The sequence below is a fragment of the Aulonocara sp. 'chitande type north' Nkhata Bay genome, linkage group LG2 (genome assembly GCF_057382095.1).
Source record: "Aulonocara sp. 'chitande type north' Nkhata Bay isolate Kocher_YH1m ecotype deep benthic linkage group LG2, A_spYH_male_GT1.1, whole genome shotgun sequence".
Taxonomy (NCBI): domain Eukaryota; kingdom Metazoa; phylum Chordata; class Actinopteri; order Cichliformes; family Cichlidae; genus Aulonocara; species Aulonocara sp. 'chitande type north' Nkhata Bay.
In genome coordinates, this window is record NC_141345.1 from 17,720,932 (window position 1) to 18,009,289 (window position 288,358).

The 288,358-nt window shown below is 42.1% G+C and overlaps 14 protein-coding genes across 24 annotated transcripts in view; 7 read left to right on the top strand and 7 right to left on the bottom strand.

Annotated features, from left to right (window-relative positions):
- Window positions 1-295: 295 nt before the first annotated feature.
- ctsf (cathepsin F) lies at window positions 296-7,154 on the top strand. The gene is made up of 14 exons (XM_086306523.1): window positions 296-688; window positions 1,302-1,412; window positions 1,907-1,988; window positions 2,626-2,687; window positions 2,827-2,899; window positions 3,684-3,797; window positions 3,913-4,061; window positions 4,178-4,274; window positions 4,373-4,453; window positions 4,578-4,697; window positions 4,832-4,896; window positions 6,050-6,140; window positions 6,251-6,309; window positions 6,542-7,154. The coding sequence occupies exons 1-14, from the start codon at window positions 440-442 to the stop codon at window positions 6,614-6,616; spliced, it is 1,428 nt and encodes a 475-aa protein (XP_086162649.1). The 5' UTR covers window positions 296-439; the 3' UTR covers window positions 6,617-7,154.
- Window positions 7,155-7,301: 147 nt separating this feature from the next.
- On the top strand, window positions 7,302-12,852 carry eif1ad (eukaryotic translation initiation factor 1A domain containing). 2 transcript variants are annotated; one of them, XM_086306569.1, is made up of 5 exons: window positions 7,302-8,308; window positions 8,405-8,523; window positions 11,359-11,467; window positions 11,877-11,985; window positions 12,079-12,852. In XM_086306569.1, the coding sequence occupies exons 2-5, from the start codon at window positions 8,437-8,439 to the stop codon at window positions 12,305-12,307; spliced, it is 534 nt and encodes a 177-aa protein (XP_086162695.1). In that variant the 5' UTR covers window positions 7,302-8,308; window positions 8,405-8,436; the 3' UTR covers window positions 12,308-12,852. The 2 variants fall into 2 exon arrangements, with proteins under 2 accessions (XP_086162695.1, XP_086162689.1); XM_086306563.1 differs by having other exon boundaries at window positions 7,302-8,188.
- Window positions 12,853-15,897: 3,045 nt separating this feature from the next.
- Window positions 15,898-20,075, bottom strand: LOC147337584 (N-acetyllactosaminide beta-1,3-N-acetylglucosaminyltransferase 2). Its single transcript, XM_086262797.1, has 2 exons — window positions 19,846-20,075; window positions 15,898-18,974 (listed from the first exon to the last, which is right to left on the bottom strand). Exon 2 carries the CDS (start codon window positions 18,968-18,970, stop codon window positions 17,570-17,572), a length of 1,401 nt encoding a protein of 466 aa, XP_086118923.1. The 5' UTR covers window positions 18,971-18,974; window positions 19,846-20,075; the 3' UTR covers window positions 15,898-17,569.
- Window positions 20,076-21,592: 1,517 nt separating this feature from the next.
- nrg2b (neuregulin 2b) lies at window positions 21,593-102,040 on the bottom strand. Of its 2 annotated transcripts, XM_086306624.1 has the most exons (12): window positions 100,406-102,040; window positions 59,803-59,965; window positions 57,067-57,185; window positions 56,517-56,640; window positions 39,954-40,012; window positions 34,926-34,949; window positions 32,418-32,520; window positions 30,508-30,637; window positions 29,512-29,639; window positions 27,658-27,873; window positions 26,128-26,311; window positions 21,593-24,948 (listed from the first exon to the last, which is right to left on the bottom strand). In XM_086306624.1, the coding sequence occupies exons 1-12, from the start codon at window positions 100,815-100,817 to the stop codon at window positions 24,472-24,474; spliced, it is 2,139 nt and encodes a 712-aa protein (XP_086162750.1). In that variant the 5' UTR covers window positions 100,818-102,040; the 3' UTR covers window positions 21,593-24,471. The 2 variants fall into 2 exon arrangements, with proteins under 2 accessions (XP_086162750.1, XP_086162757.1); XM_086306631.1 differs by lacking the exon at window positions 34,926-34,949.
- Window positions 102,041-105,289: 3,249 nt separating this feature from the next.
- Window positions 105,290-111,822, top strand: purab (purine-rich element binding protein Ab). Of its 2 annotated transcripts, none has more exons than XM_086306582.1 (2): window positions 105,290-106,476; window positions 107,198-111,822. In XM_086306582.1, exon 1 carries the CDS (start codon window positions 105,396-105,398, stop codon window positions 106,239-106,241), a length of 846 nt encoding a protein of 281 aa, XP_086162708.1. In that variant the 5' UTR covers window positions 105,290-105,395; the 3' UTR covers window positions 106,242-106,476; window positions 107,198-111,822. The 2 variants fall into 2 exon arrangements, with proteins under 2 accessions (XP_086162708.1, XP_086162717.1); XM_086306591.1 differs by having other exon boundaries at window positions 109,956-111,822.
- A 5,893-nt stretch (window positions 111,823-117,715) lies between these two features.
- psd2 (pleckstrin and Sec7 domain containing 2) lies at window positions 117,716-157,886 on the bottom strand. Of its 2 annotated transcripts, none has more exons than XM_086306604.1 (15): window positions 157,369-157,886; window positions 147,648-148,215; window positions 146,254-146,991; window positions 129,952-130,140; window positions 129,447-129,527; window positions 128,540-128,667; window positions 128,114-128,172; window positions 123,293-123,382; window positions 123,074-123,117; window positions 122,752-122,942; window positions 122,586-122,656; window positions 121,991-122,148; window positions 121,296-121,440; window positions 120,913-121,056; window positions 117,716-120,627 (listed from the first exon to the last, which is right to left on the bottom strand). In XM_086306604.1, the coding sequence occupies exons 2-15, from the start codon at window positions 148,133-148,135 to the stop codon at window positions 120,397-120,399; spliced, it is 2,757 nt and encodes a 918-aa protein (XP_086162730.1). In that variant the 5' UTR covers window positions 148,136-148,215; window positions 157,369-157,886; the 3' UTR covers window positions 117,716-120,396. The 2 variants fall into 2 exon arrangements, with proteins under 2 accessions (XP_086162730.1, XP_086162736.1); XM_086306610.1 differs by having other exon boundaries at window positions 128,555-128,667; window positions 157,369-157,884.
- An 11,287-nt stretch (window positions 157,887-169,173) lies between these two features.
- Window positions 169,174-179,670, top strand: LOC147337588 (uncharacterized). The gene is made up of 6 exons (XM_086306670.1): window positions 169,174-169,309; window positions 171,256-171,735; window positions 174,704-174,821; window positions 175,164-175,269; window positions 175,363-175,591; window positions 178,227-179,670. Exons 2-6 carry the CDS (start codon window positions 171,555-171,557, stop codon window positions 178,367-178,369), a joined length of 777 nt encoding a protein of 258 aa, XP_086162796.1. The 5' UTR covers window positions 169,174-169,309; window positions 171,256-171,554; the 3' UTR covers window positions 178,370-179,670.
- Window positions 179,671-188,839: 9,169 nt separating this feature from the next.
- cxxc5b (CXXC finger protein 5b) lies at window positions 188,840-191,619 on the bottom strand. Its single transcript, XM_086306681.1, has 2 exons — window positions 191,358-191,619; window positions 188,840-190,507 (listed from the first exon to the last, which is right to left on the bottom strand). Exon 2 carries the CDS (start codon window positions 190,317-190,319, stop codon window positions 189,426-189,428), a length of 894 nt encoding a protein of 297 aa, XP_086162807.1. The 5' UTR covers window positions 190,320-190,507; window positions 191,358-191,619; the 3' UTR covers window positions 188,840-189,425.
- Window positions 191,620-192,951: 1,332 nt separating this feature from the next.
- LOC147337590 (CDGSH iron-sulfur domain-containing protein 1) lies at window positions 192,952-195,248 on the bottom strand. Its single transcript, XM_086306709.1, has 3 exons — window positions 195,049-195,248; window positions 194,167-194,369; window positions 192,952-193,824 (listed from the first exon to the last, which is right to left on the bottom strand). Exons 1-3 carry the CDS (start codon window positions 195,125-195,127, stop codon window positions 193,735-193,737), a joined length of 372 nt encoding a protein of 123 aa, XP_086162835.1. The 5' UTR covers window positions 195,128-195,248; the 3' UTR covers window positions 192,952-193,734.
- A 792-nt stretch (window positions 195,249-196,040) lies between these two features.
- Window positions 196,041-204,749, bottom strand: ube2d2 (ubiquitin-conjugating enzyme E2D 2 (UBC4/5 homolog, yeast)). Its single transcript, XM_086306695.1, has 7 exons — window positions 204,471-204,749; window positions 202,013-202,076; window positions 199,512-199,543; window positions 199,271-199,348; window positions 199,015-199,120; window positions 198,562-198,655; window positions 196,041-197,281 (listed from the first exon to the last, which is right to left on the bottom strand). The coding sequence occupies exons 1-7, from the start codon at window positions 204,492-204,494 to the stop codon at window positions 197,236-197,238; spliced, it is 444 nt and encodes a 147-aa protein (XP_086162821.1). The 5' UTR covers window positions 204,495-204,749; the 3' UTR covers window positions 196,041-197,235.
- A 1,636-nt stretch (window positions 204,750-206,385) lies between these two features.
- On the top strand, window positions 206,386-255,832 carry LOC147337592 (protein phosphatase 3 catalytic subunit alpha-like). 4 transcript variants are annotated; one of them, XM_086306735.1, is made up of 14 exons: window positions 206,386-206,468; window positions 233,527-233,727; window positions 237,481-237,605; window positions 239,379-239,490; window positions 242,592-242,737; window positions 244,325-244,464; window positions 245,627-245,704; window positions 247,142-247,236; window positions 247,451-247,576; window positions 248,924-249,001; window positions 249,102-249,186; window positions 249,474-249,571; window positions 250,638-250,685; window positions 253,338-255,832. In XM_086306735.1, the coding sequence occupies exons 2-14, from the start codon at window positions 233,559-233,561 to the stop codon at window positions 253,514-253,516; spliced, it is 1,479 nt and encodes a 492-aa protein (XP_086162861.1). In that variant the 5' UTR covers window positions 206,386-206,468; window positions 233,527-233,558; the 3' UTR covers window positions 253,517-255,832. The 4 variants fall into 4 exon arrangements, with proteins under 4 accessions (XP_086162861.1, XP_086162871.1, XP_086162852.1 ...); XM_086306745.1 differs by lacking the exon at window positions 206,386-206,468 and adding an exon at window positions 216,673-216,841; XM_086306718.1 differs by lacking the exon at window positions 206,386-206,468 and adding an exon at window positions 227,435-230,811.
- A 3,785-nt stretch (window positions 255,833-259,617) lies between these two features.
- Window positions 259,618-271,888, top strand: sting1 (stimulator of interferon response cGAMP interactor 1). Of its 2 annotated transcripts, XR_015131070.1 has the most exons (8): window positions 259,618-259,871; window positions 260,645-260,871; window positions 261,354-261,546; window positions 265,632-265,740; window positions 266,163-266,407; window positions 267,538-267,724; window positions 268,074-269,252; window positions 271,352-271,888. XR_015131070.1 is itself a non-coding variant. In XM_086306757.1 (7 exons), exons 2-7 carry the CDS (start codon window positions 260,645-260,647, stop codon window positions 268,301-268,303), a joined length of 1,191 nt encoding a protein of 396 aa, XP_086162883.1. In that variant the 5' UTR covers window positions 259,618-259,871; the 3' UTR covers window positions 268,304-269,408. The 2 variants fall into 2 exon arrangements, 1 of the variants encoding a protein (XP_086162883.1); XM_086306757.1 differs by lacking the exon at window positions 271,352-271,888 and having other exon boundaries at window positions 268,074-269,408.
- A 10,354-nt stretch (window positions 271,889-282,242) lies between these two features.
- On the top strand, window positions 282,243-283,855 carry LOC147337594 (DNA damage-inducible transcript 4-like protein). Its single transcript, XM_086306801.1, has 2 exons — window positions 282,243-282,527; window positions 283,072-283,855. The coding sequence occupies exons 1-2, from the start codon at window positions 282,359-282,361 to the stop codon at window positions 283,512-283,514; spliced, it is 612 nt and encodes a 203-aa protein (XP_086162927.1). The 5' UTR covers window positions 282,243-282,358; the 3' UTR covers window positions 283,515-283,855.
- Window positions 282,281-288,358, bottom strand: part of brd8b (bromodomain containing 8b) — a 17,061-nt gene continuing 10,983 nt past the window's right edge. The window contains exons 18-19 of one of the 3 annotated variants that reach the window (XM_086306780.1): window positions 287,479-287,523; window positions 282,281-285,436 (exon numbers count right to left, since the gene is read on the bottom strand). In XM_086306780.1, the coding sequence (XP_086162906.1) occupies window positions 285,377-285,436; window positions 287,479-287,523 (105 nt within the window). In that variant the 3' untranslated portion in view covers window positions 282,281-285,376. The other 2 variants (XM_086306790.1, XM_086306770.1) reach the window with 2 other exon arrangements.

Sequence of the window (288,358 nt, forward strand, 5' to 3'; positions counted from 1 at the left end):
AGGCACCACCCTGTTTCATCTCTTGAATGCTCGAATGATTCATAGGTCAGTGCCAGGTACCTTAACAAACAAACAAACAAACAAACGAAAAACAATATAATCTGAAAATGATCAGGCACAACGACTGGACTGAAGTGAGCGAATATCAGCCTAATATCCAAACCACAGCTTCAGAAAGCCTGAAAGACAACTGCTGCCTACAGACCGATCAGCGACAGCCCTGCCTGAATAATAAATATGGGAATTATCATGAACACGCCCCCCATAAAAGCTCAGTCTCCGCCTACAGCCTCTCAGATTTGTTTGGTAATAGCCTCTTGTATAATCGCTGCTTAACTGAAAATCGATTTTTGTGTGAAGAAAACAAACACGGCTGTTATTTAAGTGAGCGCAGACTGGACATCGGTCCTTTCAATCGGTGACAACACCCGGGGCCAACATGGTGGTCATATTGCGCTGTTGCCCGCTAATCCAGTGGCTGTCCCTGGCCGTTTTGCTGGGCTCGGTTGTCGGACTCGGTGAGGACCTCGACCGGCCTCTCTTAGGGCCCCCCGGCTCTTCTATCCGGGTCCACGAGTCCGACCCGGGTCTTAAGAAGGCTCTGGCCTTTGCAGAGGAGCGATACAACCGGGTCTCCAATGCGATGCATCTCCGCAGAGTCAGCCGGGTCATCTCTGCCAACAAACAGGTATAATTATTATTGGTGGCTTTCCTTCTGATTTCATAATATTTATTCAACATATTTTGGTCTTCTAGTGGACTTGCAAAGAACGGTTAAAGTATTGTTTGTCGATTTATCTCATTGTAATAAGCGTTGTGTATGCTCGGTTTTTTGTAAACAAGTGCGCTGCTGGAGGGTCGTCATTTTAGCTAAACACAGGCCGGAAAAAGGGGCGACGTACCTTCAAAGTAATAGCGTAAACGTCTTTGCTGCGCTGGTCAGCAAGGGATTAGATTATGCTTAAACAAAAAACAAACAAACATGTATTCCTATTTATTTAAAAATTTCAAGAGGTTTCAACTTGGAGAACAGCATTTATTATTTTATTTTACCTATTTTTATTCTCAAGCGTTCAAGATAAGATTTTATGCGCGGTTTATTGCAGCCGGAAGTTATGTCCTTGACTTTAAATTAACAATGTCTCCGCAGTGTGGCTTGTTTGGAGCATAACGAGCGCCCATAAAACAATAACACGCATTATATTTTATACCACGTCTAAATAAAAATCTTTATTTATACCAAGATTTTGTGTCTTTAAATTAAAAATGTCCGAATGTTTGTGTGTTCATCTGTATTCCAGCTGGTTAAAGGGATCCGTTACACTTTAACAGTGGAGCTGAGTAACACTCAATGTAAGAAGTCCACCATGCTCAGGACATGTGACTTCTATCCCGAGTTAAATCAACTCAAGGTAGGTTGTGTGTGTGTGTGTGCGTGTGTGCGTGTGTGTGTGTGTGTGTGTGTGTGTGTGAGTGTGAGAGAGAGAGAGAGAGAGAGAGAGAGAGAGAGAGAGAGAGATAGCTCTTGTGATAAAAATTAAGAAGCAGAGAGAATGTGTTATATGAGTTTATATTTAAGAGAAAAAAAGCTCTGTGTGTGTGTGTGTGTGTGTGTGTGTGTGTGTGTGTGTCCAGCTGTGTATTGATTTTTTTTATTGCGCCAGTTTTGCTGGTTTTGATCTTGTGACTCAACCTTGACTTGGAGTGATCTCTCTTATGCCTCATTCACGCTTGCATTCATTTACAGTATTGACTCTTTTTTTTTCTTTGTTCCTGTTTTCTTCCCAACTAAAAATATCTAAGTTATAAGTAAATCTATAAATGGGGCTTTTTACAAGAGACCCAAACCTACACATAACAGCTGTTATCGCTTTTCCTCTAATTTATTTTTGTTTTTATGTCTCAGACAGAAGTCTGCGTCTTCGAGGTGTGGGACATCCCTTGGCAGGGGGCGTCAACCTTGCTCAAACAGAAGTGCCAGCCCAAAGGTCAGTCAGCAGCCAAACAGACTCATCATCCAACATTTAAGATTCACAACCACCCATTATGGAAGTCATATGGTAGACATTTATAGCTGAACACCATAGTTGCGGCTCACTTGGTCTTCTCTTACAGTGCTGTTAAAAATACACTGATTATCTTATCATCCAAAAACACATCAACAAGTATTTTTTAGACCTTTTTTACCCCCAAAAAAACACAATAAAAGAGTTCAGCATTTCTGTTCTATGATAATAACTTAATCATGATATTTCTGACCACATATAGAGAAAACTCCTTTTAAAATGCATTTATTTCTACTGATTGTCAGTGAACTTTCCTAGCAACCCACATCAGCCAGTCAGGCCATGAGATTTTTTTTTACATGCTTGTTTTACAAAGAGATAAATGAGGTGGAAGGTTGAACAAAGGAGAAATTGACATTTTTGCATTTGATGTTGCAAATATGTTGATTTTATGTTGTTTTTTGTATTTTTGTTGTTTCTTTCTGTCATATTTATCAGCTTGAAAATCGTCCGTGAAAATTGTGAATTGCAGCAACCTGCATGACAGTTTGACTGACTGATTTAAGTGTTAAATACTCACACTTCCCATTGTCTTCCTGTGTTTCATTTCTCTTATCAGTTGAATTTGAAGTAGAAGAGAGCAACAAGGTAGAGGATCCATCCACCAGCCAGCCTCTGGAGGTAAAATTAATGTCAGGCTCTACAGCTACAGGCCTGTGGTTTTATCTGCCTGTCTGCTTGTTTGTTTAAACTGTTCTAATCGATTTAGATTTGAGATCGAGGCTTTCTGTCGTTGATTCTGTGTGTGTGTTTGCATTAGGAGTCGGTGGAGCTGCTGGGCCGGTTTAAAGAGTTCATGACTAAGTACAATAAAGTCTACAGCAGTCAGGAGGGTGAGTGACTGAATCTCATTCATACCACGTATGGACATTGTGTCACATTCCTGTCAGAGCTGCAGGTTTTTGAACATGTTTTCATAATGTTCACATTCTTTTTTCATGATAGCGCTTTAGCCTGCATTTGCAGCTGGCACAGTGGACTGTGTTCACAGACAGTGATTGCAGGAAGTGAGCCTGAGCCCGCGCAGTGATTTCCATGATAGAATCATCATGTCTGTTTTTAGTGCAGTGCTGCCTCAGGACTAAAAATCACAGGCATCCAATGCTATTTTTGGTCTTGTCCTTTGTGCTCAGAGATTTCTCCAGATTCTTTAAATCGTTTGATATCCTGTCCCTTAGATCATCAGATATTCACAGTCTTCACATTTTTTTGTTAGGGAACATTCTGATATTTTTCCACAATTTGTAGATGTAGTTTTTTGCTGATTGGTGAACCTCCGTCTCTCTAAGATGCTCTTTTTATACCCAGTCATGTTACTCACCTGTTCCCAGTTAACCCAATTACTTGCAACTTGCAAAATGTATCGCCAACTGTTTTCTTTTAGTACCAATTACTTTTCCAGTCTTTATTTTTTTACTCTGTCCCAACTTTTTTGACACATATTGGTGCCATCAAATTCAAAGTGAAATATTTAATGTCTCAGGTTAAACATCTGATATGTCTCTTCTCTTGTTCGCACTTTAGAAACAAAATTAAATTCAACTGAAAATGAAAAAAATGAAAGGCTTTTAAGCAGAATCTTTTATGAATATGTGCTTTTGACCCTTCACCTTGCAGAAGTGGACCGCCGTTTGCGCATCTTCCACGAGAACCTGAAGACTGCTGAGAAGCTCCAGGCTTTGGATCAAGGTTCAGCTGAGTATGGAGTCACCAAGTTCAGCGACCTCACCGGTACGTAACTGTGAATGCACGTCCACAGTTTCTAATGAGAGAACGCCTCTTCTGCTTTCCACGTGTTGCTTCAGCTTAAGAAAACAAAGTGAAATATCCTTCTGCTTTTCTCCAGAGGAGGAGTTTCGCTCTACATACTTAAACCCACTGCTGAGTCAATGGACTCTCCATCAACCAATGAAACCAGCTACTCCCGCCAAAGGCCCCTCGCCTGACAGCTGGGATTGGAGGGATCATGGAGCTGTCAGTCCTGTTAAGAACCAGGTGCCAACAAACAGAGTTCATTATGGGGCGGTCACCCTAAAGAGCTTGTTGGTAGCGATTAAATTGTACACCGTGCCCACTTTATGCTTATTAGGGTGCGTTTTTTTCTCCTGCAGGGAATGTGTGGATCTTGCTGGGCATTTTCTGTCATAGGCAACATTGAAGGCCAGTGGTTCCTGAAAAATGGAACGTTGCTGTCACTTTCCGAACAAGGTGACACAGAAAAGTAGCACAGATGATAGAATTAATCAGGGGTTTTCAAATCCAGCATAAAGTCTTGACATGCTTGAGTACTGATTTGTTCTTCACAGAGCTGGTTGACTGTGACAGGCTGGACCAAGCGTGCAGAGGCGGGCTTCCATCAAATGCTTATGAAGCTATTGAGAAGCTGGGTAGAACTAAGATTTTATTCTGTGTTTAGCAATAAGTAAAAGCAGAGAGATGTTTTTACTGATAACACAAGCAGATTTTTCCTTAAAGTGCTTTCTTATAATCTTTGCCCCTCGTGTGGTTAAGGGGGTCTGGAGACTGAAAGTGACTACTCCTACACCGGGCACAAGCAGAGGTGTGACTTCACCACCGGGAAGGTGGCCGCCTACATCAACAGCTCCGTGGAGCTGCCCAAAGAGGAGAAGGGTGAGCACACAGTGGTTTAACTGCATGGACATGTCCATGATTTTTATCTTATTCTAACTGTAGTGAGTCTGTTTGAAACTAAGGGTTGTTGAATTGACTCATTTTGATTTATTTTTGTATTTTTTCCTTCTCAGAGATTGCTGCTTGGCTGGCTGAGAATGGGCCAGTCTCTGTTGCTCTGAATGCTTTTGCAATGCAGGTAGGAGGTTTTTTAAGAAGTTAAATCACTCCTCAAAACAACAAGAAGCAAAGCAGCTCAGTCGTTGCGCAGTGTTTATTTTTAAGAGGATGAATTCTTTTTGTTTTCTTTGTTTTTTAGAGGTACTTGAAGAAGTTTATAGTGTAGTCAAAATCAGAGAAGGGTATCAGTGAGTATGTGATAAATAATAAGTACTGATTTGTAAACAACTGGACACGAATAACTTGAGCTTATTATTCAATATTACTGAAGTATATTTGTGACTAACTAAACAGCTCAGTCTCTAACAATCCTCTCTTTAAAGATGTTTTGGGGTCAGCTTGAAATTAAGATGGAAATGTAAAAGTGAGGTCAGAGGTCAAATGTGATGTGATATTTAGATGCAAACATACTGTGATAGTTAGAATCCCCATTTATCATTCTATTGTCTTATATAAGAGTATAAAAATACATTGTCATTATTAACAATGGCAATCAGAAACTGAGTTTTAAATTAATGTGACCCCACTCTACAAGCCTACAAAGTTTTACCAGAATGAAACGAACATCAGCTCCTCAGTGGAGGTGTCAACTAGGAGTGGAATAAAAATATCAATAGAATATGTCACGTTGCCTTCTTGTGTAATGTTGGTTTATATGTTACTGATTTATTAAAACATTCCTAACCCCCACCAGTTTGACTTATCAGAGTCAGTACTTGGTGGTGGTGCTTATCAAACAGCAAAGTCGTATGTAGATCATTTTCTTGCATGTGTATAGTATCATGGGCAGTGTATTGTTACTGTATCATATCAGGAGTGACATATTTCCTGCCCAAATAATAGCAATAATAGCTTCCTACCATGGAAGCACAGCATGAGTGGAGGTCTCTTTTTTTCCTCTTGTACCTTCCCGTTGTTGTGTACATTTCAGTGTTTTTCTGTAACGCTACCGATCTCCGACTTGTAACCCCGTGTGATGTTTGTGTTATGAGTGTAAGGTCGGGGGTGTTTCCATCTCGCTGCAGGACAACCTGCTAGTGACAAATAAAAAAAGCTGTTTCATTCATTCATTCATTCATTCATCTAAACTGGACATAAACGATAATAAAGATAATAATCTTAAGATACATGTTATTCTTACATTATCTTGAATATCATTTCATTCCCTCCAGTTTTACAGGAAGGGCATATCTCACCCTCTGAAGATTTTCTGCAACCCCTGGATGATCGACCACGCTGTGCTGTTGGTGGGATACGGAGAACGTAATTTTTTTGTTTTGTTTTTTTGTCTTAAATATTTGCCCAGTTTCTGGAAAGCATAGACACATCTTTTTGCCTCGTTTGTCAACAATGTTTCCCCCCTGTGTTCTCAGGTAAAGGTATTCCCTTCTGGGCCATCAAAAACAGCTGGGGGGAGGATTATGGAGAGCAGGTGAGACAGCACGACCTTTAGAACACTTATCATTCTAAAAATCTTTCATTTGAAACCAACTACATGACTGAGGATCACCGACATAAAGCACCGTTTTCATAATAGAAGTGCTGATCCGTGCACTAGGCTTTACAAAGCTGACTGTTGTTTCATAGCATAATGAAAAAATGAGTTCTGTTCATGTACAGCTGTGAGGGAGTGAGTGTTAATTTGTTTTTTCTCCTTCACACAGGGTTACTACAACCTCTACAGGGGCTCCAATGCATGTGGGATCAACAAGATGTGCTCATCTGCTGTAGTCAACTGAACCCCTAACACACACACACACACACACACACACACACACACACACACACACACACACACACACACACACACACACACACTCTCTCACACACACACACACACACACCATCATCACTTATCCAGAATGCACAAGAGCTCAACACGCACACATGTGAAGTCCTGCTGATGTTTCTTCTCCGTTAGACCAAACCAGTGTTTTACCAGCTCTAATAAAGCTAGCTTTGATGTGATACTGAAACTTTCCAGTAATTTTAAATCAAGATTACATCTGCTTTTTCTGTTAGTCCTGAAGCTTGGTTAAAATAATTAATGTGTTTAAGGTAACAGCTTATAAGTCATCTTTACTTACAGTAACAGAGCCCATGCTCATAGTGGTGAGCTGATGGTATGTGCTTCAAAGAGTTTTTGAAAAACAAGGCTTTGATTCTGAAGTGATTTACTGCACAAACTCAGTTTAGTGCAATGTAATTGCAATAATAGCTGTATAACAGTGAGAAATGAATGATGGGAGTTGAATTAAAAAAAAAGTGTGAAATCTAGTTGTTTGTTATTTTATGATCTACCTATCCATTTTCTTCTGCTTATCCAATTCAGGGTCACTGGGGTACGCTGGAGCCTATCCCAGCTGCCATGGGGGAGAAATGAGGTAAACCCTGGACAGTCTGTCACAGGGGTAACACAGAGAGACAGGCAACCTTTCACTGGAAATTTAGAATCACTGATTCACCCAAGTGCATGTCTCTGGACTGTGGGAGGAAGCTGGAGAACCCACAGATGCTCAAGAAGAAAATGATGGGTTCAAACCCAGAACCTTCTTGCAGCAGTGCTAACCACCACACCACTGTGCTGCCCTATTTTATTATAAAGTTTTTCATGTGCACTGAAACTATAAACTGGTTGACAGTACAATTAAAGCATTACTTTTTATAATTTATTTAGTGCATATATAATAACTTTAACCATAAGGCAAAATTAACTTCAAATAACTACAGCGGCCTATAAAGGGAGAAAACATTTTAACCTGTTTATGATTTTAAACGGTATGTTGGGAAGAAGCAGGACAAACACAATGTAGGAAAACACTTTGAACGATAGAGGAGCAACAACGTTCGTGTTCTTGAATGTTCCTTTAATCAAAACAACCTCATTTTCCCACAATGCCAAGGGAAGGTAACGGAACAGCTGGTCTTTAGCAGTAGCTTCTAAAATAAGAAACAAAAATCGTCGTAAGTTAGTGATATAATCTTACGGTGAATTACAATGAATCCTGAAGTTCATTTACATAAATTTAGTCACATTTTAACCAGTCATTAAAAGGGCTTTTAGCGATAAAATGAACATTTTACACGTATGGAACTTTTATTTTGAAAATATACCCCACTTGACATCGGAAGTGTAACGTTCCCTGTCTTTCCCCGCACTGTGGACTGAAAACAAGAACGCATGTCATTCCATTTTTTTTTTTTGACTGAATATTTCAGGTTCTTTTTGTACACGAACGTATACCTGCTGCTCGGAGACAGATTCTGCGTCAAAAAGACAAACAGCCACTCCTGTCTTTCTTTCTTTCAAGGTAGTATTTAACCTGCTAATGTGGAGACAGCTAATGTTAGCCTTTTCCGCTAAGTTATTATTCGTAAGCAACTACTTACTGTTTAGAAGAAAATTGGCAGAGGAAGTTTAAATTATTAAGGTACACAGAAAGTTTATAGACGTTTATAAAGAAAGGTCTAGCCTTTAAATGTGTCTTTAGTTAACTAGAACTTTCGACCCACTCTTTCTTTCTCAGCTGGCGAAAGAACGTGAAGGCTGTCGGTTATAATGTCACAGGCCACTAAACGCAAACACGTTGTCAAGGAGGTTCTTGGAGACTTTGTCACACCCACAGAAAACCAGCAGATCGTAAAGGTAAACTTTGTATAAAATTCCCTGTATTTCCTACATACTACAACATTCACATTTTAGTAATCAGCAGCATACACTGGATACTTGTGTACTTACAGCGGGGAAAATAAGTATTTGACACATCAGCATTTTTATCAGTAAGGGGATTTCCAAGTGGACTATTGACACAACATTTCCACCAGATGTTGCCATCAAGCCAAATATTGAAGTCATACAATCAAATCAGAACATATAAGTATACAAGTTAAACCATAATAAATAAAGTGAAATGACACAGGGAATAAGTATTGAACACACTTTATTCAATACTTTGTAGAAAAGCCTTTGTTGGTGATTACAGCTTCTAGACGCCTCTTGTATGGATAGACCAGTCGTCTGCATTGCTCAGGAGTGATTCTGGCCCATTCTTCCACACAAACGGTCTTTAAATCTTGAAGGTTCCTTGGGCCTCTTTTATGAACTTTAATCTTCAGTTCTCTCCATAGATTTTCTATGGGATTTAGGTCAGGTGATTGACTGGGCCATTCAAGCAACTTGATTTTCTTTCTTTGAAACCACTTCATTGTTTCCTTGGCCTTGTGTTTGGGATCATTGTCTTGCTGAAATGTCCACCCTCTTTTCATTTTTAGCTTCCTGGTAGATGGCAGCAGATTTTTATCCAGAATGTCCCGGTACATCTCTCCATTCATCCTGCCTTCAATAATATGAAGTCTGCCAGTACCCCTTGCTGAAAAGCAGCCCCAGACCATGATGCTTCCACCCCCAAACTTGACTGTTGGTATGGTGTTCTTGGGGTGGTGAGCAGTGCCATTTCTTCTCCAAACATGGTGTGTAGAATGACTGCCAAAAAGTTCAATTTTGCTTTCATCTGACCATACTATAGTCATCCAATAATCCACAGGCTTCTCCAAATGCTGTTGCGCAAAGTTTAACCGAGCCTTGACATGCTTTTTGTTCAGCAATGGAGTCTTGCGTGGTGAGCGTGCATGGATGCCATGGCGGTTCAGTGCATTGCTTATAGTTTTCTTTGAAACAACAGTACCTGCTGATGCAAGGTCTTCCTGAAGTTCTGTCCGAGTGGTTCTTGGCTCTTGGAGAACCCTCCTGATTATTCTTTGGACTCCTCGGACAGGGATCTTGCGTGGAGCACCTGATCGTGGCAGGTTTATGGTGAACTGATGCACTTTCCATTTCCGGATAATGGCCCCCACAGTGCTCACAGGAACATTCAGCATTCTGGAAATGCACCTATAACCATTCCCATCAAAATGCTTTTCAACAATAAGATTACGAAGATCTTGAGAGAGTTCTTTGCTTTTACCCATCATGAAGTCTTTCCTGTGTGCCTTCTGGGTAATGAGGAGCCTTTATAGGCCATCAATTAGGACTAAAGCAGCTGATATCAATTAGTACTGATAGGGGACAGGATTTCTCTATCAATACTGACAGATTTCAGGTGATCTCCTGGCTTTCTATGTCATTTTGCCCCTTGTTATCTCCATGTATTCAATACTTATTCCCTGTGTCATTTCACTTTATTTATTGTGGTTTAACTTGTATACTTATATGTTCTGATTTGTTTGTATGACGTCAATATTTGGCTTGATGGCAACATCTGGTGGAAATGTTGTGTCAATAGTCCACTTGGAAATCCCCTTACTGATAAAAATGCTGATGTGTCAAATACTTATTTTCCCCGCTGTAGGTACAGATTGGAAGTACAGGTAAGACCCCCATTTAACTCCAGAGCTGCCTTAAAGTGGACATGTAACACCACTTGTAGAAAGGCTTATTTACACTGTGGTGCCCTGCTCAAACCCAAACATTAACGCTAACAAGTGGATTTTTCCTGTTTCAGTGCAGGTATTTAAAAGTGCAATGGCAGGGAGAGCCTTCAGCTTTCAGGCTCCTCTTCCGTGGAATCAGTTTCCAGTTTGGATTCAGGAGAAAGATGCCCTCTCTACTTTTAAGACTAGCATTAAAGCTTTCCTTTTCATATATAGATATAGTTAGGGCTGAATCAGGTGACTGCAATAGATCTAGGCCTCCAGGGGCTTCAAAGTGTTTCTTCCTCACTCAGTGTTTTCACCCACTGTGTTTATACACCACCAGTGAATCATTAGTTATTACTATTCTCTTGATCTCTTCCCCAGTGTCTTTTTCTCTTTCTGCCTCCCCTTGCCCCCGATTGCAGCAGATGGCTGCTCCTCCCTGAGCCTGGTTCTACTGGTGCTTGCTCAAAGGGGGTCATTTGATTCTTTTCTCTCTATTATTGTAGGGTCTCTACCTTACAATATATGGCACCTTGAGGTGACTTTCCTTGTGATTTGTTGTTATTTAATGTAAATAAAATTGAACTGAATTGTCCAGTTTTGGTGAGCCTGTGCAAATTATAGCCTCAGTTTCCTGTTCTTAGCTGACACCTGACCCAGTGTGGTCTTCTGCGGCTGTAGTCCCTTTACAACAAGGTTTGATATGCTCTGTGTTCAGAGATGCTCTTCTGCACATTGTGGTTGTAACGAGTGGATATTTAACTATTCTCTGTAAATTGTAGCGATAATTGTGTCTCACATCAGCAGTTTCTGAAAATATTTAGACCAGCTTGCTGACACCAACAACCATGCCACATTCAGTGTCACTTAAATCGCCCTTCTCCCCCATTCTGATGCTCAGTTTTAACTTCCGCAGGTTGTCTTGACCATTTTCACACACCTAAGTCCATTGACCATCCTCTGCAACATTTTACATTAACAAGCAGTTGAACAAGTGCACCTCATAAAGTGGCTGTTGAGTGTATTTTTCTGATTCCATGTTTCCTCTGCTTCTTCACTTTTACAGGTAACTGGGAGCCGTGGTAACAACCTACATGATGCTGTAACAGCTCAGGGTGAGACCTTCTTGGTGAGCATGCCCACCAAGTTCCGCAAGAACATCTGGATCAAGAGAGGTAAGCAATGGAAAGGGAAGTTACGTGTTTAAAAGTTTGAGTAATAATCCAGTGACAGCTGGTGGCAAATATTATTTAGTGGCTTGTGGCACAGACGTTCATGCTGCACCGTGTGTGCTGCTGCCCACAACAAAATTGGGGTGCTTTTTGTGGGCTTACTAGTTAGTTTACACTTTTGATATTTCACTGCACCTTACTTGCTGGAGACTTATCAGCTGCACATCCATAATGTATACAGTACAGTGAACCTCGTTGTCATGGTGTTCATTGCCTTTTCAAAACAAAAGAATAATATATATCGTAGTGCAAACATATAAGTTAGTAATGTGATCTCCCGCTAGCTAGTACTGGTCTAAATAAGACCCCCATTTATGTTCATTCATTTAAATTTCATCTTCTCACTCCAAAGGTGACTATGTGATTGTGGATCCTATTGAAGAAGGAGAGAAGGTGAAGGCAGAGATCAGCTTTATTCTCTACAAGGATCACATTCAATACCTACAAAAACAGAACCTCTGGTAGGTGGGAACACACTGCACAACCTTTACGTTCCTCGATCAGCCTCATTTGTCACATGTTTTGCACTTTTTACATTTTTTTCTTGTCTCCAGGCCAGAGGGCTTTATGGACGAGCATTCGACGCAGGATAAGACAAAGAAAAAGCTGGAAAAGGACGAGGACGAGGATGCTAGCGATTCTGAAGATGACGATAGCGACCTCTTTGTAAACACTAACCGCTGTAACTATCAGTACAGTGAAAGTGAGGAGGAGGAGGACGATAGCGAAGAGGATGAGGACAGGGATCAGGACAAAGAGAAAAGGAGGGAAAATGCCTCATAGCAGCAGCACTGAGGACACGGACAATCAGGAGTTGTGAAACAGATGCGACAGCATGCTCCCCTGTATTGCTGTCATCACTGACTGACGCTATGATGATCTGAAGCAATGGTCCACCTGCAACAGCGCCCTCTGCAGTTCATGTACTGAATGGCTGGGCTCATTCAATGTATTTAGTAATTCCTGCTTGTTTTACAAATCTGTGAGATTAAAATGTATCTGAAATTTAACATGGGATACATTTCTAGTGTTTTTTTCTGATGATAGGTCCATTGCACATCACTGGTACCTTATATAAAAGGGCACACAGTATATTTGTACGATGACGTTAAATTTATGCAACCTTTTCCGTAGAAACCTGTTTAATTTTGCTGCCAAAGAAAATCCAAATGTCCTATTGGTGCTGGATATGGTTCTAAAAATTATTGTATCAGCTTGAGTTACAAATGAAAGCTGTTTTATTTTCATCTTATCCAGCAGCAAAAGTTAATTTGTGAAATGACTGAAAAGCTTTTGAAATGGAATAAATCCCAAGCAGAGTATGCTTATGTCACACTGACTCGATATCTTCCTGTGCATGTCTCCATCTTGCCGGATTCAAGACTTAATCCTGAATGCATTTCATTATTACGCAGTCAAGCAGCCATCTCCTCCGGAAAAGGTTGTGTAGATGTCACACTAGCATATCTGGAAAAAAAACTACAATATATGGATTCTCAGAAATTACATTACAGTGTCGTCAGCGCACAGAAAATTCCTACTGCAAGCGGAACCAGTCCCACGCCTTTTTGGCTGACTCATTTCTTCCCCCAAGGTGTGAGAAAACTTCGTCATAACTCACATGACATTGAACAGAAGAGAGATGATTCCTGTCATTACAATTTTGCTCTCACTGAGTAACTGCACAATGAAAGCATCTATGTCGTATTTTGACAAAAATAATTTTAAATAAGAATGTACACTCAGTTTTTTCAAAAGCCCATGAATACCTGAAATGTATCCTACAATAATTATATCAAATAATACATGTAGTGAAACACTGCGCACTAATCTATACATGAATTAAACACTGCGGTCATACACACGAACTGCTGAAGGAGCTTTATTGGATTTAACGCTCCACTTTGTGACAGTGCACAAAACTGGAGGAGAACAGACCTGTTTTTCCTCCCTGTCAAGGACGGGAAACACCAACCAACTCCACCTTTGCCTGACGCCTTTAGCCTCAGTGTTTGGATGAATGCCAATCTCTTATTTATCGCCTAAAGTTTAATACTGTAGTCCACTATCAGTTGGATTTTAATTCCACTTGTAATGGGATGAGATTGTTTCAGTCTTGATCATTTATGAACTCAGACATGAAAATCCAGATATATATTACAATAAAACAGATATCACATTTGTTTGGTTTGTTTTGAGCCTTGGCACTGCAAAACTAGCTCAGCTGCTGTAACCTGAAACTCGAATACCTGTTGTCTTGTTTAACTCATTCAATTCAATTCAGTTTTATTTATATGGTACGGTGGCCCTGAGAGGCCGAATGGACTGCAACTTAAGAAAACACCAGCAATAAGAAAAATGCTGCAAAAGCACACAAAACACAACGGAAATAGGAAAAAAAAAAAAAACAGAAATAGGAAAAAACTGATTTCCTAAAGCACAAGGGAAGTGTTCCTGGGAGACACCTCTGGCAAAACCAGGTTCAGGGGCAGGTAGGTACTCTCATGTACTTCATCTAGCTGTTCAGAAATTACTGACAGCATGATAGCATTTAGCATCAGCTCCAGAGGCGGAGGCAGACATTTGATACACCCGGGGCTTAGCCCTAAAGGGTAGTATGCATGTGGGATTGGGGGGGTTAGAAATGACTGAAAGATTAATAATAATAATAATAATAACAGATTGGATTTATATAGCGCTTTTCAAGGCCACTATTCTTTCACTCTCACATTCACACACTGGTGGAGGCAAGCTACAGTTGTAGCCACAGCTGCCCTGGGGCAGACTGACAGAAGCGAGGCTGCCATATCGCACCATCGGCCCCTCTGGCCAACACCAGTAGGCGGTAGGGTAAAGTGTCTTGCCCAAGGACACAGCGACCAGGACAGAGAGCCTGGGGATTGAACCGGCAACCTTCCGGTTACAGATGCGCTTCCCAACCCCTTGAGCCACGAACATTTTTTTACTGTACAACATCAATTTAGAGTAAACTTGTTTTGTTTTGGATAAATAAATGTTGAAATATCTTTTGAATTAGTTAAATGTCAGAATAAAGAGAGACAGAGATCTGTCTATTTTTTATCACTTTCATTAAATTTAGGAGTACATATACACTAAGTTTATTGTTAATTAATAAGAAAACTCCAGACGATTCCATCCTGAGCTGAAGAAGCTTCTGATAGGTTAGTAGAGTCCATGTGAGTAAATTGGTGGCACAGCTGTGGATGCATATAAGGCAAAACACAGAGCCTGTTTCTTTAAAATGGGAAAATCAAGAGATGTCAACAAAAGACCAGGAAAAGAACTGTGGAGCTCCATAAGTGTGGCTTAATTTTGAATACAATTTGGTGCCATATAGAAATACAGATAGTTTCTCTCTTTACTCTTAAAGTTAACAAATGTGTTTTTTATGTTTATCAATCTAAAAAAAAATAAACATTTAGTCTGATTTGATGTTACAATTAAAAAAGTGTTTCTGTTTTTATCTGAAGAGTTTGTAAATATCTGGTTTCAACTGTATATTTGATGATGTTGGTGTTTGGCTTGATTTTCAGCACAAAGAGGGAGAGAGAGAAACAGAGAGGGAGAGAGAGAATGAGGACAGCACAGAGATGGAACAAGAGCAGGTGAGACACACATGTTAGTCAAATGGTCGTTTACCAAAAGTATCACCGTATCATAGGTCCTCATGTATCTCGTACCTAGTGTTTCTTTTTAGGTTTGTTATTTTTCAAATTCTATATTTATTAAGTTATGCAGACTTGTTTGTACAACAAGGCTAAATAATTATATAAACTTTTGTGAATCTACATAGTGGACTTTGGTAGAATTAAAAAATAAGTGTAGTGCAGGTCTGTGATGATTTTAGTGCTCATTTAGTTCTGATTCTGGTTCTGTCTTGGTTAAATCCTAAATAGTCCTGATTTTGAACTGTTGTAGTCCTGTTTTAACTCCGGATCAGTTCTGGGTTCTGGTTGAATTGGGGTTTAGTCCTCGTGTCTTGATGCAGCCCCGTCTGAGCTGGTTCATACCAATATTAGGGGGGATTTACGCACAGTCGTAAATTCCCACAGTGCACTATGTGCTTCGAATATTGTGTGTAGTTTTTGTTTTATACAGTGCTGTTTGTGAGACAATGACCCCACCTCATTCCCTCATACTTCCTACTATATCCATTTTGCAGGCATTCAAACTTTGCATTATTGCATGCTTAAAGTAAGCAAGGATAGTCAAAGTTTAACAAACCAGTCTGCAAGGTATTTTAATTTCATAGTACAAACAGGAGCATGAAAGAAATGAAAAAAGATATTTAAAAATAATGTAATGCTTTGCAAATTATTATTAAAGTGCTAGTCATTCACATTATTCAGTGTTTTAAATATAAGTGAGGAACATAGACTTATGAAGTGAAAAAATAAATAGTAGACACAGTGACTATATGTTTGTAAGTTTTCTCCCCAACAAACACAACAATGTCAACGAAACGTTTTACACCATCAAACGCACCTGCGGTAGCACCCAAAGGCAGAGGACGATGCTATTGCTAACCATCGCACAAAATGTTGGACTTCTGGACATGCTAAAGGAAGGTAGAAGTTACCGTATTTTTTGGATTATGAGGCACATTTAGCGAAACAAAATCCCGTGTTCTGGACCTGAAAACAGGGTTTGATCTTTGGTTTCATTCTATGATACTGGACTTATTTTTCTACGAAGGTTTGAACTTTGAGAGTGTTTAAACTAGAGAGAAAAGTGTGAAAATGTCCATGCCTGTCTGAGAAAAGTGTATAAACTGTGTAGGGAGGGGTTTTACAGCCTTAAAACATCTATACTAATTGTAAAAAAAAAAGTTTGCTACTTCGTGGATTTCACCTATCACGGGTTATTTTTAGAAAGTAACTCCCGTGATAAACAAGGGACCGCTGTAAAGCTCTTTGTTGGACTGGTGCGAAGGGCCTGCAGGTGCTCATGGTCAGTGTTAGGTTACATCAAGTGTAGCAAGTACTTAATTTGAAGTTAGCCTAATGACACTTGGAATAATTAACCGAATTCTAACTTTAGTGTAGAGGATAGACATCAGTGAAGATAGCTTGTGAAACTGTTTACATCTTGTTGAATCCGGTTGTGTAAATCCACAAAGAGTGGCAGGTCAGCTGATCACAGTCTATACATGAAGAAAACCTACTGGAGCTCACATTAGAAATTACAGACTTGTGATTCTTTTCCCTATGCTGAGCCACTACACATAAATTACGGTTACTCCTGAGTGTCCCATTTTACTGTTTAGGTGTGGAGGCAAAGTCACCCTCTACAATGTAGGCAACAAAATGGTTATTTTTAAAAACAACAGAATGAAGCTGTCATGGGAATTAGAATTTAGATTGGAATAGTATTTGCCTTTGTTGGGGGAAAACTCTGTAAAAGACCCAGGAGAAATAAAGACACAATGAGACAAGATCACTTTTTATGCTTTAACGTGCACACGGGTAAGCTGTTCAGAACAACTCACAACGTGTACAGAGGCTGGGCACTTTTTATAGGAAAGACAGTGAGAACAGGATAAGAAAATACAAAACAGATAAAATAAACAACTCCATATGTGGCGCTAGTCTCGTCAGCAGAGAGCTGGGAGAAAGCTGTGAGAGATAAAACAATCGAAAACAATATGTCCCAAAACAGTATGTCTTTGCTGAGAAAGTCTAAAAAGATAATTCTAAACTAATCTAACCATAGACAAAAGGGCATGCTTGCACATTTAAAAGAAGGTAAAGAAACATAGAATCATTTTTCCTGTAACAGCCTTCTCATGTACTAATATTGTTTTATATTATATTAATGTAGGACAAGGTTCGGATGCCTTTTTACAAAAATGGTTATTAGAATTTTCCTTAAAGGAGTTCCTTTACATTTCCAAGCCTGTACTTTTTCCACTTAACCTTTACTGCAATCCTGTTATTCTTTATATGCAGTTTTTATGTCTCAGTGACCACTGAACTTAAACAACATATCTGCCCGTATAGCTTGCCCAGAGGCATTTCAAGGTGGCTACAAAGTGCTGGGGGTTATATTGTTTTTCTCCTTCTGTTCAACTCTCAGAGGCACATGTCGACATTGTGCCTGTGTCTCTTTCAAGTCAGCCCAAAGTTTCACCACCTGTTTGGGGCTTCGCTTGTGGATCACTAAGATGGTGTGGTAAGAACACGGGTCTTTCCCTTCATTTTTGGGGAAGTCAAACATGAGGAAGGCGTGGTTGTGCGTGGGGAAGGCATTGAGCCGAACCATGCACATCCCTACGTACACATCATCGATGGGGAACAGGTGAACTCTTTTAGAAATTAAGTGCAGACGTCTGGTCAACTGACCCGAGTACACCAACCCTCCCCCGCCTGCATACGCGGGGTATAACCCTTTGTAGAAGCTGTGTGGGATAAAGTACTTTGAGATGTTGACTCGGTTGGGTGAAGCTGCTCCTATGACGTCCCCAAACACGAAGTTGTGCATGTTCTTCTTCACATGCGGCTTCTCCATCTGGATCTGGAGGTAGGTTATCAGTTTTGGTGTGTTGACAAAGATGTCATCATCTCCTTTGAAGACAAAGTGGGTCTGCTTGCAAGAGTGTGAGAACCAGCTCCAGAAGAGCACATCCTTCAAGGTGAGATTGAAAAATGTATCCTCAAAGTCCCACTGCAGAATATCTCCATAGAGCATACTCTCCAACTTGAGTAACGCAGACACATCCACACCCGGTTCTTTGGTGTTTTGCTTGCCCAGCAGGAATACCCTGCGGACATAGGCTCCACCATTATCTCTGCCACTGCCATTTATCTTCTGTCCTGCCACCCATCCCACCTGGCCCCAGGTCTGCCGAATAGCCTGTCGGTTGTTGAAGTTATCCAGTGTTGTTTTGATGGCGAAGAGAATCAGAGGGTCCTCCCGCTCGTCTTTTCCCTGAGCTCCACATTCTCCACCTGGCTGGAGGAGAACCGGGTAGTCTCTTGTCTGCATGTACTTGGTGAAGTCTTGCACCTGTTGTGGTAGCTCGTCAACATTATATGTCATGTTGTTGAGTCTGCGAACTGCAGAGAAACTCTTCTTCAGCAGGAAATCATCAAAGCTGATATTCTTCATTAATCCCTTGGCTTCGTGGGGGTGCAGGATGGGGTTAAATTGACGGTCAACGACCAGCTGGAGCTGGTTCCAAAAAGCCTTTTTCTGACATTGGTTCTCCCAGAAAATTTTAGGGAGTGAGACGAAGATCTTATTTCTTAAAATTCCATTGGCCACAAAATGAGAACTCTTCGGCACGATTTCACTCGCTGGTGCTGTCATGCTCCTCATGCTCATACACACCGTGAGACCAACGTAGACAAAGAGCAGGGCCAGGAAGATGCACGGCGTGCACACACAGATTAACACCCTGCGCCAGCGAAAGTAACACCGTGCCATTCAGCTGCAAATACACAAACACCAAGTTACACTGAAGAAATCTGACATCTGACAATTTCTGAGTTTCAAAATATAAAACAATTATTAAATGTACAATAGCGGATTTATGTGTATCTGGATCGAGAGGCAAAGCTCCGCAGAGAAATGAAGTGAAGAAGCATGAGGAAATGGAAGATTTGCAAAAGAGAGATGAACTAAGACCATATGTAACAGTGATCTCACAAACGAGTGCGTAAAATAGATTTTAGCTGAGTTCTTTTTGATCACATGATTAACAGCCAGTATAATTGGCTCATTTGGCATGTAAGCATTGAGATGCAAAGCAATTTTTTTCTGGTCATTTCAAAGCCATGCGCAATCTTGACTCCACCAATCAAAAACCATGTGCTTTGATTGAAATTTAGTAGTGTGGTTTTTAGCAGATAATTATCACAAGTTCAAAAGGAACGTTTATTTAGAGTTAAATTTAGTCACACTTTGAGGTATGAAAAAGAGTTAAGCACATTTTTATTAGCAGATAAACAAACGCAGTCTACAAATTCCTTGTGTTAACAAGAAACTGAAACGATGATGTCATTTTAAAAAACTTACCTTCTTAGGTCTAAATCAGTGACAGCCCAAACTTCACTATTCCTAACTCTAACTCCTATTCTGACCCGAGCCAATAAGAAGATGTCATTTTTGGCTTTTATTATATTGTTTTCCCATTGAGGGTAGAAAGAAAATCATAATTTTAACAAACAAGCATAAAAAAATCACAGTTTTTATAAAAACTCTGTTTTGGTCTCTTCCCAAATATAGAGGTTAGGGTTACCATGACTTCAACCCTAAAAGGTTTAATGAAGCTGTTGATGTCAGCAGTTTTCTTTGCTTACCTGTTTTTAATGAAGGCTTTCTATTTCACGGAATAATCACATAGTTGTTGTTATCTAGTTGAGGAGCGTTGTCCAGCACAGTTTTGTCTCATTTAGTCTGAGTAAACTCTCTACTCAAGAATTAAAGATAAAATACAGTGAGTCAGTCTATCAGGAAGGTTTCCTCTGTAGCTGAAGCTCCTCCTTTGAGCCCTCTGGCTGAGGAGGCTGCTTCGGGTTCTGCCGAGCAGCATGGATACACCCACTTGTGAAACGAAGAGAAATTCCACCCACAAACAATGGGAAACACATCAATGTGTTTCATAAGAAATGAAGACGATACAAAACTAATAACATTTATCAGTGACTCAGCTGTTGGTGTCACTACCCCAGAATCACAGAGAAAATACTATGTAAAACATATCAGTGTGGGTGTGAAACTTCACTAGTTCATTCAGTTCATCTTGTGCACATGAATAACCAGACATCAGTTTGGAAACAGAACTTCCTTCTGTGCCGCCCTACATCTCCACCTAATCTTTTCTTTGTTAGCAGCTTAATTATGACTTCATCACCTGGCAATCTTTTCATGGGCAGATTCCTGTCATCCGCACACCTATCAGGTCAGACAAGAACTCTGATTAAAAACGGTTGCATTTAAATAATGTGGTGTGTCTGCAATCCTGACACTAAGGTGTTACAACAGTCGTCATGGAAAACAAGTGTGAATCAGTTTGGGAAAACCCTAAGACAACAATCACCAACCAATCTTACCTAAACGCTCCCTCCTCAGTGTTTGTAGCAGTTTGGAGGCATAAACTGTGGCTCCTCTCTGTCTTACATCCCTACATGTACATAGTAGCAAATTATATGCATAAGATGGGATGTTTTCTGTTTCTTTGTGTGAAAATGTGTGTCATCACCATCAACATGAATCTGAATCAAAATACCTGTTTATCTGAACATCCCAGCCGGGCTCACAGCTCTTAAGCCAAAGAGCTCACAAATCAAGGTTGTGTTGTAATATTCTAGATAATATTCTTATAAAGAGTGCATATTTTCCTTTTTATTCCTTCCCTTGTTATCTCTGATCCCGTAAAAACCTCCGCAGGATTGTGACACATTGTGCCTCAAGTATTTGAAGTATTTAGGCAAAGTCTTACAAACAGTTTCAGCTGCAGCTAAGAGTACAAATGGTTGTAAATGTGTGCTGTATGTTAGTGTTAGGACCCTTTGGTCCACAGTAAGTAACTTTTGGTTCCCGGCTTCCAAACGTTTCAGAAACCTAGCTTGTTCTCGATCAACTGTAAATTAGATAATAATGGACATTATTAGTTGTTCATGTCATAATGTGGGCTGTGAATAGTGTCGGCATACCCGATTAATTAAAAACTGAGAGCTTAAATACACAATAATCATCTGATATTCTGGTAACAGACTGAAGATGTGATCGTTTAGCTCCTTGCTCCTTTAGAACAGTTAAACCTTTAGTAGTAATGAAAACTTTCCTTACTATTACAGTTGTGGATGCACGTGGTTAAGGTTTCAAAGAATGTGGTCAGTGTTTGTGTGTAAGTAATCTCTGTGAGTTGAAAGGTCCAACTGCTCCAAACCCCGTTTCCAGCTATTTTCTTTCCTGCCCTAGGCTTCAGATGACCTCAGTGAGAGTGGATATGCTTCTGATCATCTCAGACCTTCTGCTTGTTAAAGAGGCAATCACGCAGTATTTCAGTTACAAAGATGACAGGACTGTTTCAAAAATGGTAGGAATAAAGTTTTATTTTTCATATGAAGGGGTGTTTTGGATTTTTCTTCTTTTACAAGTAGTATGTTTTTGATAAAACTTGCAAAAAATCTTCTAGCATATTCCAAGAATGATGGACATGAAGAGAAGGGGATTTATTGCTGAATGTTAAAATGAGGACACGTTTTTTATTTCATTTTATTATTGTTATTATTATTATTTTTTTCACCGAGTGGAAAAAAAAGATTTGCTTGCTGCTTTTTCCATGCACCCAACTACCAGTACCACTAGGACATGCAGGGGATTTGGGGTTGAGAGGAGGGGAGGAAGATGAGGAGTAGGAGGAGGATAGGTTGGTAGGTAAAAAAGACAAACTGCTTGACAAACAAACATGAGAGTGTGTGAGTGTGTCTGTGTATGCACGGTTTTGTGTGTCTGTGTGCTCAGTGTGTGTGCTTCATTGTGGATATGGATGTACGTGCGTGAGAGAAGTACGTGTGTTCGTAAAAAAGGTGGGTGGGAAGCGCGGGGGAGGGGTGGGGTGGGGTCGAGGAGAAAGAGGGTGGGGTTGTCAACAATTCGACTAGCTCTAGAAGCACACTATCCTCACTTGCAGTAATTTCAAATCGTTTGCAAATCCCAGATTGATTACAGTGATAGTAAGACAAAACTAGCCAGACCACTGGGCCGTGAACCCAAATTGTATTTTCATATCATACGATTCCCCCTAAATCTGAGGGGATAATTTCTATATCTGTGATCCATGCATTGCCTGTGTGGGGGGAAAAAGAAAGAAAACAAAACTCTACATATTGGAAATGAAGTCTAATCGGGACACATTGTATCTAACACAGTATCATTTTCCTCAGTGAACTTCAAAGGGTCTCTCTAAGGGTCTCAGAACCTGATGTACATCTGCAGTGGAAGAATTTCTGACATGATCGGACTACTGGTAGTGTGCTGTTTGGTTTTACTCACTGGACTTAACTTTGTCTGCTAGTTGCTTCTGTAGGAGGGCGAGGAAGACGTGACGGTGAGGTTGCGATGTGGTGGGTGGAAGGGGCAGACAGAGACACACATAACAGATCATTCAGTCAGTCAGTGTGACCAAGCAAATAAAGTTCAGTTGATAAAAGGTATAGGAATGCAAATCAAGGATGCAGTAATCAGGATTATCATATACAACCGTGTGAGCTAACTAAAAAGGTAGAATCAGCCTCGGAAACTCTCTTCCCAGCAATGTGAACCCGCACATGGTGCTTCTTCCCGATCGGAGCAGCACCGTCACTAGTGTGGCAAAATGTGAGCCCACGTAGCTTTCGGTGGGATATCCTTTTTTAAAAAGAAAACAAACACATTTTTTTTTAAAAGGAAAAAGAGCGAAAATGGGAAACCCAGAGGGAGATCCACCTTTCAGTGGTGGGGGCAGAATTCCAAGGTTACGCCCCTGCATCAGAGCGCAAACAGATGCCGTCTCTGCACAACTTCATCTTTTTAACACGGCTACACACATGCTCACTTAAACGCACACATAACTTCTTGGAGTTAAAGAAAAAAAGTAACTGAATCCGCCTACTGATTCCAAAAGTTTAATCAAACGCGTTGTTTACCGTCCTTTAGCCACAAGTAAGCGCGAGAAACCTGATAGATGGCGAAAAGAAGGGGAGTGAGGGGATGTCGATCTGACCTGCGAACTGAACTGTGACTGAGATGACGTGCGTTCTCTGCTTTGAGTCTTTTTGGCTGTGATGTGATGGGGAAGTCCTGAGACACAGTGCGGCTCTAAGCTGCTGGCATAGGAAACGAGCGGGCTAGGCAGTCCACGGGAGGCCAGAGTCAGGCTGGATTACAACTGGATTGGTTAGGTTCGGTTTGGATCGGCAGCTCCCTGGCCAATGACTGCTCACGGAGGGAGGTTCTTACAGTGCAATGGAGCTTCTGGCAGCGTGAGGATCGATGGAGAGGAGCGTGACAGTCAAACAACAGAGATCACACCCTCCACGGTGAACAGAGGCGCCAACCGAATGAGGCTTCATGAGGCGTGCAGAATGGATACAGGCACGCACACACACACACACACACACACACACATACAGTACACGCACACTACAACCACCACCAATGTCATGGCAGCACCCTGAATGCCTACACGAGGAATCTGGAGTCACTTTCCCTCGACAACTCCCCAACGTTCCTGCTTTTACAGAAATAACAAGAAATGACTGACAGGCAGCGAACGAGGACATAAATGACCGATGTGTGTTCATCCGAGGAAACTACCCTACACATCTTGGTTGCGTCAGTGACTAAATGTCCCTGTGAAACGAGCGCATCACGTGGGTCATACTCATGTAAACAGACACCTTTTACACAGGAGGAATCAATATTGCATGATGACATAATCAGATCACAGTTCAAAAAGAGGAAGATCCCAAATCAGAGAAACAAACCAAAGCAAAAGGAGGAAGAGGGTTGGTCTCTATAAAAACGAGGAGTCTTTATAAGAAAGGCTACAAAAACTCAATGGGACCTCCAACTTCAGCATACAGCAAAAGGCACCACAATATTATTCTATTTATCTAACTTGTGAAAAAATTGGCACGTAATTCTCTTATTTTTTTCATCTCTCATAATGCTGTAAATCAAAAAACTTTACATATAAATATCCCCTCCCCCCCGTTATAAAAAAAGTCTTTGCTGTTAGCTAGTAGACAATTTTTGCTGAAATGAAAATAAATATTTCATTTGTTTAGAATATCTGTCTGTTATACAAAATAAAAATATTTCTCCTAGGTGCAGGTCTCTAGTCCACGGGTTGTGTGTAAGAGGAAGGGGAGTGTGTGAAGTGGAGAGGGCGGGAGGTGGCGGGGGTGTAATGGTGGGCGTCGGAGGGAGGTTAAGTCTTAAAGGGGCATGTTGTCAGCCTTGGAGCGCTGCGACTGGGAGCCGCGGCTCTGCCCGTTGCTGCGCGTCCCTGGCCGACTCAGCCCGCGGTGAGTCCGTGTGTCTGCACCGGATGACGAACGGAAACCCGGGACATTTAGAGGCGGGTCCATGTTCATGTTCTGCATACTGAGGAAAGGCGTGCTCTCCCCGTGACCATCCTCTTCCTCCTCGTCCTCTTCCTCCTCTTCTGACTGGCTGAAGCTCTGTGAGCTGTAGTCCCGTAAACCCGCCGAGCGCTGTGAGATATGTCCGTTGAGTCGGTTGCGTCGCGGGCGACGCCGGCTTCTGATGGGTTCCCGTGAAGAGGCATACTCCTGTGTCGTCTCATAAGCCTCGTCATCGGGGAGCCGGTAGGGGCTGGACGGTAGACTTCCTGTGCTCTCTGTCAGGTAGGGTCGTCGAGGACGTCGGGGCTGCCTGTATAAACTTCCATCCTGAAACAGAGAAAACACAGATTTCTTAGAATGGCTGAACAAATTTATTGACCCACTGGTGTGTTGGTCTGCCTATGCATACAAGAGAAGGCGATCCTGCTGTGAAGCCTTCAACTGAGCACACTTCACCATGTATATCAAGAGACTGCATGCTCACATGGTAGCAGCTTGCTAATCACAAGGTGGATTTGGCCTAAAACTTACACTTCAATATCCTCCCAATTTACTCACCTGGGGACCATAATTTACAACATTAAGCATTAAGTTAATGTTGTATTTTACAAGACGTAATTTTAGCAACTGAGATCATAAAGCTATAAGAAAGTTGTTTAATGATGTCATAAATCAGGAAAGATGAAGCCCCTTTTTCTTTGTACACTTCTGTTTGTAACCAGTCACCCCCTGCTGGCAATTAGAAAAAAAAAATACAGGTTTAAGGCACTTCAGGCCCTTTGGCTTTCAATCCAGTTCAGTTAATATAGCACAAAATCACAATAACAGCTGCCTCGAGGCATTTTATATTGTAAGGTAAAGACCATACAATATTATGAGGAAAACACCAACAATCAGCAGGGCCCCTTTGAGGAAGCACTTGGTGACAGTGGGAAGAAAAAACTCCCTTTTAACCAGAGCCAGGCTCAGCCGTCTTCTATGTCAAAGCCATCTGTTTAGTACATCAATCTTTTGGTGACTTTTGGACATTAGGCAGCAGTTACTGTTTGTGTGCTAGTTTTGTGATGCTATTCTGTCCGTGCCACAGCAAAAACCATTATATTTCACAATAACCCCACAGAAGGTTGAATGCGACTTCACGAGCCTTGGCTCGGCTTTGTTGTCAGCAGTATCGGTGCACAGAAAGTAAAGAAAGACACCTCTGTACAGCCTGCATTCAAACACATGCTGTAGGGAGAGAATATGTTAGTCATGGTGGCTTGTTTACTTCTGGTAAATCAATTATACATATGGTTTGTGCTGAACATGCAAACATTATAAGGAAAATGAACTTGGGGACAGTGAATGCCCACACAGAGACTGCAGGTTACATGCTAAGTTCTTCTTATAACTAACAGATTTTTTTTTTAAAACAAAGAATTTTTTATATCTTCAATAACAGTAAAGCTGGGGGGAACAGACATGTGCTTTTGATATAGACTATATATTGTATATAGGCTTACGTACATCGGGGCACCGTAACAGCGGTTGGTCATCGTCTCTGTGGTAGGCGGCAGCAGCAGGTGGAAGGGAGAGGGCGTGGCTTGTGTTGGGCGAGGTGATCTGAAAAGTGGGAACCTGGGGAGGCAGCGGGGGGTAGTGGAACTCCACAGGAGACAGGCGTGCTGGCGTGGTCAGTGCAGACACATACCTGGATGAGGTTAGAAAAACACAAAAAATAACCACAACTGTGTGCATTTTTACCTTTAACAGATGCTCATATCTGGTGAACACAATGTTCTCACTTTAACAATGCACTTAGTAAGTGTGCACTCCTGCATTATTGAGGCGCTCAGCTGCACCATCGGTTTAATCATGATATTTTGAAAGAGGTCACACATCTGTCTGTTCCCTGAAAAGCACCATAACACACACAAAAACCAGCCCTCATTGTGATCTGTAAGTCTTTGAACTATGGAAGGAAAAAACTTCAAACAGAAACAACAGAAGCAACCAACTGGCTCAGGTCCCCCCATTATGTGCCAACAAACCTGCTTAGTCAATCACAAGAGTATAAAAGACATTACTGCTCATGTGCATTCACTCCAACAAGAACTGAATGACTCCTGCCGCTCACTGAATTCAGCTTTACTTGTGCATCCATGTCCCATATTCTGAAATACTACTTATTTATTATTATGCAGTATTAACATCCATCCATTCATTTTCTTCCGACCAAATGAAGGTCATGGGGAAGCTTGAGCCTACTTCAGCTGTGATAGGGAGAGGAATGAGGTCCACCCTGGACTGGTCACCAGTCTATAGCAGAGCTAAAGCTGGTTTTATGGTCGAGCAGAGGTAGTGTGCTCGCTGTCCGCTCTAGTCCAGAGATAAGCCCGTCTGTCTGAAGTGAGCTCTGTTGTCAGATAGAGGCAGTGTAAGTGTGTGGTATGACGAGCCTTGGGCCACTCTTGCTTGTACTGTTGTTGATCCATGAGCCAGACGCGGAGGAGAGAAGTTAAAATATGCAAAGAGCTGAAGTGCAACTGAGTGTTAAATACAATGAGAAGTGTCACTGCAGCCTCAGTCTGTGCTTTTCATGTTGTAGTTTTTGATCTTTGAACTTTTTTCAGGGTTCTCCTGTTCCGATGAACTCTGCTGTCGCCCCGTTTCTCTTCTCTTTACAAAGTCATGGGTGAAAAAAATAAATAAAAGATGTCACACCTGTGTATCAAAACTAGGTGAGTAGAATCACCTAAACAACAACAAACATAATAATAATAATAATAATAACAATAATAATAATAATTGAATTGAATGTAATTGCCTTCACCACCGCTATATCTTTTTACACATTATTATTAACAGTGTCTGGGTGATATAGTTCTTAAAAAGACTAAAAAAAGAAAGTCCTAGCAATTAATTGCCACTTGGTGTCGCCAGAGAGTAAAGGGCCTACTGTAGCAAGAAGCACAGCCAAGAAAAAGTGTTTAAGAGCCACTGAGCAAGTTCCTTCTCCCTCCAAACCACAGTGCCCACCATTTCCACTTTCTCTACCTGTCACTGTGAGGTGAGTCTCTTAGAGAATCGTAGGAGTCCCCGTACTGCATTCCCGGTCCCGACGCATCCGTACAGCCCCAGTGGGCGGCCCTCCTCGCCATGCATGCTGGGCTGCTGCACTTACTGGTTCCCACAGAGCTGGAGAGCCCACCTGACTGGCAGTCTGAGTTCATACTCTCTGTTCGCTCCATGCTCCACGTGTGCTCCTCGTGTCTGCAGGACGAGTTTAGAAGGTTATGACAGCAGCGGGGAGGAAGGGGGATACTAAGGGAGACTGAAGTTAATACACTGATCCCAACGACACACAACAGTCAGCTGTGTTAAGCATGAAAACAGAGCATCAGGACTCGTTTGTGTTGTGTTCAAGGTGGTTAAAGCTACCCCGTGTAGCTGCTGTACTTTGTTGTGCAGATATGTGCTTGCCGTGTACTGAAAGCTATTCATAGCAGATGGAGTGGATGTTATTACAGTGATCTAGCAGGGATGCCAAGCTAGGCCAAAGCAGCAGGCAGTACCACAGATAAGGGGCACAGGGTGTGCCCAGTGGCTGTGGTTGCAGTTAGAGCTCAGTTAATGAGTTATTACTCTGCCCTCTGGTGGTGAAGTGACTAATCAATCTGCAACTATGGAGAATCTTTTCTGTTTTAGCTGCAATTTGCTTAGTTAGCTCTAGCAATATAAGGTCACACAGACAGTTTATATTGTATTTTATATACCTGTATTGTGAAGCTTATCTTCACAATACTTTTAAGCTTGAGGGCGAGAGCTCAAAGTGGCACAAGTTGATATCCTATGACTTCAGTAAATTTAAAGAAAAAACATTTTGTTTTTCCCTTTGTTACCTTTGCTACATTCGTTCGTATTATATTGTATTATATTCAGGAAATTATTTACTTTAAAAGTAAAATTTGAAGTGAAACTGACCGTATCAACTATACAACACAGACCGTGATTTCTGCAAATCCTCGGAAAACATTGCATATAAGATTCTTATCAGGTCCTGTTGGTACTGTGGGTACGAGGTAATAAAGGAGTAAAACCTTTCAGTATGTGCATAAGTAATGAGTACCTTCAGAATATTTTGAAGGACAGGAGAAACAAATTACACTGTATTCGTAAGTACTTGGTACATGCACATCCTGCAGTTCCTTACAGAGCTTAACAATTTTATCATAAAAAAGAAAACACAAATATTTTTGAAATCTGTCAAAAACCTGTGAAAAAATACAATTTTTATACCCAAACTTTGACACTTAAATCAGAAAATAAATCAAACGTGACATTCAACCACTAAAACTCATTTTTCTGTTAAGTAGGAACAATTGCATATATCTGTAATTTGGTATCTTAATCTTAAAAATAAAATGTGCTTCTCCTCATTTACTGTAAAACAGTCAATCTTGAAATTCATGGATAACAACAATAATTCTATCTTAGCATTAAAGTGATCGTGTCGATTAAAGAGCTTGCACAAACTGGTGGATCAACCATTACAGAAAAAATGATTCTGGTAATTAACCAATAATGTTAAATTAGTGCAACTGCGGCATGAACCTTACACTCGATGATGTTCTATTAAATTTGTTATGCACTGTAAAGTACGTACGACAGCCCCCAGTGGATTTCCCAGATGTAGTAGTCACAGACCAATAACAATCCGATTATTTTGACTGAGGGTTGAATTGTGTGAACATTGTTTTAGTATGCTGCCCACCTTTATCTGTTTGGTGTTTACAAGAATGTCTGCAACAGCTCAAAGATAAAATGTGCTCCAAGTGGACAAAGACTAAGGATTAGGAGACCTGTTCTTTTGCTTGGATTATGTGTCCATCCTGACTGCAGTGTGTGTACCTGGAGGCATGTGAGGCAGTGGTAGAGTGGTGGGAGCGGGTCGACATTCGACTGCCTGCATAGTTGCCTGCACCCTCGGCTCCGTGGCTGATCACGCACTCGGTCGTAGGGATGCTCTTGGAGATGTACTGAAAAAATAAAACATAAAAGGCGTTTGATTGTTTTGTTACCTTCAAATCAAAGCAAAAACAAACATATGGACAGGGAATTTTAAATGTAACTACATCAGGGCGTTCTGCTCTTTCCTCTTCACTGTTTTCAGCTTTACGTTTATGCTGACTCATGCCTATTGTATCTCCACCAGGATGCTAGGTGTTTTCTGCCCTCTCTTTAACATGTAGCTAGCTGCGTGACACCAAAATTTCCCCATGTAGTCAGTGAATCACCGTTTTACTCACATAAACACTTTGCTGAAGGCAGGCCTTAACTCAAGTTTTAAATCGAAGTCACGAAGCTAAAAAAAAACTCCAGCAGGAACATGAACCAGCTGAGTCTCTGTTGGTTTCTGAACATCCAGTCCTCCTGTCTTTTTCCTCTTCGGTCGGTCATTAGCATTAATGAATATGTGAGGGTTTTCTGGACTTCTTGACACCCAAATCCTATTTCTGGGATGGGTATATTTAATTAAAAGCACTGATATATCTGGTTTTATTTTAATAAATGCTGCGGGGCTTTGATATAGTGGATTTTTATGCTATATCAGATCAGTAGCTATGCTTGTAAATTAATTGCTGTTGAATCGCACAGCAAAAAGTCAAATGAAATCAATTTGTTACAGTTGCAAACACTCTGGTTTCAACTTAACTCATTCACTGCCAGCCATTGGCAGTGAATGAGTTAAACCCATTGACTCATACACTGCAATTGACGGCTATAGACGTCAATGGCAGTGAATGAGTTAAGCTTAAACAGCTTCTCTGAAAGTAATGATAATTTGCAAAAACAAACTAAAATTAGGGCTCCACTCAGCTGAGTGTTATTATTGTTTGGACTCACGTCAACCATGGGGATCTCCTCAGGACCAGGGCCAGGATGATTTGGCCCATTAGCCAACATGCGGTTTGGCTGCTCCACACACTGATTCTGGTTTTGGTGTAGGTGACTCTGCATCTTCTTCCTCTGCTTCCTGGACGGGTGGTGATGATGAAGGAACAATAAGAGATCTACCAAACCGATGTCCTCTCTTACTACTGAATTCAAAATATGTGAGGGGACGTGGTAGAACATGAGTCAATAGAATTTAGCTGGCAAAATGTGAATTAAATGTATTTATATATTACTATTGTACTTACAGTCAATGTAAGATGCCTGCACAAAAGCGTTTTTTTGGTCTATAAGATGGTAGCAGTTTCAAGATGCCTTCCGCCAATCATGTTATTTAGATGACAATGTTCAAATATGGTACTGTGCAAAAGTCTAAGTAGTTTAGTCATTTAAAAAAATAGATTTGAGCAAATGTTCTCCAAGCTTTCTCGTGGTTTTTCAAAGTTTTTCTTCAAACATTGGCTGCTTTTTCATTTATTTTTGTTTCCACATAACAGAGAACTTAGCAAAAAAACTAACTTTAAATTGTATCTCTACGCTCTTTGTTACAAACAGGCTGTCACAAAACGAAATCACGTTCTTATTTCTTTAGTTGAATCTATGCAAAAGATCAAGTCTGACCAATTTAAAATAATCTTTTTCACCAAAAACTTAATTTTAATACATCTGTTTGCTAAAAAAGTGTCCATGAAAAATTTGAGGAAACTAGACAAGTAAAGGGCAAAACACAAAATAGCAAGCCTAAAACAACATCTATATTATGGACAGTATGTGAAAGTCACGTCCTTAAGAAACAGGCCCTTCACCATTCAGAAACGGTCTCAGTGGAAGACTTGCTGTCAAGAAGCCATTAAGGAAGGAAAACAAGGTGAAACGGATAAAGTCCGAAAATTACATAAGAGCTGGACTGAGGATCAGTGGCAACAGGTGTGATGGAATCATGAAGCCAAACTTGAAACTGTTGGTTCAAATGATTGTCAAATGTATCCTATATGGAAGACGTCAGTAGAGCGGGACGACAGTGAGTGTCTAGAGTTATCTGTAAAACACGGTGGAGGCTCTGTCTTAGTGTCGGCTGCATTTCAGTCGGTGGTGTTGGGAATCATGTCATAACTGCTGGAAGTATGAACACCATTATCATCCATTATGCAATACCATTGGGAAATCATCTGATTAGAAATGGCTTCATTTTTCCACATGTTAATGATCCTGAATACACTGCTAGTATAGTAAAAGCATAGTGGATAAAAAACACACAATGAAACACTGTCAGGCATGGATTGGCCTCCCCAGAGCCCAGACCTCAACTTTACTGAAGCAGTGTGGGACCATCTTGACAGAGAATGTAGCAAAAGTCAGAAACATCCAAAGAAGAGCTTTGAATGTCCTTCAAGAAGCTTGGAGAACTATTCCTGAAGACTACTTAAATTAAGGTGGTAATATCAAATATTGGCTTTTAAGCGCATTGGGATTTCTTTTTGTCTTATGCACTGCATTTACGTTTAATTTTGCAAATGTTTTAGAAAATCGCAGCACTTATTTTTCCTAGCAGAATACAGTGGTTTGAGATTTTTGCACAGTACAAATTTTTCACAAATAAAGATGCAGCTTCTTTTTTTCTTTAAATAGAGCACTCTAATAATGTCTTAATTAATAATATTTCAGTTCCAGAGGACAATTTCTGCAGAACAAATGCTTTCAGTCAAAGTTACTTAACATGCATGCAATATAAGGCTTCTGATTGTAATAGAGTACTTTTAGGTCTTTGTAATGGCACTTTTGCTTTTAACTTAAGGGTTAATTCAAAGGTTTTGAGTCTTTTGTATACGGTGGAATTGTTTCTTTTTGCTTCAAAGACATACTTTGTTTTGCAGTAGGCCACCACACAAACGATGCCAACCACTAACAACGCCACACAGATGCCTGTGATCGTCAGCACCCGCCTCTGGTAGAGCTCCTCAGCCTCTGTGGATGCAAATATGCAAACACATACACACACATTCAAACGCACATTTTACCATACCAAAAATACACACGCACACACGCGCACACACACACACACACATACAGCATGAGCACTATCCCATCTATGGCAACTAAAGAAACTGTTGTCCTCACTATGATCTGCTGTCATCGTGTCCCTGTGCTGTCTCTGTTCTATCAAATCACATGCCTTGGACTTTTAACGTTCTTGCAGTCACACAGTACTACACAACAAAGAGGAGTAATTATACAGTCTCACGACTATCATGAGGAAAAGCTGAGATGTAAACCTACAACCTGGCACAGACTTCCTGCTGTCTTAAACAAGTTTGTAATGGCCATGGGGATGTAATGCCACAGATGGCACTGGAAAAGATCTGATGCCATGCCTGTATGAATGGAGTCACACGAGACAAGTTGTCAAGATGGGGGAAAAAAAAATCAGGGTTAACACCACAGCGGCCCGAGAACCAGATGAAAGTTTGGTATTCACATAGCTCGCCATCAGCATCACAAACACAGGATTTTTTGAATTAAAACAAGTTGACACCAGATTGAATGTTTTGCTGCCCTCTGGTGGTGTGACCTATTACAGCCCAACAGCGATGTCACAATTTACCACCTTAACCTTAAGTTGAAGCTAAAAAGCGAAACATTTTTATCAAAGAAAAAGGTTTAAATAGCACCCATGGTGTTATGGTGTTTATTTTGTTATTTTACAATTTTACAATAATCTAATTCATAGCTCATATTCTTGGGAAAAACTGTGAACGACTATACTGTTTCTTTAACGTGCAAATCTCCTGCAAGAGTTCTTGTACATTGGGAAAGTAACCAATTTCAATTTAAACGGACTCAACAGTACAGGTGTGGAAGTCCCCGTGGATCACATTAAACTTTATTTAGTTCATAACACAATATGGTGATGGCGCGTGAATCTTGTAGTGAATCCAATTCAGATTCTGGGGGCTGCTGCGGTGTAACACTCTGTGTCAGAACGAAAAGCACAAAACACAGTGCAACAAATAAACAGAACGTGAGAGGGAAGAGAGAGGGAATAAAAGCAGGAAAAGCAAAGTGGTGAAAAAGGAGGAAGCAGAAGGAAATACACAGAGGGAAAGGAAAGAGGCTGCAAGGGGAGCAGGGGCGTGTCCAGGAAAAAGGCCCAGGAGAAGAAAGAGGCCTGCGGGAACCAAAGACTGACCTGACTTTGTCCCCTTATCAACTAACTGGATTATCGAGGTCACTGCATTGTTAGTTACGGCCAAATTAACAGTAACTAACAGTAACTTTTTGTTTTCATCAACCTAAATCAGTGTCAGTGCGCCCCAGGGCAGCTGTGGCTACAATGTAGCTGTACCAGTGTGTGAATGTGTGTGTGAATGGGTGTAGATGTAGTGTAAAGCGCTTTGGGGTTCTTAGGGACTAAGTAAAGCGCTATACAAATACAGGCCATTTACCATTTAAATCTTCTGCAACACAAATATTTGTTTGTTCAAATGAGTTTCTTCTCAGTTTACATTAAAACTAATGCCGTTCAGTGGTGCCTGAAACCTATCATTAAACCTGCCAAACAAAACAAAACAAAAACTCTAGACACGCCACTGAAAAGAAGGGAAAGGGGGGGGGCACGAGGACAGTCTTTAAATAAAGGGCCTCTGTAGGGATTGACGAGCCTACGAGAGCCTCGGCCCGGCATTGTGTGTGTGTCACAGGGTACTGATACAGAAAGGCAAAAGGAAATGGGAAGGCAAGCTCCCTGGCACAGTGGGGCCAGCAGCGATCGTGATTTAGGACAGGCAAGCTCTTGACTCTGACACTGAGTCAATCAAGGGCATAATAATAAGGACAGACTATGTAGTCAGGCTTTTTTTGCTGGCTTTTGGCAGTGCTTTGCAAAAATGCTCGTAGCTTGCATGTTTTTGTTCGACGGGCTGCTGAAACCAATATGCACACTGCCAAAGCCCGGCGGACGAGCCAGTTACTTGTATTTATCAATGATGCAAAACATTCGCTGATTTTTCTTTTGGAGCAAAGAGGCAGCTTTTTGCTTTTCTGATATGGTGTCCAGATAAACAGTTTGGAGTCGTATCAGGAGCCCCTTACACTGAGTTTGAATGCACCTCTGCACGTTCTCTTATTATTGTATCCCTTCCCAATGAATTTGTCTCTTTCTCTAGTGTTGTTACACCAAAAAAAGAAGAGTGCATGCAAAGACGGGAGGTTAGGTGTCTTAAAACCAAGTTAGTGGGCAGGAGAAAAAGAAGGACAGGTTGTGAGAGACCCAGTTGTTGGTTTTAGAGAGAAGATGGCACAATAATGTGTGACTGTGAGAGGATCTTGGCACATCCTTTAAGCACAGCAAAATGAATAATAATGTTCCATACCCATAAATTCAATTCTGAGAAGCTCTGCCAGCGCAGAAAGTTGTCGTGGTAAAAGGAAAGAGACACATAGGGTCAGGTGTAATGTCCACTTTGGAGCAGATATATTATTTCCATGTCCTGCATATGCTGAACCAGGATATAAGTTAATTATAGAGTGACTGACACGCGTACCGTCTAGTAACAGACAGACAACTCAGACAGCCTCAGCTCTGTGATCCCCAGAAATGACAGGAAAAACTAAACAAAAAAAGAAAAACCCAAACAAACGAAGCCAAAAAACAGGCAGAAATCAAACACGAAGGGAGAAAATGAACCAAAAGCAGAAGGAAAGAGAAACAGCAGGCAGGAAAAGGCATGCAGAGAAAGACTGACAAAGACAGCAAGACAAGAAGCCACATCACTTACTGCTATATTTACTAGACCTCATTTCTGGAGTAAACAACATTGGACAGAAACAAAATAAAAAAGGACAAAAAATAAGACAAAAAAGTAAAGAAAACAAACGATAAAAGCAGTGAGTTTCTCTCCAACATAAAAACACAGTACAGTCGATGAGGCCGACACAACAAATGGGGGTGGGTGCTGTAACTCATTCGCCTAATGGCAACTGTGTGCCTTTGTACTGATTACAGCATACCTTCTGTATAACGCTGCTCTTAGAGACTCTCATAGGATTTACAGAGAGATCATCTCAGCATTCCCAATATTTCTGGCCTCACATGCATTACTGGCCAGAACAGTCCACCCTAACTTTTAACTTCTGTAACCTTGAGCACTGTGTGTTAATACTGCTAGAAAATGACACAAATTGATTTAAAACAGCAGAGGGTGTTCCTTCACCGTCACAGTGCAAAAGAAAACACAGACAGACTTCAGCATGAACACAAGGCTTGATGGTGGGGTCAAAAATAAGCACACGTTACATACAATAAAACCGGTTCTTGCTTTAAATGTGACATTATTCAGTATGGAAACTTCAGCAATAGACAAACAGAAACAAAAGCACAACATGAACGTGAAGCAACACTGTATAACCCCTGGAAACAAGAAGTTTTATCTCGGTGTGATTGCTTGGGCAGCTACAAGAAAGAGCTCGTTTGTTTCTGTACAAAAGAAGCCAGGTGCTAACTTTAAAACTGTTCATTCTTTAAGCAGAGATCTCATCCCATTAATTATGTGCCTGTGCCAATATTGGCCGACTGTGTTTCGCTATCACTGCCCATGCAATCACAGGAGAATGACCAAACACATTTCTTTCATCCCTCTGATTTAAACAAGTGTTCAACATTTTGGGAAATCCACATATTTGACTTCCTGTGCAAGTGGGTTTGGCTATGTGGAAACTGGTCGTGTTTTTAATATGTTTTGATTGCTGATTGGAGCAAAAATGCAAACGATTGGAGAGAAGGGGACGACACAGTCCTGTCTCTCCAGGAAGACATTCGGAGCGTTGCGCTTGGTTGTCACAAATGAAAAATGAGAGCAGGGGAACGGGAGTTTCGCACGTTACATCCCACCCAGCAAAAACCTCTTTGAAAAGACACTGAAAAGACGACCCTGACAGACGTCTAAACAACGCTGATATTTGGTTCAAAAGGAAAAGGTGAAAAGTCGTATTCTTAGGTTGCTGAAAAGACATCTGTTTGCACATCAGTCTGAATTCGTAGTGAACTCCTCTGAAAACGCATAATTTAACCCAGAACCTTCTTGCTGTCAGTAAACACTGAATTTATTAGCCCACCTCTTATGAAAACAAGGAAAAACTGCCAAAAATGATAATGCTATTTATTAGGAAAATAACAAACTAAATTTGTGTTTGGGGCTGCACACTGTGTGTTCAGAAGTGTAGGTAATTTACTCTAAGTAAAAATAACCAAATAACCAAAAATATTAATGCATTTTATATTTTTTCTGATTTTTTTAACAGTAAATTTGAAAATTCAGAGATATAAGCAGTATTTATATTTTAGTATTAAAAAATATAACTTCGATCAAAGTGCTTAGCCATCAGTGCTTAAGCAAAAACTTACCTTGGGTGGCGCTCTAATAAATTTGTACGGTACATGCACTGTATGAACATAACTTAATTTGATTTTTGCCTTGAAGGTAATGCAATACGCAGATAATCACTCAGTGGGCAGGCTGGTGAAAATATGTGGAATTCAAGTCTATGTGAATACGACCTTTCACCTTTTATTCTTCACCTAAATTTAGACTTACAGTCATCGAAAAACAGTCATTTGGTTCTTGATAGATTTTAAAATTAGGTAAATATAAGCTCAGATGAACAACAACACGTGGCATATTAGACTGTGTTATTATTTACTTAACAAAATCTAAGACAAAATGCAGAAGCACGGAATTCCTTAATTCCTAATTAAGGAATTAGGAGTTCAGAGGTTAAGCACCAGAGGTGCAGCTAATCAAATGCACCAGAAAAACTGATAATCAGCAAGTGTGAGCACCACTATAAAAGCTACATTTTGGCAGTTTGCGGGTCTGGTATTGAGGAAAATCTCGATCAGCTTAAAGATGCAGTTGTTGCTGCCTATCAGTCTGGGAAGGGCTATAAGCTCATTTCCAAACAATTTGAAGTCCATCATTCTAGAGTCAGAAAGATTATTCACAACTGAAAAACATCCAAGACAGCTGCCAATCTTCCCAGGAGTGGACATTAAAGCTAATTCACCCCAGGGTCAGACCATGTAATGGTCAGAGAAACTGCAAAAAACACAAGAACTACATCTCAGACTCTAAAGGCCTTAGTTAGCATGTTAACTTGTTACAGTACAATTAGAAAACTGAACAAGTCTCATGTTTTGCCAGGAGACAGCCTCCTTTCTGTAAAGAGAGCGAGGCAGTACGGCTTAGATTTCCAGACGTCCAGAACAATGTCTTTTGGACAAACGAGACCAAGGTGGAGATGTTTGGCAACAATGCACCATGTCTGTAGAAAACCAAACTCAGCACAGCAGCACAAACACCTCATAGCAACTGTAAGGCATGGTGGAGGAGGGATGAGGATTTAGGTTTGTTTTGCAGTCTCAGGACGTGGGGACCTTGCACTCATTGAGTCATCTGTGAACTCTTCTCTATACCAAAGTATCCTAGAGTCAAATGTGAGGCCATCTGTCTGACAGCTAAAGCAGAAACTGGGTCATGTAACAGTGAATCCAAGCACAGCAGCAAAACTACAACCAAACTGCTGAAAAAGGGAAAAATGATTACTTAGTTTTTCACTTCCTTTTCACTGAGTGCTTCTGCATTTTGCTTTTTGATAAATGAATAGTGTAATATGACATATGTAGTTGTTATTGTATGTTAATAATTTTAGAACCAGCTAAGACCCATGTAGTTTTTATTAAGTCCTGATACATGAAACCTCAGAAAGGAAGTACTTTGTTTTCCACATGACTGTAAAAGGGAAGTCTTTTAAAGGGTAAAACTGAGGGGATATAAGCCATAGTGGCAACTTACAAAGAGGACTGATACAAGAATCTTTAGCCTAACTTGGTATAACGACTGGAACATTTTAGAAAAAGCTTACTTGGCTCTGTTCAACACTAAATAATTTAAAAGGTAAAAACATTAACCTCTTAGCTCTACTGTTTGTCTGTAAATAACAATATTCCAGTAACTCACTGCTACTAGCATCAAAACCCCACAACTTTCAGTTTTTTACTTTATTTTTTACAATTACACAGTAAATATATAACAATTTAATTTACTATAACACTTTACTGTTTGGTGGTAGTAACATTTTGGTACCCGTGGACAGGACCAGGCAAGCTGTTTCCCTTTGCTTACAGTCTTTGTGCTAAGCTACGCTAACTTGTTAGCTATCTTGGCTATAGGTTTATATTTAATGTATCTGTATCACATGAGTGGTAATAGTCTTATAGCTCTGTTCAGAAAAACAAATAAGAAAATTTCCCAAATGTTAAAATATTCAATTTATTCAAAAATTATGTGACAATTTCTGAATGTGTTTGAAGTGAACCCTACATGAAAAGTTCAAGCAGCGTTTAGCAATATGCCATAAAAATATTTTATCGGATGATCCATGGGTGCTTGTAGTGGTAGTATATACACAGTATATCATAAGCTCTTAACCGTCAGAAGAAATAACCTCTAAGATGTCATTTGAAGAAAGTCAGATCAATACACACTGAGACAGGCCCTCGGTTGAATGACGATGAATGGTGCTTTCAAACATCATTACCTGAAGACTTAAAATGTTGAAACATTCAAACTCTAAATCTTATTTCCATTCACTTGCCAAATTGTTGGGATTTTGGGCACATTGTCACTGTTAACAAAAACTGGCAGCTGTTCAAAACAATGTTGCAAGGACTCAACTTTCCAAAATGTAAAATCGATCCAAGATTTTTCTGCTAATAGATTCTATCCACATAGTTTTGCCTTGATTGCTCAATTCTGGCTTCTCTTTTTGCTGCTCCAAAACAAGCGGCACCAATGGATCATCTACAAAGAAAAGTGACAAAGCGATTCAACGAAAGCAAATAACTTCAACCTCCTGTGTTGCTCATTATGTTAATTCTCTGTCTCCTCTGTTTCTTTTAGTGCAAGCCTCCGGATCAAGTTGCAGCACGAGAACTTTTGGGTGTAATTTACATGACTGATGTGCAGAATTTTAAGCTGTAAGACGAGGCATAATGCTTATTAAGTTGTTTATTTTGGAACTGTTTTGTAGATCCAGCGTACTTTAAATAGGGTTTCAAGCAGGTGAGCTGGCAGGAAAAATAGATGCAAATATCCCTACAGTGGTTGCTTCTGGTTACTAGAGGGGCACCACAGAGGAACCAGGGGAGACAGGGAGAGAAAAGGGTGGACACAGAATCATGCAAACATCACACACACGTTCACATACATACGATAACTCACAGTAAACAGACGAGCAGGTATGCAAACACACACGCACACGCATACACTCCCTCCATTCAACCCCTCCAATGTAGCATGCAGCATCTCAGTGGGAAAGAGACAGACAAGAGCAAATGGACATACTGTAGAAATTGGCCATGACGGAGTTTTGACAGCGGTCCCCCGTATAGTCATTGGGACACCTGATGGAGGGAAAACGAGACACAGAGGGAGGGGAAGGAAGGTTAAAGTTACAGCGGGAAGAGAGAGGATAAAACAGGAGGAAAGAGAGGAGGAGGAAGACACAAGGACAGATAGATAAGAGGGGGAGAGAGGAAGGGAAGGAGGGAGACGTAGGAGAGGAGAGAGATGAGGGATTAGAAACATCACAATCCACCAAGTACAGAAAGAGAGAAAGAGAGAGACAGAGAGAGAGAGAGATGACCTGCATACTGTGACATCACCGCCATCAATATGACATCACTGCTACAGTTCAGACATCATCACAGTCGTGGGGGTTGTGTGATGGTGGTGCAGGAGATAGGAGGGGTCAAACGCACAGCCGTTAGCCTCCAACCCCTCTCACACACAAACACAGGTGTAGACAACACCCACAAAATGCATACATGAACAACTGCTTTATGGACTCCCACTCGTTGTACTGGAGAAATGTATTAAAACAATTTATTAACCATTATATAATATGCAAACATATTAACAAAACACAGCAGTCATGAACCTGATTGTGTCCAAACCTGTAAGTTTACAGTGGTCTCCACTCAAGACCGATGCAGGATCTATATGTTAGCCAGCAGATATAATTCTGGGCTGTTTTTACACATATAAACAAGAAAGTGAGTTGTTTGAAAAAATGCAGGAGGATGATATGATGTAATCGGATGCTAATCTGTGAAATCCCTGTTAGTGGAACACGTTTTATCATTTATCATGCTGAGCTCTTTTCAATAAATGCTCTACCCAGAGGAGGAGCTAGCATGTAAACGTCTGTGATTTTGTGCCTCACTTTACTCTTTGCCTTTCTGATCATGGTCATTTTGATGTTTGGTCCGCCATGTTTTTCTCGTCAATTACATTTTAGTTTTTTTGGTAAAGAGGATGCAAACACAGTGACTGTACCCTGAGCATACATAGGTAGCAGATGCAGAGCTAAAGACTCCAAAGTTAGCTACAGTTTACCTTTTTTGTTAAAAGAGAGTTCTTCCTTCCCTCTTTTGCCAAGTGCTTGCACATACTGGATCGTCTGGCTGCTGGGCTTTTCTCTCTTGCTAATATTGTCGCATCTTTACCTTGCAATACAAAGTGCTTTGAGGCAACTGTTACTTTATTTTTAATTATTTTTGGTGAATTCAGCTGATTTCAGTGCTGGCTGGATGATCTTTCGAGCAAGGGAAAGATTGTTTTCAGTGATTAATTCAGTGTTTTCCTATTATATCGAACAGAACTAAACAACAGAAATGTAAAAAATTAGTCCTGTCAGGCGCTAACGCGTTAACAAGCTAAAGGCGCTAACGTATTAGCACCGTACCGCCCCTCGCATGGGGCAATCTGCACTAAATTGCTAATGGAGATTTGCCGCGTTAATGCGGTTATGGCGCTAATGTAATTTTAATGAGATTAACGCTGACAGCACTAGTAAAAATTTGTGGGAAGAGAAATTATAACTGCACTCAGGTAGCTTAGCTGAGCTAACCAGCTAACACAATAAAATGTGACATAATGATGGCCGTTAATCACTAAGATACTTTTTTACAGAATAACTAATACACACACACACACACACACACACACACACACACACACACACACACACACACACACATCTCCTGCCTCAAATGTATTAATGAGTGTAATATAAGTAATGCATAGCCAACACAAAGGTTAGACTCCAAACCAAAATAAAGAGCTGAAAGATACGAAAAATGCTCTAAAAGGCAAAGGTTAGCTGCAGGACAGTAATTCTCTTTGGGTGCGTCTCTACAGCGGCTGGAAAGGCAGGCCTCCCTGTTTGAGTCATGCTGGTCGTTAGTCATGCATTTTCCATTAAATGCAGTGTCCCTGCTCTGTGTAATGCGATGTTTAAATGTACTCCATAAATAAATCATAAAGAAACGAGGACCTGTAATCATGGCACACGCTTAAAACCAAAGCATTTTCCACAAGTCTAAAAAATGAAAGAGCGCGCAGACAGAGAGAGACAGCCTTCCACAGTGTGTGAGCATGAAAATGGGTGGAATAGGTTTTGGTATTTCTTGGGCATAAATAACAGCAACAGTTTACATGCAGCTGCAGAATGTGGTGTTTAGTTTCTGGATGGGTGGCGAGCTGTCAGCAATACCACGAGCTAAACGTGATTCATATTCTGGCATCAGCCATCAAACTCACAACACTGAAACTGCAGCTCCTCGCTGCATCACAGCAACTAGAAAATTGACGCATGCCAGTTATTGGTAATTTGGAGGCTAAATATTGATTTTGACATTCTTATATTAATCTTCATTCACTCACTAAAACACTACAGGACCCCAATTTTAAATAATGCCTTTCTGAAAATTAAAAAAAAATCTCTGTAAGAGTGCTTCAAATCCAGAAATGTCTTAAATTGTGTGTTATAATGGTGTCGAGGCTTTTACCCAGCTGGGAATAATTGATGTAATCTCTTTATTGCTGTAATTGATAGTAGATCAGCTTTTACTGCAGTCAAATGAAAAATAGACATGTTATAGAATATCTTATTCAGCTGCAGTGCACATATGCTGTAGATGGATCATAACAATTGACCACAGTTTTATGATATCATGGGTGTGGCCCCATTACAGTTATTATAGGATGAAAGAAGCTCTCTGGCGATTTCACCCAGGCCCCAGTAATGACCACACTGTATTTATTACAGTGGTCAACCAATTTATCCAGTTTGAAACGCAAGAAGCCTCGTCTTCCCCTCATGCACACACTGTCCGTATAACTGACTGGGTATCCTTTTCTCCTCTTTCTCACCACTAAAGAGACAACTTGCATTTTGAATCAATTACAGCAAAAACCCTCAGTAGAGCCCACTCAGCAATTTCCCAGAGAGATATAAATAGAGCAGAGAGAGAGAGAGAGAGTGGTGGGAGACACTGGGTGCAGATGCAGCCCTATGCCGGCAAAGCTTTTACTGTATATCATCTCTTTTCTATTTCTTTGCACCCGTTTTACCCTTTGCATTCCTATTTTTCCACTCTGTACTGTTCTTTCAGCCCCCAGATCAAGTGGAAAGGAAAGGGGGAAAAAAGCTAACACACCTTTTGTTCCAACCATCTGAATGAATGTGGTTATATTCATTATTCAAAGGGCTCATCAAATTTAACAGAAGAACCACGGACAGTTATGGGCAAAACGTTCACAAGCCTGACCTCATGGCATTTGTAGATTAGATTAGTTTAGATTAAATTATCTTTACTGATTCATGAGGGGAATATCGGCATTTTCCACCTATAGCTGTGAATACACGACATACTGTTCTATGCCAGCATTCAGACTGTAGTTTAGCAAGTTCACATTAATCAAAGCAGGGATCTGCAGCTTTACACAGAAAACCAGAGGCACACCGAGGTTTAACTTGCCCACAGCTTGGTGGGGGAATGTTTGCCTATGCTCATCTTTAATTTACCCTCCATACTTTAAGCCAGGGTGCCTTTCTGTATGTGCTGTCCTCCACTTTAACCTACAGACTCCATTTTGCAATACAGCATTACTTTCTCCTTCAGGGAAGAGGAGATTACAGGTTCCTGTGGTCGGCACAAAAAGAATTTTAGAGATGTTAACAGTTCTTGCTGCCTGGCTATGTTTTGCAGTGGGTAGATTTGAAGCTGTCGTGCAGATTCAAGAGTGTTGTTATGCGTGTGTCTGTGAAGCCGGGTGGTGGTCTACATATCTCTGAGGTGAACAAGAAGCACAGACACCTGCAGACAGCAGTCTTATTTACATCCTGTTACCCAATGGCCTTAACAGACAGGCCAACAAAGGATGACAAAGCTGAGAAGCTACAGTAATTCTCTGGAAAACGCTGGCTAGTCTACTGCTACTTTACTGCTAGCTTGCTGTGTCTTCTTTAAATATGCAGTGTGTTGTATGCAGTGCAATCATGCACACGCGGTTGTGCAATCCTGCACATTTTGCATCGCTAAACTGCTATACGCAGCTCCTAATGTCTATATGAACCCTCTCAAACAAAGTTTTCTGCTTGTCAGCACCATGAAAAAAACGTTCTGATTTATCCTTCAGCGATGACCCAAAGGTATATCAGATGAGAGGCAGAGAGCGAGTGGAGGGGGAATATTGGGAGAAAAAGAGAGTGAGAGAAAGAGAGAGATGGAAATGTAAAAACAAAGAGACAAAAAAAATGGAGACCTGAAACAGACACCTCTGGAGCTAAGGATGGATTTCTAGCCGAGACATCCTATTGTACAGAAAGCATAAAAACAAAGCTTCTGACCATGCATGACTATACACGCCATCTGTTAGCCACACCGTCAGAGGAAATGTTTGTTACACATCTACAAAATGACCCAACATGTATGCCAGTTTAGAACGGAAAGACTAAAACCTCTAGTTCAGAAAACCGGTTATTATGAAGTCAACTTAGGCGACTTCGATATCTGCTTTTAGGAGTTTATCGAGAAATTGTATTATCTGAACTGGTGGCATGACCAGCTACTACTCCATTTAACAGCTCTCCAGTATATATAATGACTACTTTTAACAGTGTATCCATTGGGTTAAATTGTGCTTGTTTAGCCATACTACTAGCTAAAATCAAAATTGTTGATTTATACTTTTTATCAAGCTACTTCAACCTTTGATACAAATGTTTCAATTCCAACTGCTAGAAATACTTTCAGCTAAATATTTCCCACTTTTTAGCTAGCTATTTCAACTGTGTCCATTCTGTTTTGACAAGTATTGTGCTTGTTTATCTATACTATTATATAATATAATATAATAATATAACAATATTTAAAGTTTCATTTTCATCTGCTTTCCATATTTTTAGATAATTATTCTAACTTTTTATTCTTAATTTAAGATAGCTATTTCAATTGTTTATCTACTGTATTGCATGAAGCTTCTTGCCTGTTTGCATCCATCTTTTAAATTACTTGTGGCCACAGTTTGCTACTGCCTCTGGAAGCAGCCTTAACTCAGTTGACTTCAAATTACTGGAGTCTCTATGGCAATGCCTACGTCCCATTAACAAAGGTTGTAGCTGGGCAAGCTGAGAAACCAGGAAGTTTTTTTTGCGCATGCGCAATGTTGATAACCTCTGAAACTGAGGCAGCTGCTGGCTTTGCTTTCACTGCTCTGAGATCAGTGCTCATCTGCACATGGTATGGAAACATAGCTAGCACTAGAAAGTAAACAAGCCCTCTATGATTTATCATTGTAACAGGCAAGTTTCCTTTTAATAACCAACTTGACCATGATGTGTTATGAGGAGCAAGCTTTTAATAACTTCTTTAGCATGTTAGCAAGGAAATGATTAATGAAAGGTAGGATATCTGGTTTATTGTCAGGGTAATTGGCTCTGCTTGCTTGTCTAGCACGCCACTGGTGCATGTTGATCGGTACTGAATCACTGAATCATGCTTATTATTAATCTCTGGCTCTCTTCCACAACATGTCTTTATCCCGCAGGGCTCTAGAGTGCGACCAATTTGGTCGCAAATGCGACCAAATTTTTCAGTGGTGCGACTAAAAATAAATATTTGGTCGCACAGGTGCGACCAACTGTTCCGGTAACAAAAAAAAAATCTCTGTAACTCTCCGTGTGGTCAACAACAGACACACATTATGCCCCTATCGTGGACTAAACCAATCAGAGATAGTCAGGGGCGGGACCTCTCTGATTGGCCGTGGTCCAGTTGAAAGTGCAGGTGGAAGAGAGAGGTGAGTAGCTTGAATAAAGCGATATCAATTCATTAACGGATTCCACACAAAGACCTAAACACGGAGCGGACCCAACACATCAGAATCAGCTTCGTCTTTCTCGGCTTTCTCACCCGACGGCCTGAACATGGACACGCTGTCGGAGCTTAGCGATTCTTCGGGTCCGCGCTGTGTTTACGTCTTTTTGCGCTGATTCTGAGCTGCAGGTTTTGCCTCTCTCCAACCAAAATTCACCAAGCCTGCAGCAAAAGAAGCAGCAAACTGCGCTTCACATTTGATCAATGTCGTCATGAATTCCCTCTGACTTTTGCTGTTTTGCTTCCACCACGATAAAAATCACACTTCCTGCACAGCTCTCTCTCTCTCTGTACTTCAGGAACAGTTTCCCGTCTCAAATCTGTTTTCTGCATTATTCATTCGCTTATTACCCACCAGTCTACTGTTGTTTACAGCGCTTTTTCTTTTTTCACTTAAATGACCTCGGACAAGAAAGCCTAATTTCTGCTGTTCAATACTGAAGAAATTTAAATTTCTTAAAATTATGCAAAATTGCAGAATATTTTTAAGGTTATCTGCTATAAAAAGCCAGACCAGGAAAATCTCCTTCATGTTTTCCTGTGTTTTATTCTCAGTTACTTTCACACAAAGGCATCTGCTGTGATTTTCACAATTCTGATGAAGTCTCATGTGTATCAGTACTGATAAATGATCAGAATTATAATATTTCTGACTGTCTGAGGCTAAATTGAATCAAATCAGGACTTTGAGAACCGGAATTGAATGGATTATAGAAATCAGTGATGATACTCAGCCCTAGTGAGCAGCCTAGGCCTGAGAGAAGTGGATGTACTGTAGCTGTGGGTAATAAGAAAAGATGAAAAGAACTATTGATAACTTTTTTGTTAAGTTAAGGCCTGATCTGTCTGAAATTCATAGCCAGTGCTCTGACACGGTGCCATCAATATTTGAATGCTGAAAAAGCACAGTGTATCCAGAAAACACATTATATGCTGCAGTAAATGCACTGCCCAAGTGTCCCCTCGCCCCACGGCCTTTCAGCAGCAGACAGCAGCAAACAGGTTGTCAGAGGAGGCCAAGATGATGATTAAGTTTTTAACATTTTCTACAATATTGACAAAGCACTTTAAGCACAAGTTTGTTAGTTAATAATTTAGAAATTAATATTGTCTGTATGGACTTCCCCCCCCCAAAGAAAGTGCACATGTAAAACTGCGGTGTTAAGCGATGCGGTTGAAAAATTTGAGTGCGCCTAACTTTTGTGCCGGTACGCCTAAATTTTTAAAGTTAGGCGTACCGGTGCGCCCATGTCAAAAAGTTAGTCTAGAGCCCTGTCCCGTCTTCCTTCTCTCACCCCAACTGGTCGCAGCAGATGGCCCCTACCTGAGCCTGGTTCTGCCGGAGGTTTCTTCCTGTTAAAAGGGAGTTTTTCCTTCCCACTGTCGCCAAAGAGCTTGCTCATTGAGAGTCATGTGAGATTGTTGGGTTTTTCTCTGTGTGCGTTACTGTAGGGTCTACCTTACAATATAAAGCGCCTTGAGGTGACTATTGTTGTGATTTGGCGCTGTATAAATAAAAGGGAATTGGATTAAACTGAAGTACTGCCAGCTAAAATTGTTTAAAACTGTTTACCTTCCCGGCTAGCTCTTGTAGTTGTCAGCTACATCCTATTAGCTATTTATTTATTTTTTACTCATAGCCTTCATATATTTCATCAACTACTTTAAATAATTTTATTTGTTTAGACATTTTTAATGGCTAATGATGTAACTAGATGAGTTTTGTTATTACTTAAGTTTATTGCTTTTTAATTTTTTGTTGCGTCATTATTGCCTACCGTTTATCCTTTAACTTCTAAGTCTTCAGCTCAAACGTGTTTATCTCCACTTTTTTCTTTAGTGAAAAAAGTGATTAAAGAACTGAACTTCGTGATTAGTTAATCTAATTTTTCCATGTACCCCCTGGCTACTAAAATATACCCCATGAGGTACTTAGCGCTTTGATTGGGAATGACTACAGGGAGTGCAGAATTATTAGGCAAATGAGTATTTTGTCCACATCATCCTCTTCATGCATGTTGTCTTACTCCAAGCTGTATAGGCTCGAAAGCCTACTACCAATTAAGCATATTAGCTGATGTGCATCTCTGTAATGAGAAGGGGTGTGGTCTAATGACATCAACACCCTATATCAGGTGTGCATAATTATTAGGCAACGTCCTTTCCTTTGGCAAAATGGGTCAAAAGAAGGACTTGACAGGCTCAGAAAAGTCAAAAATAGTGAGATATCTTGCAGAGGGATGCAGCAGTCTCAAAATTGCAAAGCTTCTGAAGCGTGATCATCGAACAATCAAGCGTTTCATTCAAAATAGTCAACAGGGTCGCAAGAAGCGTGTGGAAAAACCAAGGCGCCAAATAACTGCCCATGAACTGAGAAAAGTCAAGCGTGCAGCTGCCAAGATGCCACTTGCCACCAGTTTGGCCATATTTCAGAGCTGCAACATCACTGGAGTGCCCAAAAGCACAAGGTGTGCAATACTCAGAGACATGGCCAAGGTAAGAAAGGCTGAAAGACGACCACCACTGAACAAGACACACAAGCTGAAACGTCAAGACTGGGCCAAGAAATATCTCAAGACTGGTTTTTCTAAGGTTTTATGGACCGATGAAATGAGAGTGAGTGTTGATGGGCCAGATGGATGGGCCCGTGGCTGGATTGGTAAAGGGCAGAGAGCTCCAGTCCGACTCAGACGCCAGTAAGGTGGAGGTGGAGTACTGGTTTGGGCTGGTATCATCAAAGATGAGCTTGTGGGGCCTTTTCGGGTTGAGGATGGAGTCAAGCTCAACTCCTAGTCCTACTGCCAGTTTCTGGAAGACACCTTCTTCAAGCAGTGGTACAGGAAGAAGTCTGCATCCTTCAAGAAAAACATGATTTTCATGCAGGACAATGCTCCATCACACGCGTCCAAGTACTCCACAGCGTGGCTGGCAAGAAAGGGTATAAAAGAAGAAAAACTAATGACATGGCCTCTTTGTTCACCTGATCTGAACCCCATTGAGAACCTGTGGTCCATCATCAAATGTGAGATTTACAAGGAGGGAAAACAGTACACCTCTCTGAACAGTGTCTGGGAGGCTGTGGTTGCTGCTGCACGCAATGTTGATGGTGAACAGATCAAAACACTGACAGAATCCATGGATGGCAGGCTTTTGAGTGTCCTTGCAAAGAAAGGTGGCTATATTGGTCGCTGATTTGTTTTTGTTTTGTTTTTGAATGTCAGAAATGTATATTTGTGAATGTGGAGATGTTATATTGGTGTCACTGGTAAAAATAAATAATTGAAATAGGTATATATTTGTTTTTTGTTAAGTTGCCTAATAATTCTGCACAGTAATAGTCACCTGCACACACAGATATCCCCCTAAAATAGCTAAAACTAAAAACAAACTAAAAACTACTTCCAAAAACATTCAGCTTTGATATTAATGAGTTTTTTGGGTTCATTGAGAACATGGTTGTTGTTCAATAATAAAATTATTCCTCAAAAATACAACTTGCCTAATAATTCTGCACTCCCTGTAGTTTAGATTTGTACAAAGCTTTGGCTGTAAATACAAAGTCTAAAAAACTTACAAACCTTTCTATAAATGAAAAATATATATAAATAAATCCTGCAAGATAATTGCTAGTAGTGCAAGGCCAAGTAACACCTCCGTTATTCTAGTGCAAGGCTCTAAAAGAAAGTGCTACAAGCTGCAAACAAGTATTTACAGTTTTGCTCTGGAATAAGTTGATATAACACAGCAGTGATTCATCTAAAAATTCAGTTCATGAAAATTTTTGCACTTGCTGTTCTAAACACCTACCAGTCTGGTAGCAGTTTCCTAGGAAAAATCCTCCCACTCACAGGAAGTGATGCATTTATGTTTACAGTTCATTTCAAATAAACACAAGGAAGAAGTGGATCGTTAGCAGTGAAGTTTTTAATCACTGTGGGGCTGTGTCAGTGCAGAAAAGTTATCACTACATTTCACGTCCTCCTTGCCATGATTGTGACCAGTAGTTTGTCACACAGCTTGTCCTGTCTCCTACCTACTGGGACAACAGGAAACATGGTGACACAAACAGTGCATAGGAGTAAAATGTGAAGTAAAGGGGGGAGATAACTGGAATATTAATGTTTGTCAAGCCTGAGTGATTTATATATTACTCACATTATCCCTGTATTGAAGCCAGTACCTGCTAAACATGGTTTCTCTGTGCCTGTCTGTGTGACGTGCTCATATATTTGTGAGGGATCCCACCAGACAATCGTTAAATGTTGGACCCTCCAAAGAAAAGAAAGTCAAATAAACATTAAGAAAATTGACTTTACTGGGATGATGTGCAGTTGGTAGCTTTAGTCATATAAATGCTTATGTGAAACAGCAGCAATTTCCTAATGTTGTAAACCCGCTCAACATTTGGCAATAAAACCCTTTCTGATTCTGATTCTGATTCTCACTGTCAAGTCTTAGAGAATTTTGCCGTACACAAAAGCATGAGAGGACAACATAAAGTGCTAGCTACGTAGGCACGGAGAAACCTGCAGGGAATGCTCTGTGTCAAATGTAGGATAACTTCACTGGGGTGCTAAGCAGACAGAGACAACAACAAAGTAGACAAATAATACACTAAACATGGAAGCATTATATTTCTAGTTTGTTTGTTCCTAAATACAGATAATGTTCTTCTGTGTCTGACGAAAGCTATCAAAGGCACTATAATATATCTTTTTAACAGTTAACCTCCAAACCAAGGGTCAGGCAGGATACAGATTAAAGTTGTGGTTTACAGATTTATCCAGTTCATCTTTCAATAAAAAAAAATATCAGCACACTTAATTGGATGCCAATTTTACCCTCTGCCGTATTTTTTGGACCAAAAGGTGCATTAAGCGACACAGAACGGTCAGATAAGTCAAACTTTACTCAACTCATTCTTCTTTCTTCCTCCACTTCTGTACCATTGATTCATTAATGTTGAATTCTCTGGCAGCTGCTCTATTCCCATGTTGTTGCAGTATATGAATGACTAACCTCGTATTGTGGATGGATTATCTCAGTTGTTCTCCTGACTGAAGTTTGGTCCGTTTACATCCTGCCATGCGATTGCATTTGTCCCTAACCATCAGGAACCCTCATGTTAACTTTTATCGAGTGGGGGAAAAGTTAGCGTTCATCCTCCAGCTTCACTGTGTTTATGTTATGCTAACATAGCTAGATGGACGTTGATTTTCCATGGAGAACAGAGGTCGTGTCAGACCATCTTCTTGGAAAGTGAGAACTAACAATCAGATTATTGCAAAGAAAAAATGTATTTGCATTTGTCTGTGCAAAATAATTTTCTTTGATTAAATGACAACTAACATGGTTCTGTCATCTCTGTGTACACAGAATCGTGTTACTAAAGATTGTTTAAAAATAACAAACACTTGAGCTGTTTACGACCAACCGCAAAATACAGTAGAGATTTACACTACAGTTTGTAAAAAGATTTTATCTTAAATTATTTTCTAACCTCAGCTAAAAATGTCAGCATGATGGCATCTGCTATGTTATTCTAATTGATAAAGAGATAATAAAAACAGTTCATAAACAAGCTTTCTGGTTCCAGAGAATCAAACAAGGATGTCCAGGTGACATTTAAGAAATTCCCCAAATGGACATCACTGTAATATCTGCAACGCTGGTTCAACTTTTATTTTGAGCTAGACTTTGAAAAAAGGCCTCCCGCTGATTTCAAAATCCCAGGTGACTTCCTTCATAAGTTATTCACAAACTTGGGTGTCCATGAGTCCTGAAATCCGTCATGCCTCTTCTGTCCTCGTTGCTTTGGAGTGCCCTCAGCTTGCAAATTATTTCATGGTAACATGCCAACAGAGTGACCGACAATAGAGACAGCTTGTCATGGTCCCTGTGCCTCACCAGCTGATTCTGTATTAGGCAACATGTTTTCTCTCTCTCTCTCCTGCCGGGGCGATGCTCATTATGGGCTCCCGCCCCTGGCCCACGCACCTGCTGCCGATCGGGATAATCACAAGGCCGATTTAAGACAGCAGCACTGTGTCACTCGTTGCTGGATCGTTGAGTTATCAGCGTCAGTCGCTCAGTAGATTGCAAATAAGGATCTGTGAGTTCGTTCCGTCTGTTCGCCTCTAACTATTATCTCTGTGTACAGATCTATCCCGGACCTTTCCCTGCCTGCCTGTCATCCCGTGGACGAGTGAGTGGATGGTGTTTCCCCAGTGTGGGGAGTGAAGAGAGAGAGCCTTTGGAGGACGTCAGATTCCCGTCTTTTCCCTCACATACCCCGGAACCCTGGACCCCCCTCCCCTCCCTCCAGCACTTTGTAAATAGCATCACCTGGTGTCGTTGTGTAAATAAAATCTGTAAATCCTGTAAGGAGTCCCGGTCTGCGCCTGAGTCCGTTAACTGAAACCTGACAGAACGATCCAGCCATCATGGACTCAGCAGGTCGGGACCCAGCCGCTCAGGACCCTGTCGCTCAGGCACTCATCGCTCAGGGAGCTGCTCTGGTTCGACATGAGCAAATGCTCGAGCGGCTCCACCACGAAATGGCGGCGCTTACGCAGGCGGTCGCTCGCTTAACACCTCTGGAGAGTGATCCCCGGCCGGCGGCTCCCGCCCCCCAGGAGCCTGCGCCTGCCGCTGCGAGCACACCTCCGGCACCTCTGCCACCCTCGGACGGACCCCTGCCCACGCCGGAACCTTTTACGGGTGAGTCGGACAAGTGTGCTGGTTTTCTGGCTCAATGTACTCTTGTGTTCCGTGAGCAGCGGCGCTTCCATAACAACGACGGTGCCAAAATAACCTTTTTTGTCCAGTTGCTGCGGGACCGGGCTTTAAAGTGGGCTCAGGTCGTGCTTAGCTCGGATCCCGGGATTGCCTATGCTGATTTCCTGTCTAAATTCCAGACTGTGTTCAATAAAGGCTCAGGCGCTGAAGTCGCCGCGCTTCGTCTGCTGAACTACAAACAAGGGAAGCGGAGCATGTCTGACTATTCTATTGATTTTTGGATTTTGGCTGAAGAGACAGGCTGGGGCCCGGAGGCCTTACGGAGTGCACTGCTCAATAATGTTCGTGAAGAGGTGAAAGATGAACTCATTATGCGAGATCTCCCCCACTCTCTTACCGAGTTAATGGCTTTATGTATTAAGGTGGATGACCGGCTGCGAGCTCGTCGTCTGCCGCGGCACTACAATTCCCAGGAGGCCACGGGGCAGTGGAGGGCTGGCTCCACCTCGGAGCCCAGCTCTTCCCGGCAGGCAGAGAGCGCAGACGGAGGAGAGCAACCCATGCAGATTGGAGGCTCGCATCTCTCCGCCGCGGAACGCCAGCGCCGTATCTCTGCCGGTGAGTGCCTCTATTGCGGCCACAAGGGACATGTGGTCGCCTCTTGCCCATCTCGAGCAAAAGGTCGCGCCCACCAGTGACGGTAGGAGTGCTGGTGGGCGGTCTCAGCCAAGACAAATCTCCTCCACGGTTAATGCTGTCTGCCCAGCTCACGGTCAACACCAAAGGTCATGTTCTCTCCGTTTTGATAGATTCAGGGGCGGAACAGAATTTTATTGACTCTGAGTTAGCAGACCGCCTTCAGCTAGGGCAGGAACCTCTTCCCCACACTTTGCATGTCACTGCTTTGTCCGGCCAGCGCCTACCTGACATTACTCACGTCACTGAGCCCGTTATTCTTACTCTGTCTGGCAACCATACTGAGGAAATATGTTTTTTTGTGTTTAAGGCCACTCGGACGCCGCTCGTTCTCGGGCACCCCTGGCTTCGTCAACACAACCCGTGCATTAATTGGCTTACGGGACGCATTACGGGGTGGGGAGAGGAATGCCATATGACCTGCCTTAAATCCGCCTCACCGCCTCACACACCAGCCTCCCTCGCCAAGTCGACCGCGCCCTCCGATTTGTCCGGAGTGCCCCCTGTTTATCATGATCTCGCCGAAGTGTTTCGCAAGGACCGGGCCCAGTCGTTGCCTCCTCACCGACCGTACGATTGCGCTATCGACTTACTCCCTGGCGCGCCATTGCCTACTAGCCGTCTCTACAGCATCTCTCTACCGGAGCGAGAGGCTATGGAGTCATACATCTCAGAGTCCCTCGCCGCCGGCTTGATCCGCGCATCCTCATCGCCCGTAGCAGCAGGGTTTTTCTTCGTCGAGAAAAAAGACAAGTCTCTCCGTGCATCGACTACCGTGGATTAAATAACATAACCATCAAAAACAAATATCCACTCCCACTTCTGACCTCTGCTTTTGAGCTGCTCCAGGGGGCGACAGTTTTCAGCAAATTGGACTTGAGGAGCGCATATCACTTAGTTCGGATCCGAGAGGGCGACGAGTGGAAGACCGCCTTCAATACTCACCTTGGACACTTTGAATACTTGGTTATGCCGTTCGGCCTCTCTAATGCTCCTGCAGTTTTTCAAGCACTCGTTAATGATGTTTTGAGGGATTTCATCAACAGGTTCGTCTTCGTCTACCTCGACGACATCCTGATCTTCTCCAAATCACTGTCAGAGCATGAGACCCACGTCAGACAGGTCCTGCAACGCCTGCTGGAAAATCGGTTGTTCGTAAAAGGTGAGAAATGTGTCTTCCACGTGTCCACAGTTGCCTTCTTAGGCTACGTCATCGAGCAGGGAGACCTACGTCCTGACCCAGCTAAGGTGAAAGCCGTGGTGGAGTGGCCTGAACCCCCCAACCGACGGCAGCTGCAGCGGTTCCTCGGCTTCGCTAACTTCTATAGGAGGTTCATCCGGGACTATAGCAAGGTAGCTCTGCCTTTAACACAATTGACCTCTCCCAAGGTTCCTTTTCAGTGGAACGATGCTGCCCAATCAGCCTTCCTGGAGCTGAAAGAGCGATTCGCCTCAGCACCCATTCTGGTCCAGCCCGACCTAACCCTGCAGTTTGTGGTGGAGGTGGACGCATCCGACACGGGAGTAGGAGCGGTCCTCTCGCAACAGAGGGATGGTAAGCTCCACCCGTGTGCCTTTTTCTCCCGTCGTCTCACCCCCGCAGAACGCAACTACGACATTGGCGATCGGGAACTTCTTGCCATCAAGCTCGCCTTGGAGGAGTGGAGGCACTGGCTGGAGGGCACTGCCCAACCGTTCATCGTTTGGACAGACCATAGGAATCTGGCATATCTGCAAACCGCAAAGAGGCTTAACGCCAGACAAGCAAGGTGGGCTCTGTTTTTTACGCGGTTCCACTTTTCAATCACTTACAGGCCAGGATCCCGCAACGTCAAGCCGGACGCCCTGTCTCGACAGTTCTCCACCTCCGAAGACCCGGCGGACCCTGCTCCCATCCTCCCGGCCACCTGTGTGGTGGGGGCTGTCTCCTGGGAAATCGAGTCGGCCATTCGCGAGGCTCAGAGAGCCGAACCGAATGGCCCTGCCTATATCGGCCCGTTCGAGATCTCGGCTTTGGTTAACCCTGTGTCTGTTAAGCTCAAGCTGCCTCGCAACATGAAGATACACGATGTTTTCCATGTGTCTCAGGTTAAACCTCTCCGGTCCAGTCCTCTGTGCCCGCCTTCCAGGCCCCCTCCTCCCCCCCGGCTCGTGGACGGTCTGCCGGCTTACTCGATCACCCGTATCATGGATTCTCGGCGGCGGGGGCGTGGCTTCTAGTACCTGGTGGATTGGGAGGGCTATGGCTTGGAGGAGCGGTCCTGGGTCCCTCGGGCGGCCATCCTGGACCGGCGCATGCTGCGGGCGTTCCATCGTCTGCATCCGGATAAGCCTGGTGGGTCGCCGGGGGGCTCCCGTTGAGGGGGGGGTACTGTTGCTAATATACAATGTCAGCAAGATGTCCTCTTCAACTTTTCAAGCCAGTTTAATTCTTCTGAGCAAGGCTGGGCGTAGAAACATCATTAAATCCCAAAGGGCTTCAAGTGGACTGCTATGTAGGCTACGTTGTATGTTGTTACCTAGCATAAATGTGTTTCACAATGCCATTGCACATAACACTGACTGTTTTAAAAAAACTGCAAATACAGTATATGTATAGTATTGACCGTACACTCTATCTATAAACCTTCCATGCGCACAGTCCTCACTCAGCATATTGACTTTTTTTTTTCAAGAAAACCCACTTTTCCCTTGTGACAGAGATGCTAATTGTTTCCACTGGGTTTACTGCCTTATTGCTAACAGCTGAAAATTACTCCACCAGTTTTTCAGTAATTTGCATCTCATCTAAAATAGTCTGGACTCATTATTTTCAGTGTTAAATAAATAAATAAAAAATATCCAAAGGCATTTATACATTAGGCGAGGTTTTGTTCAACACCTCTGCTTTTCTTCCCATTTCACAGACAGATCTCGCTCTAAAATGAATTCATCTTGGAGACAAAAGCATTAAGTGAATGGGCACATTAATGTGCAGGTGAAGATCGGTTGCATGTTTTTGGAGCAAATTGGTGAAAAGTGAAGACAAGAAGCCTTCAGACACAGCCGAGCGGTCAGGTGGGCTGCAGGTGGGCTGCAGGTGTGCATGTCGAGCGATCATAACCAAGGAACGGAAGACACGGTGACCAGCAACAATGACATCACAGATAGACAGAGAGAAAGAGAGAGGGACAGAGACTGGGTGGAGAGACAGAGGGAGCTACACAGTGATGGCTGAGAGGACGGGGGACCGACTGAGAAATAAACTTACTTGCAGGACAGCTGGTTAATACCATGTATGAAGTAACAGTCTCCTCCGTTGACGCAGTAGGACTTCTCAGAGTCATTGCAGTGCCGCGCATGACTCACACCTGGAGACAGGGTTGTGGTGGTCACTAGGAGAAACACAGATTGACAGAAAAGACACAGTGCATTACGCTGCAATCCTGCATGCGACGCCACAGTGTACACAGGCATTAGTCACTTTGTTGTGAGCTCCAGCTCTCCATTGGTTTTACAAGTGCAAAGGTCCCCAGGATACTTGTATTTTCTTATTCCAACCTTAAAGCTGAAAAATTAAGATATATTTGCAAGTAATAAAAATAATTATTCTGTTTTTACAACCGCTGCCTCTGCTTTACTTGTCTGCGTTATCCCCAGCCAGCCATGTGAAGAGAACACATGACGACAGTGACCGTAAACAAGGTTTGTGCTCGTATGATCAGACTCCTGCATCAAAAAAATCGGACGTATTTGAGCGATATATCAACACAAACATCAGCACATAGACAGAAGGACAGATAGAAATAAGTTGTTCTCACAGATCTGCACGCTGATTATACTTGTGGCGTTTTCTTGTCCTACTGAGTTTTCAGCCACACAAGTGTAGTTGCCAGAATCTTCCACACGGACACGACTGATCTGCACCTTTGAGTTTTTTCTTGAGCAAAAGGGAAGGAGAGAGGCAGAGACAATGTCAGTTATTATTCTTTCAAAAAGAAAAGCCTTCATCTACTTGTTTTCAGCATACATAAATGTAAAGACAGCTAACTTTGTTTTCTGTTTGGACATGCATTTACTGACCATTTAAAGTACTTTTGACATCAAGTCACATTTATTACAGGCACTACCTCACATCTATGGCAATTTTAGAATGAACAATTAACTTGAATACATGTCTTTGGGAGAAAGCACGTACAAACTCCACACAGACAGACCCCAGCAGGGGTCTGAACCAGGAACCTTCTTCTAGTGAGGCAACAGTGCTAACCGCTACACCACCAGGCCTTTGACAATGACTCGGTAGTGTACTATGGGACTCTAAAGTTTTTTTTAGCTGGAAACTAACACTTTAGTAGCCATTGAAAGGAAAAAAGTATTGCTTTTATTAATTTGAGAGCATGTATTAATCAAACTGTACCTTGTGTGCATGTTTTTATTATTTTGTGCAGAGAAAGACTACAGCACTACGGCACACTGGCCCTTCACCCCCAAACTAGCCAGGGGGAACTTGGCCTATGTTATATATGAATGAGGGGATCTCTAAGATACTGACTACTACGGTTTTTCATGTAGGTTAAGCACCCAGTGGTCAACTTGAAAAACAGGACCTCCACTTGCACAGAGAGGATGCTGTTCTGGCAGGTAAAGGGTAGGAAAACTTAGAGCTGGTAGGTTCCATACTGCCTGCAATCAGAAGACGTTTCAAACCTCCATCTTAACCAGGTTTTCTCAGTGCACTAAAAACATCCTATTGTCCCAAACGTCATGTGCTAAAAATTCCTGAGCCCCACATGCAGACGTGTCTCTTGTCATCAATGCAAATCACAAAAGGTGCAGTTGTGTTTGTTGCTTTCAGCTGTTTGTGGGACTCTTTTCTCTGTATTCAACATGCACAGCTTTGTGGCGTTACCTAAAGTCACAGGATCTATTTGTGCATCGTCAAAGATAGAGTGTAGTATGCATGAGTATTACTAATAAAATGAGAGAGCTCAACAGCGAAATTAAGTAAAAATATTCAGCATCATGAAACCAAATATCTGTATATCAACCTTATTTTAACAGAAACAGGTTTTATTTGTTTTATTTGCAGTAAGAACTACTCTACTCTCACTGCTAAAGTGAATCAGCAGTGCCTCTGATTGGCAGAGGTCACTGTTACCACGGAAATGTTTAAACCCCTGGACAACTGGGAGGACGGTGATTGCAGTAAGAAATGCAGCACTTACCACACTGACAGCTAGACTTTACTTTACTGAACAAACTAAAACATATATCAAGACTATGATAATGAAAAAAAAAACATTTGTGGTCGGACATCATTTGTTGTGGAATCTGGGAATTCCAATAGATTACAAGCTGGGTAGATCCTTCATTGTCAAAAGTGATTATATTAATTACATAGTCTTGTACCCTTGCCATTTTTTCCATTTTCTTTTCATTTTTGACCCAAATCAAATCTTTTCATGGCCACAATTCACAGGTTGGCTCGGCTCAAGGCTTTAACCTCCTAGGATCTGGTAACCACATATGAGGACATCACATTTTGGGTTGTCTAGACCAGCGGTCCCCAACCTTTTTAGTGCCACGGATCGGTTTAATATCGGACAATATTTTAACGGACCGGTCTTTAAGGTGTCGCGGATAAATACAACAAAATAAAATGCTACGACCGAGACAAAAACTGTGGTATTTTGTAAATATAATAATAAATGTGAATTCACTGTGTAATTGTGTAACTTTATTAGCAGCGTCCTCCTGAAATGTGCCAACAACATTCAGAGTAACATCCTCCTCTCTGCCCCTTAATGCTCTCTGGTCACTATGGTAACGCATAAATATTTATTTCAAAATAAGACGCACAACTACAACACGGGAAAAGACCCAGGGAAACCGAGTTAATGATAAAAACCCTGAAATCACATAAATTTCACACTCGCGCCTCAACTCTCACAGCCCGGTACCAAACGGCTAACCGCTGGTCAATACTACATTTTGCTCTACAAGGGCCTGATATCCACTTATGAAAACATTACACTGCCACTGTTCTATCAAAATTTAAAACGAATGTCCTCATAGTTGGATATCAGACCCTTGTAGAGCAAAATCAGGTAAAAAGATAATTCTTTGTTTTTACATTCATCAGGTCCCAATCAGCCCAAATAGGAAAGAGAAATTAAAAATGCATGCCATGAAAGAGTTCAGGTCTTAGGAGGTTAAAGTCGTTATATCGGGATTTTTTGAAATGTCAGTGGAGAAAATGAATGGAAAACTCACTTCCCAAGCGGGGCCCTTAAAAAGTGGGAGGTCACTGTTGAGCTCTAAAAGGTGAAAGATGATTAAATGCTCCATAGAGCAAGAGAAACCTGTCACATCAACTCCAGGCAGAAATATAACATTGAACTCATTCTTATGAGACTATATTAACTTGATGGTTACTCATTGTAGAACAGCGGAGTGATAGCATCAACCAAAACAGCTGTTATAGTACATGTGGATGACAGTTCTTGGTTTTTACATCATACCCTAAGAAAAAATATCTGCTTTGGCACACTCACTTGTTGGTTTTTATTTTGAGGTCTCTGCCTTTCTGAAGCTCGTGTCCATCTTTGTACCAGCGGAAGGAAGGGCTGGGATTCCCCGACGCCTCACACTTCAAGTACAGCTTCTTCCCTTCCATCAGAGATTGGCTGCTAATCATCCGCAACTTAGGAGCAGAGGCTGGCCAGAGAGAGACAAGAGACCAACAGACAGAGGGGCAGAGAAAGGATTGCATTATTGAAATGAATGGCAGGCATTCAATTAATCTATAAATGTAATTATCTGAGTCTGCCTTTTTCCCATAGTGTGTATGTTTCTTTGAGTGTGCGTTCATGTGTGTAACCAATGGAAATCTATAAGTGAAGGTTTAGATGTTGACCTGAGGGAACAGGTCAAAGTTCACATGGCTAAAATTCTCAAAGGAAAAACAAGGACAGACATTATACACAGGTGCATTAGCTCCAAAGCTTAACCTTAACCCAAATCTAATTCTTCAAGCCTAGAACAACCCAAAATGTCTTTGCCTTCCACAAATGTCCTTACTCCAGATGTCTAGAAGTCAAATTAGTCCTTGCACAGACAGATGTGTAAGGATATAGAGAGAGGAAAGGCTCTATGGTAAGGTGGTCTGAATCCTGAAAAGCAAAGACAAACTGAAACCTTGTATCGAGGGAAAAAGTCTTGCCACAGAAACTCTCTGCAGTAGATTTTCACTATAGAGCAAAGTGTGTGTGTGTGTGTGTGTGTGTGTGTGTGTGTGTGTGTGTGTGTGTGTGTGTGTGTGTACGTGTACTTCATCAGTCCCAGGAGTCTTTCACTCTCTCTCTTTTCTCCTTAAAAATTACAACAGACTGCATCACTGACACCAGCGCAGGCAACACAAGCACACAGAAGCTAAAGCAAAGAGACAGCTCAGCACCATCTACTACCATTTATATACACACACAAGCAGTGAAACCCCCAGATTTTACCCCACATGTGCAGACACACTCACACACAGACACAGTGCAGTGATAGGACATGCTTGATCAAATGGAAGACAACTGTTGTATAGGCTCCTCACAGCACTGCTGTATCTTCCATTACTCCTCACATAGGTGCAGTAGATACACTCTAGAGCTTTAGGCATCTATATGAGACTCTGTAAGTCAATATATGATTGTGTACATCCTGTCAGTTGTGCAAACATGATAACTACAATTAGCTGCTGTCATGGTTCTAAGGTTTTGTGCTTTTGAATTCATAGTGAACATATTTTGAGTTTGGGGTTCTGATTAAGCTTTACTGTTATTCTGCTGTGTGAAGTTTTCATTTTTGGGTGTGTTGATCATGGCTGTTGAGCAAATTCAATACCTCTTTTGACTTTACGTTTTTCCTGTTAAGTATATTTTCAGTTTTACAATCCTTTGTTTGGGTTGAATAATGAGTTTTATTGATTATAGTTTCCTGTCTCATGTTCATCTCTTTGTGCTAATGTTTTGGTTTCCCTTTGTTTTCCAGTCTGGCATCTTGTTAGTGTGTTAGTGTTCATGCCTGTATTAATTTTCATGGTTATTCCTTGTTTTATTTTGAAGGTTGGTTTTCCTTCTTGCTTTGTGTTAGACTTACTTCCTGCTTTGGGTTTGTGTTAATTACTTATCCTGTGCACCTGTGTTCAGTTCCACTCCTTTATCTACTTCCTAATCAGCTGCCAGTGTATATATAGTCCAACCTTTTAGCCTTTTGTGTATATGTGTATATAGTCTAATCTTCTCCGTGTCCTTTGGTATTATCCCTTCAGTCTTAAGCGTCCTGCTTTTTTTCTTCATATATATATTAGTGCTGTCAGGGTTAATCTGGTTAAAGTAACGTTAACGCCATAACCGCATTAACGTGGTAAATCTCCATTAGCGAGTTAGCACAGATCACCCCGTGCGAGGGGATGCACGGTGCTAACGCGTTAACACGTTGACAGCATGCAGCCCTCACACGGGGCGATTAACGCTGACAGCACAAATTTTTACATTTGTGTTGTTTTGTTCAGCGAGGGGCTGCACGGCACTAACGCGCCAACGAGCTAACCGTGCTAATACGTTGACGCCGTGCAGCCCCACACACGGGGTGATCCGCTAATTTGTTAACGGAGTTTTGCTGCATTAATGCAGTTATGGCGTTAACGTTATTTTAATGAGATTAATGCTGACAGCATTATAGATATACAGTAGATGAAGAATATACACACCAACCAGTCACAGAATACACATTTTCCCTTGTGATCGGAGGTTGCCAGGGGGTTGCTGACCAGTCTCTAGGCCTGTATGACTGCGGCCTGAAGTGGCTGAAAAACGGTAAAACAGGATATAAACTTTCTGTGTCCTCAAGTCTCCGCTCAGGTTCCTGTGACGTAAAGCTAATCAGCGCACAATGAGTGCAGACATCCACATGCCTGTCTATTTTTTGTGACCGTGTGGACTAGCCCGTAGAGAATTTACATTACACTGCACCAACTACGCATGTGCCCAGACAGCAAACTTCAAAGAAGTATAACAGGAATAACTACTCAATCGTCGGGCATCCAGCTGTCCATGTCCGCAACCAAGTATAATCCAGGCTTCTACATGGAATTTGCCAAATGATCCACATGACAAATGAGCTAGCTGATCTACGTGTAAGAAAATCTCGTAAGCGCCCATAAATATTATATCAAAAGTGAATGAAGCCACCATGATATCACCCAGTGCTTTGTAAGGTCCTGTTTGGAAGCTGTGATCTACACATTTTTGCCTCTTGGTGTTTCAAAACTGGGCTTGGTTGATTGCAGCAATTAGCTAGTCAGAAGGCAGGCCTGCCCTATGGCACTCTGGCTTGGTCTTCTTTTTTACTTTAATGTGGGACCAAAATTTACAAAACGGAAATGTTGTCTCAACTGAAACCAAAAACTCATTTGGAAGTTTACCATTAAAAAGAATGTGGGTTTAAGTCAAATCCACATAGCTTTCACCTTTATGTCCAGGTTTTCTGCGTAGTCCATCCACACTCCAAATACTCCAAGATAGTCAAAACTGAGTTGTTTGGCAAAAATAAATACAGAAGACGGCTTGTGATATTTTTTTTTTGTAATTTCATCAAATCTCACGAAAACCAAAGCCCCACTCCAACTAGGAATTACTGTGTATCCAACTTGTGATATGTTTCATTTCTTTAAGCTTTCTTTGTGTCCTAAAGTTAAAAAAAGTTTGTCACACTGTTTATGCTGTAGTTTATTTTATATATTTTATATTTAGCCAGAAATGCCCTCTATACCACCAAATTTATAAAAATTCATCGACTTTTCTTGCTTGAGTAACTTTTACTAAAACCTTAGACACCATCTGTTTAAAAGATGGTGTTGCCCTTTTAAAATATGACTTTCAGTTTTTAGCCAAATGGTTTGGTGCTGAATGCCACAGAGGAAATAGGAAATTACACAGGTGGAAGTCAGTCTAGAAAAAAAAACATACAACCTCTGAATGGATCTGATAAGTAGATCCTCCACGAAGCACCGTCCAAACAGCTTGCAGTTATATAAGTGGGATTCAAGTATGTGTTTGTGACTCAAAAGAGAACAAGCAGGATGCCTACTTACATTTAGTAAGATTTAGTGTTGTCACAGTCTCCACACACACTGTGGATGTGTAATTCCATGTCATGCCAAAGTAAACCATCCCAGCATCATCACATGCTGTCTCTGTCTCGCTCCATGGCTCCTGGTTTGTAATGAGTAATGCTGAAGAATAGCAGTGTGGACATCTTCAAAATACAAACTTTTGAATACTTCACTTACTATTTTGATATGTTCTCCACGTGCAACTGTCTCAGTAATACGTGGATCCATTGATCATCATCTTTGACTTGCAGGTAATGTCATAGCCAACACTGCATTTACGATGTTAGAGATGCTTGACTTAACGTGTTCACAATAACATCAAGTCAAAGTGTATAATTATCATTCACTGCAGTCGACTGCATTCTTTAGAACATTTTAGCATCTTTCAGCTCACTGTTTTGGTTTAAGCCCCCCAACTGATCTTGTTCAGTCTCATCATTCTTATCTACAGGCAGCTGTTTTCAAGGAAGAAACAAACAACTGGAAAGGCAGTCAACAAGCTAGCTTTGAATACAGTTGTGCAGGTAACACCTCCAGCTTGGTTATTTGTAAGTGATTACTTGGTTTACTGACGGCTGTACAGTCTACAGTTTGTTGTTATTATCAGCATTGAGTGAACAGTGTCACCTGCATCAGGCTTTTCAGAGTAGATAAATGTATAATAAGAAATTATTATCCTCACTCTGTTTAGTCATTCTAAGTCAAAATCGGGTTATGATTAAAAAGCTTGATGAGTTTCAAGGCCTGAGTTTTGGACTCACAGGGCTTACGTGCACATTCACAAATGGAACAGTATAAATATGACAGAACCCAGGCTGCACATGGAAACCCGACTTGTTCTGCAGTGTGTTCCTGTTTCTTCTCATCACAATAAAAGGTTTTATCTGATAAGGACTGCATGATTACTGCACATAAAACTGCTGGTAGATGTGGTGTTAAACAAAATCTTGCATTAGTTACATAGAGTTACTGGAAGAAAAACTAACTATATTTGTGTAATTATTCATTAAATATAGGAAAAATATATAATCTTTATTTACTATTATTATTTTGATCACACTATGTGTTTCCACATATGGTTGGCAAGCAATAGGTTGCAAGTTCAATTCTAGCCAGAGACATAAATCCCCTTTGGTGTTACATAAAACTGCCAAACCAAGATCCCTGGTGACAAAGGATCACCAAAAGTAGCTGCTTCTACTTTTTTTTAAATTTTATTTTAGTAGTACTGTAAAAGTGACACTAAACCTTTTTTTAAAGTGTGGTACACATGTACCTTACCAGTCAATAATGTAAAATTTGACTTTAATTCAAGCTTTCCTTTATAAATGTATACACTCACACATATACACAGACAAGTCTTGATTTACTGCACCACAAAGACACTCAGCAAGTCGTGTTGTGCTTCTTCACATTCAGCTATAGAATAGCTTCAGGCTGTATTTTTCATGTATCCAGAAGCAAGAATGAAAAGAAATGGTCACGTTTTTCCATCTGTGAATACAGTGGTGTGAAAAAGTGTTTGCCCCCTTCCTGACTTCCCATTTTTTATGTTCGTCACACTTGAGTGTTTCAGATCATCATACAAATATTAGATACAATAATAAACAAAGATGATGCAAGTAAACACACAATGCAGTTTCCAAATGAAGGCGTTTATTATTAATGGGGAAAAAACAAAAACCTACATGGCCCTGAACCTGATAAGTGGTTGGGCCATCCTTGGCAACACTGTGGAGGAGTTTTGGCCCACTCATCTTCGCAGAACTGCGATTCAGCCACATTAGAGGGTTTTTGAGCATGAAGCACCTTCTTAAGTTCATACCAGAGCATCTCAGTCAGTTTCAGGACAGGACTTTGACTAGGTCACTCCAAAGTCTTCATTTTGTTTCTCTTAAGCCATTAGGAGTTGGACTTGCTGGTGTGTTTTGGATCATTGTCCTGCTGCAGAACCCAAGTGCGCTTCAGCTTGGGGTCACAAGCAGATGGCCGGACAGTCTCCTTCAGGATGTTTTAGTAGACGGCAGAATTCATGGTTCCATTTACCACAGCAAGTCTTCCATGTCCTGAGGCAGCAAAGCAGCCCAAGACCACACTACCACCAAAATATTTTACTGTTGGTATGATGTTCCAGCGTTACTTTTACACCAGATGTAACGGGACACACACACGTTCCAAAAAGTTCGGCTTTTGTCTCATCAGTCCACAGAGTATTTTCCCCAAAGTCTTAGGGGTCATCAAGATGTTTTCTGGCAAAACTGAGACAAGCCTTTATGTTCCTTTTGCTCAGCAGTGGTTTTCATCTTGGAACTCAGCCATGCAGGCTGTTTTTGCCCAGTCTCTTTCTTATGGTGGAGTCATGAACAGTGACCTTAACTCAGGCAAGTGAGGCTTGCAGTCTTTGGATGTTGCTCTAGGTCTTTTGTGACCTCTTGGGTGACTTGTTGTTCCACTCTTGGGGTCATTGTGATTGGCTGGCCACTCCTGGAAACATTTACCACTTTTCCATGTTTTTGCCATTTGTGGATAATGGCTCTGACTGTCCTTGGATCGCGGCATGATGTCTGGCACTTTCATTTGGAAACTGCATTTTGTGTCCACTTGGGTTTTCTTTGTCAAATTTGTCAAGCATTTGAGTGTGACAGACTTACAAAAATAGGACATCGAGAATGGGGCAAACACTTTTCCACACAATTCTATGTAGATAATCAATCTAACATTTTTTTCTAATAGTAACTGTTGAACAAGCAACTTCTTAAGGGAAGGTACTGCAACATCGTCTTTATCTTACTTTTCTTAGAGCTTTTTAAACTTCTGTTTCTGTCTGTCTTAAATATACTGTATCATTTAAAGTGTCACACATGATTACCTCAATTTTAAATAGGCCTGTTTTAGGTTATTGGTATGAGCTAAAGTAAAACCTTCCCTGTAACTTATGTTACTAGGATGCTTTATTATGTCTGCAAAAATGCATAAAAAGGCTCTGGTCATGACAAATTGTTTTCTATAAGGCACTGAGCAGCCTGGTTGCTGTTTTTGTCCTGCTTTTTGCTCTGGATATTTTGCAGGAGACGATGCGGAAATCAAGGGAGCTGTAATCTAATGACAATGATCCAAAACACACCGCCCGGGCAACAAAGGAGTGGCTCCGTAAGAAGCATTTGAAAGTCCTGGAGTGGCCTAGCCAGTCTCCAGACCTCAACCCCATAGAAAATCTGTGGCGGGAGTTGAAAGTCCGTGTTGCTCGGCGACAGCCCCAAAACATCACTGCTCTCGAGAAGATCTGCATGGAGGAATGGGCCAAAATACCAGCTACTGTGTGTGCAAACCTGGTGAAGACCTATAGTAAACGTTTGACCTCTGTTATTGCCAACAAAGGTTATGTTACAAAGTATTGAGTTGTATTTTTGTTATTGACCAAATACTTATTTTCCACCCTAATTTACGAATAAATTCTTTACAAATCCTACCATGTGGATTCATGGATTTTTTTTTCACATTCTGTCTCTCACAGTTGAAGTGTACCTCTGGTGCAAATTACTGACCTCTGTCATCATTTTAGGTGGGGGAACTTGCACAATCGGTGGCTGACTAAATACTTTTTTGCCCCACTGTATCATTTAAAGTGTCACACATGATTACCTCAATTTTAAATAGGCCTGTTTTAGGTTATTGGTATGAGCTAAAGTAAAACCTTCCCTGTAACTTATGTTACTAGGATGCTTTATTATGTCTGCAAAAATGCATAAAAAGGCTCTGGTCATGACAAATTGTTTTCTATAAGGCACTGAGCAGCCTGGTTGCTGTTTTTGTCCTGCTTTTTGCTCTGGATATTTTGCAGGAGACGATGCGGAAATCAAGGGAGCTGTAATCTAATGACAATGTACCACATGTGGAAAAGAGATGAGATTTCATTGTGGGAGGGGCGACATTAGGCCAGTTCCACCAGTACAAATCTGACATTTAGTTTCACAATGACAAAATACCTCTGAGAATAATAATCTTTGTTTGTATTGCACTTTTCAAAAGCAAGTTACAAAGTGCTTCACAGTCAGTAAATACATTAGAAATAATCAAGAGTAAATTAACTAGAAATGCCACAAAACAACAGAAAGAAAACACAGTGGGAGGACACAAATAATGCAGCACGATGTCTAAAAAAAGTCTTGCAAATATATTGATTTTCCTTTCACTGTTAAGAGCTCATACTAAAGTCTGGAGGAGTCAAGGTGTTGCACTACAGCACTACAGATTTACTCCACACGCGCCGCAGTTTTTTACATGTATCGTTTCACTGTGGCAAGGCAGCTCTGGAAAAAAACAGACAGAAAAGATGACTGTGACTTCTCACAAACCACAGAGTTCATTTGAAATATGTGTGGGAGAAACGGGAGTGAGGTGTTAAAATGAAATTTAGGTCTCTGCAGATTTGAATATTTTTCTAAAGCTTGGCAATACGCACATGCGAGTAGGAGGTTAAGACACACAGGAGGAGAAGGAGAGGACAGCCAGTTTGTCCATACATCCGGTGTTAAATAACAGTCAATCCTTCTGTCAGTCTGTTAATCAATCCCTCCAAACTACCTCAAAGTGCTCGGTTCAATCACATTTACCGGAGCACCGCTCAGCTTCCATGCACCGTGTTGTCAGCAGTGTAACATCCTACAAAGTATCGTGTAGAGTACTTGGATTAGCCTTGTAGTCAAACATCCAGTTACTTTTTCAAATAAGAAATCCTGTATCTTTGATGTATGTCCATGTTTCTGTCCCCCTCCGGCTCTTTGACACACTGCTGTGTACTAATGGAATATATCAAGTCCTACAGTTGTGTCAGTCAGGTCAGCTAGCTTGAAGGAAGGGAGGTCAACCTTCACATTCTGGAAGTATAGCCATTATTTTTGTGTTGAGGTGACAATAAGTGTCTGTCAGCTGCTAAGGAGCTCAGCATACATAGCTCAGCAGCCGCACCTTTTAGCTCTGCTAAAGCTATCACTCTGAGGGTTGCTGGTTATGTAGCAGAGGAGGCGCTAATGTCAACTGGCTATGCAATGAGCTAAAGTAAGTACATTCAGAGATCAGTGGGCTACATTTCCTCTGGACAGTATAACAAACATCCATCTTCTTCTGTTTATCCAATTCAGGTCACAGCAGAGGGCTGGAGAGCATTTAAGCTGGCGTAGGGCAAGAGGTGTGATATAACCTGGACAGGCCGTCAGTCTAACACACAGAGAAGGACAACCATTCACATGCATGGGCCATTTAGAAACACCAGTCAACCTAACCCCACTAACTGCAAGTCTCTGGGCAGGAGCCAGAGGAGAACCCACACAGATATGGGGAGATAAACCCAGCAACATGGTGGAGTCAAACCCAGGACCTTCCTATTATGAGAGAATAGCACTAACCACCATACCACCACATTATCAGAATCAGAATCAGAATACTTTATTGATCCCTGGGGGAAATATTTTTTTTTGTTACAGTGCTCCATTATAAACCAACATTAACAAGACAGACAATACACTAACTAAGAATAGTACAATATATACTAGGGGTGCAACGATACACAAAATTCACGGTTCGGTTCGATACTTTGGTGTCACGGTTCGATATTTTTTCGATACAAAAAAAATGTTCATGCCTTTTTAATTTGTCATTTATTAAAATTATAAATATATATTTTAACTCAAAAATACAGTTTTTAAATTTAACCCTAACCCTTGTGCGTGTTTTTTATTTTGACAGCGAATGCGCACCTGCGGACCACTTATGTGCAGCCCTGGTTATTTAGCTCGTCATATTGCAGCCACAGAAATTCTTTTGTCCATAAAACCATAAAGCTGCACTTTCTTTTTGCCTTATAGTCTGATTTATCATAACTTCTCCGTTTTGTGGTAAGCTTTTCTTTGGCTGTCACTTCTTCACCCTGACCTGTCTTATTTGGCTCAGCAGAACTAAAATATATATCTGTCTGTGAAGGTTCTCAGTCATCCAGGTCATCGTAGTCAAATATATATCCTGCTGCTTTTACACACGCACTCACATAAGCTCACCGATTCTCTGCGCGATCAACCTCTCACATATTTAAGCTTGCTGCGGGAGATTTCACTTGTCATGTTTGCATAGTAAACTAAGGATTAATAAGACGATGTCAGAGGAATTGGTGCACAAATTATCATCACTCACAGATCAGTGCTGTCGCTCTCTATACACAGTTCGCACGATTGCAAAGTGAAAGCAAAAAAACAAGCGCAAATTCAAACGCGACTTCAATATGTCACATATTGACAGTGGCTCACCGATGCCAATGACATAATTACCCAGCTACATTTCTGAAAGAATGCAAAAGCATTGACATATATTTTTCCTTCCTACAATAGCCCGACGGGCAGGGAAGAGATAGATTTTGGTAGCCCGACTGAAAAAATCGCTAGCCCCAGGACGTCAGGCTAGCGATATTGCAAGCCCTGTATCTGATTGAGGAATCACTCATCTTTGGAAAAGAGAGTTTATTACAGAGAAATGTCACTTTCCAAAATAAAAGCTATACTATCCGCTTCTTCTGGGCTATATTCTCAGCAGCATAAGGAGAATCATGTGCTAACAGCTGTCTAAATGACTCGGCTAAAGTTAGTAGCATGCTTGTTGTTTTTGTCTTTGCACTAGGATGATGTCGGCGTAAATGTGCAGTCATATTCGTTGTGTTCCCACTAGTGCTTTCAGGTTAATCTCGTTGAAATGACCTTAACGCCACAACACGGCAAATCTCCGTTAACGAGCTACCGCCGATCGCCCCATGCATGGGGCTAGACGGCCAACACGTTAAATGGTAAATGGACTAGTTCTTATATAGCGCTTTTCCACTCTTCTGAGCACTCAAAGCGCTTTACACAACTTGTGCATTCACCCATTCACACCCATTCGCACAAGCACAACTGACATTCACACACATTCATACTCCGATGAATGCATCGGAGAGCAATTTCGGGTTAGTATCTTGCCCAAGGATATTTGGCATGCAGACTAGGGGAAGCCGGGAATCGAACCACCAACCTTCCAATCAGTAGATGACCTGCTCTACCACCTGAGCTACAGCCACCCATAACGTGCTAACTGCGCTAACACACTAGTTCCCACCCATGTAATTGAGCATTGCATGGCACATCCAACATACTGTTTTACTTTAGTCCATGACTCGCTTACCTTCAGGGTCATACGTCACATGAAAACCAAAATAATTCCAAACGCCAGATCTGAATGAGGGTGGGGGAGGTGCCCTGCGCTCTTCCTTCTGACTATGCTGTCTGTTTTGAGCGCTCAGTGGATCTGCCCTCGACAGTGCAGCCTAGGCGGAGTAGTCGAACGCAGATTCACTGAGCGCTCAACACAGACAGCATCGTCAGAAGGAAAGTTGATAAAATAAATTACAAATGTTGTATTGTTCGATACATATGCGTACCGAACCGAAAGCACTGTATCGAACGGTTCAATATCGATACGAATATCGTTGCACCCCTAATATATACATATATATATATATATATATATATATAAATATACATAAGTCACTCATTAATAAATAGCTGGAAAAGAAACATGTGTAGTTGTAGCTGTAACCAGTGTGTTAAGTGGATGCGTTGTACAGGGAGATGGCCACAGGCAGGAAAGATTTCCTGTGTCGTTCAGTGGTGCTTTTCGGTAATCTCAGTCTCTCACTGAACGAGCTCCTGTGACTGACCAGCATGTCATGGAGTGGGTGGGAGGTGTTATCCAACATTGTCTTTATTTTGGACAACATCCGCCTCTCCGACACCACCTTAGGTATGATACACGGAAATTCCAAAAGTGTGTAAATGTTTCTCGGTAGGTGATGATTTTGAAAGCGATAACAAGTTTCTTTTAAACCAGTATTACTCAACACTTGTGGTCTACAAGATGGCCACTGCAAAAGAAAAAAAAGCTTCTACTTGTTGGGAGCTGATGAGAAAAACATTACCAGTCTCACAATATAGCCTAGCAGAGCCTGATAATGGATAAAAAAGGAAACAGCTAATCTTACTTACAGCTTGGTATAATAAAGCTGTAAAATTTAATACAGCAATTTCCCTAACCCTGACCCTAATGTCAGGGTCTGCTTGGATCCGAGCAATCTTCATCAGCAGAGGCTGTACACATGACTCTACATCGTCACAATCTTATAGCTGACTTAAGACTACAAGTGCATCAACTATGCATGTGATCTCAAAGCAGACTACAAAACAGCTGAGAACAACTGCTCATCTGTGGTGTCCACAGCTGTTTATGACTGACACCGTGTCCCGGGTTTACCTGGAGCAGGAAGATTAAGTGGCAAAATCTGCCGTCCCTCTAGGTCCTGCTTGAGGCTGGCTCCAAAAGGGAGTCAGTCTCCACAGATATGTTAAAAGACACGTTAAAACTGCATATTAACACTCGGGTCTAGTTTTAACCTCTATAAATACTTACTCTCATCATAAAAACTGCATGGAGGGTGAATTTTTTATGTGTCATCCATCTGGTTACTGGTTACAACTGGTGCTTTTACGGCATTTTTAATGGACTGTCTGACTGACAATATTGCCTGCTGTGGTCCAGACTAAACAAGAAGTTTGCGGTTTAGTTTTGGTGAGTGAAATTCTAGTATTTTAGCAACTAATTAGCAGATATATGTGTCTGTACTTTGTACACACATGGTTTATGTTTGCAGCTACTAGCCAAACTTGCTAGCATTAGCTAATAACTTAGCATTCATCCCTTCATCTAAAAATGGTCACTTCACTTTATAGTTAGACCTGATAGATACCTGATAATATGAATTTACAACCTGTTCCCTTAACTTGCTATTTTTATTTAAGTAAAACCCTGCAGGTTAGTTTCAATTTATTGTGCATGGTGTGTAACTTAAATCTGTCAGGTCAATAAAACTTGTTAACTTAAGTTAATTTAAATAGCTTAAATAAATTCTGTGTTACAAGTTGACATAATATATTAGGGGTGCAATGATACACAAAATTCACGGTTTGGTTTGGTTCGATACTTTGGTGTCATGGTTCGATATTTTTTCGATACAAAAAAATGTTCATGCCTTTTTAATTTGTCATTTATTAAAATTATAAATATCTATTTTAACTCAAAAGTACAGTTTTTAAATTTAATGTTGCTGAAACAACAAAATAAAAAATAAAAAAATCTATCTGGTGGTGGTCAGAGGGCCCGGTGGCACCAGTGTCCGGCAGCCTTGCCTCTGTCAGTGTGCCCCAGGGCAGCTATGGCTACAATGTAGCTTGCCATTGCCAGTGTGTGAATGTGTGTGTGTGAATGGGTGAATGACTGAATGTAGTGTAAAGCGCTTTGGGGTCCTTAGGAACTGAGTAAAGCGCTATACAAATGCAGGCCATTTACCATTTATCTGAACGAGAAATCACTCATCTTTGGAAAAGAGAGTTTATTATAGAGAAATGGCTCTTCCTAAAATAAAAGCTATACTATACGCTTCTTCTGGGCTATATTCTCAGCAGCATATTAAACATATCAGGTCCCCATAAGGAGAATCATGTACTAACGGCTGTCTAATTGACTCGGGTAACGTTTGTAGCATGCGTGTTTGTTGTTTTTGTCAGCTTCCACTTGTCTTTGCACTAGGATGATGTCGGCGTAAATGTGCAGTCATATTCGTGCTGTCATGTTGCAACGAGCTTAGCTTCTGTCTTGCTAGCTTGCGCTGTGCTCAGTGGATCTGCACTCGACAGTGCAGCCTAAGCAGAGTAGTCGGACGCAGATCCACTGAGCGCTCAACACAGACAGCATCATCAGAAGAAAAGTTGATAAAATAAATAAAACATTTTGTATTGTTCGATACATATGCGTACCGAACCGAAAGCACTGTATCGAACGGTTCAATATCGATACGAGTATTGTTGCACCCCTATAATATATATATAATTACATATAATTAAGTTGTTCCAGCAGTTATCTTTTTTCAGTGAATGAGTGTTCAATAGGTGTTCAAAGTCAAAATAAAAAAACTACCTTAATTTTAGGTTACAGTTCTTATGGCAGTTCTTAAATATTGAAACGGCCAGTGGTGACTTGAAGGATAAAAACATGTTTTATTTTTTAATATTTAACCAGAGCAACAAACGTTCCTTCATCCTAATCAAGGCTTCTTCTTTTTTTCTTTTCTTTTTAGCAGGCTCAAGTTAAACATAGTTACACGTGGGACTCAAAGTCGTATCTTTTGTATGCCAATCACGAGAACGTGACACTTTCTTGCCTGGAAAAACTGCCAGCAAACATCACTCAGGCAGCAGTTTGTTTCCTTCCTCCTACGTTGCAAATTAGTCATATAAAAACTGAATTTCTAGGAGAGAAGACTGAAGCAGAAGAGACATTTTTTTAAGCTTGTATTTCCTCCTGTACGATTGCTCACCCCAGCTCCAGGATAGCGAGTCTACTTAGAATCAGCTGCAACATTTCCTGCTATTAAATTCTATTGTACTTCAAAGAGTACCTGCACAAAGGAGTCACAGCTGCATTTAACTTTATTAGCAACATTTCAAGCAACTGCTGTTTTTCCTCAGCCAGATAACCCATGGGAAGGAAATGAGAGCTATTTATAGCCAATGACATCATAATTATCTAATCACATCAATGTATGTTACCTATATCTGCCGTATACATGCATGCAATTACATTTCAATGGCATCTACATTTGACCTTGAATCTAATTCAGGCAGTTATTTTAAAAACAATATTTTCTTTAAAAAATATCCAGCTGGATACAATAATCAGTCATTAGTTTCAAATCCAAACCCACACCACAATAAAGAAAATATCTGCTACTATTCAGAGAAGCAAAATGATCTGGTCTGGACACTGCTGACACATATTTCTACTTGCGTACTTTCTACCATGTAACTCCTGGCCTGTTTTTCAAGATGCATATAGCTGCTGCAGCTCCACCTAACATATATGGCCGGTCACCTGGCGAGTCTGTGTGGCTTTATGTGGAGCTAAGTGAGGAAATGAGTCATGGAGTTTGGCCTGGAGCAGCAATTAGAGGTGAGCTTGGTTACCAATGAGCTCGTCCCTCTGTGGGACGCTCATCTTGGGCAACGCTGAGGTTTTGTCATCCAGAGAATGCTAGCTAAAAAACCAGAAAGAAATCACCCTTCATGGAGGTGACATCCACATTTATGACTGTGACGGTGTTGGTTTCACTGAATTATCATAAATTCCCTTTACGATTTTTAACCCATTTTAAAGCATTTATGGTAATCCTTCGAGTCGCTCTGGGCACTCAAACATGCTTTTGGAGTTTGTCCTTCAAAACAGCTGACAAACCGAAGCTGGATCCAGTGAATATGAGCAATACTGCAGAAAATTAAAAATGTTCTTATGTGTGATTATTGAAGGGTGATTTTAAAGAGCTACGAGTGCAATAACTTGAAAGTAAATTCAAAGAATACCGCTTGATACAATTTGTTTTTATTGTGCTGATGAGGGTTTATTCTCTTATGTTTGAATGGCTGCTCATGTAAAGCTTGCCTCAAACTCTACCACTACTTGATGATCAAAAACCCCGTCCCCAACGCTGAGGCAGAGGACTGAACTAAAAAAGGTTGTCCATTAAGCCTTAAAAATCGCTCTCTATGCCAGAAACAAATTTAACAGATCATCTGTCTAACATCTGACTGTACCCTATAGGTGTGATCAAGTAATTCAGTTAATATTTCTATCCCGCCTCATTGGCTAGACCTTCATTTTCACTGCATTAATTACCAAAAACACATGTAAGACAGCGCAAAGGGGACACTAGACACTTCCTAGAAACACCCGAGACTTCCCAGTGTGTTATTTCAGAGATTAGATCTTCATTAAAAAATGCAACTCTTTAAAAACAAACCACTGAAAGAAGAAATAGACACATCAGAAAGACTTGGATCACCTGGATGAACTTGAAGATGGTTGGTGTTGGAGATAGTTTCGAGGGTAGACACATGCAAACACTGAAGAGTGGTTATTATCAGTTATAACCCATGAACCTATCATTGGCTGTTGTTTAAATACTTCAGTGTGCCAGAGCTTCCACTGTAGCCGGGAAAAATCAAGGCCAGTGCCTCATATTTCACATGCTGATCTATATTTATAAACCCAGATACATTTAAAAGAAAAGGTTTAAAAAAAGATAAATGCTGATGTTTTCAGAAATGCATATGCACCAACCCTCCTTTGTTCTCCATATTGTTTACCTGCATTCAACCAAAGCCTGCTCAAACACGATTGGTCAATACCACCATCTCACGTGGCATATGAGCAAGGAAGCTTCTAGTAGCAAAAATCTCGTCTGTGTCTTGTTGTTTGTCCCGTCTCCCTGCCCTCACCCAGCAGATGGCCGCCCCTCCCTGAGCCTGGTTCTGCTAAAGACTTCCTGTTAAAGGGGAGTTTTTTCTTCCCACTGTTACCAAGTGCTTACTCATAGGGAGGGTCATGTTGGGGTTTTCGCTGCAATATTATAGGGACTTTACCTTAAAGCAAAGATTTGGTGCTATATTAATTATATGAGTTGATATAAACTGAAATTGAATTGATCTGTCCCCTAATTGCAGATTCTGCATATTCATATGCAGATATGTTTTCATAAACACTAAGACATTGCCGATAAAAGTCCATAATGCACTAAGATGTAGAAATCATTTCTGACTGTGTCTTTGTGAGTTTTTACCTGTAAAATTATCAGTGAACAGACTGTAAAACATCCAACTGAGCTAATAAATCCTGTGGGTCCCGTCAGATCCTCCTCCAAGATCTTGCCTATTTTTGGCAGCAGTGCTTCCTAACAACCACTGAAAAAAAAACCCTGTGGATGAAACTGAAGTAAAATCCAAATGGAGTTTGTTTGGTGATGTTAGCTTAGAAGTTGAGCGGCAGTTTGATAAAGAATTATTCTTGAGCATTAACAAAAGCTAAGCCCGCACAACAGCTATGCACAAAAAGACAGAGTGATTCTGAAATTCATGTGCACGAACACAATTAGAGCAGATTCACACATCCCACACAGCACAGGCACCGAGCAGGCCATAACAAGTCTAATTCTGCAGCTGCAATTTACACACTGACACAGAAAGTTTCCACATCTCTCTGCATATATGTGCATACGTAATGCTCAGCACTGATGGATACGTGTGATTGGGTGTGTGTGTGTGCACGCGTGCTCTTAGTTGCTGACCCAAGCCTTCTGTATCACTGAGTGATGGGAGAATTCCTCAGTGTGAGTGTGGAGGGGTGGTAGTGGTACTCAGGGGGGAGCACAAACGGACAGCAGAGCCTGGCCAATAGCCTGTGACCGGCCCACTCGGCTGTCCAATCACATGTGACACCGCTCCAATCAGCCGTCCATCATGAGGTCCTTCTTTCAAGGTCAGCTGATGCTCTCCCTCTCTCCCTCCCTCTGTCCGTTCAGAGAAGCAGGCATCAACAAAATTGATCTAATTTCTCACTAAGCATGATCCAATAACAAAGAGTGATATGGAAGCCAAACCAATTAGGTGTGTTCGCAGGCAGGTATGGCACCCTGGGAAGTCATGGCCAGCAACATGACTGCACACATGGGCTGCATGTGTGTGTTTGTGTGTAGGTGTGTGTGTGTGTGTCACCTGATGAGATGGTGAGGGAAGACACAGAGCACATTCATAAAATGACATGTGGAGAGGAAGCTGATGCGTGTGTGCTCGTGTGTTCATGTACAAAAGAGAGAAGCTCCTTCTATCTCATTCTCAGATCAGTGTGATTTCTGCAGCGCACAGCTGTCACCATGGAAACCAGAGAGGGAGCAGGAGAGAGAGAGAGAGGAGGTTAGGCAGAAAGAAAGAAGAAAATAAGATTGAGTAAGAGTAGGAGAGAGAGAATGTGTGTTTGAGGGAGAGCGAGAAAAAAAGGAGGTGGTTGTTGAATGATAGCAGCCACAACAGGCCTCTATGCAGCTGGCTAACCTCTGCACAGCGGCAACGCCAAAGCCAACCTGTGTGTGTGTTTTTGTGTGTGGGCTCTTGCCTGTCACGTGCACATTTAATGACAAAAATGATTCTGAGTTGGATGTGCGCGCATGGTTAGCGAGAACGATTGTTGATAAATCATAGTCTTCCTCGCCTTTCAGCCCGTTTTTTTTGCCATGATGTTCATTTTGTCACATGAACATCATGCTTACGCACACACGCTGACTTGACCTTGCCTGTTATCTCTGGTGGTGGTGTTTATTGTTCTGTTGACTGCAGCGAGATCTGTTTAGGTATAAATACACCCTTCAGATTCAACAGAAATCAGGATATTTTTCCCCCCACAAACACAGACAGTAACACAGAGAGATGGAGGGAGAAGGAGAGCGAGGCTGTCTTCTGCTCTAGATGTACAGTCAAGCCTTTTGTAAGAGATGGAAAGAGAAGAGTGGGTGTGAGAAAGCCAGGGAGAAGGAGAGGAAGATTCAGGGAGAAGGTTTGACTGAGAGGACCAAAGAAAATGAAGGAGATAGATAGATAGATAGATAGATAGATAGATAGATAGATAGATAGATAGATAGATAGATAGATAGATAGATAGATAGATAGATAGATAGATAGATAGATAGATAGATAGATAGATAGATAGATAGATAGAGTTTATAATGAATAGTTAATGAAGGGCTCGCGGGCAGAACGGTGGGGAAAAGCTATTCTCTCCTTTCTTCTCCTCCTCTTTTTCTCTGGGTTAGGAGTCGTGTGCAAGTCATTCTGCTCCCCACCTGTCCTCAATTTATCTTTCCTCCCATTTCCTTTTTTCCCTCCCCAAACACTTTCTATTCTTTCTCTCACCTCTCCCCTCTTTTCATCTGTCCATCTTCCCCTCCCCTCTCTCGTCCCTCTTCATCCATTCTTGCTCCCTCTTCCCCTCCTCTCCTTCACCCCCTCATCCCACCATTTCTCACCTCTCCTTCCACCCACCAACCAGCCCACCCCATCCACCCCCACTCACACACATCATTAACTGCAGGCTTGTAAAGCGGACTAACAGACACAATTCTCCTGATAAAGGGATTGAAGCATTGATCACATCCGTCCTCCATAAGGAGCTAAAGATTCTGTTGAAGAAAGATGTCCTGTCGGCCCCCTCACAGACCAAACATAGCGAACATAAAGGCGAAACAAAGATAGAGAGTTAATTCTCACGGTATACCCCAATTTTCTCTTCTTGCTCCCTTTTCTTCTTTACTTTTTGGTTTATTCTGCAATTTTGTTCCTTACAGCACTGGTTTGCACTGTCACACAGATAGCACACAGCTCTGCTTCATCTGGTGATCAGAAACCCCACTAAGCTCCTGTTACATTCATGAGTGACCGAATGACATAAAATTGGTAATAAGGAAAAAAAGAGGTTAATAGTTATTGTGTGCAGGGACAAAAAGGAACTATAGCTGGTTCAAAACACTACATCCTTACCGAACTGTGAGACCTCCATAAACTCCCCTATGGCTATAAGCTGAAAGATTGATTTTAGGTGCTGAGATCTCAGGAAGCAGCGATACTGCTAGGAATAAATCTAAACTATCAATAACTATCTGGTTTAAAAAAAAGACAACCAGTGAAATGGAACCCTAAACTGTAAACTGCCCTATTAATAGGTTTGTATGACAGGTTTGATTATTCAGATATTAGCAGTTACTGTGCAGCCTATCACAGGACAAGCGTTATTGGGCTCCATGGCTTAGGGTCAAGTTACATTAAAGAAACAAGGTGCTCAAAGAATCCTGAACTGAAATCTATAAGAGATTTCAGCCGCAGGAAAGATGGTGGCAGATGCACATGTGTGAAAAGTAGGGCTGGGTATCGTCACTGATTTCTAGAATCGATTCAATTCCGATTCACAAGGTCCCAAATCGATTCGATCCACGATTCGATTTAATTCGATTCGATTCGATTTAAATCTGGGAAATTTTGACAGTCAGAGATATAATTCAGATCAGAACATTTACATATTTTTGTATCTATAAAAAGGAAGCTGACACTCGCAAGACTTTATCCAAGGTGTGAGCATCACAGCAGATGCCTTTGTGTCAAAGTAGCTGAAGATAAAACACAGAAAAACATGTAGGTGATTTTCCTGGCCTGGGATTTTATAAAAATATTCTGCAGTACATCAAAAACGAAAGAAAACCATTAATTAATGAACATTACCTCTGACGTTACAGCGGTTTTATTAGACACACGGCTAAGCATTTTGCATTTTGAATAATATTAAAAAGTTTAAATTTGTTCAGTATTGAACAGCAGAAATGAGGTTTTCTTTTCGGAAGAATGTAAAAGGGAAAAAAACAGCGGCCGACAGCGCTGTAAACAACAGTAGACTTGTGCGTAACAAGCAAGCGAATAATGCAGAAAGCGAAACTGTTCGAGAGAGAGAGGGGGGGGAGGGAGAGAGGGAGAGAGAGAGAGCTGCGCATCGCAATGGAAGCAAAACAGTAAAAGAGTGAATTCATGACGATGTTTATGTGAAGCGTTTGGATCTTCTTTTGCTGCTGGTTCGGTCAATATTGTTTGGAGAGAGATCAAACTAACAGCTTTAGAATCAGCGCATAAAGGGCGTGAACACAAAGCGCGGACCCGGATCAGCGAGCTGTCGGCTTTCAGCCCCGACTGTGAGAAAGGCGACATCTAACTGATTCTGATCCGCGGGTCGCGCTGTGTCTTTAAGTCTATGTGCAGAATCCCTGTACCTGCTCTCATTTACTGTTTGGTGGCTCTTGAAATTTTGTGAGATGTCACCAGAGATTCTGGCATTTCGGACAAAATAAATTTATATTAAAAAATCGATTCAGGATTTTAATGAATCGATTTTACGTTATCCAAGCCAGAATCGATTTTAATCGATGAATCGATTATAAAAACCCACCCCTAGTGAAAAGCTAACTGTGGAAACACGTGTGAAAAACAGCTGTAGGTATGTTCACGAGTTGAAATGGACTCAAGGCAAGTCTGATTGAAGCTTTTTTCTCTCTCTCTGATACAAGATGAATAATTTGCACTATTGTGGCCCCTCAGAACTGTATGTATGCACACTTATAAGTTTACACATGTCTTGTGATTAGTGTGGTCCATCTGAGTACGTGTGACAAGACACGTACTATAGTGCTTTTCTATGTACATATATATATATATATATATATATATATATATATATATATATATATATATATATATATATATATATATATAATGACCGAGCTAAGATCCTGTGGGACTTCCAGATACAGACGGACAAAATGGTGGTGGCTAACCAACCGGACATAGTGGTGGTAGACAAACAGAAGAAGACGGCCGTAGTGATCGATGTAGCGGTTCCGAATGACAGCAATATCAGGAAGAAGGAACACGAGAAGCTGGAGAAATACCAAGGGCTCAGAGAAGAGCTCGAGAGGATGTGGAGGGTGAAGGTAACGGTGGTCCCCGTGGTAATCGGAGCACTAGGTGCGGTGACTCCCAAGCTAGGTGAGTGGCTCCAGCAGATCCCGGGAACAACATCGGAGATCTCTGTCCAGAAGAGCGCAGTCCTGGGAAGTCAAGTCAAGTCAAGTCAAGTTTATTTATAGAGCACATTTAAAAACAACCAAGGCTGACCAAAGTGCTGTACAGTAAATACAGATAAAAATACAATAGAACACAATTTCGTAATAACACCTCGCTGATAAAAATAAAATAAAAATATATAAAACAAATAAATTAAACCTTTCTAAAAGCCAATGAAAAGAGGTGAGTTTTAAGAGCGGTTTTAAAAGTTTCTAGGCTTTTGGAGAGTCTGACGTGAGGAGGTAAACTGTTCCACAGTCTGGGTGCAGCCACAGCAAACGCCCTCTCTCCCTTTGTCTTTAATTTATACCTGGGAACATCTAAAAGCATCAGGTCGGCTGACCTCAAAGATCTCCTGGGGCGATAAGTACTAAGGAGTTCTGACAGGTAAGAAGGTGCAGTGCCATTTAAAACCTTAAAAGCCAGCAATAAGATTTTAAAATCAATCCTAAAGGCAACTGGGAGCCAGTGGAGAGAGCAGAGAACCGGAGTGATGTGGTCTCTTTTTTTTGAACCGGTCAACAGGCGAGCGGCAGCGTTCTGCACCAGTTGAAGGCAATGTAGACAGGAACGATCTAGGCCAGCATAGAGGGAATTGCAGTAGTCTAGCCGTGAAGTAATAAAAGCATGGACCACTCTTTCTAGATCGTTCCTGCAAAGGTAAGACTTGACTTTGGCTAAAATCCGCAAATGATAAAAAGATCCCTTAACTACAGAGCTGATTTGTTTATCAAGTTTAAAAGCATTGTCAAAAATAACACCAAGACTCTTAATGGAAGAAGTGCAATCGGAGGTTAGGGGTCCCAAAAAGTCAAGAGAGAAGTTGGGATCTTTAGGAAGCCCAAACACAATGACTTCAGTTTTGCTTTCATTAAGGTGTAAGAAGTTAAGAGTCATCCAAGTCTTAATGTCAGACAAGCAGGAGAGTAGCGGCTGCAAAGAAACATTGCAGTTCAACCTCAGAGGGAGGTAGATCTGAATATCATCGGCAAAGATGTGGAAGGACACATTATGTTTACGGAGCACATCGCCCAGAGGGAGCAAGTACAGAATAAACAACAGGGGGCCTAGTATGGACCCCTGAGGTACGCCACAGGTTAAAGGAGCTCTGGGAGATGACAGTTCACCAAGGTGAACAGAAAAACTCCTATTATTCAAATAGGACTGGAAAAACTTTAAGACAGTGCCCTTTAAACCGACACAGTGTTGAAGGCGGGATAGCAGTATGTTGTGATCAACAGTGTCGAAGGCTGCTGTCAGGTCCAGGGTTACTAAGACAGCAGCACAACCAGAGTCAACAGTTAAAAGCAAATCATTAAAAACTCTCAGAAGGGCGGTTTCTGTGCTATGCCGAGCTCTAAAACCAGACTGGAACTTCTCATAGAGATTGTTATTGTCAAGAAATAGCTGGAGCTGCGTGAGGGCGGCTCGTTCCAGTACTTTAGACAGAAAAGGGAGGTTGGAAATGGGCCTATAGTTAGAGAGTAGGGATGGATCTAGATTAGGCTTTTTAAGGAGAGGTTGAACAACAGCGTGCTTGAAGGGTGTTGGAAAACAACCAGAACTGAGGCAGGCATTGATCAGGACCAGAAGGAAAGGTCCGACTGAGTCCAGAACCTGCTTCAGAAGCCGAGAGGGGATAGCATCGGTGGAACAGTTGGTAGTCTTAACCTTGCAGACTATTTCATGCAGCTGAGAGAGAGAGATTGGTTCGAACTGATTAAAGGCAGAATGGCACAAAGACAAAACACAGGGATTGGAAGGTGAAGATGGAATGACAGACTGCAGGGAGGAAATCTTGTTTACAAAGAACTTTAGAAAGTCATTACAGAGGGTGGCAGAAGGTGTGAGGCTGGTGGATGTGTAAGGATTTACAATGGAATTTAAAGTCTGAGGTTTATGGACACTACTGCTAACCAGGTTTGATATGTAGGAGGACTTGGCCTCTTTAACGGCTTTCTGATAGGTTGAAAGAGAGTCTCTGAGGATATTAAAAGAAATGTGCAGCTTGTCCTTTTTCCATTTTCTCTCAGCACACCTACAGGTGCGCCTGAGAGCACGAACAGAGTCTGTAATCCAGGGTTCAGCGTGAGCTTTGGGACGGAGTGTTTTTAGGGGAGCGATGAGGTCCAAAATAGAAGTACATGTTGAGTTGAAAAGAGCAGTTAAATCTTCTGCACACAAGGAATCAATCCAGTCCACCGTGGAGAGCTCAGAGTTGCTAAAAGCAGCAGAAAACTGAGATGGTACATGGGTATTGATGATCCGGTGACGGCGTGAAGGAGGTTTAACTGCAGCATCAGAACAATGTGCAGTGGCAGAAAATAGAACAGGAAAATGATCGGAGATACACGCACTCTCACAAATTTCAGAGATGTGGATACCCAAGCCGTGAGACATGACAAGGTCCAAAGTGTGACCCTTCTCATGTGTGGAGCCAGACACACACTGAGTAAGGTTGAAGGAATCCAACAGTGAAACAAAGTCTCTAACCAGGGGTTTAGATGGACAGCACACATGAATATTCAGGTCACCAACAATAAGAAAATGATCGAAATCTACTGAAAGCCCTGAAAGGAATTCCCCAAACTCACTGATAAAGTCCTTGTTAAATTTGGGAGGACGATATACCACTGCAATCAGTAACGGAGTGGATGAGTTTAGTTTAAAAAGCTGTAGTTCAAAGCTGGAAAAAGAGGAAAAAGAAATCTGATGGCAGTCATAAACAGATTTAAAAACACAGGCGAGGCCTCCGCCTTTGCCAGAGGACCTGGGAGTGTTTAAAAAACAACAGCCTGGAGGAAGAAGCTCAGAGAAAGCCACAGTCTCACCAGCGCGTAACCAGGTCTCCGTCAGGAACATAAAATCCAAGTCGTAAGAAGAGAAAAAATCCTTGAGCAGAAACGTCTTATTGGAGAGGGATCGAGTGTTGATCAAAGCCATAGATAAGGTGAGATCAGTAGCTGTCATCGGGGTTGATATGCGGGTGAGTGGGCGTAGGTTAGAGTTTGTAGCACCAAATCTGCGGATCCGTGGCTGTAGGAGAGCCGATGACCGAGGACCCGGAACGGAAACAGCGAGCGACGGACCCAGAGAGTCACGCAGGAAGGGAGCAAACACCAGGCGTGGGCCGGAGATGGCAGAGAGTCGCCTACCAGAGGAGAACGCCGCCGCCGGCATGGCGAGGAGTGAGCCAGATGACCAAGGGAGGCGCGGGCCAAGAAGCGGGCCTACCGGTAAAGCCGGAGCAACAGCAGGCGGAGTTTGAGAGACGGTTTTCACCCAGGGTCCTCTGGGCTGGAGTGAGCCCCTCACCGCAGCAGAGTAGCAGAAACCCATCTGAGCGAGGGGAGGATCAGCCAGGCAGGAGAGTGATAGAAATGCCTTTGTGCGAGCCAGGAGACCACTTCGCTTCCCTCGTCTTCTCCAACGTTTTTTCCGGTGTAGCTTGGGAGGGAGGAACCAGGTGCGACGTAGGTAAGGTGGAATACCATCGAACAGTGGAGGCACACCGCTTGTTTGTCCATCAAAGACAGAGGACAAAGGTGCTGACACTGCTGAGTCTCGAATAATAAAGAGAGTTTGCCGGTCATAAGTCCGGAGCGAGTTGATTTCCACAGTTAAGGCAAAGAACAGCAAACAAAAAACCAAAAAACAGGAGGAGGAGTGACGGCGAGCCGAACATACTGGCGACATCTTGTGGGAACAGCTAAGGGTCCTGCGCAGCTAAGATACTGCGCAGGACCCTCAAGCTCCCAGGGCTCTGGTAGAGGACCCGAGCTTGAAGGATAAACCGCCCGCATGGGCGTGCTGGGTGTTTTTTTATAGGGCTAATGGACCTATATAGTATCAGTCCATAATATAATTGGGTTCTGAAGTCCCATTATGAAGCCGTGAGCTGACCATCCTACTGCTTTGAAAGTGGTGGTAGGTTAAACTCACGACTATGTGGCGATGTGACTTACAGCTCATTAGCCAATCAGCATGCTCTGTTTATCCTCCTTTCCAATTCTCAGAAAGACCAGAAATGTATAAAATGAGGTGGATTTTGTATTATGACCTGGTGGCGAGGCGTAGTCGGCGGTGCCGTGCGGACGCACCTGCACGGCATCCGCAATCACGTCTGCTTGGTAAAACACGGGGACTCAGGGTTGGTGGGTGGTTGTGGTGTGGTGTACATGCAGCTGGCAGCTTGAGAGCTGCAGCCGCATGTAATACAATGGCTCAAAACTGTCACCCGTGGTCTCGCCGTGTCTCATTCACACAACACACCTGTCACTACCAACTGAGGTAACAGTGTCATCAGGAAAGAGTGCTGTTTTTCAATAGGCTGCTATACAATCTGAACCCTTTTTCTTCTGCAATCAGAGGAGCTGCCCCCTGCTGGTCATTAAAAAGAATGCAAGTTTGAGACTGACTAGTCAAACCCAGAAGCCATCTTTATCTTTTATATTATCTATACCAGATCCCAACAAACCATATGGGAGGCGTTTTAATGCTGAGGATCAGTTTTGATATTTTACTACAGCTGCTTTCAAACAATAAAGTATTAATTATCAGGTTCACATTGTCATGTAAAATACAACTCTCCCATTAAATAAATACAATAAGTATGTCTCGACTTTTTGTATCCAGAGCCAAACGAAATGCGGGGCATCGTCTCCATGTTGGACAAGGGATAAAAATGTCACGCAGTCCCACATAAAGCAGGACACCTGGTCACCCTAGCGCTGATTGATGAGATCAGATGGTGCCATCGCATGCAACATCAAGGAACGAAACATGTTTGAGTAGATGGCACTGTGGAAAAAGTGGAAAGCCTTTATTTCAATGAAACAGGCTTTAAACAAGACATTAAAAATGATTTTTGTATGTGTTGTTTGATTGTGAAAGATGTTTTGTGCTTTACATGAGTCTGTTTTTGAGTTTGATGTATTTCCGTCTGTTTACTTGAACAGAAATGTCTCTTATATTTGTGAACACATGGCAGTAAATTACATGCAAGATTTGATTAAAAAAAGAATGACTCACTGATCTTTTGTTTGACTGGCACTACTGTTCAGGGATGTCCCACTTGCATTTCAAATAAAATTAACGCTTTGCACTGAACTGACAAAGGTTTATTGAGGATTAAATCTTCACTTGGCATCTTTGCTTGTTGGCAACACCAAACAGCAGTGAGAGGAACCGGTTGTAGCATTTGAAGCCGAATCCCAGGAACCCTGTGATGTAACAGCAGCAAACTGATCACTGCGTGCTCTTTAATCAGCTGGTCAGCCTGTGATGCTTCGTACCAAAGAGAAAAGCACCACAAGAGATATATTGTGAGCGAGTCCAACTTTCATGGGAGGGAGAGCGAACATTTAGTGCCTGGTTAAGTGACAGTCTGTGTCTCACTCCCAAACTGTGTTTTGGTCAATAGGAGCTTCTGTTTGACACCGTTTCCATAAATCTATGGAATATATAACAAAGGCGGTGTGACGTTGGTCTGGATTAAAATGCGCTTTTACTTGACATTTGACTTTCTTCCAGCCGTGGTCAGAAGAGAATAAAATTTGAATTTGATTTGAATTTGAGAGTGTGTGTGGGCAGATGGGGAGGTGTTACAATTGTAAGCTACTGTAAAATTAATCAAAACTATCAGTCTTTAGTAATAATTTATGAAAGTCTGAACAGTGTGGGGAACAGGAGGACAGATGATGTATTCTCTGTCTCGGCCTTCCTATTTTAGTCAAACACATTCTACCTTCGCCACCTCTCTTATTTTAAATCATGGTTATAGCAGTGTTGTATAAATACTGGTGAGCAACACGCTGATGGTCCAACAGGCAGCAAAACACTAACAGAGACAGACATTGGACTTTACTGAAGGTGAAGCAGATAAAGGTACATAGATTGCAAACCACACTGAGAATAAACAGAACATATTATGTGCATTTTTTTCTATCTTGCAGTTTGTGATGAGTTTCCTAAACAGACTGCTCAAAACACATTAAAGGAACAATTTGAAAAAGCATCAGGTCTCAAAGGAGTCATGCTGGATATCTACACTGTTATGGACTGGGTCATGTGCTAGGAATGAAAGTATGCCATGCTGTTTGATGGAAATCAAACAACGTGGAAATCAATCATCCACTTACAGAGGGCTAAATTCAAAAACATGTGTAAATCAAATTAAATAAAACATTACGGCAGGCTAGTCCATTTTGCCCAAATTTCCTTGCAGCAAACCCTGTTGGGGCTCCCAGATCTGGACCAGGGCATCACTGATCTCCTGGACAGTCTAAGACGCAATCTGGAAAAAAACATAATGTCCCAGAGGTGTTTTATTCAACTTAGGTCAAGAGAGCATGAGAGCCACTTAGTGGTATCAATTCCCCCAGGAACTGCCTGAGTACTCTGAGTACTGAGTACATGAGGTGAGGCATTGTAAGGTCCGACAATGGGTCCAAGGATTTCATCCTGATGCCTAGCAGCAGTCAGGGTGCCTGGGGCAGCCCCTAGCCTGTAGAAGTCTGGATATCCATGGTCCTCAATGGATATGCCTCTTCAGACCACTGACCCACCACCAAATCGATCACACTGAGCGATGTTACAGGCAGCATAACATTCTCCAAGACTTCTGAAGAGTCTTTCATGTCTGTTACTTGCACTCGGGGTAAACCTGTTCTCATCTGTGAAAAGCACAGGGCACCAGTGGTGGACCTACCAAACCTGGTATTCTATGGCTAATGCCAGTCAGGTTCCACAGTGTCGGGCAGCAAGCATAGGGCCCACTAGAGGACGTTGGATCCTCATGCCAACCTTATGAAGTCTGTTTCTGATCTGCTGGTAGTCATTTTGTAGTTGGCAGTGCTCTTCCTGTTCCTCTTTGCACAAAGGAGCAGATACTGGTCCTGATGATGGGTAAAGGACCTTCTACAGTGCTGCCCAGCTCTCCCACAGTAACAGTCTATTTCCTGGAATCTTATTGCCCCTCTAGTGCACCTGCAGTTAATTTTATTAGCATCAAACCAGTTGAAATCGAACCCTTAACAACCCTCTTGGCTACTGAACAAACCGATATCCAAGAAGTTTAATCGACTTGATTCTATACTTAAAAAGCGTTCCTCTGTTTTTTTTAGCGATACCAATGTCCATCCATCGATCTTCTTCCGCTTTATCCGGGGTCGGGTCGCGGGGAGCAGCAGCCTAAGCAGAGAAGCCCAGACCTCTCTCTCCCCAACCACCTCCTCTAGCTTATCTGGGGGAACACCAAGGCGTTCCCAGGTCAGCCGAGAGATATAATCTCTCCAGCGTGTCCTGGGTCTGCCCCGGGGCCTCCTCCCGGTGGGACATGCCCGGAACACCTCACCCAGGAGGCGCCCAGGAGGCATCCTTGTCAGATGCCCGAACCACCTCAGCTGGCTCCTTTCGATGTGGAGGAGCAGCGGCTCTACTCTGAGCCCCTCCCGGACGGCTGAACTTCTCACCCTATCACTAATGGAGGAAGCTCATTTCCGCTGCTTGTATTCGTGATCTCGTTCTTTCGGTCACTACCCACAGCTCGTGACCATAGGTGAGGATATGGACGTAGATTGACCGGTAAACTGAGAGCTTTGCTTTTACACTCAGCTCTCTCTTCACCACGACGGACCGGTGCAGCATCTGCATCACTGCAGCTGCACCAATCCGTCTGTCGATCTCCCTTCTCCCATCACTCGAGAACAAGACGCCGAGATACTTGATCTCCTCCACTTGGGGCAGGAACTCATCCCCGACCCAGAGTGGGCACTCCACCCTTTTCCAGGTGATATCAATATGTTTATGCAAATTTACTTTAACAGCATAAAATACAAGAAACTAAGTAATTCAAACTGATAATTTCATTAAATTTTTGAAGATTTGCTTTTTCATAGAGACTATCTGGCTGTTAGAAAATACTGTTCCATGAGCTTCTCTGACAACAACATTTATATTAACCTCTTAACAACCACCATCACTGATGAACCATCGTCTTTCAGCCACATGCAAACAAACAAACAAACCAAGATGTCGTTTATTTTGGCTTTAAAGTGCTTCCATTATAAGGTTTTCAATCGTATACGGCAAACAATGAAATTTTTAAAAAGTAATACATGTAAACCCTAACACTAAGGAACCTGGTGGCTGTTTACAGGCTAATATTCATTTTCAACTCTGAGTACATCAGTTTGTACCTGACATTACAGTGGATCTCAACACACATCTCAGGTGACCACTTGGATCTCACTTCTTGGTTCTATGTGCAAATAAACCCAAAGATCTTTTCATTTTTACCAAAAGCTGTCGGCAGAGCACTTCTAGTGCCTAATCAGCCGTAAATCAACTACTTTAGCAGACTTTAAAGAGCTTGGAAAGAAAAGCATCTGGACTTCTTGAAGTTTCGTTGAAGACGTTTCACCTCTCATCCAAGAAGCTTCTTCAGTTCTAAGAGCAATTGGAGGAGAGTCCCAGATTTTAAGCCCAATGGGAGTGTCCCCAAGAGGGTCATGGGCCTCCTATTGATCCACTAGCTAATCACAAGTTGTGAAAACGGGTGTTGGTCACAATCAGCCAAGGTTCTGGGTGAACCCACTGTGAAACCTAGCCCCATTCTATCATGTGATTTACTGAGGTCAAATGGCCCAGGATGTGAGTGGGCATTAAGGCGTCTGGGAAGGGATCTCAAAAGTGGATTATAGATGGCAGACAGTTGGTGCCATAAGTCACCGCCTCTTTTCAAAGATGGCCGTTCACACATCGTAGCTCCCCAGACTACGATGACCAGGATGACTGAGAACCTTCACAGACATACTTTAGCACAGGACATCGTTTGAGTGTGCAGTGTGGCTCAGGATATTTGTGTACATGCAGTGAAAACACTGAGGCCATGACAGGGCTTTGTGTTTGTGTAGTTCTGTTTGTATCGTACACAGACTAGTTATAAACCTTAATGGATCCATTTAAGTGTTTTTGTTTGTTTTTGCACAGCACAGCATTTTTCTAGTCTTCCTGACCACTCAAAGCTTTATCTTCTTCTTGCATCTACAATTCAAACATTGAACCACCATGCCACGAGGCAGTAGTGCTAACCTCTGCACCACCGTGCTGCTTATAAACAGGACCAGCACAAAACAAAAATGGTCACAACATTTTAAACGCTTTTATTTCAAAAAAGAATGAAGCCATAAACCTTCAAGTGTAAGAGGAAAATCATTAGTTCACCCATTCTGTGTAGCGACTGTTACAAAGGAGTATTAGGGCCACATTAAGAAAAAAATATTGTTGTTCATCAGCACCTTAGTTCACATAAAAATTAGACAAACTAATTCCTGGGAGCGGCTGAAATAGTAGCATAACTGACCAAATCATTTATATTGAAGAGAGCTGATCCATCGGCTAAGTTTAAATTTGGGGATGTTTTATGGGCATTGTGTTAAATAAAAGGTGGAATGTGACTTTAAAAATGTTGCGTGATCAAACATGTCCTAATACAGAAACATGAAAAGATGCCAAAACAAACACATCATACATGCGGTGCTGTCTACCACGATCCCATAATAGTTACGAGATAACGTCTAGAGAGGCAGAGGAGGACATCTGGAAGACAGATGAAGATGCTCTACTTGTCACCATCAAAGCTCGCCACGACAAAGAGAGATAAAGATAGCCCACCTTTCTGTGCTGAAGATAGCCTGATATAGAACCAAAGGGTTTGTTTTAACCCTTTCCCTTCTGTGAAGTGTTTGCAAAGCATCCATTGTCCCTTTTTAGTCACCGTAATGCCTGTTTTTATGTTGAGGTTGAGCACACAACATACACCGCACAGCTTCTGGGATGTTAAAGAGCTGAATTCTTGCTCATGAAGTGTGACTCTGAGTACCAGATGAATATGTCACTTTACAACTTCACGAATATCAGGTTACGCTGGCTGCATGCCAGCCCCTTACACTCTGGCACAGCAGGGCTACTTAAGGAGGAGAATGCCAAAGATTAAAATGGCTTTCCAGGAAAACATGAGATGTCTCGGATTTATGGAGGCGGTGGCAAACTTGTCATTTTTAAATATTTTATCTGCAATACCAACCGACAAGTCCTTGGCATAAACATTTCTAATTATTCCATTTTGAATTTGATGTCTAATCTAATTCTGTGGAAAAACAATCTCAACCGAAACGAAGAGAGCATCGGCCAAATCCATCCTGTCTGAAACGGGCACTTTGCTGATGCAGTGAGGAGGGAGTGTGCAGCAGTAGCTGCATGAGTGTGTGGGTGGTGTGTGCAGTGCATCTGCATGTGTGTACTTCTATGTGTGTGTGTGTGTGTGTGTGTGTGTGTGTGTGTGTGTGTGTGTGAGAGAGAGAGAGAGAGAGAGAGAGAGGTTACATAAAAACCTCTCTCATTCACAAACTGAGCCATGTGGCACTGGGCTGGTCCCTTTAAAAGGCATGTGTCAGAGTTTTCTACTAAGGCTGACTGCTGGAGAGGATGAGTGCTGATACATTATTCACAAGCAAGGACACGCACACATACACCCACACACACACGCTAAGTAACTGGAGGATAGGTACAAGATTTGTACAGTTGCGAGTTAGCTGAGGCACAGAGAATTGCGCTAATACAAGTACTTTGGCGAGGAAAGTTGATCAGGATAATGTCAGTGCAGAGACGTACCTATACAACGCCCCTAACACACACACATGCACACACACGCGCCCGCAGCAGAGAGGAGAAATCCTCAGCCTTCTGTTATTCAGTGTGCATAATTTATAGCAACCCCAGATCTCTCTGCTAATGACAGCACACTGGGGCATCTGCAGCACAGCAGCAACAGCAACAGCTAACTGGCATTGCTCTGTGCGTGTGTGTGTGTGTGTGTGTGTGTGGAGAGAGGTATAATGCTCTGTTGAGACAAGGACAGTGAGAGAGACAGAAAGAGAGAGAAACAGAAGGGAAAGCGACACACAGAGGGTGTCTGAAATAGACACAGATAACGCAACAAAAAGGGGAAAAGGGATGAGACGGACAAGTGAGAGGCCTCACACACACAAACATGCACACACACACACACACACACACACACACACACACACACACACACACACTATCTGTTCAAGTCTATTGAACCTGTGAATCTCATGGTTTATGCATCAGCATAAAGTATGCACATAAGTCTGAGCTCAACACTACACTTGCTCAAAGGAAAATTGATTCTAATTTAGGAATTCCTGCAGTACCGTTTCCATGATCCAAACGCAGGCGATTCTATGTCTCCACGAGCATCTTTCTCATCACTGGCTGAAAGGGATCTGAATTTGAAAGCCATGCTGAAAGCTTAAATTCACTGGGTTTGTTTTAAAGAATTATTCAAGGGTGTGGTCCTGGATGTGTTTCCTGTTCCAAGGATTGTTTTGACATGATGCCCCAGAGCAGAAATTCCTTCTAATTCTGGGATTTGGAGATCAATGCCACTGTGGTTCTGCCCCCTAGCTGCTCTACACACTGACGTGAACCTGAGCTGAGACACAGCAGTGTATGCTAACCTGGAAATATCAGATTATTGCTTATAAGGTGCTAGACACGTGCAAGTGTAGTCAGAGTCAAAATAGTGGGATAAGGATACATTAGTCTGAGTAAAACTTTGAATACAAAGTCCACAGATCCACAGACAATCACATGCACTACCTACTTAATGAGAAATGGTAAACATAGTCATTTAAGGTTGTAAAGATGCCAAGATATGTCCACCGTCTCTGGCTTATTAAAAGATCCAAAAACAGGATGCAGAAGATTGACATCAAACAAACATATCAAAGTTGTCTAATCTCATGTTTGTGTGTTTGGACCAAAGCTGCTCTCATGACATGCTTCACACTCAGGAAAACATTGATCGGAGACCGTGGCACAACCAAAACTGCAACTGCATCCAGTGTGCTGGAGATGTCGTTGCCTCTGGAATAGCTGCTTTGAAGATGGGGACCAGGTCTGCGGCTATTAGCTGCCATCTTCAAAGTGATGTTGGTAATAAAACTGCAGTAAGATAGAGTGAGTCTGCTATAAGTTTGCAAATGCATGCAAATGCACCACAGTTGGTGATTGAGTGTGAAAAAATTGCAATGCAGTGCAATCAGTTCAGGTCATTTTTATTTATATAGCACCAAATCCCAACAGCAGTTGCCTTAAGGTGCTGTATATTGTAAGGTAAACACCCTACAAAGAAAACCCAACAATCAAACAACCCTCTTTAAGTAAGCAGTTGGCGACATTGGGAAGGAAAAACTCCCTTTTAATAGGAACAAACCTCCAGGAAAACCAGGCTCAGGGAGGGGCAGCCATCTGTTGTGACCGATTGGGGATCAGGGGAGGAAGACAGAACAGTCACTGGGAAACCACTGATTTGCCATAGTCGTAGGATGGTTGCTTTATTGCTTTTTAAAAAAAAAAAAAAACCCCAGCTAGCCTATGGCAGTTACGGAGCCATAGCTTAGTTTAATGATGTCCATCCATCCATCCATCTTCTTCCGCTTATCCGGGGCCGGGTCGCAGGGGCAGCAGCCTAAGCAGGGAAGCCCAGACCTCCCTCTCCCCAGCCACCTCCTCCAGCTTGTCCGGGGGAACACCAAGGTGTTCCCAGGCCAGCCGAGAGATATGATCTCTCCAGCATGTCCCAGATCTGCCCTGGGGCTAGAGCTGGGCGATATATCGAGTTTTTAAAACATATCGATATATTTTTATACGAGATATAAGATGTGACAATATCGTTTATATCGATATAGTCTATGTTACGTTATAATTATACTTGTGGAGCCGCAAGTTTGCCTCTCTTTCGTCCACTTTCGTCTTTACGCAACGTTACTCGGCCTCGCCTCTCCTTCACTGAACACAAGTCCCCCTCCTCCCCCATCGCTTCACCTGCAGGAAGCGACAAGACGGACACGGCAAATCGCCGTTAACGAGTTAGTGCGCATCGCCCCGTGCGTGGCGCTGGACGGCGTCAACGTGTTAGCTAGCTAACCACGCTAACGAGCTAACCACGCTAACGCCATGCAGCCCAGAGGGGCTGCACGGACTAAAATCCTTTCATTTTCTCAAAAGTTGACAGCGCGCCTTATGTATGAATTCTGGTTGTGCTTGATGGCCGCGAACCGATTTTATGTGGAACACAGCGCTCAGCAATCTGTCAAAAAATGTTTTAGTACGACTTTGATAAGCTACGGAGCTGCACCGCTTGATGGATTGTCGGAGCATTACGGCTGAGCCTCGCGGAGTGATACGTACTGTGCTTCAACGTAATATTACCCTACTGTGTATAAGGACCATAAATGGCACCTGTTATGAGACGTGGTTACGAAGAGGATTTCAAACTCAATGCTGTCAGTCACGCAGTAGAAGTTGGGAACAGAGCAGCTGTGAAATCTGTCTTTGTTATTACGCTCAGCGTCTTTTAGTTTACATTTTGACTGCACAATTGTGAGCTTTTTGTTATGCACAAAAACAACATTGTTTTCTTTTATTTATGGAGCATTATTATTTAATAAATGCTCATAATTTATTTTTGAGTAAATGTTATGTACATCTGCTCTATGTTAATAAAAGTGCCTGTGTGACATCTGGGACACAGCTTTGACTAAGAACTCTCTTTTTGTTCTTACTTTATGGCTTTAAAAAAATATATCGAGATATATCTTATATCGCCATCCAGCTAAAAAATATCGAGATGTGAATTTTGGGTCATATCGCCCAGCCCTACCTGGGGCCTCCTCCCAGTGGGACATGCCCGTATAGACTGTATATAAAAGATGATCATAGATAGCCACCTTGATATCCCCCTTTGGTTTTTAAAGTCAGCATCTCATTTTGTTAATTTTGTTGTCGGCACTGCACATAACAAGCAAATGTGGATCTCTGAGAAAGCAAAGACACTGAAGCCTCATTCAGTAGCGATGTCAATCAAAGTGTAGCCACACCCTACAGCACACCCTGCTCTATTGTCTGCTTCGACTATACATGAAATAACAGTATACAAAACAAACATTGTGTTGTATTCAGTAAATTTTTACAACCTGATCAGTCTCCCCCTGCTGGCCATTAAAAAAAATGACTTTCTCATTGGAATCACTTTTCAGACCCGAAAGCTATATCGACACTTTTTTTTTTACAACCTACAGAACCTAATTGACAGAAAATCCAGTGTATGTCTGAGAGCAGCATCACATTTGTGGTTTCAGCACACAATATGTGCTGGATACAGGTTTTTGATTTTGGTCTCCTAACAGTCAGGAGAAGAAACATTCACCGTCACTGCTTTACAATGTAACTTTTCCTGCAAGCACTAATTTCTGTCCTTGCATGTGTTAAACACTCGAGTGAGTAAAGGACAACGCAGCAGTATTTCTGCCGTATCAAAATGAACCATTTTCAGACATTTCCACTAAAATAAAAGTACCCACTGAACTTCTCGCTCTTTCTTATTCGTTATGTGGGTAAAAGGCCCGGCTATTACTGAAACTTTTACAGTATCAGTTACTACCGCATCTCTTTGTAGTGCCAGAGCTAAAGATCACTGCCTTTGCTTCCTTCTCTCTCTTTCTCTCCTCCTCTGTGTGGCTGACTGACAGAAGGGCAGCATAAGCTGAACCGCACACTCCAGCTACAGTCAGCTACAGCAGGAGAGAGAGAGGGAGAGCATGAGGCATGAGGTATGCAGCATTAGATACAGCATCACTGACAGGAGCATGTTTGGGCATCAGATAAAGCTATTTTAGGACGAAACTGTCAATGCATCTCAAAAGACGTGCCAACAGCAATGATCAGAGAAGACCTACATTACGCTGCAGCCTGTCTGGGATGTCAGATGGGATTGGTTTTGCAGTTTTTGAAGAGGGGCAGTGTGAGCAGTCCACACGCCTAAGTCGTTTACACAGAATAAAAAAGGGAGACGTCGGTGAGGGAGAGACGCTGGATGCAGACATACATGTAACTCAGCATCTGTTCAAAGGAAGTTTGTACTCCACTCTTTCACATTAAATGCTGAAACTTAAACATTGCAGCTATTGCCACTGAAACTGTTCAGTTCTGCAAACCTCTGTGTAAATAAGCCCCAATCCAGCTGTGGGCTGAGCTGAAGTGGGAGAAGAGGAGAGCTTATTGGAGCAGCTATGGCAGACTCAATAACATAAATAGTAAGAGAGAACCCAGTCGGTCCTGCCATTTAATCAACATTGGCTCTGCTTTTGGAAGATGGCTCTGCTATCTTTTATGGTGCACGAAGATTTACTGTCTCATAATTTCTCTCACAGCGAGGGATCTGTGCTCCTGCCTTTAAACGTTCGCTGGTACAAAGTCTGAATTAAACCTCGACAACCACTTCCCTAAAAAGACTTTAACTTGTCATTTATTTAATTGCCTGCATTACAGTCAGAAATGGGCACATCATGTGGATTCCACATATTCGTTGTAGCCAGAAATACCAAGAAGTGTGTAAAATTCAGCACATCGCTGCGACTGGCACCGGTAGCCTGGACATCAGTAACCTAGCTGAACAATGTAGCTGGAACACCTGCTCTGTCTTTGTTTTGCTTTATAGCACTAAGTGTCAAACAGACCCAGAACAAATGAATACAGTAAATGCTTATACAGTAATGTGGTGGTATGTTAGTGAATGCCTGCCTGGATTCTAGCTTTCACATATACGTCAGAGACATCTTGTCGTGGCAGATTAAACCCCTGACAAGTGTGATAAGTGTTGCCCTCTGAAACTAACTGTGCCACCCAGCAGATAGCAGCATAAAGGAAATATAGTGTGGGATCATCGTTTGCATCTGCTCCCATTCTTCTCCGAAAATGTAACTACTTATCAGATACTCTTGCTGTCAGTTTGCTGCTGTCTGTTTTTATTGCACAAAAAAATCTCTGTAAAAAACAACATCATCAGCTAGTATCAGCAAAACTCATAAGCCTGGTGCAACCCACAGCTTTATTAGCTATGCTATTGAAAACCTAAAGCCCAAAGCCCTTTTGGATCCCATCATGCTGACAGACAGGGGTAAGGGTGTGTATAAAAGTGTTTGGCTGTGATTGGCTGCCTTCCTTTAGACTTGCTTTTGGATTGGTGTCCGCAGACACACCCCTTGCTAACCCACTTGTCAGCTGCCATTTCTCCTGTCTTCAGTGAAACTTTGCAAGCACCTTTGCTTGCACATCTCCAGCCTCACTGCTGGCTGTGAGTCCTGCTCCGTCGTAACTCATTTGCAGGCGACACTGACATTACTGCATTCACCCAGTGAAAAACATCACCACAGCCAGCAAGCTACAACTAAGGAGAACTTTTGGCCAGTGAGCAGCAGTTTCCTTGAAGGTTTCTATGTTTGAGCGCATACAAGCAGACATGTGAAACCCATCTGACTCCACGCTGCAGGTTGGTGCTGTTAGAGCCACAAGTGTTTCGATAGTCTGACTTTTATTTTGTAAAGTTGTCTCTGTACATCGCCACAGTTGTCTTTAAATTAAACAATCCACATATGCCTCAAGAGTAGCTTTCACTTTTAACACTTTTAAGCTTGAACCATGAAGTAATTCAGATAATTCAAAATTCTTGTAAATAGAGTGTTTATTGAACTATCTGACAAGTTTAAATTAAATATAAATGCATATATATGAGTTTTGATTTGTATCATATTTGCTACATCTGACTTTGTTAAAAATCTGGTGCTTAAAAATGTACTGTGTACTTTATTGTGTTTTTTCAAAGGGGGAAAAAATCACACTGGTGATGCAGAGGTCTCAAAAACTCACAAAACTCACTCTCACTAGCTTCAAAGTACTTTGAGAAACCACTGAACCGTCAGTGAATTTCTTCTTTATAAAAACATATCAAATGGTTGATTTGGCCACTCTGCAAGTGTTTGCTAACTCTCTGATGCATTTATTTTTTGTTTTTTTCAGCCTAATGATGGCCTCCTTCGCTTACATTTGGTGACTTAAACTGCAAATCCACCAGGCCATGAAACTGTGTGTTAGTCAGCTGTTCAGTTACGTTCAACCTCTGTATAAAGATAACTGTAATTCCTAAACTGTTATTGCAATACTTTTGTTAAACCCTCTGAATTAAATCAGAAAGCTCGACTTGATGTAAAATCCACTGTGGTGGCGTACAGGGGTGTATGATCTGAACTGTGTAATATTTTGTCTGTTTTAAATCAGGTCCTAAATCAACTTCACCGCAGCAGATTTTATAAAGCTTTAAGGCTACTGCACTGTCAATAAAAAATATACGTGTTTCTTTAACCTCTCGTTAACCTCTCATATATTCCACTCGTGTGTCAATCTCATCCAGTCCTGGAAAAGAAACAAAATTGATGAGGGACGTAACGGAAACAGTGGACATTCAGAGACTACGAGTTGCTACGGTGAATCTATAGTGTCGCCACACACTCTGGAGAGTCTAATTAGGTTGGGGTTCTTCATGTAATTTAGGCTCTTATTGTGTGTGTAGTTGTCGTGTGAGCCTCTGCGTGCGCGCACTTATGCTACTCATGTTGAGAGAACGTAGATCTGTTTGGACAGTCACACTCCGGAGACTCAACTTTCTTATACATGGACACAAACGCAGGCCTCACTTATGTCGTGAGGACTAAATCAGCCCTAGATGAATCGCCATCATGTGGAGCAACATACTTTAGGTTGAAGGTGAGGTTAGGTGGAGGTTTAGGGCAAATATAGTTGTCGTGGTTAACAACAGAGAATAGGTCAGTGTAATGTCCTCTGGAGACATGGAGACACATCAGCGCGTGCGAGAATGTGCGCACACATGAGAGGTGAATCAGCTCATAAGTGGGTATCTCCTCTCCTGAGCTTATCCCTGCCTGGAAAATGTGTTCAGACTGATTGCAACAGCACTGTCATTAATAAATGACTGGATAATTTTAGCATGTCATGGAGGTAAAAATAGAACCTCCATGCACCCTTTGTTGAGACATCTGAGCTAACTCCTGTTAGGCTGCAACACTACAGATACACAGACACACAAGCCTGGAAAATAAATGTCACATTTTAAGATTACATGTTTCTAAAGGTTTTTTTGTTTGTTTTTTTAAAACCCTCATTTTTTAAAAAGGAGACCCTTAAAAGGTTTTACGCTGGTGCTCATTTGAGAGAAATGCGTGGCTCTCACTGAAGATCTTATTCTCTATTTTAGAGGCTGAATTACTACTTCCTGTCTTTGTAGTTCTTCGCTTCATGGCTGCCAGATGCTTTAACAATAACTGAGGCTATTGTAGTTACAGCTTCTCAAAGGCAGCGAAGCATGTCAGTGCTGAAAACAAAGGTGCAGTGGCTCACAAAGAACATTCAGCCAAAAAAAAGAAACTCATTATTGTGTTTTTAAGCGTTATGTTCAAAGTAGATTGAATATACATTACAACATTCATAAGTCACACCATGTGAGGTCATAACTGAGCTGAAGCTGATTTCCAGAGCTCTGCTGTAGAGGGGGGAAAGGCTTTTCCATTATCTTAAAGAAATAAACAGCAATAATAAAATAAAGAGAGACAAAAAGTGCAGACTATCAAACTTGTGGCCCTCTCTGGTTAAACTCCCCAGAACAAAGGGCCACCGCAGCCTCTGTTGTTTGTAGAGACAAGAACAAACCACGATTTTTTTTTTTAATGTTAAAAACTGGCAGCAAGTTTTAGAGATTTTAAACTGCCATCACCGCCCACGTACTGTCACTGCAGTCCACACAGACACTGTGGAGACTTTCGCCACAATTTCTGAAGGAGAAAAAAAAGGCGTCAGATGTGACAGATCTAACACTGGCTGAAGGCTCCGATGCAAAGTTTGGAAAGGAGGTTAGTTCAAGACGAGGCTGCTGTCCCCGATTCCCATCACATTCTGGGCCTAACTTTCTGCCTCACTCACACAGGAGCGACACGACAAGAAGAGCCGCTGGCTTTTCCGCCGGTGCGTTTCACCTTAACGCAGCACATGTAGGCTACCGTGAGGATGACACGATGCAGGTCCTGGGCTTCATGCTGCCGTTTGGGTCATAACCGGTGGAGAGGGAGGAGGGTGGTGGTGGTTACTTAGGTTTAACTAACCATCTCTCATTTTTTCTTTTTTCTTTTTTGGACACACAGACAGATTACGCGACACACACACATTCCCCTGACATGCCTCTCATATATTATGGGTGACCGGGTTATGGAAAACTGAGGTGTCAATCGCTCATATGTGTGTGTGTACGCTGACACACTGTATGAACTGGGAACGTGCATGCGCAGCCAGAGTGCTGGATGTCTCCCTTACATCACCATGGCAGTTTCAGTGGCCCTTATAGTGCGCTGTGAGTGGATGGCAGGTATGAGGGAAAAGCCTTAAACTTACCGCAGTCCTCGCACAACACTCTCTCAACATCCTTCTTCGACTCCGGCTCGCTGGCGTCCACGGGGGCGTACGATGCCTTGAATACCAAGGGCTCGGCGGTGGGGTCCATGAAAAAGATATATCTGTGGTCCTTCTCCACCGTGGTGCACGGGGCCTCGGAACCGAAGTCCCCGACGGTCACGAGCTGCTCCCTCTCGAGGCCGCCGCTGTTGACGGGCCACACATCCAGCACCTTGACATTCACGCTGTAGGGCTCCCGGGAGGAGACGTTCTCCGGGGAGGAGCGCACCTCGCCCTCGATGACCACGGCTGATCTGTACGCCTGGTCCTGGAGGGAGTTGAGACTCGGGGCGTAACAGGCGAAGGAGACCCCGATGACCAGCATGGAGAAATGCACTGGATCAAGCCTCATGCCGTCAGCCTGTGCTGTGCTGCAGTGCTGCTGGGCGGCGGAGCAAGCTGGAAGAGAGAGACGGCGGCGAACGGGCTCCGGCAGAGCAGGCAGGGCAGAGCGGCAGACCTTGTGGAAGTGTCCATGCCATCTGTGTCTGCCGCTGCTTTCCCCATACGGCTGCTGGCGTCGGATGGGGGGGACACAGCAGCCTAGGAACCGGAAACGGCCCGCTTCTGCATGCTTAAAAATGTGATTGCTGCATTCTCCTTCACCAACCACCCTCCCCCCTCTTATCTCCCCTTTTCCTGAAAGGCAAAACAAGACTCGTAAATTAGTCTCCTCTCGAATCCAGGGCTGAAACCTCTCTTTCTCTCTCTCGCTCTCTCTCTCTCTCTCTCTCCAGCTAATAGGCTAGCATCGCATGGGTGGGCGCATTGCCTCTTTGGAAAGAAAAAAAAAGCGACTTGCGCGTACAGGGGAATCACAAGAAATGATATGCTGTGCTCCACGCACACGCAGTATCGGCTCCTTTATCCACTTATATATCGTCAAGAGTCCCAGTGTTGCAAATCCGTTAGTCAGGAAGCAAAAAAATTCAAATTAAAAAAAGGGGGGAAATCAACAAACCCCCTACCGCGGAGAGGTCCAACGGACAGGATGAGAGAGCAGCGGTTATCCGGTGAGGCGTTGCAACAGTAGCGCGCACCCTCCAGCCGCGTCCCCTGCGCCCCTCATCAAACGCGAGCGGCTTACGTGAGCAAACATCACCTGCCCGGTCAACGGCGTCGCCTCGCCACGTCCTGCGCAAACACCCTAATGACCCGGGCACCCACCGGCCCACCGGCACGGACCCAACCGGCGTGTGAGCATGCCGGCAGACTCTGTTTGAAAAAAAAAAACAAAACCCAAAAAACAAAACCTCTGCGGGGTGGGTGCAGGAGAAATCACGCACGCGGTGCACAGGCACACCACATCAGCAGCGCGGAGTTGCGTCTGTAGCCAAGCCCTGCACGGCGCCTACTGTGGATCTCCGGTGCAAGAGGTGCAAGAGAGGCTATAGGCGACTGCTACACACACACACACACTGCGGATAGCTGTTGCGATGACTAACGCTGCGAAATTCTCTCAATGGATTCCACGGCATGTAGAGGCGAGCGGGCGCTTCGGAGCTGAGCTCTCTGAGCTGTTAGATGGCCCCTCTGGAAAATATATCTGCTTCTGCAAAGCACGCCCGAATCCCGCTTTTATGTTCAGCGCTGTTTTTGCGAGTCATTACACTTCACAAATGTCGCCTTGCAGTTTTGCCGACTCCTGTGGCAACACGTGGTAGCAACAGTTACCAGAAAATGCGGGTGTTATTATAGAAAGACACAAATATTTTTCGCCAATCTGGCTTAGATACAGTGAATAAAGCCTCATTTTCCACTGAATACGCATCCACCAATGAAATGAGACCCCTTTACAAAGTGCTGAGGTTTTTTGGGGTTTTTTTTATGTTGACCATAAGTATCCCCTCCCAGTCTCTGCCTCCATCAGCCAAGCCATTCATAAGATTTGCCTTTCCCTCCCTGTCAGGAGCTGTGCGACCTTCGTTAGAGGTCAGAAAGACTTTTTGTAGTCCATACAGAGGAAATCAGAAACTATAATGTCACATAGGGGACACTTGGACAGTTTTCATATCTCCATATATATATATATATATATATATATATATATATAGAGAGAGAGAGAGAGAGAGAGAGAGAGAGAGATAAAGAAAATGTATATAGCCATTTCATCTGAGCATGGCCTCATCTTCCCCTCATCACCAGGGTCAGGGGCCTGCCTCTGTCCATGGTGCTGGACAGCTTTATTTCTCTGTCCAAGCAGGAAAACCACATCCCTGTTCATACATTATTTTCACATGGAGCCAGGAGTGAAGCCGGAGTGCCACTGATCTCTGTGGTTTTAGATGTGCTCAGTCGAATGTTTAGATTGCTCCACATTTTTGCAGTTGTTTCACCCAGCTCACAGAACTGGATCAGCCAATCTCTGATCTATCCTATGACCCTGCCCCACATCATCCCTCCCCACCTACAACCCACATACACAAGGATCAGTCTCTCCTTGATCTAGTCAACTTGGAAGCCCTCGTTCAGAAAGCTCGCATGCAATTTTGGGAATTGTTCTAAATTAGCCTTGAAAACAAATCATTTGTTGACCAAGCAAAGTGGAGTGAAAATGATTCCTGCTGTTCACTGGCCAGGGGCAGCCACCACCAACTGCCTTCACAACCTCCCTGAACTCGAGCAAAGGGGGGCACGTTTGTCGCTACATCAGCACTTCAGCAGGGTGCTGATGAGGTCGCTTGAACTTCCCTGTCATGATACACTAATCGTAACAACCCAGCAGTCATTTTGGTAAATGGTAAATGATCTGGTTCTTATATATAACACTCTTCTACTCTACCTGATCACTCAAAGCACCTTTTTTTTTTACAGTTCTTGTAGGGAATATGCTTTTCTGTACTTGACACACATTTCTTTGTAGCTGCCCTAGCCACCCTTTCTTTTATGTGAGATTACATCAGTGTCACTCTGCAAAGACAAAGCATAAACCTCCTGTTTTATTCATTTAAGTGCAAGTTTAGAAAAAAAACAAACAATTAAACGGTTGCGAATAAAACACAAGAGGTGGTCTTTTTTCAGACTTGGTCTACTGATATAAATTATATATTCCAGAGATTATTAGGTCAAACCCCATCAAGTCTCTCCATCTTGTCCTTCTTCAGGTCTGCTACACGGGCACTTGTTGTGTTTACTGCTATTATGACATTTAATAGCATTGATATGATGACATTGCTTTTACTTAACATATGGAAGATGCTCAGACATGAAGATGTGACATGCCTTTGATACAAGCAATAGTCATATCATTTCTTCCATTGCTTTAGTGCGTAACTTTTAACAATGCTGTAACTCAGTTACTTCATATAGTTTTTATAATTACCATTATATGACACTTTTCTATGAACACAATTATACTGGAGATCCCAGTGAAAAGCATGTAGTTCCACCGGTGAACTATTTACTGAATTCATGTTTCCCGTAGCTCCTAATTATTAGGGACAGGGATTGGAGGAGTTATGGATGCAGCGTGAGCATGTGGATTGCAGGTGGGATAAAACTAATTTAACAATAAAGGAAAGGTTGTTTTCACAAAGGTTATCATAGTCAACTAAAACTAAAATTCAAACTAGATGTGAAAAAACATTTTAGTCGACTAAAAAAAAAAAAAAAAAAGGCTCTTGAAAAATATTAAGACTGAAACAATTGTGTCAACTTTCAAAACTAAAAACCAATAAAAATGAGACTTTGTTGGTGTTTATTGAGACTCTGTTTGTGAGTCTGCTGCTTTCAAGTGTCTGTGTTTTTATTGTCACTTCTGCAATGACTTCCTAAATCCTGTCTCTGACATGTGCCCTCCACACAGCATATATTACAAAGACTACAATGAACACAGAAACTAAAAAAAACTACAATTGAACATTTTCAAACAATAAAAGCTAAACAGAACTTCACTCTTACTGAAACTAAACTGGCTTAAAAGAAAAAAAAAATCAAAATCAAAATGAAATCAAAACTAGTTAGACAATACAAAACTGTAATGACTCTGGTTTTCACACATTATGGCTCATTCTATTCCACTAATTTGATACCTAGAATTTTGCAGTGGTGATTGTCTCGTGGACCCCAAACAGTAGTGCTTGTGTTTGTGGGGGTCACCGGGCTATTTATTTTGCCCATATAAAGCGCTAAGTGTCAGGCCTTGAAGTGAATTCCAAGAAAATCAGAATCTTAAAGGCTCCCACTGATAGAGGAGAAAATCATTATCAGAAGTGCTGCCAAACACTCGTGTCACCGTGTGTGCCAATAAATGTATAGCAACAGGTTTTCCTTCCCTTTAACTTTTTTTTTAAGCCCTTCAATGTCATTTCCCATTGAGAGAAACAGAGACACACCAGCGTGTCCAATCACAGGCTAATGATTCACGGTGCTTCGCAGTGCATCAAAATCCCACGCAGCCACCATCGACTGTTCATTCAGAAATTTCTTTTTCACCCCGCTCTCCCTTCCCCGCATCTCCTTCCGTGCGGGTTCGCTGTCCGTGGTGCTGAAACCCCCAAAACGACTGTCCATGGTGCCGAAACACCCGACCCAGTAACCACCAGGTAGGCTAAGCCTTTGTCTGCGCCCTGCTCTTAGCTGTGTTTGACACAGGTTTCAAACCCCGTGATCTTCATTTGCTTAGACCCGCTTATTTATGTAAACACATTTGTCTGTGAGCTCGGCTGCGGAGTTTTAGGCTTTCATTTGCAGTATGCGACTACTTTAACGGCTTAAAATGTAAATTCTGCGAAACGTTGCAAAAACCGCGCGGGGACCTTGAACGCAGCCCGCTCGGAGTACTACAGTAACACCACACTACAGTTACTTTCATTTTTTCACCCTTTTCTCCTCTCTCGTCTCGCGATAGAGCGGCGGAGCGGTTTGACGGGCAGTCGAGGTTGCAGCAGGCAGAGGGAGACGGTGGAAGGTAAAGCAGGGAGGCAGCATCATGGCGGACAGAGACAGTGGCAGTGACCACGGAGGGCCCACCGCAGGCCCCGGCTCGCTGCCTCCGGGCGCAATGGGCGCCATGTCCCGGCTGCAGCACGACACCGAGGAGCTCGCCTCGAAGCGCGTCGACATCCAGAACAAGCGCTTCTACCTTGACGTGAAGCAGAATGTTAAAGGCCGCTTCCTAAAGATAGCCGAGGTCGGGGCTGGGGGAAACAAGAGCCGCCTCACTCTCTCCATGTCTGTCGCCGTGGAGTTCCGCGACTATCTCGGGGACTTTATCGAACATTACGCCCAGCTGGGCCCGACCAACCCGGACATGGTGCAGGATGAGCCCCGGCGGGCGCTCAAGAGCGAATTCCTGGTGCGGGAGAATCGGAAATATTACATGGATCTGAAAGAGAACCAGAGGGGGCGGTTCCTGAGGATCCGACAGACCGTTAATCGGGGGCCCGGATTGGGAAGCGCGCAAGGCCAGACCATCGCTCTGCCGGCGCAGGGTCTCATCGAGTTCCGCGACGCTTTAGCCAAACTCATCGACGACTACGGCGTGGACGAGGAGCCGGCGGAGCTCCCGGAGGGCACCTCGCTCACTGTCGACAACAAGCGCTTCTTCTTTGACGTGGGCTCCAATAAGTACGGGGTGTTCATGCGGGTGAGTGAGGTGAAGCCCACGTACCGGAACTCCATTACGGTTCCCTGCAAAGTGTGGTCCAAATTCGGTAACACCTTCTGTAAATATGCGGAGGAGATGAGGAAGATCCAGGAGAGGAGTAGAGAGAAAAGGGCCTCGGAACTGCTACCTGAGGGCCCGCACGGCGGAGACGACGGCGACGATGACTGACGCGGATTTTAGGAGAGCTGACATGAAACAACCGAGACAACGTTGGACTCTGAAGAGAAAAAAACAACCCAGACTTTTAACTGTAAAATAGAAAGAGAATCTACAAGGGAATCACCCCACACACACAACCTCCACAGACATGGCAGCACCTCTGCTGTCTCCTCGCTCATTTTACTGGATGTCACCCCACTTACCACCCATGTAACAGTAAGCCGCTGCTATCAAGGACTGAACTGTAAGATATGAACCGTTTCCTACTTGATTTAAGTGACAATGAACAGAGTGTTTATATCTCTATCGATGACAGATTTTGCACACATCAAAGCTATTTCACAAAAAAAAATGTTTAAGTGTTTTAAAAACTGGTAATAGACCTAAGATTTAATCTAAATAAAACCAGAGGTTTAGAGTATAAAGTCTTCATGGAGAAGGAATATTTGACATCAGCACAAAGAGGATATATTATGGACTTTATGAAACCAAAATCCGAATCCAGATGTATAGTTTATTATAAAGGTACGCAGAATAAATATGGCAATGCTCAATGAGTTGCAGAAGGCAGCACTGCAGGCCTTGTAAACACCTGTCAGCATGCGTGTAGGCACATGTTTTGAAAAGAAGTTGGCAAAGTAGGCTGTAGTCTCTAATTTGGCCTAAACGTAGTCGGCTAATGGAAGCATTTCTCTCATGCCATTATGGAAACGGTTGAGACACAAACCCAAATAGCCTATGTGCGCCTCAAACAAATGGGTTAAACCTATCTCTGAGCTACTCTATTGAATATCAACCCTCTTGCACCATGTCCACATAAACTTAAATGAAAAAAGTGCTAACTTAGATGTACTAATTATGATTTTGTGAATCAGCTGTAAAAAAAATTCCTTATTAAGATGCCCACGTTTTCTGTGGGATTTTTTTCTTTACGTTGTTGTTTTTTGTTTTTTCTTTTCCTCAAGGTGGTGGGGGATGCAAAAGGATATTAAAAAAGGTCCATATGTGGGAGCGCAAGGCGCAGAAACAAACAGACAAAAAAAGACGCGTCAGCGCAGCGCGCGGCGAGGCGACGCATCCTCTCTGACGTCATTACGACCCGTGCCTTATACACTCCACTCGTTTACGTGTTCTCACGTGGATGGTCTGTGACCTCGACCGCTGTATGTTTTCATTTACGAGTGCTGTTATGTAGGCAGAAATATATACTCACCAGGGCTGTGGGATTCACACCCCTGCAGTGCATGGAGCATGCGTGGCAACACCAAAAGTAAAGCTGAAAGGCTGCTAGGAGCTGGGGGCAGGGGGTGGGTCCAGTTGTGTTCTTGGGTGTTGTTGGCACTTTGGGGGCTATGCATGTTGTGCTATGGCGCAACATGGAGCCCAGAATCCCTAGCCGCACCCCTGGCTCAACGGACTGATCGGTGCCTCCCGAGATCTCACTGAGTGTGCGCGAGCGTGGAAAGTAAGCTGGAAATGTTATGGGTGGCTTTGCTCACCATATGCACCATGATGTTAAAAAGAAAAACAAAAAATGAAAAAAACAGCAACAACAACAAAAATATATAAATACAATAAAAATAAAAAAACGAAAACCCAGGAGCGGCTGGATGAGGCTTATTTGTCAGAGCTGAGATGGATGCTGTTAAAGAGCCAGGCAGTCAGCCAGCCAGGCAGGCCAGCCGGCCGGTCCCATGCAGTCAGTACGAATGCGGTCCAGCGGATGTAGAGGCCTATCAGTGCAGGGCCGAGGCAGTGTCTATCTCTTTATGGTGCTACAGCCCCTTGATCGCTCCTTGGGGGCCTCGCCGCTCAGAATATGTCACTTTTGCATTGTTATTCTGATGCTTCTTTTTTTCCCCTTTCCTCCACAGTATGTCGTCCAAAACGTGTCAGGTTTCCCCTCCCAGCCAGAGATGAAGCCACTGACTAGTGTAGGACATTTTATATTAGTGTGCAATATTGTGTACGTGCCAATCGTGGCATTGTATCACGTGTATAGACGAAAAAAATGTATAGGCTATGTGATCAGTAGATATTTGAAAGCATGATGATGAAGTGGATGCATCGCATTATATTTCCAAAATGTGAAGACTTTTACTTCTCGAGGTGAAAAAAGTCAGACTCGTTGTGAGTTTTTTTTAAATTGTTTTTCTTCCTGTCACTTTCTGTAAACCAGTAGGCTGCCTTGTCTGTCTCTCAGTGCGCGTAGACTAGCTCGGGTATTTTACGTCCTCCCTTAGGAAAACGAAAAAAAAGTTCTCCTCCAAACACACAACACAGACCGTCAACAACCTCTGACTGTCTCCATGTTGGCCCTTCTACACTAAGCTTGAATAGTATCTTGGGACTTGGGTCCAGGGGTGGCTGGCATACACACACATACACGCACGCACAGACACACACATACTCTCCCCCTGTTAAGGCCTCTTGTTGATATCTGAGTGTTTGGGAGGCCTCTGAAGTGTTTTGAATTGTGTCTAGAACTGCACAAGGCCTCCTGTCATTAGGAGAAAGAGAACTGTGTGCTTGGAGCCTGAGTGCGAGCCCTCGCTCACCTGGGACTGCAGTACAGGTGAACCGCAGTTTGACTTAGGCTTTTCTGGGGTTTCAATCGAGCCGGGTGATAGCGATCAGCCGCGGCAGAAGCCAAAGGACAGAGGAGTTTGTTGTTGTTTTCATGGCGAGGATCACAATCCCCTCTGATGTGGGAAGACTCTTGTCGCAGTCTCGCTCCCTTTCCCAGGCGTTAAAAAAAGGCTTGTTGCTTGTGCACTATTCATCACTTAGGACGTGTAGTCCATCCCTTCATTTTGACTCAGCTGACTCAGCCCTGCACTGAGGTCCTGCTGAATTCTCAGTGTGTTAAATACGACTGAGCCTGTCGGTGTGGCATGCCACCTAGCTGACGGGAAGGGAACACTTTAGAGGCCTCAGCTGGATAAAAGCGGCTAAAAGCGAGGCCTACCGTGTATGTAGGAGAGCTGAGGCCGGGCCGAAAGCAGAAGTCCCCGGAGCACACTTGGGCTCCTAAGGTGTCACAAGTTCAATCCTTAGTTTTAAAAGCTGATTTGTGTCTGATTGGCTGCGTTTGTGATGGCAGGAGAAGAAAAAAAGGTTCCAGAAAATCCCATCTGTTCACCACAGGACTGTTTCTGGCCCACGTTTGTCTCAGTGACAGTGAAAGGCCCGATGAAGCCTGGCACTGCACTGTAAGGGCTTACCAGCAGCAGCAGCAGCCTGCCACAACCTTCCAACCCGGCTGCAGACAGATCGAGTTAGGACCTTTCTCTCTGGAAATCTCTTCCACTTCTTACAGAGATGATTATATTTCCTCACACTGCCCTCAATACAAAAAACATTTATTTTCATTGAATGCACGTACAAACCACCTATGACTATGTGCCCAGAAAAGCACATCTGAGGTCAACCTGAGTTCATCTTGAGGTCACCGCGAGTCTGAAGTCACTGTGGTGATACAGCACTTATTCCCCAAAGTGTTCTAGCTTTAGCCTGACTGACTTTAATCATGTCTGCTACATGCTAAGACTGGAAATACGACGCTTCCTTTCTCTTTTTCTCTAATGGCCAAATATGAGGAGAGCCTGAACATGCTCATAGAGTTCACTTTGTGAATGCCTCACTCTGTGAAACGCACACATTGTTCGCTTCTTTTTTTGTTTTCAAAAAAGATTTAAACATGTGTTCTTTTGTTTTCTCCAGGTGCTACTGGGTCGGTTGTGTTTTTAGCGTTGAACGTGGCTTTTTCGGGTCTTTGTCTGAAGCGTACTTCCGGTGCGATCAAACCTGATTTTGTGAGACCTTTACCTGGAGTCACCTCGCAACCACGTTGTGCCCACATCTACACAGTCATCCATCTCTAGGACTTAAATGCAGCATGGTAGGCGGATGCCGTTCGTCTCGTTTTCTGTGTCAGCGGACGTGATGGTGTGCCGTCTTCGGGTGGCTCCGGACGGGTTGGATGTGCATGAGCGATGCTGCTCTGTGCTTGTTAGCGCCGTTTCAATTATTTTCTCCACAGCAGCAGCCATCATAGTGATCTCTAACCACGATGTTAACCGAACTTTCGCCCGCAGTATTCATTTGTCAGATTTGACTTAAGTGTGCCGTTTTCTTTCGTTGATCAGACTACAGGTAACCAGACCATTCCTGGTCAGACTGAGGAGAGGTTAAGTTGTAGATGCAGCGATATCTACTTGCTGCACGCACCTCAGTGTCAGATTGCTAGGATGGCTCCGCTGTAGGTGGGAAACAAACCGTCTATATGACGGTTTAACAGAAAACTTCCACAAATGAAACGCGGATGCCGGCTCGCGCCTCCACCAGACTATACGAGTACTAACTAAAAAAACAAAAAAAGTAAAGAACTGACTGAACTTCTGTTAAGGTGTTCAAAACAACCAAATGTGCTCTGTTTCTGGTTTCCAGTGTTGTAGTCTTTCATTGGCCATTCGGACTTTCTGGTTAATCACACAACCAATCGCAGCCTCTGGTCAAAGCCAAGCACTATATGACTCATTAGAAAACCACAGACAGAGGAGCTCATTCAGCATGTCTTCTGTTTGCACACGCACCGAGCAGTAGGGTCCACCGTGTTCGCAGACTGTAAAAGCTACTGTTGTGTATAGTTCTTGAAGACGTCCTTGAAGCTGTTCTGGAGATGTTGGGTTAAATGGATCCTGGATTTTTAAGGGGGTGGGGTCAATGCACAATGAACATATCCCATTGTCACCGTTTGGTCTCAATCCCTTTACCATCCCCATAAGAGATAATATGTTGTATCTTTCGAAAATATTTTATCTGTGGCGTGTGTGTGTGTGTGTATATATATATACATATATATATATGGTTTGTTATATATGATGCTCCTCCTTTCAGAAAAATATAACATGTAAACAGGAAAAACATTGCTGTTTTTTTCCTTTGTATTTTATACTTACAGAAAGCATTGAATAAAAATGGATAAATACTTGCACTTTAGATATATTAAGAAAAATAAAAATCTGCATATTATTTTTGATAGGGATCTCACATTTAAAGAGTATAAATTACAGGCTTTGTGACTATTGCTGGACAGAGATGTATTGAGTTCTACTTATTGAAGTATATTTTGTCTGTGTCAGAAGGTTTACTAAAGTAAATTGCATGATAAAGTAGTGCTACACCGATATTGTTTTTTTTTGTTCGTTTTGTTTTGTTTTGTTTTTTTAGTTGATAAAATGTCTGAAAACTGTGATAACGACCCTCTTGTATCATGTTTAACCTCTCCTCACCCATTCTGGGATATTTCTTACTGAAATATGGCCTTTTCCTGACTATATGACGATGGTGCTTACTTTGGCTTTGACATCGAGCTCATCCTATACATCTCGACATCATCATCATAATTCGCGTCCTTACACTCCATTCCTTTCTGTTATGTACTCTCACTACCTTATTAAATTTCCGTTGATGGCAAAAAAATAAAACAAAGGTGTGCTGTTTTGTACATTGCTGTTTGTTTTAATGTTGAGGGAGCTTTGTTGTCTGAAAAATGACTAATGGCGCAATAAAATGTCATTCCACATGTCCTGGTCTCTGCATAGCTGTCTTTAACTTCACAATGGTCAGTTTTTTAACAGACCCGGGCTCGATGAACCCCAACCAGCAGGAATTGCTGACTGAATTCAATATACTATTACCAAAGTTATTAGTCTGTAAGGACAGTTAGCCACAGAAGGCTCCTGAAAAGACTCGTTGTTCACAGAGTGCTGAATCGAAACTTATTCATGGAAAGTAGATGGGAAAGGGAAAGTATCAGAATCAGAATACTTTATTGATCCCTGGGGGAAATTATTTTTTGTTACAGTGCTCCATTATAAACCAACATTAAGACAAGACAGACAATATGCTAACTAAGAATAGTACAATATATACATATATATACATACATACATACATAAGTCACTCATAGATAAATAGTTGGAAAAGAAACATGTGTAGTTGTAGCAGTAACCAGTGTGTTAAGTGGATGCGTTGTACAGGGAGATGGCCACAGGCAGGAAAGATTTCCTGTGTCGTTCAGTGGTGCTTTTCGGTAATCTCAGTCTCTCACTGAACGAGCTCCTGTGACTGACCAACATGTCATGGAGTGGGTGGGAGGTGTTATCCAACATTGTCTTTATCTTGGACAACATCCGCCTCTCCGACACCACCTTGAGGGAGTCCAGCTCCATCCCCACAACATTGCTGGCCTTACGGATTAGTTTATTGAGTCTGTTGGCATCTGCGACCCTCAGCCTGCTCCCCCAGCATGCAACAGCATAGAGGATCGCACTGGCCACAACAGACTCATAGAAAATCCTGAGCATTTTCTGGCAGATGTTGAAGGACCTCAGTCGCCTCAAAAAATAGAGACGACTCTGGCCCTTCCTGTAAAGTGCTGTGGTGTTTTTAGCCCAGTCCAGTTTACTGTCAATGTGTACTCCAAGGTATTTATAGTCCTCCACAATGTCAACACTGACCCCCTGAATTGAAACAGGGGTCAAGTGTTTCCTGGTCTTCCTGAAGTCCACGATCAGTTCCTTGGTCTTTGCCACGTTGAGCTGCAGATGATTCTGCTCACACCACGTGACAAAGGAGTCGACCACAGCCCGGTACTCTGTCTCATCATCCCTGCTGATGCATCCAACCACCGCAGAGTCATCAGAAAACTTCTGAAGATGGCAGGTCTCTGTGCAGTGGCTGAAGTCTGTGGTGTAGAGGGTGAAGAGGAAGGGGGAGAGGACAGTCCCCTGTGGTGCCCCTGTGTTGCTGATCACCTTGTCAGACACACACTGTGGGAGACGTACACATTGTGGTCTTCCTGTCAGGTAATCAACAATCCAGGACACCAGAGAAGCATCCACCTGCATCGCTGCTAACTTATCACCCAGGAGGGTCGGCCTGATGGTGTTGAAAGCACTGGAAAAGTCAAAAAACATGACCCTCACAGTGCTCGCCGGCTGGTCCAGATGGGTGTAGACACGATTGAGCAAGTAGATGATGGCGTCCTCTGTTCCGAGACGAGGCTGATAAGCGAACTGAAGGGGATCCAGATGTGGTCTTACTATGGGTCGTAGCTGGTCCAGGATGAGTCTTTCCAGGGTCTTCATGATGTGAGAGGTCAGTGCCATGGGCCTGTAATCCTGGGGGCCACTGGGACGAGGCGTCTTTGGTACAGGGACGAGGCATGATGTCTTCCACATCACCGGGACCCTCTGCAGACTCAGACTCAGCATAAACAGTTTATGAAAGACTCCACACAGCTGGGGGGCACAGGTCTTGAGGACAAGGGGACTCACTCCGTCTGGTCCAGCAGACTTGCCTGAGTGAAGTCTCCTCATTTGCATCTCAACCTGGTATTGAGTGAAGGTGATGGGTGGGGGAGGGGTGTCAGGAATCTCACAGGAGGTAACAGCGCCATGTGAAGAGAGAGGCTGATATGATAGCAAAAAGGTGCACATTCAACAGGAATCACTGCAGCTTTGGGGAGACTGTCAAGAAAAGTCAAATCAAGAACTTGAAAGAAAGCGGGCATCAAAACATCAAGAGCCACCACACACAGACGTCTTCAGGACTGACTGGCACATAGGAGGGTAACGACAGTGGGCGGATTTGATTTGTTTGGGGTTTTTTACATTTTGCCTTTACTTATTCCAGAGACAGGTGGCCAAAGAGTGCATGGGACTACTAAAGCCATAAGACTCACTGCTCAGGGCATTCTTAATCCATGTGACAGGTCACTTGACTATCATGACCCAAAAAGTCAAGTTTTACACAGAACACGGAGCACTGTATTAACTACCATGTTATCATCCAGGGTGTCATTATCACTAATGGCACCTCATGTGGATTACTCAACTATGCCGTATACCTAAAGGGAGTTTAAAGTTACTTTACGTTTATGCTCAAACTGCTGCTGCAAAATGCAACGATGCTATCGGCATTCAGACCGGACACCAGTAAGCCTTGTTCTCATGGTGCAGTTGTGATGGAAAGCAGGTTCAAAATCTCCTGGGAAAATGTAGACTGCAAAACAGGAGAAAGGCAGCGCTTTTATTTTCCCTGGCAACCGAAATAGTGGAACAACCACACCAATCGTGGAAACTTTACCTGGCAAAAAGAAAATCCTTCTCCAATCCCCCTTCTTGGATGATGCAAAGAGGGCAAAGAAGGAGAGCGACAGAATTTGAAAGCAAAAAAAAAGAACCTTAAAAGAGCTTGAAAGAGACTTTTGGTCTGCCTCATTTCTGCAGGATCAATAAAAAAATCCCGACTTCTTAGGGCAATAAAAAGAAGTCCTGTCTTTGTTACAAAGGTGGAAGGATTGAAAATGTGAAGCTTCATGGCTAATGTGGTATTCATACCCTTAATCAAATGTTTGTTGTTTTCACTACTTATAAAGGAGTCATGTTTTTGAGAGACTGCTGTAAAAAGAGAAAGTGACACATAAGAGGTTAGATTTGATTCTAGAGTTGATAATGTAATAGCAAAGTAGTGATACATATGCTTATGATGGTTATATATGAAAGTTCTCAGAATATATTTGCACATACGTCTGTGCTATACCAAACGAATACAGTTAGAGTGTAAGGGGAAACAGATGCCAAATTCAAGTATGAATTTATTGACTGATTTTAGCATTTGACCCCATTATGAGCTGGCTAGGGTTATTTTAAAAGCTGAGAAGATGCACACTGTACTCACAATTATAGCTGCAAAAAAATGTCAATTAAACATAAGTACACTCTCAAATTATAGCATTTAAAGGGAACTCATGGTACTTTCAGATTTGAAAGTCAGAGGAGTTACACAAAACATAGCTGCCGACAATAGCTAGCTTCTACTAGCATTAAGACGTCCCTCAGGGTTTGCAGGGTTGAGTTGCAGTGTGTGTGATGTAGGCTCCAGTATATGTCACTGAACAAGAATGCAGAGGGGGAAAAAAGATCTCTGGTTACGCTGCACTGATTATGAGACCAGCACCTGCTGCTGATGCTGTGGGAGTCCTGTGCAGAATAGATAAAACAATAAAAACATTTCTTTTTTTACTTTTACTTCCTTAATTTCTTTTTTAAGCACAGGTGGTATTAAGGAAATGATCATGCTTTTATTTTTGTGGGGCAGTAAAATCAAACATTGCTAGCTGTGTTAGTGACTCCTGTGATTCTTTGGCTGTGATAGGTTCAAAATGTCTAACCCCACCCCTGACTGGCCAAATCACTGGGATTGACAGGTAAATTGACTGACTCCTCACTTGCTCCTTACCTCTGTGTTTATCAACCTTAAAACATTTTTACTTTAAAGCTATATAATAAAGCTCATATTTGCAGTTCATTTATTCATAAATTCTAGCAGGTCTTTTTTATGCTTTAGCGTGACTTTCAATGGCGCCAAATTTGTTGTCTTTTTTATGTCACAACTTCTTGTTTGTTTTTTTAAAAAAACTTTAATGATCTGGAGGTCTCAATACTCACAACCATGTGCATTTCCAAACGCTTGTATGACAGAAATGGTTCAGCGGACACCTTTCGGTTTGAAACACTTACTGTAGGACAGTGTTACAGTTTCCCCATCGCGGACGTCCGTGTGACCGCTAGCCAGGCAGATGGCACGCAACGATGCACCCGCTACGCATGCGTCCTTCAAGCGGACTTGGCAACAGTAAAACGTGCAGGACTACTCACCCACAGAGTCTAAATGTTCGTGCCTGCGTGCGGGTATAATCCCAGCCTTAAGCAGACACAGCTACCCGGAAATTCAGCAACATTACAGCTGCAATTGATAATGCAACACTCTCTGTAACAGGCAGCGCGTGGCACAGCACACGGTCTACCATACCTGTTTATTTTTTCACATCGGCTAATTCTTTATATCGTTAGGTATCAAATTAACCCTGTTACTGAATCACCTTTATATACATGGGGCAAATGACAACTAAGTGGAAATAGTCGAGTGGACATTTAAAAAAAAAAACAACATAACGTTATTGTGACTAATATGTGGGCAGCTACAGGATATTCGTTCCTTATAGTCTTAAACTAAGCATATTAAATTATTATAGTGGCATAGTTATGCTGCGCTAAATGTGTAATTAAATATTTATCATGTTCTTTCAACTAAACTTTAAAAAAAAAATCACGCTTAGCTCTTACCTACAGTCTCAGCTGTGAGGCTTTATGGTTGTGTACTAAACACGTCACACACGAAATAGGTTGTTTGTTCCACAAACACATGGCCATGACCACAGACACATGCTAGGTGTGTCTGCGGTCTCTGTCATTAAGCAACCTATAGCTAAACTTTTACAGAAACTTCATTTTTGAATATGTGTATGTAACATAAACATATACATTCACTGGCCACTTCATTAGGTACACATGTTCAACCTCTTGAGTACATGGCAGCAACATAATGCAATTAGGGATGCAGGCATGATTATGATAGCCTGCTGAAATTCAAACAGAGCTTTAGAACATGGCATAGTTGTTGGTACCAAACAGGTTGGTCCTAGTATTTTAGAAAAACTGCTGATCTGCTCCAAATCCATCTATAGTGTATAGTGAGCGGTAGTTCGGTTCTCTGGGTGAAAATGATTGTTGATGCCAGAGGTCAGAAAGAGAATGGGCAGACTGCATCAAGCTGACAGGGAGGCAATAGTAACTCAAATGACCACTCATTACAACCAAGCCTTGAAACTGAAGTTACAATGCAAAGAAAACTCAGGACTACAGATTGGAAAAAGTTTGCCTGCCCTGAGGAGTGTTGATTTCTCCTTGAATATTTGGATGGTAGGATTAGAATTTGGCACAACCAACATTAAAGGATGGACCGATTCTCCCTTGGTGTTGCAAATATTTCATCATCATACTCTTTAGTACCAACTGAGCATGCTTTAAACACCACAGCCTACTTGAGTATTGCTAGTGACCATGTCCTTCCCTTTATGATCACACTCTGATAAAGCTTCATGTCACAAAGCTTAAATCATCTCAAAGAGGTTTCTTGAACATGACAATGAGTTTACTGTACTGAGATGTGGGATGTAGGAGATTCACGTCATGGATAAATAGCTAAAAAATCTGAAGCAACTTTATTAGGTGCCAAAATCTTTGAGGAGTGTCTCCAGCACCTTTGTGTTTTGAAGGAAAATAAAAGGGAGGGTCGAACCTAATAAAGTGGCCAATGAGGGTTTACGATAAATGTGCTCCACAATGGGTAAATGTGCAACTTAACAACTGACAGTTTAACTGCAAGGCAACACATTTTAGCAGCAACTTTCAAACAAGTGCACTGACCTGTGGAGGAAAGTGGGCGTAGTTGTAAACAGGAGACGTTTAAAAGCATTACATAGTAATAGTCATGTCTGCAGAATGTCAAAGAAATTAAAAAACACAAACACAAATTAAAAATTAAAACACAAATTAAAAAACTGGCACGGATTATTTTTTTTTAGCTTTTCATTGTTTTAGTCTTGACAGTTTTATAAATTACAACCACAATCAATCTGTATAAAAGCTTACTTTATGAAGCACAGACTAAATATTCAGTAAATATGTCCTTTACATAGTATGAGCATCCTGTCAGAAAAGTTCAGATATACAAACAAAACAAACAAAAAGAAAAATCCAATCCTGACATCAAAGTGCCGAAGTTGTCTTTTTTTTTTTTTTAACTTAAATAAAACATAACAATCAACTATTTTTTTTCCACAACCCTATATTACAGCACAGGCCTAACCTAGAACATTGGGAAACAATGGTTAGCACAACAGCCAAAGTGACTATAAGGGGAAGTCTCCGTGTAAGAAAGCAGGTATTTATCCTAACAATACAGCTTTAGAAAAAGTACTTCCTCTCTGAAAGCTCCACTCCTGTTTCAGCGTTTTGGTCTGTACAAGAATCAGGTTCCAGGATTCCAGCTGTGATTCCAGATTTCCAGCAAAGTCCCAAAAGGATCTCAGATCCCATCAGTCACTGTTAATACAATGTACGTAGCAACAGAAGCAATGTGTCCGGAGCCAAAGATATAATTGTTCCTCCCATCAATATCCGCAACCCTGGTTATGTCTACATGCTTCTGAGTCACACTGTGTTTGTGTGAGGGGGGCACTGAACTCACTGATCTACAGTTGTGTCATTACATAACAAATCACACAGAAAGAGAACGTGTGTATGTGTGTGTGTGTGTTTGGGGGATATAGGATCAATCGAGGTGCTCACAGAGAGCGATACCACCATATGTCCTTTTCCCACAACCTTACACAAGTCCTCCTTCCAGAAGAATCGGCCTCATTATGTTGTTTTCCTCAATTTGGAGTAATGTGTGCTGGATGTCCATTTTGCCTGTTCTTGGCTGGCAGAGACGGTCGTACTAAGTAAACCAAACCAGTCTCTTCTAAGAAAACAAGTCTCTCCTCCATCAGCTCCTTCTCACCCATGTGGAGGGTGTTTTGATGGCTACTTTGCTGGTGGAGTTGTTTTGCCGCCGTTCCCCTCTCCTATCCAGCATGCTGTCAGCCTACCTGACTTTAGCCCACTACGCTAGAGCAGTCCTGCTGCTATGCTCTGCTGAAATCCATCTGAAATCGGTCAGGGCCTGCTTTCCTAAAAACATCTTCATCTAATAAGAAGCTTGGCAACAGAAAGTCAAATTCCCAAAATTATAACAGGGCAAACGACGCTGCGATAGGTCCATGTAGCATGTTATAAATCAGAGCAGAGATCAGTCAGACTTAAAAACACGTTTTATCACGTGGCTGGCTTTGTCCTGAAGATGCTTTTGAGAGATCCAGGCCTGACTGTGCCGGCAGTGCTATTCAGCATAAGGCCGTCGGCTTGTTTTCTCTCAATGTGCTCAACAAAATCTTTATACAAATAACATGACCCTGCTATATTTACTTCTTCCTGTCGCCTACAAGTTCAAATTCTTAACTGGAGCCACTTTCAAAAGCACGCCAATGCACACGCGTACACACACATGCATGTGCACACACCAGCCCACCCACACTTTCCTGTTCAGCCCTTCAGTCTTCAGAAACCTCACGCCCAACCATATATTGTTACATATGAGTTCTGGCAGCTCAGTTTACTCAGTCATGGTACAGAAAGAGCAGTAAGTGGATAACATGGCACAGTGCTTTTGCCCTCTCCAGAAACATACAGTTAAACACAGGTTAGTATTAGAGGGGGGAAGCGGCAGCTCAAAAATCACAGGAACACATGTTTGATCTCTGACAAGTAACAGTATTCTTTAAATCCCTCAACAGCTAGTGCCGAGGTGCCCTTGAGTAAGGCACTCAACCTCCAGTTCCTCCGGTGGAGCAGCTCAGTGAACAGTTTAAACTATGGTTCCTCTTGGCAGCTCCTGCTCTCATGTGAATGCATGTAAATGTGTGAATGTTGAGAGGGGAACCCTTGCTGGGGTGAATAAAGGTTAAATAAATAAATAAATATGCTATACAGGAATCTGATCCTCCTGAGTTCTTCTCCGAGTTCCTATATCTCCGGGACAGATATGTTGCATCTTCAGACACCATTCTCCAACAATATTGTAGGTCCATAAAGCACACAGTCTTGTGAGTGGCCGAGTGTGTAAACGCAAGTTGAAGAAAAGCCAAAATGCTACAGTAGTACCATCTGTACTATGTCCATCTCAATCACTGCTTGACTCCCAAGCTGCGGAGCAAGGCAAAGGAAACCAGTCTGTGTCTGTGCAGTCTTATATCGGCAGGTTATAAACTACTGCAGCTCACAACTAAAAAACACATTTCAACTAAAGGCAATTCTTCACTCTGAGTTCAAAAATTAATACTGACGATGCTGCTATAAATAGTGATCACAGTTATGATCGCTGTAATGTGCAATAACAAAAGTTAAAAGAACTGAGGTTTGGCAGGGTCGCTTGTGGTGGGGTATCAAGCGCACGCTCTTCTTATCTATTGCTCATTACAGGAACTTATCATCACGGTTGATAAATTCTGGGAAGGATAGTGATGGCTTACTAAAGAATGGAGCACAATAAATAAAATGCTAACAGCAAATCCGAGAAGGACTTGTAGGATTTAACTAGTTTGGCTTGAAGAGATGCTGCTTTGAGGGCTGTGGCATTTGGTCTTCTTTCCTCAGCTCCTCTTTCCTGGGATGTCGCATCCAGTTGCCCTCCCGTTCAGGCCACCGTGCGCCTGACTGATGGACGGCGAGGACTGCGTCTTGCGGAGGTGGCACTCTCGGCCGGCCAGACCGCCCTCCATGATCAGGCCGCCCATCACGCTGGCCTCAATCTTCTCAAGGTCATCCGTCTCTGTGCGTATTTTAGCCTGCAGGAGGCTGATGTATGTCTCATACCGAGTCTTCTGCTCAGAGAGGGGCGTGGAAGGAGAGATGTGTTTTTGAAGACAAAAAGACCAAAGGACAATTAATCAAGAGTCAAACAGAAGAGACCAATAACACAATTTGCCAAAAAACAGGTTGTCTACCCTAGCTTTTAATACCAAGGGTAAATAAAGTGACCCTTGACTCTAAAAATAATACAGCAGACATGTTCCTCTGTCATAATTCGTGGTCTATTAGCTGTTTATCAGTTAAAAAAAGAAAATTAAAAGCAGAGAAATTAACAAAAAGCAACACAAAGAATTTACCTCGTATGCGAGGTAGTGCTCTTTGAGCCGGTACTCCTCCCACTCTCTGCTTTTTGGGTCAGCTGAGGGCAGATTTTTCCGGTGTTCTTCCAGCTCCAGGCTCATCTGCTTCAGCTTGTTCTCATGACTCAGCAGCTGGTCCTCCTGCACCAATCACAGCGCAAACAGATGCCAGAGGACCCCAAAACAGCCAATCAGATGTAAGCAGATACAAATAGCATATGTAAACTGTGCATGCTGCTGAAATAGACTGTGTGGTATATGCAATTAGTACTGGATGCTGAATGCTGACATTGGTGTATAATGTTTCTTGTGGGATGCAAGAGAAGGAAGTTCGTGTTTCTAATGTGTGCCACCATCTGTGCATGTGCTTGAGTGCGGACCTGGTTCAGTCGGGTGGATGAGGACGGCAGGATGGGCCGACAGAATTTCTTCATGGAGCCGATAGCAGCAGGGAAGGCTGGGGCAGAAAACAGCGCCGCCACCAGGTTAATCCGGAAGATCCAAGACATCATCTCCTCCTCACTCCTGGAGAGAGACAGAAACAAAGACAGAGAACCAATTCATTCAAGTTTTAATGGTGGTATGTTTCATTTTAGCAGGAAAATGATGACAGCAACCGAGCAATTAAAATCATATCAAACATCCAACTAGTTATACTACACACCTACATTTTCAATTGAAAGCTTTTAAGATTTCAAATCTAAATGACAAATCCAACACAGAAACAGTTCTGAAGTCATTCGACACAATAATAGTGTAATCAGTGTTTTGAGGCATGCTGAATATCAAATGAGAGATAGTGCCTTCCATTATCGGATTATTAGTAGGTACTCCTTTTTTAGCACCTTAAACCACCACAGAAATTCTTCTTAAGAGCAGGGCTATTTACAGATTATTCATAGATCATTATGCACCACACACCCTTCTCCTCTACACCTGCGTATCCTCTTAAAACATTCATTCTCAAACCGAAGTAACATGGTTTCATCAAAAATAATGCAAAATTAAAACTTGAAAAAAAAAGTTGTAAAATTTCGAAACCTAAAATTTTACTGTTTAAGGACAGATAACTTACGGTGCCTGCAGCAGAAAGACTCTCCAGTCTGAGGTTTTGAGCTTCAGTACGTAGGCTCTCTTGCTGTAGTCGGTGGCACGAGTAGCTAAAGCGTGGTGGATTCGCACTGCGTTCTTCAGGTCTACCTCTGAAATGTCGGTATCTGGCTTGTACTCATCCTGGGTAAGTAACAAGAATAGAAGGAAACTGTTGCACGTATCGATAGTGTCCAGATCACTACATTCAGGTTGACACCAGAGTAACATCACCTTCATACTATCACCTGAAATTAAAAACATTACCCCGATGACAAGAAATAGAAGCTAATTTATTTAACCTTATGGGCTGTTAGTAAAGTCTTCCTGCCAGCAGGGGGAGACAAACACACACTTACACAGACCAGCCTCATTTCCTCTGTAATTGCCTTTTCTATCACCCTCCCTTTCTGGCACACACACACACACACACACACACACACACACACACACACACACACACACACACACACACACACACACACACACACACACACAGAGCACAGAAGCTCACAGCATCCACCACTGCAGTGACAGCAGTGTGTTTCTATGGTAACAGAGCAGAGGACGAGATGCGGTACCTTCTGGAGATATAAGATCATCCCTTTCAGAACTGCATAGAACTTCTTCCATCCTCGGCGACCCCTTGGAGCTAGGAGAAAAAACACAAAGAAAGCTCTTGCTTTATTACTATTTTTCTTTATCATAAAGGATTTGCTAACTTGAGTCAAAAATGTGTGTACTCACTGCGTTTGCCATCCATGTCGGCGTGGCTTTTCCGGGTCAGCACGCCATGCTTGTAGGTGACGGCATTTAGGAGAATGGGAATGGCAATGAAAGGGTTACTGCCGTCCGTTACCCTAGCAACACGTTTACTCCCGCCCTCACATTGCTCCTCCACCAGTTCTGACAGACTCTTCCTCAGCTCCTCCTCCTCACTGCACACACACACACACACACACACACACACACACACACACACACTGAAATGTATTCAAGTGCACTTACTTCAAAAAACATGCATACTACAAATACTTATCCTTTTGATGGGCACAGAACACATACTCACACTGCCCACTCAAGCTTCTCGTTCTTGATCGAGTTATACAAAACCTGTGCAGGCAACAAAAGAGGGGACTTGTGAACATTTTCTTTAAAAAAAAAAAAATAGACTACTGGGTTGGAATGACAACACAAACTTTAGTCTGTGGCTGAGAATAAATGAATAAATAACAATCAAGCTGACTCAGTCTCCTGTTGCTGTGCTACTTCAGGACGAGATCTGTACCTTTAATAAATCTTTGGGAAAGTCTTTGCTGTTGTTGAGACCTTCTAGATTACTGATAAACTGCTGACAGGACATCTTCTTCCCAATGTTCTGAGGAGAGGAGAACACACCAAGAGACAGAGAGAAATGAACAAACAACAATTTAATGATTTTTGGGGGGGGCATGTGTATGAAAAGGTTTTTTTAAAATATATTATTATTTTTTTAAAGAAACTGGTGCTTTACACCGAGTTTTATCGACTCCAATGTCGATGCAGATTAGATTCTGTTCACTGGGTGGCAGTGTTATACAGCTGAGGTACTACCGCAGTGGTAGTGCCTATATTAGAACATATCAAGCACACCTTTTACCAGCGTTTTGACCTCTAATCACGATGCCTCATGATTAGAAGGGAGATGTTTCTAACCTGAATAGACACAGAAGTGGAAATAAAACTGATCTGAAACTGATGTGATTCACACATTCCTCCAGGGAGGCTACATAGCAGGCAAGACAGCCCAGTTCCCTTTTCCAGCGAAAACAGAAATTATTCAGGATGTGATCTGACAGGCAGTGGAAAATGTTTTATTCTCTCTTTACTGGTATGATCCACTAATGGTCACAAGAAGATAATACTCTTACAACTTCACTGAATGATCAGTTTTCATTTAAGCAGCATAAATACCAACCAAACTTAGGTATTTAAATACTTTTGTCTCACTGAACGAAAGTATTTAAAAACCTACATTTTAAAAATATGACTTCAATTCTATTGTCAGCTGACAAAAGGAGGAGCATTTGTGAACGAGATGAGTGTTAGTACTGTACGTATACTTACCACCTGCAGGGGCAGAGAGAGACCAGGGGACCAGATATGGTTAGCAGAGGATGGATTTGAAAAGGAGGGAAAGAGATTGAGAAAAGAGAGGATTTTAATTAGAGAAGGCCTATTAAGTAAAACTACTATTAGCAGGAGGGTGAAGAAAAGCAAAGCAAAAAGCCTATGATGGATCATGTTATGCAGACCACAGTGTCCCTGTTTTTAGAAGGGAACAGACGAGACTACAGGAGGAGAGGAGAGACAGAAACAGGTCAGAAACTAGGCCGGGGAGGGGAGAGAGAAGCTGGGACAAAAGCACAGAAAGAGAAGGGAAAGAAGAAGAACTATACCTAAAAGAGGACATAGATAAAGACATGGCATTGCTGACAAAGGCCTGTATTTACACTCTGTTGTCTAATTCAGTTTTCAGTCCTGTGAGGCAAGACCTGAATGTCAACAACCTACATGTTTTGGGGACTCCAGACTCATTTTAAAAAAAGTCCCTGCCGGAGGTCCACTTTGGCTATGTTTGTATCTTCCTGAAAATCACCTTTCACTGATAATTACATATAGCTTTGATCTGGATGGGTCGATAATACTGCCTTTGGGAGGTGAAGGACAAGAAATCTTTCACTGTCAAAGCAAATGTGAAAGCTATTTAGCGAACGTCAGCTAGTTTATCTAACTTTGATGCAGAGGTGGGACCAAGTCATTGTTTTGCAAGTCTCAAGTAAGTCTCAAGTCTTTATCCTCAAGTCTCAAGTCAAGTCTCAAGTAATGTCAGGCAAGTCAGAGTCGAGTCTCAAGTCACTGGTGTAAAAGTCCGAGTCAAGTCACAAGTCTGAAATTTTGAATTTCAAGTCCTTTCGAGTCATTAAAAAAAAACCCAAAAAAAGCATGTTGCAGTTATGCTAAATGTAAATATTAGACCATGTAATTTTAAAATCTGTGTTTTTCTCAACACATGACAAAATAGTGAACTTAGAAAATATACACAAATTGTGAAATTGCACCTCTTTAGAATGCAGCTCAATTAAACCTAGCTCCAAGAATAATTTTCACCGATAGTTCTGAGATAAGCTGCATGTTATTCTTGGATGCGGTTGTAGGACCGGCTTTAAAATCGCATGACAAAAATATCATACACATTAAAAAAAAACTGCATCACCAACGTAGCCTGGAAAACATTTGCTAGTTAGATGAAGTCAGCTATCTCATCGTAGCATATTTATATGCATATTTATAATCATACGGTTCTTGGAGTGAGTGCATACACTCATGAAGTTTAGTAACTTCCAGTCACTGCAACAAGCCCAGGTACAGTTTACCGACGGATGGGTGCAGGACCTTGAAATGCACCGTGTAGAACGAAAGACCATCGTACGTATCATAAGTTTACCAGTCTCACAAATCGTCGTCATAAATACACATTCGTTAACCGTTTATTAATAGGACCTTTGAGCTCAATGGTAATTAATTAGTAGTGGAAATAATTTCTGGTACGCATCACAGAAATGTAGCAGTGACAATAATACTGTATGCTGTAATCGTACTGGGCAATTAGTGATACAAAAAACCTGTTTTATCCTGTGAATAAAAGTATATGTTTTTGTCAATGTACCATAATAACAGAAGCGAAACGCAATATTGTGTCAGGACAATTCACTATTTATGCACAATAAACAAAGGAGCATAGCGCGACAATTTCTGTTCAGCGCCAGACTTGCTTGTAACCTATATCACCAATTATGTTAAGAAAATGACGTATTAACTACAACAGCAGACTGACCTTTGTGGAAATGCTTGGAGCAGACTAACCTGTGAGCTGGAGTGTTCTGGGACGTTATATTTGATCTTTGAATGGCTGCAATCCAGGCCATCCGTCGCCTGTTTGTCACTTCGGAAACATGGCTCGAACAATTTCTCTTAAACGTCGTAATCCGATAACAACCGATCTCTTTACCCGTCGGCTTCCCGTGGCTGTCATGCGACCGGCTATTGCAGTTAATAATACAACAGCTTCTTGACATTTTTGTGTTTCTTTTTATCGCTGTGTAACTGATTTTAATTGAAAGCCTGCGTGCGCTAGTACTTCTTGCCACGAGTTCCCAGAATCCTTTGCGGTTCTACCCGTGAATGACGTCACATTTTCAATCTCTATATAATATGCGTGTTAAATTTTATATTTGGGGTGAAATTTGAGCTGGGCGATATGAGATTTTTTCATATCACGATATGTTTTTTTCATTTCAGGCGATAACGATATCTATCACAATATAAGCCAAATAACTATATTTGTAAGATTTAAATGTGCCGTTGCTCACAAGTAAAATGTGAAATAATCAGCAGCTTGTTTTTATTTAAATATTTATTTCCCATAATAAGTTCAACAGGGTAGATGTACTTAAGGAACATGAGACTTTTTCAGATAAATAAAGGCAAATATTGCAAACTACACAAAAGGCAGCCGCTAAAGCGTTTAAGTTTCAAAATAGAACAAACGAAACAGACTAAATTGTCAATTCCACTTAGAAACAAAATATTAATTCTAAAAATAAATCTTAGTTTGTTTTACAGAAGAACAGACAAAACTGACTAACTTTTGTCAATATCAAATAAACTGAGAACTAAAAGGAAATTCTCAATCTCTCCTTGTTGTATAGCTGAGCTTTTCAAACAGTTTTAACAGTTACTTTAGTCTGACAAAAGCCGAATGACGAATTAGCGCTTCCAGTCAGAGACTGAGGCTACGTCCACACGTACACGGGTATTTTTGAAAACTGAGATTTTCCGTTTTCGTTTTAAAAAATAATCCCGTCCACACATAAAGGCAGAAATGAAGGAAAACGCTGCTATGAACATGCCAAAGCAGCAGGTGGCGCTAGATTCCTAACCGTGCCGAAATGTTGGCCAATCAGAAGTCTAGAAGCCTCGGTGGGAAAAAGTAAACAAAGCTGGGGCATAGAAGCAGAACCGAGTCGTATGTGTGGAGGGACAGTAACTGTGTGTATATGTAAGCATTTAAACACTGCAGAGAGTAGAATTAACAGTAACAGTATTGTAGAAATTCATTTCACCGAAACAATAACGTGGCGCACAGTGTGACGCATGCTCCAGTTTATTGTATTTCCAGACTTGCTTTCGGCACCATTTACAGTGCACGCTACTCTGTTTTTTGTCAGACTTGAAATAGCCGAAATACCTTCACACTACGGAACTTCTATGGCTCTTCCGTTTGACAATCTCTCCGGCATTGGAACCATCATCTGTTTTCTCTTCGGTCACGCTCGGTTGATTTTTCTAGTCGGCACACTCATTTCCTCCATTACCCGCTGGCTGCTTCCCAAACAAACACACATGCGGCTTGGCACTTGTGCTGTACGTAACAAGCCACGCGACGTGACGCTGCGGCTGTGATTGGTTCGGCTCTGTGCTACTTAATTTGGATTGGCTGACCTTTTTTTTTTTTTTTTTCTTTGAGGACAAGAGCGGCGAGGTCTATCGCGATAGCTTAATTTCTCTATCGAGTAAAAGTTATATCGCGATACATATCGTTATCGTTCTATCGCCCAGCTCTAGGTGAAATATCAAGTCTTTTCAAGTAAACCGGTTCAAGTCCAATTCAAGTCCCAAGTCATTGGTATAAAAGTCCAAGTCAAGTCACAAGTCTTAGAACATTTTTTCAAGTCAAGTCTAAAGTCATAAAATTAATGACTCGAGTCTGACTCGAGTCCAAGTCACACCTCTGCTTTGATGCATTCATTAGTGTCAGGGTCACTGTAGTCAGTGTTCTAGGGCAGCAGCAACAAACCAGTAACACTTTAGTTAGCGTTCCTTGTTCTGATGGGACTGAACAACTAACCAACATTTTGTTAAAGCTAAGCTTGCAAAAACAACAGGTAGATAGCAGACCTCACAGGTGGGCTTTCTATAGCAATATGAAGTCACATGAAGAGTGATTTAGACAAATGAAAGGTTGTTAATTCTGGGAATCAGAATGTCAGAGAAATACAATACATACATGTCCATGCAGATCTGTGTTGAGCAGCATGAGGGCGCAGGTCAATGTGTGGGCTCCATCTGTAAAGGGACAGTACACATGGCTGAGGTCCGCTAAATGTCACACCACTTCTTTCCAAGCACACACACTCATATAAAAACAATAGTGTACAAAATCAATGTACATACAGTTTTTCAGCACACGTCTGCAGTGCTGCACAAAATATATCTACACACTCAAATAATATCATCTGGTGCTATAAAGTGATTTGCAATAGTTACATTTTAAGAATTGAAATGCACCAGCTTCATCACTGCAATGCAAAACTATGGGCCATGGACATTTAGTCAACTGTTTTCTACATGGACACCAACAACAGCCATTTTTTTTTGTCTTTTTTCACTTTCTGATTATAATACTGTTACCCTTGATTATCTTTATCATCACCTTCACAGCTCTGACCTTCAGAGGTGGGTGTCTGGGGGTTACAGTGGCAATAGCGTCTGGAGAAATGGACAAGGACCCGCTCTCTCTCCTGGGTTTCGCCCATCAGTGGAAAGGCCTTTAAGAAGTTCCTGCCACACATGAACAACCTTATGAAACATTTTTCTCAAAAAAAACCCAAAACTTCAACAGTTAGTCCTGCTTTTTAAAACTCAGGTCATTGTGGCATAGTGCAGTATGGTACAGGTTCCACATCTAAACTGTAAATAAATCAGAGGGGATCAGTGTCAAAATCATTGATTGATTTGTCAACTGACACTTTTGTTAAACAACAAAAGCATATTATTATCACAGATCTGAGCATTTTCTGTTTTTGTTAACTGTGCTAAATTTAAAGTTATTGGGCATCTTTCTTTGCCTTTAGACAACAATTCTGATGGCAAAAGAGCCAAACGGGACAGGCAAAAAAAAAAAAAAAGTTATTATTCTAGGGAAGCCATCTTGGTAGCTGACATCTTTTTTTCAGATTTAGATACAGATGATGCATCTAAAAAAATTTTTTTCAGAATTCATCACTTTGGCTGAATGTACTTTGAAGATCCAGAATATGTAAAGATCCCAACAGTACCAAAATGAATGCAGGATGTCACTTTTCATCAGCATTGTTCACTCAACTGAAAGTCCTGCACTGAAGGCAGCAGTCTGAGACAGCAACATGTCAGATACAAGACCGTGATGTACTCTGCAGCTGTCAGCTACACCAGCTAACTGTACTGAGCACGACAGCTTGATTAACACAAAGCTAATGTGTTGTGAAGAGGGAATGTGAAGAACACACACAGCCTAGGTGCATGCACTAATAGCTCTACCATCACACATTCATCACCTGCCAGTGCTGAGTGGGCATTACCTCAGGGCGCGATCCAGCGACAAGCCAGAGAAATCAAAGAAGCTCAGGTACTCTGATGCCACCATCTGGCTGAACTCATTACTGCAGGGAGACAGAAAGCACATCAACAAATGTTATATAAATGTTTGATAACACTATGTTACAGCCAGACTAAGGGTGTAACTCCCCTGTGATTAAACGGAACTTCATTATATTTTATTTCAAATTACAATACAGTTATATTTACCAACAAAACAGTTAAAACCTGACTTGTTGCGCCCTTATTTTTGTGTGCCTACTGGGAAATATTTATAGATAATGGATACACATTCAGATATGAACACACATTGAGGAGTGTTTAATGAAACTTTTTTCTGTTTTGTTTGTTTGTTTGTTTGATTTTTACATCCATCATCTTTGTGTCTCGTGGATATGGAACACTTGTGGCAAGCCCACAAACCTCCCTGTATTGGACCATCACACCAGAGTGTGTGTGCCTGTGTTAACTGTCTGTATGCATGCTCACTTCTTGCCCAGGTGTCTGGCCACATCGCAGCGTTTGAAGCCCTCGAGGTGATAGAGGCGCTTGGCAAGCCTCTTCGCAGCCTCACAGTCAGCTCGGCAGCCATTGGCCAGAGTATCCGTGCTCCCGTGTTCCAGACTGCCCAAATCACACTCATCTGAGTCAGACAGCCCGTCTGTGAGGTTGGCATCGCTGAGGAGGAGAACACACACACACATGTAAAAACAAACACACAGTCGCACACACAAGCAGGTACCCAGGGTAATGAATGGAACGCATGCCCATTATGGACACCCACTCACTCACAGCTAAACAGAAAAAGCTCAACTGTGAAGCATAAAACTCAATTACATAAACATATGCTCACATGCACAGAAAAACAAGTCAAATGAGGTTCAAATGACTTGTTATGGCAGTGACCCACTTTCACTGTCACTTAATGTCCTACTTTGATGCAGTGGATATGATGGCTGATTATACAGCTGAAGCTGCTTTCACCTGCCCCAATCTCCTCTAAAAAGCCCCACTAATCTCAGACCGTGGACCACTAAGATAAGGGTTTTCTTTATGTTATAGCCCTTTAATATAGCCCTTTAATTCTACCCTTCTATTTTGGGAAAATGCAGCTGGGAAGTTAGTAAAGTAAGCTTCTCAGAAGTGACCAAGTAATGCTCCTTCCCTGGCCTCGATGGTAGCTTTCCCCAAACACCCAAATGTGCTAGTTAAACGCCCTTTGCAACCTCCTTGTCTATCAGTCAAATGTCTATTCCAGCTGTGAATGAGTCTGTGTGAGAGTATGAAACAAGGAGTTTATGCCAAAAACAGAATGCACTTAGTCACCCCTGCAGGAGTAATAAAGGTGAAGAACAGATAAAGTGAGTGTTGAGAACACGACAGAACGTGCTGTTTTCAGCGTAAAGTAATAACTTGCACAGGCTGAATCGATGACAGATTTCCAACACTATGCACCATGGTAACAATACATGGTAATGTTTCAAACTGAAATGTGTTAACCGTTGCTGGAATATACCATTTTATAAGCAGCCTGAACTGATTATTAAGCTCTTTTCTATTTCACCCAAGTGAGTTACTCATTTAAGCTTATGCTTAAACATAAAATAAATAAATAAATAAATGAATCATACTTTCAGCCAGTAAAAGCCTAAGTAGAAGGATGTAAAACCACTGCAGGGGAAAGCATGCTCAACAGGCCTAAAGCTGCATAAATATCATTCATGCTCTGATCCTAGTGATCTAACACAAATTTGATGTTTATATGAATAAAGTCAACTTCATTCAATTTATTAGAAGTTCCACATGTATTGTCCAGGGCATCGATATAAATGGAATACATTTGACAGGGGTGGACGGGCATAAAAGCTTTTAGCCTAGTGATTTAGCACTGTACATTAAATTGGGGGAAGTAAAAACTTTTAATCTTTATATACCTTTTATATAACCAGGAAATGGAGCTCTTCAGATTTAGAATCTCTTAGGCAAGAGCTTCCTGGCCAACACAGAAACATTAACCTATGATTAACCTAACATGTTTTTGATTGCAGGGGAACCCAGAGCTGACAGACTGAACAGAGAAGGCCCATGCACAGGTTGAGACATAGGACCTTCTTGCTGTGGGTAAACAGTGCTAACTTGCTTAACCATCATGTTGCAACAAAATGATTTTAAAAAACTGACACAGCAGCAGGAGCTGATGTTCTGACTTTTTAATCACTAGTATGGGTCATGCTTCAGAAAGACACTAAATTATACATTTTGCAAAATGAAACTTAAAAGCATCTTTCATCAGACCCTCCCTGTCTGGCAAACGCAGACATATTTCAAACACTGCACTGTCCAGCTTGTAAAACAGGATTTGGCGTTACAGAGTTTTACTCTGAGGACATCAGCAGGTTTCTGAGGCTTTCAGTCACAGAAGACACTACATAACTTCTGAGTAGCACCATGACAGCTAGGCTGAGTCTCATGCTACAGTTGGCAACCTTTAATAAATAAGGGCATTACTGCAGGCTGTGATGAAGGCTACTGGGGGCTGAAGGAGAGTTTAACAGTCTGTTTATTCAAACAAAAGGCCCCACATGCTCTGTGGCTGTTAAACTGTTGTAAAGACAGCATAGATAATCAATGCAGAGTATTAATTAGTGCCCTGCTTATGTATTTATGACTTACTGTGGCAGCTTGACTGATGTTATATCCACTGTGCTGCACTGCACTACATACTTTGCACACTGTTATGCACGCCAGAGTCAATCAGTGGGAAGCTGTGTAGCCTTTTTACTGGCATCTTAATAAACAGTGAGGATTGTTTTTGATTCCAAGTCATTTCTGTGACTTCTGTGTGTCGATAGAGACTTGACATTTCTCCACATGTGATGTGCACGTCTGTAAGACACTTGCTCCATCCAGACCCCACAGGCAAAGTATTGGTTAAAAGACAGCATAGCGCCCATCCATGACAAAAGAAAAAAAAAAAAAAAAGCAAATGGAAATGATACACCACTCGCATGTTTACCAGCATCCTGATGACAAATGAGGTACACGCATTCACCTCCGTCAGTCTCAGCAGCATTTCTTCATTTCCTGCTGGTCTCTGCATCCGTGATGCGCCGCCAGCAGCCCCAACAGATGATTCAGATGTCTTTGCATAATGTGATCAGCCCAATTTCATTACCCTCGTAAATTCAATACATTAGGCACTGCTGTCGTAAAGGATTAGTTGGTTACTATGGATACAGCGGAAGCTAAGTGTCCCACGCTACAGGAAGAAGAATGAAAGTGGACAAAAATCCAAAGCTACAGGCGAAATCACAAATGACTAGTTTCCATAGCTAAGACTCAGTCCCCTGACTTCACGCACTTTAGCTGACTGTGTGCTACACCCATACAGCTCAGTACCACAAAGGACTCTGATTTCCCTGCTCCAGGCAAGGATCCACTTTCATGTCTTGGCTGATTCATTAATCTCATAGAATCATCATCTGGCCCTTGATCTGCTGGGGCCAATTTGCCTTGGTAGCAACAGACTATTACCCCCATAAACAGAGTACCCAGAGTCACAGGATACATAAACTTCTTAACTACCAAGAGTTGGGTCATACAAACTTCTCCAACTTATCATAGCAAAGCATCACTTCCAAGAATGACAACAAGATTGCAGATAAAGCCAGCAGAAAATGGCCACTGACAGCGTGCAAAGGCTCAGCCTTGGGGACAGGGTGGGGAGTTTCCGGGAGGAGTAAAACTAGCTGCTCTTTGGAGTGGAAAAGGGGCCATCAGATCTGGTTTAGGGATGCGATTAAAATGCTTCCTGCACAGCTACCCCATAGCCAGCTCCTCATCAATACACAACTCTCACCCACAAAAGCTTAGTTACTTGAGACACAAACAATTAGATGAAGGGAAAAAATTCATAACAACAGGCAAACATGTTGATATACACCTAATAAAATGAGTGTGCCAGACCATTAAAACAATATCCAGCCTGGTGTTAGCAGTGAATGTGCTTTCGCTTGTCTGATCATATTAATTCACTGCATTCAGAACGTCCTTATAAATCATTCAAAACTCATATCAGTCGTGGGGCTAAATTGCTAAAACGATGCCAGTCTCCCTCCCGTGCAACGGTCTCTGGCACACAAACACAAAATATTAGTGAGAGGGACACAGTATTAAGTGTCAGCTATCTAGTGCAGGTCTTTTGTGAAAAAGACACTCAGAGTTACTGAGGGCCAAGTGGCACACAGCAAAGCTATTAGTCTATGTGAAGGCACAATTTTGTATCCCCAGGCCAGTCTTATTCAGTCAGTGTGACCGCCACTCAGTCTGCGCTCGTGTCTGTGTGACTGTGTCATACTCAGAGCATGATAGGACATGTCTCTGACTCACATGCTAATCTCTTTAGCTGTGTACTACCCGTGCCCACAGCTACAAGGTGTGTCTGTGTAAGGTGTGTGTGTGGGTGTGTGCATGAGGGAGGAAGCGGAGGGTCCTAAATACATCTTGGATGAGTGTAATTACCAATTATGGGGTAAACCAAATTGTAAAATTCTGTGATTTTACAGGCTCTTCTTTTGCTTTTATATAGCCTACACTGATCTATGGCCAAAGTGATGTATAGCAGTAGAGGCAAAAGTAAAGCTCTGTGTGTAGTTGTGCAAGCGTGTCAGTGAGGTCATCTGTTTCAACTTTTAGATTGAGTCTTGGCAGAAAATGAAACTAAAAACAAATGTAAGAACGGAACCTAATACAAACAACAAAGGCACCTCTGTGAATAAAAACACTCGTTACCATTAGTTCAGTGAACCGATGACAGTAGCAGCCTTTACTGTTTATTAATAAACAAACAGAATCACACACATTACTGATATTTGCTCTTTTCCGTAGGGTATAACACTGGTGGCTGCTACAACAAATCAGCCGTACTGATTTTATAAGAAGCAGGCAGGTGACAGCAATCAGGTCTTTGGCTACAAACCATTTATTACATATTTTAATACATCACTAGAACTGAATCCAACAATAACTGATTAAGACATTAATCACTTGATCAGTAAGCTAGTGATAAAGTGACTTATTTTTAATCATTTTCCACTTAATCAGAGGGGTGGTGTTTTTAGTTTTGGCTCTTCGTTTCCTACCACTGTAAACCCATCAACCTGAACTTGGCAGCTTATGATCTGTCATATCTTCAATTAAATACTGAACTGAACTCTGCTGTACCCACGACATCAAATAATCTATCTAGCAATAGGTGAATTATTAAAACAATAATAATAATAATTCCAGCAGATTTGTTTTTTTTTTAATTCAAATGAAAAGTAATAGCTAACCCAGTCCAGCACATCGTCAGCCACGTGCCACATTAGATTAAAATACGGTTTGTCTTTTTCTTTTCTTTTCTACCATAAATATGCCTTTCTATGAATATTATTCTAGTATCATGGGAATTTTTCGCCAGGGTCAACTTACACCACAGCTACCTCACTATTTCCATTTTGCCACGCAGCATAATTGTTAATGTACCCACCCATCTGGAGATCAGAGCTTTAAAAGAGTTTAGAGAGATAAAGCCAAGCTTACAGGAGTTGCAGCAAAAAGTCGAAGTGAACATCATATTCCTCTTTCCACATCTCGGATCTTGGAAATTAGCGGTTAAAGGCGTGCTACGGTCCGACCGCCTCATCGTCCAGTATTCGGTGAACTGTGCATCGGCCCGGCTTGGTGATCTAACTTTCAGCCAAGTCAAGTTCTATAAAATCGCAGCGTATTCAGAGACGATCAGTGACACTGCTGTGTTATTCCACTACAACGCGAACATGCACGGAGTGTGTTTGGAGGGCTTTCCTTGAAGTTTCTTGGTTGGTCTGAAAGCTCCATTGAAGGGAGGATGTTGGGGGCGGAGCGAGCACTGGACAGACTTTCTTTCTGATGAATAGCGCTGTTCCTAGTGGTGGCTTTACAATGGCCCTGTGTGTCCCAGCCAAGACAACTTCCTCTGCATTATAGGGCTGAGAGCCAGCAGATCAGTCCAACGCCAGCTGGACGTCCTGTTTTCTTAAAGTTCATTAAGTCGCAAGCAGTTAGTAGATGTGAGGATTTCTGTGCATGCTCAAAGGTAAACGTAAAGCCACCTGAGCTTAATATGACAAAATATGACTGGTTGGCTCTACTTTTCAAGAGTTTATCACCGGATAGAGAAAAATCCAAGCGTAATGTCCATGTGTAATGAACAATGAGACATTTAGCTAAAAATATCTACAGATATAACAGAGGTTAAAAAGAGGTGGGAGACTGATGGTTGCTATGTAAATATAATTTAAATGAGACAAAAATAACCCATCATGTAAAGCACACAAAACCACAGAGTAATATTAGTACATTTGCTAGCTAGAACACAAAGGCCGCTTTCTGATCTGATGGAAAGAAGCACAGAAAAAGAAATGACAAGTGTGGTAGGACTCGACTTAAGAGGTCAAAGAAGTGCAGGAGACTGATGCTGTCCAGTGTAGCAAGTGATTTATTCACCATTTTGTGACCCAAACAATATTTACAAAAAAACAAATAAGAAACTCAACTCTATAATTAACTCAGTTCAAATAAACATAACTGAACTTAAATCAACAGACATTAAGGTCAAACTGCACACAGCTACACTGACCTGAACCTTTCTTTCTCGAAACACCTGAGTTCTTCTGCTTAAAATAGTCCACTTAACCAAACAATTTCTCCTCTGGACTATTCCATTAAGTAGGTAGGTAAGATGAACATGATTATATTCAAACCTCTACTACTCCTCTTTACTGGCAACATAAACTCTGTGGTGTAATCAATACATATTACAACAATAAATCTATTTCTTCATAAACCCTCTAAACTCAACTTTATTAAATTATAAGAGTTCTTCCCCTTCTGCACTTGGTCTCTTCCTGTGACCTCAGACAAACCCAGAAGGTATAAAGCAGGAAGTAAAACTACATCTCCTCCTTTTGTTTCTGGAAGACAGGTAGGTAAGGTAAGTTCTAAACAATACCAATTAACAGTTGAAATAAATAACATGTTAACTTAACAAACTTGTAGGAATTGATTTAAACCAAGATGTTATATTATATAATCTGTAAAAGTGCAAAACATAAACAAACCCGGGATAGTAGATGTTTGCCTATTGCAGACCATATATGAAATATGGTTAAATCAAAACAAGAATGTTAACTAAGAATATAGACAAATGGTCTTCTCACCCACTTTATCACAACAAGCATCTGTATTGATAAAAGTAAAAAATCAGGAGATAGGGTGTGGAAATCTTTTTAAAAAAGCTATATATATTATACACTTTATTAAGTAGACCTGTTCTACAGGTGATATCTAATCAACCAGTCACAGGACAGAAAGTAAATGCATTTACACATGTAGACGTGGTTAAGACGACCTGCTGCAGTTCACACTGAACATGAACGTGGTTGTTGATGTGTTTCAGAAACTAATAATCTGCTGGGATTTTCCCACACAACCATTTCTAGGGTTTACAGAGATTGGTCAGAAAAAGAGAACCTGTGCAGTGAGCAGCAGCTTTCCCTTGATGAAAATACATTGATGCCTGACTTCAGGAGAATGGCCACAACTGCTCTGAGCTGATAGGAAGGCAACAGTAACTCAAATAACTACTTGTTACAATCAAGTTGTGCAGAAGAGCATCTCTGAACACACATTTCATTGAGCCTTGAAGCAGATGGGCTACAACAGCAGAAGACCACAGAATACGTGCCAGCTAAGAACGGGTGGTGTAATGGTGTGGGGGCAAGATAGACAGCGCACAATGTGCTTTGAGGCAGCAGCCAAGAAAGCTGTAGTCCGCGTCTGTGAATACCCGTGTGTACACCTGTGTGCATACCTGTGTGGATCAGCATGCTTGCATTCCAAAGGTTTCTCCATGTAACGATCTGCTAGGGAGTGTGGGGAGCCACAGCCCCGTCCTCCAGGGTATGAAGCAGGTATGGAGGAGATCAAAACTCCAGACATCCAGAGGCCCCCAGAACACAAGAGACCAAGGAAGACCAACAGTGGGGCAGCCGCGCCACTGTCCCAGTAAGAGCTGAGGAGAGTCCCAGATGAGGGCTCACTCAGCAGCCGCGGAGCAGAAGCCAGGGGGAGTTGCAGTGACGCGCCCGTGAGCTCCGCCGGCAGCCAGCTGTGCCTGAGTGACCGAGCCCCAGGCCGAGAGGCCGGGGGCACCCCACCTCCGAAGTGGCCCGAGCGAGCCCCAGGCTCCAGGCCCCGATAAGCGGCCGCCAAGGAGTGAGCCGGTGTGTACCCGGACGCCCACCCCCAGACACAAAGAACCACCAACGCACCGACACCTGAGGGAGTCCGCCACTGGAAGGGAAAGTGGTGGTGGGTAGAGATAGGCCTCCAAACCTTGGAGGGCCTGAGATGTCCCCAGAGAGGTGGCGTCTGATACCCAACCTGACATATAGACACAGACATGCAGGCACACACAGACACAAACATCCATTCCCACCCTCATGCTCTCATATGCACTTACTCCACACTCAACCAACGTGGAGACAGACATAAAGAGACTCTGTCCCCAAGCGTACTCTACGAACCGGGTCTAGGTACCCTTGCCCCTGGAGGGGGGAACTGCACCCAGACCCAGGTGGTGTTACCCTTTTCCCTGCGGTGGGGAGAGGCAGACCGCCCCGACTCCGCAGCAGCAGGGAGGCCCCACACTCCAGACCGCAGTCGGACGGCCAACTCCTCCTCCTAGCCCCCCCGCTCCAGCAGGCCGCAGAGAATGGGGGTGAGAGAAGACTCCAAACCTCCCTCCACCCGCTCATTGTAGTGTTGATGCATGTGTGTTCTAAGGTGCAATTAAAACCCAGGAGGGCATGGAGCTACCTGCCAGAGAGCAGCAGGTAAGCGCATAGTCCCTCCTGCTAGCCCTCAATGTCTACGTGTATTTAAAATTGAGAGGTGGGCAAGGTGCATCTAATAAAGTGGCTGGTGAATACAGACAACAACAGTGGCCAGACTACTGTTTTTACACATCTGAACACTAGTCACAAGTCTGTGTTTTTTGGAGAGGCTTCCTATGACTCATGGATAACCTTTGTCATTCACACACAACCACACAGACAGCAGAATTTATAAACCTGTTGTAGCACAAATATGATGCCGCAGCCAACAGCACGTGGGGAAAAAAAAAAAAAGATTCAGCTTTTCAGCTGATGAGGTTTTAGAAGCGAAATGTTGCCTTAAAAACATGTAGCTGATTAAAACAAGCTCTTATTTTATGCATTTTAGTCAATCAGCCAGTGAAGCTTGACTCAAAAAGAACTTTGAGCTCCACCTGCTAAGTTGCAAACATAAGTGAACTCAATACATAAAAAGCCTTGCAAAACAATTTCTTAAAATAGTCTGTTTACCGCTCACATGCGCAAACAGAGGTAAATTGCACTGTTTGCTGTTTGCGTCTTACTCTAAGAATTTGTATTGTATTTGAGCTCTTAATAGGAGTTACTATTACTGTTGACTGCAAGCCCAATTAAACATTGACAGTTGCAAGCCACACAAGACAACGACTGATTGATGATTTAGATGAAACACTGATGCACCCACAAACTGAGGAGAGAATAGAACAACCTAAATTTGTCAATCATTTATACCTTTATAAACACAGCATAGCTAAGTAATACAAAATGACCAAGAAATCCTTCGATCAGCAATAACAACAAAATGAAAAAGGGTGAAAACCTTTAGCGTAGTTTACTGTTTCCATCTTACAAGCTCTTATTCACACACAGAGAAACACACAGGACTCAAAAACCACCTACTCAGCTGTAAACAATGGACAATGGTGACCTCTTTTGGCTGGGTGAGACTAATTATGTTCAGGTGTGGGATTGGGTTTAGTGAAACACTAAACACAGCAGCTTGATCTGACAGCAGCTAAAGATTACCATCTGCTGTAAAATCAGCTACAGTTTGAGCAGTCATGCCAAGAACTGCGCACAAATGTTTCATATGGTCTGCTTTCTCTTCCACTTAGCACATACAGGAAGTGCTGACAAGACGCCTCAGAAGCGAGAAACCCATGGTTAGAAAGACATAATTCAGCAGACACAGTCACTTCTACAGTAGGGTTGTGGGATGTGTCATAAAACAGAGTTGAGCTATAAATAGCCAGGGATAAATATGCTGGTGCTGAAACTATTCAGTTACCATGTGAGTCTGTGGTGAGAGGGTGAAAGAGATTTGTTTGCAAACCTTTTGTGTACGCATCTATTTTTGTGTATGTGGGACTGCATGTGTCCATATCACTGCCTGAGTGTGAGCCAGGAGAGGATAATCTGCAGGATGTTTCAGCAGTGCTATAGAACCTCACTAAGGGTTTTATTCCCAATGTGATATCCTCAAACATATGTGTGTGTGTGTGTGAGAGAGAGAGAGAGAGAGAAAGATTAAGAATATGAAAGACGGATATAAAGGACTCCCATATCTGCATCACTGAGTGAGCTAGAATGTGCGAGCATTAAACACAGTTTTTGTTTATGCATGCTTCTGGCCCACATGTCTTTCATGTGTATGTGTGTTTCTGCGCTCAACACTGTGTATGAAAGAGGTTAGTCCATGCAGTAGAGCTGCTTCTCTGATATGGAAACAAACTGCCTGGCTTTTATCTGCTCTGCTTGATCTGTTAGGCTTGTGAGCCACCAGGAGGAATACGCATACACAATGGAATCACATGTATTCATGCAAATGTTCAGCCATAGAACATTTGTCAAACACATTCATATATGTCCAGACACTGGATCTTTTTTCTTGAGTATTGCACTGCGTGTGTTTGTTTTGAGGGCATGGATGCTCTAGCGCAGTTTGCATTATCACATAATCAGCCTGCATCTAGTTGGCTTCACTGCGTAGATATAGCCTGCTTTATAGTAAGCTGCTGGACAGACAAATAGACTGACCAACAGAGAGTGTGTTTTCATGGCGATTTTAGTCTCCTCTGTGGATTAAGGTTAAGCTTCACTCATGGTCCCCACAGAGCACAGAGCAACACAACTCGTGTGAAGTAACAGTGACTAAGTAACCAAAAAAAAGATGCAATTGACTGTCTAACCCAATGACTGACAGGCTGACAAACTACACAAGTGTACAAGCTCAAAACTGCCATATTACAAAAACTATGGTTAAAAAAGCTGAAAAATATGTAAAAATAAGGTGAGATTAGTAGTATGAACAACTGAAGCAAAACGTGGAGTAACAGCCTTTCAGTTTCATTCACAAAGAGCATGTTAGACATGTGTACATCAGATGTATGACTCAGTAACAGTTTCTGCAGCATTTTGAGACACATATGCCGATCCAACTGCTTCACACTGCATGCCAATGTGTTCTTCCGCAAAGACACACCACTCTGCCTCTTCAGCTGTATTGTCATTTACATTCACTCACTATCACAAGAGATAACAAACATCTGCCTTTCATATTTGTAATATTTAGATTAGTATGAATATAATATAGAAATATGCAACATTAAGGTTTTTGTATTTGTGGTTTTGAGCAAATTTGTATAGCTACATTTGTAGATGATGTACATGCACTGCAAAGATAGTGTATGCTTTCTCAGAGTGGAGCCTCATCACTTCTACTTGTCCAGGGAGCACAACATCTGTTTATAGTGACTGATGTAGCCTAATGAAGCACATTTCATTAAGATGTAGGGTATAAGCAACAACAAATTTGGGAAACATAAAAGAAACTTACTTCTTATCTTTTACTTGTAAACAATGTAACCACCCAGGGGCTTACACAAGCAAAGAAACAGTGGCACTGGCAGAAAATGTGTGTCTTTGCTTATTACATTTATAAAACACACTTTACTTTGGTAAATACAATCTGAGATGAACCTCACCACATGACACATTACGCTGTGTCATTAATTATTTAACAAATTTATTCCAAAATGCAGAAGCAGTGCATGAAAAACAAAATATATACTTATTGCCTCTATTGGAATTAGGATGGTAAGTAGCATCCATGTACTAGTAATCAAACACTCGATAAACTGATCATCAGAAAGTGTGAGTGCCTCTACCAAAGCAGATGTTATTGCAGTTTGCTGGTCTGGAGCATTCAGGGGCGTGTTAACACAATGCCAAGGAGGAAAGACATCAGCAATGATCTCAGAGGAGCAACTGCTGCTACCCAGTCTGGGAAGGGTTATAAGGCCATTTCCAAACAATTTAAGGCCATCATTCTACAATGAAAAATATTATTCACATGTAGAAATCATTCCAGGCAGTTGCGAATCTTCTCAGAAGTTGATGTCCCAGCAAATTCACCCCAAGGTCAAACTGTGAAATGCTCAGAGAAAAGGGCCTCAGTTAGCATGTAAAATGTTAAAGTTTTTGACAGCACAATCAGAAAAAGACTGAACAAGTGTGGTTTGTTTGGAAGGGCTACCAAGTGTCAAGCATGGTGGTGGAGGGGTGATTATTTGGGCTTCTTTTGCAGCCACAGGACCTGGGTACCTTGCAGTCATTGTGCTTGGCTGAAACTGGGTCATGTAACTGAACAATGATCCTCAAGTTACCGCAAGTTATTGCTATTAAGGGTTTCTATAAGCTACTGAATCATGAGGTCTACTTAACTTAACAATTCTATGGTTCTGCATTCTGTCTTAGTTTTGTTAAATAAATAATGACATGGAGTAATATGTCATATGTTGTTGTTCATCTGATGTTGTATTTACCTAATTTTAAGACCCAATTGTTTATTATATCCTGATATGTAAAACCTAAGAACTGACAGAGGGTGTATTATCCTTTAACATTAGTGTACATGCTAAACCTAGGAAAAACAGGGGCTCTAACTGAAAAAAATGTCAGCATTGTCACTGACAGTTATAGCACAGCATGACCATTTTTTTCATACATTTTTGTACATAGCAGAGGTATGACGTCCAAAATCACAACCCTGAAAAATGCAATGCAAAAACACCATAAACACGATTAAATAGAAATAACATCATAGACGAAAATACAGAGCAGAATACAACTCTGAAAAGTGAAGCCAGCGCACAAGTTTCTTAAACTTGCATTTTTTCTAATGGCCAGCAGGGGGCATCTTCTTCGTTTGCAAATCATATAGATATATATATACTGTATATGGTTTTCAGGGTTTTTATCATTAACTCGATTTCCCCAGGTTTTTTCCCGTGTGTTATGAATAAATATTCTTTTGTTTGGTACCGGTTCTGGTTTTATTTTGTTGTATTCATCTGCAGCACCTTAAAGGCCAGTCCGTAAAAATATTGTCGGACACAAACCGGTCCATGGCGCAAAAAAAGGTTGGGGACCGCTGATATAGACACCCAGGGGAAACAGTTCTCCTGTTCTTTTGATCTATTGTATTGTATTGTATTGTATCTTTATTTCAGACATATACAGAAAAAAACAATATATACACAAGTACACATACTTGCATTTACAAATACAAATATATATGTAAATACACACACGTATGTGCTCAGATAAAACAAAAAAAAGAAAATAAATAAAATAAAACAAAGTCTAAATGACATGAAATGACAAATCTATGATGCCAAAAAGACTAATCATTACTTTTACATCATACTGAGTACAAAAAAATGTTCAGTTTTATAAATTATGGTCCAAGTAGCATATGCTTTAGTATGGTCTTATTATAAATAGCAATTTACTACCATACGAGTGTGTGTTATCCCTCGGATTCTAAGTCACCTCCCCTCCTTACTCAAGACATCCAATTTTAAAAACACCACGAAGGCCTCAGACAAACTTCCTGGCATTAGGCTTCAACAGGGGACTTCGCGAATCAGTAGGTGATGTCATTGTGGCTATGTCCATTTTCTTATAAAGTCTATGAGTAGCAGTTGAAACAAAGTTGTTTCAACTGCTACAATTATTTTAGAACAATTTTTTTTCTTATGACTAAAATTCTTAATCTCAGTGAAAATAATGGGCAAAGGTGATTATTAAAAAAACATAATGTCTGCCAAGCTGACTGACTGACTGACTTTAATTTTTTATTCTATGCTCTGCAGCTGCTCGGTCCCGCAGTGAAAAAGGCCCATTGTCCATGACGCCCAAGGTGCCAAAATGTGTAACCACGGCAATTCTCTGGCTACCCACCAGAAAAAAAGGAAGTAGGCAGACAAGAAGAATGAAAGATAAGATATGCTGGTAGGAGAGCAGTGTAAGTGAAATGGAGGATATGTGTGTATGTGTGTCTATGTGTGTGTGTTATAACTAAGATGTGATATAGTGAGATAACATGAATCAAGTGGAGAAATGAATGGAGAGGCAGAAGGTGAGACAGTGAAATACGACACTGTCTCAACGACACTGAATGGCACAGAGAGAGAAGAAATGTAAGGCAAGGAAATTCATTTATCAGTAGAAGGAGTTCAGAAGCACATGATCCATAATCCTTCTAGAGAATATTAAAAGACTAACTTGCACTGGAATTCCTAACAGTTTTAAAGGTTCCCTTTTTAACAGCCTGAAAAACAGCATCTGAATGGACATTAAGAAGTAAATAATTGGAAACTGTTAGTATCTTTAAATCTTAAACTTTCCCTTTAAGACTGACTAGCAGATGTATCCACTCTAGGTTTAAGTGCTCAAATGTCTGGCAGGCTGGCTAGCACGGAGCAATAATCACCCACTTACACACATACACACTCACATTCACTCTAAGACCCTGCTGGGCCGAGGAAAGCTGAAGACGATGATGTCATGACATAAACAATAGCTCATTCAGCTTGGCGCTGGTGGTCAGGAAGCAAGACTGTGCCTAAAGTACTACATCTGTAGACTGGTAAGGAGAGGAGAAAAGAAGAGCAGAACTGACATCCAAAATCCTTCATTCATCCTGTAAGTCATACCAGAGTCTGAGCAAATCCCAGCAGTTAGCTGAGCAGATAATGTCAAAGGTCTGTGCATCTATTTGGCATTCCAGTATGTTTCTAACTGCAGGAACTGTGCAAGGGGGAAGAGCTGATGAACACGCCACAGGGACTGTGTGCACACCAGCGAGGGAGACCTATAGCCAAAGTTCAAGTTACATGTTTTCGCCATATGTTTTGCGTTACTGCTTCTCCCTTCAGTGGCTCTACGTTGTCTCCTTCAACCCATTTTACTACTATTAAGGTAATTAATTGTAAGAAAGTCATGTCAGCTGTTACCGTGTCCCCACAATCCCTCCAGGTCTGGCTTCATGTAACAATGTTACATGTAAAATTTCTGTGTATTTATGGAATTTAATGAAATCTGGTCAAATGAAATGTACTTGATTCGTATACATTCAGTTTATATCAAGCATATTTTCCTTAATGATTAATTATTTGGATAAATAAAGCTTTGATTTTATATATGTGTATTATGATAATAGCTAGAGGTCCATGAAGTACACGGAGTTCATGGTAATTTGGCAAACACATCTAAGCTCTGATAAAACCTGCAACTGAATCAACTTTACATCCACTCAAAGTGTCACAGTTTAAAGGCTAAAAATGTGCTTTTGTTCAGCATGGTATTTCGCTATAACCAAATTTGAACATCAATATCATAAAATATATCATAGTTTCAATACCAAAACTCCACCAAGTTAATGTCTGTGACATTAGAGAGGCAGAAATAAGCATTATTACCATGATCTGTTTCCTTCATAGTGAACCAATATATCAGGTTCCAACCCAACCTGTTACTGGTCAAAATGTCAAAAATGTAATCTTCATCAAGAACGAAACTAGTTCTCTTTGTCGAAAAGCCCAACGAGTTTGTTTTTTCCTGCTCACACAAGTGATTCATTATGCTGACAGGCTGCCATGGATCTTATCTAGTGTAACCCTCCCATAGAAAACCACCACACTCCTCCTAAAATTTGAGTTTCTGTTCAAAAGGTCTTCTGTCATGATGCATAAACCTCTCATTTGACAGTACTGAGGTTATCTCTCTCTATTGTATCCTTTAAGCAAAAGAGGTTGGAGAGAGCAAATAGTCGAGCCACAGTCTGCAGCTCTGGTGAATAAACTCTGTATACATTTACCAGAGGCTCCTCTCATTTCAAATGCAGCAGTCCTGCTTTAACAGTCCCACTGGTTTCATCAAAATGTTAAAGCTTCCTTGTATTGCAACTTTTTGTTTGTTCAGTTTAGCTTAATGCAACATTTGTGTGAATGCAACATTTTTGCTGGAGTGCACAAAACTGTGCAGTCATGAACACTGAAAGACTCAGTTCCTTTATTTTCCAAAAATATGAACATTTTAAGCTAAGTAACGCATGCCTACATTTGTTGCTTCCATCATGGTTATTGTTTAAAGAACTGTCTCAGTTTGCATATGTGGAAAGAGGCGGGCCACCTCTTTTCACCCCAACCAGCCCTCCCTGTCCACCTCTCTAAGGACCTACAGCTGGGCTTCACTTGTTCACGCCACCTACTGGTTAAGCCAAGGTCACATTAAGTTAAGTTAATTACACTTGAGTAAGACATCTGCATAAGGCTTCAACAACCACATAACCTGGAAGCTGTCATCAGTCATTTAAATATTCATTAAACTGTGTTTAACATTGAATGTGTAAAATGACCCACCCACCATGCAAAAACATCCCCATTTTATATAAATTCTTTAATGTATTACACCATATTTTCTCAGGATTGTCATATTTACTTTTTAAACCAAATTCATCCCTTTAGAATAATGTTATTTGGTCCACACATGGAACTAAAGTAAAACTTACCTGACAGAGTTAATCATGTCTCCCTGGCAATCTGTGTGATAGCCATTAGGAATGGCCCAGCGTCCAGGCTGGCTCAACACAAACTCTGATCTGCTCCCAGGTATGGTGGTCCTCAGCGGGCTTCCTCCTACTCCAGCCACTGCTCCAGCACTGTCCCCAGCCCCGAGTTCAGGCCCTGGGGCATCTGTTCCAATCTCAGCCCCTTCTTGCTCCTGAACTGTTGCCAACTCAAGCTCCAGAGGTTCAGGACCTTGTAACAGTGCCCTCTGTTGGATGAGCGGTGTCAGTGGCGCCTCAAAGCTAACACAGCTGTCTGTCTCATCTGTGAGTGACAGAACATCCAGAGAGTCCAGGCTGCTGTAGCAGGTCCCACCCCTGAGCAGGGCAGATTCCACGATGCGCTCAAATGTGGAGCTGAAACCATCTTTGTTGTCCACCCTACTTTTCTCCCTCTCCTCCTCCAACTCTCTCTCGTCTTCCTCCTCTTCATCCTGAATGTTGACCTGCTCGACAATCTGTTCAAAAGCTGAGCTGAAACTGTCCTGGTTTTCTCTGCCATCACCTTCTTTTTGGACCTCTTCCTCCTCCTCCTCCACTTCGGTGTCAGCCTGTTCTACAGTTGTCTCAAAATTAGAGCTGAAAGTGTCCAAGTGTGTTTGTATCGCCCCCTCATCTCCTCCCTCGTCCTCTTCACCTACTTCATCTTCATCGTCATTCCCAGTTATACCATTTGCCAATCTATATCAACAGGAAGAAAAGAAAACATCTGACCTACACGCATGAAAATGGATAAAAATATGCAAAAAAGATCAGTCATCTTGTTCATCTAAAAACACTGTGCTATTTACTACAATATGATACAAAAGCATCGCTATTTCATCCCTTTTTTTAAAAGAAAAAGGTTAGATGTACTTTGCTTTCAGTATGTCTTTATCATTCTGCGTAGTTTTTGCTTGTTATATATGAATCTGCTAATTAGCAGGCACATTTTTCTACCACATGTTGAGCTTTTTACAGACTGCCCTCCACTAATGTCTTTCTGGGACAGTTGGGGAGCTGGGAAATGGTTGCTGTGTCCCTTAGCTCTTTAAATATTTTTCTTCCATTTTTTCAGCTCATTAAGTTGAGGCTTATTGACTATCTATTTTGTAAAATATGAGTAAAGCACATTAGGCTAATTATGTACAAAGGGAACCGCAGAGATAAAACAATTTAACATAAAAAATATTCAAATCACAAAGCACAAAAAACATTGACCAAAAGTGACACTCTTAGGTTATTATAAAAATATAAGGAAGCTGTGTTTGTCTTTTTAGCAATGCAAATTAACAGGCAACATGACACTTGCTTGCTCTGACAGGTAAAGTGGTACAAATAAAATTTTGTCCACTAACCGGCCAGCTTGTTGAGAATTATTTGCCTCCTCTTCTGTGCATGGGTGAATTTCTTCATTTTCCTTCCCCTCCTCTTCCTCTTTCATCTCCTCCGCCTCATGTGTTGTCTCCTCCCCCGTTAAGCTTTCCTCCATATTTATACATCCTCCCCCCTTCGTCCCTTCCCTCTCCCCCTCCGCCTCTCCTTCTGTCAGCTGATGCTCATCCCCGGCCCCATCTTCACACTCCTCTTTCAACTCCCCTTCTCTTCTATCACCTTCCACTTCCACCATCCCTTCTACTTCTCTCTGTGTTTCCCCCTCCTCACTTTCCCTGACGTCTTCTTCTTGTTTTCCTTCATCTGTCTCATCATTTGCACCAGCATCCACCTTGTCCTCATCTGTCTTGTCATGTGTCTCTTTGGGTGGGTCAGTAGTGGTGCTTGTACTGGGCTCTACTGGGTTCTCTGGTGGGGTGGGAGAGGGCAGAGCCTGCCCCTCCTGGGTCATGGTGCCCTTTCCTGCAGGGGATGGGTGACTCTCCACTTAGACAAAAGATGCAGATTAAACCTTAAATTTGGATGTATCCTCTGCAGAGAAAAGAAGAAAAGAAAGATACACCACCATGAACCAGAGCAGTCATTTGATTATTTCTCTTATGACCTCTGCGCTTTCCTCTGCAAGTCACAGAGGTCACTCTTAACAAAGCAGCAGCTGTGCATACGTGTGTTTTTAGGTGTGCAAGCCAGTGTTGGAGAGAGATATACAGTATATGTTGGAACATTATGTCCTCTGCAGCAGATGATCCCAAAACAGCTCTGAAAGGAGGGCGACGAACAGCAGAGGAACACAGGCAGGCACAGAGATTCTCGGCAGATTCCTTATAATAGTAGCTCCTCTTGATCTCCATGGAGATGCCTGCCTTCAATGCACTTAACCCTGTGAGGTCCAAGTCATCAACGGCAACAATCCCAATCACATCCTCTAGGCCCTAATCCTAATCTTATGTTAGGGTCAGGGGTTGATTGATTGATTTTCTTTTGTCCACTGATTATCAAGACTTGGGAAAACAATTTTTACTTAAAAAAAACAAAACAATCACATGTTCTGACAGCATAGTGTTAGGTTCATCACTGATGATGGCTTACACACAGTTAATGCATCATAGAACTCTGTAAACGTATTGTAAAGGTCTGCTGCTGATCTGTTAGCCCTCTGTTTATATTCAGGAGTTTATGGGCAAATGCTAATGAGCAGCTCTCAGAAACAGTTCCTGTTGTAAAATGTTGAATAATGCAGCTGTTGATGTATTTTTCTTATATAAATTATATGGAGAGAGACTTAGTGAGAATAAAAAAAATATACATTTATCTTTTTTGAGATCCGATGAAATGATGGCGTGAAATGGTGACTAAGAGAAATATGAATAATTAATGAACAATTAATCGTTTCTTAGTCACTGTTAAGCAAAGCTTATTTGGTTCCAGCTTCTCATATTGATTGTCTTTCTCTCATTTAAAGTTAGTTTGTTTAGGCTTTGGATTTTTAGTTTCACATAAAGTCGAGCAACTTTAAAGCTCAGTCTTTAAGATTCAAAGACTGAAACATGAACGTCTATGACATGAAAGCTGGATAAGCTTCATCAGTTGAGGGAGTTTGTGTCATACTGAACAGCTCCAGAACAGCTATTTATTGGGCCAAATGCTGTTTCCAAGATCAAGAATATTTGATTATGTTTTTATTGCTATGTTGTTCTATGTGTCAGTATCATAAAAAGGGCTGCCAGGAAGCAGCCCTGCCAGTCTGCTCATGCTCTACTGGTTCTCTGCTTTGCTGAATCATCCACAGCTTGGGAATTGCAGCACAACTGCAGTAAAATATTTAGTGGAATTCATAGCTTCCTCTGATAGCATGCAGATGTAGGTAAGGGTCCTGTTAGGCCAAAATGAACATCCATATCTGGATTCTGGTTTCTCAGGGGAAAAATTGTCTGCCAAACTGTGCAGAAAAAAACTGAACCATTTTAGAGAGGACAAATTTATGGCAGGCTAGATAGTGAGCCAAATTTGTATCTACAAGTATGATGTTGGAAGTGCTTTGGCTTACCCCTGAGCATGAGGATACCACAGGCCCAGAAACTGTTTCATCAGAGTTGCAAAAGGATGATGAATTTATGGAGAGTTCTCCCCTTACTAAAGTTGAACTTCTTTGAGTTTTATTTATGTTGTCACACAAATGCAAGCTGGAGCTCTCACTCTGGGAGTGTTATTGTAGACACATTTAAAAGACACAAATAAGAGTGCATCTTGCTTGTCGCATTTCATTCTGAAAAAGCGAAGACAGTCTTGTGTCGCAGCAAGAAATGCAGGTAAACTTTTAAAAACGGAACAAAACACAACACAGGCACAACCAGGCACTGTGTCTCTGCTACTGTAGCCTCCTCTAATCCTCATCCTCTCTCTGACTGCTGCTGCGATGATCTCAAAGGACCGACAGATTTCTGAACAAAGTCTTTCTGAGTACACCATCGGTGACTGGCCGACTCATTTTCTTTTGTTTTTTTGTCTTTTACTAGAAGGATTATGGGAGTGGTTTGCATTATTCATAAGTCACCAGATTGTTTCAGAGTTCCATCCATGAAAACATCATAGTTTTCACAAACAAGACATTTAAAACTCCATTATAGCACACTATGAAAAGTGTATCTCACAAACTAGTAATGAATCTGAAAGCTTCTTAGGCCTCAAAACATTTTTGGATGAGAATTTGCTGACCAATCTCTACTATAATGAGCTTGAATATTCCCAAACTGGGGTGCTCACATTTCCAGCAGGGCTTTATGGATTCCATATTCATGTATGAGTATGAGGCATATGAACAATTTGCATGTATTTATGCTACTCCACAAAGTGGAATTTGCACATATTATTACAGTTTTTGCCCACTGCTTGAACACATTTTGCAAAACTCCGCTCTCTGTGCCAAAACTGTACACACAAGTACACATGACACAACACTGGGAAATATACCATTCACATCTGTGCCAAATTGAAACTCCACTCCCAAAACCTAAACTCTGCTGTCAAAACCTAACATTCCTTTGTCAAAATGTAACTCTGTTGACAAAATGACACATACTTGCATCATATGCAAACACTTACAGATCAGGGGGAACACACTAGTCTTCTTTACATAAAACACTGCAGTCTTTGATTTTCATTGTTTATTCAGAAGGCATATTTACAGGAGACACATTTCCAAACAACCAAAAACGCAAATAGACCTACTCAGTATTGTACATTGCAGTACCATGAATTCAGATAAAGCAAAAAAAACAACAACAACACAATAGTACTGCAATAGAAAAAACACTATACTGTAAACACAAAAAACCATGACAATTGTGCATAAGTGGGCTCATGGATCCCGCCGTCTGTTGGGGTCTGGCCACAGGACCTCATCAACATCGCAAGCAATGTCCTCTCCCGCTAGGCACCGGGGTAAATATCCTCTTGCTCTCCCTCCATCCATGCTTGCAAAGTTCTTGGAATGGCTACGCTGAGGGCTTTTTGTAGTTGGCTAATTGGTGTTCGGTTTTGCAAGTAGGTGCCTTCAGGTGTGTATTTGAGTGGTTGCAATTACCCGATGTGTTTTGTATTTTGGGTACATGTGTTTTCCAAATGGCACCCTGAGATTTCATTTTGTGAGCGAAGTGTCTTATGTATGAAATAGAGTGTAGCATGCAGGACCATGTGTGTTGCATGAGGGAGTAGGTGTGTTGCATAATTGGTACTGGGGTGCAAAGCAGCGCTTTTGTTTAAGGTAGGGGTACATGTGTTTGAGGTATGGTAACAACAGCTTCACGTTGTGTTACTTTAGTCTAAGCATGGGTTTATAGTGTTCAAGCAACGGGCAAAAACTGTAAGCAGTGAAATGCACACACGCACACACATAGACGCACAAATAAAGCAGTGAAACATTTCCATAAATGGAAGCAGTGAGCGGTTATGAAACCAGACACGAGAAGTGGGAATTCTCCGTCTCTCCCTCTCTGCATGTCTCCGGTGTTCTGTTTTTCTCCCACTCTGTCTTCCTCATCTGTTCACCATTATGCTTTTTGCTATCTCACAGTCTAACTCTGCACTCTCTACCACTCATTTTGCAGTAATTGAGGTAAATGGGTCTTATCCAAAGGAGGGGGTGGAGGGAAGAAGGATAGTGGAAGTGAGCAGCACTATGAATCCGGCTGCTGAGGAGAGACAGAGCAGATGTGCTCAGACACCCCACATGGACAGATGAAGAAAACACAGCCAATAAGAGAGAGACAGTGTGTGTGTGTGTGTGTGTGTGTGTGTGTGTGTGTGTGTGTGTGTGTGTGTGTGTGTGTGTGTGTGTGTGTGTGTGTGTTTGGAGGAGCGGTTATCAGATGGGGTACGTGTGTGTCTGTGTGTCTCTGAGTCTTTGTGTCTCAACATATACAATGGCTATCAGGATGGATGCATGCATTCCACTTTTGTCAGCAGAACACTGGGGCTCTTAACCGTTATCAATTTCCTTTAATTGTGATCAGACAACCTGCCAATCATGTGACCAACGTCTAACATCTAAAAGCATGCCATCGCCTAGACTTATAACTCACCAATCCGGTGAGAATGATGGATAAAAGACCAAGTTGCCATTAAATAGCTTTTCTTCCCTCTTGTGCCTTTTATATCTCTCTATCTGTCTACATGTGCTTCTGTGACACACACACACACACTGCAAAGACTGCACATAGACATACACCGTGGTGTGATTTATTGATCCCTGAGACACAGAGCTGCAGTCCAATGGGAGTCTCTGGTGATAAGCATGACTGGTCTCTATAAGCAGCAGAGAAGCAACTACTGAGATAATAAGAGTGAAAAGGAAAGTGCTGAGAAGATCTTACAGGAACACAAAGCTCACAGTGGTGCTGAAGATGCCGCTGCTTTAGATCCTTGGGTTCAATATTTATTTAACTTAAATTGTACACGTGCTAAATTTTAATTGAAAAGGGAAGCCTTTGTGACTGAAAACATGGCATAATTCTGACACACCCAAGATCACATCAAACACAGACACTGACACATCGACTTATGTTTTTAAAACAAACTCCCATTCATTTAATATCTGAACAAATTACGAACAATATTAGTATAATCAATTCAGTTTTAAGAGCTATACACAGTAGTTTTTTTATCTGGTTATATCGTAACTGGTTGTTCAAAACTGGCTACAAGAGTGACTGCAAGTGTGAATGGTTATCTGTCTCTCTGTTGTGTTAGCTCAGTGATAGACTAGTCCACTCGATTGGCTGTTATTTGTGCCTTTTTTGTGCTATTCTTCTAATTTAGTGGTCGCCCAAGGGTTCCCTTCTTTGTTGTTGTGTTGAGCAAGATCAGAGAGTTGTACAAAGATTGATTGATTGATTGATTGATTGAATCTTTATTTTGAACATGTTGAAAAAGTATAAAAAAAAAAAAATAGAATTAAAAGAGACAAATGAACAAAGCAAACAAAAGGAAAACGAGCAACCACAACTCCAAATAACGTAATACTGACAGACTGCTCTGATGGAGATTCTCATGATGTATGAATGTAGCACCATGGGAACCTGCCAGTGTACGAATAAGCGCTGTTATAATGTCAATAAAAAGCAACCATGTGTAGCAACAACAGGCAAAATAACCGATGTAAAGTCAAGGGTCATAAATTAAAGTCTTCTCATCTTTGAAGCGAGGAACTAAAGCAATACTGGTGAATGACATATGAGATACATTACCATATAAATACATTACCTACACAAAGGGGGCTTGGAATATCCTCTTGCAAACTGATCAATAATTGAAAAGCGATTTGGAACAAGTAAATCATTTTATGTGTGGGTGGGACTTAAGTCTTCTTTACTGTCTCACTAATTTTATATTTACTAATTTGATAGATTTTGTTAGGTGTCCCTAACTTTACTCATTTTGTCCTACTGGTTATTTAAAGGCTATAGCAAAAAGAATACAAAATTTGAGAGTCTGGTGAGTCTGTGCTGCACACACTTTGGCAGACAAATTAGCAAACACTGCTTCCTGTACTCACAGTGGTCGGCTGGCTAATGTTAACATATAACTCAACCCCAGTGAGAAGACAGTCTGAAATATTTGCATGAATTCCCATTTGGACATTTTGAATGATTGCAACAATAGATGTGCCGTCCCTTTCAAACTCATAGCTTCCATTTTATCAGACTTAACAGTCCTTGTCCACAATCAAAGACATTATACAGTTATATTAACAGGCTAACCTGACCTTTAAGTATAAAATTGGTTTCTCTTACTCTGTAAATACATAAAAACAGGATACTTTTGTGCCTATGAGCACAGGACTCCTCAAGTGGTGTTGCACTCTGGCCAGATTTCATTGGCAGTCACTGAATGTAATGTGATGCAGTGGAAAGGATTACCCAAGATTCTCTGGGAGTTTAACAAATGAACGAGCGACACAATAGGAAAGAAAATCAGGATACTGGTTTTCAATATGATATAAGTATTGTACTAGCCTTAACTGTTTTCTGCTCTATGAAGACTTAATCATCTTAATCCATTAATCTCTGTCTAGCTATCTCTCTATCTAGTAAATCTTTTTGGAAGCACTCCCCTGCCCGTAGATACCTCTGTTGGGCATCATTGCACCACCTTTCACTGAATTTAGATGCTGGAGCAGGCCATCAATTGATACTTTCAACTTGCCTGACCTCATTACGTTTGCAGTGCTGCCCCCGTTCATTTAATATAGAAGCATTTGTATGCAGCTCTTTTGTTTGTGCTGCGTGCCACCGTGAGCATTTCTTACTAAAAGGCAGCACCCCAATACTGTCAAGTGGTGTGAAGAATGCAATGCTGGTGTTTCACCACAGTAGTTGACATCAAGTTGATCACCCTATTTTTTCTAAAATGTAAATTATACTATCAAAATAAATAAGCTGTTGCTATACATGTAAAAGGAACAGTACAGCCATTTTATTTTAGCTTTCAATAGAAAATCTACCGCAGAGCAGCATTAAGACCACCGGGACAGCCTTCTAAATACTTTCTACAAGCTAATTAGTAATTAAAATTAATTCATGAAGCTGCCAGCTGAACATTGACAGATGATATTAGATCTGCATACTAAGAACAGAGAAGGCAAACCTCCCCTGTTCTTCCCTTCTCCTCTCTTACACTATCAGTAAGACATGCTCAGAAAGACTAGTCCTATACTATAAATGACCTACTGACCCTGTTCATAACACGTAGGCTGGGTGCAGCACTGGCCCTGCAGCCTATCCTCATACATGCACACACAGCAGAGTCACCTTTCAAAAATGCTGTTGTGCTACAAGAACAGATGCAGAGAGGAAGAAAATAATGTCATCATTTCCTCCTTATAAGCTGAGGATGTGAAAGCAGTCAGGAAAATGTGGACTTGGAAGTGGTCCAGGGCTATTTTCTTAGCATTCATGCCTGTGCTGCAAGTCACACCAGCATTATCACAGCGCCTAAAACTTGCTAGACCAGCCCAGTGGAGCGTAACAGTCAGCCAGCTCCCTGAAATCACCCCAATATGTCACTTCTGTGCAGTCAAGGTCAACTGTCCGCTCACATTTTGTCACTCTAACTGCTTACATCTAAATACATGCTTACAATAATGTGGTGATTTATCTTGTTTTGGGCCTATTCCCCTGGGTGCTTTCACCTTCTAATACAAATTCACTCATTATTATGCACGGCAAGCATAACAGACCTTTGTGACATGTGAGTGATTTTGAAAAGTGTAGATTTAGAAACATTTGTAATACAGCTCACATACTATGGAGTAATTTCCTTAAATCCGTTGTGTAATATTTCTGAATTTAGGCTGTTATATTCAGTACTTAAACATACTTAACAGAAGGTATATAATATAGTTTATAGAATAATGGTGATAACAAATTTTCAAGGATTGAAAAAAATATATATCCACAGATTTTAGGGGTTGTATTACTGATTTGCCTAAGCTCCCCATTTTACATTGTAATTATGTATTATTTTGGGACAATAAATTTGAATTAATTATCCTTGAATTTTTCAATATGAATAATTACATTAAAGCTTTGAATTTAAAATAGCTCATTTGAATGGCACAACCCTATATATACTTTGTAACCACTATGTAAGAAGAGGTTAGGCTACTCAGTAATACAGTCCCTAAAAGTAGTGAGTAATTACAGTGAAAGATGTGTAAATACTGTTTGTCTTTTCCTCTAAAATACCATGGTGTTACTCACTACTTCAAATTGCTTACAGTATAATTTGTTTCTTATGTCCTTTAAGAACTCAAATTGTTACCCTTATTCCACCGTACCTAGCGATAATTCTGAGTATTTGCATTGTAGGTGTTGAGATATTACACCGTAAGTCACAGGCTGTGCTATAAAGTGCTACCATAGGTTGCCGTCATTTTGGAATTTCAGTGTGTTTTGTATATGTTTAATATCTCAAACCCTATATTTACACAACATTAGTCTGAATGCGTAAAATGTTTTGTGTTTTTTCCACATCTGCTAATAAAGTCATTAGTGGGATGATTTAAAAAGAAGAAAAAGACAACAAGAGGTGACAGTTTGGTGTGGAGCTGCTGTGCTAGTGTGTCTGGATGTCTGACACCTTGAGTATGAAATTAATACACTGGAGAGCGAGCAACACGTTTGCATGGGAAGAGCCCACAGTTGTATCGGGGAAATGAATTACAATAGATCTAGACTAGACATGCAAATGGCTATAATTAAGATAATAGCGACTTTGCTTTTGGGGATAAAAAATAAGCGGCTATCAAACACCTGTTAAAAAAGAAGCCTCCCACATCCTGAAAAAGCAAAGACACAGCAGTGTCTTTGCAGAGTCTGTAATATTCCTGTATTTGGACATTATGGAAAGAATTTAGAGTATGTATGATGTTATTCAAGGTACATGTCTCATGGTTACATCTCACCTTTGCCCTTATATGTATAGGATACACTTGATTTGAGAGCTTTGGCCCAGTGTTATTTTTTCTAGCGAGTCCCCCCCCAATGCACTTAAAAAGACATAAACAAACACCAGACAGACGAGGCTTATTGTTTCTACCAGTGTGTGTGTGCGTGTGTGTGCGCGAAGGAGAGAGAGAGAGCGAGAGACCACAGCGCGAGACAACCATGTTCTCCCAGCCTCCTCGAGCCAGTAACCATGACAACAGGATGGCTGGGAGACACGGTTCAAGCTCAATTGAGGCCGGTGTCTTTCTTTTCCTCCAAAATAGTGCCTTGGTCGCGTTTCAAGACCGACTTGTCCTCCTAAAAAAGCAGAGAAAAGGCTTTTCTCTGCCTCCTCTCGGGGGACACAAACACACAGACACGCACACACCTCCGTAAAATCCCACGGCCCGCACGGTGCATATCTCACAGCCTACATTAGCTCCTCAAACACGGCTTGCCGGCGCGAGGAGGCTTGCAGCCCCGCGTGAGCATTTTTGCTCCCACATTAGCAAGAAAAACAGGAAAGCTAAAGACAGCCTCTGTGAGAAATGCCTCTCTCGCTAATAAACTACTAAACGGTCACCCAGCATGGGCTTCGCTAGACCCGGCGGTTAAACAGCGCTAGCACAGTCGCACTAGGTTAATATCTTCACACTTTGACCGTTTGTCTTAAAAATAAACGTGTCGTATCTTCACTCACCGGTGAAATGCGTCCAGTCGGATGCTGAAATATGCTGGGAGTTGCGCGGCGGCACTGGTCCTCTCTCCCCCTCTCTTCCCCTACATCCACACGCCACACACTGACAGACGGGCTCTTTTTTCTCTCCCTTCCTCAGCTGCCCCCCTTCTCGCTCGCGCGCCCGACGTTGACGTCCAACCGAAGCAGCTCTTGGTGTCGTCTCGCGCCTCTGCTCAGGCTGCTAGGGGAGGTCCGGATTATTTCTGATGAATGGACGGATGAACGGAGGCGTCCTGCCCGTCTCCTCCTCACTGTGGAGCTTATGCGTGCTTTGAGTGGCAGCTGAGAAACTCTAAACCCGCTCCTCGGACCGTTCGGGAGTACCATCACTCTCCCGTGGCTAGAGCGCGGTGTGAACGAGACGTGTCTCGATGGCCTGTTGATATCAAACACTGCAGCCCGCAGTGAAGATTAGCGCCGACAGTTGTGTTGACATACGTGCTTCTCTTTGACCACTGATGATAACCTGGAGACCTGGAGCTTAGTTGTAGCTGGACCGGTGGTATTAGAGCTATAGAGTGCTCAAAGGTGGTGAAACCTTTCCCACACTAAGGTCCTGGGATCTTGGATGGCGTTACTTCCCCCCCCTCCACCAGATATTAGAATTAAGAATTAATGGTGTGAATACAAAAGTTTGGGAACTGACCAGAAAAAGAGAGCATGTAGATGATTTACAGACATTCAGATGGTGTTGTCCAAGGTCTAAAGTCCTGCAGCTGTCATATCTGGGATGCTGCATTGGTCATGCTGAAGTTTGGTTTCAACAGGAATTCAGCAGGATGCCTGAAAAGGGAAAACATGACCTATGAAACAGTCAATAGCCCGCTTGACCCACAGTGAACCATGTTACATGAAACAGCTCAGTGTAATCATGCCAGAACATACTGTAACCTACCACACATAAATGAAAGTGAACATCCTAATGTTCTTGTATTGTGCAACTGATCATGGAAAAATCTACTTGCATTTTTTAAATTCTATCGCAACGGACCACTGTCTTGACCTTTGACCTGTGGTTAGCCTTGAGTTCTGTCAGAAGTTGTTTTCAGGGTACTGTTAATCATCAGTAACAGCAGGTCGAGCGCTTTCTGTTGATCTTTGTCAGTCCCCCTTTTTTTCTAATGCTGTTTGTGCTACCTCCTCTGTCAAAACTATGATTAAAGCCCACTGAGAAAAGCAATAATCCCAATTGAACCGCTAAACACGACCACTGGTTTTAAGGAATGAGCACACAGTGTCAGATAAACACTTTCTGCAACGCCTTAAATTGCCATTAATACAATGCACATGCTTTTGCCCCGCCCCATATTAATATTCATGTGTATTTGCACATTTGCATTTGTCAAAATGAGAAATTGCCAGGGAGTCTAATTTTCTTTTTCAGACTGATAGACACACCATGGTATGAAACTGTGATTGTGCTGTCAGGCTGCTGATGGTGCCTGCTCTGAGCCACATATGATCAGTTGGATTGCAGAGGATTTAACACAAAAGTGTTATCATTCTTCGTCCAACTAACAGGTAAGCATTTAATGTTATCTCTCAGCATATAGTGCAAATTAGCTTCTGTTCCCGCTCTGCCCTTGACAAAACAAAGGGGATATTTTCACCCTGTAACAGCATATGTCTGACACCATTTTTCTCTCCTTTCTCTTTCACTTCACAAGCACAGCTAAATTCAATCAGGAGGCAGTTCAGACCATCAGAACTGCCTTTGTACAGTGCTCCGCTTTGACAGTACCTTCATACTAAAGAACCTCAAGGTCATGAACAGAAGCACAGCAGTAGCATCCAATTATTCATATGGCTCTGCACTGGCTCGTGCCAAAATCTTCCAATGTTGGTACTTCAGGACTCTGAAGCACGTCCCTTTCAAATGTCCAGGAGTGCCAAGTTTTACAGTAACATCTGCACAGACTGTGGAGACCTCAGTAATATCCCAGAGATCAATAGCGCATTAGAAGGAGACTAAAGAAGGAGGAGAGCGAGTGAAAAGGGTGATGAAGCGGCACAGGGAGAATTAAGAGGAAGAAAAAGAGAGAGAGATGCATAAAGCAAAAGAGATGATGATGTGGACAGAACAAAAGAGCCTGGTGTGCATTTGAAGACAAGGGGAGGAGAAGGTTAGAGAGGAGAGGCCCATAGCCAGGCAGGTAGAGGAGGGGGTTATCCAAGGAGAAGGATGAAGAGAGGAGAAGTACAAGGGGAGGTGGGGTGTGAAGATGACAAAGAGAGTTCAGAGGATGCACAGATGACCAGAAAGAAAGAGGCACGAGAGGGAGAGAGGGGTGGAAATAGTTTGGAGGAAAACCCACTGCAGACGCAATGTCAATCCTAATTACTAATTCATTAACCTGCCCAGATCCTTTCCCCTCCCCCTCTGTAGCCACACAAACACACACACTTGCACACCCACACATGCACTCAGTGCTCTCCGCTCGGTCCCTCCTCTATGTCCCATGAGAGGCGGACGGCTGGCGAGATGGAGAAATGAAGAGGTGTGTCTGCAGCTAAGTGACATCTGCAGGGCCATGATGCCGGCAACGTGTTGGGAGCGCTGGAAATCCCTGATGTGACGATGGGAGGGAGGCGGGGAGGTAACTGGTGAGGGGAGGGGGGGGGGGGGGGGGGGGAGCTAACAGCTTGCATTTTAGTTTGTTGGAGCGGGTGGTCTCCTGTAATGGTGCATATGAGTGTGTTAATGTGCACGGCTGTGGTGTCAGAGTATGTTTATGCGTTTGTTCCGTCATGCATACACATGGGTGCCCAAATGTGCAATCATAAGGTGTACTGGCATGTTGAGTGTGTGTGTGTGTGAGTGTGTGCAGGTTTGGGGGAGATAAATCAATAAGCTAATGCTGGTCTGCTCAAGTAATAACATTGTGTCTTTAATCAAAGCAAGGGGGAGGTGCGAGAGAGACTGATGATGTCTGTCTGTCTGTGTCTGTCTTTAGCCCCTGCTGTATGACTCTTAGCTCTGTGTGTGTGTGTGTGTGTGTGTGTGTGTGTGTGTGTGTGTGTGTGTGTGTGTGTGTGTGTGTGTGTGTGTAAGCCACCGAGGCACACACTGATGTTCTGCATCCACACACACCAGGACCTCCTGCAGCATTCCTCCGCACATGCTCACATATACAACTCATTAGGAAGATGGAGATGCAAGCATGCACGCACATGGGCACAAATTCAAGCACCCTAGGGTACACAAACACACGTACACACACACACATCAGAAGATGCAGTGCTGCTGACTTTGGTGGAATTAGATACAGAAATCTTCCAAACAAGCATTGATCCAAGAGTTTACAGCGCCGGCCCCGTCTGCCATGTCAGGCCAAACAACAGGGAGCTCTGCGAGACAGCTGGGGAGCACTCACACACACCACACACAAGCAGGAACCACTGTGGGCACATATATGTAGCACACACATCACAGTATGTGTGTGCACATGGTGTGGCTCTTTGATCTCAGGACTTCATAGCACAGTGTGCTGGAGTGTAAACACGTGTGCATCTGTGATATCTGATATTAAATTAATACGAGTGTACACACAGATTCATTTGTGCGGATAAATAGGAAGAGTTATTTAAAAAATATATATAATATATATGTTATAGATAGATAGATATATAGACAGTGTGCAGTCTTTATCCTCCAAGCTCGGGTCCTCTATCAGAGGCCTGGGAACTTAAGGTTATGACACTCACTAGTCCTCGGCCCCCTTCCTTACGTTTAGCGCACAGTCTCAGGGTGCTGGGTTTGTGGTGAAACCCTCCATGCATGCTCAGAAGCTTCCTTGTCTTGAAGTCCTCCTTTGACCAGCAGGGCATGTGATCACCGGTAGGGCGAAGGTGTTGATAGCCTTGTTCTTACCATTCAGCTGATTCCTCAGGACTTGCCTTACTCTTTGCGGGTATTTGGTGATTGCAGCTTTCCAGCGGCCTCTTTGTGGCTCCCACTGGCCTGTGGGATTCCCAGTTATAATTTTTTAAAATAAAGTTCCTGGGTTTTACTTATGCTATGCTTAGTAAATCTCTGATAATGTTTCAGTTTAATTCTATATATTCTATATATTTACACTTATCTAGCTGATTTCAATTAATTGAATTCAGTTAAATCCACTATACTCTACCCTTGTAGCAGTAAATCACAATGAATCACAAAGCATTAAATGTGTGAAAGTGACCATTTAATGTGTATTTCTGTGTGAATACGTATTTATGAGCATCACATGCTTTAGCAGCGGGGAGAGGGGGCTCTTTGGCTTCAGTTTGCTGTTTTGTTTCAGTTTTCCTGATACACTGCACCAAAAGGAAGAATGCCAACATTTAGCAAAGCTAGGACAGAAATACTGCTGCTCCAAGAGAATGTAAAAAAAGCAGAATATAAATGGGGGGGAAAGGCAAGCTACAAGTGTCTTATGATAATAAGACACTTATCTAAAAAGATGGTTGGAGTAAATATCATAAAGAACCAGAAATCTGTATATTTTTCAAGCGTTATCAACAGCCACTGCCACAAGTCCTGTCTATTATTTAGCATTGAAAATTCTGATCTTAACCCTCCTCAGTCCAAATGCACAGAAGCTATTTTTACATTTCTTTGTTGACGAGATTTTAACTGGTAGAGCACATATCTTACATCCTTCTTATTACCCTTTCTTTATTATCACTCCTGCAGTTTTTAGCCATTTTGTTCCAGTGTCTGTCATAACTGAGGAAACTTGTTACTCAGATCGGGCTCTCCCAATGATATCCTCCCACTTGTTTGTGTTTTTTAAAGACATTTGGGGCACTATTGGACCATATATTCAACAATATTGGAACTTACATTCAAAGGCTTATAAGCAGCAGCCTGACTTAAGATGATGTACAATGTCTGATTGTTGTCCAGTTTCAGACCTATTTCAAGCTTCCTTTTCATTTCTAAAATTTTGGAAAAAGTAGAGATCTTACAGCTGCAGCCTTTTTTAAACACTCCCAATATTTCTGAGGTATTTCAGTCAGGTTTTAAAGCAAATCACAGCACAGAGTCTGCACTTTTGAACGTTTTTATTGGTATTTTTTTAACCATTGGCTTTGGGGACTGTCATACTTATGCTTTTGCATTTCACAGCAGCTTGTGACGCATTAGATCACAATGTTTTAATTTCCCACCTAGAGCAGCATGTTAGAGCCACTGCCTTGGAGTGGCTCAAGTCGAAACTGTCTGACAGAAGTCTTTCCATTTCTCATGGTAAATGTCATTCATCATGGTAAATGGCCTGCATTTGTATAGTGCTTTTCTAGTCCATAGGACCCCAAAGCGCTTTACACTACATTCAGTCATTCACCCATTCACACACACATTGGCGATGGCAAGCTACATTGTAGCCACAGCTGCCCTGGGGCGCACTGACAGAGGCGAGGCTGCCGGACACAGGCGCCACCGGGCCCTCTGACCACCACCAGTAGGCAAACATGGGGTTAGTATCTTGCCCAAGGATATTTGGCATGCAGCCAGGATGCAGCCTGGGATCGAACCACCGACCTTCTGATTAGTGGCTGACCTGCTCTGCCACCTGAGCTACAGCCACCCCATCATTGGCCACCCTCTGTGGTATAGCTCAAGGATTCATCCTCGGGCCTCTTCTTTTTAGTATTAACTGAGCTCTCTTATTAATAAAACACACTGCAGTCAGCTGACTTTCCACTGAATCGTATTGAACCCAGCCCCACAGTGCTGATGTTAGGATACCTCAGGGCATCAGAGCATGGCTGGTTCTCACTCTTTTAAATTTTCATGAGGTCATTATTTTTGGGCCGAGTGGCCCAAGCTGTCCACCGTTCTGACTTGAGTCCTCTTGCAACATTTGTCAAACAAGTTGTTACCAACCTTGAGGTAAAAATGGATTCTCTAGAGTTGATCCTTTTTATCTTTGTTGTGACTTAAAGAGATTTTTACAAGCATTTGTTATTGTAGTGCACTTTAGGTCGATATTGATCAGGCCTCACTATCACATTTACAAATGGATGCTGCTGCACAGAGACATACACGTGTGAGCACATTATTCCTGGTTTTGCATGTTTATACTCGTTGCATGTCCATTTTGGAATTCATTTTAAAATAGTATTAATTGTAAATAGTCAGTGGAGCCCAAAACAGAGGTAAAAGGAAGTAGTGTTGTGGCCTTTATTTGCCCTTTGGATACACATATATTACTTGCTATTACTATGCTGTCGTGCAAAATAGGGTTTTTAAATTTAAAAATGAATTTCAAACCCATTCTTCAATGCCTTACAAGACAATTCATGTTGTACTGGTTGCCATTTACAAAAAAGAAAAAAACACAAGGAGCGAGTGTTTTGCGTGAATTTATTGCACTTGGGAAAAGAACTCTAGCAACGGGAACACATCAGTAACACAAAGGCCTTGCACTGTGCATTTATCTTTGTAACAGATTCAGCAGAAGAAGAAAAAACAAACAAGCCGCACACTTACCTCCTCATTGGACATCATTATTAAACCCCACGCCTTTGTGTCGGACTCCAGTGATTCCCTTGACTACCTCATCAGCATTCATTACCTCTGAAAAGGAGGGGGACACCGCATGTCAGCACTTGTGGTGTGTATCTGTGTAAATGTCATTGTGTGTGTGTGTGTGTGTGTGTGTGTGTGTGCGTGTCTGTGTCTCTCATCTGGGTCATTATATCCACAGGCATGAAAAAGCAGGTTACATAGACACACTTTCCTCCGAGAGACAGGAGTGCAAATGGAGCTGGGAAGGGTCCTCATTTTTCAGCGTCAGTCACTTCCACCTGTGACCACTTGTCCTCGTGAGCTGAAGGATGAAAGTAAAGAAAATGATACTGTGTGTGTGTGTGTGTGTGTGTGTGTGTGTGTGTGTGTGTGTGTGTGTGTGTGTGTGTGTCAGAGAGAGCGAGATGATGTATAAATCTATGATTCTCAATGAGCATTCCCAGGAGAAATGAACAAAAAAAGTAAACTTCCATGTTTATTTATGGACAAAGCCGATCTGTATTTACTTGGGTTTGTGTGTGTCTGTGTGAGAAAGAGAGTGTGAGAGAAAGACGGCCAGCCAGACGAACAAGGGAAACACTGGCGGCCCTGCCAACATGATGACAGAATGTGCCATGTGTAGTAGCGACACTTAGTGTGTGTCTGTGTGCGTGCGCGCGCGTGTGTATGAGCTACGAGTCTGCTGGGCAGCCAGGTCAACCGACAGACCGATCACCATGGCAACAGTGCCACACTCTGCCCCTATGTGTCAAGCTGTAAATATGGATGTCTTTGGAACCAGAGAACAACTGGACAGTGTCAGGCCCAGGTGTCGTCCTGTCGTCCAAATGCTAACCGCCTTGCTAACTCGTATGCAAGAGAATTAAAACCTTAGGAGTTTAGATACCCAACCATCCAAAACAATGGATAGTGCACAAGAGCAGTGAAGAAGAGCGCACAGGCTGGAGTCAGGGGATTCCGGACAGAAGGACAAGAGCAAGAGTGAAAGGGAAGGTTTGAAGAAGGTAGTGAGACTCGCTATGATGGATGGTTTGAGATGGTGGCAATGACAAAAAGACATGAGGCCGAGCTGGAGGTGACACAGCTGAAGATGCTACGTTTTTGGAGACAAAGACAAGGTTGAGATGGTTTGTATTTTAAACTTTATTTATACAGATAGCCCCATTGACACCCAATGTCTCATTTACAGGAGAGACCTGTTCCTCTTAAAGATGCAATATTACCTTATCTGGTCTGCAACTATGTTCTATTCATCACGAGTATGTGTCATAGGAAAGGCGTCAAGATCGTTTTAGTGTCATTCAGCTGTTTTGTTTCCTCTCACGGGTCCCGTCAGCAGTGACAAATAGATTTAGATGAATATTATTATTGCACACCAGCCTACCTCCCCAGCACCAAACAGCACACACACAGACTTAGTTTATAGTTATTATAAATCATTGTAAACAGCTGAAGAGGACATTTCTTTACCCAAACAAGAAGTGGTGGAGACCAAAAAGTAAAAAATAGAGGGATTTACATTGGTGGATGTGAGGATCAGTAGCTGTTCGCTAGCAGCACTAATAAGGTAATGATGACATATTTGCGTTTACAGTTTTCCCCTCCAAGGTAATTAATGCTGTTTTAACTGTTTAAGCTGCTTCTTCGTGTTGATTCAGCCACACCATGTAATCAGCAAAGCAGCTCTGCCTGTAATACTTGCGATTAAAATGGGGTTTCATTTTAATCCATGTAAAGCCTGGTATTTTTTTTTTGTATTAAAATGTGGAACGTAAACCAGTATCCACAGCGTAAGCTTGCATTGCTGCATGTACATGAAAAATGCAGCCTGTGTATGTAATGATGTTACGTTTTTCAAATGAAGCATTAAAAAAGTCAACATACAGCGCTGGTGGCACGTTGTGGCAAACACTCAGCACCGAGAGCTTCATCACAGTCGCTTCTGCCAGTTAAAAGACGCTGGGGACTAAAACAATATTTCTTTGCGGTCGTTTTAGCCGCACGCCTATGTGAATCCATGCTAATGCACAACCTCTGCGTCAGCCCATGCATTAAACATGGAGCAGCTGAGGGGGGATATGTTGCAGTACCAAATGTTTTACTATTAAAAATCACCCTGATAAAAAAAAAAAAACATGATGGGAAATGCAAACTGCTGGTATCACATGAGATCCCAGTTCTTGAGAGAAAAATTACATAGGAAAAGCAGAACAAGACAGATTATGCAGATGTGGTCTCAGCAGACTTGTTGGGGTTAAAGGTCAAGGAAATGCTGTTAACCGCCTAACAGGGCCAGAAAAACCTGCGAAGGATACAACCCAGTGTTAAAAAAAGCTCCTTTATCATACATTGATCTTCATGTTCCTCTTTTATAGTTCAGTAAATGTATTTTGTAATTTACACCAAGTTCAACATGAGCAATTATTAACCTAGAGACAGAAGCTCTGAACAGCATGTACAACCAACAAAAAAGAGGCGCCAGCTGCAGGATGGTGAGGTCTGGTGACAGCATACACTCTAAATCAATGGGATTTATATATATGAAAGTACATTTGGGCACAAACCCACACAGACTACTTCAGCGTATATCATGCTAATGATTGCTGATCCAGTGCCCTGGTTGGTAATACAAACAGCCCCAACTCAACTGAGACTCCACTAATGTTCATCCTAAAGTCTCTTTATTATCCATCAAAAAATTTGAAATGTCATGATCCAGTTAAATTTTAGAATTGTCTTCTTCTTTCCATTGTTCTCTTTAGGGGTCACACCAGCACCTCACCCTGTCTGCAGCATCCTCCTCTGTCACACCAGCCCTCTGCAGGTCGTCTTTCACTACATCCACGAATCTTCTCTGTGGTCTTTCCTGCCTGGCAGCTTCAACATCCTTTGTCCAGTATGTCCGCCATCCCTTCTCTGCATGTGTCAAAACCATTTCATCCTTGTGTTTCTAACTTTGATTTTTATATAATTTAAATGGACACAAAGATTTATATTAAAATATCCTTTTAATTACAAAGTGCTTTTATTGTTCCTTTGTTTTTTGTTTTTGCATTATTTCAATACAGTGAGGTAATGCATCTTCCACATACTATATTTATGTTGCTCAAAACAGATCTATATACCTAATAAGGATAAACACACACTAAACATATATTTTGTAGTATGACTAAAAGCACACTCTCATTTATCCCCCCCCCTTCCCCTGCAGTCACATGATCCTTTCATTGACTTGACTTGTTATTTTGCATTGCTCCAGCAGAGGGAGCTGCTCATGCATTAACACCACTCAGTGTGGGCGCACGTGTATTACCCTCAGAGTGAATTCAAACCAATGACTCCATTCATTCATTCACTTATTGTAAATAACTGCGGGGCCTTCAGCCGCTGCCATTTGTGGCTAAAGTCATTTCCAAGAGAGACCTGGCAGCAAAAGTCAAGTGTTATTTGCCTAGAAAATGTAAAAGGTAAGAAGGTGACAGATAAAGGAAGGAGTCTAAGTTTTCCTTATTGGAAATCAGCTCCTACTACAAAATAATTCCTGTTAATCTGACTGAGAGGTGTGGTCACTGATTAGAAGAAATGGCGTGAGCAAGATTTCAAGGAAAGGGAAAAAACACGAGAGAGAGGGAGAGCGAGAAACACACCGAGAGGTAGACAAACAGGTGTCTGGTATCACTTTTGGTGGAGACTCAGCAGTATTGACTGATGGTAGTTGCAGTTTCACTTTGCGCAATGGTAGCTGTTGTGGGGGTTTGGGGTCCCATCCACTGAGCTAAAGAAAGCAAACCATTTCCTGCCTTATTCGTAAATAACAATATTGCGATTTTAGTGCAGATTTTTTTAATCCATTTTTCACAGTAACATGTCAGTTTTATTAAAGACATTTTGTAACAGATGTGTTATAACAAATTTCAGCTGTTGTTCACACCAGGATTAAAACTGCAGGTGTGTTGTGCCATCTCATATACACACTCGGCCTGTTTTCCACTCTGCTCCTACCACTCCCGTCATCCTTGCTGAACAGATATTGCTGATTAGCCGACTTTACAACTTGATAACTCAGTTTGAATGAGTCAGACCTTCCAAATAAGTGGCTTTGCAAGTTTCGTTTAAATAAACCTTAACGTGGCAGTAACTGTGGTGAAACTAATGTAAAATACACCAAACAAGCATTTAAGTGGTTGTGCAGAAACTTGGGTAAAATTTGTATTAAAGGTTCAACAAATAAATGATAAACCATGTTAAATAAGTTGTGTTAAATAAACAATAAAGAAATAAACATTGATTTTGGAATAAATCTATGACAATATTATAACATTTTACGTAAAAAAAAACTGTCATAAAAATGTAAATGTATTACTGACCCATTTAATAAAGGCCTGTTCTTAACGTACTTTACAGCAGTGTACGTAATCATCTCTCAAATCAAGGACCTTGTAAACAAAATCACAGGAGCAGCAATTCCCCCTCTTTTTTTTAATCTCAGAAGCCTCATTGTGAGTCACATAACCCTGAAAATCACGCAACAGCCTCATCATTGATGCATCACTTATACACTGGAAGTTGTAAATAGCTTTGTTTGCTAATAGGAATGTGAATGACATTTGTGCTATCAAGCTGATCTTATGCCTCTGGGCAGAGTAAGAGCAAACACAATGACTACCTGTATAATAATGGTGTCAACAACCTGTTGACGGAAAACCCCTGTGGAAAAAAAACCCCAGTTTCCTTTCTGTGCATGCGGTGTTGTGATTAATTGTTTCGTACAAAGCCAGCAGGACTTCCTTAAGGAAGAAGAGGGAGGAAAGTGGGGAGGTAAATGCAGCTATGCAGGCACTCTCAGCCAGATGAGATTTAAACAGTACATGTAGGAAAGACAAAAAAAAAGAAAAGAATCAGAGAGAATTGCCCTCTTTTCCCTTGATGGGTAAAATTCAGAGCCTGTCAGGGGAAATTAAACTCCTCATGTCCTTGAACACAACTAAATCTCATCAGCGGAGCAGATTAGAAATTTCAGGCTATGAAGTCATTAACGGCAGCAGGTACACTGCATGTGTAAATCTGCTTACTTTAATACTGTGACCCAGCTGCTGTTAGTTTACCTTTTTGTGTTATTGTAGTAATCTAAACAGGAGATAAGAGGTAGTGGAAAGAGGAGGAGGGGAGAAGAAAAGACGAATGCACTTATGTCAGTCCGTCCCACTTCTATTCAAGTACAAATGCCTGCATACCAGCACTGCTGACGACTGATCTGATCCCACACACACACACAAAGGCGCTCTGTGACGGCCTGTCGCGTCACACGCTCATCATAGCGCTCACTCACACAGGCACTGAAAGTCAGACCGGAGCTGGGAGATGCTACGAGCTGGCAGCTGCTGAGTAAGTCCACTTTCCCTCCTCTGCACTCCTCTTTCATTCTCTGCCTGCTTTTCTTGCTTGATTGCTATTCTCCGGCCCGTCTAAGTTCATTTATCTCTCACACTCTGCCCCGCCGCTGTGAAATGGCCAGTGTTTTCTCACACTGAGAGACCTTTCAAACTTTTCTCTCAGTATGCCGTGCACATGCCTTTCTGCTTTTCTTTCTTTCTTCTCGGTGTATGTGTAGCGGCAGAGAGGCTTATTTGCATGCTGGCGCAGAGCCAGAGCCCAATGCTTTACCTTTACAGAAGAATAACAGAGCCGCGAGTTTGCTAATTTTGTCCCTTTCTGTGATATTATTTCTCTAAAGAGTCTGCAAGGGCTGTTATTGTCTTTGAGAAATCTGGACGCACTCACGTCTCAGTCTGAATGCTTCTCTTTTCCCAAATTCACACAGTTGATTGTGGGAGCTGTGGTGCAGGTGTAACGCTGTTCATGAATAGAGAGCTGAAGCAATTTGCCACAGAGCTGAATGTTTGCTATGAAGTCTTCGAGTCAGGTTGGGTTTATTTGCATTGCTCCCAATCACAATCTGAAAGGGCTTTAGCAGCCCCCATTCAATGTACAGAGTGTAGGCGTTCACATAGGAAAGAACATGGATCACAAAGACATCACAGCAAGGGAAAAAAACTACTGACAGATATTGAACGAAGGGACACTAGTTCTACAACTGACACCAAAACTAAGCTGCTCGGTTTAGTGCGATTTGGTGACCTGTTGGTAGCACGGCCAGACCAAATTGACTGTTTTCTACTGTTTTGAGTTCCCAGGCTAACAAAAATGTACAGGTGCAGAATATCCTGGTTTCACTGCTTCATTTAAGCTGAATTATTCCGCTCTTGTTCAGGATTTAGCAGAAGTGGGCAGATCAATCCAAATATCGATAGTAATGATGCTAACTCTGGTATTGGAAATGAATCAATACTTGGCTGATAGGATCGATACTTTGTTTCTGTCCTCTAAGTACAGTATGAAGCTCACTGAACTAATTATTGTGGACGGTATAAATCACAGTGATTTAGGGTCATTAAAATGTGTTCAGAATTTGCAAACCGCCCATGATTCATCTCATAAATCATGACACACTGGACACACTGCTCTAGCCTACATGAGCTGCTTTTGCAGGTTTTTTAGTATCAGTATGCGTGCTGATATCTGCACCTCTTGCCCTGTATCGGATCAGTACTAAAATTTGCACTACTGAGCACCACTAGGATTTAGAATCACTAAATGGGCCCCCCTGTGAAGCACATGTGGCCACACCTAACCTCAAAGGAAACTTTTATCAGTGACCATAACACTGGATCGCTCTCAAGCGCTCATTGGTCAGCTGTTATCAGCCACACAAATCCTATTGGCTCTCACTCAGCAAAACATTAGCCCACATATTTTAAAAACTGCACAAGGTTGTTTTCTGGGATTTAGACTCTCAGGGCTTCCTGATTAATTTATAACTAACTGTGTTGACATGCATGTTGATAAGGTTCTGAAAAAACGAGACTGTGTGTGTGTGTGCGTGTGTGTGTGTGTGTGTGTGTGTGTGTGCGTGTGTGTGTGTGTGTGTGTGTGTGTGTGTGTGTGTGTGTGTGTGTGTGTGTGTGATATTCAACTCTTTATCCCTGGGTCTGTTACTCACAGATAGCATAGAGTCATTAGCACCCCACCCTGTCTATGTCTGTGTGTGTGAGTGTGTTGACATACTGAACCTGCCCCTATTTGCCCATCAGTGTTTGGAAGCACAGCAGCATTCTCACTGCAACACTCACACACACACACACACATTACACTTGGCATTGTTACTTATTTGCTTAGGGCCTATTGTGTTCTGCCAGCCAGAGCTGCATTGAGTGAAAGGGAACAAAACAATAAAGTAGGTTTAATCTCTCTCTCTCACTCTCTCTTTAAAGCCCACAACAGAAGCATTTACTGCCCAGTTGATCCGGACACTCTACCCTGCACCTCCGCCTCCAGAAAGAGCCTGCACACTCCTGCTGCAGTCCAGAGAAACAGCACTTGACAAACAACACCGAACTGACCTCCAACTGCCAGGACTGTACCTGATCCCATATCCTTCAAAGAAAAGGGCAACCTGACTCTGAGCACAGCGGGAAAAGAAGCAATCACACCCCACTGCTGAAACACGACCCAGTGGACCGAGAGACAGAGGGGCTGACAGTCGTGTGTGGTGCCCGGGAAAAGAGGCAGGATGCTGGCTCAAATCCTTCAAGATATGTGGGTGGAACCTGAGGTTCTAGAGGCCCTCAGTGAGGAGCAGAAGAGGATCCTCTTCCTCAAGATGAGAGAGGAGCAGGTACGCCGCTGGAAAGAGCGCGAGGAGAAGGAGGAGAGGGAAAGAGGACACAACAGGAACACCAAGTCAAAGAAAGGTACAGCACTGGTTATTCTGTAGTGGGTAAACTTGTTCAGCTTACCATACAGGTCACACTTGTATAAATTCCAGTAAGGGAACAGCCTTAAACACTCATGAAACAACATTGTTTGGAAGAGGAAGGACCGAGGTTTCTGGTAAACCTGGCTCCCATTTTTACATAACATCATTAGACATGAGGTTAATACCGTCCGGTCTGATATCACCAGATTTCTTTACAGGAACAGCAGGTGTCACAACTCTTTCGACAGGTTAAGTAGGCGGAAATCATTTAGGTAAATGAGAGAGAAAAGCTGCTGGTTCACTAAAGACTAAAGCTACCTGTAAAAAGGTGTAATTGATTGAAAAATAAAAACCCAGAAAATGAAACGTTGTGGAAACATTATGGTTTATTTATCAGGCTAACTGAAATATGTTACGATACAGGACCTGTATTATTTCTAGTCTTGTTTACATTTGTCAGTACAGCGAGCATTCAAGGCTTTGTTTGCTATTTAAGTCAACTATTTTCTTAAAGTAAAGGTTGTAATCTGTGTTTTGGTTAGCCTATTTATTATACACTTGTATAACTTCTTGCTAATATAACTTCTTTTGTATGCCACAGAATACAAAAGCAAAAATTAAAATTAATAAAACAAAACTAAAATGAAACATGTTTAACAAATAAAAGCTAAGCTCAAAGCTAGCTTAAAGCAAAAACTGAATTGAAAACAAAATAAAAACTAGCTAGCTCTCAGCTAGCTGACAGGCCTGAATCTTGAAATTTATTTTACAATAAATTTATATGGATACATTTATTGTAAATGTGAATATTATATAGATAGTAATAGTAAGACTAGAAATAGGTGAAAGAGCTAGCTTAGCTTTTCCTCTCTTTTTTTGTAACTGTCCTTAACAATGTTTATCTTGCTAATTTAAGATGCACAAATATAAAGTGCAAATAAAGAAATACAATGAAAAAAATACATAAGTTGCAGCTTCACAAAGTTTCTGTCCCAGCTTTATCATGGTTGGCTAACAACAGCAGCAACAGTTAGCGTTTCTCACATTTTCTTGTCTGTATACTAAGCTAACCTAGCAAGCTGCTGGCACTAGCTTCATTTAGCTGTTTATTGTTATTTTTCTTATAATAGTGCTGTAACTCATTACTTTGTCTTATACAATGAATATGTAGCTTGCAAAGAAGAAGAACTTTGACAACCCGCTCATCCCAAATTGAAAATTATTTTTTATTAAGTTTTCATTTTAGATTGCTTTAAATATTTAATAAAGCCCTGGGCAGTATAACCATAACACATTAAGAGAAAACACCATGTTTTTCCTGTAAATATCGTTCACTGCAAATCACTTCATGCTCATCATGTTTAATTTAGTTTGTTGCTTGCTGCCAACTCCTTTGGGGGGCTCCGAAAATACAGATTTTAGAAAATGGGGCACCAGAGTTCATTTACACCTACTTGAAAACTTCTAAATTCTCAGTACACGTGAGCAGTGAAGCACGAGTTTTGTACAAAACCTTCTCTGGTTACCAATCTGACTAATGTGTTCAGATTACGCCCAAAGAAATCCAGTTTGACCATCCCTGTTGTTCTCTCTTACTCATTTCATCCAGCCTTCCTCTAATTAAGGTGTTATTCTAACTCACTGAGACCCTGCCGCCTCAGCCGGTTCACCTGGACAATGGATGTGTGTGTGTGAGCATGTGTGGGTTTGATGGACAGATCTCTCACAGCCAGCTGAATCATTCTGTTGGCTGAAAGCTGAATAAGATCGAGGAGGTCCTGTGGTTCTGGGGCGTCACCATGCTTTAAAGCACATATTAAGTTCCCATCTTTGTCCACCCAATCTCTGCCATGTCACCTGAGAGGTGACGGAGTGTGTGCCGTTTGCACATTGCACTCCATACAATCCTTCTGCCATCTTTCTGTCTTTGTTCACTGTTCTGTGGATGGGAAAAAACAAGCCTTTACATGTGGTGTGCAAACAGGTCTTTAAATACAAATGCATGATTAAACCTGCACCTATGTGTGAAGATTTCTATTATGTGCTGCATTTCTGGTTAATTTGCGGGTGTGGTGGTAATAAAGACAGGCACCGCAGGTCTGTAAAGTCATGGCAGGTGATCGACACTCAGCGAGGTGGCTATAAATGTGAATACTGAAGGTGTGTTTTTGTTTTTTTTCTGACATCACAGGTACCATTATGTGCTATGTCACTGCATGCGTAGCACACAAGCCAATTGTCTAAAAATAAGTAGCTGCCATTATTAGCTGGAAACCTGTAAATGTTCACTGGTCCCGCTGGGGGAATTTCAACACTGACAATTTGAATTTTAAAGCCACGCCCCAATCTGTGACATCACGGCAGGTGTTTGGTCTTTATCAGGTACTCTACTGTCATGGAAAAACAATCAGCAGCCGTCAGGATGGGGGTTTATTTTTGAATATAACGTCATAATGAGGCAATGGCTGAAAACACCCAGTTTCCAGGATGTGAACGCAACATTATAAAATTTATTGATTCATAACTGTGAGTGAATTCATGATTATTGTAACATTAGACACTTAAATAAAGGTTTTAGCATTACAACATGGTCTTAAAGTGAAACTTAAAGGGGACATTTAAGTAAACTCTTACTGAAGGTGAGAAGGTAGTTTTGCTGTAGGAGACAATTAAATAATTCCAGGGGGAAAACGGACACAGAAAACACAAACTGGGTTAAAAATGTACTAAGGACAAATCAGCAACAAGCAAAGTGTTAGAGGGTAAGTCTGTTCCGGGAGTGAGGCTTCCCAACACCAACACTTATAGGACAGCACCACCTTCTGGCTGATAGCCACAATAACAGTTTGTTAGACGACTTCATTCTAAATGCTGCTGAGCATTTCTCTCCGAGTGTAATAAGGATATATTTTATGTTGTATGCTTCATATACATTTTGTTTTCCTCTTTTATTTTCTCTCCAGCTTCCAGTAAACACGTGAGGTGGCTCCTTGGGCGGGATGGTGACGTGAGCGTCAGTATAATCGGTGAGGTGGACGAACTGAGATCCTCCAGACTCCTCCAGAACCTCATGAACAACAGGTAGAAACACATAGTGTGTTTTTCCCCAAAAAAATATCTTTGACAAGTCGACTCAAAGAAATCCAAAGGATGATAAGCTCTTATCTTATCACAGTAAAGAACAATAACCTATTTTCAATAGATCTGAATTAATGTTGCTCTGCATCGTGTTTTTAACGTAGCACATAACATATAGATTCTCAATTATGTTTGCGTAGATCAACAGTGAACTAAATACTTTCAGTCAGCCGGACAGTTCCTTGCACCAACATGATTATAGAAGTTACTAGTGACATGGCTGACTGGTGGATTCATTTAAAGGCTGTTATCGGAGGGACTAAAACGGATGTCTTTGTCTTTCAGATTTCAGTCTGATAACATGAATGCCATCCAGAGAGTGGACTTGCTTCCAGGGAGTGAGGACCAGCAGCTTAACCTTAAAGAAGACATCCAGCTACCCATCACACATGTAAGTTCCCATGTTTGAAATGTGTTTGAAAGTGCGACGACCTGCGTGTGTGTTAGAGTTTATAACATCGAGTCGTTTCGGTCTTACGCGCAGGATGACACGGCTTCACCGAATGACCAGTCATCCGAGGAAGACATGGACTCGTGCAGCGCTGATGACGACCCGAAGGACACGGCCGAGGACAGCGACAGCGAATCAGGCAGCGGCTCTGACAACCTCAGCGACTGGACTCCGCTCTACAAGCCCCATTTTAGTAGTCATGGCAACCAGCCGCTCAGAGCCCTGCTGGCGGACACAGAGAAGACTGGCCCCCAGGACAGAGGTGAGAAGGGAGGAGAGGATAGAGGAGGGATCTATGTATGCTAGTGTTAAAAGTGTACGATAATCACCAACTCTAACTGCTTATAAGTTCAGGTTAATCGATATAAAGTGGGTCTGAATACAAAATTGTAGCTATTTATTAGAACAGCTCATAGAAACAATAAACTCAAAGAATCAATCGGCACAGATGGCTCATGGTCAAAAGTGTACAAAAGTACAGGAGCAGTACAGACGCGCACTATTTTACTGTGAGCTATGAAAAACTGAACTATCAGGGATCATTATGCAGGCCTGTTCAGTGTTACAGTACATATTGATTACTGCATGACTCACAATTATTAAGCTGATTATTGTTTTAATGGAACAGTTCATGTGAACATAACACAACTGTGCTGGATAGCTTGTGTGTGGGTTGCCAGGTTTTGTTGATGTGTAGTAATCACATGTCCAAAACCTTTTTATTATCATACATCGTCACGACCATCAGGCCCAGACAGTGCTTGCCTGTGAGCAGCTTCATGTAGGAACTATTTTCTTTCAACTGTCTACATCCACCATCAGCTAGCAACATTATGGGCACCATTAATATTTTCAACCTGTGATGCTGCGTGAACCTCTCCTCACGGCGGGGTGTAGTTCAGTGGAAAGGAATGATATCTGTCACGATATCTGGCACGTGCCATTTTAATCTACTGTAGTTAAGAGAATGACAAACATCTCTAAAACTAGCAACTCACAGCATAACATGTCTGTTTGATATTTACGTATTAGCTTATCCTTGGGAAAGAGGTGCCACCTCAGTAGGGTTGCCAACCGTCCCTTAATATACGGAATCGTCCCGTATTTAGAAACAAAAGTACACGTCCCGTATTGAGCTAATAAGGGACGCACTTTGTCCCGTAATACAGTGAGAATCAAAAGTAGTCTATAACTTTTAATGGAATTAACGCTTTGTTTGAAAACATAATTCCCAGCCCCTCTCCTGCTTTGTGACCAATGAGCTGACAGCACACTTATGACAATTCGAGTATGACAATTCAGATTACCGCTCATCTCATTGGTCGAGGAAAGGTCGCTTACGGAGAAAATACCGGAAGACAACAGATGACCACAACAAGAAGCATGGCCAACAGGGGAACAAACGCCGACACGGCGGTGCAAGTCTCGGACGACAGTACACCTAAAGCTGGGCAGACACTGTGCGATTTTTTCAGTCACGTTATTCAGCTCCTGCTCAAACTGCACGATTGACTCGCAGGGGTTAGAAGTTGGTAGGTCACGATGCAGGGTCTCACACTATACCGCCCGATGCTCTGATGCGACCTGAGTGCTCACACTGTGCCTCCATAACATGAAGGTTATAACAGAAAATCTGTCGCGCTCTCTCTCTCTCCGTCTTACACTCACACAGACACACCACCACCATCAACTTTGCTAAATTGCTAATGAAAAACACTCATCAGGCAGCTGTGATTGAGCAGCAGAGTAAATCCAACTATTTTCACGGTTGTTGTGGTCGTGATAATTTTGTGATGCCACATCGAAAAGGCTCGGATGAGCTTTCCAAAGTTCTACAAGTTGTGCCTCCATCGCTTGTGTCCAGATCACACGCTGCACAGCCGTGCTGCTCCGTCTTTTACACCAACGTTTACGTGTTTGCGCGCGAGCAGTGTGAGCGGCTGTGGTGACACCCTCACGAGCGATTGATGATCGGGAGCTGGTCGTGAGGTGTTAATCACTTCTCGTTACCCCACGTATACTACACGACGCACGATGAAGGCCAAAATCGGTCCGATCACTCAAAAATCGGCTCAAAATGGGCCTAAAACCGCACAGTGTGAGCCCAGCGTTAGAGCAGCAATGTTTGTTCCCCTCAGAGAAAGGGAAGAATGGGAAAAGGAAAACACCTGGCTGGAAAAAGTTAATATGGGCATGTGCAGTGAATATCAGCGCTATGTGGCCAGAAGTGTGATAATATAATTTATTTTGTGTAATAAACGACTGCAAGGATAGATGATTACAACAAATAGATGACTAATACATAAAAGTAATACATAGATGAATAATGATGATGAGTTAAGATGCGTAATCATGGGAACAAGCGGGTTTACAAACAGGAGCAGCTGATTAGCATTAGAAAAGCTGAAATAATATTTCAACTGAAGCCAATTGTACTAAATGCACTAAATGTGCACTGTTACAAGAATATTTTTCTTTCTATTGTTTTCTATTATTTTAAGTTAAGCAGGACAGAGTTCTTTTAAAGAAAGATTTACTTATATTCTCAAAAGTTAAGCATGACAGGCTTCTGTTTAAGAAGGAGACCTGTTTTATGTGTTAATGTTGTCATTTTGAGCTAAAAATAAATGGCTAAATGATCATTTGTTTCACATGTGTTTATATCACAAAGAATACACATCTACTTAAATCAACTTCAAGTCAAATGGTTAAAAAAATAATTTCACACACAAAAAAAGAGCTAGAAAATTCACCACACTGGGAAGGGTGAAGACAACTGGGTCGCCCGGCCCTGGCCACGAGGTGTCCCTTATTTATTTTTCAGGGAGTTGGCAACCCTACACCTCAGCTGTATCCCAGAACATGTCATTGATTGCATCCTGTGCTTCTTTTCTTAGAAACCGCGTGCTACAAAGAGAAGCCAGAGGGCAGAGGTCGCGTGGAGCAGCTCAGGAAGAAATTCGCAGATAATCATCACAACACATCAACTGCCTCCAAGAAACCACCCATACCAGCCAAACCTGCTCATCTGCAGAAGTGAAGCGCACCACCGACCCATTAAGACTCCACGTGTATCTCTGCTACACATGACCCCGAAGAGCCTACTCTATTGAGTGTAATGAGCACTCTGTTGTACAGCAGCAGCTCAGGCTGAGGCTGCACGTACTGAAAGAAAAGGATTCTGACTTGAACCCGAGCAGTGAACAAAAGTCCACTTTATTAGACCTTATTTCAAGGTCCGAGCTACAGAAAGAGAAACATCTGGGGGTGAAGTGAGAGAAAGACTTGAAAGCTTTTGGACTGAAGTCAACCTGAATGATAAAACTAAGTAGCTTTGATGTTGAGTTGAAATTCGAGCACAGATACGCTCACACGGCGTCTGTGATTGACAGGTCGACACAGAGCGTGGTGTCCAGACACAGACTATTGACTGCAGGTGAAAAACACTGTGGTTTTATTACTGACATGTCATAAGCAGGAAAAACTGATAAATCATCCGCATTTTTTTCTTCACTGATCCAAAGGTGGGAGCTATGTTAAATGTAGTCCATGTACCGTATTACTATAATGTTTTTAACTGTGTTGATTGCTTGTTGGCAAAATTCTCCTTCAGCGTTTTAGCTGGCGTAAGAGTTTTGGGTTTAAAAGAAAACAACCAAATTCATGTAAAATTATTAACAGGGTCAGTATACTCAGTGTACTTTCTACTGTCCCTGACATTCACTGACAGACACGGACCTGCTCAGGAGGCCTTTCAGGTTTGGTGTCTTGCTCAAGAACAATTTATCCAGATGTATATGATAATATTTGGAATATGTGGCAGCCTACAGTGCCTTTTTTTCTGTCAGAGCAAATGTTACCAATGGAGTAATGGCCACTCCAGCACACTCGACTTGAAAAGAAACTGTACCTATCAGATTCAAAGGGACTAAACTGTGGCTCTTTTTGACAAAGCTGCAAGCTCTAGCATGCAGCATCAGGTCTCTGAGTTGATCTACCAATCCTGTGTCAGGAGTATAATGAAAGTGAACGATATTTGATAGAAACACTTGGCTTCATTACATGGTGAATTCTGTCTTTTCTATTTTTTTCTCTGAAGTTGACCATAAGACTTTTAGTAAACTTAGGTCCTTTAAGTCAGCGGTCCCCAACACCCAGGCCACATGGCTCCAGTCTGCGGCTCGCTTGGTTCTGGGCCGTGAGATATGAGACTTGGGTGTGAAACTCATGGTTTTCAGGCTTTCTGTCGGTTTTTATTGTTATTTTTTTATCGGTTTTATCGTTAACTCTCCTGGGTCTTTTCCCATGTGTTATGAATAAATCTTCTTTTTTTGTCCAATACTGGTTTTATGTTGTTGTATTTATCCACAACACCTTAAAGGCTGGTCCATGAAAATATTGCCGGACATAAACAAGTCCGCGGTGCAAAAAAGGTTGAGGACTGCTGCTTTAAGTATCTCTATTCCCCACAGAATGCTAACGAGTAACGTTCCTTCAACTTTTACTGTGCAATAATTTATCAGGCTGCCTCTAAAATTACACAACAATGTACAGTTTAGTAGACCAAAATAAAATAATATCTCATAATTATAATAAAATAACCCATTTATACGCTAATTGTGCAGCACACAGGAAGGACATTACATAGACATAAATATTCCACAAAACAATATATTAGTGATGATACAATGACCAAAGTAGTTGAAAGTTAACTTCAATAACACTTAAATCTAAGCATTTCAATTTCTCTTTGCCAGGTATACTATACTTTTTCATTGTGTATCTGTAGTTGGCTAATCTGAAACGACGTCAGGTTCTGTTAGAAATGCACATATGCTCTCAGGAATTGACCCGTAGCATGTTACAGATAAACATAATACTGGAATTCAGTCAAAAACATGCTGAACAAGAGTGCACATGTTGAATATATAGTGTACAATAAGTGATTTCAGTTACAGCATTATGATGAGGAAAGCTAATATCTAAACATTAGCGTCATTGACATAAGCAAGTTAGCATGCTAATGTTAGCATCCAGCTCAGAGCACTGCTCCTCACAGACTTTAGTAGGGCAAAAGAAATTTGATGAATTTAGCCAAAAACTAAAAGTTGTGATATTTTATTTACCTTTTATTTGGTGATTGGCAAAAAATAACAATAAAAATAGCAAGAAACAACCCACTAAACAAACATTAGCTTGTTTTTTTTGAGGGAGCGTTTAGCCACATTTGACATCTGTTGACCTGACCAACGTTTTGTGGTTAAAATAAAACAAATCCATATCTTCATGACTTCAACATGGCCACATGCTCAGGATCGCCGACAGCTGTGGAAGCCACATAAGTGCACTTTTTTTTTCTTTTTTTTTTACTTGTATTGGCTATTTGGACCCAAAGATGTTAACATTTCTATACTTAGCATCAGATGAGGTCAGTCAAGAGGGCATAATCAGGTGATGGACTTGGCAGGGGGGGAAATCCACATTTTAGCGCTAAAACACTGCTATGTTTAAGCTCACAGAACTGCACGGTCATCAAATTAGAGGGACTGTGTGTAAAAATAACTTATGTTTCTATGTTGGTCAGGCAAATTGGATGTGAACACCCTCCACTGCTTTGACTCAGCACTTTAACCTCATGGCCATTGCTTCATTTCTTTTCCACTGCGCTGGAGTACATATCTAAAACAGTGAAAAGCATCTCCCTGGACAAATATTTATAGGCTCTACTGCAGCTTTACGGGACATTAGGAGGAAGAAGCCAGAGAAAAGAACAAAATCACACCCGTGGCAGAGACAGCAGTACTTTATTTTTAAGGTTTGCACTGTTTGAGCTGTAGTTACTACCTAACCATTTAGTCACATGTTCCTTTTACTTGGTCACTAATTAATTCCTAAAAGTCTTCACCAGCTGACACTTTGTTTTTTACCTTCTGTTTGTATTTGTACTGTATATGTCCTACATGGGTTTATGCCTGTTGTGTAAAAGAACAAACTAAAAGAGTTTTCTTGCTTCTAACAAAGTTGTGTGTGTTCACAGTGTTGGTGTGTGTGTTTGTGTGTGTAGGGGTAGGTGGGACAGCTGCAGATGACACAGAGAAGCTGTAGATAGTGGTCACTTACACAATGATTATCTATTCATTGGGCTCTATCAGAAAACAGCCCATCAGAGATCAAACGGAGAGAACAGAAAGCTGATTAGCATGTGGTTCAGACTGAGACGGAGGGCGAGACGCTAGGGGAGACAGAGAAAATGAGAGTCTGGTCACGGGAAGCACAACGTCACAGTCAACTCAGTAAACCTTCTCGCATTCCTTCACCACTTCCACACCCTCACCCTCTGTGTGTGTGTGTGTGTCTGAGTGAAGAGCGTGTGAGCGTCTGTCCGGCCATATATCTTGAACCATGTGACTCTACACGAGCAGTCATGCACACAGCGTGAAAAGCGCCGCTATATATAGTAGGACAGTGTTGGGTGTCCCAGTAAAGCATTGTGGGAGCCTGTTCACCTTTGTTCCTTGAGAAAGCTCTTCTTGGAATGTTTGTATACACTCGTGTGCTGCGTATAGAGAGTGCTGCTGCTCCTAATTATTTTCTATCCACCTCGAAAGGTGAAATTAGGACACATGTAGCATGTCATGTGTCGACCGTGTGACAGTAAACAACATATATTATCTGGCTGTCTTTTGGAAAAGCTATCTCCTAATCGTTTCTGTGAATCAGGTCATTGTGGGGAAAGACAATAAAAAAGAATCTGTGACAGACAACACCTTAGGCTGTCATTCCACAAGAATGCAATGGTAGTCTCATTTATAGCCTGAAGATAATTGTTACTTAACGTGTAACAATTCTGGTTATTTGACTAGTTCTAAGTTTCATGAATTAAGGCTTTTTATTCAGTTTGCTAACTTTGAAGAATTCGCACTGCAAAATAACAGTAAAACTAAGTAAGCTAAGTTACACAGCGTAAAAAACTTGTTTTCATTTAACCATGATCAGCTCGACTCTCAGCTTAAAAACATTATCTATCATAAGCCCTAACTTATAGCCACGTCTTTTAGACATGATGTGTTTGTAACGAGGCTTCTCTGGTAAAAAGCTAGTCTGTCATGTAACCCCATGTTGTTGTTGGTCCTGCATCATCATTATCATGTTGGTCCAGGATCAACAATGCTACTGACCAATTGGATTGCTGTGATGTCATTGCTTGGGAATGTGGAGCGAAAAAAACTTTTGTTTGTATAAATCTTTCTTTTATTCTTTATTAATTTATGCAACATAATAAATGTTTTAGCAATTTAGATTTGCTGTTAGCCTAATTTAGATTACTCGTGCTAGTTTGGTTGTGATAGTTTTTTATAGCATTTGCTAACTTCTTGGCTAATGCTAAGTGAATACTCTGACAACATGATTGGTCAGTTGCAATGTTGATCCTGCACCAACACTGTTATGATGATGTAGCAGGAACTCTAACATGTGGATATCAGATTGTGCTTCTCATGTAATTATTTGAAACTATACAAATGTTGAAAACTACATCCATTAAATTTGTTATCTGTGTATCCGACTTAGGATATGTGGGTGGGGCTGGAATTTAAAGCTGCCACTGGGCAAAAGGTAGGATACACCTGAAATGTGTAAGATTAAACATTTTTAAATCCAATAAATATTTTTAGTGTTTTTTGCCGCCGTTGTTGGAAACTGGAATTGCTTAGTTTTAATATTACTCTTATTACTGTTTCTGGGTCACAAAATAAACTTTTAAGGTGTTTTCAGGCAAGAATGTAGCTGTGTTAACTTCAAATATCTGCTTGGTTTATCAAGACATCACATATTTTCAAAAGTGCTCTGACGTTTTCGGAGACATCCGTCTCGCTAGAGCTGGCAAGAACAGCAAACTCCCGGCACATCGTTTTCAAACCCCCCACAGTCTTTCACTACTCAGATTAAACATAATATATAAATCACTTAGATAACTTAAAAATATTATTGTTTGACTTTTTATTGTTTTAATTGTTCGTGAGTAAATCAATTTGGATGCAGCCATGAAGGCCGGGTCCTCGAGAGGATGCAGCCTATGAATTTGGACACAGCTTGTACTCTAACTAGAGGACTTACAAAAATGGAAGTCAACGGGAAACACCTTTTTGACTCTGTAAACACTTTGTAAACCTTGGTCATACCGTGTTTCAAAATAGAGGATTAACCGACACATTGCTGGCCAATGATCAAGTGGGTTCACAGTTAGACCCATACCCATTTGTCACATTTGGATTTTTTACACCAAAATGGCAACGGCAGAAACATTCGGTCTCAAGGCTTTAAAACAGTTCTTCAGAACCCAGAGGGTGACAGCACGGTCACTACATCTCTTCGTTATACTTTCTATGGGTCCAACACTTTGATCCAGACTAAAACAACCGTTGGATAGGTTATACTCATGTGATCCTCTGAGTCCCCTGAGTTTTTTTGTTTAGTTTTAAAGGCTACGTCCGCATGTACACGATTATTTACGTAAATAACGATTTACTTGGGTCTTTCGTACACATGTAAGCAGCGTTTGGATCACTGAAAACTGAGTTTCTGAAAGACTCCTGGCAGGGTGAATATTTTAAAACATGTAAATGCATTAAACTTCATTACTGCGTTTACATATGGACAAGGAAAACGTAAATTTTAAAACCGAAGGTATGTGGTTTGATTTCCTTTTTTGACACTAGACTGCTCTGTTATTGTTTCTGTGCTTTTCATTGATCAGCATGTCTTCGCGAGGTTACATTGCCACCTGCTTTGGCTGTTCTTGACAGCACTTGAGTTTGTTTTTAGCATTTTGATCTGGACAGAGATATTTTTCAAAACGACCTTGGAAAAATCCCCATTTTAAAAAATACCTGATTACATTTGGAGGTAGCCACAGCACCTTCATGCTGTGAAGTTTCACTGGGTGCTAGCAAGACAGTATCCGCTTCCTAAGTCTAATGTTATCATCCGTTTCTGCGTCAGAACTCTTCCTCGGTTAAAATCAATCAAACACTGAGAAACGGTCCAAATAAATCACCAATAAAATGATCATCATGACTGTTTCTCTCAGATGTTAAAGTTTAACATCCAGGCCTCCGTGAAAGATGTTTAACAAAGCTAGAGGAAAGCAGGACGTTAGCTCGCTAGTTTTCATTTGAAGGTGATATAACTGAAGGATCGGGACCGAAGGACTAAGATGTACTTTTCTGCTATTGCTTTGCACAAAAAGACGGAAAACTAAAGCCCAGCTATGTTTGTAGAGTTAGTGAAGCTGGGCTAACTGGGCTAACTGCTATATATTGGTGTGGTGATGGTCAGCATAATATAAACACATTAGACACTCCATCTTCACTAGGATGAGGGTTAACTTTTTTACCCAGAATAGAAGTTAATGTGAGAGTCCCCAATGGCCAGAGACAAATGCAATCATATGGCAAGAAGATAACACCGAAAACTAACCAAACTTCAGGCAAGAGAACATTTGAGATGATTCATCCACAACACAAGGTTAGTCATTAATATCCTGCTCCGGGGTTTGGGTGACTCGCTATGAAAAATTCCTGACCCCAGGCTTTATGCCCCTACTGGCATATTACTCTGCTTGAGAGTGATTCTTTTCTGAAGTGTTTAGATGTTCGGTGCTTGCAAACTGTAAATCTATGGATTAGAGTTGTTTCATAATGTTTTTAAAAACTGAGCTTAAAGACATACTGCACTGGAATACTACTAAAAAAAAGCCTGAGAGGCTGATGGTGACCAATGATTATTTTTAGGGACTTCGCTATATAAAATAAACATGTTAAACCCGTTTAAACACATTAAAACAACAAACAATCCTCCATGTTTGGCCCAGAGTTGTAGCATTGATAGGGTAAAAATATAAACTTTATCATTGTTTTTTTTTTTTAAAGAATGGATTGAAATAGTTGTTATGTTCCATATGCGTCAATAGTAAAATAGAGTATAAAGTATTCAAAACTAATAAAAGTAAGCTATTTAAACAATTTCACTTGGGTGCAAATGGAAGAACACAACAAACTTATAGACTAGCAACTTGTCAGTCACACTGTAAACCAAACTTTATCATCCTTTTTGACTCTAATGGGGACCATAACTTATAAAACAAGCAATGTGTTGTTTCAGGAACAACTTAAAACTAGCCACTGAAACCATAAAACTATCAGGAAGAGTTACAACCAGACATGTGTTTATAATTAAAGGCAGCACCCCCTGCTGGAAATGAGAAAGACTGCGGTGTTCATGCTGACTTTACTTTTCAGATCGGAAAATGACTTCCATCTTCTATATACAGTCAATTAGTTGGCCAAGTGTTGTTTGTAATAACTTATTTATCAATAATTAACTAAAATTCGCAGGGCTTGTGACAAAAACGTATAACTGACATTGCAGCTGTGGTCGAGATTGGTAGCTGTCAGAGTTGTGCAAATTTAAAGGTGCAAAGGGAGTTCCAGCCCAGTAATCTTTGGTAATAATCAATTCCACATCGTGGGGTGGTCCACGTCATGATGAAATATCTCTGCAGACAGGGAGACTTTATCCCTGGGCTTTGCCTAGCTTCCTAGAAATCAGCAACAAGCTAAACATTAACAGAATTTTGTGCACACGTTATGTCTGAGCATAGAAATGTACGGAGCCCCGCAGGTGACATGGGAGAAAAAAAAATTAAGACGGACTTTTGCGAGATCTCGCAAAACAAACTCGAGATCTTGCAAAACTTTTGCGAGATCTCGCAAAACAAACTCGGATCTTGCAAAACTTTTGCGAGATCTTGCAAAAGTTTTAGCCGCATTCTTCGGCCTTTGACCTCCCATTAGCTCGAAGCTAACGGGAGGTCGAGACCTACTACAGCCGGGAGGAACACCACTTTCCCGGCACATCGTGCCTCGACCTCCCGGTCGGCTTAAAGCCAGCGTCCGAAGAATGCGGCTAAAACTTTTGCAAGATCTCGCAAAAGTTTTGCGAGATCCCGAGTTAGTTTTGCGAGATCCCGAGTTAGTTTTGCGAGATCTCGCAAAAGTTTTGCGAGATCTCGCAAAAGTCCGTCTTAATTTTTTTTTCTCCCATGTCCGCTGCGGGGCTCCGTACCGTAGAAATGTGAGAAGGATTTGAAAGTTATTTTTATTTGTTCTGGATTTTATGACTGTATTTAGATTTGACTGGATAAGAATCCATTTCAGATATTTTTGAAGTCACATGTATCATTTAGTGATTTCTCTGCTTGTTTTTCACCGGTAGAAACAAGACCATCCTGTGGCTGTTTTTAGAACCTGGCGTACTCTGAATCCACCTTTAACAGCTTTAAGGGTCAAAGGTCAAGAAAGCCCTTTGACCTCGGTGTCACCAAAATATAACCTGGGGGGAAGATGAGACAGGGCTTTTTGAGGATGTAAGAAGCCATTGTGTTGCTGTTTGGGAGATGCATGTTTTCCATGTGTACAAAAGGGGAATGCAAATGGATAACAGAGGCATAATGACGAGTGATCTCAGAAAGATGATGTTTTCTGCAAAGCTGTTACACATTTCCTAACACTGGGGAAACGGCCAATGGTCGAAGGGAAAAAAAAGATCTTCACAATGAGACACAGTGTCTCAGAGCAAACGCAGTGGCCAAAATTTCAGAGGACTTGCTCATGAGCGAGGGTCCGCCCAGCTCCAGCGCAGGTTGCCTCGGGCTGGCAGGTTGCTCCACTGCAGTGTGTGTGTGTGTGTGTGTGTGTGTGTGTGTGTGTGTGTGTGTGTGTGTGTGTGTGTGTGTGTGTGTGTGAGGAGTTTTTCCTCCAGAGTGGGCAGGGCTGCTGGTGCTAACATATGTAGGCTCCACAGGGGTCTGTGACGGCACACACCGTCTATCTGGACAATGCATCCATCATTAACCTCCCCGCATCTCTGTCTCGCTGCATTTCAATCGGCCTCCATCACCGCGCTTGCTGGATCTCACACTCATCTCTCCCACTCTCTTTGTTTGGCCCCACGTTATCTTCATCCCCTGCTGTCCATCTCCCTCATCCTCCTCCCTGCATATCCCTCGCTTTCTCTTTTCTCTCCCCCTGTGGCCTGCTTTTCATCTCTCCCTCTTACCCCTCCTCTTCCTCCCCCTTCCCTCTCTCTCTCTCTCTCTGCCCTTCACCATGCCCCCCCACCCCACACACACCTCCTCCTCTCCCCTTCACCCTCTCCCTGTATCCGCTTTCCACTCCCTCCTCCTTCTCCTCCTCTTCCTCCACCTCCCCCAACTCTCTCTCTCTCTCTCACAGCCCTCCTCCGCCTCTCCTCTGTCCTCCGTTCAATGCCCCCCCCCCCCCTCCTTTTTTTGCTCCTGCCATCTTGCAGGCCAGTGGAGCCAGACTGCAGGCGTTCAGGGAGTCACTGGACCTGCTGGGCAGCGGGTGACACAGATTTCCGGTGTGTGTGTGTGTGTGTGTGTGTGTGTGTGTGTGCATGTGTGACGAGACCAGGAGGAGGAGCGGGGTGGGGGGATTAAGCTCCAAATCACTAGAAAGGCACTGAAGAGAGGGGGGGTGAGAAAAGAAAAAGCTGCAGATCCAAGAATTTGAAATTCTCCCTTTGTCTGGGAGATGAAGAAACACTAGACTGTGGACTCAAAACTAAAAGACTGCGTGTTTCTCATTCAGTGGGAGCGTTGTAATTGCATGATGTTGGAGCTCGCTGCTTTTCTCCATGAGTTGGCAGTGTCCTGCGTTGGCTGGCGTGCAGTGCTTTCCCTCTCTCTCTGTCTCTCTCTCTCTCTCCCTGCCTGACAAACACACACACACACACACGCACGGACGTGCACATCCCCCTCCTGCCCCCACCCCCACAGATGCACACTCACATACAAGCACACACACAGTCCCTCTGCGATCCCCCCTGACTGAAGGCTCACAGGAAGTGCAGCCGTGGCCCAATTATAGCGTGACACCTCGGGCCGGCCGTTGCCATGGTTACGTCTTCCCTGCGGTCCCCTGGAGTGTGGCGCCGAGGAAGAAGGTCTTATCACATCAGCCATCGTTACGGCAACAAGCAAAAACCCACCCTGTAGCCTCAGCCCAGCTGGCTGTGTATTCGGCTTGAAATCTGCCCCCCCCCCCCTCATCTGTGTATGCGTGTGTGAGAGATTTATATATACATACGTGGAAAATTTAAAAAAAAAAAGGAAATTGTGTGCGAGGAAGAGCCCGAATGTTTGTGATGATTGTGTGTGTCAGGTTAGGCGTGCTCAAGTGCACGCACTGGACTTGCCAAGGCAGCGTGTAGGTGTGTTTGTGTGTCTGTGGGGTTGTGATAAGGCTCTCAGCCACACCATTAGGTGACTCATAATCCACACACAACCTCGCACACACATACAGGAGCACATGTGTGCGCAAGCAGAAACAAGGTTGCAAACGGACACATACGCCCAATTACAAATGAGTGCACGCACACACACACACACACACACATAAAGACGTAGCATAGAGCTTGTAGACGAGTGCACATGGCAAATTTCTTTTATTTCAAAAGGGCAAACAGCGCTATACAGTACAAGTTGCACATGAAATAATTTAGCCGAGGCCAAACTCATTCACTTCTTACTGATGCAGTGACGTCAGAACAACAGAAACTCCCCTCGTTAGAAACAAAACATTTGGCTCCTCTTTACCTTTGAAGCACAGTACATCCAAACTGGAAAGCAACGTAAAAAAAAAGAAAAAAAAGAAAAAGGAAGAAGAAGACATAATGTTTTCCAGATATTTACAGTCTATTTACAGAATTTTTGTCATCATCTGAATATTGACAAACATTGGTATCCTTCTTTCTCGCCTCTCCAATTCTCTGATTGTCAAAATGGATGGGAACGTGTGTGGACATTCTTAAACGGGAGCTGCAGCTCCGCACGAAACACAACATCTTTAAACGTCTCTGGCAGTCACAGTCCGAGCATGTTAACAGGGTGTCCTGTGGGTGAGTGTGTGTTGGTGTGTGTGTGTGGTTTTGTAATTTTTGTTTTGTTAAAACTGCAGCTCCTCAACAATCATCCAACCGGGAACCTCTGACAAATCCTGCCACCGCAAGCGTTACTATCCGTCCAAGGCTCCATTGCTTCTCTCCTGTGCCAGACCCAAAGTAAAATCAGACCCCCTCAGATCAAACCCAGACACTCTGCTCTCAAACCCCGGCCCCCCGGGCTTCCTCTTCAGCTCCTCACACTTCCTGTATTTACAGATCTGGTGTCCCCTCTTGCGATTGCGGCAGCTGCTGCACTGTTCGCAGTTCGTCTGACGCCGGCACGGTACGCACTCCCCGCACCTCTTCCTCTTCCTCCTGCCTCCGCTGCTCCCGCCCAGGGAGCTGGGAGAGTATCCTTCGGCCACCAGCCCCTCTATGCCCTCAGCTCCCATGGCCGTGCTTCTCCAGTGACCTCCCCCCATCTGGAAGCCTGCCAGGGGGAAAAGAGCGGGGCTGAAGGGGAACCAGGCACCCAGGAAGGGCTGGAAGTCAGTGCTGCATGCAGAGGAGTCCTCTTCCTCCTCCTCAGGCCCGGACCCACCTCCCTCGCCGTCTCCCTTTCCGCTCTTTGCCTCTGCAGCCTCCCTCTTAGCTGGCTGGCTGCTCTGTGCGCCCAAACTGGCTTGCTCTGTGGTGGCAGGGGTGAGAGCCAGAAGCCCAGCGCGCATCAGCAGCTCCGCAGCGTGGGCCAGGTGGAGCCCGCTGGGCGACTCCCACATGTCGGGCCAGGAGGGGGCCCGGCGAGGCTTAGCGTGGCCGGGCTGGGTGGCCCGTTGCTGAGATGAGGAGGGCTCCATCAGGCTTTTGACATCCACGGCCGGGGAAGGGGTGGAGATGTAATGGGAGAGGCTGTAAGGGTGGTTAGAGCGCTTAAGGCTTGGTCTCAGTGGCTCATTGGGGATTTTAGCACTGCTGTGGGCCTGATCCGGGGAGGAAGGGCCAGCGATGTCTACCGCGGTGGACATAGCTGGCTACGGGGAGTTGTCTGTCCTTGTGTGAGTATGCGTGCGCGTGTGGGAGGAGAGGTGAGGGAGAAGGGGATTGAAGCCGATGCGAGGCTGACAACTGTCCTGCTGTTACTTCAGCCAAAATGGCAAGCCTTGGCCTGTGTCCCTATTCCCATTCTCTGCAGCAGCCTCGGAGTCCTGGAGAGCTAGAAATGAATAGGGGATGAAGAGAGGAAGGTTAAGAATAGAAATGTTGGAGTGACAAACACAGAAAGAGAGTTACGAGGAAAGAAGGGCTGGGAGATATGTTCTCAGTCAGAGCCACCAAACACAGCCAGAGAAGCAGAGTGCAGAGATTCGGTGCTTAAAGACAAAAATATAACATGCATGTGCACAGGCTCAGAAATCAAACTCCCCGGACAGAGATGAAGGCAGCCATGTATCTGACACACACTGCATGCTTGCCAATGATTTCCGCATACAGGAGGCAGTATCCCTTTAAGAATTTCACGGTATATCAATGCAATCAATAACAGAGCGACAACAATATGCAAAGATATGCGCATATGCGCAGGTCAAATGTGGAGCGCGCTTTTCAAATACATTTTGACGACTGCTGTTATGTGTGCCAGCCAAAGCTTAAGCTCAGCAGAGAAAGACTAAATAAGGGACGCCGGGGGGAAAAAACAGGCTGTCTTTTGTCTGCTATCGACGACGAGGAGCGAGGTGCGCAACGATGCGGTTGCTGTGGATAAAAAAAGACCAGGCTATGTTCCGTGTCCACATTTGTAGAAAAACTACTCCGCTGATTAAACACGGGAGATGGGTGTTATTACAAGACCGGCCAATCGCCCCCTTTGGCGGATCGATCGGGAAACCAGATCGATCATTTGGCCGTTATTAAGGTTACCTAAGAAGACGGTGCTCGACCGACGCCACGGCGAGCTGACCACAGTCCGAGTGGTCGCTGCGACACGGCGCTGCGCGCAAGAAAAAAGGCGACAATACAACACGGCGAAAATCAACAGGAAGTGTCGAGAAAAGCTCCCCGCTTACCTTACAAACACGACCCGAGCTCTCCTGTCAAAGATATGATGAAGTCATGAACTAATGGCGTGGTGATTGTAGCGTATATGGACGGCGGAGCAGCCGATTCCTCCTCCACCTCTCCGTCCCGGAGGGTCTGCAAACACTCTGCACGGAATTTGGGGGCGTCGCTCAAAATGCGAAGTGGACTCTGCAGTCGAGGCTCTGGTCAGAGCGACCCCGTGAAACGTCCACAGAAGCAGATCAGCACACACCGTTAGCTGGCAGCGGGAATACTAAGGCGAATCAAGGCCACCGGTCACACGCAGTCAACAGCACAACTGAGACACATGTAAAAAATTATGTAAACACCGGGCACACTTATAATTTACGCTCGTTATGTTTTCTCTACTAGAAAGTCTTGTTAGGCTCTTACACACACACACACACACACACACACACACACACACATATATACATATATATATATATATACATATATATATATATATACATATATACATATATATATATATATACATATATATATATATATATATACATATATATATATATACATATATATATATATATATATATATATATATAATTATGCCTTATTCAGGCCTGTGGAAACTAGTCAAAAGCCCAGTTTATTAATTATTCCTGTTTGTCCTTTTATAAATCTTTAAATGTATTCAATCAAACTTTGCTATATTAAATGTTCAGTAAAGTAGCTGAAAACTCTTAAGCGTTTACTGTTTGTGCAGTCCAGGCTTCGCCTACTTATTTTAACATAAAAAAAAATGCTCTTATTTAAAAAAAACAAGACAAAAAAATCCAACCAAAACAACTCTTCCCCTTAAAATGGATTTAAATACAGATTTACTGTTTATTTTTTTACCGTCTGAACTGGTGTCTTATCCACACCGGAAGCCAGCGCCGTGACCTTTCATACATAAAAGCACACTGGGTTGTGGTGTCACACACGGTGGATGTAAATAAATATCAAAACAAACAGCTACAAAATAAAATGATATTTTTACAGGTCACTCGGAAAACAGGAAGAGCCCTGTGAGCTAAATTAGCCTGTTTAACATAAATAGCCTTTATGCTAATGTCCGTCTGCTTTGAAGCACGTGAGCTCGCTGTCTGTTAAAGGTGACTCCTCACGCGGGGACGGCGGAGTCCACTCCACCTCTTCTGAGAGTCCTCCGTTGCATCTGGCACGCAGCCAGATACCTCGTGCGTGCGTGTCTATGTGTGTGTGCGAGCGCGCGCACGTGTCACTATGGGAGCAGGGGCCCACCGTGTTCGCGTACACTGCTGTCTGTCTGGCCTGGGCGATCCGTGTAAACACAGCGTCTTCTAGCGGTCACCGCAAATACTGCTCCGTCTTAAAATGGCCACTGGTGTCGGTGGACACTGCAGCACGGGAGCCCCCCTCACTTCCGTCTCTCCCACACAAATCACAGCCCCGATCCCACCGCAGTCACACACACGCACACAGAGCTGTTTACTCATTACCCCCGTCCTGCGTTAATCCATCAGCACAGCGCTGTGACACGCGTTCCGATCCTGTGGTGGAAAAAGGCGAACGAAATGAATAAATGAAGCTTTCAAATTGGGTCACTCAAGTTTTATTCACAATGTACAGAACAATGAATCAAACCAGACACCCCGCAGCCAGTAGAAAAATCAACCTGCTGAAACGGCAGAATATATTCTTAATGGGCACGAGCTGCTGAACACAGATTCAACACAAGTTTTCCCAGAAAGCCACAGGAACTGGTTACAAGAAGACAGTTTCAACAGTTCATTAACAACAAACTAAACTTCTACCTCCTCTGACTAAAGCAGCAAAACAAACAAAACAATGTGTGTTAACATTCATGTAGGGTTGTGTGAGCGTTTGGATTCTGGTTTAGATTTAAATTTAAGGCCTACGCTTCAGTTCACCGAGACGCTGGACTGACTGAAGGTCTCGTCTTTCAGCCACCTGCCCCACAGCCAGAGGAGGCGGCTGAAAGGACACCAAACATGAAGGCACAATGCCCGCACGGGGAAATATTTCACCTTTATCAGGCCCAGTGAGAACTTTAAACAAACGGCACATTAAGTAGGTCATACTGCGAGCTGCAGTCATAGTGCCACCATATCTAACTTATCTGTCCTCAAATGACCTTTGATTTCAAAGTCACACTAAGCAGTGTCAGAGCAGTGTGGCCAGTTTGATATTAAAACTATGTTTTTCTGTTACGGGCAAAGGACAATGCTCAGAGTTTGGACTGAACATATCAGCGTCATACTGTAATCATCAATCAGTGTGACACGGCAATGAGAATGACAGATGATCGGGCCGGGCGTGCGAGGAGTCAGGGAGGGCCGAGTTCTCCGGTGGCTCAGATTACGCGTCCTTCTTTTTGATGATGAGCGGTCCAACGTTGTCCCCGGTTTCCTCGTTGTGTTTAGTGTGGGAACCATCGCAGTAAGGGAACTGCAGGGAAGAGGAGAAACGACAACAGAATTCACTCTTATCAGTCATATGAAGAGAGTCTGTTAGCCACATATGAGTTCATGCTAACAGCAGTTTGAAACCGACTAAGCATGGAGGGCTGTCAGAGGGTAACTTTCAGCGCAGGTCAGGGATGTTAAAGATGGTCACATCCCATTACCAACTGGGATGTGATCAGCACAATATGTGTCAAACCGTGACCTGTGACTGCAGAAAGCTAAGCAGTTTTGGACCTCTGATAAGATTACCTGCAAGCTTAGAAAGCTCAATGACTGTTACTTGAAGTTTAAGCTAAAGGACATTTATCGCTGCCTGGGGACCAACCTTCTTTGACTTCCAGCAGCGGCAGTACACGGCCTTGGTGGCGATGTCCTCCATGTCAAAGCTGTGGACCACTTTAGGGCTGTCTTTGTTGATGCAGGTGTTCACTTGGCCCTTTTTGCAGCTCCGCCTGTTCAGGTACTGGCTGACGAGAAAGCCTCCGACAGCTGCAACCACCGCCACCGGCACGGCAACCAAAAAATGCTCTGAAAAAAGACAAATATGATAAGGACTTTTATGTAATGTCTTAAACAAGTGATCATAACTGTCATTTGAGGCAACATCATTTTAGTCATCATTTCAGCCTGTCGGACCTAGTGGCATTAACAGTTTCTCGGTTCTGAAAGGGTTTATGCTAGAGTAGTTTAGGCCTATTCTTAGAAAACCAACAAGCAGGTATGTGGCGGTGTTTTCCAAGGCCAGGAGTGGCGAAATTTTTCAAAGCCATGGAGGATTATCTGCCGAGTACTGAGAATCACATGTTTCAGAACAGGAATGTGGGCCCTGCTGTCAGACCTGATCAGCAACTTCTGTGAACTTCTGCTTGGCTAGAGCGGCGGGAAGCCGGGCATACGGAGATAGCGTTTAGCTGTGGCCCACACTGAGTGAAGTCTAAAGTTGGAAAAATTAACCCGTGTCCAACTGGGTTCGGTGACCGGTTAGCCAGCTAACGGCGCCATGCCAGAAGAAGGGGAAAAGTTTACAATGCAACTACAAAGTCTATATAAAAATATTTGAGTCTTTACGTTACTATTAAACGCGGTAGCCTCAATACAACCACACAGTATCCTACAGTTTTTTCTACAACACTGTCGCAGACCCGCTAACGGCTAACAAAACACTCATACAAGGCTAGCATGCTATTAGCCAGCTTTAATACTTTACCTTTAGTTAACCTGAAACCCGAGCTGGGTAAGTCGGGTATCGGAGGCATTGGCATTGCAGGTAAATGGGTGGCTGACATGTTGGGAGTTTTTTTTTTTCCCCTCCTTGGACGGTGTACTGTATGTGATCAGCGCTCAGCAGCAAGGTCAACCACAGAGCTTATCAACACTATCCACTCTGACAGCGCACCGAACCTGCTGCGTCACTGCCCACCAACCAATCAAAACCGAGGAAGAACGAAGCTCGACAAGGGTAAGAGCGTAACCCCCATACCATTTCCGGCTTCGCTTTAGCGCTCTTTGAAGTTGGAATTGCCGTGATGAGTAATACGTTCCAGAAATAAAATAAATAAATATTACGTTTTATTTTAAGTGTATTTGTTAAAACTCTTCACTATCGGGTCCATAGCCAAAAGATAAATAAAATTCCACTGCCTGGCAAATTTTCCTAACGGCGGATAATTATCTTGACCACTGCGAGCTTTGGTGAGTCCCATTTCCTTTACAGGTCACTGGCTTAAAAAAGAAAAAAGAAAAAAGGAGGGGGGGGGGGTTTGAACATAACGCCTTTGACTCAAAATAAACCCCATTTATAGATTTACAATGCTTAAATATATAAATTATAAAGTTTTACCAGTCAAAGCTTTTAATTTAGCTGTGACAGAGCTGGAAGGTCTCCCAACTTTTAACTACTTTACATACCACCAGAGGGCGACAAATGACCTTTTCTAAAGGCTTGACTGGACTCTACAAGCGCCCAAGAATTATGTAATTTCAAAAGCTTTCAAGTCTTGTATTTTTGTTATGCTCCCCAGTATTCACAGAATTCTGTGGAATAGAGGTAACCATAAAAGAATGAGGTAATTGCTCATCTTATTTATCCTGTTAGATTTCTGCAGAACTTCCTCTTAACTGCATTCAGATGTTGCCAACCTGCCTCTGTATGCCTTCTTCAAAAAGAGGCTGAGTATGAGTCAACACAGGAGTCGAGGGTTTTTATTACACAGTTTAATCAACACACAAAGCTCAACGAGCCTCTCAGGTAATTCAATATACAGAGGTTTTGTGCAAGAAGAGTGGGTTCTCCTCGCACCCAGAGCCCAAGCCAGTCCCATAGCCATTTAAGATGTTAGCCTCTAATTTAACAATAGCAAAAAAAAACAAACAAAAAAAGAAAGATAAAAGCAAACTAAAGAATTATGGGGTGGGAAATAAAAACACAGGTTAAACTAAGAAAAAAAATGAATTGCTTAAATACCTGGTCCAGAACCTCCACTTTTTGTGAATAAAGAAACGATGGTGGTGAGGGTGACATGGGGGTTACAGTTGTGTGTGCATGTGTGTGTGTGTGTGTGTGTGTGTGTGTGTGTGTACAAAGGGGTCAACTTGGGTGAGGGAAGATTGGGGGAGGGAGGAATGAGGAACAGGAGGTGTGGGGATAAATTCAAGTCCTTTCATAGAATCCAACAGAAGACCAAAAATAGGCTGCGTGTAATTTTTTTCCATGTTACATAGCCTTGTATAAAACACAGAGTGCCCTTTGACTACTTCCTTGAAATGTCACCCCTACAGATGGAAATCATTAGGACAACAAAAACAAGAAAGGGTGCAGAGTGTAAAAATCCCTCCATCTTACTGTCCCCTCCCCCTCAAAAATAAAATTAAACTGGAAGATAATGGGGGAAGAAAAAGGTCCCCTCAAAGCTTGACTGGTGCTTAAAGGAATGCTTTTAGTGATGGTGGGTGAGAATGCGGGCGTGCAGGGAATAAACAGGGGAGGGTGGAGGATCGGTGACAGCCCAACCTGCTTGGTGACAAATGGAATACAGAAGTCAGGAGATGGAGGAGGAGTTGGTAGGTGGTGAAAAAGGGGAGATGGGCTTTACCATTGCAAGTTGACAATATGTACACTAGAGGAGGGGTGGGTGAGCTGAGGGGCGGAGGGAGGGAAGGGGTAAAGATAGAGCAAATAGAGGGAGAGAGAGAGAAGGTGGGGCAGAGGGAGTTTTACAGGTACTCTGGTGAAGGGGAGGCGTGGCTCAAAGAAAGCACTCCAATGGAAACCAACAAGATCTTGTTTAAACTTTTCATTTGTTTGTATGGTTTTTTTGTTTGTTTTCTCTTTACGTCTGAAGCTCCCCTAGCCTTTACGTCGTAGAGGTGGTTGGCCATGTTTCCACCCCCAACACTACATTGCATACTTTTGTGTCCATTCCCGAGCTATTTTGTTGTACCTGTGAACAAGAAAGAAAAAAAAAAAAAAAGAGAAAGAGAGGAGAGTGGTCAGTTTTAACTTAGTGAAGGATCAACATGTTGAACACTTGTAGTCAATCTGCACCACTGCCTTTACTCTGACTGGTCCCATCAACGTGTCTGAAACGGGGAGCCCGAATTAGAGCAGATGCTCCCCGAAGTCTGAATCGCAACGAGTGTGGCCGCATCACGTTTCTGTTGCGACGTCACCGTGACTGTTCAAAACTTGCTTGCACTTTCAACAATTTAATTGGCCATCCACTGCCTGTCACTAAACCTGCACAGCAATTAGGTTTTTGTCAGAGTGCATCAAGCTGGGGAGAAGCCAAAGAGGAGGGCAGAAATTTCATGAGCGAATGGCACAGAGCAGACACATCGTCCTCATTTTACATCGTAGGCTCAGACGAGTGCCATTCTCCTTTCTGTCACGATAAAGATGTTTAGCTTCATATGAAATCCCTCAGAAATAAATGTGTAAAGTTACTGAAAGAGTTGTGACTTAATTTGTTCATTCACATAAAATGTAATTTTTTTATTTTTTATTTACTGTGGACCCATTGTAAGATTTTATTATTTTTTATAGTAGATATTTATATATATATATAAAAAAAGGACCTTTTCTGCCATTTAGTCATTTATCTACTACTTAATTACTTTGATGTAGCACAAATGACCATGGGGAGCTCTTTGGGTCTTTATAAAAGTTCCAAGTTATGAAAATAGTTAAAATCCAAAATATATGCAATATTTCATACTTTCCAGAGCCAGTGGGCCAAATTGGGAGTCTTTGTTGAGCCAATTCTGGCTCTCCGGCCTTATCGATCAATCGTTAATTTCACAGGTAGCAAATTCTGATCGTCTCAACGGGGTGACAACTCCAGAAAGGTGGCATGTCTGTGCCCCAATGTTTGCATTCATTCACCCTCACGCATGACTAATCAAAAAGCTCAAGTTTCACACGCTCTAACATTAAACAGCCTTCTTGACCATAGCCTGTATATAAAAGTTGGACATGGCCACAGAGGATATTTGCCCATTATGAAGCCCCGAGTTAGGTTTGCTGTTGCTGTCTGGGTGTTTCGAAACCAAATGTGGGGAGTGAGTGACACATCTGAACCTCACTGTTAACTGTGCGGCTATTTTAAAGACTCGTGGTGACAGTTTCAATTTTTTCTGTTATGTCACACACTGTTAGCAACAGTGTTACTAGCAACAATCTGAAAAGGCACATGAAAGCAAACTATTCATGCAAACAACTCACTTTTCCCTGTCAGTCTTGTAGATGCGGGCGATCTCGGGTACTAATGGGTCGTCCGGGTTTGGGTCGCACAGCAGAGAGCAGATGGACAGGAGAACTGGAACAGACCACACAAAAGGTTAAGAGTTCTCACACATAAAAACTGACATTTTCAGAGTTTGGATACATTTTCCTTTGGATGACCCTCACATGCTAGCATGTCCCATCTATTCCACTTCTGATCATAAACATAATTGGTCTACAAAAACACTCACAGTGCATGAGGGACGCTATTTGTGTAAACCACTGTATTAGCTCAAGGACCATCTCTGACATTCACTGAGATAGTGCTGCGCCAGTTTAAATCAAGGACCTCTGCCACAGGAATGCATTTGGAGGTAGCGCTTTCACGAGAGAAAAAAAAAGAAGAAAACGGGGCGTTTCTCTTTTACTCTGCAGCCAGAAACATCTCCTTACCTTTGGAGATGGTGAGAGCCGGAGACCATTGTGATCGCAGGATGTCAAGACAGATGCTGCCGTTGCTGTTGATATTTGGGTGGTAGATTCTTGTGGTAAATGCAACCTGAAAACAGATGAATGGGGGGAGCCAAGAAAGAGGGGGAGACGGCAGAAAGCTGAACGACGTAAAGCTGTGGCACGCTTTAACGGGCAAGAGGAACTTAGGCACCCTCTGTTTATGAAAAGCTACTTCTTTGCATGCTCTGGTGCTCACCTTTGGCGGTTTGAAGGGGTAGTCTGTGGGGAAGTGTATGGTCAAGAAGAAAACCCCGCTCTGGTAAGGACTGTCATTCTGAAGGAGAGAGAAGCCCAATGGGCTTCATTACAATTATGGTATAAAAGGAAACAGGCAGGTAGAAAACTTATAGTGAGAACAATTCAGAGTCGTGCGCATGTACGTGAATTTCCCATAAACCTAAAGCAACGGTTAAAGCTGTGACTGTGTGAGTACTTACGGGTCCCATTATTGTGGCTTGCCAGTGAAACACTGAAACAAAAAAGGAGAAATTTGTTATGAAACTGAGGACATGATGTGTGTCTGGGAAGTGTTAGAATAAATAATGCCACATGAAGCGTGCCTGTTTATTTATACAGTTGAGTAACAGGCTTTAAATAAAGTGCAGCTGAGGACAGTCTTTTCTTAATTAGAAATGACTACATATACACTTGCAGCACATGAATAACACTAACCTGCTGCTTCAGAGGAAATTAATAAACAAGAAGTGATTTTTTTTTAAAGAGCTTGGATAACCACCAAAACAAACCACTGTAATCTGACTGTGATCTTTTAAACCTGTCCAATTCAAGCATCCTGTCTGAGGAGAAATGTCACATTTGTGAAGAAAGCCACAATAACTGCATTTCACAAGAGACACCGTCTTGGTTTTTTTGATGTTGATGGCAGGAAGCGATGTGTACAGCAAACAAATAAAAAGTTCTGCTACTGATTTTTTCCCCGCACAAGTACAAAAGTTAGACGCTATCGTGCACAAACACAGACTGCACACCAAAATCCCAGGATGCAGTGCTTACGGGATCCACACTATGATTGTGTCATTAAAATGTCAGACTTTAAAACAAAGGAAAAACTCCTCAGACGGTTGTTGTGATCTTGACAGCATGCAGACACGTATGGACGTGTCCTGCGCGTGCGGTCCTAAGATAAAAATCAAATGTTTTTGTTTTGACTGGAACCTAAATGCAACATCCCCCCTCACACACGCACACACAAAGGATATTAACACATTCATGGGTTAGTCTTGAGTTTCAACACAACATATTCATATTTCATTTAATAATCTTCAAGGAATCTTGCACATAAGTTTTGTTGTTTTAAAGAATAGTTTCAATAAATAATTTAGGAACAGATATCAATATGCAAAAATCAGTCTGAAGACATGAAAACAGACTAAAGAAACAAAGCATGTAGATTGTTTCCTAAAAACAATACAACATATTAGAGCAGCTGCACTGTACACCCTGTGACGATTCTGGTTATGTATGCAGACGTCACAAACCTCAAACATGAGACAACAGCGTGGGTGTCGGTCTCTTGTTGAACCCAGGTGTTGCACTCAGGATGTGTCGGGCAGGCAGCCGCCGCATTACTACTCCTGGCTAAGTTTGCGTCAACCTCTGTGCAATGACTGGGGCAGCACGTAATTTGCAAGTCCATGAGTTCATATTTAAATCAGCGTGCATACACTTAATATAGTCACTCTGTCTATTTTTTTTTTTAAACATCCTAAATACAATCTGTCTGTGTTTATTCATGCTACTTGTTCTAAACATACCCATCTAGGGCAATTATTATTACTCCCACACTATCATTCATAAAAGACATGATTATAAAGGATTACAGCTATATGTAAAAACACTGCTGTATTACCAAGACAGAATAAGAGCAATCGTTAAATGGACTTAAATATCAAGGCACATCATCAGAGCGATTAACTGAATGTATCTGTTTGTGTATATAGCACGGGACAGCGTCAGATCTACCACAATACAAGATCTTAATGTATCAAAATATTTCTTAAAAGCAACTAACTAAACTGGACGCTGGTCATTAAAAACTACAGTTTGGATTTTGACGTTACAGCAGGGTCAAGACCAAGTTGATGAGATCGAGCCAAAGTGAAAATTCCAAAATTATGCAGGCATTTAAGTGTCTGGATTTACTGACACTTAAACCTCAGGTCACAAGATTGTGGACACTGTGGTTTAGGACTGAGTGACTTATTGATCAAACCAGAAACGCATCAAAGAGAAAGTGTTAAACTGCTCACTAAACATTTTCCTTCAGTACAAAAAAAATCCCCATATCATCAAAGTTTTTCAATATTCTGAACTTTTCTTTTTTTTTTAACTCTGCACACAAATTTTAGCATTAGGACCAAATTTTGTTTAATTAACCTGCAATAATAGAAGCACCTTGGGAGTTTTACATACAACATTTAAAGTACTGGTTACAAGGAAACATTGACAAACATACTGCAGGGCTAAGTTCAGTTCAGTTAATGCCTTCTGCATTTCATTATTGGTTCAGTCTATGAGATTAAAAAAAGAAATCTGAACTCTGATTTACTCCCAACATTACAAAAGAAAAAATACCCTTGCTGTGAAAGTAAAAGTAAAACCTACATGAAGCAATACAGTGGGTTATGCTTTTATAATTACCCAGAAATCTTCACAATAGGAGCTGCAGGTATTTCCTGGATGTGAGCTCTAAGAATAACCTTCAAGCAGAAACGAACACTAATTTAATCTATTTTATAGATGTTGGTCTTCATGGATCTGTCATTGATTCCTATGTCATATGCGAGTATAATTTGATGATTGAAAAATGATTTGGTCACATAAGATTATGAATAAGTTCAAATAAAAAGCGGGAAAGGGTTCTGAATCCTGCTTACACACAGCTAACGTGACACTGTGGGTTTAAATGTTGACTTACTGTCATCTCCTACTGGTCCTGCAGAACACTGGGCTGGTGGGTCCCGTGCCAAGTCGTTCAACTCCTGAGACAAACCAAAGAGATGTGAGTTGTTTGGGTCCGGCCATACAGCGAAGCATTAAATAGACCATAAAAACTAAGAACAGATAAGAGGGCTAAAAACACCAGCATCTGCATACAGGATAGCATTCACTGATGAAAGTGTCCTGTTTATCTTTTGTGTCACATCAGTATTGTGCCAGATAAGAGTCCAGACAGTGTGTTTAAGAGGTGAATGACATTTATTTCTTTGTAATTAAGTAGGGCCAAATGAAGAAAAAAATAAGAATAATATAAAGTAATTGATTTTAATATTTTCCATTTTGAAAATAAATTTAAAATGTTAAAGATTGAAGTCAACTCCCTGAGTTCATCAAAGGGTGTTAGGAAAGTGTGGAAGGTTTAAGGTGAACCTGCCAAACTGCATCTCAACCTTTTAGCTACAATGTATAGAACAGAGCACTTTGCTGTTTTCTTCTTCTTCTTCTTCTCTGTGTGAGGTCCAAGCAGTCTATACATTAACAGAGAAAATGTCCTCATTTCTAAAACACGATTATCAGTGTATTTTGACTTGTCTCAGAAATTCAACTTAATCGTTAAGAATATATCCTTCTAATATACACATTTTTAAAGTTCCCTTCAACAATCCTCCGAATAAACTGAAAGAAGAGATGATAAAAAAACAAATAACAAAGAAGGAGCAAGCAGAAATATCAGGTTTAGCCAGGTTGTTTTACAAACACCAATATCGGGCTATTAATTAAACAATCAGCGCAACCCCAATCTAAAGAACAGAGAGAAAAAGGAAATGCAACATAAAAATAACCACACAAGAATTTCCTCTGTTTAAGCATGTGTTTGGGGTGGGCACAAAAAAAAGAGCTTCAATAATCTTATAGAGGCTGTTCTACTTACTACTTCCTCTGCTCACCAGGAGCTCTGTCTTGTTTTCAGACAGCTCCTGAGGCCGGTGCCACAGCCATAAAGGCTCCCTGCTACAGTAACTCTCAAAGCATTTCCCGGTGACACAACAACACTACTATAGCACCCCGAGCCTTTGCTTATGGCACTGACCGCTATTACGTAACTGCCTTTCTCCAGGTAGAGCGGCTAACACACGTACACCCAAACCGAGATCACGATAATTTGACAAAGCTTTTACTATAGCCCACACAGCCGTGTAAACTGGTTAGCTCGCAGTAAACGGTATGCTGGTAACGTTAGCTTAGCGTAAACGCTAACCTCTCCGGCTCGACAGCAGCACAGGATGTCATGTAAGAGAAACATGAAGCGAGCTGCCTGGCCAAATTATGACATGCCTTTATGCTACGTGGGGAATTAATTGCAACAGGACCAAACAACGCGGAGCTAACTCAATCAGACGAGCGGCACAATAACGATTATAGGGCTCGCCTGCTATCAGCAACATGCCATCAAAGGCGAACAACGCGTGGGGCCTGTTTTTACAACACCGACTCGCTGCTAACATTAACAAGAATTTCCTTATGTACTGCTTCTCCCGTTGAGCCATAAGCATGTTCAATGCAAACAATAACATGGCTGCTTTGACATGACTACTGCGAAAACCTGCAGGTTATGAATTAAGATGACAATATACAGTTAACGAAAAAAAAAACGGGGAGGAGGTACATGCTCGCTTCCGATATAGCGATCATTATGTTTGAACTTTTACTGTTCCTCTAACAACAGCAAATGATCGGGTATTTAAATGGCTAGCGACAAAGAAGCCGTCCGTCCTTTAATTAAATAAGCTCTGGACTCCTGAGCTAGCCGTTACCGCTAGCCGGATAACTTCAGTTATCTGTCAAATCAAATAGCGGGTTAAGTAAACGAAAGCCGCCGTGTTGAATAATGTTAGCTACGTAGGCTGCCGTTTATATCGACTAATGAAGACATATCTGATAGCATATCGTGAAAACTGCCGCTAGTTTACTATAAAGATAGAAATGCAGTGGGCTAGCCTGCATCCAAACTAGCCAACAACCGGGAGAGATAATGTTAGCCAGCAGCAGCTAACACACCACTAATACCATTAACTAGTGACAACCATGGCAAGCTAAACATCTTTTTATACGCGGTATCGAATACATTCTTAATGAACCGAAACAGATTGTGAAGCTATGTGACACAACCAAGAACAGCTAACACAGCCAATGGTGGAGTTGGCCCATTTGTAGCAGCACTGAAAGGCGGCGCATTGCTGCTCTCAGTGTCGCCGCTCGCTATTCAGACTCACAGACCGTTAGCTGCCAGCTCAAACCTAACTTGAATAAATAGATCCGTTTTTCAAATTATTGTCAGTACAACTAATCTGCCGGACAAGCATCCGCTAGACAACCTTGGAATTAGATCTATAACCAAACTGCGAAATCCTGGGCCTCGCCGTTCACTTCCTTACCTTGTGAATTCTTTTCAGAGCCATTGTTGTGCTAGCGCTTCTGACAGGGAAAACGTGCGATTAAAATGGCGATTGATATCACTGTCCGTTAGTAATACTACGATTTAGCTGTCATATAAGATCGTTACTCTACATATAATTAACTGGTTGCTACCAGAAAGAACCACCAAGCAAATTTTGAGGCGAAACTGAAAGATAGAAGCGGTAGAACCGCGGTCCTTCCTCCTACTGCAGCGGCTACCAAATCACTGCGGCCTGTGTTCTGCTAGCAGCAAAGACGGCAACACTTCCGAATTCCGTTTTTCACAATTAAACCACGACCATCTAAAGGTGACACAACTACCTTGCTCTCCTCCATCCTCATATAACACAAAAGTAAATCCGCTTTTTCACTGTTACATGTTTACAGTCTCATAGGAAACGCCTTTAAATTAATATTCTGACAGGCTTTTCTGTGCAATGTCCCCAAAGAAGCATCCTTTTCCTAGGATGGAAGTAAACCTTTACTTTATTCATGCATAGAATTATTTGGGCTGCAAACATGATTACTATACTTCCATACAACAATTTGCAGTGATATTAACAGTAAAAAGATGACACATCTGAAAAGTTGGACCATGGAATACTTGGCACTTCCGTAAACCTCTCTAAAAAAACGTGAAGACAAGTCTGTGTGTGTGTGTGTGTGTGTGTGTGTGTGTGTGTGTGTGTGTGTTCTTTGATTTTCTCAACAACAATTCATGCCCTGTTTGGATGTGTCAGAAAACATCCACTGCAACAGCACCATCCATGTAAAGCTTGCCGCAGCTGTTCAAGGCATAGATTCAAGAATGAGCACACTTGCAGTTGAACAGTCAAAACAAATATGTTTTTTAATGCTATATTTTATTAGGTTAAAAAAGTCATTGGTGGAAAAAAAATGTTTAAGAGAATTCATTAGAACTTTTCTCAACCTTTGAAGAATTTTCCCAGTTTAAACAGTATTTATTTCCAGTTTATTTCGCTAAGAAAAATTAAGAAAAGAAAAACTGGCCGCCACACAGTCTTAGAGAATTGTCCAGCTGCAGTGAGATTCAATATCCCAAGCTCAGGACAGGAGATTTCATTTTATCCTGAATTAAGAAAAAAACCTAAACAATTTTATAAAATGTTGTGGAGGGCCGCCTTTGAGAGCAGGAGTATTTAAACAGTAATCCAATATCTGTTAACACCGCAAATTATAAGTCTTTTCACACATGTACAACTATTTTACATCAACAAAAGCAATCTGGCTGGTTTACCAAGCTCAAGACTTCAAAAGCTGGGAGCAGCTGTCTATTTTCTGTCCCCACACAATCATTATATTTTGGATAGACTAGCAGGATTTATTGTCCATTTCCGGACAGAGCCTGAACTATTCAAAAATGACAGTTGATTGTATAATTTACTTCTTTCCTTTTCTGAGATCAGTAATACTCAAATATTCAGTGGCTTAAAACTGCGGTCCCCAACCCCCGGGCCTCGGACGGGTACCGGTCCGTGAGTCGTTTGGTACCGGGCCGCGAGAGTTGAGGTTCAGGTGTGAAATGTATAGTTTTCAGGGTTTTTATCGGTTTTCAGCGTTATTTTGTTATCGTTTTTATCGTTTACTCGGCTTTCCTTGGTCTTTTCACGTGTGTTATGAATAAATCTTCTTTTTTTCGGTATGGGTACTAGTTTTATTTTGTTGTATTTATTCGCGACACCTTAAAGGCCGGTCCGTGAAAATATTGTCGTGCATAAACCGGTCCGTGGCGCAAAAAAGGTTGGGGACCGCTGGCTTAAAACATTTTGAAAATGTTTTTTTTTAAACCTTTATTCTGAAAGCAATTTTCAAACCGGAAATAGTGTTGTTGGCTCGCTTTTTCACTGCGTTACCGCTAGGGAACCCCTTCGCTGACATGCGCACCTGAGGGATCGCGGTGCACGCCGCCTACGTAGTGGTGCAACTGGCGTCATTGTGGCTCCCGCCACGCGAGGGTAAGGCTGAACGGGCACGGTCTGGGCTGAGCCAAGATGTCTACCCAGTATATGTCTTTTGCAGTAGGTAAACTCCCGGGACGTGAGACTAAAATGGGTTACAAGAGTTTCAATGTCGTATGCGTCTTCGCAGGCAGTGCAGCAGTTGGTAACATGCTAAAGCCGCTGGCTGTGGCTATAGGTGTAAGTCCACTTTCAGAGGCTTATGTAACAGATAAACTACAGTCTGGGTTTGTTTAGTGCAGAGATATGACTCGCGACTGTGGGTGCGAGCTCGTTGGCGGAGGGCACATAATTGGTTTGTTTAAGCAAGGGAAAAATATATTAGCTGCACAGTAACTGCAGTTTATGTTTGTGCCTTACTTGTGTGGTTTTGTTTTGTTTGTCACGGTAACTCGTTGTTATATCCGTGTGGCACACAATGTTCCGCTTTCTCAGTTCTCAATATTCTTCAGCAGGGGTGTCAAACATAAGGCCCGGGTCCCAGAGTCGGCCTAGCAATGAAGGCCCATTGGACAACTTTGGACAATGTGTATTTGCATTTAAAGCTTTGCCAACTGATAAAGAGCTTCCCCGCACCGCATTCCTACTACATCAGTGTTATTAAGTAATAGATAAACAATAAAGTGATAGATGTTTTTTAGAAATTAGTTTTTTTCCACTATGGGACATTATTAACAAAAACACGGGCAATGAGCTACCAAACGTTTCTATGTAATTTAAAACATTTGCACTGTGTTCCAGATACATCAGACCCAGAAAAAAAAAAAAAAACAGATTTCTTTTGGTTCTTAGCAAAGTAGAGCGATTCAAGTATCACTAGCAATACAGGATAATACTTATGTTATAATGCTTTGATAGATCAAAGTATCTGGGGCTGATCCAACTCCTGAGCAAGAAGTCCGAGTTGAGTGGGAGTTCAACAAAAAACTTCCAACTGGGAACTCGGAATTTCTGACTTTGACTTATTCAGGAATTGGCTATTATTTCTTAGAATTTATACACGAAAAACTTGTTTCCTGCAGCACAATTTGTTTAATATGTAGAAAAACTGAGGCACACAGTTTAAATTGCACTTCTTTTTGTTTCCTGAGAACCGAGGAAACAAGGTAGAGCAGGGCGATATGACCAAAAATATTTATCACAATATACATTTGAAAATTTGAGATAACGATATAACTGACGATATAATTGACACTAGACAAAATACTTTACAACTCCACAACTTTATTAGTGCAAATAAAAATATCAATGTATTTTCGCTTAAACAAGCAGCTGTTTTTTATGTGCATTAAAGTTATCTAAAAATTTAACAGTGCAAATGCAAATTCCTTGCTGACAGTTTAACCAAAAGGCATTTCCAGTGGGAATTGGCCGACATATCCTCAGCATAACCATGTATAATATCCACAAAACTTAAAAAGAGGTTATACACACACACTATACGGTACCATTATGTTGAAGCACAGTACGTATCACTCCGTGAGGCTCCTCCCTATGATAGCCGTAATGCTCCGACAATCCATCGTAGCTTAGCAAAGTCGTACTAAAACATTTGACAGATTTTCGAGCGCCGTGTACATAAAATCGTTTCGAGGTCAGTAAACACAACCAGAATTCATACATAAGGCACACGGGATTATAAGGGGCACTGTCGATTTTCAGATAAATCAAAGGATTGATTTTAAGTGTGCCGTATTTTCCAAAAAACACGGTAATAACGACGGCTCGCTAGCACGCGCTACCAAAAATAGTGCTTTGTTGTGTATCTGATGGACGAAAGCCAAACCAGTTCCACACCACTGAAGTTGCAGCATTTTTACAAACCAGTTCTGGTTCATCTATTTCATTCAACGATCCACTTTCGCCCTTCTCATTCTGTATCGCCACCGTGTTTTTTCCGTCATGTGCGTATGAAAACAAAGGCACTGCGCATGCGCGTTTTACCCGTATTCTATCGCGATATTTCATTTTCTTATTGTTGCCCAACATTATACCGGTATTACCGTGAACGGTATGATATGGCCCAGCCCTAAAACAAGGATCTTTCGGTTTAACTTTTTTTTGTGATGTCCTGCCTATTTGAAGCTAAAAGAGGCCACCCAAACACATGAGATATCATTGGAAAGGCCAGGATGTCATCTTTTGAGCTGGTTCTCAGGAGGATATTGAGACTGTGTAGTTAAACGTCTTTACATTGACAGAATGGGAAGTTTCAGTAATCCAGCCCACTTAAAGATCAAAGTGTCCCACGATGTAAAATGAGTTTGACATTCCTGACCTACAGGATAACCAAGAGACTCTTTCAGGTACAAGTTGTATTAAAGATGTCAAACAGTGGAGGGAAGACCACTGGATTTTGACTTAAAATAAAATAAAACCTGATCTCTTTGTTCGAGGGAAATGTTTTTGTTCTTTTGAAAGCTCGAAAATTAGGCTCTGCATACTCCACCATGGCTATTGTGAGCTCTGGCCTATGTGCAGAGAAAAACATAATCATGTCAAAGTGAATGAAAAATGGTTCCAGTTTGCATTCCAGTAAATGCAAATGACCCTGCGTTTAACTAAGCTCACTGGTTCAAACAGAGCAGGCTCCGTCATGGGTTTTTCAAGAACAAACATGTAGGAACCTACAAAAGTAAAGGAGTCCCAACACAATCAAGCTAATGAATCACTAACTTTTAGTATGAGGTCAAATCAACCGTCTGTCATGAATGGGAGTAGATTTTGAGGAAATTCGGAGGACTTTCTGTAACATTACTGAGCTTCACACCGTAATCAGCATCCAGTAATGGCCTTTTTACGCTCTGACCGATGTCACTAGTTATGTTGTAGTTCTGTTGCTCACTAAAGAGCTACATTCAATAGCTTTAAGAGATATATCACTAAGTATAGCTTCATAATTTTTTCCCTGTATGTTCTCCCCAACAATCAGAGAGAGAAATAGTTATTTTAAAAGAAGCTTTTAAACATTTGATTTCTTATTGGAAGGAAAGCACAGGTGGGGCTGATGTCAGTAATGATGGCTCTGTGTCATGCAGGTGTATGCAAGTGAGCAAATGTACACAATACAAGGACTGGAATGTTTATAAGTGGACTCTGTGATTAACACCATCAATCACACCTCGGTCATTCCTGATGTGACATGTCAAAATATCTGCTGTTGAAACAGCCAATAGCAGCAGACGGGAGTACTGTTTGATTTGCACAACAGTCATCTACACTTGAAGCTCCCCCAAAATAGGAAATGTATCCAAAAACCACATCCAGAGGTGAGCTGGGTTAAAAGTACAGCAGTGTGAATAATGGGCATGGTTTTGAGAGAGAAAGATGGGAAACAGGAGATGAAGACATGCCACTTTAAATCATTTCATGGTTCGATAAGGCCCTCTGACTTTTCATCAGAGTATGCTGATTGCCTTGGCAAACATCAGAAGGACGGCTCAAAGCAAACCTCAGCAGAAGTTTAGCTGAGACAGTTTAAATACAGCTTACAGGCAAGCTAAGCTGTACTCCAAAATGGTCAAATGCAGATAGCATATTTGTATTTTTCACTTGCTGTCAGCCACTGATCTTAGCAGTGCATAGCAGGAATCGGACACACCGAGTTTTACAGACTGTTTACTATACAGGAATATTCACAGATAAGGGGGTGTGTCTGAAGGAGTGGTATACCCCCACCCTGATATATGATAAACCAGGGGTGGGCAACTCCAGGCCTCGAGTGCCGGTGTCCTGCAGGTTTTAGATCTCACCCTGGGTCAACACACCTGACTCAAATGATTAGCTCCTTACCAGGTTTCTGGAGAACTTCAAGACACGCTGGGGAGGTAATTTAGCCATTTAAATCAGCTGTGTTGGATCAAAGACACATCTAAAACCTGCAGGACACCGGCCCTCGAGGCCTGGAGCTGGACACCCCTGTGATAAACCCTCTGACATCTAAGTCATCATCAGATAACCCCAGCTCTAAGCTTAAACCTAACCCTAGGCAGTCAGTATGCGGTGCATATTTATCAAATTATTCTCCTGGGTTTTGGCAGTCAGGGAACAAAGAGTAATTTTCTGACACATGGGATTATCACACATTGTAACTTAGACTTCAGGAGGTTACGGGTGTGATGATTGAATAATACTTCTGAATAATCATTATTTGTAGCTTACATATTTATACATATACAAAGCTGACAAGAAAAAGCAAAGTGGAAATCAGCCCACAGTTTGACTCCTCATCGCTGCCTTTGTTACCTGCTGAAGCAAGTTGTCTTGACTCTTGTAAACCATATCCTCATTTTGGTTCATATCCTCCTGAGAACCGAGGAAAAAAAGAATCTTCCCATTGAACTTTGTCTGTGATTTCCTTCCTCTTTGGAGCTAAAAGAGGCCACCCAGACAGATGAGATATCAATGGTAAGCCCAGGATGTCCTCTATTTAGTACAGTGGGACTTAGTAGGGTAGCTTAAGTAAGTCAAATGATATAGATCAAAAACAGATTTCCATTACAGAGGACATAGATGAATAGGCTGTTTCTCAGTAGGCTATTGATAATAAAAGTGATATGATAAGATGTGTAAATGTTGGTCATATGTTTGCATTGTTGTCTGGATATGTTTTGCTAATTTCTTATGACAGGTAAGAATGTGGTCTGATGCTCTGTTGTGTGTGCTGAACGAATAATCACAGATTCAGCAGGAGGAGCTGGAGCTAATAACCCAGCAGACTCAGGTCCCTTTTATTGGGATTGCATGATATGATTTCATCCTCCCTGAAATAAATTTTAGGCATCGATGGCGGTATAGCAGCAGGTGATGCAGAACCTGGTGAGAGTATGGAGTGGTTGTTGGTTGTTCTTCAGTTACAGTAATATTTAAGGAACCTTGCTCTCGTTGGGAGGAAATGTTTGATGAGCCAGCTCGTTGGGGCCCTGGGCTAAAAGATCTTCCAAATGTGTTCCATTGCTACATCAACAACTATAGTGAGCAACACATGTGGAAAGTTGGCTGTGTTTCCTGCTGCTTCTGTTTAAGGATCTTCATATTTTTTGACTGCTCTGAGGAGTGTAGGCTGTCTGCAGATTAACATTTTCATTTTCAGGATTCATTTTTAAAACTATTCAAACATCACAGATATGCTGAAACAGTGTGTAATTACAACTTTAATAATTATGTGTTAAGTATAACTAAAATGTTATGAGCTATAGCCTATATATATATATATATATATATATATGTATATATATATATATATATAAACAAACACCCAGCACGCCCCTGCGGGCGGTTTATCCTTCAAGCTCGGGTCCTCTACCAGAGGCCTGGGAGCTTGAGGGTCCTGCGCAGTATCTTAGCTGTTCCCAGGACTGCGCTCTTCTGGACAGAGATCTCCGATGTTGTTCCTGGGATCTGCTGGAGCCACTCGCCTAGCTTGGGAGTCACCGCACCTAGTGCTCCGATTACCACGGGGACCACCGTTACCTTCACCCTCCACATCCTCTCGAGCTCTTCTCTGAGCCCTTGGTATTTCTCCAGCTTCTCGTGTTCCTTCTTCCTGATATTGCTGTCATTCGGAACCGCTACATCGATCACTACGGCCATCTTCTTCTGTTTGTCTACCACCACTATGTCCGGTTGGTTAGCCACCACCATTTTGTCCGTCTGTATCTGGAAGTCCCACAGGATCTTAGCTCGGTCATTCTCCACCACCCTTGGGGGCATCTCCCATTTTGACCTCGGGACTTCCAGGTTATACTCGGCACAGATGTTCCTGTACACTATGCCGGCCACTTGGTTATGGCGTTCCATGTATGCCTTGCCTGCTAGCATCTTGCACCCTGCTGTTATGTGCTGGATTGTCTCTGGGGCATCTTTACACAGCCTGCACCTGGGGTCTTGCCTGGTGTGATAGACCCCAGCCTCTATGGATCTTGTGCTCAGAGCTTGTTCTTGTGCTGCCATGATTAGTGCCTCTGTGCTGTCTTTCAGTCCAGCTTTGTCCAGCCACTGGTAGGATTTCTGGATATCAGCCACCTCCTCTATCTGCCGGTGGTACATACCGTGCAGGGGCCTGTCCTTCCATGATGGTTCCTCGTCTCCCTCCTCTTTCTTGGGTTTCTGCTGCCTGAGGTATTCACTGAGCACTCGGTCAGTTGGGGCCATCTTCCTAATGTATTCTTGGATGTTCGTTGTCTCATCCTGGACTGTGGTGCTGACACTCACCAGTCCCCGGCCCCCTTCCTTCCGCTTAGCGTACAGCCTCAGGGTGCTGGATTTGGGGTGAAACCCTCCATGCATGGTAAGGAGCTTTCTTGTCTTTATGTCAGTGGCTTCTATCTCCTCCTTTGGCCAGCCTATTACCCCAGCAGGGTACCTGATCACGGGCAGGGCGTACGTGTTGATGGCCCAGATCTTGTTCTTACCATTCAGCTGACTCCTCAGGACTTGCCTGACCCTCTGCAGGTACTTGGTGGTTGCAGCTTTTCTAGCGGCCTCTTCATGGTTCCCATTCGCCTGTGGGATCCCCAAGTACTTGTAACTGTCCTCTATGTCTGCAATGTTGCCTTCTGGTAGTTCAATCCCCTCAGTTCTGACTACCTTCCCTCTCTTTGTTACCATCCGACTACACTTCTCCAGTCCGAACGACATTCCAATGTCATTGCTGTATAGCCTGGTAGTGTGGATCAGTGAATCGATGTCTCGTTCACTCTTGGCATACAGCTTGATGTCATCCATGTACAGGAGGTGGCTGACAACTGCTCCGTTCTGTAGTCGGTATCCGTAGCCAGTCTTGTTAATGATCTCACTGAGGGGGTTCAGGCCTATGCAGAACAGCAGTGGGGACAGAGCATCTCCTTGGTAGATCCCGCACTTGATGGTGACTTGTGCTATGGGCTTGGAGTTGGCCTCTAGTGTTGTACACCACATCCCCATTGAGTTCCTGATGAAGGCTCTTAGGGTCCCATTGATCTTGTACAATTCTAGGCATTCCAGTATCCAGCTGTGGGGCATTGAGTCATAGGCCTTCTTGTAATCAATCCAGGCAGTGCACAGGTTGGTCAGTCTGGTCTTGCAGTCTCGGCTGATTGTTCTGTCTACCAGTAGCTGGTGTTTTGCGCCTCTGGTATTCTTGCCAATTCCTTTCTGTGTCCCGCTCATGTATTGACCCATGTGCCTGTTCATCTTAGCCGATATGATGCCTGACAGGAGCTTCCATGTAGTACTGAGGCAGGTTATTGGTCGGTAGTTGGAGGGGACCGGTCCCTTCTTGGGGTCCTTGGGGATCAGGACCGTCCGGCCTTCAGTTAGCCATTCCGGGTGTCTCTCGTTAACTAGCAGCTGGTTCATTTGTGCTGCCAGACGCTCGTGGAGTGCAGTCAGCTTCTTCAGCCAGTAGGCGTGAACCATGTCGGGCCCTGGTGCTGTCCAACTCTTCATACTGGAGACCCTTTCTTGGATATCTGCCACTGTGATGGTTACTGGACCCTGTTCAGGGAGGTCGCTGTGGTCAGCCCTCAGATCCTCTAGCCACTGAGCATTGACGTTATGGGTTGCATCCTTCTCCCATATGCTCTTCCAGTATTGCTCCGTCTCCAGCCTTGGTGGTGCTGTTCTCTTATTGTTCCCTTGCCACTGAGAGTACACCTTTGCTGGTTCTGTGGAGAACAGCTGGTTTATTCTCCTGCCTTCTATCTCTCTGGTGTACCTCCTCAAGCGGCTGGCCAAGGCTGTGAGTCTTTGCTTGGCAGTTTCCAAGGCCTCAGGTATGGACAGCTTGCTGTATTTCTTAGGCACCTTATTTGTCGCACCTTTCTGCAACTCCGTTAGTTGGCTAACCTCCCTTCGTGCTACTTTGATCTTGCCCTCTAGCCTCCTTCTCCATGGAGGGTACTGCCCCTTGTCGCTGTTCAACTTGTAGCCAAGCATTACCGACACTAACAAGCTGATCTACAATATATATATATATATATATATATATAGGGGAGGGAGGAGGGAGGACGAGGGAGGGAGGGAGACGAGGAACCATCATGGAAGGACAGGCCCCTGCACGGTATGTACCACCGGCAGATAGAGGAGGTGGCTGATATCCAGAAATCCTACCAGTGGCTGGACAAAGCTGGACTGAAAGACAGCACAGAGGCACTAATCATGGCAGCACAAGAACAAGCTCTGAGCACAAGATCCATAGAGGCTGGGGTCTATCACACCAGGCAAGACCCCAGGTGCAGGCTGTGTAAAGATGCCCCAGAGACAATCCAGCACATAACAGCAGGGTGCAAGATGCTAGCAGGCAAGGCATACATGGAACGCCATAACCAAGTGGCCGGCATAGTGTACAGGAACATCTGTGCCGAGTATAACCTGTTGGGGGAAAACTCTGCAAAAGACCCAGGAGAAATAAAGACACAATGAGACAAAGTTACTTTCTTTATCAAACGTGTACACGGGTGAGCCGCTAAGAACAACTCACACCATGCACAGTGGCTTGGTAATTTTTATAGGCACAGAGCACAGAGACAGTGAGAACAGGATAACAAATAATAAACAGATAAAATAAAACAACTCCATATATGGTGCTAGTCTCGTCAGCAGAGAGCTAGGGAAGATAAAACAATCTAAAACAATATGTCCCAGAAACAAGATGTGTTTGCTGGGAAAGTCTAAAAAGATAATTCTAAACTAATCTAACCATAGGCAGAGGGCAGACAAAGGCATCTTTGTACATTTAAAAGAAGGTAAAGAAACATAGAATCATTTTTCCTGTAACAATTTTTAAAACTATTCAAACATCACAGATATGCTGAAACAGTGTGTAATTACAACTTTAATAATTATGTGTTAAGTATAACTAAAATGTTATGAGCTATAGCCTATATATATATATATATATATATATATATATATATATATATATATATATATATATATATATATATATATATATATATATAGGGGAGGGAGGAGGGAGGACGAGGGAGGGAGGGAGGGAGACGAGGAACCATCATGGAAGGACAGGCCCCTGCACGGTATGTACCACCGGCAGATAGAGGAGGTGGCTGATATCCAGAAATCCTACCAGTGGCTGGACAAAGCTGGACTGAAAGACAGCACAGAGGCACTAATCATGGCAGCACAAGAACAAGCTCTGAGCACAAGATCCATAGAGGCTGGGGTCTATCACACCAGGCAAGACCCCAGGTGCAGGCTGTGTAAAGATGCCCCAGAGACAATCCAGCACATAACAGCAGGGTGCAAGATGCTAGCAGGCAAGGCATACATGGAACGCCATAACCAAGTGGCCGGCATAGTGTACAGGAACATCTGTGCCGAGTATAACCTGGAAGTCCCGAGGTCAAAATGGGAGATGCCCCCAAGGGTGGTGGAGAATGACCGAGCTAAGATCCTGTGGGACTTCCAGATACAGACGGACAAAATGGTGGTGGCTAACCAACCGGACATAGTGGTGGTAGACAAACAGAAGAAGACGGCCGTAGTGATTGATGTAGCGGTTCCGAATGACAGCAATATCAGGAAGAAGGAACACGAGAAGCTGGAGAAATACCAAGGGCTCAGAGAAGAGCTCGAGAGGATGTGGAGGGTGAAGGTAACGGTGGTCCCCGTGGTAATCGGAGCACTAGGTGCGGTGACTCCCAAGCTAGGCGAGTGGCTCCAGCAGATCCCGGGAACAACATCGGAGATCTCTGTCCAGAAGAGCGCAGTCCTGGGAACAGCTAAGATACTGCGCAGGACCCTCAAGCTCCCAGGCCTCTGGTAGAGGACCCGAGCTTGAAGGATAAACCGCCCGCAGGGGCGTGCTGGGTGTTTGTTTATATATATATATATATATATATATATATATATATATATATACACACATATATATATACATACATACACACACGTATATATACACATACACACATATATACATATGTATATATACACATACATACATATATATGTGTGTGTGTGTATGTATGTGTATATATATATGTGTGTTTATGTGTATATATATGTGTGTGTGTATGTATGTGTATATATATATGTGTGTGTATGTGTGTATATATATATGTGTGTGTATGTGTATATATATATGTGTGTGTATGTGTTAGTGATGGGTCGTTCGCGAACGAAATGGCTCTTAGAGCCGGCTCTTTGACGTGAACGACGCGAGCCGGCTCCTTATCGCGAGCCGTCACGTGGTTTTTTTTTTTTTTCTTTCTCTCAGCCTCTCTCTCGCACTTTTTTTCCGCTTCACTCTGCACGCGAGCCTTGTGCTTTACGCTGGGCAGAGGGGGGAGGGGCGGTAGTTACACTCAGTAGCACAGGAACAGAGCCAGAGAGAGAGAAAGAGAGGCAGGGACAACAACATTAGAAAGGTATAGTAATCATCCACAACTATTTTCGGTTGCAGATGATAAAGGATTGAGAAAGTTTATTCATGCAGGTCCATATGACAGAGAATATGCATCTTCTTTTTGTTTTCATATTATAATTTATATTTAATTGTGTTGTGGTTTGCAGTGTTTTGTGTTCTTTTCACTTTAAATTTGTGAAAGGAAAAAGCTGAAAATTTAAATAGTTAAAACTTGAAATGTGAATAGTTGATTTTTGTATTATATGATTTATTTATTACATTTTATGTGGAGTGAATAAATAAAAGTATATTTACGGTGGCCCCTAGAGACAAAGCACATACAAACTTCAAATCACGTACGAACTCTGAAGCATGTACAAACTCCAAAACACGTAAAAACACGTACAAACTCCAAAACACGTAAAAACACGTACAAACTCCGAAGCACGTAAAAACTCAGAAGCACATAAAAACTCAAAACACGTACAAAAGACAACAGAAGTGCTCCAGGATGCTGGGCGCAGTGTTGAGCCTTTGTTATCTTGTGGCTACACAAGCCAGCAAGTACCAACGACCGGATTTGGTGTGTGGTAGTAACAGGTAAATGAACTTTTTTTTTAATTATTTGAATATATATATGAGTGCCTGTGTATAAATACACAAACAATACACACATGCTTTCAATTGTGTAATTTAAGTGATCTAGTAGCTCTGCTTTGGAAGTTCAGTTCATGCTAGAAATGTGTTTTGGAGTTTGTACGTGTTTTGTCTCTAGGGGCCACCGCATATATTTATATATAAACATATATAAATAAAACCACTTGTTTTTACGTTAGTAATTCCTTTTGTGCATAATTTTATATTATTGTTAATAATAAATTAATTAAAGCAACAAAACAACCTGAAGAGCCGGTTCGGAGCCGAAAGAGCCGGCTCTTTTTAGTGAGCCGAACCGAAAGAGCCGGATCTCTAAAAAGAGCCGGAAATCCCATCACTAGTATGTGTATATATATATGTGTGTGTATGTGTATATATATATATGTATGTATATATATGTGTGTGTGTGTGTGTGTGTGTGTGTGTGTGTGTGTGTGTAAAACAATACCATAATACTGATACTGACTTTGCGAGGCACACAAAATGTGCCTAGTCAGCAAGTTTAAATGTTTTTTAAAAAGTCCTAAAAGCTTGATCTGTGCTTTATCCCGTGATGCAGGTCATTGTAATCCAGTGCCAGAACTGAGGCAGTAAAACTTTCCATCCTTTCCCCCGTCTCCCCTGTACTCCTCCTTGAAGTCACTTCTCTCCTAGTTTATCAGTCCTTCGTGGCTGCTAACGAGGATCAGCATGAAAAAGCTGAAGTGCATTACAATCAAATAAGCCATCCCATCCCGAGGAGGCGAGACTGTTACGGTCTTTTTCTCTGCCGCCACACGCACACAGGCTGCCCTGTCTCCTGTAGCCTGCAGATGTCGCTGTTGAAGCACTTTGATCAGAATTTGAATCAAGGATACTTTCATGCAAATTGAGAAAATAGATTTTATAAATGATACTGAGACTTGAAAATGGTTTATTTGAGCCTTTACTGCTTTTTAATAATTATATTTTTGTCTTTCAAGAGACAGAGGAGCAACCTTCTCTATATTAATGGATCTTTAAAACCAATAAAAAGATTTGAATAATAATGAAACACATCACCCTGTGAAGCAATTGTCTGCTTCCTATCAGAACTTCAGTTTGCCAGTACCACATCAGACTCTGTTATTCATAGCAATAAAATGTATGGAGACTCTTTAGTAACTTTCTAACAGTTATCAAAATTAGTGCTACAAAGTGCTTTACAAAAACAAAATAAAATGCGACTGTAAAGACCTTAATAAAAACCATTTATAAAAAGCAGTTTTAAAATCTGTTTTAAATAGAGTCGTGTAAAGCTGAAGGTCAGTGTCAAGAATAAAACAGTGAGAGTCAATAGATGAGAATAAAAAAATAAATAAAAAAGAGAAGAATATAACAGAAGCTAAACAGGCCTATAAAAAAAGTCAATATAACTTTCACAAATAAAGACCTAAGATTTGAAAAGGCTTGAAAATTCATTCAAAAGAAGACATAGACAAAGCCAAGAGTTCCCCATGTTCCTCACTGAGGAGCTCTAACAGCATGTCTTGTCTTGAAGCACGAAGTGGGAACAGTCAGAGGGTTCCTGCCTGGACCTGTGCTAGCATGGCAAGCTAGGAATATTAGCCAGAGGAAAGATACCTTAGAGACAGCTTTGAGCCATCATAACAAATGAAAGTCCTTCCTTAAACTGAATGTAGTTGATGTTTTGTCACAGTATTGATGTTGGTCACTTTTTCTAGATGGGCTTTAATAGCTAAAAGTTGTGGCTTATGTTAGCTAATTGAGACAAAACAGCTAATCTCCTAATGCAGTGGCTAATCTTAGCTTGCTTCCTTGTAAAATAAATCATTTGTATCGAAATTCAATTTGTTCAACTTCTTTTTCATCTTTATGTGGAGAAAAAAAATTGAATGCATAAAATATGCTTCATGGTCTTCATTTAGCTTCATAAGTATTTGGACACTAACTTCACGCTGATCGTTTAATTTAAAATCCACTGTGGTATCAAAAAAGTCTTACTGTCCAAAGAATTATGGACCTGACTGTCGGATTTAGGTCTTTCACCACTGTGGGAAACAGTGATGTGTTTTTACACTCCTTTACAGTGCCACTTTTTTATATAAAGTCATGCTTGTTGTTTTCTATCCCACATTTCAATGTTTTTGATGCACATAGAATTTGAAAATTATACATTTCAGTGCTGCATTCATAAACTTTAATCCTTATCAATCATCCTTATCACTTTGGTTGAGATCCATTTGAATGAGTTACTTTCAGTTATAAGTTAACATGTATGAACTGGATTGTCCTCCCATTCTGGCACACAGGTCAATAATCATAAATAATTACATGATATTTAGCCTTATTAAAACGCGATGCTAGAAGCTCACGCCAAACAGAGAACGCTATTACACGCACGCAAGCACGCACAAAATGCCCACTCCACAGTATTTGCTGTTCAGGGGGGAAAGCCCTGTAATCAGTCTCTCCACAGGATGGCAGTATGAGTCTGAGTGTGTACCCGCGCGTGTGTCTGCGTGTGTGTGTATGCGCTCCTGCGTGTGCGTGAATCTGCGTGGGAGTTCCTTCTTTCGCCATTCCGGGGTGTTGCCAGCTGCACGGCACCGCTTGCAGAGGCGTCCTGGAGAGGTAGAGCCTGCGCGTCTCTCCTCTCTCCAAGGCGTCTCTTCGGCCTTTTAACCTCCAGAGTCTACCCCCACCACCCCACCCCCCGACTCCACCAGCAGCAGCAGCACCACCACCACCACTGCTATACCAGCACCCCCTCACACACACCAACCCCCCTCCCGCCCCCTCTCAGAAAACAAATTCGGGATCCAAGCATGCCACAACAGCAGCTAGGTATCCGCCTATCCTCCCCCAAAGTCACCGCAGGCGCAGCAGCAGGCTTCCCCCGTCCGAGAGAGCACGGAGACTCCACCGAGTGATGCCACTACTGCAGCAAGAAAAGCACCCAGCAACCGCGCATACTGTCGACGCCTGCCGGAGGACCCGACACCACAATCTCGGCCCTTGACAGAAGAGAGAGCCCCCCCCTTTCCCCAAACCCCTTCGGCTCTGTTCCCGTCCCGACTCCAGGATGTCCGACTGCAACGCAAGTCCCACCGACCGGGTGATCAAATGTAGGCATGTCAAACCCTGCACGGCCAGTGAGAGCTCCTCTGTGCCAATAATCTGCTGTAACTCATCGTTATTTTTTAGTTTGTTTTGTTTGTTTGTTTTTTTAATTTAATTTTATTCTGTTTGCATCCCTGCCGTTGCACCACTGTCTCTTATTCGCACGTGTTTTGCTCATCATTTATTATGACTATCATTATGGTTCTTTTTCCATAGCACCTAATTATTACAATAAAAACAGCATATTTTGGCTGGCGTGTCAGCATGCATGTGCCTCTGAACCATTCAGGGGAGGGAGGTGGTGATGGAGGTGGGGGGGGAGTAAAGGGGGTGGGGGTATCCAGCACGGTACGCCATAATCAGGGTCTTCCCTCGTTATTCTATTAGAATTCACCCCCTCACCGTGGCATTACCCCCTTTCTAACTGAGGGGGGTGGAGAGGGGGGGGGGGGTGTCTCTTCCTCTATGTATAGCCAAAGCGTTTGCGCGACACCCCTGTGCTGCATGAGCTCCATACGCGTTCCACTCCTAGCGGTGGCTTCGCGTTACTGAATAATACCCCACAGAGGCACAGCCGGGAGAGTGATAAGAGGTAAAAGCAGGGAGGGAGATGAGCATCTTGTTCCAATGAAACATCAAGCGGTGTGACGATGACAGCGAAAGGCAGACATAAAGGTAAATAAATGTCGAGCGTACGACCCGCGATAGCCACCGTTCCGTGCTTCTGCTGTGGATGTGGGCATAGTGTCACGGGATGATGTTGCATGTATGCAACGGTGTAAGAAGAACGCGGGGGGTGAGGGGGGGTAGGATGCTGCTTGAAGGGGGATCGCCATTCGGAAGGGGCTTTTTTCTTTTTCTTTTTTAGCTTTCTGTCATCGATGCTTGTGTGCTGCATATCTGACTGCACGTGATGCCTTCTCTGTGTTAGATGTGCCGAACTGTCCGTCCATATGTTGGCCTACATTATCTTCTATTTGTTTGTAAATCAAATCCGAGTCAAAATCAGATTATTGATTGGAACAGCAGGTAGGCGGACAACTTTGCCAGGCCGAGTGCGCACCGTCATCCCCCCTGTGAGTTTGGCGTACCGGCCGCTGATGTGTGTGCTTGTAACGTCTTGTAACGTTTAACCACCGGTGACCATGACATGGCTCGACCAGCTGTTGTAAACCCACGTTTTTATTAGTAGTATCGTTATTATCATTTTCAAACACGGCCCTGAGTGTCAGTGGGTGATTCTGCTAATCCCGTGCGTATCTTATTTCCACGTCTCCGTTAAGGTCTCCCTGGCTTCCCCCCACCTCCCTTCCACCCACCCATCCTCCTCTTGTTTCTCTTGAGTGTCAAATGAGAGACAAAATGGAGTTTATGGATGCCGAGCCGCGTATCCGACCCCCATCGCCCGATGAGTATGATGCACAACGCTCTAATGGTGTTGTTGCATCATTAGATTGTGGAATATTTGATGTGTTTTGAGTCTCTCCTTTTCCCCTTTTTTTGTTTGCTTTATGCGCGGGCGGCTATATGAGGAGGAGGGGGAGGCGAGGAGGGTCTCTTGCTTGGGTTGTGATCCGTGTGAGCTTGCACAGATTGTCGTGCTTATCGGGTCACAACGAGGCTGGGCATGGCAGCGATGCTTCCACGCACGCAGCCTGTCACATGCGACGATGCCCTCTCTGTCTCTCCCACTGGCTCCCCTTAATAAACTCGCAAGGTCTCTCTGCCGGAAGAAGAGGAGCTGACAGCTGGATGCGTCGCTCGGGCATGCCCCGGTATTCCGTGGTGCGTCGTGCTCAGAAGGGGTGGGGGGGGGGGGGGGGGGTGAGAGCTCTTGCAGATTTTTGCACGTAGGAATTTAGGGCTGCGTGTGCATATGTCTGTGCTGCACCTCTGTGGAAAAACTACATGGATGCAGCTGTGCAGGGAAACCTGGATCCTCTCTGACTGCCGCATCCATCCATTAATCCCATCAGCCCTCACCCTCAAGTTACCAGCTCCCCTCCACATGTGCAGAAGCCACATATCATTTTATATTCGCAGCTCTGCTTTGCATGTGTGTTGTAATGCAGTTAGGTCAACTGAGCTCTTTTGCCAGCAGCGGAATTATCTACATCTTCGTGCATCATCCATCTCACAGACCAACACACACTCATATGCATCTTCTGTCATAAACACACCGATCCATCAGCAAGGTGAGAATGCTGTAGAGTCAACAAAGCCACAGCAAGGATGGGAGCGTCGTCAAAGAGTGGGCATTTCTGGCAGATGGACTGTGCCCGGTAGTTCCCCACATTATAGATTTTTAGCAATGTTCAGCAGAGAGCATTGCACAGACATGGAACCAAAGGACGGAGGCATAAAGAGAGGAATGGACAAAGAGGCAGAGAGTGTGGGGGCGAGGTGAGGAAGAGAGGGAATGAGAAAATGTGACAAGGCCACGGAGGAGGTGAAGTAGCTGGGGTGAGAGAGAAGGAGGCACAGAGGGACACACAGAGAGAGAAAGGAAGGAGTAGTATTTCACACTGTTGAGTAGCAGAGCATCATCCTAATGGACTTTGCACACTCTTTGATTACTTAACCAACCCAATGCCCTCTCTGTGCATTTGTATGTATGCGTGGGTGTGTCTGTCACAAAAGGCTTATATTTGAATTGCATGTAATGCACACTATTTGAAGACAACACATGTTGAGAGTTTTGCAGAAACCCCTCTGTATGTACAGTAGAGCCATGTTGATGCTATTATAGTTTCAGCAGCATAATTTAGAAACTGTTGTCTCCTCTAGTGGTCACTGGTGACACAGGACAGTCTTATACCCACGAGTCAGTAGCTAGCAATCTTAAATATTCAAAATTTGAACTTTCATCTGTAAGTAGACCACTGACTTAATGCTATCATCAAATACTGCACTGAAATCATAGCTGCTGGGTGACGGTACGGACAGTGAGCTCATTCTTTGTGATGCTGGCTGTATTCTGGGGGGAGTTGTGAGGCTACAGAATGAATTGGAGACCCTTTAAGATGCCTCAAATGTAAAAAAAAAAAAAACACAAAACAAAAAACCTTTGCACAATAGGTTGGTACAATAGCTCAATAAAAATCGACAAGCTGGGCACCATTAAAGCACACAAGTGGTGCTAAAAAGCTTTCATGGGCACCAAGAGCAGATATATGTATAAAATGTGTAACAGTGTGTATTTTACCAAAGAAAGGGTTTAAAAAAGTGTAGCATGCTGCTAGGCTAACGCTTGGTTTAACAACACAAGAACAAAAAATAATGTACCTTTATGTGTAATGCTAAGTGCAGTGCTTCTGTTTTATTGATGCTTTTTTTATGGCAGAATTAATATAATTAGCCTGATGACTCCTATTTATTATTGGTCAGCTAGTTTCAGGGCTCTGGTGTTGAGCGTGCTGGCTCACTTTCAGGGCTGACTGTGACACTTGTAGCTTAGAGCGCACCTGTTGAGAAAAATAGCCATTGGTGTTGTGGTTTGAACTGGAATCAGCAGCTAATGCTGTGAGAAAAAACAACATTAGTACCAAGTACCATGCAAACTTAAATGACCCTCATGTTTTCCCCCATTTCATCCAAACACCCCAAATATCTAGTCGTTGTGTGCTGAAAACAGCCCATCAGAACACAAATTAAAACACAAATACCCCTGAATGTGACTCTGCTGGGCTTTCGGTATCCTGCAGTCTGACAGCCCTTACTCATGGTGGATATTTTGGCTTGTCAAACACAGGGTGTGACTAATAAGATTAATCATGGCTATGTTTCATTTAAATGTCCCAGTGTCAGTGTCCTGGTAGCGTGCACTCTGCTGGCTCAGCTAAGTGAAACGGGGCCATCATTATTACAGATAGTTACAACTTTTCTCCTGAAGACAAGTTGAGGTGAATGATGTGAAAAGGTCTGCACCACTAGAGTAGTGACAGAAGAGAAAAATCAACACTTTCCTGTCACCGACCGTCCCAAGCGTACGTAATAACACTGCAAACTCAGTGGATGATACTGTTGTTGTGTCATTACATCTTTTTTAGCTCAGTTGTTACAGTTGTTACTTCCGCTCTGGGTCATGATTTACTCAGGATACTGTGCTAATATGCTAGGATGCATGCTGGCAGATCATACAGGGCAGGCCTTATTATTATTATCATTTTGCTGTCTAATATCTGGTCATATTTAAGGTAAAGAAAATATCATGTGCTGAACTGCATCCTCGCACTGGTTCAAAGTGCAAAGGTCAAATATGCCTGTTATAGCTCATGACCTTTTGAACAAATCGCTACATTTTTGAAGAGTACTCGCCAAAGCTGAGTGATCCAATATGCTCACATGCATATATGCATTCATACATGCATAAACCACACACAAACACACTCAAACTCACTTGCACACACACCACATCACCTCTAGCAAGGTTTGGGGCAAAGTTGGCATATTTCCTTTTGGTGTAACATACAATCCCATTCCTCTATGTGAAATGTGCGTGTGTGTCTGTGTGTGTGTGTCGGATTGTCGCATCACTGTTGTGAGCCAGGGGTCCTACCTTGACAGGTCTGTGTTTGCCCTGTGGGGAGGGTGGCAGGGCAAAGGCTATTTATAGAGGAGGTACTCCAGAGAGAGAGAGGGAGAGAGGGATTGTCTAATGAGGACAGGCTGTTAGGGGATGGGCCGTTGTTTCAGTGTGTGTGTGTGTGTGTGTGTGTGTGTGTGTGTGTGTGTGTGTGTGTGTGTGTGTGTGTGTACACAGATGGTCCATCATGTGTGAACTGTGCATTAATTGAACAACTTCAAACTTATCTTTAGCTGTCCCCCCCCACCACCTCCACCACCTTCAAAGACCCACGAATCCATGTTTCCTGATCTGGGTCAAAGATGGTAGAAACACACACGCACGCACGCACGCACACACATGTGAACAGATGCATCTCTCTCATACACCCCAATTTTTTCACTCCCTCTCTCTCTTTGCTGCTCTCATTCTTTAACCCCCCCCCCCCCCGGGTTTCTTACACCTTCATTTATTCATGTACAGACAGTAGACAGTAGGATTGAAACGATCCTGGGAGCTGTGTGTGTGTGTGTGTGCGATCACTTTAGATGAGGTCCTGGAGAGGGCAACACATCTAACATACAAACACGTACATATACAGGCGTGCAATCAGCTGTGTTTGATGTCACTGGATGAGCATCAGACGGTTACAGTCTGGGGAGGCTCAGCATTGCACAGTAATGAGTTCATTCATAGCCTGCACGTAACACGTATATGCTGCTCTAATTATTGTGGATACAGCATTTTCACCTTGTCTTCGTATTAACTGGCTGCTTCCAAAAACAATTTGCTTCTCGCCTCGGTGATCTGACGCCCGGCCGATTAGGAGGCACGAGTTTGTTTTGTTTTATACCTCTTTAGTCATATTTTACAACATTTGGAGGAAAGACACAAACGAGGACAGATGGATCATGGGTGCCTTCTACCGTCATTTCTGCAATCTGTCTGTTCTCGCTTGCTGTCACTTCCTGCATCCTGCACCAGCCTGTCTGATCATGAATGGTGTCCCTGTGTTATTAAAACTGATGAAATAGTTCCCCGTAATTGACTTTAGCCATTAGGGATGATGCACACAAAACAATAGGATTCCGATCAGATTCTGCTCCAGTTAGGCTATTAGGCCAGCCCAAACAAATCTAGGAGATTTGGTTGACAGCTATGTCATAGATTTTTCTCTCAGGCTCCCCCTCAGTGCTCTGCAATGGGGAGATTTTTGGCTGAGCTGGCAGCTCTGGCGCCTAATAAATTCCACACCGGGGAGTTCAGCTGTGGAGAGTGGGCCAGAAGACGAAAACAGTACAAAGTGCATGAGGAAAAAAAGACAGAAAAGCTTTCACCTATTTGCTCATCTCGCGCCGTTCGGTCCGTCTCACCTCACACGCACGCTATGCATCACGCGAAGTGGACAGTTTTGGATGAATAACTTTTTCTTTTTTCACTCCACTCCAGAAAGTGGAGTTCACTGTATTTGTCATCTGTACTCAGACAGGGGACAGCTCAGACTGTACTTTCTGGAAGGAAAGTTCCCTCCCAAGGTTGAAACACTTGGCAGCATCACAAAGTGTTAAAATGCCTTAGAGCAGCATTTGGGAGAAATACTGCCAGCCGCCACTTCACTGAGGAAGTGTGGCCGCTGTGGTCTGAGCTCATGCGGACGTTAGAGACACACCATCTTTACTATGCCGATATCTGTGTGTGAGACGCTATTTTACTCAGTATTTCGTTGATGTATTCCTAATGACAACACACATTACATTAATATTAATGTGCCGGTTGTACCCAGCTGCCTGATATTTAACAGCAGGGCTTTTCCAAAGATGTTCGGAAGCCAAACTATTTAGACCTTCACACTGCTGAGAACTGAGAAAAATAGGAAATCATTAAAAGCATCCTACTTCATAGTTTGTTAGAGTGTGCCAGATTAGAGGCGCCAGGGGTAGCACATTTCTGTAATCAACATTTGTCTGTAGTCGTCTTAAATTCTGATATTAATCAAGCAGTTATCTTACTTGTGTTACATAATTTACTCAAGTCTTCCAGAAAAACGCGGGATATAAAAACAGTCATCTGACCTCAGGTGTCCTCCTTATAAGTATAAAGGCTTGCGCTGATGTTTGGGCATACATGGGCTTCATGTCATACTGCCACGATGCATTTATGTGCCAGTGCATGACAGGTGATGTTACCGTGAAAGGTTCATGATTAACTGATTAAGTACAGTTTTTTTGACACTGCACAGTATCCATTAGCAATTGACTAGGACGTCCTCAGTTTTAGTATTAAAGTTAAGACATATGCTTCGATTCTACATCCTGAAATGATTGATTTAGCCTAGCTTATTGTTTATCCCAGTCAATGTGATGCCATCAGAGTGCTTTGTAAGAGCTACTCTTATTGATAACGCTTTCCTTCTTTCTGTATATTACAGTATTCATCCATCCTATTTTATGTAAACAGCTTTAGCATTGTGCAAAGATTTTAGTCACTTTAGATGTGCAGACTCTTAAAGCCTCTCAGCCACACAGGCCTACAGACCAGTTGGGAAGCCCCTGGCAACCTGTGGTCACGAGGAAAAAACGTGTGTTCCCTGATCGGTTAGTGATTGTTGCTGACTGCTGCTAGGTGAACTCAGTTGTAAAGAGGGTGTTGCACCAAAAACCTCCTTGTTGTTGCTTTGTTTGCTAGCAGGTTGGCACGGTTTAGTTAGCTTATTATGATCTCCATTAACTACAGCAGTGCTGCAGCTATTCTTCCTGGGGTTCATCCAAGCAACACACTCTGACAGTGCATTACAAGAACTTACACAGAGTCTGTGTCTGCATGGAAAACACAGACTTGTCTGCAAACACTCACCATTTATTTTCTGAGTTGTAGTGAAACTGGAAAAAGGTGAATGGCAACCTATTTGCGTTGCACTAGTCAAAGTTGGTGAGTAGTCAGCAAGTATTTGCTTACTAGTCGGCGTCTTTCGTGCAAACTATGGGTGACAGCAGCAGTCTACTAGAGCCCAAGGCAATCACATGGAGGTTTCTGGTGCTCCACCATGTACTTCTTTGTAATCAATTTCATTTACCACTAACAACTCGCTAACCAGTTGCAGAATACACACTTCCCTAGTGACTAGTGGTTACCAGTCTCTAGGCTTGCATGAATGGAGATTTAACAATTGGTTTCATCGTGACTGCCCGCAACCTCCAGCAACCATTCACAAGTGATTGGGGAATACGACCAGTGGCTGCCAGATGGCTCTTTGCCATTGTTTCTCTGGCTGAGGCCTTCATCTTCACACCAAACAGTCTCACAACAGTTCAAGAAATAGTCATGAAGTGCAGTTATTTGTACTCTTGGAGACAAATTTTCTCTCTTTTGTGTACAAGCACAGAAGCAGTTCCTGCGACACATGGTGGGGAGGTTAGTGAACTACTAAATTTTATCTGTTGATTTGTCTCTATGGAAACACAGTAAAGCACTTTTAAATTTATAGAGCAGTTGGAGGGTTGGTGGAAGCAAGTCACGTGCCACTCACACAAGAGACTGCGTTTCCAGTCCCATATGGAACTGATGACTTTCAAACTTTTATCCTCAAGTTGTGTTTAAATTCGCTGGCTGCCATTGCTTTCAGTTACTGTTTAGGTTGGCACCAGGGTCAGAAAAAGGATCATGTTTGGGGTAAAATATAAAGATTTTCAATTTTTTTTTAACTTCAAGAAATGCAATAGCAACAAAGGTGAGCTGACTGTAAATCAAAGTAAGCACAGTTTCTTTCCATTTACACGTTTGACTATTTAAAGTTTTGCCATGACATCGGAACCATAACACACAGTCAGAGCTGAAGGCATGAATTCTTTTATTTTAAATTGGTATTTGTGTTCGTCCATTGTACCTGAGGTAGTTTAAAGCTAATTTGCGTCTGCATTCCCTTGGCAGGTTACAAAAATGTTGCATAATAATAACTTGGTATGAAAGACCAAGTAAAACCATGAGGTGAGCATTTTAACAATAAATGCTAACACAAGCATTGTTGACTAAATTTAGCCAAAATTAATTTAAGAGTTTCCTGGGCTTTGTGGCTGAGGTGCTTGTCTCCAGAAAAAAGACGGTAAATCGCTGCTCCTCGTGGTCTCTGGTGAGAGTAGATAGGCCAGTTGCAATACACCACTTGAAATTATTCTGCGTATTGAACCTTCAGCACAAGATGTGACACAGAAATTTGTGGTCTTTTCTTGTCATCGCCATCAAATGACACATAATGAGCCTTTGTTAGGAACAAAAACATAATTTTCTCACACAGACTTGGAAAAATAATTTCCACCCCCGAAGTCCCTCCGGCAGGTAGCACAGTCAGCGTCATGTATGTGAGGGTCAAGCAGGGTTACAGAACATTCAGTTTAGCCGTTAATATTTAATTCGATGTCCTTCGGGATGAAATGGTTAATAATGAAAAGCTCAGCTGACAATGGACTAACTTGGAATTTAACTCAACCCTGAACTCCACTGGGCTTCAACATTTTTTGTTTTGCTTCCTGTATATTAAGAGTTCAAACTTTGAGTACCTAAAAAAATAATGCTCAAAATCTACTATGGGCTTTATATAAAAGATGGATGTAGATATTTTTGAGCCCAGAGTTTAGCACTATGGCCCCTTAGAGTGGCCAAGCTGTAACCAATTCCTCTCTGAAGTCAAACATTTTAAAATGGGACTGTTACTTTTTGTGTAAAATCTGTAGATTATGTACTACTAACAACATGAACATTATTCATCTTTGCATCCCAGCATATATTTTACCGTTGAATAGCCCTCGGGTGGCGGTCCTTTTTCAACGTCTACTCATGGTTGAAAGTTAGTTCCATACCGAAAGTGGGAATGGCGCTGGTTCCAGGAGCTTCTTGAACATTGCCTGGATGCCAAGAGGCAGCAAGTGTTGAAGAATATTTGTTTTACCATCTCTTTATTGTTCAAAATGCACAAAATGTTCTCCGTAGAAAGGATGAAGAAAAAAAAAAGACACCTGTACAGTGACCTCAGGCTTTCAGGCCATTTCTTGTCCTGCTGAGCTATACATCTTCATCCTTGAATAGTAAAATCTCTGAGTCTGATGCTGACATCAGAGATAGGGAGGTGAAGTCACCCACAATTTTGATCTAAATGGCCAGAATTTGCTTAAAAGTACTGTTTACATTTTTTAAAAAGGCACTGGTAATAGTAGTGTGAGCACATGCAGAAGATGTGTGGCTTTCTGTTTACCATTTACATACCATATTAGACGTCACTGACAAATGCATTTAATTGCCCTAAATGCATTAACCTGATTGTTATTCAGCCTTTGTAAAAGATCATGTGACTCGACCTCTATTCTCCTGGAAACAGCGTCATCGTTTGCACTTCATTGTTTGCCCAGTTTTTTGTCTTGTAGCGTGGGAGATGATGTCAGGGTTTCATCCGTGTTTGGTGGGATGTGACAACAACTAGTGTTAGCATTTAGCATGAAGCACCTCAGAGCTACTAGCATAGCATAAAATTCTAATGAAATAAAAGGGAAAAATGGTAGATGGACTGTTTCGTATGTACCGTTTTTCTACTCGACTTGACAGCTCAAATCACACTTTTTTCTATGTTTACTTTCTGTCAAACATTCAGACTCCCACAAATACATCGGCAGCAACTTGGGGTTAGTATCTTGCTCAAGGATACACTGGCATGCTCCCTCCCAACCTGTTCTCACTTGATCCACTTTCTTTGTTCAATAAGATCCAGTATAGACTCGTATAAGACGTATGCAAATGCATGAGCCAGACCTATAGGATGATCTGATGGTCGGACTCCTGCAATGGTGTAATATACTGTATATTATGAGTGTACAGTAAGTCTTAAATGCATTTCCTCTGCCTTAATGTTCTCCTCCAGGCTTGCAAATTCATATGCATACTGCAGAAAGCTTTCCATTGTTACAAGCAGAAAATTGCTCTGAGACAGAAAAGCTGTACGGGCATGTTTCTCAGATTTGTATCAGAATCACTTTATTAAATCCAAACAAGGTCTCTTCGTAATTTACATCTGTCTGTCTTTAACCTCTGCACGTGCGCTCAGAGCTATAAGATTGGACTCAAATCTCCTAGCATTCCTCTTGAACTGTACACTCATCAAACGGTTTGCCATTGCCTGTGCCGAACCTCTTCTCGCCTCTATTCCCCAACTACCAAGTATAGTTTTCCCAAGTATAGTTCCTTTCCCAAGCTGTGTGTCTCTGCTGCTCTCTTCACTCTCTCCTACCTGCCCTACTTTCACACTGCTCTCACAATTTACGAGTTTCACACTCCGTCCCTCTCACTTCTACCCTCCTCTCCCTCCTCAGGCTCTCTCGCTGTTACACACATGCACACTTGAGGCCTCAGTTTTACCTTCAACCAGAAATATACATCCACAAATTGAGTTCATGTGTGTGCTTGAGTTTTAAAAGAGTACCGCAGCCCTTCTAACACTGTGCTGGCAGCTTTTTGTAATGACATGTTCCAGCCCGAGTACATTTTGTAGCACAGCTCAGAACAGTGCGGTGCTATATGCCGGTACAGGACGGTACACTGAAGGAGGAGGTTTATCCACATACTGCCTGAGCCCTGTTGTTTCCTTTTATAAATAAATATAATGTCACACAAATACCAGCATGCATGAGTAATTCCTTTTTGGGCTTATGTTCTCTGACAGCCTGGGGTGCACAAGGCTTTTAAAATATTAATCGCTCCTAACTTGTAATGCAAAAATGGTTTTAACATGTAAGAACCGCTGTTCTCAATCGATGGAAAGCAGACCCTTCAGCTTGGCAGCCTGAAGTGTCCTGGGATGTCTCAGCATGCTCTCCTGTGTTGTGTTCAATCTTAAGGTGTGTAAAAGTGTCATGGGGATGCAGTAGCAGTTATCTAGCAGCAGCCTGAGGTGACTTTAGATATTCTGGAACATCTAAATATGAATCAGGTAGATCTTTGTGTGTGCCGGGAGGGTTAACGTATTCAGGGTGTGTTGAGTTTTCGGCGGAACAAAAATCTCAACGTCACCTCTTTCTCCATGTTGATTAACAGCCACAAATGCAGGCTTTGTCAGCAACTGTTCGTGCGTTAACAGACATATTTTGACTAAAGTCACATTGTAATATATTTTATTGCAACGGCTCATTTAGCATTGGCTAAATGACGCCGATGTCTCAGCAATGACTACATTAAACCCTGCTGACTGGCTCCGTGTTTTTGCTGAGCTGCTTATACTGTGAAGAAAGAATGAAAACGCGCGGTCACATTAAAATGTAACGACAGACATCAGCGTGGAACCTCGCGGAGGAGACTGTGGCCTGTTAGAGCAGAAAGAAGAGAGCGAAGGAGCAAGAGGGAGAGGCGAGCGAAAACAGAAAAAAACAGAGAAGGGACAAGAGGAGAGAGTGCAAAACAGAGACAAAGTGACAGTGTGTGTGTGTGTGTGTGTGTGTGTGTGTGTGTGTGTGTGTGTGTGTGTGTGTGTGTGCGTGCGTGCGCATTCAGAGCCAGGCCTAGATTTTAGCGTGTGATCTAGGCCATTATCTGTGTTAGCACTGGTGGGGCTCAAACAGGCTCTGTGGATCCTTCATAACAATACCTTTTATGAGCTTGTGTGTGTGTGTGTGAGTGTGTGTGCACTGCCACTTATACACACTTGTGCAGTCGTGCATGTTAATGCCAGTGTGACATACATGATGTACAGATGCTCCTGCACCTCTGCCGGGTGCAGGAGCGTGCCACATAGTTTCTGCCTGTTTGCTAACAACAGGGCGTGTGTGCGCTTTTGTCAAGCGTGTCTTCATATATGTGTGCGTGTGTGTGTGTGTGTGTGTGTGTGTGTGTGTGTGTGCGCACGCCTTCTCACGTGCAGCTGTGTACTCTTGCTGTATCACCCTCATCGTCAGTCAACCCCCCTCTCCATTGGCACCCTGGGGGCCTTCATTATGTAAGAAAGACATTGCTGCAGAACAGAGGCAGCAGCCCTGATAACTGTGGCAGCCCCTACTTCAGTACAACCCGCTTAGGCCTCCATAACACACACACACACACACACACACACACACACACACACACACACACACACACACACACACACACACACACAACGCACACATGTACATACGCGCACACTGCAAGCCTGCAGCAGAGGTGTGATCAGGATAATGGTGAGGATTGGGGCTTCTGACAACTGTGGGCAAGCTTGTTGAAGTGTACAGGAAATATCAATAAATCATTTTCTGCATTGTAATACACAATCTCCTCTTTCCGGCTTCTTTCTCCCTCTCCCTGCATAATTTAACTCCCTTCCTTCCATCTCATCCCCCGCACTTTCTCCATCATCTCCACATTTCCATCTCCAGCGGTCCCCTTCCCCCTGGCCCATCGGCTGACCATGAAGGAGGTGTTTGACGCGGAGGGCCGGCCGCGAGTGGACCTGCTCAAAGCTCACCTCACAAAGGAAGGCCGTCTCGAGGAAGCCGTGGCCCTGCGCATCATCGATGAGGGCGCCGCCATCCTGCGCCAGGAGCGCACTATGTTGGATATTGAGGCGCCAGTCACGGGTAAGGAAGGGATTCAACGCACCAATTAGGAGATGGTAGAAAACAGTTGGAAAGCTAACGCGCTTTCTTGCAAGAGTTAGCCGCGCAAAGCGGTTTCCCCGCACAGGGAAGCTGATCAGGTCTCCAACTTTATATGAGACTTCGTGAGTATTGCAAAGTCTCTCTAGAAGAAAGTGTCTGCACTGGGCAGCCATGTTGAAAGACCTATGGAAAAGAAATCATTGCATTTTTTAAACAGCTCTTTCCCCCTGAAAGTTATACTCATTGCTGTTGCAGGAGTCCCAGGGTTATCTTATAATGTCTCTTGACAGCACTAAACGTGTTCCTTATATTTTGCTTTTTTAATTTATTTTACTGGAGTAGACCCCAACTGCCACTCCCACATCTTAACTTTTATTTATATGTTGGGAAAACTGCATTCAACTAAGATAAAGTCCATCACATGATTGATGAAGAACCTGTAAATTTCAGACCACCAATCAAGTTAGTTACATCTCCCACACTGTCTTCCACGATATACTCTTTGGCCTATATTTATTTTGTTGGGCTCTGATCTTTCGAGTTACTCTGTAAAATAACCTGAAATGCACTGTTACATAATTACCAGTTAACAATATAAACCTTAAGCTACAGTCCCACACGCCTACACAAATCCCCAACCTATTGAGGAAACACATATGATCTTTTTTTTCTGTTTGTGCATTAACATAAAGCTTAAACACAAAGCAAAGATGAAAACCAGCACAAAGAGAATTTAAAGCGATTCCGAATCCTGACCGCTCATCCCAGCTTGTTACCTGCTGAAGTTCAGGCTCTGGGTCAGCATACACTCAGCTTTATCATAACTCTGGGTTCTTGGATAGTTTTGTGTTAGCATGCTATCTCTAGAAAGAGCAGTATATGTAGACTGGCACACGAACATGTGACATTACTGCATTACTGAAAATTAAATGTAGCTCGAATTGAAAGGTGTAGCGTCTTTATACCATGGCTATGGTAGGTAACCCTACTCACTGTGGCCTCCAGACTATCATAAGCCAAAAAAGGTGTTCTTTACTATCGTTCACCTGTTTTAAATTGCAAAATGTCTACGTTTTATTTATTAAAAGCATCTGCAAGTCACCCATTGAGCAAAGCGACATCAAAATTAAAAAAAAGGCTACTTGTTTGTTAAAATGCAGGCATGAGTGACAAGCAGAATAGATCAGACATTTCACAGTGAGGAGACAGATAGCAGCAGTCTCACGGAGAGGCAGAGAAATAGAGCTGTGGAGCAAAAAGGCATAAAGATCAGTAATTATGTATTAATCAGAATCCATTCATTGATTCATTAATCTGCCATATGTATCTGCCACCCTTTTAATATGAACTGTTGTTCGGTCGCACTTCACTGAGAGACCCAATTGGCGCAACAGCTCGCTCTGGCTTGGGTAATAGCTGCATGTATTCCCCTCCCAGGGAAATGGTAAGAACTGAGTAGGATGCGGAGGAGAAGCCGGGGATCGAAATCGAGGGAGAGCAAAATAGAAAGAAAGTTTCTGAGACAATGACAGAGATGACAGACAAGCGGCCAGGCAGACGCAGACACTGGCAACCTATTGACTCTGCCTGGCTCGTGTACCTATGTGTCTGTGCTTCTGCGTGCTGCATTTATGCAAATGCGAGCGGTGTGATAATTCTGTGTGGGCTTGTTGTGCCCACGCAGTGTGGGAACATCGCTCAGCTTTCACAGGTACAGATCCCCAGGGACAAGGACAGATAGATGGGCAGATGGAGAGACAGTCAATCATAAGCAGCTTAGTGCAGAGGTTCTCTAACCTGTTTGTTCCCAACGAGCAACATATTGATCCCGCTTTCCTGGTTCCACTTCACCAGAGTCTGACTCAGAAACACACAAAAATTTCCTGAGAGTGTGCCGTGATTGGAAATGACTGTTACATTTCAGATACAAACTACAGCAAAATAGACTCACGTAGAAAGAGCTTTCACCAAAAATGCAATATAAAGGGGATACAAAGAATACTTCAGCACTTTGATGCCGTCTCAAAGTATGAGCTCTAAGACAGACAGACAGCTGGATGGCTAAAATCTGAACTGACAGGCTTTTAGGATGTCACACGAAGGCTTCTGGGAGAATACCGAGACAGCTCAGAGGAGGCAGGCAGGTACGGCTCAATTTCACTCATGACATTTCTCATTCCCAATTCCCAGTTCAAATTAAAGCAAATGCTTATAAGTAGTCACAAAAACAGACATTAACATGGCAAGCAGATGGAGAGACAGGCAGACGAAGGCGGTCAGACAGATGCAAAATGGCCATCGTAAAATGGCTGCAGAGGGGAACTATGACATCAACTAAAAGTGAAAGGAGAGACCAGACAGATGGCGAGGGAGGCGGATGGTAAGATGTATGCTGGCAGATCGTACGGGCAGACAGTCCTGAAGTCGTTCAAAATGTGAAGTCTTCAGCATGTGCAGCCTGATTTACTCCTGGAAGCAACTTGTAACAATTCAAAAGAGAAAGCTCACAAAAGCTTGCATACAATAAGATGATGCAAAGGTCAATCAAGAAAGCCAGATACAAACAAATCGGATTTACCCTGAACGTGATTGCACGTCGTCATGAATACATAAAATCCAGCATCGGGTGCGAAATTATAAGCTAATTATTATAAGCTAATTATTATAATTATTATAATTATAAGCTAATCCTCGCTATCTTGGTTAGTAAGGTGTGTTTAACTGATGTAAAAAAAACTGAACACAGAATTCTCAAGTCTGTTAATACAAATAACTCACAGTAACATATTCTCCCCAAGACAAGAACTAACAGACTTAAAAACTCCTTTGTCCCACACGCCATCAAACTGTTTAACTCCTCTCTGGAGGGGAGAGGGAGGGGAAACAGGAAACAGGAGGACAAAGGAGGGGGGAACAACTAAGCTGTAGTGCCTCTTCACCTCACTGTGCAATACCTTTTGTGCAATACTTTTGTAAATAGTCAACAGTGCAATAGACCTCAATACTCGAAATGTGCAATTCATTCACTTGTATTTTTATTTTTTATTCCTATTTATTCTATTTATCCCCTTCGTATATTTTATTTATATTGTCTCTGTATTTATATATGTGTGTGTGTGTGTGTGTGTGTGTGTGTGTGTGTATATATATATATATATATATATATATATATATATATATAATATTCTGTAACTCTGAAACTTCTGTCGGTGCTGTGCTTTTTGGAAATCGAATTTCCCAGAGGAACCCACCCGAGGGATTAATAAAGTTCTATCTAATCTAATCTAATCTAATCTAATTCTAGATTTGCTAGCCTATGATCCACTGGTGGGTGTATCCCACCTCCCCCTTATCGTAGCCCACTCCCCATGACCCGGAGTTGGATATGCAGTTAAGAAAATAGATCAAAAACTGGACAGATGCCCCAAAAAGCACAAAACTTCCAGCTCTGATTTCTGGTCTTTTTCAGGTAGTTTTTAAACAGACCTTGAAATGATCGAGTAGAATCTTTAAGGAGCTTTTAAAACACATTTTTGCTGTTTTTTCTATCCAAACAGATGAGTGGTGTTTCTAGATCAGCAGCCAGGACAGATATACCTCTGCAGATGCAAATCAGGCCATATGGAGCCACTGAAGCAAAGACGGTCCCATATTTTTGAGCTGAATTTGTTATGTGGGAGCTGAAAACTGCGGTGTTTATAATCCTGACACTGTTGTGTGCTGTTTCCACAGTGTGCGGAGATATCCACGGCCAGTTCTTCGACCTGATGAAGTTATTTGAAGTGGGAGGCTCTCCTGCGAACACGCGCTACCTCTTCCTAGGGGACTATGTGGACAGGGGGTACTTCAGTATTGAGGTGAGGAAGGATTGGGCACACTGTGTATACGTCTTATTTATAGTGCTGTGCATTCAGTTGGGAAAAAAACAACTATCCTTGTTGCTATGTATGCCAGATTAGTGTATGTGGTGTACATTGTATTGAAGTCTATTATGCACATTCCAGGGGCAAGGTGTATTTTGGTATTCAGTATTGCAGATGTACAAAAAGTACTTGAGATTAGCAGTGACACGATGCACTATATGTGTCTGACAAATGCACATATAAAGATGCAATTTAGAATTCGTGACCAGGGGGTCCTTGTTACTGAGATCAACTTTCATTCACTATGTGTTTCTACAGGACAGGCAACAATTTAAGGACAGCAAACGCTAACCAGAGTGTAGTTTGCTTCTTACTGTAAATATGCATGAAAGTTGGATGGAAACAGCACGGTATTCCAAGAGCTGTTTGAATATTTGATTCTTCAAAATGGATGAGGGCATCATAAAGAAATGTGTGATTACGTTATCCAGCAGAAATGTGGTACAGATGAGCAGACTGACTTGAATCCACAATATACAAGCGCGTGAATGTCTCAGCCTGTCAAGTCACCGTGGCATATGGGATATGTCGCTGACACGGAGTGAGTTTGGAGCAGAGGGAGCGATATTTAGGCCACCTTCCTAACACATCTGAAGGGCACATAAGGAGGAGACTAAATGTAGAACAGAGATGATGGTGTGTAAAGGTGAGAGAACATCCTCTGAGCCATTTGTAGGGTTTCCTAAGTGATAAGAGTAAAAAAGCCAACGTGATAAATAAACGCACATCCTGCTGTACTCTAATGACCAAACTGTTCAGCTCCAAAATTTGAGCTTAACTTTGATTCTAGGCAATATGACATAGTTTCAGATTAATGCTGCACATACAAGACAGTTTTACAGTTTTTCCTACTGATAAAGACCACCCTAATGGCCATTCATAGCACAACAATGTAATTAAGTAATAGACCAAAAACTTAAATGACAGTAAAGTTCCTGTTTTTCACCGTATGCTCTAGAAATTAGAAGTTTTACTTTACAATTTAAGCCTGAAGAGTCCAGCCTGTTCTCACTCCCAATGCGTAATATACCGACGATTTGTCATGTCCCGAGGCATTCCATGGGAACGCGGAAGGTGACCTTCCACGTTCCTATGTTGCGCGCCAGATTGTGGATGAAATCGAATAGAATTACACTCCCGCGGTAACACATGTTTCAGCTGTGTATTCCAGCCCTGACCCTAATCATAACCTTATTCTTAACGTTAACCACCACCTTAATCGTGAAGTGTTTTCCAAAACGATTTATGCAAAATTTATGTGCAGATTTAAAACCAAACGGCTCTCATGTTTCCTAATTTTTCCGAACTCGTAATATAGGGACGTGTTGGGTGGTCAAAAGCGTAATATACCAACGATTTGTCACCTAGCGTAAAATGTTACGCTTTGGGAGTGAGAACGTGTTGGAAGAGTCATACAGACAGATTTCTTTCATTTACTATAGCAGCATTTAGAAAAACTATTGGAATTGTACTTCTTCTTATATCATGAGATTATTCTGAGATTAAATGTGTACTTAAACTTCTGTACATTGATTAAAAAGGGGAGTTTGCCTGGTCTGGCCCACTTCATATCAAAGTGGGCTGTTTATGGCCTGCGATGTAAAATTAATTTGACATCTGCACTCTTTGAAAATCGAAATGCTGTTGCAGTTGTGTACCTGCTGAACTCAATTTCTCATGTTTTCTCTTCTTTTGGTGAATATTTAGTGTGTGTTGTACCTGTGGTCACTGAAAATCCTCTACCCAAAGACGCTCTTTCTTCTCCGGGGGAACCATGAATGTAGACATCTGACAGAATATTTCACCTTCAAACAAGAATGTGAGTTGGCTTTTCGTTACACGGCCCATTTTTCTTTTATTTTGGGATTGGTTCTTCCGCTCCTTTCACCCTCCGATGTTAAGCAGTGCTTATTTAGTTTTGATTATTAGTGGTTTGAACAGATCTTGTAAATCTCAGCTGACTGGAGAACATATTTTCAGTTTGGTTACAAACTTGGCGAAAAAATTAGCATGCTAACTGGTTCAGGATCATACATTTACAACTTACACTGCTCAGTTTACAGCTAAGAGTTTATTTGTGCTTGAATAACACCTAAACATGGTTTTTAAAAAAGAGGAAAAATCAGTAATTAGTCAGTATTTCCTATAGCAGGTATCATGTTTTGTTTTATTTTCAAAGCCAGGCGTTATTAGCTAAAGGTAGCTAGCTAGCTTAGTTAGCAGGGTGCAGCTAAAGATAGCACAGAGATATATACCTGCTAATTATGTAACATATTAATATAATACAACAATACCACTTTCTGAACTCATCTCAGAGTTGATGGAAAGAATACTAATAAAAATAACACAAAACATGCCACGACTTTTTTTTCTGTCAAACTAGCTTATATAAAGAAAACCAACACCTTTTCAATTACACAATTTAGCTGAACACCTATAGCAGGTAGTTAATGGCTGTCTTCCTACATAATTAGCTTTAGGGAGCAGTTTTTTTGCAGCAGGCTGTAAATGTTTTTAACATGTGTATCTGCAGTTTTGCACGTTCAGGTTGTCTTAAGTTTGCAACCCTAAATGTAGCTTTCAGGATTGCTATTGTAGGTGAAAAGCTGATTAGCCCTTACACGTTATACACGACTGCTGAGAGAATGACACCATGTAACACGCGTGCAAATCGTGTTGAGCTGTGCTGTGCTTTAGGTGGCGAAGCTCTGATTGGATCCGCTTTATTCACCTATGGAGTTAAATATTTTCTGCTGGATCTCTTCTCATCCTCCCCCTCACCATCCTTACTTTTCTGCCACTGGCATGTTGTGTCCGCCCTCTCTTTCTCTCCCTCCATCCTTTTGCTCTCTCCCCCAGTGTCTCCCTCTGTCTCTCTGACTCCTCCGTCAGCGAGCTTCAGCCTCCTGTCCGAGAGTCGGTGATTAGCAGCAAATTAATTTGGCCCTTAATGATTGGCTCAGGGACTTACTCCTCTGTGTCTGATTGGCCAAGGGACGAGGAAGCTAATTTCCCTTGGTGCTCATGGCGAATAGTGGTCGCCCTCAATTACCATCTGCTATGTGTGTGTGTGTGTGTGTGTGTGCAGCACGAGAGCATGTACTGTGACTGCATGCGTGTGCAAGTGTCTTCATAAATGTTTGAGAGTGTGGAAGGAGCTGGTGGACTGGCAATAATGAGCCCTTGCTCTACACAAGGCAGATGGAGAGGTTGACAAACATACTCCTCACTGTCACACACACACACACACACACACACACACACACACACACAGAGGCTGGCTACTGTACTTGTACTCCACAAGACTGGCTTTGATTTGTGTACGTGTCGTTTCATGTCCTTACACTCTACCTTCTCTCTTCCCCAGTCATCTCCTCTCGTTCCTTCTTATAACCTCTCCTCCTTCTCCTGTCTCCTCCCATCAGTCTTTCTCCTTCTCTCTTTAGCGTTCTTCTTTTCTCGCCTCCCTCCTCCTCTGCTGTCTAAAAACCATCCTCTTCTTCTTCTTCTTCTTCTTCTTTTCCAATCTCCTTTCAGCTATTTTTAATCCCGCGGTTTTGATTTTATGTCAGATGCATTGTTACGCCCATGTGTGAAATGTACTTTAAAAGATGCCGTGTCTTGGATGTTGTTATTGATATTGCTGCCAATTCAAAGGAGTTTTTAATACACACAGACACACATACAAAAAAGAAGAAAAAAAGTGACATGTCTATGCTGCTTTGTGTTTATATTTGGGTCATTATTTAAAATGCTGTAATAGTGAGATTTGTGTTTTATTTTATTTTTTTTGTCTGGTATCTCTGAAGTGGCATTTCTAAAACAAAATCCAACATCATCAGAGAGGAGAAAAACAGGTCATATGGGAGTGCTGGAGAAGAGCTGGCCCCATAAATTATTAACGCGTTGTGTGAAAATCCCACACGTTAGTGCCCTTGCACCCAAGTGAACCAAATGACGTGGTAACACTTTACGGGAAGGGTATTATCGTGAATTCATTCGTGATTTCATGCACGAAAAAGCGTCACTAATATGTGAAAAAAAAACCATGACTCATCAGGAAAGTGCATGAATTAACAGTATCTCATGCATGCCTTAATGCATGAACAATGCATTAATTAATACAACACCTAAGGTATTTCAGTCATCTTGATTCATCAGTTATTAACCGTGTGCACCGACAGACTTAAAAAGAAAACACTGAGCAGAGGCAGTGAGTGTGTGTTCACTGTCTCTGCTCAAATGTTCTAATCGTGGTTGACTAAGCAAAACGTCTTTATGACTTCGTCATGTTTGAGGGGCCTAAGGCAAAGTGGCGAGCTGGGTATTGCTTTATTAACATTGATGAATAACAAATGAAAGTTGAAGGAGATTTGTGAGCGGGAGACAAAGATAAAAGATGGTTAAAGCCACTTTTATGTCACCCATTGGTTTGTACACACTTTTTTGAAGGTTAACATTAGGTGGTGAAGACGTGGTGAAGACGTCATGGTTAAATAATTATTCTTGAAAATAATCAGAATTGGTCAGAATAGACATTCACTACCATTACTGCTTTTTTTGGTTATTAATTTATTGTTCTTTCTTTAAGGCACGCACACTGCAGTGTCATTCTTGGTCTGTTACACACAAACACAATTAAAGCTATTTACTGCACAAAGTAATGTATGATTTTATATATATGTACCATTACCACAGCGTGTTAGCAATCGTGTTTTTAGACTGATTCTGTCTGAAGCCTTCAGATTACTAACTTCTGTCCATGTAAAGGCTTGTTTGTTCTGCGTGCATCAGTCTCCCAGTGACAGGGACCGACTGTGCATTTGTAGCAATGGTGGCTATTCAAAGCATGTCAAAACACACTCAGGCGCTTCCTTTGTTTCAAGTCTTGAAATGTCTGTCTACTCCCCCAACCTGCAGGTAAGATCAAGTACTCAGAGCAGGTGTATGACTCCTGCATGGAGGCGTTTGATTGCCTGCCTCTGGCAGCCCTGATGAACCAGCAGTTCCTATGTGTGCATGGGGGGCTTTCACCAGAGATTCACACGCTGGACGACATCAAGAAGGTAAAATCAAAGACACACGAGCAGTTTTGAGTTATCACTGCTGTGATAACAAAACAATGATAACTTTTTTGACAAAAAGTGGTGTTTAATGACATTTTTTGTAGCTATGGGGTGAATGTTTTGTCTGTATACAGTAATATTTTTCACCTTATTTTACAGAATTTTCTATTTGTATTTATTTCTAAGTATTTGATAAGCAATGCTGACCATTGTGTAAATAAGGCATCAATCAGCTCTTAAAAAATAATGGTTAACTGTCTTTGAGAAGTACTAAAAAAAAAAATTGCTGAAATGTAATGAAGAACTGAATCTGAATTCATTTTAAACCTTTTCCTGTTTAATCATTATGTAGTAATGCATAAAATGTATATAAAGTGATAAAACAGCCTTTTAAAAAACATTTGTAATAACTAAATTACAGAGCTGAAACCTACCAATCAGATTGAGAAAGTCTGGTTTGACAGTGTAGAAGTTGTCATATAGAAAAGCTTAAAGAAGCCAAAGCTAACTTCATGTATTGTTTACTAAAGGCCTACACAGAGCAAACAAAACAATGAAAAATAGAAAAAATATCCGTTTTGGTCATACCCTTTGTTATTCTGCATAACTAAATGAATTAGTTGTTGAATCAAATCACAGTGGAGAGAAGAATCTAGACCTTGTAAACCTAGCTTAGCAGTAGCTACAGCTTTGCCTTCAATTCAGGTGACAGGGTGTAGCTAAGTCAGGTGTTTAATGAATACATTATTTGTTCTTTTCTTTTCCTACTTACACAAAACAGTGATGCGTTATATTTGTTGTAACTAGGAAGTATAAATAATGATAGTAAGGAGATTTGGCCTAGAAAGCCATAGAAACACATTTATTTTGTAGACAATGCATTTAACCCTTGCATCTGCATTCCCAAAGACATGGTTTCACTTTATATTCAGCATCCTGGTATATATGTAAGTTCTGTTATAGAGAGTAATCAGCCTGCAAATGCACAAAAAGAAGAAAGATCAGCCTTCGTAACTGTCCACAGTTTGTTATTCATTCTCAGTTTCACCGTTTCTCCAGTTCCTGCTCTTTGCCTGTGCAGGATAAGGAATACAAGAGCAAGGAAAATTAATCATGCATGCAACATGAGATCGACCTATGTGCAGCACTCAGGCACATTCATTCAGCAGTCATAAACCAACTTTTATTTCAGCTTTTTAGCCTGCTCCGAGTGTGTTCATTAGAAACCATAAAATAACCCCTGTGTGTATACAGTTCACTGAGCTCCAGAGCACAAAGCCGCACACATGAACACAGAGACGCGAGAACACATACTTCCTCATCTAATGGCAGTGTTTCCATGGTGAATCTGCTGGTGTGACATCTTCTCCCTCCTGTGTGGTGGGGGTTGCCATGGAGATGCTCTGCTCTGACAGTATGTGTTTGTGTGTGTATGCTATGTGTTTGCTTTTCTTTCTCCCCTGATTTATCCTATATGTGTTGGAGGGTTGTTTACATGACTGAAAATGTCTTTCATGTAGAAAATCTCTGTTTCTGTAAGCTCACATTTCTATACTTCTGTGTGTGTGCGTGTTTTTTTTGTCCTAGTTGGACCGGTTCAAGGAGCCTCCGGCGTTTGGGCCCATGTGCGACCTGTTGTGGGCCGACCCCCTGGAAGACTTTGGCAATGAAAAGACCCAGGAGTACTTTGGCCACAACACGGTCAGAGGGTGCTCCTATTTCTACAGGTACAGGAGGGTAGAATTACTCCTCAAGGTGTTGTGACGGCAAAAAAAACATTACGTAAGAGCCCTGACATTTTATTTTTGAATGGGAATGAATATAGTATGGCAGCCTTGCAGCAGCAGATCCCTGTGCTTATGAAGCTCAAAGGCAGAGCTAAGAGCTGACCTGGTACTCCAACAAGCCAGTGTGGATGTAATATTCTGGGATGATGGTTCACAGCAGAGACAGTACTCTTTAAAATCACCACCTGAAAGAGAAAGAAGTTCTCACTCATGTCCCTGACTCCGGGTTTTCTCTTGGATAGGTCGATGTCTCTTTCTAAATGATCTGAGCGCCCTGTCGCTACCGTGCATGAGCAACGTGCGATGCTCACCTACAAATTAGAAATCTAATAAGTTTCAGGTCGACTTCAAGCTGCAGGTTTGGGATGTTGTTCCCGAGCAGAGAGAACGGGAGAGACGCCTCGTGTGCGCGTTTACACCACATCCGAGATCCACTAAGGGTCGCTGGGATTTGTAGAAAATCTTGGCTACTTTACACACACATACGCACACCAAACACGCAGCACACACAGTTCCGTTTCAGCATGAAACGATATCCCACAATCCCCAGGGAGACTGCACGGTTCTGTTGCTATGACGACTGGCTACTCCTGCCAGATATGGAGTGATATTAAGATACAGTGAGAGAACGAGGGAGAGTAACATAGGAGGAGGGTGGCAGGGGGAAAAAGATGAGAAAGTAAGAATGGGGGGCATGTACAGACAAGGGGGAGACGGTGTTTAGAAATGGGTGTTGTGACATGTTCTCTGTGGCAAACACACCGATTTTCTATGTTTAGGAGACACAGCATCAATCAGCCAACTAGTGTACAGTCAGCACACCTCAGCACTGAGGCAGCCATAAGCCTGGCTCAGGCCTGTCACTCCTCACTGATGCCCCCTGCTGGTCTCAGTCAGACACTACCTTAGAAAACAAAAGCCTACTCATCACCCACTGCCAGACTTTAAATATCTGTTTTGTGGTTTACAGCAGCCTTGACATATGACTTGTTTGTTATGTAAAGTGTGTTTTACTGCATCTCTTTGAATAATTCTTCCCCTTCATGTTTCTTCCTTTGCCCTCACTTACTCTCACTTGTTGTCCCTCTCTCTCTGTCTCCAGTTATCCAGCAGTGTGCGAGTTCTTACAGACCAACAACTTGCTGTCAATCATCAGAGCGCACGAAGCACAGGATGCCGGGTGAGCTGACCGGCTGCTGCGGCTCATTCCTTTCTCTCAGCTTAAATGGGCACATCATTTCATTTAATGGCTTACCCTGACATTTCATGTTCTGAGCTGTTATTTTTCATTGTCGGGGAATTGGCACATTGCAGGAAAAGAGGCGGCGCAATTTTCACCCTGAAACTGTGTGATTAGCATTGTTAAGAGTTGGTCTGACTGAGAGTGCACCAACAGCCGGTGCAAGATTCAACCCTAACTAACTCAGCACAGGAAGTCAAAGAGGCTGCGTACACTTTGTACTAAAAGTCTGAATAAAATAGTGAAGGGAAAAAAATTGTGACCCAAAAATGCATTCCTGGCATCTATTATCTCACTGAAAATCCTCTAGATGTAATGCAGCAATTAAGGCAGCGCTGTGTTCTGTGTGTGTGCTGTTTGGTGAACCCATTAACAGTATTTGGTCTGTCATGCAGACAAGTAGTCTGGGTAATCATCCAGAGGTCTTAATGCACTTGTTATAGGATGGCCAAAAAACAAGCTATTTCAGTCGCCAGGCTTCTGCACCTGTGCAGAGTAGCTAATGTGGAGATAAAACATGCATTCATGGTCAAAAAAACAAAAAAGAGACTGTTCGATGAAGTAAGCAGCTGCAGTGTGGATACAAAATGAAGCAGCTTTCACCTGAGAACTTACAAAAGACATTGTATTCACTGCTGTCTCTATGAATTCTTTGATTGAATTCCTGAAGCCCTTGATTTGTGAATGTGCCGTTGCTGCATTATATTCTCCAACAATAGTGACAGCACAAAGAGAATAACGGCCAGCTCACTCAAAAAAAAAATCTAAGCTAGCTGCTACAGGAACTACCCTAAATGGTGAGTTTGTCTGGGAAAAATTGGTTTCTCTTCACTGAAGTTTAATAAGCAGTGAGAATCTAAAGCTGTAGCTCGGTGGATTTACAGCAGCACACTTTCCTGTCAATATTACCTGATGAAAATGTGTGTTGTTTATAGCGGCCTGACAATGAAAAAGGATTTTTTCCCCTAAACCACACAAATCCTAAACAAAGGGGGGGAATCAAAACATAACATACAAATATTATCATTAAATTCACACAGAACGTGAACCACGCTCTCCTGGGTGAAATTGTTAGACCCACTCAGCCACCACAACCCAGAACAGTAAAGTTTTGTTTTGATAATTTGCATATCTATGCAGGCTTCCGATGCCCAGTAGCTTTTTCTGTTTTTTTACTTGTCATTTTCCTCTGCTATGCAAGGCAATCTGGTCTATTTCTGTTCTGTTAGTTTAAAAGAGTGTGGCTGTCTCACCTCTAACCATCCCCTGGCTGCTTTAGAAGACCTGCAAAGCAAATCTTTGTTTCTTTCATCCACAGCGCGGTGTCCTATTTGAGTGGCTATAACGTGGGCGGCTTGTTTGTCTCTCTTTCCTCAGGTACCGTATGTACAGGAAGAGTCAGACTACAGGTTTCCCCTCGCTCATCACCATCTTCTCCGCTCCAAACTACCTGGATGTCTACAACAACAAAGGTCTGACTGACGTGTGTTATCCAATTATTGTAGAGCAAACTGTTTGCGTTGTAAGACTTCTCAGGAAAATCTTTACATGTACGGATGGATGGAAACATTGTTACCTCCTAGAGGAGCAAGCTTTCAATAGGTTAATATCTGCTTCTGTGTGTGTGTGTGTGTGTGTGTGTGTGTGTGTGTGTGTGTGTGTGTGTGTGTGTGTGTGTGTGTCTAGCTGCGGTGCTAAAGTATGAGAACAATGTGATGAACATCCGTCAGTTCAACTGCTCCCCTCACCCCTACTGGTTGCCCAACTTCATGGACGTCTTTACATGGTCGCTGCCCTTTGTTGGAGAAAAAGGTACACCCCCCCCCCCCCCCCACACACACACACACACACACACACACACACATTACATTACAAATACCATGGAAGAGCATGTTGAAGAGGAAGTGCAAAATCTTCCTCTTCCACGTGAAGATAATTTAGAAACCATTTAATTTTGAAAGTGAAAGTAAACCTTCAGTTGAACTTCTCCAGTGAGAGAGCTCCTCTGCTCAGCTACTAACAGAGTTTGCACGGTATGCATGCGTAGTTTGGGATCCTGGTCCTTGCTGGTGTCTACTGGTCAATAGGGGAGTTGACTGGATGTCTGTGAGATTCTGAGACAGAAGGAGAAACTTAAAGTCTCTGAAGAGAATTCATGTATTCTCAAAGATCACCAGATTTGACTCGTTTGACCTGTTTGAAGGCAGGGACAACCCGCAGTGGGTGGACTGGCTTCCTCTATCTGTCCAGTGTAACTGTGGGCGGATGGCTTGTGAGGTTTAGAGGCTGCTGGCCTTTCAGGCAGAATATGGCTTCAAAACCAGCAAAGTGTGGCATCAGAATCTGGGCTTTATTTTATGGAATGTGTAAATATATACAGAGCAGCTGGGAGGAGGAGCTGCTGAAAGAAACCAGGGGACACGAGTGGTGCTAGATATGTCATACAACCTGGGACAGTGGCACCTCAAAACAAGGCCGACGACGGCTGGAACACATATTAATGTCAGTGAACAGGACGTCTCAGTTCATTTTTTTCACCAAGATAAGCTTCAGTATAGCGGATTTTTAGCATCAATTACAACCTTGTGACAAAAAACAGTTGTGTTGTTAATTCTGGTTGCAATCAATAAACATATATGTTTTCTCTGCAGTTTGAAATTGAGCTGAAGACGATATATGTTAATGGTTCCAGGTCAAACTGACCTGAGGGATACCAGTTTGATAAGCGATTAATAAAATGGATCGCTGATGTACAGTAACAGAGTGTGATTCTTGATATCTTCATCTTTGTCCACTCACAGCCCTCTAACGTCTTCACAGCTGGACATAGTTCAGCTCCGTCCTACTTACATAAAAAGATTTGTTCACATTTTTTCCCAGAAAACATTTTTATTTTTCACAGTAGACACTGAAACATGTCGTATCAAAGGGTGTTAAGGGGTAACAATCACACCGATGATGGCTCATGTTCCATTAAGGGATCGCGGAGAGCCGGTGTGAAGGTCTGCTGTCACATAGGTCGATAATTTACCGCTATTCATTGAAGGACACGATAATTACCCTGTCGTTAACATTTTGACTAGTACCTAAACTGCATGAACCAGTTGGCAGTTTTGTTGTCCTTTTATAGAAGCGTATCTGTGTCTGTTTGCCCTGCAGTGACTGAGATGCTGGTCAATGTTCTGAGCATCTGCTCTGACGACGAACTCATGAACGATGGAGACGAGATCTATGACGGTACGAAGCCGCCAGCATTGATTTTTTTAAGGGTAGCTAGCGTTCTTCTTTTCTTCTACGTATCAACTTTCAATAACGTTTCTGCTCCACTCACTTCCAGCCAGTGCAGCGGCAGCGAGGAAAGAGGTGATCAAAAACAAGATCCGAGCCATCGGGAAGATGGCCAAAATGTTCTCCGTTCTAAGGTGGGTCAATTTGCAGTTAAACATGCGTGTGCGCTTGCCTGCACATGCTCGGTTTGCCGCAACTTCTGCAGAAGCTGGCAGTCATCAGATCCTCACTTTTTAAAAGAGATTTTTCTAAAATCTGTCTTTTAAACCACAATCGTGTTTTTTTGCATGTTTGCAGGTGTGCAGTGTGTGAGGAAGTGTGTAATTCTTTCTCTTTATCACCTGCTGTCTTCTTTTACCCACACACATCTGTCACACACACACACACACACGCACACACACACACTGTCTCTGTTTCTCAGGGAGGAGAGTGAGAACGTCTTGACCCTGAAGGGACTGACCCCGACTGGCATGCTGCCCAGTGGCGTTCTCTCTGGGGGCAAACAGACCCTGCAGAGCGGTGAGCGTTTCATTCACTCACACACACATAAGCACACACACAGTCACATGCACACAAACTTAACCCCGAACTCATATATAGAAACACAATGCCACACAGACAGTTTGAGTATCTGCTTTGGAGCATCCTCCGGTTCCTCCATGCCCTCTCTCCTCTTCTCCTCCTCCTCCAGCTGTTTTTCTCCTCTCATCCTTCTGCCTCACTGACTCACTCCCTCTCTCCACCTCACCTCGTCAGCGCTGAAGGATACTAACAGCCCACTGGTTGCCTGTGTGTGCGAGTGTCAGAGAGAGTGTACGAGCGAGAGGCTGAGAACCTGAGAATGACACCAAAATACAGGGCAAATGCATGTGTGTGTGTGAACTAACAGCAGCTAATGCTAACACCAGGTGCCCTCTGAACCTGCTGTGGTCTCAGTGCTGCTCTGAGGGCTTTGCTTGTTTAAAACCTGAAACATGCCCCTTAGAAGGGGGTGTCTGGTAGTTGGGATATTTAATTAATGCTAATATTGAAATTATATGGATGTTACACATGATATTGATGATACAGAGTCTCTCACTTGTGTATATTTATCATGATGACATCTCCACAGAGCTCTAACGTGAATTTGGCCAACAGAATAGCATGAAGAAAATTTCACGTTCAGCTAAACAGATATTGGTCCAAGCTGGCCGTCAAAAACTGCAATCTTTCACTTCTGCCTTAGTTCATGGTGCTCGTCATAAATCGCATAATACCCGTCTGATCTCCCAGGCCAGCGTGAGGTCACGTTTTATGTTTTATGACTTCCTGTTTGATTTTTGGATCACCCCAAAGTTCTGCCTACACTGTTTTCCAACCAGAGATTGTTTGACAACATTTAGCTCAGCCTGTCGGAGCCTCCTCAGCAAGCGCTGCTCACCCATACGGCAAAGATGTTTACGCATATCTGCACAGAGCATGTTTCAGCCTTCACTTCGTTTTCCTTCTCCTCCTCCTTTCTTTGTATTCCATCTTTCTCTCGGACTCTGTCATCTCCTCTCTCTTCCTGTCCTCCTTTCTTTCTCTTCTTTTGCCCATCCTTCAGCTACCATTGAGGCCATTGAAGCTATCGAGACAGTTAAGGACGCCGAAGGTAAAATCCCACTCATTTCACTGTGTGGGCGCGTGTGTTATATGTGTGTGTGTGTGTGTGTGTGTGCGCGTACGGACGTGTGTGCAGCATGGCTGCGCTCTCAGCCGCCCATGCTCATAAGGTCATAGATATTTCCTTAGACACGATGCACTCAGCTCTTCTGACTGCATCACCGCTCTCAACAAAGCTGCTGCATGCTGGAGCCACCACATTAAAGCACACAACATGCATAAACCTTTCTTTTTCATCCTCTTGGGAAACAGGAAACACATACAGCCATATATTTGCATTCTGTTCAGATGAAACACGCAGAGAATATTTTCTCCACACACACACATTTACAAGAAGAGCGGGAATGTGGGCGGGAGAGGATGTTGCAATGGAGGGCAGGGTCACCCAGACCTCCTCACGGACTGCAGTGTGTTAGTGTTTTTCTATAGTTTCCATAGATGCTGTAGTTCTGTAGAAGATGAGCATGCAATCAATCTGTTTCTCAACAACCTACAGCAGAACTCGGGCCAGATCAAAATTTGCAACATTTGCAATTCGCTGAAGAAACATTTACACTGATCTGCCACAAAAGTCGTCTTTTTACTTAGCTTTCAGCCTCCTGCAGCGTATTCACGTGACCTAGATTCAGAATAAAAGTCTTTGCTTACACCAAGAGATGGCAAGAAGGCAAGCTAGTGTGGCTGAAACTTCTGCAAACCCAACTGCAAAAAGTTGGGTTTGGAATTATACAGATACAGTTTCACGCTCAAAACCTTTGCAAAGAAAAAAAGATTAATTTGGCATATGGATGCATTACATTCAGAGGCGGCTGCCAGGTCTGCCAGGTTCTTTTGAGCTCATGAACAGATTGTGGTCATGGATTGTCTTTTGTGTATCATGCCCGGCGTGCACAGGCCCAGTACTCGGCACGCTTCAGTTACCCATACTATTTTGTGTTTGTACCTTTAGTGCTGTCTTTGGCTTACCTGAAGTACAGACCATAATTTGTTTACCCAAATGAATTATGGGTATCGCCTGTGCTGTAGTTTTCTGTCATGTTATATATGATTTGTAGTTGGGTGTTAGACATGTGCTTTGTAGTACAGTGGCATCTGTGAGCAGCAGCATGTGTGACAGTTGTCTTGTGCCGTTGTTGAAGAGTTGGCGTTGGCCTCTCCAGACAGTCCTCCTTATTGGTACAGGAGCATCTGCTGGAACAGAGGTTTACCTGGTCTGGGGTGACAGCTACTACAACGAATCAACCTTAATGCTGGTCGATGTTTTGTCTAATTTAAAGACACACCGTTTAAAGACAACTGAAATAAAGCCAAGTCTACAGCCATGCTAGCTCTGTGAAATGCTTCCACTAGCATGCTAACAGGTTTACGAATGACAGAAGGAACACGCTGCTGAATTAATACGTTTAACTGAAGTCCAGATATGCGTGAATGACTGACTCTTCAGTGCGACAGAACAGACTGTGATAATTTGGATCTGGTGTACTGCTAATGTGTTTGTGTGCTTTGCTAACATTTGACGATTAGCAGTAAATACAAAGCAAAGCTAATGCTACGCGAGCATGAGCAAACATCTGACAAATAATAATAATATTAATAATAGTAATGGTGACTAACTCAAACATAAAACCCATTTAACAGATTTATCAGAGAACACACATAATAAATGTCCGTTCAGTCATTTCCTCATTTGCACCTTTAAAGCATTAGTGTCAGTTGGTATGAAGTTGTAACTCGGATGAAATAAAAACAAAAAGCAGATGCGCATGCTTTTGTTTCATAATGACTCTAAACACTGCTGACTCACCTGTACTGCTTCCCATAAAATTGCCATCTGATAATATCTTGCTGTTCTCTGGAAACCAACTGGTTTCACTTTTTCTTCTGTGTAAAGATTTATTGAAAAGCGCTATAAAAATCCTTTTGCATGGAGGTGCAATCAGCTCTATCTAACTCTCAGCAAATAAATATTCTTCCCAAAATGTTGAAGCACTTCCTGAAATATTTGTCAAGTCCAAAGCGGAGTAAAGAAAATCCTGGTGGTCACTATGACCTGACTAAAATTGGTGGAGTGCTTCTTTAAGATATCAATGCAAGGTTAAAGCTGCCCCCTTAGTCACAAACAAGGAGTACTCCCAAAGCCAAAAGGGAAGAACATGAGGGAAATGGAAAAATGTGACTACATGTCCTTACCTGTAAATTCTGTGAGCTCCTTCTGTATATGATGGTTTGAATGAACAGCTAACTGTCAGAAACTTGTCCCGAGGGGAAAAGACATCTTAAGGTCTTACGAAAGACCGATTGTGCTCATATTGTTTTTCTCATAACATCTTACCAACCACTTTACTCACTGCTAATCTAAGGTCAATGTCCAGATAAACACCGGTTCATGGGTGGCATAACATATATACGATATGATTTTGTTTATCCAAACCCCAGCTGACCTTCAGCTGAAGAGATTTAGATCAACATGATATAAATGTGGTTACTGGAGAAACTGAGAAAAGATTTACTTCCCAGGCCACACTCATGCTCCTTATCGGGGGGTTTGGATACACAAGAATTTGTGCAATTCTGTGTCAACTTTTAACTGTGCATGTATGTGTGCTTCTGCCTTGGTGTGTGTATGTGTGTGTCTCTGCAGCCATTCGAGGGTTCTCTCCGCAGCATCGGATCAGCAGTTTTGAGGAGGCCAAAGGTCTGGATCGGATCAATGAGAGGATGCCACCGCGTCGCGATGCCGTCAACAGCGTGGGCCTGTCGATGGGCCGCATGAACATGGGAGAGCCCAATGGGACCGACAGCAACAGCAATCTACAGTGATGGACGTACATGCCCACGTGCCCAGACACACACATCTACAGTTACGACACTGACCTGGTCCCATATTTCATATTATGTGTACATAGGCATATATACAGACAAGAAAAATGCATCACACACACAGACACACACACACACACAATATTTCCTTTACTAAATAGGTACAGACAACATAAAACCCAATGCAATTACATACACACATCCTGCCCCTTTTCCCGTCGCCATCAGCTGCTATTTAAAGGCATGAGCATACATGGACTTTACCACCAAAGGGTCAATCTCTTCTCTGAACTGATTGGCCCCATTTAGAGAACTACAACTCTCATGTACCTGCACAACCACAGGAAAAGAGTCTCCAAAAATACTCCCCATGCAAAGCACGAGCAGCTACTGTTTGTCTTGTACGGAGGGGGGTGGGGGGATCACCAGCGGGCTGACAGTGACAAGCCTGTGAAAGTGTGCTGTTTGTGATGGACGGGGTCAAGTTTAAGGGTTGGTGCAGACGGCAATCGGGGTGGGGGGGGTATTTAAGTGTCATGTATGATTCTTTTTCTTTTTCCTGTTTGCATCCCCAAAACAGGAAGTGGAACCATTACCAATGCTGATTTTCCAAAGTGCGTGCACATGCTTTTAACGTGTTGGTCTCTGTATGGCTGTATTTCGAAAAAAAATGAAAAAGTGTTTACGTTTGCGAACACGAGCAGAGCCGAGCATCAGGCAACGGCGAGAATATGTTTTTGATGTGCAGTGTGGCGGCTTATCTGCCAGCGAGAGATGTGCGAAGATAATCTCAAGCTGCGGTCTAATCTGAGCCTCACCATCCTTTCCTCCTTTGGAGGAGAGTCCCATTTTGCTTTTGTAGCACCACACTGCAAGCATACGCCACTTGAAGTCAAGTGGCAGGAAACCCCTCTGCCTGCCCATCCACCCAAAAAAGAAACAAAGAAACCCCCTCGTGGCTCCAAATGTGACCCGGGATCATATTTGAAGTGTTTCTCCCACCTGTTGTGTGTAAATAGAATAAATAAGAGAGGTTTTATTGCACATCTTGATGCGTTTGGTCACAGGGTCTGCAAGATGCAGTCTATGGTAACGTGGGATGCCAAATGTACTGTATGTGAGGGAGACGCAGAGGTGGGGGAGGGGAGTTGAAATGTGAATTCAACACTCTATTCATTCTCTTTCTACATCCTCCTTTCTTCCCGAGTTGCTGTCTGCTAAAAAGACAGCAGTGACTGCCGGGAATCTCCGGCCTAATAAGCAGGAAACGATATTCCACTGAGGAAACACACTCTTCTGGTGAAGGCAGAAGCCAAGACAACAAGAAGAAGTCCGAAGGGGGGGAAAGGGTCTTTGTAAAGCATTTATATTAAAGCATCAGTGCATGCAGAGTTAAGTTCTTTGATAATAATGTGAAGATTATATTTGTGCTCTGTGTTTCACTATAGTAGGATTTTCTTTTCTTCTTGTTTTTCTGGCTAATATAAATGAACTGAGGTATGATGAAACATTTATTTTGTACATAATGTTAAATTTTTTTTTTTGTATTCATTTTGCGTTCGATTTCATTGGGGGTTATTTTTGCCACCTTTTTTTCCTTCTTCTTTTTTCACGACCTGTGTTTCTGGTTTCTTTCGACGCTGTACAGAATGACGACTCACTTCTATTCAAAGTGTCAAGTCCACATTCTCTCCTCTCTTCTTTGTCGATGTACAGGAGTTGTTTTTAAATGATAAATATGAATAACGATAAACAAATATTAAACTAGCATCGATGAATGACCATTACTATATACAAAGGCACAGGCATTCAGGCAGCCAAAAGCATGATTGCATGGTTAAAATTTGCGCTGTTCAAAGCAAAAAAGCAGCAGACACATTTTAACGGGAGGCGTGTTGCCGTCACAACTTAAAGGAAAAAAGTGTACTCTCTCTCTGATCATAATTCTTGATGATTCCTCTTGTTATTTGATGATATTTATGAGTCTATGATTATTATGATTCTATTTATTATGGACATTATTCTTAATATAAAGCTCTCTCTCTCTCTCTCTCTCTCTCTCTCTACTGGTTGCTCTTCATGTTGCGTTGCTCCTTGGTTGATCTTGTGCTTCTCTGGGAGAGGTGAACCCCCCTTGGGAGACCCTGTGCCATAGAAACTGTGCCACGGTTCTGACTTTCTCTGTCTCTTGTTCAATCTCTCTCTCTCTCTTTTCTCTCAGCTTTCTGTTTTGACTCCCCCGGTCACTAACACTGTAAGCATGCCCCATGGGACGATCCACTTTTTTACTCTTGAATAAAATATGCATGAACCTTTGGTATGGATACAGAGCCTTTATTTCCTTGTCACATGTTTCCTTACCAATATAATCACAGACACAAATTGCAATACAAAGGACTAACTCTGATGTTTTCAGAGTTTTTATCAGTTTTTAGCGTTAACTCGGTTTTCCTGGGTCTTTTCCCGTGTGTTTTGAATACATCTTCTTTTTTTTGGTACCGGTACTGGTTTTATTTTGTTGTATTTATCCGCAACACCTTAAAGGCCGGTCCGTTAAAATATTGTCGGACATAAACCAAAGATGCTTATAAACCAAAGATGTGAAGATATTTCACGTCTCATCCGAGAAGCTTCTTCAGTTCTAGGGTCAAATGGTGGAGAGTCCCAGATTTAAGCCCTGTGGGAGTGTGAAAACGGGTGTAAATCACAGAACTGAAGAAGCTTCTCGGATGAGAGGTGAAACGTCTTTAAGCAACTTAAAGAAGTCCAGATGCTTTTCTTTCCAAGCTCCTTAGACAACTAACTCTGATCAGAGCTGCATAGAGTTAGAGCACCTGTTCTGTGGGAAATGTGAAAGATGCCACACAACAGAGACATTTAAAGAGAAGTAGTTTAAATAGTTAAGATCTGAGCAAAGATCAAGTCTTAACATGATATCAAATATACATTCGTTTAAATAAGACCCCCTTTAAACAAGCACTTTGGCGACAGTGGGAAGGAAAAACTCCCTTTTAACAGGAAGAAATCTCCAGCAGAACCAGGCTCAGGGAGGGGCGGGGCCATCTCTTTCAAAAGGTTGGAGGTGATGAGAGGAACAGAGCCAGACATTAATATTAGCTAATGATTAAGAGAGTGGGGCAAAAATACATAGAGAGGTTGGTGAAGAAGAAATAGTCAGTGCATCACAGGAAGCCCCAGCAACCTAGGCCTACACCAACATAAGGGAGGATTGAGAGTGACCTGATCCAGCCCTAAATATAGGTTTTATCAAAAACAAAGGTATTAAGCCTAATCTTAAAAATTGAGAGGGCATCTTTCTGTTGAATCCAAACTGGGAGTTGGTTTCACAGAAGAGGGGCCTGAAAGCTGAAGGCTCTGCCTCCCATTCTACTTTAGGAACAACAAGTAAGCCTGCAGTCTAAAGTGCTCCACTGGGTGACACAGTACTATGACATATTTAAGATAAGATGGGGCCTGATTATTCAAGACCTTGTATGTGATGAGAAGGACTCAAAATTAGAATCTAAATTGTACAGGGAGCTGATGAAAAGAAGTTAGTGTGGGAGAAATCTGCTCTCTCTTTCTAGTCCCTGTCAGTACTCTCGCTGCAGCGTTTTGGATCAACTGAAGGCTTTTCCAGGGAGTTTTTAGAACATCCTAATAATAATTCATTACAATAGTCCAGCCTACAAGTAATAAATGCATAAACCAGTTTTTCTGTATCACTCTAAAACAGAATATTTCTAATTTTAGAGACATTGCAACAAAACAACCCTGCATATTTGATTAATATGCACATTGAAGGACAGGATGGTCAAAAAATACCAAGATTCCTCACTGTGTTACTGAAGGCCAGGGTAATGCCATCAATGATGTAAACAGAATTGGTCCTAGCATGGAACCCTGTGGAACGCATAATAAACTGTAGTGTGAAGAGGGCTCTTTATTCACATAAACAAATTGGATATTAGATACATATCATTGCAGTGCAGTGTCTTTAATTCCTTTAATAAAATATTATGTGGTCGTCTGCTGCTTTACATGCTGTGCATTCAGAGATGCTCTCCTGCACAACTTGGTTTAATTGAATGAAATCTAAGTTACTGCATTTTTCCTATTAGCTCAAAGCAGACCATACTCTGGAAACCCTACAGATGGCTGTGTGAGAAAATCCCAGATCAACAGTTTCTGAAATAGTTGGACCAGCCCATCTGGCAACAACGTCTCAGAAGTCACTTTTCTTCCTCATTCTGATGCTCAGTTTGAACTTCAGAGATCGCCATGACCATGTCTGCATGCGTGAATTAGATTAAAACAAACTTTATTAACCCCTCGGGTGGGTTTCTCCGCATGTTGCAGAGGTAGAATACCAAATAAAGGGGAACGAGAGAGACTGAATATAAGCATAAATATAGCATATATACACTTTTATATAAATACAGAATATATAATAGGGATAAATATGAATACCAGTGAAATATAGTCTATGATGAAATGTAGATTGCACAGGTCTATTGCACATTTCAACTATTGTGAGTCTGTTGCACAGTGATTATTGCACAGTCGACTATAAAAAATATTGCACAATAAAAAGCACTACAGCTTAGTTGTTCCCGCCCTCCTTTGTCCTCCTGTTTCCCCTCCCCCTGCCCTCCAGCGAGGAGTTAAATAGTTGGATGGCATGTGGGACAAAGGAGTTTTTAAGTCTGTTGGTCTTAGACTTTGGGAGAAGCAACCTGTCGCTGAACAGACTCTTCTGGTTCCTTATGGCCGTATGCAGAGGATGCCCACCATTGTCCATAAGATATTTGTGCTAAGTAGCAGCTGATCAGTTGTGACAGAAAGCAGCTCACTTTGCTTTAAAGACAGAGAGTGTGAATGAATTGCACACACATATCCGACTAAGAAACTGTTACTGGTAAAGATTACTCCTGCTTAAAATGTCTAGTAATTTATGTTTAGGCCACATCCGAACTGAAACTCTCCCAAATGCAAACTTAAATAAAAATTTGCATATGAGCAGAGTTTCCAGCATGCACTGTGCAGCAGTTAAACTCTTCGATGCGTCTTACACAGCACTCTTTGTTCTTCTTTCAGTTTTATGATTCTGTATGACAAAATTCACTAATACTATCAAAAGTATTTCCACATCTCTGTAGCTAATCATACATTTATGATACACGTTTACATGCTTCCTGTTTGTAAAGAGAAGTGATTCCCAACCACTGGTCTGTGAAAACCCGTTTTCATTTTTAACGTTGTTACCCTAAACCCTTTGAAGATGAATGTGGCCATTCTTGTGAAAAAGTAGAGTGCAAAGTTACCAGCTAAAGACAGGAAGTCAGCAAAGTGCACCCATACACTTACACAGACACCAGCTGATCAAGTCTAATTAACACACAAATAAAACACTTGAATTTCCTTCCTCAAAGCTCAAACATCACGGAAAGATTAGTTAGTAGAGTTAGCTGCTTACAAAGTCCCACAATATATGAAAAATATCATATTCTACTAAAAAATGCACCAACACCACACGCTGTATCACAACGAGTACGCCAAGCCGAAGAGCATTAAAGACAATCAGTTCCAATTTACTGGGAATAACCAAAGTAAAGCACCCAACTAACCAAGCCATGCTGACTATGACTCTGCTTTAGGAAGAAGAACAATATAATGTGCACTGGTTTAAAAGAAAGAACCAACGGACATTAAAAAGCCAAGCAAGACTTTTTTTGATCCCACAGCAGGAAAATTTGTGCGTTACCACAGCTCAGGTACAGATAGCAGGATGAGCACTTCAGTACTCATCTACAAGTACTTTATAGGAAGTGACAGCAAACAGTGATAACAGCAACCACTGTGTGCAGCATGCTTGCCTTGTTGGACTAATAAAGGTAAATCAATTCAGTTCAATTCAATGCTGTTGCAACATTTGAGTCATATAAAATGCTTCCAAGCTTTGAGACTTTTATGGACTAAATAGGAGTTAATGTTCACACATTCAGTTCAAGCTCAAGTTACCTCTCCCTCCCTCTCTCTCATGTATACGGTAGGTCTTTGCTTCACCCTCCCAGCAGCTGAACGAAGGAAACACAATGAAAGTTTTATTGGTGCAGAGCCAGAACTTCCTTGAGCGTATTAGCTCTCTACCCGTCTCTATTTTTTCACTTTCTCTCTCTCTTTCTTTGCCACTCACTCTTTACCTCCCTTTTACTGTGGTAGTGAGAATATTTACGTGAAATGAAAACTGAAATTCCTGTTATAGCATGAGGGGTGGAGACAGAGAGAGAGGAGAGGCACAAATAGAGCAGACAGAGGAAATCTCTCCAGTCTGGATCACAGCAGGCACATCAAGGTGAGTCCCTTCATCTGCATCTTTGTCTCTGTTGTAGTTTTATAACATACTAACAGACAAACTGCACTCTGTTACTTACCACAGCTGTCTTCAGTGTTCACACTGCAATGAAACGTGATTACAGACACGTGTAACGTTAAAGTAAAAGGCTGCAGCTTCTGTTTAGAGGGACTACATCAAATCAGCCAGCTAGCGGGCATATTAAGTGTACCTCATTGTGCTTTAACACTCTTCAGTAACACCTGTAACACTGAAGTGTTTTGGTGAGAATCTATATTGTCACACGGCATCATTTTTGCCCTTTGGCACTTCCCTTCTGCCTTTTATGATTGGTGCAGTGCTGTGATGGCTGTCAGGATACCAGTTTTGCCTTAACAGGAGAAGAAATTGCAAAACAAACCTGCGCATAACCAGTTTTTCAATAAGCAGGTTTCAGCTGCAGAGGGTTCCTGTGGAAAAATGAACCCCACCCCACCCTGTTGGTCTGATTTGTTTATGCTGAATGACTACAGTCCACCTGTTCACTTCTTCTGTAGGTAGATTCAAGCTTTTGTGTAACAGCTGATGGTGCTCACGTCTTTTAAAGTTATAGAAGTTAAACAAATTTGTGTTAAAAGGGTTCAAACCTCCAAACATCCACAACCATGCAATTTGTTACTCCTGATGATAAACTTTAATATTCCAGACCAGAAGTTAGACTTCAATAAAAGCTTGGGTGAACTGGCTCTACAGTATCTACTTTTCTGTAAGCTCTATCTTTTCCTTCCTGACAGATGCAGTGTCCTCGAGAACAGGATGCTCTAATCCCTCGGCCCCGTGGGGATTTACCTAAACTCTGTGCTGCGGTTACAGCTGCCGTAACTATAGGAGGCATGCTTTTATTCTCTCCTGAGAAGTTGCTTGGCTGGATTGCCATGGCAGTACTCATGCTGACTGGTGGCCCTTTGCTACATGGGCTCTGTCTGCTGGCAGAGGAGCTGATATATCATTCAAACACAAGGTGAGAGGAAAGGTGTTGTAATACATTAACTGTATATGAAAGATGGCAGTAGCTCCATAACATTACTGTTAGCCTCAAGTGGCCACTGAAGGAACTGCAGTTTTTGACTTTGCTTCATTTTCAGCGTCAGAAGTTACAACTGATTAAAGCAGTTTAAAACCATTCAGTATGCTTACTATCACTATATATAAAACAAGAGGCTTGGATCACAGTAACAACTTAGTATCTCCGAGTTCATTGATTTATTTCCACAAGCTGAGACTTTACTGTTCGTGAGTACTGTGTCACTTCTTAGGATGATTTTTAGTAAAGATATTTCTTTCCACAACTGGTGGAGCTTAAAACTGACAAAAAACATGTTTGCTGCCAAATTATTGTTAGAGATACCGAGACAGCTTTTTTAAAGTAATAATTACTCTGTATAGCAGCAACACGTGTTAACGGGGCCAAATTTGCCCTTCTTCCTTCCATGTTCTGACCAGATATCGAGGACAAGGGATGCTAAGCCACATGCTCCCTGCCTGTGGTTTGGGGGGCAAGACCCTGCTCGCTGCTGGTGTGGCAAGCCTAATGCTGTACCTGGCTGGACATCATCTACCACACAAATGCAACATCTGGGAACTCCTTGTCCTTGTGTTTGTCCTTTACCCACTGTTGAAAGTCTCTGGAGTCCTGGTGAGGTTACAGACACGTCTTCATTGCACATCACTGTCTTTCTCTTACAGGGCTTTCAGCCTTTACTAATTATTAAGTATATTATGACAAATATAAAACTGTCACCAAAATGTGAAGAAGAACCACCATGAATTCATGTCTAAAACAAGTATTTTGTTGAAGCAATATCAATTAAAGCAATGTGTTTGTGTAATACCGAAATTTACCACAAGATGGTGCAGTTTTTGAACAAACAAGGGTGAGGTGCAGAGCTGTAATTACACAGGGATAGAATTGATGAGGCGATGGGAAAGCTAGGTTAAGAAGAGAGGTGACAATCAGCGAGCAGCAGTACAGCTTATACAGACTGAAAGTGTGGAGGATGTCAGGAGTGGGTGGTGACGTGTGGTGAGGTGTGGGGCAGGAATGGTAGATGGGTTCTAGGTTGGGAGCTGGGATTTTATTAGTTATTGGCTCTGAGCCCCTTCTTGTTTGCAGTGGTGATGGACAGGTTGAGAGACGAGGTTAGGCAGGAGTTTCTGTGGACTGTGAGGTTTAAACATATTACTGGTCTAGAGTGGGAGGCAGGTGGAAGAGAACCTACTGAGGTGGAGGTGTGCACTGGAGAGAAGATGACTGAAAAGAAAAAACAGAGTAAAGGAGTTTAAATACTTGAGGTTAGAAAGAAAACCGTCTGGACTTCTTTAAGTTGCTTGAAGATGTTTATCCTCTCATCCAAGAAGCTTCCTCAGTTCTAAGGTCAAATGTTGGGGAGTCCCAGATTTAGCCTATGTCCACACTAATACGTTTTCATTTGAAAATGCATCGTCTTCTTCCGTTTTGGCCTCCCATCCACACTGAGACGCCATTGTCATTCAAGGAAACTCTCCTAAGCAGATACATTTGAAAACGCCATTTTCGCGTTGCAGTGTAGACAGTGATGAAAACGATGACACATTTTAGTCATGTGATGCAGTCATGTGACCAATTAAACAAAGATAGCGGAGGGCATTATACAGCGTTTGTTTTGTTTGCTCTGGATTTTGACAGCCCTATTAAAGATTAATATCAGTCTGTACATGCTCCGGATAGCTTTTCTTCAAATTCTTTAATTCTCACTCGCTTTTGCAACTTTGTAGTTTTGTGTTACTCGCAGCAACAACTCCACCTCATTGTTATTCCATTTAAAAAACTCGGTGCTTTTCCTCGACATTTTGCCGCGACGTTTCAGAGAGCCGGAAAGTAAATAAGCAGCACACAGAAATGAGGCAGGTTTCTCTTCTTGCGCTTCACACATGCGCAGTACTGAAACGTAAGCGATTTCGTCCGTTTCAATGTGGACGCACAACTCTGTGAAAATGACTGAAAACGATAGTGTGGACGCGGAGCATTTTCATTCGATAATGCCGTTTTCAAATTTATCCGGGCTAGTGTGGACGTAGCCTTAAGCCCTGTGGGAGTGTCCCCCCCCCAAGAGGGACAAAGGACCCCCTAATGATCCTCTACTAAAATCACACGAGCCAAGGTGTGAAAACGGTTGTAGATCACAATCAGCCAAGGTTTCAGGTGAACTCATTGTGAAACCTGGCCCAGGATGTGAGTGGGCATTAAGGCGTCTGGGAAGGGATCTCAAAACTGGATTATAGATGGCAGACATTTGGTGTCGTAAACCACGCCTCTGTTCAAAGAGGGTCGTTCATAGGACATAGTCATAGAAATCATAGTGGACACAGATGTTGCTGCTGTTCACATCATGTAGAAATAAAGCAACACTTGGGACATCCCAAAAAGACGCTGAACAAGTGGAACATCTGGGAATGGAAAATCAAGAAAAAGTCGTAAACAGGCTGCAACACAAATACAGCAGCACAACTCTTTACCACATTAACATGTTGAGGAAGTTGAGGATGCACTACACAAGTGCTGCTACCTCATTTCAAATGTTGTTCACACAGCACTCCTCAGTAAAGTAATTCATCCTTCCAAAGAAATCGAGTTCTCATGATGATGAATGTTCTCTCCTCTTGATCCAGCTGCCACTGTTGCACCCAGAGCTAAACTTACATTGCACACAGTCATTAATTAGCAGCACTTCTGGAATGTCCACCAGCCTGTCTATACTAGAAGACTTTCACTATGAACATAAACACGGAGCTACAGGCAGGTCTGCACAACCAGTCGGGTTAGTTGAAGGGCTCTCGACTCGCCATGCTCAACAGTGCATGCAATCGTCCCAGCAGCAGTCTGTCTTTACATGCACTCAGACAGTGTGGGATCTCAAACATAAACTACCAGTCCCAAGTTTCGACACACCTTCTCATTTGATGCTTTTTCTTTATTTTCGTGACTCTTTACGTTGTACATTCTCACTGAAGGCATCAAAACTATGAATGAGCACATAAGGAATTATGTAGTAAACAAAAAAGTCTGAAATAACTCCAAACATGTTTTAAATGTTAGATTCTTAAAAATATCTGCCCTTTGCTTTGATTTTGCACATTCTTGGCATTCTCTCGATGAGCTCCATGAGGTCGTCAACTGAAAATTTTTCCAACAATCATGAAGGAGTTCAAAGGCATGCTGAGCACTTGTTGGCCTTTTTGCCTTCGCTCTGTGGTCCATTTAAATCATCAACGGTGTCACCAGTAGTTCACGGTAGGAACCGTGTATGTAGAGACCATCCGTTCACCTTTTCTGCATCTCACGGCGGCTGGAACCAAAGATTTGAATTTTGGACTCATCAGACCAAAGCACAAATGTCCACTGGTCTAATGTCCATTCCTTGTGTTTCTTGGTCCAAACACATCTCTTCTGCTTGTTGCTTTTCCTTAGTCATGGTTTCTTAGCAGCTATTTGACCATAAAGTCTCCTCTGAACAGTTGATGTAGAGATGTGTCTCCTACTGGAGCTCTGTGCGGCATTTATCTGGGCTTTAATCTGAGGCGGTGTTAACTTGAGATTTCTGAGGCTGGTGACTCGGATGAATTTATCCTCTTGGTCACTTGGTCTTCCTTTCCTGGGGTGGTCCAGTTTCATCATAGTGCTTGATGGTTTTTGCGACTGCACTTGGGGACACATTCAAAGTTTTAGCAATTTTCCGGACTGACTGACCTCCAGTCCTTAAAGTAATGATGGACTGTTGTTTCTCTTTACTTAGCTGGTTGGTTCTTAGTTCTAACTACTGTTAGAACTCATAATATGAACTCTAACAGTTGTCAAATAGGGCTGTCAGATGTGTACCAGCCTGACTTCTGCAGAACACACCTGATGGTCCCAACCCCATCAAGAAGGCAAGAAATTCCACAAATGGACCCTCACAAGGTGCACATGTGAAGTGAAAACCATTTTAGGTGAATACATCATGAAGCTCATTGAGAGAAGGCCAAACGTTTGCAGCGCTGTCAACAAAGCAAAGGCTGGCTACTTTCCAATTTTGTTGTAGTATTGTACTAAGTATGAATGAGCAATGATAATAAAGAGTTATCTTAACTTAAATACTTTCAGGAGAATTATCAATAATTCTTCTCTTTGCTACATATATCAATATATCTTGTTTCATATATTTGATGTCTTCAGTTTGTATCTACAATGTAGAAAGTAGTAAAGACAAAGAAAAACCATTAAATGAGAAAGTGTGTCCAAACGTTTGACTGGCAGGGTATTTGATTACATTTTAGTAGTTAAAGCCTTTACTGAGGAGAATTCACCAACCTGACAATTTGATCTCAGTCAGAGCTCGGTGTGTGTTTGTGGCTCACAAAAAAAAACAGCTTTAAAGGACTACACTACAGAAAGACCAGTCCCTCCCCGGGGCTTTACCTGATTAAAACTGAAATGGCATTTCTTGAGTAAAAATAGACTCTAAACATGTCTTCATTAGCAACAATGACCACTGCGTTTTGCACAGATCTCTTTTGGTCCAGCTGACTGTGTCCCTCATGCTGAATTCAACCTAAAAATATATTTGTTCCACATGGAAAAGGGCAGCTTGGGTGAGAGGATGCCCTTTTCTTTCGCCTGGCACCTTCAGCAGGGTGTCAGGTGGCTCCTGAGCATAGGTGAAGTGTTGTGACATTGTTGCGGCTGTTTCTGTGGTTGGCATGCAGGGTCCGTCGGCGGTGGAGGTGTCAGACATCTGCGAGGGGAGGAAGAAGAACGTAGCCCACGGCCTTGCCTGGTCCTTCTACCTGGGATACCTGCGACTGGTGCTGCCACGTCAGTAACATGACAACATCTACAAACAAATCATGTTTTGCCCTCATGTGCTGTTAAATTCAGTGTGTGTCCATGTGTGCAGAGGTTTCTCCCTGTTAAAAGGGAGTTTTTCCTTCCCACTGTTGCCACAGACCTTGCTCTAAAGGGGTCACGTGAATGTTGGGGATTTCTCCGTTTTCTCTGTCTTCAGCTTACAATATAAAGAGCCTTGAGGCAACTGTTGTTGTGATTTATATAAATACAAGTGAATTGATTTAAATAAATTTATTAACCAGTTCAAGTTGAATCTATTAAGCTGCTAGACTCTGCCGTCTGTTCTTTTTGGCTCACAGGGTCACATTGCTACACTTTCTGCTCTATTCTAGAGATGGAGGATGAATGTGAATGAAGAGATCTGTTTCTGTGTTTGCGTGTCTATTCAGATTTGGAGCAGTCCATCGCAGGGTTTTGTGCCACACACCAGTTAAACAACACCAGTTGGGGTCGTGGCTCCAGGAAGCTCCTCATCCTCATCCCTCTCAATGCCAACATTTCCCATAAGCTGGAGGATGAGGATGAAAACATCCAATTCTATGACAACCTACCAAACAACGAGATTGACAGGGCAGGAGTCCGGGGGCGGGTCTACAAGCACAGTGTGTACCGCATAATGGATGAGAATAGGAAGGTATGCAAGCATAAAGTAACCCAGGCATAGTTTTGTTTGTTTTTTTACTTGATTAATGTGCGTCCGACTGGACTGAAGTCCATATTAAAAATGTTTGGTCAGTATTAAACAGCTGTAAACATCTCGTGCAGGAAATGAACTCAGCATCGGGGTTTTTTGCTGCAAGTGTGGGTTGAAAGACTCATGCTCATATTTTTCTCCTTTGATCAGATTTGCAAAGATTGCACAGTTTAAATACGACAGACAATGAGAGTCACAGCAAAGTGACAGACTCAAGGGCCTTTATCTCATAATTTGCTTCAGTATCTTAGAGAACATCAGCGTGCTGTGTATCCAACGTGTTTGATGCAAATCTAACACTGACTGTACTCACAAGCAATAGTTCAGTCAAAAGAAAGGAAGTTTGGGGCGACATGAAAGCATTTGGGGTTTCATTTAGGACTAAAAATAGCCACAGATAGCTCAAAGTGAATGGCTTTAATTTACTGCTGCAGACATTACATGGAATCATGTTATTTTTACATATATATGCATATATATTCAGTTTAGTGCATATTTAATATTCAAATAAACGTAAACTTGCAGGACGTGTTTGGTGTATGCTTTTATGAGTGTGAAGGGATCCGTGCTGCGAACCGTCCATGCTGAGTGGCCAAGCGCTAAAGTTGCTCTTTATGTTACTTTTGCTGTAGCTTTAACATCATGATCTTCCTCAGTGAAGCCAGGAAATCCTAACACCTTTACACTGTCTGCTGAGCTGATCTGATCATTGTGACATTATTTCACTGAATATTTATTTCTGGATTACGACATACTATAAAACAGACTCCTTATCATCTGATATTTCTTATACTTTGAAATAAAGAAGTAAAATAATCTACCTCACCTTTGACTATTTCCCTTCAATAGCACAGCATTGATACGACCTCCTGGTTAAACCAAAGAATCCACCGGTGGAGAGCTAGTTTGTGAAAGCGTAGTAACAGCACCATCTAGCTGTAAAACACGAGAATCAAACATATCTGAGAGGAGAGTGCTGCAAGCTTTTAAAGGATTATCTGTCCGGGAAATATATCTTTCCCTGAGTGTCTGTTTTTTGTTCATGTCTATGTGTGTTTGTGTGTCAACAGGTCCATGAGTGTGTGGTGGAGTATGCGACGCCTCTGCTGACGCTGTACAACATGTCCCAGGAGAGCAGCGCTGGTTTTGGGGAGCCTGAGCGCAGACAGCAGGTTCTGCTCTTCTTCAGGACCCTGCAGGACATCCTGGAGCATTCGCTGGAGTGTCGCAACCGCTACAAGCTCATCCTGCTCAATGGTAGTGTGTGTGTGTGTGTGTGTGTGTGTGAGAGAGAGAGAGAGGGGGGGGGACTTTGTACTCCCAGCATGACACAGGCTGCTTTTAGGAGGATTTTAGCTTTCAGCTTATCCACTTTCCCACAAAGATGTTGTGGCTGTTTTTAAAGGGGTTTTGTTGCTACACTGGAGTCTAAATGTGACACAGTATGAAGCTGAAATGAAATATGTAGGTCAGAGGATCAGTTTCAACTCTGGCCTCATGTGAACTCATATTTATCTTTCACTGTGTAGTTCTTCGATTGTTATAAAGCCGAAAACATGGAATTAACAACCAGATAATCTTCTTCTTCGTCTTCATCATTTTCTAGATGAGCAGGAGGATGATCCTCACTTCCTGTCCAAGGCCATCCTCAGACACTTGGAGCAGCAGGAGAGAGAGGAGTTCTGTCTTACACCAAATCCTCAGCAAGAGAGGGCACACCCATTTGTGGGCAATGCACATTCTAATAACGGTGATGTGATGAGCAGAGACCCCACGCTCATGATCAGCCTGGAGCAACCTCAGCCTCTGAGGGTACCCACGGAGGACACTTACTAAGTCAGCAGACAAAGATGAAGACTAGCGCTATGGAGGACCAGAAGGGCCATGTGCATCAAAATAAAGAATTTTGTGCTTCAATAATAAATTTGTCCAAATAATATGCATTTTATATTTAATTTTTTAATTATTTTAGTAATTTTAAAATTACTAAAATAATTTATTATTCAATCATTTCATTTAAAATAAAAACACTATTTATAAATCATTATTTCAAAATCCCAAATCTAATCTATTTGCTAATAAAATAGCGAATTCACGAGCTAACAGGAACGGGAAAAATGCAGGAAATGGAAAATGTCAGAAATAAATCTGTCTTATTTAAATTGCATTTTAAAATTCTCTTTTTTAATGTGGAAATTGAAAATGGTTTTTGAAATGAGTTTTTTATTGGGAGTTTTTATTAAGTATTTATTAAAGGATTCATTTTGAAATATTGATTTTTATTTTAAATCTCCAAAAGTTGATTCTGTTCATCTGGACGTAGCGTTTTGTGGGAGAAACATTTCGTCACTCATCCAAGTGACTTCTTCAGTCTCAGCTGACTGCAAGTTTCCACAATCTTATAAACAGTACATTTGCATAATGACTGAAACCAGCCCACTGAGGGAACTTTGGAGGCTTTGGAGTTGACGTCACGCCGCAATGCATTGTGGGAGCGCGGCACCATTTTCGGGGTCTACGAATCAAAACAAACACAGTGTGTTGGAACGACGATTACAAGACGCTTAAAAGCAGCTCAAAAGAGAATGGACTGTATAGAGACCGATTGCGTCCAGAGGCAAAGCAGCTGTACTTGCAGAAAATAGCGTGCATTGGAAATGTGGACCCGTATGAAATACAGCCGTGGAGTAGAAACCCTGAAGACCAACCGCTATTGACGTAGCCTGATATATTTCATATACCTTATCTGTGGAGTCAGCGCGTACAAGTCTTCATTCAAACAAAGGTAAGTCAGCTCGAGTACTGCGTGTGAAATGCGTTTGATTTCCCTGCAAACAGTCAGATTAGTGCAGCATAAATTCATTCATGAGGGGAAATTACAGTGAGAACATGTGGAGGCTGTTAGGTGGAGTGAGTTCAGTGCATTGATGTGACATTGTCCTGAAGGATTTAGTCAGGGCCGGCCCGTGGCATAGGCCGTATAGGCAAATGCTAAGGGCGCCGTCCATCAGGGGGCGCCACGCCAGTGCCACAAATGTTGAAAAGAAAAAAAAAAAAAGTTGGTACTATTATTTCTAAATACAAAAAATAATCCCACGTTAATTAAAATGCAAAGTAAAGCTTATTTAATAGAAATATTATTTGTTACAACATTACGCCCCCCCCTCCCCGCACGGTGCGCCCCCTCCCTTCCCGTATCATGGTTCCTTTTGGACGTCGCCACATCAAAAAATCAACACAAGATGTCAAAACGGCCAAAACTGTCAGGTGCCCAGGGAAGAAAAAAGAGAAAAGAAGAGGAGGAGAAACGAGAAAAAGACAGAGGTAGGTAACGTTAGCCTACATGAAATTATTTGAATGTGATAGTAACCTAAATTTTTAGCATTAAGCTAATGTTACATGATTCGCTAATTGCTAATCAATAAATAGCTAGTTAACTGTTTTACATCAGTTAATATTGTGGAGGGGGCTAAATTGTTATGGAAAATAATAATGTAACGTTAGGTAATTAATTACAGTATTCCCACCTTTCCCACCATTCCTCATTTGTATTCATCTTTTAAGCAGGTGTTTTTTGTTTACATTGTTATTGCCTTCTGGTTAGCTAACGTTTACCCTGCAGGTAATAGTCACATTTCCACCCCTGTATATATTATAGTTGTAAGCCTAGTTGTTAAAGTGCACATCATTAATGTTAATTAAGCAATATCACATGAGAGGGAATGCTGTTTTTTAATATGAGCACTGCTGTGATTCGGTCAAAGATAATCATAACATAACATTCTCATATGATATTATACTGTTACTTTGCATTCTGCTATTCAGCATTTCACTGTAATGATGACAATAAATTGAATCTAATCTAATTTGCATATCAGTTAACATCATACATATATCTCTTTGGTTTTTCATTTATATTATATCATTTCATTTTATTCCTGGAATCATATGTTTTTATTATTAGACTTTAATACTCAGTGGTGTCACATACTCCTCTCTTCAGATGCACTGTTGAAGTTTCTAAATCCCACCCCTGGGCCATCTACCACATCTACCGCTGCTGCCTCCACTTCAGCAGCACAACCCAGCCATGATGCAGCAGCATCAAGCGGTCTTCCTGTTGCCTTATTTATATTGTATTTTTAATTCATTTTATCCAACTTGTTGACACGTTTTATTGTGTTTATGTATGTAAAATTGATTGTATTTCATATATTCATTTTTTATTTTTTGTATTCATTTATTTATTCATATATTTTTTTATCTTGTTACTTATTCTGATTGTGAATTTGCTTTCTTTAAGTAAAAAAAAAAGGTCAAAGACAAAGCTATTCGGTTTCTTGTGAGTACATACACTACACTGCCGATGTAGGGGGGCGCCACCTAAAATCTTGCCTAGGGCGCCAGATTGGTTAGGGCCGGGCCTGGATTTAGTTATTCTCTATGGTTAAAGAAATTGCAATATTAATGTTTATTATAAATAATTCTAATTATACATCTTGCTTCCATATTTGTATCTTGTGTCACTAAAAATACAGTTTATTTTAATTTTATACTTTGATCAATGACCTGCAGAATCTCCTTATCATATTAAGTGATTCATAATTGTCACTTTATGCTTTCTCCATCTTGAAAGTGATGACATCCTTGCATTACATGCTTTAGGTTCATTTTCTGCAGGCAGGTTTCTGACAGATCAGGCAGATTTACACTATAACATGCAGCGTTCTATAGATGGACACATAAAGAAATGAAAAATGACATGTATGTGCTGACTTTCTAGACACTTTGTTACATTTATGATAAAGTAGATAAAACACATTTACGTCGGCCATGGCTCGTTAGTTCTTGTCTTTAAATGAAATTTGTCTGTGTGTGTTTCAGGTCCTGCACTCTCAAAGACTGAATGAACCAGCATTGCAGCAACAGGTCATTGTGAGCATCACAGGGAAGGTTGAAGCCGCCCACTGCACCTGTATGGCCGGAGTCGCAGAGACCTGCAGCCATGTCGCTGCTCTTCTGTTTAATGTAGAAGCAACAATGTGGATCTGTGGCACAAGGACTGTTACAGATGAACCTGCATACTGGGTTTTGCCTGGTAATATGACCAAGATACAGCCAGAGGTTGGCCATAAGATAGACTTCTCCTCTTCAGCTGCCCAAAAAAAAGGCTCTTGATCAAAACATAAACAGACCATCTGTAGTGACAGGTAAAAGGAGCCGTCCTCAAAACAGAAAAATCCCACCTGCTACTGTGGAGGAGTTGTCACTGCTATAATGCTTAATGTTTTATCTAGGGGTCTAGATTTATGCCTGTTGTGCACTGCCGTGTAAATAATTTGCATTTACTGAAGATGTACTGACTGAGTCTCACTGTTCAAAAGTTGAATAAAGAAAAACTAATTTTTGCCTCTTTTTTTATTACAGTTTTTTCTGAATGCTTAAACCCTAACTGTGATTCCTGTAGCACAATCTCTAAAACTATTCAGACTTATAGCAAAACCACTCACTGAGTTTGCAAAACTAAAAGCACAAAAACTGCTTTGCACTCAGTTTGCAATTTTGTAACACACACTTTGCAAAACTGTAGGCACAATTCACTGCACAACACTCAATTACCAAATTTCCAACACACTCCTAGCAAAAGTATACACATGTATGGCTATCATTAACACTAATTTGCCAACTGTCTGGCACACTTTCACATGTCAAAACTTTCTTAGATAATTCGTTCACTTTGCAATCAGCCTAAGCACTATAATACAGGTAAGCTGTGTGTGCGGAGTACAATGGAGGGAGCAGAAAGAGTGAGAAGTAGAGGAGGAAGAGGACGTGGAGGTGAAGAAGTAGGATGAAGAGGACGACAAGGAGGAGCAAGAGGAAGACGAGGAGGGGGGAGAGGAAGGGTAGGAAGAGTAAGAAATAGAATTGCTGATGACATCAGAGCTACAATAGTGGACCATGTCATCAACCGTGGAATGACCCTGAGGGTAGCTGGCCAACGGGTCCAGCCTAACTCGAGCCGCTACACTGTAGCAAGTACCATGAGGACATCTTGAAATGAGAATCGGTTAGTACAGTCACTTCGCACAAAGATTTGTAGCACTGCCATATGCCAATGAGAAACACACCAATACCATTGATGTAAAAATACTGAAATTGTTACTTTACAGAATTGCTAGATGACCAGATGCTGGGGGCAGAGGAAGCATGTTCACTGCAGACCAAGTAACCCATATAGTCATTATGGCGATTGCAAATAATCCTATACTTGGAAATAAACACTTGTGTTTGTTTTGATGTGTTTGAATAAACACCAGTACTTGAAATTTGGATCCCTCTATGCTTATGGATCTATGACAGAAGTATGAGCTCAAACTGACATAGCCTACCTTGTGCACAGAGAAAGCAAAAGCCAGATGTGTTTTATATTCATACCATCAGTGTGCAGTTGGCGCATTGTGTGCTTAGTAGATGATGGCTTGTGTGTACTGTTTGATACGGAAACACCATTTTCACGAAGGTGTGAAGAGTTAATCTAGCTGTGTTTGCTTTTGCAAGAGAACTACAATGTTTTGATTATTGGGTGACAGGTTTTCTTATTTGTGTGAAGAGTTTTGCAAAATTAGCCAATGGTTACAAAAAATGTGCTTAAGCAATCAGAAAAAACTGTAAAACCACCTTATAGAACATCACATCAGTTACAGTGTAGAATCCATGTCATTTATAGTTTACAAATGACAAAATGTTTACACAAAATCACGAGTGTTTACATGATATCACCCACTACTAACATTACTTTATTTACTGTATCTTTTGAAAAAATATACCACTATTTATACAGCAAAAGACTTAAGAATATTTAACAGGAGCAGGTTTCATTTTTCACTGGTTTTATTATCACACTGTTCACCAAACGCAGCAAACCTTCACCATCTTATCCAGGAGGGTCACCTCTTCACCCTCACATGGAAGAAGTAATCTGATTGGCATGGTGGTATGTTTGCAGCAGGTCCCTTGTGTAGCGCTGGAACCCAGTCACGATGTTTCATCCATTTCATTGGCTGGTTTGCTGCAATAATGCCAAATAATTAGCAACTCTATAAATAGAAGGTAGTTCTGCAAAATCACTCAGTATGATGTTTGTTCTAATTTGCTATGAGCTCAGAGCGCATCAAAAATAAAACTAATAGGCTATAAAGAGTGATGTGAACATATTTAGAACTTACCGGAATGAAAATGTCTGGAGCACCAACAGATATTTGGAGATGGAAGAGAACTGATATCAGCTGGTCTCACAGCTGCTCTCCAGGCTAGACGCCTTCCTTTGCTAACATCGATACACGAGCTGCCTAGGGTTGCCAACCGTCCCTTAAAATACGGAATCGTCCCGTATTTAGAAACAAAAGTACACGTCCCGTATTGAGCTAATAAGGGACGCACTTTGTCCCGTAATACAGTGAGACTCAAAAGTAGTCTATAACTTTTAATGGAATTAACACTTTGTTTGAAAACATAATTCCCAGCCCCTCTCCTGCTTTGTGACCAATGAGCTGAGAGCACACTTATCGCACACTGTTTGCCCAGCTTTATGCTGGGCAAACAGTGTGCGATTTTTTTTTTCAGTCACGTTATTCAGCTCCTGCTCAAACTGCACGATTGACTCGCAGGGGTTAGAAGTTGGTAGGTCACGATGCAGGTCTCACACTATACGGCCCGATGCTCTGATGCGACCTGAGTGCTCACACTGTGCCTCCATAACATGAAGGTTATAGCAGAAAATCTGTCGCTCTCTGTCTTTCACTCACACAGACACACCACCATCAACTTTGCTAAATTGCTAATGAAAAACATTGATCAGGCAGCTGTGATTGAGCAGCAGAGTAAATCCAACTATTTTCACGGTTGTTGTGGTCGTGATAATTTTGTGAGGCCACATCGAAAAGGCTCGGATGAGCTTTCCAAAGTTCTACAAGTTGTGCCTCCATCGCTTGTGTCCAGATCACACGCTGCACAGCCGTGCTGCTCCGTCTTTTTCACCGACGTTTACGTGTTTGTGCGTGAGCAGTGTGAGCGGCTCACGAGCGATTGATGATCGGGAGCTGCTCGAGGTGTTAATCGCTTCTCGTTACCCCACGTATACTACACGACGCACGACGAAGGCCAAAAAACGGTCCGATCACCAAAACGGTCGCACGACTCAAAAATCGGCTCAAAATGGGCCTAAAACCGCACAGTGTGAGCCCAGCGTTAGAGCAGCAATGTTTGTTCCCCTCAGAGAAAGGGAAGAATGGGAAAAGGAAAACACCTGGCTGGAAAAAGTTAATATGGGCATGTGCAGTGAATATCAGCGCTATGTGGCCAGAAGTGTGATAATATAACTTATTTTGTGTAAGAAACAACTGCAAGGATAGATGATTACAACAAACAGATGACTAATACATAAAAGTAATACATAGATGAATAATTATGATGAGTTAAGATGCGTAATCATGGGAACAGGCGGGTTTACAAACAGGAGCAGCTGATTAGCATTAGAAAAGCTGAAATAATACCTCAACTGAAGCCAATTGTACTAAATGCACTAAATGTGCACTGTTACAAGAATATTTTTCTTTCTATTGTTTTCTATTATTTTAAGTTAAGCAGGACAGAGTTCTTTTAAAGAAAGATTTACTTACATTCTCAAAAGTTAAGCATGACAGGCTTCTGTTTAAGAAAGAGACCTGTTTTATTGTGTTAATGTTGTCATTTTGAGCTAAAAATAAATAGCTAAATGATCATTTGTTTCACATGTGTTCATATCACAAAGAATAGAATAGGATTTAAGTAGAACATATCTACTTAAATCAACTTCAAGTCAAATGGTTAAAAAAAAGAGCTAGAAAATTCACCACACTGGGAAGGGTGAAGACAACTGGGTCGCCTGGCCCTGGCCACGAGGTGTCCCTTATTTATTTTTCAGGAAGTTGGCAACCCTAGAGCTGCCTCATGTCGCTTCCAGGTTGGGAAAGAATGAAAAGACAAACCCTTTTCAAGCTTATTCTCTTGCCGGTCGTGCGATCGAACATTGCAGCCGACCATACAGCAAGAACGAACCATGGCTATGCTTTCGCTCCTTTTTCACTTAGACCCCCAAAATGGCGGTTCGGGCCAAAATCCTTTCCACGCCCACCCCCGTGACATCACGCTCCAAAGCCCTGGGCTGGGAGGTCAGTTCCTTAATCTTAATTATGCAATTTTATTCTTGTACCTTTATTTTAAATGAAATTATTAAATCACAAATTACTTTAGTAATGTTTAACGAAATAAAAAAAATATTAAATGGATTTCCTAATGCATATTTTATTGCACAATTCATTACTGAAGCACAAAATCCTTTATTTCGATGCTCGTGGCTCTTCGGGTCCTCCATGAGGCTCAACCTCCGTCACTGTGTGCTAACTCTGCAAAATGATCATTTCGTATATTCCCATACGAATATACGTATAGGATATTCATATATTATTTAAAATAACGGATTCAATTTATAGCTTGTTGGAGTTATATAGATTCTTTTTTCTTTTTTTACATTTTATTTTGAAAGTACTTTTTGTGCATCCACATTATAGAATAATTCAAATTCTCCAAGAATCGGCAGCAGCCTGTTGCGGGGCTATCACACAGAGACAGATAACCAATCACACTCAGGGGCTAATTTGGACTCACCAGTCAAAGTGTCGTCTGTGGACTGTGGGAGGAGAGAGGGAGAACGTGCAAACTCGCACACAAGTCTGGCTGTGGAGCGACAGCGCTAACCTCCACCACCCAATGCAAAGACAAATGGTGATTAAATGATCATTCAAAATAAACCAGTCTGGCATGATTCATTTGTTCCAGCTGTTAAAACTGTTAATTAAAATGTATAATTAATAATAATTTGAAACATGTTGAGATAATTAAAACAACTAGCGTGTTCTCAAATGTCAGGCTAGCACAGCCGTAAACATGAGACTTTTATTGTGAAGTTAAAAATTAACATTGTAAAAAGGATATTTCAGCATACAAAGGATCCAAAGGTGTTCTTTAAAGCAGTAGGAAAAGGTCAGCAGCTCTCCCTTAAATATGGCTAAAAACAGCCAAATTCAGCTCATCTGTGGGCTGCTACGCCTTCCATGAACGATCTGTAAAACTAGGAAAACGTTGATTTATCATCAAAATCTTTCTTTCATTTAGAAAATTATATCTGTGCTCTCACAACCAAACACAAAGGTTAATGTAGGTGTCCGAGTAAAAGTTCAAAGTGAATAGTAGTTGCAAAAGTCAGGTGGCGCATCAAAAAGAACTAGAATCATCTATCAGCCTTCTTAATTTATTTCAAAGATGCTAGTTTATGGAATAAATCCCTGCAGTTTTTTAAGCTGAAATTTTAATTACATTCATTCATTTACACTAAAACATGCTTGTGCAACCTGTTCATGTCTATGTACTAAACTCAATATTTAATCAATACAGCTTTACAAGATTTTTGTTAGGTGATATTCTGGAATAACTATCATAAATGGACACTGATAGTTAATCAACTGTGAATCAACACAGTAAACAATGAATGTAACAATAATGAATGTACTATTTCATAAATGGTTTTTAATAAAGGTTTAAAAAGGTTTTTGTAAAGGTGCAAATGATGTCTGTAAAATGATAAATCTGTAAACTTTATTTGGATTGCTATTATAAAGTTATTACGGTTTAACCGATGTTTATAATTCCAGTTAACATGCGTGCAGTACGATTGTGGACAATGTTGCTGGAAGTCACAAGACTGAAACTGCAGCTTTTCTTCTTTTTTATTTTATTGTTTAGTTTAGTTTTCCTGTCAGCTTTCCTTCTGCCTTTGCTGTCGGTTTAGCTTTGTTAACGCAGGAAAGTTATTATTGTGAAGTAAAATTAGAGTTAAGTCAAATTTGGGATTGTGATGATCAAACCCATGGCCACACTCTAAAAGTCCGTAACCCCTATGTATTTTTTTTTTATCTGAACACAATAACACACTTTAGTTTCCAATAAGTTTATTGATTGGTTTGGATACATTTGTTCTATTTTTAAGCGCACACATTTACTTTACTTATGTATTCATACCAGTTCATTATTTTGTTTGATCTTTGACTAACCGTTGCTTCTTCTGACTAACCTGCCATGGTGCCTGGGAGTTGGTGTTTTTGTACTTTATGATTATGTTTTGTTTAGTTACCCCTCGTGTGTCATAGTGGTCTGATCAGCCATTATCTATATCCTTGTGAGGCATTTCCTGTTTAGGTCAGTTATGTTTGTCTGGGCATTCATTTGCTCAGTTCTTTGCCTGAGTTTAGTTTTGTTTCTTTGACCTCTTGAGCTCAACATTTATTACTTTTGTAAATGTAATTTTGGGGTTAAATAAATGGAAACCCTATTTTTCTAATAATTTCTGTGACTCCTGCTTTTTTCAACTCGCTCCATCACAGGATTGCATTATACTTGTAATATGTGTATCACATGACCAAAAGGACTACTGGGGAACTCTGAATACTTTAAAGTCTTGAGAATGAAGACTGGCTCATGGATCAGTGATGAAGCCTCGATTACAAGCACAGCATTTGAATGCTGTGCAAAAACACTATAAAAGCTGCCACATTTGTAGATATTATTATTATTATGTTCATAATCAGCACAGGTAGGTCCACTGGTATTTGGAAATTAACAAAGTCTTTATAATTGTGCCTCGGTACACCACCATCAAAGTTGGCACTTCAAGTGCCAACTTTCAGCTTCGATTTAAGAGGGTTTACAAAAAGTTCCACACATCTTTATTCACAGTCCAGCATTTTGATGGTGGTGTACCGAGGCGTGTGAGGCGAGGGGTTTAATAACAGCTGTGCCACGAGCTGAAATATTTTCACACGAAGTCAATTCACTAATATTAACTTTTAACTTCACATTTAGTAAACAGCCTGCTCTGTGTGTTTGCTTTGCCACAATGCGCTCATTCCTATCTATCCATCAGTGTGTCAGCTGATGTTAGCTGTGTGGGATGTTGTGTTGTTTTGCTCCTCTCAGGAAAACAGGTTGGACTTGCCTCATGCGTCTGTTTTAATCGAACAAAGAATTATAATCATTAAATATTAGCATACACAGTTACATTCAGTTACACTGCTGAATGAAACAACTTGTTAAAAGTATCTTCAGCTAAAAGTGATTTCTTTTCTCCAAAGCAGAAGCGTCTTCATATGAAGTGGTGTACATCGTATGAACTTCCATAAAACACACATTTTGTCTTGTTTTTAACTCCAGCTAAATATTACAAAATCAGCTAATAACATCATAATTCACTAGTTCCTATTATGTTGAATGCTTATCATCTTCAACACTGAATTCAAGTCTTTTTTCATATAATAACATCTGAATTATGTTTCCCTTAAACATGTATTTTCAGTGTTATGAGCATTAGGCCTTAATGTGGAGATTAATTCACATGAGAGCAACCAAAGACGACTGCTTTCCTTTGCAGATTTTTTCATCTGAAGGCCAAAAGGAAAAAAAAATTCCACTTTGTTACTTTTATGGGTTGTGGAACAATAACTTGTGTTTGCCTGTCGAGTCCACTTGATGCACGGTTTCATCTCCATTTTCTGCTCTTTTATCGATCTAAATATTACAAACCCCACAACTGTTCTGTGTTCATAATGCAGCACAATTGGATCAGATCCCCGTGGCTGTCGACTGATCTGATGCAACCTCGCGGAGCAGTTTCACCGGCTGCGCTCTCAGTCATGAGGTGTTTGTGAGTGCATGTGAAATGCAGATAAACAGGCTTGGTGCCAGACATCTTGTGACCGCTTCTTTTGTTTATACAGTCATTGAACACATCTTCCTCCTCTTCCCTCTTCTTTACTAAATACCATGACTTTACATGAACTCTTTTGAATTTTATACTTTTCCAGTTTTTCTCTTTTCCCTCATTTATATGTAGCCTTCTTTCCCCACTGCTGATAATAAATATGCCACAGACAGTGATCGTTTTAGAGGTCACACATTTAATCCAGAAGTTAATAAGTTAAAAAGTGCAGCAGGTAAAACATTTAAGAACCATGGCAGCAATAATAAAAGTATAATAAATAAACAAATAAGAAAAGAATAAGAAAAGTCACATTTACATTTACGTAGCAACACTTCCTTAGCACTAAATGAAAGGTGCTCTGTTTGCACATGATTTTTCCTCTGCTCACATTTCTGAATGCTCACAGGACGTTTTATAATTACAGCAGTGAGTCAGTAAGTGTTGTTCACTTTGAGAAGGATATGTTATATGAATCATTTAGTGTCACATGTACTCACACCTTGCAGCTTTTCTTAATATCTTAATAAAAGAACCAAAGGTAACACTTCATAATAGAGTTCACTAATAAACTTTATTTTAAGTTTAATGAATTACATATTGTATTATTGTTATGCTTTACATTAAGGTCCATACATTTATAGACAGTGATCCAAATCTTGTCTTTGTGCTTCTCTGCACCACCACAGTGGACTTAGCTTTCATTCAAGGAAAACAAAAGTTGGACTTTTTGGGAATTTTGAACATTTTCCTGCATTTTCAGAAGCTAAACAGTAGGGGCACTGGAAATGCCTGAAACTGAAGAGGGTGATCACAGAATTATTTCTCTGGCTATTAAAAGCAACAACCAGCCAAGTCCTGACAACACTCTGGAGGACACTGTCATCAAGAGATGCCTTGGTGAATGTAAGTGCAGAGGGTTTAAAACAGGTGCAAATCACCGGTTGCATGAGGCCATATCAGACTTGCGTATCAAAAATAATCTATGCATTTAAAATTGTGTTAGTTTGACAACTTAATCTGAGTCTCTGTTATTAAACCCCTCGCCTCACACACTACATGTGTGAAGTTTACTTTGGAAGTGACAAAACACAGAAAGCTTATTCTGAATAGTTGTGTAATTAAAACACACACACACACCACACTGGATGTCTTAAACAGTGAGTGTTGGTTTTACAGCACTGTCACTATACATTGCATTTCCTTGTCACCTCACAGTGTAGTTCCCCTGCATTTCCACAGAAAGACGCTTCCTTCTTAGTGGCGAGCCTCTGACTTGACGACAGCAGCTAGTCTGAACGTGACTGGCTGCCAGCTGTGACGTTTCACAGCAGGGAGATTTCCCAAGACCATGACTCAGGTGTGAGTCTTTAACCTGTAACCTACTGTTATCTGCTCTCACGTAACCTAAGTAGGTTGGACTTAAAGCAAGGAGCTATTTGGTGTCATGGAAACACTGTCCTTTGATTGGAGGATAAAGCTCCTTTCCCTCGCCAGATGAATGTGAATTTAAATGACTGGTGTGTATTAGACAGTTAGTCATTTGTGAGCAATGCATGATTTATGACGCCATCGTGTCTGGACTTGAAAACAACACTGTGGGATTCAGAGGAATCTTGTGTGCAGTTATAAGAGTTAGATGGATTGCTTAAACCTTTGGATCTGCAGCAGGCCACTTTTAGATAAATTCATGAGAACAATCCAAACCCAGAAGCCCAGATGTGTTAAATATGTATCTGACAAAAAAGGTAATTTTACTGCATATGAATAATAAACTACCACAAACCTATTAGCCCAATGGAAGATTTCTGTGTGAAAGCTGATGTGGTATTCAACTTGACACCACAAACACCCACTGTACTGACCTATATTTTCGTCACAGGCTAGTATATTTCCATGGCAGCCTGTATGCCATGTTCATTTAATAGTATTTTTTTTAGTACTAGTAGTTTTTTAAATCAGGTATTTAGAGCCTTCATTTACAGACACATGCTAATACAAATATTCTACTACAAATAAAGGTCCTGGAGCATGACTGAAGAAAAGTGAACTTTGTGTGTTTTCTACATTATATGACTTAAAATTTTTATAGATAATAAATGTTACTTCCCATATGGTTTTCTGGAAAAATAGGGAAATATAAATTATGTGGAAAATCCAAATATTCTCTGTTTTGATCTTGAGTTTTCAAAAATCATGTATCAACTGACTGTAAACCTTATTCAGCTTATTTACTATAATGAATGGTTGCCTGCCCACTATTTTTTTTTTTTGATTATTTGCTACTTGAAAAAATATAAATTTACAAACCTTTCTCCAGGAAATCTAAAATTTTTGTATATTACAGGGTTATAAAAATAAATGTTAGAAAATGTCATAAAATGTTTTAAGAAAATACTCTTAAAATGTGTGGGAATGGAGTTAGAAAATGAACACAAATACATCAAAAATGGAATGTTTTTCATGAGGTAAACTGAAAGGAAAATTTAAAATGGAAAAACAAAGGTAAAAACAGGTAGTAAAAACACAATGTTAATTTAAGTCATTTTACTAATTTTGTCCATTATTTGATATATTTTGGTGCTTTTAATGTCATAATTGTTTTAATGTGTCATTTATCTTTTTTAAAATCTATTTAGTCTTTTATTAATATTATTTTGTAGGCTGAAACTTTCATAAATATACATAGTTAAAAACAACAGACGTGTACAAGGCACAAAATATTATAAGGTAGGACGATACATAAGTAAATATCTCCATTAAAAAAAAAGAATAATAAAACTAAATATTACACATAACTACTGAGCTTTTACACCAACTTTCTGCAATCTCCTCGTGCGTTGCGTGATCCGGAAATTTCTGGCTCAATCCACCAAGCCCCGCCCACACGTGCGATTGCTCAGCTGACGCAACTGACAGCTCGGGTATAAGACCTCCGCGCTCACAGACAGCAGCCGCTCAGCTCAACCAACTCGATACATGGAGAAGACACAGACCAAACGCTCGGAGGAGATACCGGTGCTTCACAAACAGGAATCAGGATGGTCTATAGCTCGGCTCTGGTCTTTGGACACCTCTTGTCGGAGGAAGAAAACGTCGTAGAGATGATAGGAAAGTGCTTTTGTCCGCTAAAGACAACAGGCCAAAAGATGAGTTCATCCCGGCGGGGAAGCGTCGAGAGCTACGAAGAAAGCGAGAGCATTTCATCCTGTAAGTTGTTCATAAAGTTAGTGTTTTGTTTTTTTTATATACTTTTATCCAGTGTTTTTAAAAAAAGGCGAAGGTTCTTCCTTAAGGGCTCCTAGTCTAAGGACTCCTCTCTCTCTGGCTGGCAGAGCCTTCAAACACAGCTAATGCTATTTAATAAATATCAATGGTCCAAAGTAAACCATGGAACCGGTTGGAAGTAACTAAACCTTCGCGCTAGAACAATGGGGCATTGAACTGGCAGTGCTCGTTCACAGGACACTCGTCTGATGCAAGCCCTTCAGCTTTTGGATCAGCTGATCACTTGCTGAGCTTTTCAGAGCGCTTCCTTGTTCGCTGCTGATGCAAAGCCTTTATTCTGGTGACGTACTATATTAATTGCAGCTTTCACGTGATTTAAAATCTGTCTAAAGTGAATTGATTCAAGGGTCTGACACTCAACGTTGCTAGAGTAGAGAAAAGAGGGACCCTTTGACGTGGATATTAAACTCTAATGAGATGGTGTGACTTGTTTCTCATTCTGACGCTGCTTTGTCTCTTTATTCAGTTGCTGACCTGGACGCCGGTCTGGAGCACGAACAGCGGCTTTTCCAGCAGGTTGTGACTCAGCAGATGGAGCGTCGCCTCACTGAGGCCAAGGCTTCCATCCTCAACTGCCAGGTGCTCCTGCTGCCTCGCCACATGACCACCAGGATTAGTCAGGATGTGGTGCGTGCCTCTGCTGATGAGCCCTGTGGGCTCCGGGGGGCCTCCATCAAGCTCTACATTGATGGCAAAGATGGCCTGAAGTACATCGGGAGCATCTTCCCCGATTCCAGCGTCACACCGACTTTCGAGCTATCTGTGGTCTTCAAGGCAGAAAGTGACGGCTGGCCGTCATTCAAGAACATCTTCGATGGCAACAAAGTTTTGAAGCTGAGACCAGAGTACCGGCTGGTCAAGAGGAAGCTCTACTCCTCTGCCAGTCCTGTTGTTCACGACTTCAACTAGGGGTGAAGATGAGACGCTAAACCATTACCCGTGTGTGGTTTTAACCATCAGCTACATGTAGTCTGCCATGCACTGGAACCTGATTGCCTTCCTGTAGTTTTTAAAGTGAGTTATTTATTTTTCTGTATGAAAGTCTGACAGGAGGCCCACTATTTTTCTTCTTTTTTATATTTATTTTTCGCTTTCCTCTATTCTGTAGTTGGTGACAGTATTTTTGCACCAGTATTTGAATGTAAAGATGTGTACACTGGAAGTGTGTCAGTACAGGATTGGGCAGGCCTCATTCCTGAAAGATGCCTCTTAATATACAGAATGCAAAATAAACTTTTTGCACAACTTCAGTGCTGTGTTTGCATGTTTCTTTTGAACACTGGGATCACACAGACCCTGTGATACCATCATAATTACAGACCCATTTACAGGTAATAGAAACTGTAAATAATCCCGTTCCTGATTACAATAAGCCTGAGGGCACAAAATGCAGTTACCAGGAAACTGTTCCCACAGAATGAATTCCCCTTGTCAAGTTAATCATTACTCAAATTCAAAGTGAAATGCTGCTTAAATCCCAAACTGATCCCTTACACGTTTAGATCAAATCTTTATTAACAAATTTACACAAATGTATCAGCTACCCAAACACAACTACATGAACCTTTTCCAGTACAAAACTTCACTCCTTGACACGCATTACAAAAATCTTTCCTGTGCTCTATGCACAGCCTACATCCTAAGTAATAAGTGGCAATGATTCAGCAACAATCTGTTAAAGCCCATTAAAAAACAACTGTTTTGTCAAACCACTGGTATTTAAAGCTGCTTCAAGGGCAACTTTGGGCCTTAGTGTATATTTCCTTGTAAAAGAAGGGCTTTGACATTTGAGGTCAACCTAATTAAATATTTTGTAGAGCCGGGTAATGTTTTGAAAGCCTTTTTTTGGTGCTGTTGATACCTCAGGTTAAGAGCTTGTTGCCAAACATCAGTGGCAGCCCTGCTCAGTGCTGAAAGTGTTACACTGAGTTTAACCTGTGGCTGAATTTTATCTATATTTATATAATTACCCTTATTATCAATTGTACTCAGAAGTACGATCAGTAGAAAAGTGAAGGATCTGCAGTTTAATGGGCTGAAACATGCACTGGTAGACAATGGCCAATAGATTGAATCAAATTAATTAAATTACTATTAATAGAAGACACAAACCACAATTTTGCAACCAAAAAGAAGATCAGAAATCTATTTTATGAAATATTTTAAGTAACTCTTATTTTACCATTATGCTTTAGCAGTGATCAAACTAACAGATTTCTTTGCTCGGGGTGGTGTCAGCCCAACATGCAGAACTAGAAGACTCGCTTTGAATTTGTGGAACTATACATCATGGTTGCTCATGTGGCCATCTTCGTTGTCGACGTCTGTTCAGCCCAAAGGGGCTGAGCATAATCGGGTGCCGGACGTATGCACGACTCAAAGTGATCAAATCTGCCAAGTAGAACTCATCTGGCCCGTTCCCATCTGATCCCAAACAAACTGTTGCTGGTGAAAGTATTGTTCTCTATCCACAAAGACCTTGTGTTGCAGCAGGGGCAAATTATGACCCCCGCTACCCGTGCTGGTGAAATTATTCTTGGGAAAATTGGTGCAACATCCCATGGCGCCCCATGAATGGGAGCGAAGAAAACACTGTACAGCTCTCTCAGACACACACACACTTATGGCCCTTAGTATAGGTGTGTGTGTGTGTGTGTGCACACAAAAACCAGGCACATGGAGACGGCACAGTCCTCTTCAGAAAACGACCAAAGTGACCAGAAAGCAATCAGCTGCAAGATTCGAAGAGCGGCTCTCAGCCCCCTCTTGCACTACTTCTTCATCTTGAGGTCGGCCTCCATGGCACTCCGCCGCCCCCTAGTGCCTCCATCCTGCAGCAGAGACACAAAGAAACGTGGAGAGAGAGAAAGAGCACGCTTAACGTAAAGGTGTACAGGTCAAAGGTCAGGCAGGCCCTGTGGCAGGCCTCCTTGTGTCATTGAGCTCCGTACAAAAACAGCACAATCCACCCTGGAAGGCATCGTTCCCCAAATGATGAACAGAAAATAATCATGAGCAAAATAAAAAGAAAACAAGGAGAAAAGAAACTGGAACATGCAGAGATGCTAACGCACATTAACGGAAAAACACAGGAAACTGGCATTAACCGAAGGTCGACGGAAGCTTGGGTGATGAAAGTTACCTGTGTGTGTGTGTGTGTGTGTGTGTGTGAGTGTGAGAGAGAGAGAGTGAGAGAGAGAGAGAGAGAGAGTGTGAGTGCGGGATGGGAAAAATCTTTGGTGCAAACAAAAATGTAAACGTTTATGAGGGTGATACAGACAGTATATGAGAGTGTCTGTTTGTGTGTGTGTGTGTGTGTGTGTGTGTGTGTGTGTGTGTGTGTGTGTGTGTGTGTGTGTGTGTGTGTGAGTGAGAGAGAGAGTGTGAGTGAGAGAGTGTGAGTGGGAGAGAGAGAGAGAAACTGCAAGGTAGAGGAAGAAGTCTTTCATTTCTATATCATCTGTATGGCACATCTATAGAGTACAGGATGGGCGTAGGCTCACGGCCCATCTCTTCTGCATTTAATCACTTCTACACTGCTGAGTAGTTGACACCACTTTAATAGCTCAGTGGTTTAGAGCAACAATCTCTTTGAATCTGCCGTCATAAGTCTTGGAAAACCTGACCGATTAGATTGGATCGCCACTATGAGGAATGGTTATTTCAACATGCTGTATATAAAAGATGGTCATTTTACATTAACCACTTGTTTACAAACAACCACTATGAAGCAATCTGATATTCTTATATCAGCATTTTTTTGACACATAAAACCCAAACAATTTCCTCACATTTGCTATGTGTTGTATGTTTTTACTCGTCTAAATCAGCCAGTTGTTGTGTTTGTGGTGCTATGCTAACAGGGTGGTTGAAGCATGCCCTCTGTTGGACAAACTATGTAACATTCACACTCATGGCTGTAGGGCGTTTCTCCAATCTCTTTTTAAATCTTAACTTATCAGCCAATAAAAATACACAAAAAAAGAATAACCATCCTGAGGGCAGTGCGCCAAGTTACAAGCTAAAACTAAAGCTGCTCCCATAAAACTGCATCACAGAAATACCTACTTATAAATACTATGTTAAAAACTGAAGCCAATTTTATGGATAATTAAATTAAAAGACTCTAAAAGGCACCAACACTATAAATGCAGATGACTTGAATTATCCATGCTGAGGCCTAACAGAGACCGAGCTGCTACAGTTGTCTCTGCTGGCGACTGGCTGTCTATCAAAGAGTCCACACCCACTTTTACTTAAACACGGTCTTTCAGACAGGGTAAATATTATATCAGAGACACCAAAAATATTTTTTTCTATTGGGCTGAAAAGTGATATCTGATTATCTGATGTAGAGTTGGTTATTTTAACATGGGAGTCAATGAGGATTGACTCACTTTTAAAGCCAGTCTCAAGTGGCTCTTAAAAGAACTGAAGGTTGTGTCTCTTTCCCCATTTATTTGTGAGAGCCACAGGATGTTGCTTGGTTATTTTACATTTAACATTTGATTTTATATTTGTTTTTTATTTTATTGAGTATTTCCCACCAGTCTGAAGTGCGAGTGAGTTCAACTAAAATTGGCCAGTTTAGGTTTGTAATATAGTTTGCAAGCTGACTTTTGCTCCTATCAATCTATATAGTTTTTATTTTCTGACTGGTCGTATTAGTCCACCTTTAATGACCTTCATGGCGTCTTGAATCCTTACTGTCCTCCAAAGCCGCTTCAGTAGAAATAAAGAGAAAGATCAGAGGTACAGACAGGTGTGTGCAGTGTGTAACACTGTGTATGTGTGTACATGTTAGCTTTGAGACAAGCGTGTACGGAGCTTGGCCTGACTCTGGTGAAACTTGAGCGAGAACCTGAATACTTACAAAAAGAGAGAGAAGGAAAGCAGGAGAGGCCATTGGGACACTGTCCTGTAGGAGGACAAACATCGGAGTGAGAAAGAGAGAGAAAGCACACACAGGCGTGAGAAAGCAAGTTTCATACAAGTCTGCGTCAAACACAGAGACACGCTCAGGAGATGGGGGTCCTGTTGACTTCAGAGCTGCACATACACAAACGCACATTTCTACACAACATCAAGACACACACACACACAGTCTCTGAATGCAGTCTGGAAATATTAAGACTCATGGAGATGAAGCGCGTACACAAGCAGGCACAAACAGAAGCAACGCAGAGGTGTGAGGACCTCTCACAAGCACCGCACCACAGTTTGCACAACTTGTTAAAGTTCTAAAACGGAGAAGTTGGACTTTGCTGTGTAGCAGTTAAACAAAACACTAAAAGTTTACTACATCTGTAGAAATATTTGTTAAATATATTCTGCAAAATGTATCTTTAAGTGTGGACTTTCCAAGAAAACATGACATCTTCCCAAAATGTGTTGTCTGAATGTTTCAAATTTCCACCATATCCTATTAGACACACACTCAAGCGTTCAAACAGGAGAAAGCAGGGTGCAGATAAAAGATGGATGTAGCCACTGTGACAACTGTGAATGCAAAGCCCAGTTGTAAAGCCTCAAGCGGAGCTTTTACGGCGTCATTTTATTATTTTGAAACCAAACATGACGAGCGAGGATTGGATCTGACTGACACATTCAGGGACGCTGCGTGCCACGCTACAGCTTTATCCTGTTTTTCACTCTTCATAAAATGAACCTCATGTTTTATTAAGACAGTCATCAGAAAAGTGTTTACTGAGGTAATAGATCAAAGGAGCTGAAGTGTCATTTTTCCACAGACA

Coding starts and splice junctions, on each gene's coding strand:
- ctsf (XM_086306523.1), top strand. CDS start 440: ATGGTGGTCATATTGCGCTGTTGCCCGCTAATCCAGTGGCTGTCCCTG. Junction 689..1,301: donor TCATCTCTGCCAACAAACAG/GTATAATTATTA, acceptor TCTGTATTCCAG/CTGGTTAAAGGGATCCGTTA. Junction 1,413..1,906: donor CCGAGTTAAATCAACTCAAG/GTAGGTTGTGTG, acceptor TTTATGTCTCAG/ACAGAAGTCTGCGTCTTCGA.
- eif1ad (XM_086306569.1), top strand. CDS start 8,437: ATGTCACAGGCCACTAAACGCAAACACGTTGTCAAGGAGGTTCTTGGA. Junction 8,524..11,358: donor AAAACCAGCAGATCGTAAAG/GTAAACTTTGTA, acceptor TCACTTTTACAG/GTAACTGGGAGCCGTGGTAA. Junction 11,986..12,078: donor CTACAAAAACAGAACCTCTG/GTAGGTGGGAAC, acceptor TCTTGTCTCCAG/GCCAGAGGGCTTTATGGACG.
- LOC147337584 (XM_086262797.1), bottom strand. CDS start 18,970: ATGGCACGGTGTTACTTTCGCTGGCGCAGGGTGTTAATCTGTGTGTGC.
- nrg2b (XM_086306624.1), bottom strand. CDS start 100,817: ATGAGGCTTGATCCAGTGCATTTCTCCATGCTGGTCATCGGGGTCTCC. Junction 30,638..32,417: donor GTGGCCTACTGCAAAACAAA/GTATGTCTTTGA, acceptor CCACCCGTCCAG/GAAGCAGAGGAAGAAGATGC. Junction 24,949..26,127: donor CGCTGTTACGGTGCCCCGAT/GTACGTAAGCCT, acceptor TCTCTGTTTCAG/GATGGAAGTTTATACAGGCA.
- purab (XM_086306582.1), top strand. CDS start 105,396: ATGGCGGACAGAGACAGTGGCAGTGACCACGGAGGGCCCACCGCAGGC.
- psd2 (XM_086306604.1), bottom strand. CDS start 148,135: ATGACCCAGGAGGGGCAGGCTCTGCCCTCTCCCACCCCACCAGAGAAC. Junction 130,141..146,253: donor GACATGATTAACTCTGTCAG/GTAAGTTTTACT, acceptor TCTCCTCCTCAG/CGATGCCAACCTCACAGACG. Junction 122,943..123,073: donor GAGAAGCTTGAGTGGGCAGT/GTGAGTATGTGT, acceptor GTGTGTGTGCAG/TGAGGAGGAGGAGCTGAGGA.
- LOC147337588 (XM_086306670.1), top strand. CDS start 171,555: ATGCTGGCTCAAATCCTTCAAGATATGTGGGTGGAACCTGAGGTTCTA. Junction 171,736..174,703: donor GAACACCAAGTCAAAGAAAG/GTACAGCACTGG, acceptor TTTTCTCTCCAG/CTTCCAGTAAACACGTGAGG. Junction 175,270..175,362: donor TCCAGCTACCCATCACACAT/GTAAGTTCCCAT, acceptor TCTTACGCGCAG/GATGACACGGCTTCACCGAA.
- cxxc5b (XM_086306681.1), bottom strand. CDS start 190,319: ATGTCCACCGCGGTAGACATCGCTGGCCCTTCCTCCCCGGATCAGGCC.
- LOC147337590 (XM_086306709.1), bottom strand. CDS start 195,127: ATGTCAGCCACCCATTTACCTGCAATGCCAATGCCTCCGATACCCGAC. Junction 194,370..195,048: donor GGGTTTCAGGTTAACTAAAG/GTAAAGTATTAA, acceptor GTCTTTTTTCAG/AGCATTTTTTGGTTGCCGTG. Junction 193,825..194,166: donor GCTGCTGGAAGTCAAAGAAG/GTTGGTCCCCAG, acceptor TCTTCCCTGCAG/TTCCCTTACTGCGATGGTTC.
- ube2d2 (XM_086306695.1), bottom strand. CDS start 204,494: ATGGCTCTGAAAAGAATTCACAAG. Junction 202,077..204,470: donor CTCTGAAAAGAATTCACAAG/GTAAGGAAGTGA, acceptor GGTTTGTCTCAG/GAGTTGAACGACTTGGCACG. Junction 199,121..199,270: donor ACCCCTTCAAACCGCCAAAG/GTGAGCACCAGA, acceptor ATCTGTTTTCAG/GTTGCATTTACCACAAGAAT.
- LOC147337592 (XM_086306718.1), top strand. CDS start 230,685: ATGGTAGATGGACTGTTTCGTATGTACCGTTTTTCTACTCGACTTGAC. Junction 230,812..233,526: donor TACATCGGCAGCAACTTGGG/GTTAGTATCTTG, acceptor TTCCATCTCCAG/CGGTCCCCTTCCCCCTGGCC. Junction 245,705..247,141: donor CACGAAGCACAGGATGCCGG/GTGAGCTGACCG, acceptor CTCTTTCCTCAG/GTACCGTATGTACAGGAAGA.
- sting1 (XM_086306757.1), top strand. CDS start 260,645: ATGCAGTGTCCTCGAGAACAGGATGCTCTAATCCCTCGGCCCCGTGGG. Junction 266,408..267,537: donor TAATGGATGAGAATAGGAAG/GTATGCAAGCAT, acceptor GTGTGTCAACAG/GTCCATGAGTGTGTGGTGGA. Junction 267,725..268,073: donor CAAGCTCATCCTGCTCAATG/GTAGTGTGTGTG, acceptor ATCATTTTCTAG/ATGAGCAGGAGGATGATCCT.
- LOC147337594 (XM_086306801.1), top strand. CDS start 282,359: ATGGTCTATAGCTCGGCTCTGGTCTTTGGACACCTCTTGTCGGAGGAA. Junction 282,528..283,071: donor AAGCGAGAGCATTTCATCCT/GTAAGTTGTTCA, acceptor CTCTTTATTCAG/TTGCTGACCTGGACGCCGGT.